The sequence below is a fragment of the Anoplopoma fimbria genome, chromosome 13, assembly GCF_027596085.1.
Source record: "Anoplopoma fimbria isolate UVic2021 breed Golden Eagle Sablefish chromosome 13, Afim_UVic_2022, whole genome shotgun sequence".
Classification (NCBI taxonomy): Eukaryota; Metazoa; Chordata; class Actinopteri; order Perciformes; family Anoplopomatidae; genus Anoplopoma; species Anoplopoma fimbria.
Genome location: NC_072461.1, coordinates 18,284,799 through 18,564,641, shown reverse-complemented (window position 1 = coordinate 18,564,641; position 279,843 = coordinate 18,284,799). Strand labels below are relative to the sequence as shown.

The following is a 279,843-nucleotide window of genomic DNA, read 5'->3' as shown; positions in this document are numbered from 1 at the left end:
AGGGCTCACCATGATGTCGGGGGCGTTGCCGTTCTCGTAGTGGGTGATGCTGCAGGAAGGTAAAGGTGGAGCTGCCTCCTCTGTGGACACACAACAATATAACTAATTCTGCTCGTTACAAACAGAACTGATAAAGCTGAGGGCTTTGCAGGTACCTGTAGTGGGAAATGAAGGGGAGCTCTGTTGCACTGCGTTGAGTTCCAGCAGCAGTCTGTCGAGCTCTGAGAGGTTACTGCCCATGGCAGAGGTCATGGCTGCTGCTGACGAGTCTGCTGACTTCTGTTTGTTTGGAAAACTGAAGAGGAGACAGACAGAGACAACTGTTAATAGCAACTACAGGTTAAATAAAATGACGATCATACACACAACATTTCAAGCGTGTGACAGGATACCTGTAGACGTGGTCCTCTTCAATGTGAGACAATGGAGAGCTGCTACTGTCCCTGGACCATGAGCTCTTCTGGCCTGAACCTAACGACTGCAGAGGACACAGAAGTGAGTCATACAGAGAAAACCTGAGCAGAATTTCTATGAGGCTTTCCAGTTGGCATTCATCTGTACCCAGTTAACTGTGTAAGACTGATTTCCCCTCACATATTTCTTCACAAGCACACAAACATCCATGATACTTGATCAGTCTTTTTTCTACATCTTCAATACCAAATCAAATGTTTGCACACAAATCTGTTTGCTGAATAGCTTAATGGGATACATTAGTTCATGAGTTATGCGTGGTCACACTACAGAGACATACCTGCTGAGAGGAGTGGTGGGAGTCCGGCTGATCTATCAGGGACCCGTTCAGAGCCTCGGCTGAGGGTGGAGGAGGGACTGGAGGTGGGACTGACACATCCTGGTAGGAGTGTCCTCCAGTGGGGATGGAGTAGGGGGTCTCTTCAGGCAAGAACACAGGTCGCTTTGAGATGTGGGACGTAGTAGACTCCAGGTCCGCCAGCAACGCGTCTGAAAGAATTGATGGTTAAAGTTTATAGCATTTTTGTAGCTACTAGAAAAAAAAATAACACATTAGTTCCGAATTAAAGTGGTGCTGTTAAAATAAATAAATACAATCTTTATATTTGTTACTCTCATTTAAACAACAATCAACCTCAGACTTAGTAATGCCTCACTGGAGCAAATACATCAGAGACAAATTCCTGAGCTGTTTTTGCAAAATATTTCGATCCCCAAACATGGTTGCGCTGGAGACCAATGAATTCTCTACTGGGTTGTTGGGTGCTCTGAGGCGACTACCGACTGTGGTGTCAGGCTGTAAACAGACAATGGCAGCGTATCTGAGTCAGTCTCTCATTCCAACTCGTCACCAAAAAAAGCTTTTTCCTCAGCGCAGACCTTTCAACAGAAAGGTTAAGCCCCGTCACCATCACAGCATGGCACAGTACATCACCGAGCCCAACTTCATACCTAAACCCATTAGGCCTTCATAAAATATCCTTCTGAAATCCCCAACATCGTTATTCCGTCGGTCCACACTATAAATACAACCCTGCTGACAATGAGAGCTACCTGTCTATGAGCTTGATCTGTCATTACCGTATGTTATACCTCTGTAAGTTATGCATGTCTTTGATTGGTCTCGGTTTTATGAGAATCAGTGTGAATTTAACAGGACAGACCGATGAGAACAAAGAAGCAGACAAACAGAAAGTGTTTCTGAATCCAGTCCAGGGTTGAGGGGGTACAGTGTTACCCTGCTGAGTGTTCGCAGGAACGCAGGAGCAAAATAGACCCTTACATCACACAATCCATCCATTCTCAGCCTGTCCAGAATAGACGCTATCATCGGCTGCATACTGTTACAATACAGAGGTCTGTGTCAAGGAATTACTGCACCTTTAAACTCAAACACCAGAGAAGCAGGGTCAAAAACTGTCCAACTAACACAAGGTCTGATGGCAAACCAGGCTTCTAAAACACTCTCTTATGTGTACACATAAAAAGTGTTTTTCTAAATTTTTTATCTGTTAATTTATACAAACTTAGATTTGCTGTCCTGATTAGAAGTTATTTGAAAAAGCGATAGGAGTCTGAAAATAAATTAAATATAATTCTTGATGTTTAGAAAAAAAAAAAAAAAAAAAAAAACATAACTTCCCTTGGAGGCATTTTTCTGTTAACTGCATCATCCTACTTCTCCAAATACTTCACAATTATTTCACACAAGGTTACTTTAATCCTAATTTATGTCAGCAGAAAAGTGAATATATTTGTTAAAAGTAAAAGCTGAGTAGAACAGGGAGACCTGGGTCAAGTCTAACTGCACACCACCGAATACTCATAAGGCTGCCTTATTGCCCTGTGAAAAGTGCAGACACTGCCTTCATACCATCTGCAATCAAGTGGCCATGAAAAACATATACACAGAATATCTGGAAAATCAAGTCCCCGCTCCCTCAGGCTTGGAATAGACTATATAAATCTGTCCTTTGTCTGGTCAACATTACAATATCTAACAACAAAGCCATCACAATGCAATCTTATAACGAAACAATAAAGCAGTGCCTATAATCCATGAATACATATAATGAAAAAGCCAGTACCAATACTCACATTATTGTTTCCACCTGCTGTATCTGTAATATCTTCCGGGCAGTATTATATGCGTGTTCGTGTGCATTTGTGTGTTTGTGTGTGTTATTGTGTGAAGCAGACGGCAGTACAGACAAAGATAGTGTGAGCAACAAGGAGGGATAACGTGCTGCCAGTCTTTTGGGGGGAGTGGTTTGAGAGCCAAAGTTGGGTGTCGGTAGCCTTTCAATAATGGGATCCTTTTAGTGCGCCTTTATCTTAATACCAAACACTAAAAATGTCTCTAATAAGAGCATTCTCACCCTCAAATCTGCATTTACAAATTAATATGGTCTCTAGGATCGTAACTTTACATGTCAGGCTTATGTCTTTTATGTTAAATTGCATCCAAAAGCATGTGACTTTAAGTTTGAATGTTCAACTCAGATGAGCTGCAATAAATTTACAAAAAACTGTGATAAACTCTTTGACGTCAAACTGCCACTATAGCCTGCAACCAGCCTTCAGACCAAAAGGAGCTCCAGCCCGGAAGCTGAATGTTTAAGTCATGAAGTTTGACATAAACCACATGGGAGCACAAGCCTATTTAAAGCTGTAAGCTCAGTGTGTAGCCCATGGCTGTGCAAATGTGCTTAAATATCATGACCAGCTCAAAATAATCTGCACCTGGTGCTGAAATGCTGAACAAGTTCTTACTGAAGTTGACTTTGTCACTCATAAAACAAAGCCTCCACATAGAAAAATACCACAGCTGGCTTTGGGCTAAAGGTGAGTCATATAAAATACAGTGTAGGATTTACATTTACATTTCTCCTGTAGCTCAGAAGATCTTACAAGCTGTCAAAAAATACCAAAAGCCTCAAGAAAGACTAATTATGGAAATGTATTCCTAGAAAGTTCGTTCTGGCGTTGACGAATAGGACAGCCGTACTGCCTGGAACCTTCTATAACACTTGTAGACTGAGCCAAGATGAGACTTAGACTATAAAAGTGTCTGTGCACTCATTATATCCCCCTCCCACCTGCTGATACTACACATCTGTGACTCAGGCCCAGGCCTACAAACTCCAGAGTAGATCTCCACAGGGGGAAACATCCCAGTTAGATTCATTGTTTAATCTTCGGTGTCTAGTTCCTCTATTCATCCCTCGTTGGGGAAATAACAGCTGCAGTATGTTCCAATACCTCTATTGTTAGTTGGCGTTTTTTGTTTGTAGAAATAGCCCCAGTGATAAAGTTATCTATGTGATGCTTCAGTCCTTCATTCTCAGCCTCGCTGACTTGAATGCTGATTGGGAGTTGTGGTACATAAAGGGGATTTAAACAGGAAATGTATCAGAGCTGAAACTATTAGTCAATTAATAGATCAGTTGCTGAACAGAAAATGTATCTGCAACTTTTATAATAATTGTTAAGTAATGTTTCAAGCAAAAATGCCAAACATTCTGTAATTCAACCTATTGGATTTGCTGCTTTTCTTTGTTGTGTGTGATATTAAACTGAATGTCTTTATATTTAGAATACTGGTACAAAACACTTGGTTTGAGGTGTAACACTAGACTTTGGTAATTTGTGAAACTTTGTGATTTTTCTCTTTTTTTTTTCAAACATTAAAATGAAATGAAAATGAATAGCAGATTAAACGATAATACAAAGCATTAATAGTTGCAGCACGGATATGGATGGCACTATAATCATAGTGGGAGACGCACCACATATGATTCTGCTATTTCTATATCAGGATAAAGAAAGATTAAAACAGGCCATTAGGAATGACATGTAACACAGTCAGGCCTGTTTAAATTTAGCATCAGAAAAGTATAATTTTATAAATCCATAATTCACAGTTCATATCCATTTGTAGCCTTCAAGTAAGCAGCCTGCCATAAACACACACCACTCCATTAAGTGCATCTCTTTGATATCATTTAATGCAGGTCATAAAAGGATAAAGATTGAAGATGCTACGGAAATTGCCTTGCTTCCCTCATTTCCCCTGTTGAGGGCAGCATTGAGTTTGGGATGAGGATGGACAACAAGCCTTCGTCAGTCTCAGACAAGTTTGGTCCATGAAGAGTTAGTCGCATTAAGAATGCAAACGTGCACTGTAAGCCAAGTAACTGGCTAATCTTTTCCATTTCAGACAGGGGGTATGAGCCACAATGGACAAAGTCCAATTCTGCTCTAACAGCATCCTGACTCAATAGCCCATTGTGCAAGGTCTGGAGGAATAAAGCTGTCACCAAAAAGGAGATGACTGGTACTAACAACACAAGATTGAATTCATCAAACGTCAGTCAACAATATAACAGTGGCTCTCTCTCTCTCAGGGGACCGTCTGTGGTCACACTGTGGTAACTAATCTTCATTACATCCAACAAACAACTCTCTAGTTATGTGGATACTGTACACATTCTTGTGGCAGTGGGTGCATGTAGAGTCCTGCCTGTGCACATAACCCCCCGCCATCAACCCACCCCAAGGCCCCGCCACAGTCCTGCAGTGTTTATCAGATGGGAGCGAAGGTGCATGGGGAATTCCACACATTCCTCTGTCCGCTTCTTAGAAAAAAAGCAATCAGGCGGGGACACGGGGAAGGTGGCTTTGGGAAGGGTTCATACGGTTGCCCTGATCCTAGTGAAGCATCATTTAACATGCGACCTGTCTTATCTGGGAAGAAAAAGATGCTTTGTGATACAATCTCCTCAAGCAGAGCAAACATTCCTCCTGAACCTCAGGATTTTAGGTACAGGGCCGGTGAGGAATGTGCTAGAATACAAAACACCATCTGTCAGTCCAGAAAATGAAAATAATGTGTTGACAATTACAGGACCCACTCCACTAACTACAGCATGCTTTGAATTCCAGGATAAGGGATATGTCAATGTTTTTACTGCCCATTTCCCACAGAGAATGGGTACAGTGGAGCGGGGAGGGGGAGGGGGAGGGGGGTTAGGCAGGGCTGTCTAATCTTTTCTATTAACATGTGGGCAACGGTGATAGCCCACCAGGGTCCACAGCTCACCTGTTTATAGCCAGGGTGCAAAAGAGCAAAACTGGCCACAGCCCCACAGTGAAACTCTACCCCATCAGGCCAACCCGACACGATATTTATATCAAATAACACAGACGGGGGCCAGGGAGGGGGGGGGAGGAGGGGGAGATGCCAGTGAGATAGGCAGGGGAAGGCTGAGTAGAAACCACGAACAGACAAACAGGGAGAACGTGAGTGAAAGAGAGAATATGGATCAGCAGCAAACAGATTAAATGATGAACCGAGAGAGAATTATTCAAATATATGTTATGTCTTACAGCTTACAGATGGCCACCCGTTACACTAGAACACAGATTCATACAGACAAAGGATGAATATGTGTAATAGCATACCATCCCAAAGACAGAAGCATCTTAGGGTGATTACTTCAAAATAAACATACCCAAAAATACCCTGCAAAGCAGCCCCATATCCGAAAGATGACACGCCCCTTGAGAGAACGCTGGACCAAAATAAAAGTACTTCCCCACAGCCCAGTAAATCAGATGACAGGGGAAAGTCTGAAGACAGACACCCAGTCACTGAGGACATATTCATACCCATGCATGTTTGAGGACCGTATGCCAGTAACACTGAGTAAGCTTATTTGCCATTAGAGAGAGTAATTGGGAAGATTGAAGAAGACCCTCAAATAAAGGCCATCTTGTCTCTCTTGTCTCTAAAACACTGACTGAAAACACCAAGCTGTGCTCCAAACTAGTAGCTTTTCTATAGAAGAGCAGAACATTAAACAGCCTTCAGCTAAATCCTGATGGATTTAATCAGTGGATGAATTATTGACCAATCTGATGATTATTTTCTTGGCTACATTTGGTGCTTAACATTTCAAAAAGTAGTAGAAAATGCTCAACACAGTTTCATGAAGCTGAAGTTGGAGTTGAACAGTACAAAAACCCAAAGATATTAAGTTTAATATCATAGAAGACTAAGAAAACAAGCAAATATTCACATTTGATGCTGGCACCAGAGAATATTAGACATTTTTGCTTTATAAAATTACTAAAACAATTAATCAGTTGTGCAAATAGTTGCAGATTATTCTCCTGATTTTTAATCTCAGTAGAGAGTAGAATTCTCGATGTTTTTAAACTAAAGCTGATTAGATAACTTTGTTAGTCAGAAAAGCGGCGTTCATTGGAATAATATTGAAACTGAATTCCCCAGAATTTTTGTATTTGGAAAACAGAAGTGAGATTTTCTTCCCCTGCTCACAAACAAGAAGCTCCTCTGTGTTTGAACATGCCCTCGGGTGTCCCCAGATCCAGTAATGCAAGAAGAACCCAGCAGGGACTCAGATTCCTGCTACATTACCCAGACCTGTCAGGGAAATAATCAGCACTGCTTTCTGAGCCAAGTTACAAGGCCAGGGATCAGGGGAGGCGTGGAAACAGCATGACAAGGAAAAGAGTGAAGGTCGCCGCGAGTGAAGCAACAATGTGGTACGACGGCATTTAATAGGGAAAAACGCTGTTCTGGCCAGATCTCACACTGAGGGCCCACAGCTGGCCACTCTACCAGAGTGTGCTGGCCTCCAGCATTGACTCTGCTCATTGTTTTTCCCCTCTGTTTCCTCAGGATGTGGGGCATGGTCTGTTGCCTAAGCGATGAGGTCAGCCATGCAGCTCTCTCTCTTCCCCAGACCCAGAACAGGATGGGCGTGGAGCTCGGCAACAAGACTGATTTACAGCCAGGAGCTTCCCTCTTTCCGAGCATGCGAGCCCACTGGTAAGGGGCGGTATGCACTAACCTTGCAGCTCTCATGGGGTGATGAAAGCTGGTCTGGTATCACTAACTCTGTGCTGCCGACACACCAGGACACAGAGAGCACTAAAGACCTTCTAAGATCTTTTGGTATGCTGTGCAAATGCTGTAAACATTTAAGACCACACTGCTTGTACAACAGCCAACTTTTACTCCTGCCTGGAGAATAAGGCCTTCCTCTACAAGGTGATCAACTTATACTACGACAGTAAATCTAACAAGACTGCTGTGTGTTTACAAAAGGTATATTTAGCAGGTGCTGCTGTCTGTTTCAGCCCACATAGCCAACTCACACAGATACACATGGTCCTCAGTGTGAAATAGACACACTGAAGACCACATTGTTTTGAAGCCTGTCGGCATCTAAACAATAAATAGTACCGGCGTTTCTTCTCAGGGGATTACAGGGTTTAAACAAGGTTTGTACATTGGTAGGCTAATACACTCCATCTGTTTACTCTAGTAAAGTTAAGTAAATAAAGATTAAGGCAAGTTTGTCGTCAAAGTGTACATGACCCTTAAGTACAGTACACATTACTTTTTCTGCATGTTACATTTACAAAGTTAGTAAGCCTGGCTTTTACTGGTTACATTATCGTCTGTATAGGAGACAAAATATTAAGTTTTAACAACACATGTGTGACGATGTTGTATGATGATGAAAGCTGCTTGTTTTAACATACAGTGCATCAAATAATCATATACCGATTCTAACTAAACTGTGTTGAATTTATCTGGGCAGGATCGACTCGCTAAAGGCCAGACTCACCCTGGGTGTCCCAAATTAGTTTTGTGGTATTTGATTTAACACACAGTTATTTAAGAAGTAAATAAGTATAATAATAAGTTTCAGCTGAAATATTAAAGGAATTACAACATGATTTTGACACAGGGCCCCTCTGCACGACAGGGCCCTAATGGTGCATTATATTGATCAAATTAACACACAGTGAACCTCTGGTTTTAGGGGCCCCCTCAGAGTCTGGGGTTCTTGGCCACTTGGCCATGTCACATTCTAGCCCTGGATCTGATTCATTGGTAATCCATGAACAGTGAGAATTTACAACCAAAAGGAAATTCAATCATGCTAAAAGGGTTATTCCCACTTTAGTCATCCGCCTCCACCATAATGCATGACTATGCTAATCCAATTTCTTTGCTGTTGACCTGCAGACATAGAGCACAGCCTCCACAGTACAGTGAGGTCAGTCTGCCTGAATCTCACACTATCATGAGGAATTCACAGAGAGGTGAGTGGAGCCTTATACCAGACAAACATGAAACCCAGGAGCAGGACAAGCCAAAGGACAGTGTGTCATATGTGGTCTAAGGGCCACATCTGGGTGAGGACTCTTCCTCCCCTGGGCCACATCAGTGACAACAGTGAGGCAAGGCTCACTGGCTGCCCCCTGGGCTTGACTGTAATAGACTGATCAGAGAAAACCTGTGGAAAACTGTGACTCAGAGAAGCACACTTGAAGCACACTATGCTGAGGGAATTCCCTTCCTCGAGTGTTAAGAAACATGGGCAGATCAATATACACAGACTGAAAGAAGACGGATGGAATGGAGTCCGATCAGGTTTCCAAACAGCTCCATGTCAACCCGTCAGTCATCAATGAGCCTCAAGACAAGGACCCACTGGGGCTTGTTAGCTAGGGGGTTTACTGGAAGTACAGTAAAGGATTTACAAACATTCAACGTGGTTTGGTGTTGCATATTTAGGGAGGACGTGGGAGGGGTTAGCCACATGATGTGGACAAAGAAAGTTTAAATCCTAAGAGTGGGATGTTTAACTTCACGGTTGTGTGATGGTAAGGCAGGTTTTTAGCAATCTATAAGTGTAATTACGACGGGGCCCATTTAAAGGGCCGACTGAAACCGACAGCCCTCCCTCTGGTTGCAGCGTGCACAGGGCTGGGAGTAGTGGTAGGAGGTGAGTCATGACCCAGAGAGTATTTGGCCTTGGACCCCGACACAGAGTGATGTTCGACATTCCTCAGCAGCCTCGCCCCCTCCATCAGCCTGCTGTTTGCACTGCTTCAGTGAGGCTGCAGGCTGCCTCTCAACTAACAATCAGCTCTTTCAGTGGCCCTTGGGAGCTAGCGCATATAATGTGCCCTGAAGGTATTTTCATATCGGGCCAAACTCAAAATGCGGCTCATTGTCTCTCCACTTAAACAATTCACAAATCCATTTTACGACCGTTCTACTTCAGGAGACAAGTACAATGGGAGCGTTGATACAGATACCTGACAGAGGCTTCAGCAGTGATTTATTTCTAATTAGCAAGGTAAATATAGCAAACTGACCAGCTGGTAAAAACGACAACAACCAGAATTAGAAGTTCAGAGGTTCAGTGCCAAAGGTCAAGGGTCGATGAACCAAAGAGGTAACTGCTCAATGAGGCACAAAAAATATATACGGAGCTTACGCATATTCAGTATAGGTCACTGACTGTCATCAATAGTGACAAAATGCACTAAAAGGTTAGTTGATTAATCGATTTACAAAAGAATTAAAAAAGGTGACAATTTTGTTAACCAATTGTTTAAAGAAAAATGTCAAAAAGGAAACTAGTTTCAGTCTCTCAAATGTGAGATGCGATTTTTATCCTTTTCCCAGAATACACTGCATCCCTGTGAGTTAAACATCTTTGAGTATGCAAAACAAGCCATTACAAAATGTTACTCTGGGGTTTTACAATTTTAAAAAAGGGCTTTTTTTAAAATTGTAATTCATCATGTTAATGAATAATTCAAACTAGTTAGTTATTCACAGCCCCCAACTCACAGCTCTCAGTAAATGACAATGCCATAAAATAAAAATAAACACACATAATATCAGCAATAGGTAATGTAACATGAACACTTCAACTGCTGTTAGATTAGATACAATGAAATGTATCTATTCTAACACTATTTTTGCCAAACTCTTCTATTCTGCTCTGTGTTGCATGTACACGCATAAACACCGGCCCAGCTCCTCCAATATAATATATAAAACCAGCCCTGTAGCAGAAATGAACAGGAGAACAGCACAGAGTCAGGATCCTAACAACAGTAATGCTACATAATACTGTTTCACCTCCTGGAGAAAGTGTGGACATAGTAAATGAGATGTTGGGCTTCTTTTAGGTGGGATTGACTCCCACCAATCACATGCAGTATTTTACACACAGCACAACTTCCAGTTTTTCCAATTGTCCTAATCACATCTTTGTCTCCTGTTTCAAGGCTTTCCATTTGTAAAAGGACAATCAAGTAAGCTCAGTAATTGAGTATTACTAGCAGTCAGGTCTGCTCCATCAGACAGGAGATACATTATAAGCCAGCCAAGCCGGGCTATAGCTCACATTGTGCTGCACCGAGCAGTCTAAATGTGGAGGCCTGTTGACTCCACCACTTCAAAGCTGGAATGATCAGCCTGGGGGGCAAAAGTTAGAGGAGGTAATGTTGAAGCTCGGTGTCAAAATGTCCCTCTGGTGCATGTATTGAGTTAAAAAAGAAATTAAAAAGAAAGAAAGTAGTTTGTTTAAATGTGCAGGATAATGTGCAGGATGCCCGACCGCTAAGTTACTACAATGCTTAAATAAATCAAAGTTGGTCAGATCACTCAGCCATACTGTGATCTAACATTTGAGCAGAAAACAGACAGTATTTCCAGAGCAAGCTGACCCAGAAACAGTTTTTTTCAACATTAAATCGTCGTAATGTTAACTCCTCCACCCTGCAGCCCGCTCCTCACTGACTGTAGAAAAACAGCAGAACTACTCCACAACTTACCTAAGTCGTCCATAGTGGCTGCCCGGCTTCGGCCTGTCTGAGTTGTGATGTGTTGGTGGCTTTTCAACACCACGAAGTCTGATTTCTTTTCCTCTCCAAACTTCCCCGCTGTCCGCAGCAGCCCTGGAAGTTTGGTCAGCTCTCGTGAACGCGCTGCGATATGTGCATGTGTACTTTAGCGGGGAGCGCGCACGCTCTGGCCGAGGTTCAGTGATGAGCGACATCTAGCGGCCAGAGGCTGGAATTACACATTACATTTAGATTACATTACAGGCATTTAGCAGACGCTTTTATCCAAAGCGACTTACAGGAAGTGTATTCAACATAGGTATTCAAGAGAACTGCTAGTCACCAGAAGTCATAAGTGCATCTCCTTTCTTAAACAAGCATCTAAAAGCATAAACCAGAGCAAAAGTATAGTGCAGAAGCAAATTAATACGAATACAATAAGTGCAACAAACTAATACGAATACAATAAGTGTAACAAACTAATACGAATACAATAAGTGCTAAGAGGAAGGCTCAGGGTAGTACTTCTTGAAGTACACAAAATGCTAATTTGTGTGCGATAACACATAGAATGTTTTCACTGATTTCTTGTCTCCCAAGGGTTTGAAGGATGAATTATTATTATTAAACGTAATGTTATGAAATATTTTTCCGATGCACTATTCGATTTCATTTTATTTGTACTTATTTTTAAACGTATAATACTCGTTCTTTATAATGTGACATATTTTGTCCTTTCTTTTCTTTCCTTTTCTAGGGACAGACTGTAGAAGAAAACCTTTGCAAACTCCTAAAAATCCTGTCCTAGTATTGATCTTGGCATTACAGCCTTTCTATAATTTTTTTCCTGACATTTTCTTGACATGCATACTATGCCTTTTTTTGACATTTTTTAGACATATTATAATATGAATTTTTTCATGACATTTTTCTACATATTAAACTATGAATGACAATTTTTTTGACATGCAATACTATGACTTTTTTCATGACATTTTTCCACGAATCGGAACCATCAACAAATAAAGAATCAATTTACATTATATCGTGGCACTAAAAGCTTTTGCAAACTCCTAAAAATCCTGTCCTATAAAATAAAAATATTGATCTTGGCATTACAGCCTTTCTATAATTTCTATAATTATCTTCTTTATGTGTTTTTTGATTGAAGACATTCCTCTTATATGATATTATGTATTATGTGTATGTTTTCATGTTGTTTGTAGGCTTTTAGTGCCACGATATAATGTAAATTGATTCTTTATTTGTTGATAGTTCCGATTCGTGGATGACTGATTGATGTCATGTGATTGGGGCAATCTGATTGGTCTACCAACCTATTGATGGTCTACGTACCATCAGGTTGTTACTAAAATATATTTATACGCAAGTGAAGAAGACAGTGTGCGGTCGTTTTTTGTTTTATATTGTCTACCTAAGGTATTCTTCTACGCACCTGTCGTCCTACCGGAGTGCAAAAGTTTTGCTCTTTTTACTGATTACTAAGCTGAAATTCTTTTATTTCATGACATTATTAATGACTGCATTCGCCTCATCCAAATCAGGAAAAACAGGAGACATATGAAGATATCGGATAATGTATTTATTAAATTATGGCACCTTGTCATCATATCCTCCTAAGAGATTGGTGCATTGGAACATGAAGAAGAAATAACATAAAATGAAAAAAAAATGAAACATGCCTCCAGTGAAATTCCATTGCTGTGGAAACATTTACAACCTTAAAAAATAAATAAAAACAAAGCTGCTAGTCCTGGTTTCTGCACTTCACACACCTAGTAGGTGTACACTACTTACATGTCTTTTAAACATGTGTGAAATAAACAGTATTTGGAATCCAGATGATGCTGATCGCTAATGTTAATACTTGTAAAAGTGATCTGAATCGCTCAACATGGAACTCGGTACCAAAGCTTTCATAGAAATTGAAAAAGTTCCACCTTCTCCTGTCATGTGTGTAATATACCATTCATCTATTATTGAAAATGTCCTTAAGCTTAACACAACATTCTGAAAACCATTGGAAAGTATGTCTACATAGCATCTCGGTGATCCCTGGTTATCAGCTGTAAGACGCCAGTGAATGGACTTTCTATGATGTGAAGAGGCTTCACTGATATGAGTTTTTAATTTTTAAAATATTCCATGGCAACTTTCAATACATATTTAATTGATGATAAATGAAATCAAATAACAGTTGACTCATTAGAATAGTCTTTTCTTAAGTAAAAGAATACACATGCTATATTTAAAAATATGGTTGTCTTGTGGTAAATAAAACATGGGATCATAATGGTCAAAAGTCTACTGATTTCAGCTTTCTTTCCTCCTTCTCAGTAAGGGGCTGCTTGGAGAGGATTTTGTCATGCAGGCGGTGGTGTTTGCCAATGCCCAGCTTCGGCAGACCTCGGTTCAGCCCCTCCAGCAGCACACATGACTTGCACAGAGCCTGACTGGAGATGTAGCCACATTGTTTGCAGGTCCCCTGCACAGGCATCTTCACCCCTCCCGCACAGACAGGTTCTCCCCTGAGTGAACGACATCCATTATAGAGCTCGGCCTAACGCTCTCCAGGTCCTTTAAAAAGGTCCTTGCATGGCCACGATAGGCATTTGGAGAGTAGATACATTCAGTGGAAAAGTAGTCCAGCTTCTTAAAGTATGCATACAGAACAATCTCTTTCTCGTACGCATATTTGAGGGGCTTGCAGCGCGGCACGACCCCTTCACCTTCACTGGCTGTGGAGATGGCAGTGCATCGGCGCAGACGAGCTATGTCCCCTCGCAAGACGTTCATCAAAACTGTCTCTGCCACGTCATCAGCATTGTGACCTGTGAGAGAAAACACAGATAAAAGACCTTGTATCAAATTCTAACAAATATATTTACCCTCTGAAATGCAGGCTGAGACTCTTCTTTCCCTTTATAAAGTTATTTTATTTTTAAATGCTCTTTGGAATTACCTGTACATATCTTGTCCACTTTCAACATGATGGCTCCTCTGTCTAGAGCCTGCCTTCTGAACACTCCGCAGAAGGTGCAGTTATTTTTCAGTCCCACCTGCTTCACTATAGCATCCATAGTCCAGCCGTACAGCTCCTCATACGACACAATCTTCAATGGCAGCTCGTACTGTTGCTGATTCCTCTTTACTGTCTCCAAGGAGTCGTCTCGGTAACCAGAGATTCCCTCATCCACCGAGAGAAGCATAAGTTCAAGGCCATAGTTGTATCGCTCATTTAGGAGCTTTATTACATGTGCGAGCACCGTGGAGTCCTTTCCACCTGAGGCGGCAATTCCCACTATTTCCCCCGGTTTGAACAGCTTTGCTGCCATGATGGTCTGATGCACCTCCTCCTCAAAGGCCCAGAAGAAGCACTCCTTGCACAGCGAGTGGGCCGTTTTTGGACGTTTCAGCACTGCACGCTTGTCAGTGCAGTTACTGCACAGGATAGGCATCTTAACTGTTGGAGGAAGGTTTTTTTTGGGTTTTTTTTAAGGATTAACAAGATTAAAAATGAGTTAAACAAGTTTTACAAAGAAAGTCTGGCAAATAAACACTAATCTATAAAGCGTCATCTTTTATGTTGAAGATGCTTACAGCTGACCCACACATTTGGCTTTATTGCTTTCATTTTATTCCTTTAATTTAAGTGGTACTACACTGTTATATTAATAAAGGCGCTACTGGTGTACAACATTGCTCTTTAGTTTAATAATTTTATCTGTGCTCATGCATGAACCTAAATGTATATGAAGCTTGATTGTTAGTATAAGTTTAAGTTAAGCTGGGCAAATGACAAAAGTATAGTATACTTCTTAAGGGTTTCAATTTGCATGATAAAGTAACTTTAAATGTGCTCATGTAGATACTTTTATCCCACAATGCACTGCTCAACTGATATGGGGAGCGGGTTACAACCTACTGTAACGTTGGTTTAGAAAGTACAAGCAACAGTAACATCATGCCGAATTAAAGACATAAAGACTCATAAAACGCCTTTAATAAGTGCAATGACCAAAAACATTTCAACATTAGGCGTTTCCTTGTCTAGCTATTCAAGTGAAGCTAAGTAGTCACATTTCTATTAAGTAACATTTTCTTACCAACTTTTTCGATGAACCCAGACCTGAATTTAGAATATGTGGATGAGGAACACTAAGAGAATACTAAAAAACACATATATTTTCTTACTTAAACAACATGAGTTTTACACGACCAGATAAAGTAGCATGTTGTTTTGTCATGTGTTGTAAGCTCCTCTTCACCGGAAAACGGAAAGTGACATTATTTGTTGGCCCCTGCAGCACCACCTACTGGTCGGAGTTGTTAAGTGCACATTAAACTACAATATTAACAACATTGAAATGTTTTTTATGCTACCTCCATAGTGCATTTGAATAATTTCACATAACTGACCTAACTTTATTTCCTCCTATGTTATCCCTTTTGGATGTTGATGAGAAGTAGGGTAAAACTCAAGTAAATCACACAATCAAGTCAAATGTAAGCAATTAGGATTTATTAGTTTGCTTCAAAGAATGTCACTACTGCAACAGCTGCAATGGATATCAAAACGCTGCATGGTGTAAATTAAGAACAAAGGGGTTGATGCTGGAAGGGAGCAAGGCCGAGGTCAGGGTTCATGACAGGAAAAAGTCACAAGCTTAGATGACGGGGTGAAAAGCGCCCCTCTGATGCCACTGCATGTCTCTGATGCGCCGAACCGACTGGATCTGAGGAATCTGGGCTCCGAACTCAGTGTTGTCCTTGTACTCCCCCTTTTCAAACAGGTACTGATAGCCTCTGTAACCTGGATACTGATAGCCCACCCAACTGGTGCACCAGGAGCACAGAGAGGGGAAACAGAGAGGAGACAGTTATAGGTGCAGAGATAGTGACAAGAGACATGTAGCAAGTTATTTGCAGTACAACACAACATCTGTTGTGTGGGGAGGATGGACTCACGTGCCACTCTGAACCCGAACAGAGGAGACCTTCTCCTGGTAGCCGTGTGCGTGAAAGCTGGGGACATCGTCATCTATGATTTCTATCTTCTTCCCTGCAAAGCTGGGGTTTTCGTAAAGGACAATCTTGTGCTCCTGGCTGTCCTGAAAGGGGAGCAAAGTGTTAACCCAGGGGATGATTTGCTTAGCAACTGATGGGACGACTGATGGGGGTATTTATCAATGGATAGGTGGGGTCTTTCTTACCACTTTAATCGGGCGGAATGCAATAATGGTGTCACTACGCCTGCTGTTGGTCCAGGAATCCCAGCGAGGATACTCCCCCTTCTCAAACACATACTGCTCCCCCTTACAGCTGGCTTGCTCGTATCCCACCCATCTGAGCAGGCAGGGAAGAAAGAGAGGGATGGTTGTGATTGGTGTAGGAGGAAGGAAGGAAAGAAAGCTAGTATGACACATTTCATTGTTTTTCTGATCATTTTCTGCCCTTCCCTTCCGTTCTCATACTCAGAGTAAGTCCCTTATTCTTTGATGTTTTCTTTCACTCCCTGGCTGTTTGGCTCTAAATCCTTTTTTTAATGCTCTCTCTGTCTCTAACCCACACTCACGGTCCACACAGCACCAGTATGGAGCCCACTTTCTCCACGTCTGCTTCCTGGAGGTCGTTGCAGGGACCAGTCAGCTCATGGCAGCGTCCCTGGAAGTTTTCCTGCTCATAGATAACCAGCTGTGTGCCAGTGGGAGAAAAGGGGAGAGTGAGAGTGTTGTTGAGCTACTGGTCTCAATTTCAAGAGTGACAATCTGTTTCCAATTTTGATGTTAGGTGGATGTAAGGTATCCAAACAGGGCACGCACAAGTGTAACTCCTGCAGGAGGGAGTTGTAAATTGTAATTTAATTGGTCTCTGCATGTCTGCTGCATCACCTCTCACCTTAAATGCACTGGTGCCTGGCTGCTGCTGCTTGGATGCAGGGTTCTGGTGGTCTGTGGCCATAGTGAATGGATTGGCAAAGATGAAACTGAAAAGAAAAAATATAGTTTTGGTTGTTTTTGATAAATATCCTTTGTCTACATGATTAACAGTGCATGTACCACTCCCTCCAAAACAAGTTTCTGAAGTTCACAGCCTTCTGAACACAGAGTTACAACAATGCAACATAAGAGATACTTTGTAAATAAATAATGCTAAAACAATCAAACAACAAAAGGAAAACAAATACTGATAAAAAATGTAAACTTAAATTGGTAAAAAAAAAAAATACAGTGTGACAGACATGAACCCCTTACCAGTACCTGTCTGTTCCAGTGTGTTTGTGATGGCACGATGAGCTCAATATATACGGGACGCCCAGGGGTGGAAACTCTGCCAACAGTGCCCACAGTGTCTTTGCCGGCCTGCAGATCGGCCTGTCATAGGCCCAGCAGGCTGAAATGAGGGGGTCACCCTGTAGCCTCCCCCCACCCGGGGAGTCACACTCCCACAAAGTTATTTCATTAGTTGTCAGTTTTGTCCAGCCAGTCATTGTTCGATATCCACATGATTCAGCACAAACAGTGCCAAGAGTCCCACACCTACAATGAGAGAGAGAGAGAGTGAGAGAGAAGGACAGTAAAAGATGGGTTTTACTGTGCTTGAAAGAGTCATACTGATTTGAATAACAGTTTAAATACCGCTGAATATTTCCACAAGAGTAGGTCTATTTGATATTCAATTTCTAGAAAAATCTATTTAAGGTTTAGTGTCAAAAATGTGTGGCCTCTGCTGTTTGGAATCTCTAAAGCTTCAGTCAAACCTGTTTACAGCAATGCTACATTTCTCCTGTTGGCAGTAAAAAAGTTTGTTGAAGATACATAAAAAAAAAAAACTAAGCAAAAGATAAGTCACATTTCTTCATTGAATTAGTTTTATTGACCTTGTATGTGCATGTTAACAGTCTTGCAAGGAGGATTTTGCAATTTTGCAGAATTTTAAATTGTGTTATTATTTTACATTTAGACAGTCATGATATATATAACTTGAATACAACTGAATCAAAGAGAGTCTGTGTGTCTCTATAGGACAGATAAAACCATCTGTAGAGGTTTTAGATGAGAGGTTTGTGGTGCTCAGAGTTATAATGTAATAAAGGGCTTTTCTCAAGTTATATATTTAAGTGCTAATTTGCAGATCTGGTGTTTGTTTGAATATTCAAACATACTTCATATGTTTACTCCACTACCTGGAGGTTTTTTGCTCACTTTCATTTTATTTCACTTCAATTGTAGCATCAGTGATATTTCTGAAAAAGTATCTTTAAAAAAGAAAAACCTTTTCTATTAATTCTAGCAAACCATTATATTTGCAACATATCTAATCGGTTTAATTCGTTTATTAATGCTATTGTTTGGTAATTATTTTATTTATTTTTTTATTATCTGATTGTATTTTCCTTATTGCATGTTTTAATCCTGGTTTTACATGTAGATTACTTTGTTTTGAAAAGTGATTAATAAATATAAATAATGTTTATTATAATCATTATTATTGTTATTTATCTTACAGTCATGAGTTGCTTAGCAGGATGAGGTTTTAGTTGTTAATCAAGGGAGCAGGCAATATAATGGAGTTATTGGATAAGCTGCAACACTACAATAGTGGTTTAGGCATTGATCACATAGGATACACTTTTCACCTACTGTTCCTTTAAAAATCTTAATATATATTATTATCTTAATAACATGTTAAATATTGACCTTGAATTATCATTATTATCGTTATTATTGAGTAAAGAGTTTTACCACATCTGCTGGTGGAAATGTTCGGGCAGTGAGTCTAGAATTACATTCCAGCTGATAACAATAATGTCTGCTGTGCTGTTCTGCACCCTAAAATAAGCAAATGAACACCTGTATAGCTCCAGGGGCGCTCAACTGACCCTCCACTGACCTCGATGAAGAAGTACAGAAAGAAGCACGTAGTTCACCTACAAGCATGTGAAAAGACATATTCCAATTTCTATGTGTTCATATAGTTTGGAGTGCAATTGCAAATCATGTCTGTTGGCTACCTCATAAGATATGACAGAGAATTAATAGAGTATGTACCATGCAAGTGCTTAATGGAGACTGTGCAAATCTTGGGCAACAATTTTCTTAAACTACTCAAGTTACGTCTGAATTGTCCACCTCCTGTAGAAATCTGTATTTCATAAAATACATAACAGAAACAGATTCAGTTGACCATCTTCAATTCATAGCTAGACATGATTTAGTGATCAATGCATTAAAATAGTGTTTCGTCATTTAGCAGTAACTCCCCATTTAATGTAATAGGCTACAAGGCACAAAGTTGAACAAGCTTTTAGAGAGGAGATCGTATAACTCTCAGGATTTTGGCAAATTTGGGTCTATGAATATTTGTAATGAATGATGAGACTATTCTGTTGGCATAATTTATGTTTTTTCCACATCATTTAACTTAATTTCAGTTAAACAGAAACAGGATTACTTTGTTTGAGAGAGCACCAAATAGTTTATTGTGTTACCTGAGATTACAGGCAAGATATGTGATTAGTTTTTAATATATCCCCATTGCACAGACTTGAGTTAAGTGTTTGTGACATTGCCAACCGTTTTGTAATGATTCAAAACACAGGCCTGAGGTTGTTCGTGTATTTAGGATTCTTTCAAGAAATTTAAGGGTGAGAAAAAGTCTGCCCTATATTATAGTGCAACTTGTTTTAGTCTATATTTGAATTAGGGATCTGGGTGTTAGATCTCATGTCAAGAAGGCTTTATGTTCCAGTGAAAATCACAGCTTTAAGTGCAGCAATGTGACACTAAGAATAAATCCTTATCTGTTTGTTTATACTGACTCAACCGCCTAACCCAAAGATTCATCATAATCCAGCGTGGTAGACCTTAGTAGTCTACAGATGTGCTCACATCTAGCCAGCTGCATGTTTTTTGCATGTATTTATTACTGATGTCAGAAAATTTAAAGGATAGGAGAGCACTGCAGGAGACAGAAGGGGATATTCGGTACGCATCTATAAGTTCTTGTGCTTTCTCGCCTCGCAGGTTCCCAGGAATCGGGGTTATATTTGGACTGTCATCGTGCCACCTACTGAGGCCCTGCTGACACCCACTACTACTACCACTATCATTATTAGTCACATTACTATTATTATTGCCTGTACTATTACGCTTATTGACTTGCTTGTACCCTGGAGTCTTTGTGCTTTCTCGCTTCGCAGGCTTCTATAAATCGTGGCTGTACCTGGACCGTGGACGTGCATCCTGCTACGGCCCTGCTGACACCGACTGCTACCACCATTATTATTACTAGTCACATTACTATTACTATTACCTGTACCATTAAGCATTTTAGCTTTACTTCCACCCTGAAGCCCTTTTGCTTTCTCGTTCTGCAGGTTTCCATGAATCGTTGTGGTACCTGGACCGTAGTCGTGCCTCCTGCTGTGAGCCGACTGACACCCACTGCTACTTCGATTATTATTATTAGTCACATTACTATCCCTATTTTCATGGCTATAATTCTACTGTAATAATTGCTGCTGTTATTATAAGTAGTCTTATTATATGAATAATTTATGTCATATACATTGAATGTGTTGTATCTCTGTTATGCTGCTCATTCTGTACACATGACATCTATTGCATTCTGTCCATCCTGGGAGAAGGATCCCTCCTCTGTCGTTCTCCCATAGGTTTCTTCCTTTTTTCTCCCTGTTAAAGGGGTTTTTTAGGGGAGTTTTTCCTGTGCCGATGTGAGGGAAGGACAGAGGATGTCGCATGTGCACAGATTGTAAAGCCCTCTGAGGCAAATTTGTAATTTGTGATTCTGGGCTATACAAAATAAACTGAATTGAATTGAATTGAATAAGTAAATAGCAGGTCTGTTACACTCTGTTCTCTGTTTTTTTTTAGGTTTATGAGGGGTATTATTTCTATTTTGGAATATTACATCAATATCTACTAAATAATAGCCTGCATGTGCAATTTAATGTCGTAAAAAACATGAAAATAATCATGTCTGCAGATGGAATCTATTTGAATTTTGTGCAACACAGATCATGGCTCATTAGTATTAGAAAACGAATATGTTTATGAGTTTAATGTAGATGATATCAGTTCCTAATGTTTACGTGGTGACGACACATCATTAGGATCATCAACCATCAAATGCACAATGATGACTATGGAAGGGAATGCAGTGCATGCTGTTTTTATAGCAAGCATACATAAAGTATGACATCACTTCCACTGCCGGTAAGCATATCCACATATTCCCTGAATAAGTCATGTGCTCCTAATTCTGCTGGATGAGGCTTTGAGGCAGTAAAAGTGGCTTGAAAATAATTTCAGTTCAAAATACATCTGCATTTTATCTTGAGGAAAAATATCTGCCAAATGTAGGTTTCATTATTTCCACATAGATGTCAGTTTAAATCTTTATTATCTTATTTAAAACAATTTCCAATGTGACTTACAATCGTAACATCAGCAATAAATCGGGCCAACTCCAGGTCAAACAACTTTATTCGCCACTGAAACATACATGGCACTCCTCATTGGGCACAAGCATCGTTTGCCGTGCTTAGGTTAAGGTAGAGGGCAGGCCCTGTTGGCAGTGTGGGGGGAGGCTTTGGGAAGGGGTTGGTGGGCATGTGAGGATCCTGTTCAGCTGGCTCCAGCTGTGGCAGGGGGGCCAGGAGGTGCTGGGGTAGGGTCAGGGTCGGGGCTGGGTCCGGGGCCAGGAGCCGGAGCCGGAGCCGGGTCGGGGACAGTGAAACAGCCCCTCTTGTGCCACTGCATGTCTCGCACACGCCGGACAGACTGGATCTGAGGTGCAGGGGCCTCCCAGTCGTTCCAGTGCTTGAAATCTCCTCTCTCGAAGATAAACTGGCGCCCCCTGTAGCCTGGGTACATGTAGCCGACCCATCTGGAGGAAAGGAAAACAATTGTCTCACAATAGGCTTTGAGTTCTGCAGGTAAATTAAACTTAATAAACACCAAAATTAAATGGACATATGGATGAAACGGTGATGTAGGGAGGGTCTTACGTTCCGTTAAGAGCCTTGACACTCGCCACACGATCCTGAAAACCGTGGCCCCACAAGCTGGGCACGTCATCATCAACAATCTCCATCTTTCTACCAGTATATCCAGGGTTCTCATACAGGTGTAACTTGTGTTCAGCACTGTCCTATAGAGGGGAATCAGACACATGGACAAGTCTTATAACTCTCTCTAGTAGATGCTGACTACAATGATATACAGGGTGTAGGGAGGTAATGTGTGGGCAACTCATAATTGAAACCCTGCACATTTACAGAGCTTAATGGGTAAATTAGTGTTGTATCAAGACTAGTCACCCACCACTTTGAGTGGTCTTAGAGACAAGAGGGTGTAGCTGTTCTGACTGTTGGTCCAGGTGTCCCAGCGTGGATACTCGCCCTTCTCCAGAATAAACTGCTCCCCTGTGAAGCCATGCCGATCATAACCCACCCAGCTGAGAGGAAAAAAGAAGATGGAAATAAGAGGGAAAATTAAGTTTACCTGACACCAAATCAAACATGACCTAGTTATCGAGGAAACAATTTTCTTACTAAACATTGGGCATTACTTACGGTCCTGACTCAACTATCAGAGATCCAACCTTCTCCAGTCCCTTCTCCATCACATCTTTACAGTCTGCAGAAAACTCCGCCTTGCAGCCCTGGAAATTCTCAAACTCAAACAGGAACACCTGGATCACACAGAGGGACCAGAAAGATGCATATTTACCAGCATGGCAACAATTCAGAGAGGAGTCAGGGTCACCTCAGTCCCAAATAAGTGTGGTTTGGTAAAAGGCCTTCATAAAGTAGCTCATATTGGTAATAAAGAAGACATATTGTGTAATACCTACGCTAAAATACTGTAGAATCACCTACAATAACTTGTGTTCTGATGTCTGTTCACCAGGATACATAATAGGGCCTTTTAAAAATTAATTTATGACCAATAGTAGAACTCTGTGCTTGTATTAGACCACTCCAGGTTTACAATCCTTCCCTGATCAAACCAGGTTCCCCTCTCTACACAGAAGCTTGTTCCAGTACCTTGTATGTGGCTCCAGCTCCACTCTGGCTCTTTCCAGATGCCAGCTGCTCCGGGACACTCTGCTGCTCCGTCATCCTACTGATCCACTGCTCTTCCACTTTTTGGCAGCAGCACACACACACACACACAGACAACACACCATCCATCATGCATGCATGCATGTCCAAGCACACACACAGTCACAGAAACACACACAGGAGGAAAGCTCAATGTCACAGTTGCAGTTTATAAGTCCACCTTGAATAGGAGGATTGTATACATTTTGGCCAAATATAAAGCAGCAATAGTTTGCCACAAATTCTATTATTATATGGACAGAATGATAAAAAATATTATATCAATATCCATTAAAAGTATACACTCAGTCCTTTAAAGCAGTTTTCATTACAACCCAATAATACCAAAATCATCCAAACCTTGGTCTCCACTTGATGCAGCATCATCTAACTCCATTGCATTGGAATTATTACACCGACTGTGTCCAGAGTGAGGTTTTTTTTACCTGGGTATGACTGCTAGGAAGTGGTAGGGTCCCTCGTTTTCAGTACCACTTGGATGTTTGGTGGGGTTGAGCCATTAGAGGGCAGGGACAGGGGGGGTATTTATGGTTTATTTCTGGCCACAACAGCAGAAAAGGGGGAGCTGTTGATACAGCAAGTCTGTCGCTCACATTGTGTCCGTAACGCTGCCTCTCAATAGGCAGCTGTGTTGGCACACGTTGCCCTGCCTGTCCGCCTGGCTGCCAGCGACCACTGTGTGCGGGCACAGGGAGAGAGAGCCAAGAGGATTCAGCAAACAGCTCCGCTCAGCACAAATACACACACAAACATACACACACACTCTGGGACTACATACCGGTCTCAACAACACCAAACCTCCTCACACTTTTTATCGCAAATTTGGGTTTGTATTATCAGAAAGATCAGAAACTTTGAATCACAGGTTTGACTGTGAAGCAAATCTGCAGCTGTTGAATCAAAGAATCTTATCAAACTATGTTTTTTTATTCACAGACCTTGCTTGACTAAATAAGAGATTTCATTTGAATCAACTCAAAGCTTGATTAAGGAGTGTGCATAACACTCACTGATCACAGAAATACCCAGAAAAATTTTGAACATTTTGTTTTTTTAACGTCCAGAGTTAAACATAGCCAGGAACACACAAGACAGAGACCTGCAGCTCAAGTCAAGTAAATTTTTATTAAGAATGTATTCACTTTAGGACACTGGCCAGTACAACACAGTGCAATATACATCTTTACTTTCAAATAAAAAAAAGGGACAAACGAGGACATAAAAAAAGAAACCCTCAAAATTCATGACAAAGTAAGCAATCATGTACATAGAAACCAGGGACAATCACTCCGAAGACTCAACAAACATATTCACTTGCATTGCACGAGCGCTCCGACAATACAGGAGGAAAGACTTGGCCAAAAAGACGGGGCAGAGGTCAGTGCTGTAGTGCATCACGTGACAAAGTGCTTTATAGAAGCGCAGTGTGATTGGGTGGATGAGCAAATATGAGGAGGAAGATTATAGTTACGATGAAAAGCAGGTGCAAATGTTACATTTTTTTGGGAGTATCATAGAAGTTAGTCATTTAAACGATGTAGTGAACAAACCACCGTTGGAGTAGTGTAGGCCAACACCCCGACACTCTGAGCCAGTCAGTTTGAGCAATGTCTGGTTTGTCAGTAAAGATTGTGCATGCACATTAATGGGGACACAGTCGTGGGAAATTGCACATTTATTTCAAAACATGATTTAGGAGTGTGTGAGGGCCACAAGTTGAAGTTATGGCTTATAAAGAATGCGCACAGCTACAATCATTTCAGCTGTTAAAGGAGGTAACACAGGCTGATTAGTGTTGCTTTATATGTATAAAAGATTGAAGAGTGTATTTGTGCTGATAAGGAGTAGGTGATGATTGACAGATGCAAAGTCACTTGGCCCAAAAAAATCCCCCGTCCCTCTTCCACAAAGACAAAAAGATACTTTGACAGAAACATATATACAGTATGCAGCAACTGTGACAAGGTTAGGGTTGTGGAGTGTAACAAAGTCTATTGTGATGCATCTGAATTTTTTTTAAAACTAGCTCTCTGTTTCTGTTAAATCAATGATAATACAAATATAACATCTCATGATTACAGTTACTTACATGATAATACACTCTCGCCCGCAATCAAGTCAGCAGTGATTTGTTCTCTATGTTCCAGAAGGAAAATGATTAGTGTCTGAAATGTTGTCCTATGGCAATGCTTGTGTGACTACCATCAACAACCTCCATGAACTGATTACACACAAATGTCCAACGCAGACACAGTCAGCTTGTACATATTAGTCGAGCAAGGAGACTAAATACAAACATCTTGGAAAGGATCAGGCTGGATTGTCCTCCAGCATGTGATGAAGCACGTCCAGGATAAAGAGGCGGCGTGGTCCCACAAGATAACCATTTCCTGAAATGCGGCCTGACAGGAAATAATCGCTAACAATCGCCTCCCCCCCCTCAACTTCTCCTGGTCCCTATTAAAGTGTTTGTGTGACGTGCCTCCAGGTGCAGAAGTGCTTCGACAGGTTCAAGCATGAAATGGATAAAGCAGAGTAGCCCGATGTTTTTTTCCCCTCCTTGCTTGTTTTCTTTTTCTTTTTTCCACAAGACAGAGACTCTTCATTAAAAAAAAGGCACCATGCACATTTATCAACCCAGTCGGGGAGAGAACAAAAAACAAAAAGAAAAAAAGAAAAGACATCAGCAGCTGAAGATTCACCTCTCCTACTCTCTGGGTCGAACGTTAAGGCTTCTGTTTCGTATAGATTCATCTGTTAAGGCAACCTAGAGGAGAGCGTGAGAGGAAAAATGGTGTCAAAAATTGAGATATTTCATCTCTTTGGATATTAATATGCAAAGGGCAAGATGTAGAGAACATTTAAAAATGATCTCACCTCATTATTTACTTAGCTCTCATTTTCGTACTGACTCAAGCGCTTCTTGGACTTCAGCTCTTTCAACCACTGGGGTGAGTCCTCCACACTGCACGGATAGGACACAGACAGCATAGTTAATTCAGGGGCTAACAGCTAAACAAGTTTTCTGTCTGCAAAGAAAACACATTCTCTGTCATTTTCAGGGCTTACCCATTCTCTTTCCCACCAGGAGGGGGCAGTACACGTGCTGCCCTGGGAAGAAAGGGGGACTTGGGAGAGCGAGAACGCTGGGAAGGAGAGGGAGTGTATCCATCACTTTGATTGTCAGATTCCCCCCTCTTCTTGAGCTGGGCCTGAAAGGGACACATTTAGGAACTTTAAAAAAAAATTCTAAAAAAAAAAACCATATCACTGCAAGTATACAAAACATGAGCAGGGAGGGCAAAACAATAAATACTGGTGTTATATAAAATAAATATGACATACTCGTATTGTGAATAGATCTGACAAATGCACAAGTGAGAATCACCTTTAAAGCTGAAGGGTCCATCCCAGGAAACAGGGCGACCCTCTGTGGCTGAGAGGAAAAAGCAGGGCTGGCGTCTGGTCTTCTGGGCTGCTCCTCAGAGTCTGAATCATTGTCCTTACTCACAACCTTTGCCTCTGTCACAGGGAGAACACATATTATTGTCATATGCGAGCATACAGTCAGTAAAAAAGAGGTAGCCTATGGGATGGGGTGCACTAAAACATAAAAAAAGTGTTTCTGGACAACACAATTAAACTTGTGAGTGCATCATTTTCACATATAACCATTAAGTGTATAGGAGAAAAGGAGCTCATCTGATGGAATAAAATCGTATCAAAATTTAAGCTGGTCTTTGGTGCTAACCTGTGGAGTCTCTGTAAAGCCAGTCCTCAGTGGTTCCTCCCTGTCCCCCGGACGGAGAAGTAGTCTGAGCCTTGGAGGGTCGTGTCCGTGGCGCCCGCCTCTTCACCAGCTGGGGTCTGGAGCGAAGAGCGCTGGTGTCCAACAGAGTGGTCGGAGTCTGGACATCCAGACAGAAGAGAAATAAATCATATATTTTTTAAATATATCTTATATATTTAAAAAAATGCAGTCACAGCACACATTTCACACCATCAAAATAACTGAGCTGTGGTGAACTCAGATAACACTTACATCAGGGAAAGACAGTGGCTGGCTCTCAGATGAGGAGGGAAGGAGGCCGTCCAGGGTGTCGGTATCAAACGGTGAGGCATGATCACCCAGCATGTGTGGGGGTGTGGGCTTCCTTGGTGAAGGGCTGAGATTGCTGTCAGAGCTGGGAGTGGCAGGAGTGAGGCTGAAATAGTTCAAAAGAAAAGAAAAAGTTAAGAAACATCTCTGAAAACAAATGTGTGGTTGCTGTTACCGCAGTTACAATCAAATACAGTCTGAGTCATAACTTTCCATTTGTTGACTTGACTGTAGCAAGATATGACTTAGCTGGCACACCTAAAAACAAACCGCAAGCCTAAACAAAAGGGATTCTGATATGAATGTAATGGACAACTATTTTATTTATTTAATTTTTTCTTTCTTTTAACAAAATTGCATTTAATAACTATCCATTTTATTTATTGGTTTTGGTAAATGCTGTGATATTATTTTCTGACCACAGGAGGTCAGTGACAGATTGTTATGTGATGCGTTGTAACTTCTGACACAGAAGAGCAATGTGTCTGTGTCACAGTGTAGCGCTGGAATTGTTCTAACCTTTTTTTTTGTCAATTCCTCCAAAGATACAAAAACCAACGAAAGGTTTATTGATTTATCCTGATAAAACGATGGCTTTCTGTGGCATAGAGGTCTCACAATTATCAGGCTGTGGCTACACAAGCAAACAATGCTTGTTAGCGGGATAAATTATTTGTTTGGATTTAGTCTTTTCAAGTTAAACATTTTTAGTCATTCAAAAATAAAAAAACAACAAAGGGAGATGGTCAGAATCTTAAATCCCATCTCTGGTGATTTAAGGCCCTGTTACACACTGGGGGGGATTTTTTTGTAGTATAAATTTGCAAATCAATGTATTTTTTTGTTAGCTGTGTTTTTTGTCAGGCATTCTTTCAAACAGAACTTTAATAATACGCAGGGAAAAAGTATTTTTTTACCCAGAACATGGTAGATTGTGAATAATAATAAAAGGCATAATAAAACTTGTTCCGTGTATCTATGAAACAGCAACATAGAGGCTCCATAGTCCAAACCAAGAGGACAAACTTTTATTTATTCCTTTCAACCTTCAAAAAGGCAGTACAGACCAGATCCACTCCTTCCGTTCTGCATAACAGTTTCACACCACAGCGGTAAATCCATAATAATCCATAATACAGAGTATCTGCCTTTTTAAGCCAACGAAAGCTAATGATTGAATTCGGTGTAAACTTTGTGGCACAAGCCTACAGTCAGGTTTCAATTAAGGTCGTAGAAGACGACCCTCTCCCTATGTCGATATAAATGTTTTTTTCTAAGCCTACAAAAACTCTATGATTCTTAGTTTCATGTGATGATACACTGATTAAAACATAGTTATGAATATTTTTTTTCATGGCTGCCAATTAATCCCCCTAAATGTTACACACTGTTCCTTTAAGTCGTTCATAAACAACATTTAGTTATTTACATCTACATAATAGAAGTGTGGAACCTTTTATTCTACGATGTATCAAGATGCGGAAGTGGATGATTTTGTATGGATGCAGTGAAAGAGCATCATCTTGAGTTTGGTTTCATTCGGCTCAGTGGGAGTCTTAACTGTGTCTGCTGTCATGTATTGTCACGCCTCTTTCCTCTTTCTCTCATCTCCGCTCTGTTGCTGCTTCACCGAGGGTGGAGCTTTGAACACTCGGCGGTCTGCTAACTTGTTGCTCTGGCTACCAATATTAGCTGCTCTGTTTAAAAAATATTTGCTTGGAAAAATACATGCAGGCTGCAATTCAACCTTGGTATTATCCTGTCGAGAGATGCAGTGACTTAAACCAGGAGCAGAAGAGCTATGAATAATTTCACATTACACAATTTTAGCCCACAACTTTAGGAATCTGTCGGGGAGCCACAGCCAATTACAGATAAGAGTTAAGGGGAATCCTGGTGGACGGTTGCCTCGCCTGCAGCCTACCTGTGTGTGCTATGTTTTGCATTAGCATCACAGACCAAAGTTGTTGTTGTTGCACGTAGGATGTTGGATTTTTGCATTTATAAATATTACACAAAACACAGTGACTGATCTACATAGGGGAAATAGTAAGGAGAAAAACAAATAGTTTGTAGACCCTATCTGGGATTTCAGATGAAGGATTGCCGGTCAGTCATGTAGTATGAAAACCACGACGATTTCAAAACTCCCGACTAGAAGACAGGAAGTCGTGTACAGTACAACTATTGGACGGCTTTTAAAGTTGAGTATTGTTAACAGTTAAGAGGATAAATTATATTATTATAGAAGTGTATAGAAGTGTACTGATTTCTTTAGATGAAAGGCACAAACAGAAAATGACATCAAGCAATTGAAAATGTTCCAAAACTATACATAGATTTCACTAACATGAAGATGATAATAACTAATATCAAGGTTAATTCCAGTGGTCTTAGACATTTGATTGATTTTGTGTTTTTAAGCCAACAAAAGCTAATCATTTGCTTCAGTGTAAACTTTGTGGCACAAGCCTTCAGTCAAGTTTAAATAAATTCCATCTCAACCCAGTTTTTATAACATACTTTTTTGGATTATTGCGGACATGGGTTACATTGCTGCTTATTTCCCTTTTTAACTTTGACCGGCTGCACTTACTATAGTTGTGTTTTCAGGCCTTTATGCAATGCAATGGACAAATCTGATTGTTTGTGAAGATTGACTTGTGTTGTGTACTTGTAAACACACTGAACACAAAAAAAGACAAAAAAACACATGACATCTGACATCACAACTACAGTTTGTTTACCTGTCATCAGTGCGCAGTCCTGTCTCCCAGGTCCCATACTGACTGTCAGTGTCACGAACCGGTGTGCCCGAGTCCTTCCCCTCCTCTTCACCACTGTCACTTTGCTTCTGCTGCACCTAAAAGCAAGAAAGAGGGGGACAATTATTAATACATGAGGAGGAATCAAACTGGATCTAAATTATAGAACAGACCAGTTTGAGTGACACCAATATTGCAGCAGCTCTCATCTAACTCAAGTTTGTTAATATTTGTGCATAGTACACTTTGATTTTTATTGCTAAGTCAAGCGCAATCAGTAGTTGGTTAATCAATGTCAGCAGTGCTACTGAAGAGGAATCAGTGTTGCTCACAGAGCTGCATCCTGTCGAGCCGGCAGTGGTACAGTAATGAAAAGGTGAAAAGATGAGTTAATGGAGTTAGGACCAGAGTGGGGACAAAAAAAAGGAGATGGGGGGGTGATCCAGTGTGTGTTTGCTGTCTACTGAACCGTGCCTCTTTTAATGAGGCTGGTACAGAGGACATACTGTCTCAAAAGCACACAGGGCTCACAGAGGCACGCCTGCACAAGAACTGATAACCGTGGCCTATATAGGGGGAAAAAACAATAGAAAATCCTTCTGTCCTCAGAAGTTGCCTGAGGGGTGGACAGAGAAATTTGATACACCTGGCTCTGTAATAGCCCAGGTTCCTGGACTATGAGAGCGGTTCACTAGTGATGTTTATTTGAGCAGTGACAGTGGATCAGAGTTCTCATTCTTAGAGCTTCATGAATGCTATCCTTGTTTTCTTTGTGTTTGTGAGAGCAGAGATACAACAAGAGTACTTCAAAAAGAGCGCAAGCGAGACATTGAATAAGAAAGAAGAGTGCAACTGTGATACATTTGGATTGAGGGAACACAAGATAGCTGAAAAAAAGACCAGCAGTGCAGGATGTCATTCATCAGCTAAGCCCTTCCTGACAGGAACAGAACAGTGAGAACGGCATCAACATTGCTCCCTGCATCAGAGAAAAAGCACTTGTTCTCAACTTCATCCTCTTCTCAAGGATTCACTGCACTCACACTTTTCTCATTGACATCACAGGGTCACACCACTTACCCTTAAATACACACACTTGAGAGTCCTTCTTTCACTGACAATGAACAAAACCTCTCGTATAAATCAGACTGTAGGTCGAACATGCAGAAATATAAACAATATACTCCACTTATCTAGTGATCTCGGGGTCAATCAAATGCTTATTTAGCTAGATGAGTAGGTCTTCCTCAAAGAATAAGCTACAGAGAAAGATGTATGATAGTAAGTCTGAACTATATAAATATTAGTGAGTGGTTTGATACAGTATCAGAACAGAATCAACACATCAAACACATCTATTGCATGGGTGCTGATTTAAGAGCAGCCTTGATGATCCTTTCATCAATGATACGTACTTACACAATGGATTTTTGTAAAAGTTTATGTATTATGTGTAAAGGCTAATTTACATGCTTAAAGATCACAGTATGCTTATTGGATTGTCTGAAGGCAGGGTATGCATGAAAAGAACTAGTTCTTACAACTTGTTGTCGGAGAGCAAACATTTTTAGATCTGTTCCAAGCGACCACAGGTGGGAGGAAAAGCTGATCTCTCCCGAAAGGCATTCATAGTGTTGCCTTTGGTTGTACGAACAAAAAGAACAAAAACCTTCTAACCTCCGCACACCTGGTCAGTTTCTCTGTGAAGTCGACTAGCTTGCTGTATTGTTGGTTTTGTAAAGAAATTTTCAGAAGAAGGGTTGTCAGGATGTGAAATTTTCACCACATGATTTTCATGGTCAAAAGAATTCACAATAACAGCATTATCGCTATATCTATAGCGCATTTAAAAAAAACATTGGGGAGTCAGACGGAAATTATTTAAGAGGCACTAGATCATTACTATGATTTATTATCACAAGTATTGATTTGTGAACATATTCATATTTCATTTTTTAAAATATCAGGGTTATCATAAATGACAGTATATCGTAACATGTCTAGTTGGAAGCAGCCCACTTGATCGGAAAGGTGCGGGGGAAGGTTTCAGACATTTACTTTGTTTTTACCATCCAACAAGCACTTCATCGTGGCTCCTAAAAAGTGTCTGAAAACAGCTTTCTGACAGCCGAAATGGAAGAGCTGCTAAACAGACAATCTCTGGTTTTTATTTTTTAGAAATCACGCAATCATGCACATTTAATGCAGAAATTGAACAGGTGTGCATAGGTATGAAAGTAGGCAGGTTCTGAAGTTCCAGCTGGATAACTCGGTATCATGTCATAACTCTGTCGTCACTGTTCACTGCTATCATTGTTGTAAAAATGCCCAAAACTCTTAAAACCAGGTCTCGTTAAACACTAGGGAAAAAAACAATCCTATCCTATGTGTGCTTGTGTGTTGCTCAACTTAAACACACCCATAACACACCCTCACCTGAGCAGCACAGAGGACAAACATTGCCTTTGCTGGAACATGTTGAAGAGAGGCGCCATTATACAGCAGCTAAAATAAATGACGTATAGCTGGCTGCTCAAAACAGTAGTAAAGTCTTTTAGAAGCTCTTTCAAAATCTTATACAATTTATTATTCAGTAACATTGGGGCCTTTAACAGCCTCAGTACTGTACCTATAGCAGACTTATTTTTCTTTCTCTTTTGGTGCAGCCTGAATTAATCTATAGACAGAGCTAAGTTAGACAGGTTATTGGCCAAACAATTACAACAAAGAACTTTTAGGCACTAAGATCAATCAATTGCTCTGCTGAATGGACACACACAGGTGTACGCTCTGCTATCAGCCACAGACAAGAATAAGGTTAGTTCAGCAGAGAGGCCTACTGCACCAACAGGTCCAGGAGCAATGATTTATATTTGTCAGGGGGGGAAGGCTTTTCCTTAATAACATTAGCAATAGCCAGCTTCCCCGAGACAGGAAGGGTGTGTCTGTGGAAACAACATAACAAAGAGCGGATGAATGGAAGGATGAAGGAGAGAAAGGACTGATCACTAAATAGGGCTCACTGACAATCTGAGGATGAAGGGGCTCGATGGAGGCCTTGGAATCTATTACTTGATAACGCACTGACCGCAGAGTGCCACACATAACCCGACGACACACTCACACAGGATGGAGAAACAGCGGTCTATGGTTTTGCTAAAACCTCAACAGTTAAATGGAAAGAGTTGCTTGAAAAGGGACGGGCTTTTGCACCAGAGCAAAGGTCACAGTGGGAAGTTACTGCAGATATATACGGGTTTACATGAACAAAGCATCCAAAACACAAACTTATAACCCAGTTAACAGCACTGTTGAATAATATGTGTGCAATTTGGAATCCCAATCAGTGCTGTACTGTCAGTGTGTGCAGGTGCTAACTTCAAATCAGAGCTTTCGAACCATAGAAATCTCAGTTAAGGGTGTTCAAATACCTCAGTATTGCAGCAAACATGAACATACAGCTGACTGTGACAGTATCGTGGCTCATGCTCGTGTTATGATCTTCTCCAAGATATTGTAAATGGGATTTGTCGCGACCTTTTCAAGCACTGCGAGATCATTAACAGCCATGAAAATACCTTCAATCATAACACTATACTTGCAGTACGCCGCCACCACTCCTCATTCTCTATTCATCTGCTCATAACCATCTGGCCAGGGTGGAGTGGGAAAATATGCTCTGTGTGCACTAATGTACACAGCAGTAATCAATATCAATATCCTACAGATATTCAAAACAACTGCTCCCCAAAGCACTAATCTCATGTCAACAAATGGGCATTCTAGCCGCATGTCAAAGGGTTTACATTAAGACGAACTCTTCTTGGCAAACCCAACAGTGCTGTGTTATTCTTTCATTACATAAGTGGTTCATACAGACACAGGGCTCAATGCTGGACAAAGCGTCTAGTAAGAACAGAGGGAAAGAATGTAAAAACCTGACTTGGCTTAACAATTCTACTCAGAGAGCACTGGATCTGACTTAAAGGATTATTCTCATTTCTTTCAGCCTGGTGATTTCTTCCTGGTTTTTGCCAATATGACAATTGTTTCAGTAGCATTTGTGTATCTGACTGTCCAGATCGATGCATCTCCAATTTATCGGAAGTGCTGTTGTTACACATACAGGTAATAGCTGATCTCTATGATGATACAAAGGAGAAATACACTGCAGTTACATGTCTATACATAGTTATAATAAAAGTAAAAATAGAAATTTTACAGTTAGCTTGACATTTTTGTTGTAATATCGATTTTATATTTTTGAAATGCTTACATAGTTCTCACAGACTGTTTCATCCGGTCATGAGGTCACACTGGTCTCCCCCAAAACAAATAGCTCTGATTGGTTTAGCCTGAAAATCATTTGCATTTATTCATTTTAAGTCCACGATTAATAAATTACGTCCAATATTTGTTGACCTGTCCAAGTGTCTTGATGTATTTAATGTAGTTTTATGTAATTTATATCTCCCCTGGTGGGATAATAACATTTTTCTTAACCTGCTTTTAGTAATAAAACCTATACTCATTTTGAATGGTCATACAAACCTCCAGATTTCCATTATCTGCTACAATGGCAGCCCAAGCTATTCAAAGCAACCCATCACCAAATACATGACTGTGGTGACACATATCAGAGCTACAGGAGAGATTGTTCCCTTTCAGCATCAGTGAATGTGGTATGTTGTAGTTGTCACTAGTATATATATATATATATATATATATATATATATATATATATATATATACACACATACATAAACTATTTCCACTTAGTCTGTGTCTTTGGACATACAGACATTTAAACAATTTAATAATCAGGAAGGAATCTGTAGTCTCAATTCCCACATCCATTGCCTCTTCTTGTTTGTTTACTGGCTATATGGACGGTGACCATTAACATTCAGCCATTACTGACCTCTTACTGTCATTCATCCACTTAACGCCGGCCCAGTGGGGAGCCATGTTGCTACCAGAGACCACAACCAGAGTTGATGGTGTTTCAGACTTAATAGGTTATGCCATCACAAGTGACGGCCACACAGTCGTCATGAAAACACCCCTTATCTTTAAGAGTTGTGACTCATGAGGTGTTGGACGGTAGTTGAGCAAACAGGCGTAACCTAAAGATAGAAACAACTTCACTGTAATGTATCCATATCCCTACATGGATTTCTAAATCTGTCCTTTATATAGAGCCCTGGTTGGATGTCAGGGTGGAGATAAGTGATAGGAAGCCAATGAATCAGATCTGTGTCCTCTTCAAGAGCTGGTTTTTGGCAATAAAAACTATATAGCATAATTTCCATAATCCCGTTTTTCCCTATTTCGTCAGTCCTTGTGTCTAAATAAAAAAAAAAAAAAAAAGGTAAGCGACATGATGACCTGGAGAACCAGTATAACAACAGCTTTGCATAACAAAGAGAGACGGACAAAGAAAAGTTTACATTGTGCCAAGGACAACGTGAGATGGAGAAGTGCTGAAAGCATAGGAGGAGATAGATGAGTTCAGGGAGGCAGATGGATAAATTCTTGACATGTTTGGCTGGAGACCAAATAGTTTACGAAGGAGCAGCTGTTACCACAGTAACATTACAGAACTGCACGGACATTGCTGCAAAATGACTTGAATTCCATGTGTGCTTTATTTAACTTCAATACTGCTGGGCACATAGTTGACCGACTCCAAGGGTCAATTTAAGTATGAATGGAATTGTGCCTGTCAAATATTTTGTTTTTGGTATCAGAGATGAAATGTTGTACTGGTGCTTCCCTGGTGTGTGTGTGTGTCTGTACTTTAAGTGTGTGTGTTGTCTTACAGCGATGGGGGTGTTGGGTGCGGTGCGCCTGCGTAAGGACAGACGTTGCTGGCTGCGTAGTGAGAACCTGCGGATGGACTCCCTGCTGCGGGAGGCCAGGGAGCGCAGGGAGTTGGTTCTCTTGAAGTCCCCCGTCCCGTCCTCTCCCTGGCCTCCTCTCTCCCCCGAGTTGGACAAAAAGCCTAGTGCCCCGTGAAGGGAGCGACGGACATTTCCCACCCATCCTGTCACTTGAGAGTGGGCCACTGTCAGCTTGTCCCCCAGATACTCCATCACAACCCACTACTGGCAAGGCTTGCTGTGTCAGAACGGAGTCTGTGTACTGTGACTCTTGTTATTATCACAACAACAGAGAATCATTAAGAGTCTAGGTATGCTGGAGAGGTGACAGTCCAGGAACAGTGTCGTAGGTATCCACTGGTGCGTTCTGCTGGGTCAATACTGCAGCAGTGAGGAAGGTGACACGGAGAACAACAACACAGCTCAGACAGTCCAATGTGGTGATGTTGATAGCGTCTGCTGCTTACAGCACTGCAGCAACAAATAACACCAGTCAGTCGCTGACTGTAAGAGGACCGTGCGTCTCCTCAGTTTCACTTCTAAAAGGCCTTTCTGCACTGCAGTCCCAACGGAGCCGTAGGGACTCTGTTTCAACTCATCACTGTCGAGGCTCCAGCCTGTCGGCCTGAACTGAATTGTGAAGCTTTCTAACTCCTATTTCGAAGCACACAAAATATGCTAGCTATGATATGCTTGACACACCAACTGAAAAGGTTAGGCAATGTAAGACCAGCACTTACTATTAGTTATGCAGGACACTATTCAAGCTATAACAATTAAATGACATTCTCAACATACTGTTTATGTTTGGCACAACATTCAGTCTATTTCCATCATTTACATAGGTCCACTGTGCTAATAATACTGAGTATGAGACTTAGTTTCTTTAACAATGTCCTGTGACACCTCTGCCAATTCTCCAGATGTGAGATTCTCTGTACTTATCCCAGTCTCAATAAGAACCAAACGGACAGCGCTCCAAGAGCTGTCGATGATGCGTCAACTCCAAAACAAGGCCCAGGTTAAAAGTTTTAAAAAAAATCCATCCATCCAACAAAACTACATTTCCACGGTGCCAGACAGTGAGCTGCCCTCTGGCAAAAGCTGTGAGGAGAAATGGTGCAGGACAGCTGGTGGCAAAAGGAAAGCTGCTGTAGTCATTCGTATTCCATAAGGAAAACCAGAGGGCATTCAACGCAGTGCCAAATCGAGGAAACACCAGAAAGCACTGTGGTGGGGAAAATCAAATCCAGAGGAGTAAGGAACAGAGAGAAAAATGTTTCTCTCCTCGCCTTCTTCTGCAGGTACGGGCAGGTAGGAGAAAATGCGTCAGCAGTGCTGCTCTCTGTTCTCAGCGCTATAGCACTCACCGTCAAGGAGAAACTGGGTGGAGAGAGGGAGCGTGGAACAGAGTTAGAGAGAAAGAGAGAGGGAGAGAGAATGGGAGGTCCCTGATACAGAGCGGGAGGGAGAGAGGAGGGTGATATATGTTCTGCGGTGCTCTAATGCTCCAGCCTGATACAGTTGCAGGGCAAGACAGTGAAGTGTCAGAGCCAGAACAGAGAGGCAGTGGAAACAAATATAGTAAGAGGGATGACTGATGTTTTTAATTTCACAGCATCTTCTTTCAAAACAGAAAGAGGTAGCTATAGAGAAAGTGGGGATGACACAGTGTGATACAATCAGATTGGAATGAGCACAAGTGCATGAAAAGAGAAAACTATTAATAGATTGATTGGGCATGCATTAGAGAAAACAGAGAAACAACAGGTGTGGCTCTACCAGAGAAGTGAGTTTGTATGTTCATCAACCAGTATGTCAGCACAGTGTAGCCAAGAGCAAGAATCACAACAGTCAATGGAGTGTTTTTTAAAATATCGCTCAGAGTCAGACTCACGCAAAACAGCAGAACAGACTAGAAAACACTTTCAACTTCATCAGGTCTCTGCTCCACGGTGCCGGTGAACTGGTAACCTGAATAAAGCCACAGCGGGCGACTCCAGACACACTTCACAGAGTTAACCTCAGAGCAAACTGGGACAGCTCATTCAAGCTGAATCCCTGTCCACACATGCCCCCTACAGGTAATCTGATTAACTTTTCTTTGAAGTGCTGTGTTGTGCTAAAGGCAAGTGAGCTGTGAGGTTCTCAGTTTCCAACAGCACACAAACTGACCTCTCCCACGGACTCCTCAGCCTGGAAATGGCTGCCTCTTCTTGGGTACTTTTAAAAGGACAAGGTGACACAGCCTGATTAAAGTAAAATAATCATATGAAGCATCTGGAGGTCAGAGCCGTATTAGTTACAGCAACATCACTATTTTCCTGTGGCGAGTGGTACCGAAAATATAATCATATTCCGTCTTCTCAATGTGACAGTTGAAATAATGATCAAAATGGTTGCTGGAAAAATGACTCAATAAGTCAATCACCGGAAAATAATTAACTATTTATATATATATATGAAGTAGAACAGTGAAACAGTGAAACAATTGCTGGTTTCAGCTTCTCAAATTTGAAAATATGCTGATTTTCCTTAAAAATATAAGTTTTTTGGGTTGTTGAAAAAAGACAGATTTTTGAAGACAACAATTAGCTTATTGGAAAATTGTGGATGTTAAATTGTTCATTTCCATAATTTTATAGACAAATAATGAAAAAATCCAAAACAATTTCCAAGTATCCATGATGAAAATAATCATCATAATGTCCATCTTTACTTACAATCAATTGTTACTAAACGTCACTTACTGGGAAGTGAGTCATCACTTCCCCTCTTCCGCTGACATCATCAATCTGTTCGAAGCCCCGGCTAGAAGCCCAACCAGCTACCACACAAAGGAGATGAAATACACTGCAGCTTAAGTATAAACAGCATGCTGTATATGATAACTACCTCCACTCAGTATTATGTAACATATGTATGTTACAGAGAAACATATGTAATAAGAGAGTTGCGCTGTCACTTACCCAGAGGCAGTGTGGAGTCAGGCAGCATGACCACAAGTACAACACAGCTCTCAGCCCGGTGCCCATCTCTGTTCTGCCCCACTCACCAGCCTCAGACCCTCCAACTCAAACCAATGATGTCACCACACAACTATTACCTCATCTGTGTGAGTCTGAGGACTCTTCCACCAGTAAATACAAGGTAAGAAAATCCATCATATCTGTTATCTGCCAACACTGATGGATTTCGGCTAGAGATGCACCGATCCAACTTCTTCAGTCCTCACACCGAGACCTGAGTACTGATTTCCTACCAGTGTTTAATTAATAAGCTGTGTGGCTCACTGTGTGGAAGAAACTGAGATAATTATTCTCTGTGTAAGGCAACAGCAGCCTTGACTTAAACATTGCTTTCCTGACTTTGTAAAACAAAATGTAACAAATAAATACACACATATAAATATACTGAATTGCTATTTATTCAACTAATAGCACCCGATACCAGATTGGCCTATTGCCCCCGATACCCGATCCACCAATTTAAGTCAGTATTGCACCGATATTCAATATCAGTACCGGTGAGTCTCTTATTTTGGTAAGAATATTTGTAATTTCTGTAAATCTTGAAGCCAAGCTCTCTACCAGACTGTTATAGCATATTTCCTGGGCTTTTGCTCAGAGGTGTTTATTTGTCTACCATACAGTAGGGCTGGCCCCGAATATATATTCAGTTTAGATTTCAGTTAAAATTTTTGGATTCAGGTATTCAAATAATAATAACAACAACAATAATAACCATAATTGTTGTTGCAGCTCTATTTGAGGTATTTCTTTTCTTTATAATTTAAAACTTTTTTTGTACACTACACGCAATGTCATGGTCAAATTCAGCAGTGACATGGGACAGCTATTTGAATAGCAAATGTCTGTATTGAAAATAAGCAGAGTCACACGCTGTTCCTGCAGCACTATAAGCAATTGCATAAATGTACTCGCACAGGTACAGTACCAGTCAAAAGTTTGGACACACCTTCTCATTAAACTACTTTGAAGAATCTAAAATATAAAACATATTCTGGTTTGTTGAGCATTTGTTTGTTTACCACATAATTCCATATGTGTTCCTTCATAGTTTGGATGTCTTCAATATTAATCTACAATGTAGAAAAAAATAAAAAATAAAAATAAAGAAAGACCATTGAATGAGAAGGTGTGTCCAGACTTTTGACTGGTACTGTATGTGTATAGTGTGTGAAATGAGTTATTGGCATGGCAAAAGTAGACCATGACTACTTACGCTCCATAAAAGGGTCAAATCAAACATTTTAATTGTGAGGAGGTGGTAATGTAAGGGAGCCCTAGATTATATATATTTTTTTCTTATTGTATAATATCATTATAGCAACATGTTACACTCTTTGGAAAAGTGTGTATTCTTCAGCTTATTTCAAACCAAAGAACACAAGCACTGAAAACAGCAGTGGGTGACATTCTAAGTCAAACACAACCACTAGGTGGTGGTAGTCAGCTCTGTTTCATGCAGGGTACAATTATGAGACACAATAAACTGTACTTCTGGTTTCATAGTGTAATCCTTTAACCTGGGCCTGCAATTACAGTCTCCGTGACAAACAGCCATCTGAGCCCAACCCTTTATTTCGATAAACACTGTACATGCTTAAATATAGATGATATACCAGTGTATGTAAAGTGTGTGGTTGCAAATATGCAAAGGTTAGCTTATCGATTTCAAAATATATATGGAAAGACAGATGTGAACTACAAGATTTAAAGTTTAAAATAATATGTGTTACCAATCAACACCAAGGAATACAGTCACACATATATAAAGTGTGTGTTTGGCTGCAGGACACACGATCATTGGAGGCCATTTCACTCCACAGCTGTCCTCGAGACATGCTGGAAGGCTTCTAATAAAGGAGCAGTGAAAGTAGACACTTATTAACCATTTGACTAATCCAATCCTGAATTACAGGCCTGAGAGGATTTTTTGCCACCACTTTCATGGAACGTGACGTGTGATGGGTGAAGTCTTGAAGACTATGCCATTAACATTAGTCATCGACTCTTTACTACCCAAGCAAAACAGATTTCAGCTGTCAAAGCTCAGTCAACTAACTGCATTCCGAGACACGCACACACACACACACACAATCTCAAGGACAAACATAATATTACTCAGAGTTCACAGTACAAACACAAGTGCACACAGATTTCCCTCCCTGTTTCCACAAAGCTTTGTGAGGAACAATCCAAAATGAAAACAGTGATTATATTAAATTGCTCACAGCCAGCCATCAAATTTAAGCACAGACTCAGAGGGCAGTTCCTCATCTCAATGCATTACATCTTTCCTGGAACCCAGTTGAACTGTTGCAGAGGCCGAGCAGCAGCCTGACTCACCCAGCTGTTGCGGTCCTGCTCTCGGTGGGCGCTGCGACTCCTTAACCTGGAAAGGCTTCGCTCCAAAACACTGCTTGAAGGATCTGATCGCCGTGAAACACTGCGAGACCGAATCCTGTTCAACTCCTAACATACACACACACAGGAATCATATTTATTTACCATAACACCTTATACACATATTTATTTAAACCTGTTCACTACCATGCTGGATTCTGCAGTGTACTGTGAGATATATATATATATATATATATATATATATATATATATATATATATATATATATATATATATATATATATATATATATAATATATATATATATATATATATATATATATATATATATATATATATATATATATATATATATATATATATATATATGCCACATAAAAATCTAGATTGACCCCTTTCAGAACGACATTTAAACTTTTTCAAGGGCCAATTTATTGCTTTCAAGTTGGACAGATAATTATTAACTGATGGAATATGTGTTACGCACAACTGCATCAAAATAATCTGGGACAACTTGGAGAAGGCGAGCATGTGTATGCACACTCTTCCATCGCTCAAGCAGGCAAACTTAAACATTACAGTCCCCCAAGGAGCAGAAGTATAACTTAACTAACAGAATCAGCATAGATTAATGGACTTTTGCTTTACAAAGATGTTATGATTACTTCCAACATGTTTGTATAACAAATGCCATGCCATATATATTTTTTTTTTATGTTATGTCTATATTTGGTATCCAGCGGACATGCAAAGGCAGAAGAGAATATTAGTTCAATGAAAGAAGAATTAGACACGGCAATGTTGGAACAACAGCCCCTTTGTCAAACTATATGGGAACATAACCTGCTAAATGAACTTCAAGCTGTTTTTCAGAAGACTTGAAACAAGTGAATGAGTCAATAAACTAATTTGATTTGACTTTTACTACAATGATTAACTAGGCAATAAATCAAGTGAGAAGTAGGATCAGTTTATCATGCACTTCTATACAATCTGACTTATTAGAACAACCAGAGGAGTGGCCCCCCTGCTGACTATTAGAAATAATACAAAACATGCATTGGCTTCACTTTTCAGACCCGTAGGTTGCCCACCTGTATGAAATAGCATTTCATGGATATCTCTGACTCACCTGAGATCCCTGTGATCTCCTCTGGCTGTGGACCTCCCCCCTGCTGTCTTGAGGCTGTGACTCTCTGGGGAGCCATACCTGCTCCTCAGGAGCGCTGCTAGAGTTCCTCTGTGGAGTCAGGAGCCGTTCCTCCTGCCTGAGGAGGAGTTGCTCCGGGCTGAGTTTGTTGGTATGTTTCTTGGTTTCAGGCATAGGTTTGTCCACAGACATCTCGACGGGCCTCAGCTCCCACGGGTCCTGGAGAGACGTCGTCCATACCGGGCTTGTGAAACCTGAAGTCTGTGGAGGCAACCTCCAGCTAACATCTACATCAGGTGTAGACGGCTGTGATCTAGCTCCATATGCAGCGTCTACACCATGAATACCAGAAATAGGAAACAAGTCTTTACTGGGGGAGGGCTGAACTTGGGATGTGAAAGAGTCTATGTCAAGGATGGCAGGTCTGTAAGGCGCTTCTACTCTCGGAGACGGCTCCTTCCATCGTGTTGCAAGGTCACTGCGCTGAGAAGTGGCCTTGGAAGACGGGTCATTTCGGAGCACGGAGTCCAGATCCACCACTTGAGGCCTGAGGGGGGATGACTCCGACCTCACCCTCTCCTGTTCCTCTTTCTTCTGCCTGTCTTTTAGTCGCTGCCGCTCTGCTTCTTGCTGCCTGGCTGTCTGTCTCATTTTCTCTGCCTCCTGCTTTTCCATCCTCTCCCTCAGTCTGCGTTTCTCCAGCTCCAAAAGTTGCTGTCTGTCCCTCTCTCCCTGCTTTTGCTTTTCCATCTCCAAGAGCTGTCTTCTCTCCATCTCTTTGATTCTCTCCAACTCCTCTTTCCTCTGCCTTTCCTTCTCCAGCTCTCGTTGTCTCAGCCTCTGGTTCTCTAATTCCTGTCTCTCGATATCCAGTTGTCTCTGTCTCTCCCTTTCTAAATCTCTCTGTCTCTGTCTCTCCAGCTCTCTCTGCTTTTCTCTCTCAATCTCTTTCTGAAGCTGCTTCTCCATCTCTCTTTGTCTCTCCTTTTCTTTACCGAGCTCTTTCATTCTTAACATTTCCTGTTCTAAGGCCATCTGTCTTATTTTCTCTGCCTCCTCTCTCTCCTTCTTCTCTCTAAGCCTCTGCTTCTCGAGCTCCATGAGCTGCTGTGCCTCCTTTTCCTTCTGCTTCTGTTTTTCAAACTCTAAGAGTTGTAGTATTTCCAGCTCTTTAATTCTCTTCAGCTCTTCCTCTCTCTGCCTCTCTTCCTCCCTTTGTCTAAGCCTCTCCTGTTCCCGCTGTCTTTCCCTTTCCTGCTCTCGCAGTTTCTCTCGTTCAATCTTTCTCTGTCTCTCCAATTTTTGTCGTTTTTCTTTTTCAAGTTGTTGTTGCCTCTCTTTTTCAAGTTCTCTTAGTCTCGCTCTCTCCAGTTCTTGCAGTTTCTGTCTCTGTTCGAGCTCTAACTGTTTCTGCCTTTCCAGTGCGCGCTGTTTTTCCTCAAACTCCTGGATCTCCTTCTCAAAGGCCTTCTGTCTTTGCCTTTCAAATTCTCTTTGCATCTCCCTCTCCTTCATCCGTGCAAATTCTAAATGTGCTTCTTTCTCCATTTCCATCTGTCTCTGTTTTTCCTTGTCAAGCTCTTTCAATTTTGCCATGTGTCTTTCTGTCTCTTTTTGAAGTTCTCTTTTCTTTTCAACTTCGGTCATTTCCTCTGTTGTCTGTCCATCCAAAGTTGATCTTATCTCTCTTTGTAAAATGTGGCTCCTCGTCATCAACTCCTCGACTTGATCGTGAGAGTTTTTTCCAAAAGCTTCATCTAATGATGGATTCCTCTTTATTGGAAGAAGCTTCCCTTGAGAGCTGCCTGGTGCAGACCTCACAGAGAAATCCCGAAAGGGCACAGTCCCGTCCCCTATGCTTGCTCCTGCATCAATAGGAGAAAGTGGCTCCTGTATTTGTCCAGTCAGAGCAAAGTATGTCGCCCTTGGCTTTGGCTGCTCTTCTGACTGCAGCATTTTCAAACGTTTCGGAGCTGCAGCCACTTCTTCCTGTTCGGCTTCATGCCGCCTGTCCCTGTCTTGATCCAAAGCCCCTTGCCCTTCCCTTTGTGATTCCTTTAGCATCCCTTTCTCCACACTCGGCTCAAGACCTGGGGTGGTCCACTTATGCAAAGCTCCCACTCTCAGATAGCGAGGCTGCTGTTCCGGCATCACGGCCAAAGCTGGTTCGCCTTGAGCTGAACGAGTCCTCTCCGCCACCGGCCTGCTCCCTTCTGAGCGCCTGGAGCGTAGCGTCATGGCCTTATCCTCCCACTGAGCTGATGGGATGTTCTCACTCACTGCCCTGCTCTCTTCCACAGCCTGCACAGTGTCAAAGGCATGTGTCACTCTCATAGGACTTGATGGAGATAAAGGCTCCTTGTAGGCGACAGTGACAAGAGTTCCCTCATCCTCACCATTCCCTCTCTTAAACGACGGGCTGCTGAGCGAATCATTGGCCTCGTTTGCAGGCTTGTCCTCCTCCACCATCAGCACGCTGTGCCTCTCCACGACATTTTCAAACAAGGATGCTCTCACTGTCTGTACGTCACTCCTGGGACCACTTTCGTTGGAATTGGCGCCAAACGCCTGTGCGGCCTCAGGCCCTTCAGGCGTGGAGGCCTTTTTGAGCTGCTCTTGGGAGTCTTTTAAATCCACAAATGTCCTCTGGTCACTGGGGGTGATAGCTGACTCTTCGATCTGAGGAAGTTCAGAGAAAGGCTGAGAATTGTTAAGTGATTACAGCAAACTTTCCACGTATTGTTCATTTAGTCATTTAATAATCATGCTTTTTTTTCCTCTTGAACCTTTTACTATTTGAAATGTTATGTTACAACAAATGTGGAAGTATCTGACAGAAATAAAAGCTTTGGAAACAAATGAGACTTGACAACATAACAAGAGCAAATACAGCCCTCAAAGGATTTAAAGTGATTGAATGAACAACTGTCAGAGTAGTAATGGTATCCCCTTGTTCAATGCTGGCCTCATAACAGTGGGTGTGGTGCAGAGGAGGTAATCAAAGCCTCTCTGTGTTGACCTTTACCAGTGATCTCCTGTCTTTGTGTTTCATAAGCGGTAGAAAGCGGGGATGATTCATGTTCCACCTGTATTAGGTTTCACAGCTCTGTCCATCTATGGTAGTGACAGGTCTTTTCCCTGCATTGTCCTATTTCCTCTAGGGAAATTTTGTTTTTAACACTCCACAGCGGATGTAAACACTAGTTTTGTTAAAGTTGTATTTCACCATGGTTTACCAATTCAGACATAAACTTAACTATTAGTAAGTATAAAAGGTCCACAATATAACTCATTCTGTCAACTTCCATCTTGTTCAATCTACTTCTCGGACTTTACATGTATTTTGCTCATGTGCCATTTTTGTTTCGTCTTTTCCTCTCTCTGCTATTTGCCAAGGTTTTTTATTTTTATTTCGGCAAGAGATGAGAAGAAACCCACTAAAATGCAACTCAGTTTAGAGAATATCAGGTGAAAGCTTTCCCCAGCACTAAGCTAAAACACTGTGTCATTCTCATTTGCCTGTTAAACATAGACTGAGCCAAACAGAAAGCAGTTCCTACAAAGCTTAGTCCCTTTCTTACCCTCCTCTGAGGATCTTTGCTGATCTCATCGCGGTCTGTCGCCTCACTGAGGAAAACACTGCCAAGATCTGGCGACCTCTCGGATGAAAACCTGATGAACATACATCACACAAGACAAAAGCCATGCATGACAATGGAACTCGTGGACAAACACATGGGACAAAAGCAAGCTGAGGCATTAAGACATTAGGCTTGTTTGAGATGAGCTGCGCCTTGCGTGGAAAAGTGGACGAGATCAGGCAGCTACTTCACTGCGGTCAAGTCGGACAGTTCGAACAGCCTTCAAAGAATATACAGGAAGTAACAGAAACAGTAACATCCTGTTAGATCCCATCTGTAGGCTACTTGTAATTTGCAGACCACGTTCGGATTTGTTGATATGTGTTTGTAAATGTATATTTATGGGGACATGTGCGTGTATCTGGCATTGTGTTCAATCCTTTGTTCTTTTCATTTCTGCCTTGTAAAACACTTTGATGCTCGTTTTGATAGGTGTTATATAACTAAGCTTTACTATTATCAATCACACCAGATATGTTTTAGGATTAAAACTTCGCTGCACAAAATTAGACTAAAAGCCAACAATCTTGTGTTAAATATTACAATTACACTGAAAAATAGTTGTTTTTTTTACAAAACGTGGCGTTTGTTGTTACAGCTAAGAGCCAATCAGCTCTTTGATCAGAAGACAGCCAGGCGTTTCCCATCATGTCCTGGGTTTTGCAACTGCGGCTCTAAAAACTGCAGCCGCCTCGATCTCGTGAAGTAATCTTTGCCAACGTGTGCATGATGTCAGAGCAAGTCGGGCACAAATCCAACCAGAATGCATTGTGCAGCAAACGCTGGTGATCGATTTTGCGCAGGACTGGCTCATCTCAAACGTGCCTTTTAAGAGCAGCTCTTACCTTTTAGTTAGGTCGAGGGGCAAAGGGCGGGGCCTGAGTATTGGTTTCAGAACAGGGCTCTGAGTCGGTGATGGGTCCTCCGTCAGCTGCTTGATGAGCTGTTTGACACCCACTGGTGGCTCGGTTTCAGGGACCGGCTGCACTGGAGAGTGAAGGTCTGACCCTTGACCCTCCTCCCCTGACCCAGGAGACTTGATGCTAACTGCACGCTTATCCTCTTCAGTCTCTTTCAGGGTCATTTCTTCTGTGTTTTTGTCTCTTTGGTCCTGGACAGCAGGCTGAGCTACATCATCAGTACTTTGTGGTGTGATACTCTTAGGTGTTTTCTCCTGCTCTTTCTTCTGTGCCGGTGCCTTCTCCTCTGGAGTGTTCTCCTTAGTATTTGCCTTGGGAGATTTACGGTGCAGAGACAGACCGAGTGACTCAAACTTGGCCGTGAGATCGGCTGAAAGCGGTCGTCTCACCCGGCGAGGGGCAGGAACTGGTGCCTCGGTCTTTGTTGGACTGTCAAGGAAAATGGCTGACACGGGTCTGGGCCTGGATGCTCTGGGCTTTGGCCGTAGTGGCACTGCTGCCTCAGGGTTTTCTTTTTCCTTTTCTTCTTCTTCCTCCTGCCCTACCTGAGCAAGAAAACCCATAGACATGGACTTGGTCCTGGTAATGGAGGACCCACCTTTGCTGTATGTCATCTGGTCCTTCTCATCTTGTTTTTTATTGGTTCCAGACCACTCTGCTACTGGAAGTTTTTTAAGGCTCTTGGAATAGACCAAGCTTGATGAACCAGGTTTCTGCCTCTCTGCTGTTATAGGAGAAATTGGTTTGCTAGGGTCTCCGAGGTCAAGAGAAGGGGCCGGTTTAAATGGCTGAACTATTGGCTTGGTTGTTTGTCCAGTGTTTAACTTATTAGTTGTTTTAAAGGAGGTAGGGGCAGGTCGGTTTGGGTTGGTTGACACTGGCCTGGGTTTGCTAGGGGCAACTGGTTGCTGTGGTTTTGGACTGTATGGAGGCTCTGGTTTGTATCCAGAAAGGCGAGTGGACTCTGGCCGGGGCCTGGTTTGGGGCTTAGGTGCAAGTATGGGCTTAATAGTGGGGTTTCTCTCCAGAGCAAAAGGTTTGGGAGTGAGCCGTGGCTTGGGGCCTGGGACAGTTTTGTTAGGTTCTGGGGTGATGATATGGGACTGGTTGATGGAGGGGATCTCGATGAGGCTCTTATTGCTGGAGTCGGTCAAAGGACTCAGGTGAAGTCGTCCTCCCACCACTGGCCTCCCTACCTCCGCAGTCTGAACCTCTACCTGAGCAGCCATCCTCTTGTACAGCACCTTTAAAGTAAGAAGAAAAAGATCTAGGTAACAAAAAAAACCTGATCTTGGGTTATTTATATACTGATGTAATACCACAGCACTACATAATGCTAAACCAAACTCATTATTAGACTCATAGCACTCACTATCTAGACATTACTGGGACTTTTTCTTGGAAGTACCTTAGGCTGAAGCAAAGTGAGAAAGATATTTATAAAAGGTTATTGGTCACTCTAGCAGGTTTAAAACACCCATATTCACATTAAAATACCTTTTTAATAAGACATTTTGACAGGTCCAATCAGGAAAAGCAGAGTCGTATGTACTAAAAATCAATGATGGCTAAATTCCATTTAGCTGCTTCAGTTTCAGGGTTCTAGTATTATGCATGCTGGTTCACTGTCACTATGTTGTTGCTTACTGGGATACTTAGCTGAGTCAAAATGTCTGCTGTGCAAAAACACTAGGAAGGTTAAGAATCAAAACTGTACATTTTGGGTAATATAGGATGAAATAACTTACACAAATTTTAATGGATTTCTGTGGACAACAAGACATTCATGCATTGGTAAGCTGAATTACTGGTGTCGTAGTGATTAGGACTGTGTACCTTTAAGGTGGATCCTGAGACAGGGGAGGAGCTAGACAACTGTACAATTGCATTGTTTTCGTTTTAATGTTGTAACACAGGCAAATCAGGCTTAGACAGTGAATGGGAGATTCCACTGCAAACTCACTCCAGATTGCCGTTAAAGATTCAGCTCCTCCCCAAACGAAATTTCACATGCGTATCTTAAACTGACTCTTCTAAATGGAGACATAGTGATAAATATGAGATAACCGGAGATCATGTTACTCCATTCTTTTGAAACACTATGATGGTAATCAGTTGTATCAGTTGTTTCTATAGTAAAAACAATGATAAGAAAACATCACAGCTCCGCACTTCTGGGTTAGCCCTTTAAGAGACTCCCTCGTCACATCTGATAATGCTTTCCACATGTTGCTGTGTTGAAATACTTTGCTATACAGCCCAGCAACAAGACAAATGGCATTCTGGAGCCGACTCCTGTGAGATAATACCAGAATATCTTACCTGACCAGATGTCAACCGTCCGCTGTAGAGCTCTGGCTTTTGTTGTAACCAAACAGCGATGTCATATCACACAGGAGGAAGGAGTTGAAGGAGCCTAAGAGGAACACACTGTGTGTGAATAGAGCGAACTTTCTCTAGTCAAGAGCGCTGTGGTTAAGGCTGTGGAAGATAAATCACAGCAGAGTTGCTACGGGGCTGTCCATTCCAAATACTTCGTCACTGTGGTGTTCTCACGCCCCCATACAGAAACAAAAAGATGATCATGTTTATTCTGACACAGACTTGAGTAAACATGGTCACACCCTTACATTCAAGCTGATGGCATATGTACAGACATCAAAAACAACAAAATACATGACGACTGTCATTAGCCTAATGCTGCTCTATGTTTACCTTTTCCTGTTCTTCCATTTTCATTAAGCCCCCTACATGTTCACCTATATATATATATAAATTCAATCTCTGAATGTTGGAACTATAAATATTTTGAACAGTACGGTTTGCTTCATTAAAGCAAGACGTAAACCCCCAGCTCTGTGTGAGCTATGGGTTTACGTCTCCTCTTTTTCTGCAGATCTCATTTTATGTACATCAACTGATAAGTTATACTGATAAGTTTCAACTACTTATGTGCTGATAACATATTTTTTCATCCATAGATGCACTGTATATAGAATGGAAGGAAAAAGAATGATGAGAGAACACACTGACTCCAGCTCGCCTAGCAGAGATCAGAAAGTTGAAAACTTGAACTTAAGATGTTGACAGGAAACACCTTCGCTAAGATGGAATGCTAAACATTCTCTGTGGTGGTGGGTTGAGCTGCACAGCAGGGATTAGGAAAAGTGTCTGCCTTATATAGCCTTAGACATACAAGTGTTTGCCATAGGACACTCTCAATGAAAGCCATTATCCCTATTACTTGCATGATGCACACTTATGTTGAATACTTAAAACATTTAGCAGGTATCCATAATAAGAGGGTGTAGCAACATCTCATTGATCTGTTTAGCAGGAAACGCATACAGAAAGTGAGTAGGGCTCAGAGAGTGTTCCTAGCAATAGAACTAGTCAGTAACCTGGTTCAGCCAGTTATACAGAGGGCATTTCCTAAACAAAGACAATAGGCAAAGTCATGTTAACCTACCTATTAGCAACTAAAAGAAGAAGTGCAGAACCTCACACAGATAAGTGTGCAGCAAATATTTAAATTACAATTTACAAATATATTTCATAACCACAATTATCTGCTTTGAGTTCTGAGTTAAAATTGCCTTTTATATGTTTAAGTAACAATAAGCACGTGATCCAGGAGCTATAAAGGATATTAGGCTTTATTATCATCAATAAGTAGTGGCAAGCACAAATATGCACGACTGTAAAAGTGCAAAGATAATCAATTAATAAATGTTAATACAGATCATTTGCAGTCATTCAACTTTATTATTTTATACAACAACAATGGCCATTGAAACCTGTCTGTCGCAGTGTAGAATTTGCAACAAGTGCTAGCCCTTCCTCCTGTCCGGTCCGCTCACCCTTACTGTTAAACTACTACGTCTCTCGGACGGAACCCGGTCCCATTGATAAAAAAGACGGAGTTGGACTGCTCAGAACAGGGGTGCATTCACAAACACAATAAACTACGCTAAAACACGGAGTGACAACGACGCACGTAAGGGTTCAAAACTGTCCCATAATCCCAGACTGGCTAGCCTAGGGGAGCTAACCACTCAAGAAGCTGGACTCGCAAAATGGAAACACCGACTGAACCTGTCTGTCGCTGTTTGATCCGAACCGGAGGAAACTTACCGAACGACGCCAAAACTCAGCTGTGCAGCTCCTCTCGTCGAAACAACTTTAATCCTATTACATCTTTCAAAGTTTAGAGAGGGGACATTTACGAGTTGGTTAACACGGGGGCTAGTCGAGTAGCTAACTTAGCTGGTTTGGCTATCCCGTCTCAGGTTGCAGTGTTGTTGACAGGCTGGACCAGACAGCGCTGAACGAGCCGACTGACTGGTTAGCCTCTAAACCAGAGTCAAGTGAGCGAGCGCGACACGCGAGTTCCGGTTGATATTTTCAAAATAAAGCGTTGCACAAACATTAACTGAACTAATATTGGAACTAAATACCAATTTTAGTAATCATACAGGGACATGATAATTATCTAAGTGTCCATACGTTGAAGGAAGAGTCTAATTTAATTATTTGGATTTATATTGAATACTCTGTTTTACAGGCTAAAACTTACTTACTTCCGGGCTGATCGAGCTGAATAGGGATAACTTGACGCATCTTTTTCTTCATGATGTGATTGGTCGAGAACTATCCCATCTCAGCTATATAGAAATAATCATTATATTATCTTTTTTTAAATAAACCTATCAGGAATGACCAAGAGTTTTTAAAAAGTTGGACACAATAAAAAATTGCCTAATTTGTTTGTGAATAAAGAGACCTGTCGTCATATGAACAAGGAAACCCACATCATTCATGTCTTTTAAACAGCCTTGTGCATTTTGTTAATGTCTGACTTTGCTCCTAGCTTCGCATTAGCCAATCATTCAATGTATGAAACATTGACTCTGCGGCTGTGATAAATAAATAAATACTGTATAGACTTCAGGCTCGTCAGGACTGCCCTCATGTGGAGAGAACTAAACACTACAATACAAATATGGCGGCCACTATCCTAATTTGTTGGTGATTCCTTGTGTTTATTTCCAGTGTTTAACCCTAATCAAAAATGCTCCTTTATTGTCCTTTGCATTAGCTAATAGACAAATCACAACACTCAGTTCTTTGATTGTGCATCATTTTTTATTCATTCCCACAGACTAGTTTTGTTCACTGGTCTTTAAACTTGCTCAAACTTAAAAGTGACTTAAAGAACCCTCAAACAAAACAAAATCAATCCAATCCACTTTTCTTCAGGTTTCAAAAGCATTCTTTAAATATCAGCAATTGTCTAACTTCACACATTTTCAACACTGAAATGAAACTGGGGGAGTAATGTTAAAAGTAAGTAAACCATCTTAAACAGAAGATGAGACCGAGGAGAAACTGAATGAGAAGGAAGTGCGGACTTATGGTTTAACCAAGCTGGAATATACCGGAGTTCTGTTGAACCAACAGATCTAATCTCTTTAATACAATACTGTGTTTTTGCTTTCTCGCAATGGTATTAGAACATCATGTAGTCATGTTGTTGTTAAAAAATCCCAGGGCATCAATGTCAGTCAAAAAATCAATCCTCTAGATGGGTGGTGAAGCGTTTATCCAAATAGTTACCTGTGATAAACACTGAAATGTACTTGTTTCCATTCTTTCAAAGCTGAAATTCAACACTGGTGCCTGAGCACTAAGTATCTTGGAAAGATTTAAAAAGGTGCAACGTAACTGCAGCTGGCTGACTGCTACACCCATAAAGATCTAATCAATATTACTCATGGATCCTAGATGCTCAGGGTCAACTTCAGGAAAGTTGGACATCATACAGCAAACCACTGTGCCATAAAAAGTCTAAAGCTCACATAATGTGAGCCAGCAGCTAGTTAAATCCCAGCTTTACTTAGCATCTCAACAAAATGTTATCCATAAGGCTTGTAGTGTGCCGGGAGGATGTAGCAAAGCTTTGACCTAGTTGTACAATGAAATTGTAAGGTATATTAACCTGAAGTTATGCCACCCAAACAAAGGATCAAGCCCATACAACAATGACCAAAAGCAGCATGAACTTTGTATCTACTAAAACCTTTTTCCATAGCTTATGGTTCCAAGAAATATCTGCATGTAAGTAAAAACACAAGCGTCGGGAAGATCAACTCAAGAAACAATATGATTAAATGAACTTCAGTGTTGTTTACTTTGTGTGAACCATGGATGTGCTGAATAGAAGTTTCTGCTTTTTCTTCTTCTTCTTTCCACCTTTCTCATCTGAAAGACAAGACATAATGGATGAGTGCACCTCTTAAAGCAAACAATTTAGCTTCAAAAATCTCAAAAATAAAGTCACTTGATACAGTTAATTCATAGATAGCAGACCTGGGACAACCACAGGTTGTGGAGCAGAGGCTGGACCATTGTCCAGCTGCAGAAGCGCCTTCTCAAAAGCCTGGCTGAAGGAGTTCTGGAAGCTGGGCACAGGGACTCGCTCCGACCCGTCGCTCTCTCCATCGCTGTCTGCTGCTGGGGGAGCTAGCAGATTATCTGTGTGGCACAAGACACAACAGTGACTTCAGGAAGCCTTCAGGGGGAAAAAACAGGCTTAGCAGGAATTACACAATCCTCATCCCCACACACCTATCTGTATGTGATACTTGTAGTACCAACTGAGACGAGTACAGAGCAAACTATGAATATAGAAATGTTTATTTGTTGCTAATAGCAGTCTAACGGACCATTTCACAAGTGAAGCATTTTATCAGGATCATTTTAATGCTAAATTGTAACTGATTTCACTGCCTGTAGACAGTGCTTTTTTAGCTTGATTGTTTTTAACAAAGCGACGGGTAACATTGCGTAAGAGACTCCTCTGCTTTTATTGGTTGTTCTTTTCAGGCATGATATAATCTGGCAAATGCCATAGGATCACTGAAAGGAGGCAGAGGAAAATTATTTTTGACATATTATCTGTCTTATGTACTTCTGCCAGGATAAAGTGACCGTTGAGAAAGTAAGATAAAAGTTACCAACTGCATTGTTAATTGGACAGATTGGTATTCGGTTGACAACGAGGTGGACTGATACTGGAGCCATAGTTTAGTGGTTTCAATGAATTTTATACTGACTGCTGAAGCCAGCCATCAAGAGCCAGTCTGCCGTTTTTAGAAACTAAAATTCTAATTAAACTTACAGCACACATGCAAGTATGGCAAGTTTCTGAATCCGCACTAAATACATTTTTTGCTGTTAGAATTGTAACATTACATTTTCTAGTCACATCAACATCTACAATCTTGCACTACCTTTCTTTGGAGTAATCCTGGGCCCAGCATCAGCTCTGGCTTTCCCATCTCTTAGCATCTAGGACACAGGACCATGTCAAGTATATAAGTTATGTTCTCCAATATAAGCCCTTTAGTTATGTGATGCATTTCCCTTATTAAAAAGGCAGTCTCAATTAATGATTGTGCCAAGTTGCCCTGATTGTGTGTTTGCTATACACACCTGTGCAAAGGACATACAGTGGGAGTCCTCCTCCACACTGCCCACAATGGGTGAAGAGCTTTGCCCATTCCAATTTGGGAATCTCATCCCATCTACAACAAACAACAAAAGGAATGCTCAACTCACAATGTTCAAATGCTTAAACATTAGCCATAAACAGGCAGAGATTACGTGTATAGCACTGAACAATAAATTGCAGAGAAAGCAGCTTCTCCTACCAGAGGAAGGACTGCTGCTGAGGGGTGAAGACGGGGCAATTGTGAAGTCAGGCTGCATTTGGGGGCTGCTGTTGTGAGGAGGAGATCCGAACGCTGGGAAATGGTGAAAGTTCTCCAATCCAATATGCACCTCTGGATCTAGGGAACAGATGAATGCAAATACAATTACAAACCTCTGTCTGATATCTCTCAGAGGCGTGTACATTTTTTAGGACGCATGATTTTCAGCTTGTGACCTGAACTGCTGTACTTACATTTACCCTGCTTCTTGTTCTCCTCAATTTCTATTCGCTTCTCTCTGCGCTTCTCATCCCTTGCTTTCTTCTGCCTCAGGCGCTTTCTCTTGTCCAAGTCATCTAGTAGTTTGCAGGAAAATATATACAATCAACTGTTATAATCAATGAAATCTCCCTCCTACAACTGTAAATTCACATTCTGAGAAGAGGCAAAGTGTTCTCACCTGCAAACGTGTCCAGAGTTTCTTTGGACAGGATCGGCGGCTGTAGGGCTAACTCACAGATGCTGAACTCGCATGTGAGTGGCAGATGTGCCAGATAGCGATGTCGCCGACGGATATCCTGTAACAGAGCCATGTATGAAAAGTCAGTTAAATCTATAACTGCGATTGCGGTTTTCAAAGAGTTAAAGTTATAACTTAATGCAGGTTACAGTTGATTGTAAAGCAACTTTGGGAAGAAAAAAAAAATACTGCCTAAAACTTGAAACACCCATCACGTTATCTGCTGAAAAAGCGAAACCAAAATGATGGGAATAGCATCTGATTTGTGTTTCTTTGTTTTGCTGACCTCATTGATTGACTGTCCCACTATCTCCACCACTGTCGCAGTGATGGAGTCAGGACTGGCCTCCAAGCTGCCGTATTCACGCAACAGACAGCGTACATTCACAGGATGCAGGAACATCTGCTGGCAGTCATCAGCTGGAGGGAGACACATGGGAGAGGGAGGAGAGGGTAATAAGAAACGTCAACACTGAAACGAGAGGCAAGAGAAACCTACATTGCCCCGGTTTAGATTTTTTACAAACAACAGCTGATTAGAGCTGATTTGTCACATGTTTTACTTTAGCTAGATTTAACTATCAGTTTGTTCTTATGTTACCAGTAAGTTTGCAATTCAGTTTCCTTAAAATAACATTTCCCTTATAGCAGCCAAGTCAAAAATAAACGCCAGATGATCTATGGGGGGGTGGTAGGAAACCCTACACGGCTAAGGCAGGGGAGCAGGGAATTAATCACCTTGGTAGAAATAGTAGTATGGTCCGTGCACCGCGCTGGCTGAAGGGCGGCCTGACTCAGTCTGCCTGGCAGGGCCCTCCTCATCAGGTTGGGGCTCTGGGGCTGCCTCCATTATAGCCTCTGGAGGCTCCTCTAGCACACTCTCCAAAATACTTTCAGGGAAGTCTGGCAGCTCTGCGGTGGCTTCCTCTGGCTCAGCCACCTCATCATCAAATGCAGAGGAGTACTGCAGCACGGGCTACACAAGGAAAGACAGACATCTCTTACAAATCATAAGCACAATAACACAATAATAAAAGTAGAATCTAAAGCAATGCAAGTAAGATATTGGATCCTGTCAACAACTGATATAATATTGTCAACAAATGCATTTTGAGACTCACCTTGGTGCTGCTGAAGGTAGTAACCACTTCCTCCACAGGAGAAGGTTCTTCCAGAGTCAGAGAGGAGAGGTCAAGACTGTCTCCTACATTTGCCTTCTGCTGCTTCAGCAGCATTTCCTCTCGCTCCTAAACCATAAACACATACAGTTTGAGAGGTAAATATCAGTCTATAGGTATGTATGGTTTTAGTCATAAAGTACGTTTTTTTTAAGATCACCTGGAGACAGGCACGAGAAAAATGTAGTGTCATAGCAAAAACCTACTTGTTAGCCATTATCAGTGTTTTAAATGCCTGCTCCATTTACATATATTGAATGCACTCATTTTCTACCTTGATGTTTTTGTTAACTATGCACTGTCTATTGGTTAATGTTTGACTACAGACAAAATAACCTAACTGTTTGGTGTCACAGAGAGGCATGTAGCTTTAATTACCTGCAAAAGGCACAGGGCGCTCTCGATGAAACAGCCTTGGGCGTCCCCTTCCTGGCTGAGTTGAGCCTGCAGGACAGCCTTCTCTTCTGCCACAAAGCTCAGAACCTGCGTTGCGGAGGTCAGTAGCAGCTTGGAGTACGGGCTAAGACACGTATCTGGAAAACAAACGTCATACCACATTGAATAGAAAGTAAAGGAATCTTCCAACAACATAACCCAACTTGTTCAAGGACATAACAAGTCTATATGTAGAAGGTGCTATAGAATTATTGTGAGCCACATTAAATCATTTTGAAGACGTTGATGTTTCTGCCCCGGTTTCTCACCTCCAAAGCGAACAGGCTCCTCCACCTTCACCCACTGAGAGCTGGGCATGGCCACCAGAGCACCCTTTTCCCTCCGCATCAGGCGCATGGTGATTACATCTCCAGCCACATACTGCTTGGTCTCCATAGCAACCACACTGCAAAAAGAAACCACTTGTTAGAAGTTACTGTTTAGTAACTAAACCTTTCTAAAATAAATATTTACTCCTCTCCTACTGCTCTCTTTTACTCCACAGTTAGCCTACAGGGCTTTATTTATTTATTATTTACCTCTTCAGGTCAGCGGTGTGAACTGCCTCGTAGCAGATCGGGCACTTGGACCAGCTCTTGTCACCAAGAGACAGGTAGTGCAGCATGCACGGCCAGCAGAAGATGTGTCCACACCGGGTGATGCGGGCTGACAAAGGAGGGTAGAGGCAGATGGGACAAGACGGCACCTCATGACTGTAGATGCGCTGTAGACGTACACAAATGGATTGTCATTACATGCATCCGTATGTAAATTAATTTGGGCTTTATTACTCATACACATGTACTGGTAGCACAGTTTAACAGATAACAGGAACTCACCACTTGCTGCACACAGTCCCAGTTGACCAGAGTGTCTGGATCAGTGAAGTGAGCCTTGTAGTCCTGGTCATCAGTCACCACAAACTGGCAACTGAAACACACAAAGCTAGTTAACTCACACATTTTATCTGTATATTTTATGTTTCATGTTGGGTATGGAGGGGTTGCTTACTTGGCTTGTAGGAATAGCTCCTTGTTGAAGGGCTTGTGCTTGTGGCCCCATTTGTTTCGGCGGCCCCAACCGGAGGGGCCTCCATCTCCGAAGCCACCATTACCTCCACGGGGTTCAAAAGTGAAGTTCAGCAGGTGGTTGAGGTTTATTTTTTTCTGTCCAGCAAACTCAGCCGGGCTAAACTCGGCCCGGCGTGTTTCTGCTACCTGGAGAGGCAGAATTGGATGAGAATCTGTAAAGCATATTTGAACAAACTAATGCTGTGCTTCTTCTCAAAGTTCAAAATCTTCAATGATGAGACTTTTAAAGGATGATCCATTAAGAATACAAACCTCCTCCCGTCGTCCTCCACATGCAACGCCATACTGTCGCCCTCCACCTCTCTGAGGGGGTCTCTTGTCAAAATTCTTGCTTTTCTGTGAATTGGTGTGGCGAGAGCCTTGTAAACTTTCGGTTTTAGGAAAGGAGGGCTCGCGCTTGCGGCTGTAGCGCTTGGAGCCTCCATTATTTTTACTTTCTGAAAAATAGAAAAAACATTAATAAGCAACATGAACACAGAAATATTATCCTTCAATGTAACATATTCATGTTTTGCTTATGCCAATTTTTCAAGATGTTAACCAGAAAGTCCTGGAGGGAACAAATAAGTTATATGGGGTTCTTTGTAACCTGGTTTCCTGTAGATATGTAAACATGTGTGATTAAATCTATAATCAGTAGTGCTATGGGTAACTGTCACTCCAGCTGATGAAATTGATGTCCTTGTGTGCAACACACATAGAGCATATTAAAGAAATTAACCTCCTAAGGCTATTAATTTGTTTAACATTTAAGGATGCCAGGAACAAATTCCACACATCTTTAGGAAACACACAATTTTGCATGAGACTAATTGAATAATAATAATAATAATAATAATAATAATAATAATAAGTGCAAACATTGTTAGAGTGGCTTTACAAAACGTGTGTAAATTAAACAACTTTCTTCTTGCAGAAGTGGTGTGTCTCTGCACTCACTCATCTGAAAAAAGCTATTACAGACACAGTGTTGTGTGCAAGTATTAGATAACGTTACAGTATTGGCTGTGAGATTGGCCAAATGTTTGACAACGACGTCAGCCATGGCAGATAAACAACCCCCTGCTCTGCTGCTAGGCCCCAGCAGGCCCCGAGGCAATGAGCTGCAAGTGAGACTTTTTGTGCGGCGTCCTGAGCTCTTTTCACCTGTTTTGGGTTTAGAGTCGCCCGGTGCTGGGCCTGTGGAGCTGGAGCGGGGCGGGACCTTGCTGTTGGTGCTGCTGTTGGGGTTTTTCTCCATGTTTGTCTCCGTGCACTGAGCGACTCTGGGGCCGAGCTCCGGGTAGAGAGCCGACGAGCTCTCCAGCACCAAGCAGAGAAACACAAGGGGGAGCCGGGCTGAAGTGAGTGCGGGTCAGGCGACGAAGGCCCTGGTTCATTTCTGTCAAACACGGAGACCCCATCACGGCGACATCTTCACAATAAAACAACAAAAGGAAAAAATTAGAGACACGATTTCGGCGTCTCAAGTTATGGAGGTTGTTGGTAGAGAGGACGAAAGCTCGCCACGCGGGGCCAAGACCCCCGAGTTTAAAGCTTTTACTCGTTAAGGAAGACTAAATGCACCTTAACAAAGGCGTTAAATGTTTTCCAAAAGCTGGAAAACAGGAGAATTTTGAGATTTTGACTAAAAAAATAGATCCGATCAAACGGGCTTGCACTAATGGCGACGGGTCGCCAAACGGGAACCTGAGAGACCCGGATGTTTCTTGTGCAGCCTGCAAATCTGTTTAGTAAAGTCCCCGCTAAGCATTGTGGGAAATGTAGTCGGAGAAGCTTTGTTGGCTGTGAATGAACATAACAGGTTTAAGGCTGTGAAGTCACTCTTCTTCATCTTCCTCACTCTCTTCTTCATCTTCAAATTCTTTCTTGTCTCCTTTTGTAAGAGTGCAGTTCAGAATTGCTTTGCGTACTTGTTGTTTTTCTTCTTCAAATGATAAAAAGATGAAGAATCAGTCAATGGCATTTTTTAATTTAATGTCCATCTTGTAATAAAATAATTGAAAGTTTAGAAAGAAAGTCAAATAATGTATTATAACACAGAATGTGGCCATTCTGCTGCACAAGTACTTCATGTTTTTACCAATTACGTTACGTTAGGACTACATTTTCTGATTATATGTGTGTCATTTTAATTTAAACCCAGGACTTTTTACTTGAATGTGATTTTCCTACTTTATATACAGTACCAGTAAAAAGTTTGGACACACTCTCATTCAATGGTTTTTCATTATTTTTATTTTTTTCTACATTGTAGATTAATATTAAAGACATCCAAACAATGAAGGAACACATATGTAATTATGTGGTAAACAAACAAATGCTCAACAAACCAGAATATGTTTTATATTTTAGATTCTTCAAAGTAGTTGAATGAGAAGGTGTTTCCAAACTTTTGACTGGTACTGTACAGTCTATGGTTTTAGTTAATAAACGGGTTGAGAAATCAATATCTTGACACAGTATTGTTAAAGGTTATACTCTGCCAGCTGATAGCGATATAATGTAGCCATGTTTGCATCTTAAACATAATAATTGTTAACCACCAATGGTTTGTATAAATGTTATATTTTAGGACAAGGACAAAAACAGTATATTCAAAAACAGTGTTTTAATTTGTAAACAAAATATGCATGACCATAAAACAGTATAAATACAAAATATTTCATTGAAACATAAACTTTTTTTTCAGAATTAGGCAATAGTCTTATTTTGTGCTATGAGATTGCAGTTGTATTTTTGGTGACACTTAACTCTGGCAACCCAAATTATTTATGTGACAAACATCTTCAAATGTGCTCCTCTGTAGAAGACAGGAATAAAGTCAGTCAGTTTCCTTTACAAACAAATGTGCTGAGCAGCTGCAGTATAAACCATATTTCCACAGAAGTGGGTAAACATTTCTTCAAATGTTTAATTTCAATCCAGTCACAAAAGTTGTCTGCCGCCCTTTACTGTATGCTGTGAAGTCACTCTTCTTCATCTTCCTCACTCTCTTCTTCATCTTCAAATTCTTCCTTGTCTCCTTTTATAAGAGTGCAGTTCAGAATTGCTTTCCGTACCTGTTGTTTTTCTTCTACAAATGATAAAAAGATGAAGAATCAGTCAATGGCATTTTTTTATTTAATGTCCATCTTGTAATAAAATAATTGTATTCAATGCAATACTACATTAAAAGGACCTAAAGTAAAATGCTTCTATACATCATGTAAGATAGATTTTAATTCAACACTGGTAACAATTTGAAGTTAATATCTGGATTTTATTATCAATGATTAAAAAACACATTAACAGATAAATAAATAAATGTAACACTAATTGCAGAGTTCAGTATGAATGATATTAGATTCCAATCAATTCAATTCCATACCTTCATTTTTACATTTAGGTAGCATTCGATGGAGCTGCTGGGTGTTGTATCGAATCAGAAACTTCTGACATGTTCTAATTGTTCCTGGAAAAAAACAAACATCTTTAATTAGCGTTCAATTAATATTCAAGATTGTCCAAGGGTATGTCTGATTCATTATGGGATGTGTGTTGATGTTTTTCTTACCTCCCACATGCAAACAGTTCAGAAAACATGAGATTTTCTGCCCACGAGTTTCAATACAGGTAATGAAGGGCAATGCAGACCAGAGGAGTCTGTAACACCATTTGGGGAAACGCAGGAATACTGTTCCAGTATGAGCATTCAGATACTTCACTGGAAAGAAACAAAAAAAAGAAGCGTGAGAGCTCAGTTAACACTACAATATCCTTACAGTACTGCGTGATTAGTGCTGAATTCAAGACCAATATCAACATCATCATGAGTTAAAGGGCTGGGGGAATACGTAACCTTCTTATGTCAAGGCATCTAAACAGACCCTGCATCTAGTGTGTTTTCAGGAAACCTAGATTGAATTATATTACTTCAGCACTAAAACTCTCCTTATGTATCTAAAAAGTAGTAGAGGACTGCAGGAATCTGTGAACTTCACTCGCCATTGATGCTACTTCACCACATTTTGCAGGTAAATAATACACTTTTTACTCCACTTCATCCATTTGACAGCTTTGGTACGACTTACTTTGCAGATTAAGATTTAAATCTATCAATCTATAAAAAATTGACGAATTATTTTAGATTAAACTACTAACAGTGTGACATGCTCATTCAGCAGTAATTGTAAACAAATTCAGTTTAGAAAGAAAGTCAAATAATATATTATAACACAGAATGTGGCCATTCTGCTGCACAAGTACTTTATGTTTTTACCAATTACGTTACGTTAGGCCTACATTTTCTGATTATATGTGTGTCATTTTAATTTAAACCCAGGACTTTTTACTTGAATGTGATTTTCCTACTTTACATACAGTACCAGTCAAAAGTGTGGACACACCTTCTCATTCAATTTATTTTTATTTAACTTTTTAAGACATCCAAACTATGAAGGAACACATTACATTACATTACAGTCATTTAGCAGACGCTTTTATCCAAAGCGACTTACAGGAAGTGTATTCAACATAGGTATTCAAGAGAACTACTAGTCACCAGAAGTCATAAGTGCATCTCCTTTCTTAAACAAGCATCTTAAAGCATAAACCAGAGCAAAAGTCTAGTGCAGAGGCAAATTACTACGAAAACAATAATTGCAACAGACTAATACGAATACAATAAGTGTTACAAACTACTACACATATGGAATTATGTGGTAAACAAACAAATGCTCAACAAACCAGAATATGTTTTATATTTTAGATTCTTCAAAGTAGTTGAATGAGAAGGTGTGTCCACACTTTTGACTGGTCCTGTACATCTAACCACTGCTTACCAGAGAACCTGTTGCTGCACAGAGCCGCCCCGTAGTCCCCGTGTGTGCGGGCCACTGCTGCCTTCACTGCCACCGCGACAGCCCGGTCATCCAGCAACAGCAAGCGGCTCTGGTCTGTAACGATGACTTCGCACAGTAAATACCTATCAACCGAAGATAGTCTGTCAGCTACAAACGAGGAACACACATAGTATTATAAACATAGTACATAAAGAGCACATTTTACCTGGATTTCACACGCACCATGTCTTCTTCCGTGGGAACTTCCGTCAACAAAAGTCTCTCTACAGCTCTAGCGCCACACGCTGGACATTAACTAGACGCTGGGTGTACTGAATATTAGTCACAGGGCAGCACGATTAGTATGAGCCCAATTATGAACACATCTAGATACTATTTTCCTAACAGAAAACAAAAACACTGTATGATAATGTAATCCACAAAACGGAATGAGTGGCAACTGAGAGCTTGTAAACTGAACAATATGGTTTTGTTTAGTTAAAAGCGATCTTGTTACACTTTAAAAGAGACATAACACACCCGGTTGAAGACGAAACGGGAGGTCCCGGGCTTTAAAACATTCGTACCTCTTCGGTAACTATGACAATAACCCATCGCTCGTAGCCAATCACAAGCGCTCTTTTTCGTCTCCCATACACGTTCTACGCCATCTTGAAATTACACCCGCAGTTTATCAAGTCGCTCCCAATTTTTTTTAAAACAACCCCTCTCTCCATTATTGCATCAGTGTTTGGTATGAACGGTTCGCAAAACAAATCGGCACCGAAAGTCAGCAAAGGTAAGACGGACGCAGACACCGGCTCGGAGACGAAGCACAGGGACCGAAAGACAGGTGGAGGAATGCTGAAGAAGCTGAAGTCGAGGCGCAGTCAGACGGATAAGTGGCCTGTGGTCACAGAGGATGAGCTCCGGGCTCTGGGGAGGGACATCACCCCGGACAATGTCCTGGGCCTCCGGGCAGTCACGGAGGGTAAGTGATGTGTATATGTTATGTATATCATTTTGTCCTAATTGAAGTCGTTAAAGCGAGTAAACGGGCACCATGTACCCTAAATACCATATACCCTAAATACCATGTACCCTAAATTCCATGTACCCTAATCCATGTACCCTAAACCATGTACCCTATATACCATGTACCCTAATCCATGTACCCTATACCATGTACCCTATATACCATGTACCCTATATACCATATACCCTATATACCATGTACCATATACCCTATATACCATGTACCCTATACCCTAAACCATGTACCCTATACCATGTACCCTATACCATGTACCCTAAACCATATACCCTACCCTATACCATATACCCTATACCATATACCCTATACCATATACCATATACCCTAAACCATATACCCTATACCATGTACCCTAAACCATATACCATGTACCCTGCGCTAATTGTTGTTAGTTTTCAGATCAGTTGACCAGTGTGTCCATTAATTGTAATGACTTACAGTCACAATGTTAAGTTGGTCAAACAGGTAACGTTAGCACATGTCTAACTATGTATTTGTTGGCCATATTAACTCTTAGGCGTTAACCAAAGTAGTTGGATATATCCAGGGGCGAACTAATCAGCGGTTATGGTTCTTTCCATCTAACAAATGCAGGTCTAGTCACTGCAAACATTACGTTTTGTGTTTGGTCTCAAGTGCAGCTTTACAGTAATTTAATCCAATACTTTTTGGACCGTCTCCTGGAGTTGTGACCACCTCACCCAACTTGTAACTAACTGCCCTGCTTCAACCATCTTGAGTCATCGGACACCCAGTCTACCACAGTAGAAGCGAATGCTTAATGCCTCCCATTGTTTCTTCGGCCTTTCCCGGACCAGACAACAATGGCATTACTTCCCTTTTCTATCACAACACTTTGTTGAAAAGCTGGGAGCCTGAGCTGCAGCATTACTGCAAGGTGCAGGAGCCAGAAAACAGATACTAAAAACCTTAGTTGCTCATTAAGTGATATCTCTGTTCTCAGTTAGTATGTAAGGAATGGCCTTTGTGCTCCAAAGAACAAGTATTGGTAAATCTAATTAAATACCATAGAAGTAACACTGGTTGCTAATGTTTGCTTGCTTGCTGTCAGATTGCGATATGTTTGTGTTTGTCTTAACATGAACTTGCACCATTTTTTCCACATTCCAGACTATCTGTGCAAACCTGAGGACAATATCTACAACATTGACTTCACACGTTTCAAAATCCGAGATCTGGAGACTGGAACAGTGCTGTTTGAGATTGCCAAACCTCCTAACAGCGGTAAGTGACATATTAACTTCTGCCTTATGCAGATGCAACTATTCAAAAAGCTCACAAAGATATTTCTCTGGGAGATTTCTTTCAATCAACATGACATGTTTTATTATACAGCCTAAGTTCTGTAAAGTTGTTGTTTGTCTGCTTACACTTCCTTGTGATGTAGCTGCTCAATAACAGTTGTTTTATCTGTATCATGACTTAGAAGCTAACCCTGTCTGAGTTGTCCAGTGTGGAAAAGGATTTATACAGACAAGCTGATGCTGTTCAGTTATAGCCCTCAGGTGTTGCACAGTCAACAAAGCACTGTGTCACCAAGCATGAGAACGGCAGTCTTTCCCAGGGGCATGCTGTAGAGGCAATGCTTAAGCAACATGTAGTTTCCATTGCTTCATTTGTACAAGTAAGAAATGCATATAATATATGCAGATTTTAAGAAAAAATGTGGAAACCTTCATTCTACATTGCTCTTCCAAACATCCAAACCATATCAAATGCAATCAGTTTTTTTTGAATATCTTGTGAATTATAACTTTTATAATAAAAAAAGACGGAACATTTAAAATCATGTTGAGAATTAGCATGTAGCAAATAGCTGTATCTTACATATTTTGCATATAATTCATAATTACTTACTATTACACCTTTTCAGCCAAGTTGCTTTCACACTTTTTTTTAACCAATGAAAATGCTACTAATTATTTCGATTTTTGACTGGTCTGTGAATATAGGATGCAAGCCCGCTAAACATGTTTTCTGTATTAGGTCCTGTGGAGGGTGAAGAAGAGAGTGGAGATGTAGACATCAGTGCAGGGCGTTTTGTGCGATATCAGTTTACACCAGCCTTCCTAAAACTGTGCACAGTTGGTGCAACGTAAGTAAATGAACCGTAACTTTCTGACTCGTATTAGCTGAGAGCCTAATAATCAAACTTTTATGTTCACAACTGATTTTTTTTCTTGTTTCTGTCTCTAATCCTCAGTGTGGAGTTCACTGTCGGCGACCAGCCCATTAACAGCTTTCGTATGATTGAGAGGCATTACTTCCAGGGACGCCTTCTGAAGAACTTTGACTTTGACTTTGGATTTTGCATTCCCAACAGCCGCAATACATGTGAACACATTTATGAGTTTCCACAGCTTCCAGATGACCTCAGTGAGTGTTTTTAACTCGGATACTGATGTTATTATTGCTCCATGCATATTTTCACATAATAACCCATATTTAAATCTTTGTTTCATCTGTCCTTCCTTCGCTCTTTTCTTCCTTCCCCTCCAGTTCGCCAAATGGTGGCGCACCCTTACGAGACCAGATCAGACAGTTTCTACTTTGTTGACAACAAACTCATCATGCACAACAAGGCAGACTATGCCTACGATGGTGGTCTCTAATACCTGATGGGATAATGTTTGCAATACTTCCCAGGGGGTTGATTTCCGGCATCACAACCACCCAAAAGCTTTTTTTTGGGACAGAAGTATTCTCTCCTTTGTGGACATTCCACCGAACTTGACAACATTCTTCAGAAACAACGGACCAGATCTGCCTTCATATGAAATCATGGATCCATTCATCAGTACCTCATTGAGCTCAGTTTCTGTGACTCTGAGGAATGTTCAGTCAAATGTTTCTCCGTTTAATCTGACTGAAACCTTTTTGTTCTGTCTTTCGGTTTGTCATGCAAGTATCATGTTTCACTTTTGCCTTAGGTTTCTTTCCGTCTCTGCTGGAAAGGGACATTTTGAGTCAAAGACCTCTCATGGCAAAGCCTTTAGACTGTGTTAGCTAAAACTTAATTTACTTTAGTATATAGATGTTATCAGTTGATGTTTATTGAAACAACTTTCGCAAGTGACAATTGTGTTTCCCATAAGGAAAAGCGAGCATTAACTAGATGTTTTACAGTATTGTTAATCATAGATGATCATGTAGCATTAGTTGACATTGTTTGAGTTTCATTCTTGCTTAAATATCTACTATCAGCTGTCAGTCATTGGGACTGTTTGTGACAGATATTTAAGTTTAGCTTCAGCTTTATAAGGAACATTAGGTTGACCAATCTCATCTTTAGTAGGACTTTTATTAAATTAAGGATAGCATGAGCTCTTTTCGTGATGCCAGCTGGTCACTCTGCTAATATCTGTAACAATTATTTTTTTTACAACATTGTTGACTGGGAGTCTAGTGTTTGTTCTATCAAACTCTGAAACACACTGTGATACATGAAAATGACAAGATAACACAATGATCTGAGTTCCTGGACTTGCTTTATATGCCATGTCTCAAACTATTTGTTCTTCCCCTTTAGCCACTCCAATGTGTTCGCACACAGTTATTTATCCCATTGAGGTGATTCTTCCTCACTTATTTGGCACAACAGCACCGGGAATCCCACTCTTGTTTTCTAGTGGTGTGGTATACCTATTAAACTGTTTGCTGAGTGTATCTTCAGCTGCTCTGCACTCAGGTTCTCAATCTATCAATCTAATACACAGTAGCACAAAACATTACACAACACAGTACAGACTGATGTAGCTCGGTAGTTGATCTATTTTTAATTAGGCAGTTTTATTAGATGCAGAAATTGACATGTTTCCCTTTTCATAGAAGCCCTGTTTTAAGGACTATACTGGTGGTTTTGCATATTGTAGCCCAACAACTACATATTGTGTTATGTTTAAATTATACACATGGTTCCAGTCTTATTAGGTACACCTGTACAATGTAATGATATTGTGCAGCCTTCCAATAAATCCAACCTTAGTTAAGCTTGCAATAGTCATTTTGGTGACACTTTATCACTTTATTTAAGAGGCGTGCTGTTGAATTGTATTACACCCACTGAAAGGTCGGGATGTCTGATTAGCCAGTTACATTTCTCATATTTTCACATCGTACAGACATGAATGGAAATCACCGGGTGGCTGAAAGGCAGGAAATAATTCCTAAATGGTCAGCATTTTTATTATGATGATGCAATGAATTTATGTCATGCAAAACAGCTGGAATAGTCTAAATGTAATTTTCAAATGTTGAACAAATGATCCATTAACTGTACATTGTAACAGTGATTCCATGTGCCTTTTTTTATCCAGGTGTTTGTTGTTAGGGTTTTTGTTTTTTTTAGAAAAAAAACTTTTTGCATCATCCACCTATTTGGCTAAAGGAATGGAAAAAATATTGCAATACTGCCTTGTGTGAAACATACTCATTTGTTCTTGTACAATTTGGCATTTTTCAGTTCAAAAACAGTGAAAACCCATTATATAGCCCATTTATAACTCCAACAAGTGTGCTATCAGATACACACTTGGACAGCTGTAGCCTTCACTCCATGACCCTATGGAACCCATTTTGTTTAACCAATTGGATGTATGTTGGACTAGTGGTTATCAGCACTGGTGTTGTAAGAGATAGAGACTGTGCATTGTTTTGCCATACAGTATCACTCAGTGGTAGTACAATTGGATGATCTTAATGCCTTGATAAGTGGCTACACGTTGTCTGTCTGCACTAAAAGGCTACATGGCTGTCCCAAAAACGTATAGATCCATTCTGTAACCTGTCATGAATACTCTTTTTTTATATTGGCTGATTTTTAACAAATAATACCTTCATGTCATATCAGACTAATTGCAAGTAAAAATGGCAAAATGCAAAACAATGAAATCATTCAAAGTAAACTATCAGGGTTTTTTGGGGCTTTTCTATCTTCCAGCTGAATGGTAAACATAGTTATGTGACATATGATTTGATTATGGGACCCGCCCAAGACAAGAAAAAAACGTCTTTACATATGTATATTTACACTAAATCTGAATTATTTGTGCCTGCTGGCATTCTTAAACCCACACCACTTTGGATAGTTGTTGCAGACTGAATATTTTGGATATCACATGACTATGGTAAAGTTTCCATGACTTCTTTTTTTTTTTTTTTTACTTTCTATTAGAAATTTCCAACTGGGAAATCTATTTCATTGTTTGAACTTTTTATGGATGGACCAATTTTGCACAGCTCCTGTTTTCCGAGATGTTTGCCTTTCTCCGTGAGTATAGTGATGATTTAAATAGAATGACCTTGATCTATCCTCTTCCCAGTCTGATCTGGTCTTGATCAAACCGTTTGTATGACGACAGTGATGAATAAAAGCAGAAATCTGTAAAAAAAAAAAAGCCTGTTTCTTTCCACACAATTCACCTTTGGAACTTGACTGCATTACCCAGAATCCTCAGCTCAAAACACCAGCAGCACATGCGTTATCATGGCGGCGCCCACTGAAAATATGGTTGGTGTTTCTGACGACTCCAGCAGCAGTGATGATGAAGTGTTGAAAAGATGTAAGGAGGCAGTTTGGGAGACACCAACTGCCCAAAAGAAAGGTGAATTATTTTCTGTTATTTTCAGAAGTTAGAGACGAAGTGAGTGTTTCTGCACAGACAGATCAACTCCGATAGAGATACGACATTACCCTGCTGAGAAGTCCAGCATAAAACTACTAGTTGTAATTAAACGTTGGTTAAAGTTAAATGCTTGTCAAAAATATACTGTCATACTCCAGAGCTCATTCGCTTCCTCTAAGCTCACACAGTCAGTGTTCTGGTTATAACTCTGCATCGATAACTGAGCTTTCTAGTCCATTCAAACTCTTTGAGAGTATTTAATCAAATGTATTTACCTGTTGATGACTGTCTTTGTTTGTTTCAGATGGGGGCATCAATGTGCAACAGTCAAAGCGGTAAGCCTTATTGTCTAAATAACTTCTAACTATAAATCATTATGAAGAAGGAAGAAGAGCTATCTGTCAATTAGTTTCTGTTTCTCCACACAGTGTAAAAAGCCTGTATATAATTTTTGTTGCCTCCTTCAATTAGGAAACTATAGTAATCCCAGCTATATCTATATAATAAACGTGCAACATGTGCACATTAACTTCATATTAATGGTACAATGTCTGCATTGCATATACATATTTAATATCAGAAGATTGATTATTGTCTTTCTGTGCAACAGTGTTGTTGTCGCCGACCACGAACACGATGGCAACGAGCTCCAGGTCACCCAAGGGTTTCGAACACACGTTGCTAAGAAGTTGGTACATCTCCTTGACAGGTAAGTAGTTTGACTGTGTAGATAAGTTTGGCATTCTAATGCAATAATCTCATAATACTGTGAGGAAATGATATGCATGTTTTTACTCCTGGCTTATAATGTGTGTTACTGTCAGTTCTATTACAGAAATGCATTCTGAAACTTTATCCTGTGTGGAATCAGCGAAATGTGATGATGATGACGAAGGTGAAGTTTATCTTTATTTTGGTACTTGCTGCTTTTGTGGGGATTCTGCTATATATTTACCTACATGCACAACTAACATGTTTTCTTTTGTTTTTGCCTTTTTTAGGATTTCGTCTGTTTTCTACGTCAGTACCGGGACAGCCAGCTGATGATCCTCCAGCCCCAGTGAGGCGTCGGCCTGTTCCCAGCTCAAGGTTTGTATTGTTTTTAAAGAACCTCATTAGTTTGTATGGTCCTTTTAACATTATACGTCCCTCTGTTTGTCACAGTGACAGTGACAGTGAGATGGAAACAAGGCTGAGGGAGGCAGCGGTGTCTGTCAAAGATCTCTTATCCGCATCGTTGCTGCCCTCTACATTCTCCAGTCCATCAGCAGAGCTTCCTTGCTCAGAAAAAATAAAGAAAAAGAGGGAAGTGGCAGAGGAAGAGGAGAGCCATGTTGTTAAGAAGAAGAAGAAGAAGAAAAAGAGGAAACAGAATCAAGAAGGGGGTGAGCAAGTGGACTCTGCAGGTTCTCCCCATAATGCTCAAAGAAATGGTGAGCATGGGACCTTAGACGAGGAACACACACAGGTCAAAGTAAAACGGAAAAAGAAAAAGAAGCAAAGAGAATTACACACAGAGGAAGTAGCTGTGAACTGAACTAATGACTAATATTTTGCTTTTTTGATATGTTTCTTTGTCATCCAGTCTGTCAAGCTTGAAGTATATTTTCCCCCCAAAATTGAGTATATTTTAGGAAGCTGTTTGTTCCATGCTACCTAGTAAACACATGACAGCAAACTTGTATCTAAACAAAAACCTATTTTGATTCCATCCTTCATGAAAGATACTAATTTAAGAGCGGGAAAAGGCATTTCAAGGCAGTGACATAAAAAAAAATGCAGGTAACATGCAGTTTTACAAGTTTCAAGTTAATGTACAGTTTCTGAATGTTGCCAAACATTTCAATAAAAATACATTTTGGTTTTGATTTTTCAGTTTATTGTTGTATCAAAAGTGAATCTTATCTAATGTCAATCCTTGTTCGTATTACAGTGGTACGGAGTTTCAGAGAGTCTTTGAAACATAAAAGCTGAATCGTCCCTCTGGCCCCTGACTCCATTTTATTTCTGGAAATTTACACCAGAGGTAGCTGTCCATCCAAAACACAAAGTCCAACTGATAGCGAGGAGACACTATGTTGCCAGAGAGCACTTCTACTGTGCAGTAGAGACCATTTGCGTGGGGATGTAGGAGCTGATGTCTGTTGTGGAAGGTGAGAGAAGGTGAGACTGATGACTTTCTGTTGTCTGAGAGGCAGGATACAGCTCTAGGCTCTCGGAGGAAGCTGTTGACAAAAAACATATTTTAAAAAAAGTTGTTAATCTGGTACGGAAAGCGTTTGGCACAATTAGCTCATTTCCAGCACAGACACAATGGCACTACAGGCAGTTAGTGTTAGTGTTAAGGCTGCATAGTTGGTGTTTGGGTGTTTGTCTCCTTTGGGTTATCACTGAAATCACAGACCGCCAACATATAGTTTCTGTTAAGTAAAGACAATGTCAGAAATATTAATTATTTTATGCTAAAGTGTGAAAAGAATACTGGGACGTCCATGACACAGGAAGACATCTACAATAAAATCAAAAACTTCATAAAATAAGTAAACACCCAACTGGATTATGCACACTGTAAACAACAAGAATGTGTTGAACATTTACTTCTGAAATGTAGCTATGATGAGGAAGGAGGCAACTTGTATCACCATCAAAGGAAGTAAAAACTGTGATTACATTAAACAATCTGCTTTGGAAGGCACCATCATTATTTATTTAACTACTTAAAGGAAACTGACTTAGATATTATAATTTGGATTTTTTCAAATTTAATTAACAAATCTTTGGATATGTTTACATTTTCTCTTTTGCCCATCCTCTGCTCCAAACTCCATTCTAGTAGGTGGGTATAAAGCACCTGTAACTGGTTTGTGTTTTTAATGTGAAATGCTGCAGTTGTGTTTCTTAATTTTTTTTATATTGAATCCAATGAATTTATTTAATTTATATGATGCATGTATGAGAAATAACTTTTCTTGTTTAGCATTAGGCAAGATGATGGATACCACTCTGATGCTTTTAAATATCGAGCTGAAGCCAGCAGTTTTTTAGCATTGCATAAAGATTGAAAACCGGGAAACATCTCTGTACCATTCACCTACCAGCACCTCTAAAGCTAGCTAATGAATACATGTTTATCTGTTGAGAAAAAAGAGAGTAAAAATGACAATTTGTTGTTTAACGGGTGGTTATGTGCCGGACTATTTCTTGCCAGAGAGCAGTGACTTCTGGGAGTTTTTTAGTCGCCATGAGGTTGCTGGGCAACTAGCTGAGCTCAACCAGCTGCTTGCTCCAGCTTCAAACTGAATAAGAGTGGTATCAATTTTCCCATCTAACTCTTGTCAAGAAAGCAAAAAAATATATTTCCCCAAAACGTTAAACTACTTCTTTAAAATCTCTGTGAGAGCTCTGTGGAATTATGTGATCAAATTGAAGAAGTCCAGTTTGATAGTGTCATGCTGAAAGGTCAAAAAAATCAATTGTAGGTAGGAGGTCCCTTTGAAATTTGATTCACTAGACATGATGTCATCCCACGGATGTTGTAATGTGTACCTGGCACAGGTGGGTGCTGCTGCAGGTGTAGAGAGTCTTCTTGTAAAGGTGAGCCCGTTTGTTCCTCAGGATCTGCTGTTAGAATCTATCGAAAAAGGAAAATCAGTGACAGTTTTTATTTTATTTTATTTATTTAGTTATTCTGAAATAGATGAACCTACAGGTCAGACTCTGTTACCTGTCTGACAGCAGTGAGGCTGGTCAGCGTCCCCAGGCTGCTGCTGTCGGTGATGACCATGGCTTGAGACAGCAGACTGGACGAATGGTACTGCGGCGAATCTGACTTGTACACTGTAATGAGGAACAGATGAATGAGTCTTCACTTAACATAACACGTTCAACTCATGTCAGTTTGTCGCTGTGGTCTTACTGTGACATGGCAGCTGCGCCATGGTTGCCATAAATGGACTGGCCCCCATGTGACTCTGGAGGTGGTGTGATATTGGCTGCTGGGACGAGGCATGAAGCTGCTGCTGGAACGAGATCGGCTGGAGAGTGGTGAAACTTCCCCCGACGTTGTTGATAACAGGCACATTCTGAGCCTGCGTTGAGGCTAAACCTGTAAAAGACAATATTGTTTTCTGAATATTTCTTTTTTTATTCTTACATAGATGAGAGAACAAACTAGAGATGTTACCAATGAGAAGTGAGGACTCCCCCAGGCTCATGACGCTGGGTAGGGAGGCCATGATAAGGCCCTGTGAGGAAGCAGGGGAGGCAGACAGGCTGTGCAGCGAGGTCAGAGTGCTTACTGGGGGCAGTGGGCCGCCGCTGGACACCTGAGACCAGAGGACAGCAACGGTTACGATGGCAGAGGTGCATACAGGTAGTCTACAATATAAACTAGGACCATGACACATGCACTCACCAGCTTGGGGTTATGTGCCTCGAGGAGTGTGTGGCTGGGCTCCAGCTGGATAGGGCTGACCACCAGACGACCCACTCTGTCCCCTAGGCTTCCTCTGGCTGAGCTCAGGCTGTCACACAGGATTTGCTGACTGTATTTGACACCTGGAAACCAAGAAGTCAGGCCTCGCAACACTGACGGTGTTCATATTTTTACAAAATGCGTACATCAAACACATGCATTGGGTGATGGCTCCAACATGCAGCATGAGGTAACAAGGAACTATGAGCCAACCCTTGCAGAACCAGTGCAGTCATGTCTGCAAGAGTGTGCTGGTTATTGTTTTAACCCCCAAGGAATCAAAAAGACAAGAACGATTTAAGATCCGGCATAAGCAAGTCCGACTTTGTCTCGCTCCCTTTTTTGGGGGGTTTTGATTTCTCTATTGAATTTCAATTCTAAACTCTTTAAGCTTGACTGAACATTGTCAGGGTATTACCATGCTCAGGACTTTGTGGGAGGTTGGGGTGAGAAGAGGAGGCAGTTTGGTTGGTAAAAGGTGTGTCGAGAGCAAGCTTGTGACGGAAGGCCTCCTCTTTGCGACGGTTGGCGAACCAGTTGTACACCCGGACCTCGGTGACCAGGTTGGAGCCCAGGCCGGCAAGCTGGGAGGGTGAAACCCCCCTCTGGTGACACTCCGCCCTGATGGAGGAAGAGCACAATGATACATATATATGCCTTTACATCTTGACGGTGAGAGTGAGGCCCATTGCTAAGTCACTATGTGACTATGTGAGGAGTTCAACCAATCACCTGCTAGTAGTTCACATACTCTAGGTGTTAGCATGCAGGCTAGCAGATGTTCTTTCTAGTATCATGTTAACAGATGTACACTATAAACATTGTCACTCCAGTCAGCCTCCACTAAAAAGGCTCAGATAGCTTTGGAGGTATTTGGCATAAACCAATGTTTGACCTGATGATGATACTGATCCTGCATGAAGCATTACTCTGGCTACTTCCTGCTGGAGGTAGCCATTAAAAGACGGGCACAATGTGGTTATTAAGGGATGGACATGGTCAGCATCAATACTCAGGAAGGCTTTGGTGTTTCAAACAATGCTTTATTGGTACTAAGGGGCTCAAAGTGTGACAAAATATATATTCCCCCACACCTTTACACCACCATGTTGCAGCAGAAAACAAGACTCATCAGACCATGCAATGTTTTTTCCAATCTTCTATTGTCCAGTTTTGATGAGCCCGTGCCAATCGTAGTTTCAGTTTCCTGTTGTTAACTGACAGAAGTGGCACCCGGTGTGTTACTGAACATATGGGACTGTTGTGTACACACAGTGTTCCCTATGGGTTCAATCACCTAGAACCTTGTGACAGCTGGTTTCAGAGGCTTTAATAATCATAACAAAAGGCCAACCGCACCAATCTGGCCCATGATTTGGGTCTTAGTAGTGCCAAAGTGACAGAGCAATGCTGTAAAAATAAGATGGATAAACCAAACCCTGTCTGAGTCCCTGTATCATTTCGATGCCTCACCTGTTACAATCCTCAACTAAACCCTCTCTCTCCTCCTTGCTGGGGTTCTTCTGTCGGTCGTAGGCGTGGAAGAGGATCTGCAGGGATGCTGGTCCCCATTTGAACCTGTTCCTCCGTCCCTTCCTGGTCTCCTCTCCCTGCTCTTCCCCAGATCCAAGGCCATGTTTGGCGTTTGAAAATTCTAAAAAGGAATGGTAATTTTTTTACCCCCTTTTTTAAAACTCTCTTTCAGTCTCACACAGTGAGAGAACTGATGTTTGATGTATGTTTGAAAACAGAAATGAGGGCCTTTGCAGCTCCACAGCTGCTTATATACTCACGCTGGCTGATCTCGCCTCGCTTCTTGACGTACCAGGTGTACAGAGACGCTCTCTTCTGGTTCTTCATGGGCGTGCCTTTGTTGAGGTGCTGGGAGAGATGTGACTGGTTGAGTCCTGTGGACTCCACCACCTCTCTCTGAGGGAGGTTGTGCTGCTGCATGTAGCTTTTCACCATTTTAGCAACATGCCAGGGGTCCTCCCTATTAGACAAAGACATCATCATTGTGTGATGATGACCACCTCTCATTCTTGTGTGTTTTTTTCTTTTAACTGTTAAACCCTTTGATAGAAAAGTGCTTAACCGTTTGTCACAACATGAGACATAAAGCATGGCCACACAGAGGGAAGTAGAGAGAGGCTTATTGACACAGAGAGATAAGGGAAAGCACACAGGGGCAAAGTCCAACCCTTTCAGATCACTGGAGGGGAAAAACGTGAAAAAGGTTTATGAAGCCTAATTTAACGCTTTCTATCAGTTCTATCAGTTCAGGAACATACAAAATACACAACATTTCAAAACTCTATGATTTTACCAGATTCAAATACAGACATAGACAGTAAACTTTAATTAAATATATTTAAAAGAGGCATTATCGAGGCTTTGAATCCTTTTTTTAAAAAATTATACACAGTATCAGTGTGCACAATGTATTCCAAATATCCCCCAAAAATGGTTAACAAAGATATAGAAATATCGCTCCTGCCTTATGTAAACATGGCCTCACAAGACCAGCCCTACTCCATTAATCTTCACCTATGCGTGTAGCTTATTTATTAAGAAAAGGCCAGAGAATAATGGTGGGGGTGGGTAATTAGTAACTAGCAAAGGAGGAACCCTTTTTAAATTCGCCTCAGAAGCCAGATTGCAGAGGGAGAGAGGCAGACAGAGAAGCAAAGAGAAGGAGGGAGGATTTGGTAAAGAGAGGGGAACTTACAGAAAAGAGGAGATGTTATCGGGTTAACTACTAGTTTTGATACAGAGAAGGTGAAAGAGAAGAGTGGGAAATCCAAAAACAGCCTTGATGAAGTGTTCAAGGCATTTTCAAAGTTTACCTGATCAGGTCCTACAGAGGCAAAGACTAATAGCTGTGATGGATTTGGCAGTTAGTGAGAGATTGAGGTGATTTTTGCTGTTGCAATGGAGCTTCCAGAAAAGCACGGGGATCTACTTACTGCAGTAGCTGGTCAACTTCAGCCCTCAGTTTGGCCGCCTCCTCTGGGAGAAGCTTCTCCAACTCTCGGAATATAGGCGGTGGGAAATCCATTTCTCCTTCCTCTGAGCTCTCTCCATCCCCCCTCTCTCCTCTCTCGGCGCCAGCACTCGCCCTGTCTCGCTCCAGCTCCCCCATGGCTTGGACCAGGACGTCCCGGGACAGTCCAGATCCCAGCAGGGCACAGATCAGCTGCTCCTGAAGGGCGGTCAAACGGCTGGGCTTTGCCTTGGCCGCTCCGGCCCTCTCCTCTAACCTCTCTTCCATTGCTCTGATGCCTTACCTCACCTCCGCTTCGCAAACAAACACTGCTCTCTTGTGCACTAGCACACTCAAATGACAGCCAGACAGGCAGCGCTGGGCCTCATTCTATTCGTAGTCCCTCTTCAGCTTAAAAGAACAGATACTTTCATTTTTCCTGTGTTGAATTTCCTCCCAATGCGTCCTGAGCTGCCTGGTTTTGGCTCTCCACCTGCTGTTTTGCTTTCAAAGGTCAATTTTCTTTTTTTTTAACCTTCCTCTTCACCCCCTCCTTCTTACATGCGCCCTGTGAACTTTGTCCCCACTCCCTCAGTCCCCAACAGTGGCCAAAGTGCAATTTAAAAACAATAAATGAACGTGAGGGGATCTTGCAGTTGAATGCAGGGCTGCAGAGTCAACAGATCTCCTCTCAAAGCAGACAAAGAAAGATAAGCCGAGAAAACATAACAGAAAAGTTGTGGGGAGTATTTTTTACGTAGATTTTTCTGATGTCACAGTGAAACAGACATTTGGAAACACAAAGAAGCTCTTCCAACGATTATTCTTTAAATTATGGGAATTCCTCACTTCAATGTTGAAGCATGTTGTCATAAATTTCACAATAAAGGTCAGACCAACGTTAGATTGACTGTTTGTCTGAGTAGAATCATGACTGTATCTGTCCTTCACGCCACTAGAGAGCGCTGTCATGTCATGTTTACATCTGAACGACCCAGTTTTCAGGACCTGTCCCTATACCAGTTACTAAAGTCAGTGAGTGTTTCTACAATGACTTTGTAAGAGAACAGCATTGAGACAGCTTTTTAAAATCTGAATCCTTTTTTTTTTTTATCAAAAGGTGTTTTCATAATTTGATTTAATTTGGGTTATTTGTTTGCACTTGTGCGTATTTTTGTGTATGCAGGTTGGTATATGTATGTAATACATATGTAACACGCAGTGGTCGAAGAAGTACCCAGATCAGATCCTTTGCTTGAGTAAAATCACCAATACCACAGTTTAAAAATAGTCCACAATAAGGGAAAGCGCTGTATTTAATCTTAGTCCAATTGTTTCCAACCTAGAGGTTGGGCCATCTCCAAGGGGGGGTTGTTTGATTAGTGTGATAGGAAGAGCAAATAAAAAAGGTCTGTGACACAAATCTGTACACAATATTTTACCTCTTTGGGCAATGAACCATGTGAGAAGTTCACAGGGGAAAAGTCTTTTTGGTGGAAATACCAACTCAATAACATCTGAAATGTGACAAAAGGCCCCAACTATACAACTAACAGCTTATTAGAAGGGGTCACGAGCTAAAAAGGTCAGGATATTTAACATTTAACATTTAACAACAGCACATCGTTAATCAAATTTCCATCTGCACTTTAACTTGTAACTAGCTGTCAAGTCAATGTAGCAGAGTTAAAATAACATTTATTTAATTTAATTTATAAAGTACAGTAAAATGTAAATACTACAGTTACAAGACCATCAAAATCCGCTTAACTACAGTACTTGAGTAGATGTACTTAATTATATTCCACCACTGTGTATTGTATATTTGTACGTATGACTTGATCACAATGTCTGTATTTTACAGCCCATTTGCTCACCTGTTGATATTTCAACTATGTTTATCTCACTTTCTTATTTTTGTTACCTCTCATTACTTTCATGGTTTGAAGGACAGGAATGTAAATATAATGTCCATTTTGTGCAGTAGATGTTGGTTATTGCTTTTGAAGATTCCCTGACTATTCTTTTAGTAAAAGGCACGTTAGCATGTTTGTTGGCATTTCTTTCAACTTCCTCCACAGGTGGTGTTAAACTCCAAACTTTCTTCTTTAACTCTTTACATAGACTTCCCTGAATCAGCCTTTTTGATTACCAAATTCAAGATCTCTTTTTCTTTGATCCCTCCTCTGGTTTTCTCTCAAAGAGAGTTGGCAGGAATGATAAGTTGGAAGTGGACTGGAAAGGAAAGAGGGCAAACTGAATGGGAGAAAACCTTTGAGAGTTAATGTAGTCCTTTATCTTTTCTCCCTCTTTCAGTGTAAAACGCTCACTTTCTCTGCCTGGATCACCTTATACCATTCTCAGGTTCAGCCTATCAGCACCTTTTTGTGTGGAGCTCTTGTTACCCCACCCCACCCTTGGGAAGATGGCATTATACTGTATTTGGAAGGGTAACAGAGCTCCCTCTATCTCCCTGAGACATGCCACTGACCTGTAATTAAGTCCCATTGTACTATTCAGAGGAAACTCCTCACCAAAACGGACAGAGGGCAATGTGTGTGGATTTCCAACAGCTCAGATACGGCTGTGACTAATGCTCCACCACACAAGCTGGGGTTATCGAAACGGGCCACATGCAGCACACATGAGGGCTTGCATTTTTCCCTCTCCAGAGAGCTCAAAGCTATGTTGATTGATAATGAGATACAATCCACGCTGTCCATCTCTCATTAGTGAGCCATTGCTGGCCGCCGCTGCCTGTGTTCTAGACGCTAGCTCTCTCTCTTTCTCTGCCTCAGACTAGTGCCCCCCCATTCCACCCCAACCCCGTCCCCACCATTCAACCCCATTGATCATGCATGCAGAAATTCAACACACCCCTTAATTCCTGTCCAAATAGCCCCCTGTCCCACTTCCAGAGCTTCATCTGCTCATCTGCAGAGGATAGAGTGTGCATGCAGCACACTGGCTGCAGCACAGCACTCAGTGAGGATAAACTGTGTTAGTGAGGACAATCATGAATCTAAATCTGTGCCCAAACATCCTGGGTTACACACTCTGAGCTTGTGGTGTTGCTCTGAACATGATCGTGTTACAGGTGTGTGTGTATTATGGTGACATAACCAGTTTGTTGCACAGTATGCTCACAAAATATCCAGACTTTTCCAAACTTTGCACCAAACCCTGATCCTCGGGTAGGACAGCAGCCATTTTATCCCCAACTTAAGTCAAAGCTGTGGTTGTCTTTGTGTCGCTCGGGCTATTGATTGGTCTTAACATTGGTTAGCGGGTCACATGTTGAGTCAGTGTTGAGAAGATTAGCTGGAGCTGGTACTAATTAGATACTTAAACCCCGGCAATGAATGAACACACAGCACACAAACCTCCTGTTATACACCACATGGCATAAGCCGGTTTGCAATATGGAAGGTGTATTAAGACAGAGAGACACATTGTTGCCGATGATGATAGCTTCAAACCAGAACTCTGATGCAAAGCAACACTGCATAGACATTCAGTTAAAATGACTTAACAGGAAGCCTGTTCGTAAATTGGAGCAGTTATGTTTGTGAAGTTTTAGATCAGTTAATATCAGTAATGAACGAGGGATGAAAAATCAAACAATATGTAACAATCCACAAGTTGTCATTCAAGCACCTCAGGCAAAACTACCAGGGTCTGTGGGTACATTAAAGGAGAAGTATGACTTTATGTTAACTTAATTTGATTAAAGCCTGCTACTGGAATCAAGGCTTGATAAGTAATTTCTTAACTAACTGTTGGCCAATAATTGTGAAACTGATTCACTTTGGGGCCTGCCTAACTTTATGAACACAGAAAGAAAAAAAACATTTCTACAGTTGCTTACAACATTTCCTGTTGTGGGTAAAGTAGTGTCTGTGATTATTGTCCTAGATTGAATTGATAGCATAAAACATTACTTTGCTGACGATATAAATACAATATGCATGCACATGTTGTGTACTTTAATGAGTCATACATTTTTGCAGGACTTTCATTGTTATCTTTCTTTTTTAAAGACTTCTCAAGACCATTTAGGCCTTTGTTACAAATGCAGATTAGTTCTTGTAACCGTAAATTGTGTCTGTTAACACCTTATCCCATCAGGACGGACATTGCATCAAGTTAATCAAAATCAGCCAGAATTTGACAGGAAGTTATAAGATTCTGCCTTCACAATAAGGCTTTATGTTTGAAACTTAAGTACAGAGGGTTTAGTTAAGAATCTCTGGCCAACAGAATCAGTTTTAAATTAATATGGTTTAGATTTTATGATGTTTTGTTAACTTTCTTTATCTGATCTCATTTTACATCATATAGCTGTTTTGCAAGTGAGATGTTTCCTTTAAATTCAGTAGCTCTTTGTGAATGTGTCTTTGGCTTATGAATTACATTTTATCATAATAAAAAGCTACGTTATAAATACACAGTTCCGTTAAAATATTTTGATATAAAATATATAGCTAAAAATACTTGTGTTTTATCTTTTGAATTAGATTTACTGGCTTTATTTTTTACACTTTCCAAATACACAGGCTTACTCAGATTGGGCCTCACGTAAAGCTGGCAAATAAAATAATATTTTGTGCTTTCCTCATTCTTTAAATCCACGCTAAAGACTGTCGATGTAAGACTTTTTTTATTTTTAAAACATGCATAGAGCAGGACTTAAGGTTCATCCAAGGAAAGACTGGCCTACTAATAGCAACAGATCACTCAGAACCGAAAATCTAAAACAAGCATAAAGTTTAGATCTATTAAATCAGCAAACTGTAGCAGTCTCTATGCATTGGTTGGTTATCATATATTGTTTCATAACAGTAACCTACTTTCAGCTAAACAGTGCTTAACAGTGACGTTTAACTTGTGTGCAAACTTCCAAAGTTCTTTGAAATATTAAAGCAAGAAAGAGTAAAATAGCAAAAACAAAGTGTGCATGAAGGATATTCATGCACTTGCAATTTAGTTGTTACCATATTGTCTGTTACTTTTCCAAAATGAGTTATCAAGTACATTTTTTAGTAGGACTACCACACATTACTTTGTAAGGGTGCAGCGGAAGCGGCGTGGTTGGACGCTGTGGGCTTGACGCCGGGGCCGCGTACCTCAGTGGTGGGATGAGAGGCAGACAGCAGCGGGGATTGACCGACCGGAGGAGGAGGTGGAGTCTGTCCCAGCCTGCATCTGGCCCGCTCCCCTCTCTGTCACCCCGGGCCAAACCCGCCCAGCTCCCTCTCACTCAATCTGTTCTCCCGCACGGCTCGGCTCGGACACACGCAGCTCTCACCACCAACAACAACACACACACACACACACACACACACACACACATCGAGGACCCGGAATGGAGACGGAAGGGAGCCAGACCAGCCTGTCCACCACGGACTCCCCTCACGACCCCTGGTAATGAAAAAAAACAAACCAAGAAACTAACTTTAAAGAAACTCTCTTACCGACATCTGCTGAGAAACAGAGCGGGCATTCTGCGAGGGGACTCCGGTCTGCAGCCAGCCTCACACACCCCCACTCACAGGGAGAGCCTCTCTCTAAAACCAGGAGCTATACACCTTCAAATGATCTATTTACCTCCAGGATTACACTTAAAGAAAACCTCAATACCAAACTTGTCTTACTGTATAATCAATATATTAATCAAAGTGACTTTTCTTTTTATGAATATGCAAATATAAAATGTTTTCTCCTTTTTTTTTTTTCCACAGCAAAATGTTCATAGGTGGACTCAGCTGGCAAACAACACAAGGTAAATCTGTTTCCACCACTTGCTCTCACTAAAATGACACTACGTCTTTTAAACTCCTGGCATGGATCAGATGGAACTAATGGAAACTTATTTTTTAAGAGCTGTGTTTCTTAATATTACTGTTTGCTTACATTGGATTTGTTTATTTGTTTTCCCTTCTTTGAGTTTTTGAGTGTGAACCCTGCTCCAGAATGAATGCACCCATTCAGAACTGAATGAGTGATTCTTCTTCTTAAAAGCTCATTAAAAAAAAGGGGGGGTAATCTGATTATTCAGTTTGTAATACGATGAGAAATTTTAGTTGGAATTATTGTTTACTTGTAGTAAAGTTTTCTGTGTACTGATTTAAAAATCATCATTTTATATTTGACTTATTTAATCTATAATTAATGTATAAACTTTGGTGGGAGGGAAATCTCAGCAGAGAGAAAAAGTTTGAGTCTCCGTAGCCAAACTCCTTGTTTATTAAAAAGTTGTAATTTCTTGTTAACCTCTTGATTCATGAATTAACGTGTGTTCTCCCCACCTTGTTTGGTTTCCCAGAGGGCTTGAAGGAGTACTTCTGCAAGTACGGCGAGGTGAAGGAGTGTATGGTGATGCGAGATCCGGTTACTAAGCGCTCGAGGTGAGGGAACTGTGAGGCCGGCTCCTACGCCGGAGCTGAAAGTTTATCTGACCTCTGTGATTCCTCTCTGCTCATAACGTATCATTACATGTCACCATCAGTTTCTGTGTCATTAATACCTTCTCCCCCTCCCTGATGTCTGCAGAGGGTTTGGATTCGTCACCTTTGTTGATCAGGCCGGCGTGGATAAAGTTTTGGCCCAAACCAGGCACGAGTTGGACTCAAAAACAGTGAGTTCTCTGTATTTACTTCCCACCACCGGCTAATCCCACTGCTCAGTGTTTGATTAGCGGATTTTTCCTGAATAATCCGCTAGAGAGGTGTATCATTGCTACATTTTTTTGTATGTTTACTAAGGTTCCCCTATGCCCTATGTTTTTCTCAAACCAACTCTGTGTCTGATGCCACACCTCAGATGTGAGCACTTTACATGATTGAGTCAGTAGTCGACAGAGGAGGCACATGGGAGAATGTGCTCTCTCTTCACTCTTCAGCCAAACAGGGAAGAAAATGTCACCCAGTGTCAATTTCCATAGAAACAAGGGGAACCGGACAGGGTTGCTCCCACTGCCAACCTTTAATTTGGTCTCTAGGAAGAGAACCAAAACTTTCTTTCTGCTTTTTTTTTTTCTTTCCCAAGGGAGTGGAATTGCCCCCCCCCCAAAAAAAAAAAAAAAGTTTCTCAATGGAACCAGCGAATGCAACCTGAAACCATCAAGGTGTAAAAGCAACAAACAAACTCCTCACAGCTTCCCGTTGATCTCAGGAAAAATAAAACTGTGATTATGGTGATGATGATAACGGCCGGGCCTTTCACCTATGTGAATTGTAACTTAAAATGCATTAATCGCCTGTGTTGCAGTGTGTGTGTGATTGTGTGTGTGTCTTTTTGTCAGTAATGAATGTGGGTCGGTCGGGGAACAATGTGGCCCGTTGGTCGCCATAGGGACCACTGCCCCCGCCTCTCTCCTCTGTGGGAGTGGGGATGGCTGCTGGTTAGTCACTGTATTGAAATGAGGGGAGGCTATTTCTTCTTTCCCCTTTTGTACTCTGAGCGATGCACCTTTTTCGAATCTTTAGAGGATAAGTGGAGGTGCTAAAGACGGAAATAAGGAAAAAATAGGGGAAAAAACCCAGGTTGTTTGCTGTATAAAGTTACAAGGAAATAAGAAATGTTTGTTATGATGAATCCAAAATTAGGAAGGGTGGAATTTCTTTGATCAAACAGAATTCATTATTTTTTTTATTTTTTTTCTTTGGTTTCCCCAGTGCCCTACAGCTATAGTGTCACTTGCAGGCACAACAGCTTTGACAAGTAGCGGCATCATGGTTGGACGCCACTAACTCGCCATGGGGTTTGTTTCCATAGTGACCCCCCCCCCCCCTCTCCACAGTTGAAGAATGGTTCTGTCACAGAAGAAAAGAAAAAGGAAGATAACAATGCACATCATTTACAGTCCTTTCTTGGATACCAGAAATCAAGACGGCATAAACAGTCACAGATAGTAGAGGTCATGATACTGAAGATTTATCCTCAAGTTGCCTCTCCTCTTATTATGTTTATTTATGGAAGAATCAAGTGTTGAAAATTCCCTCCTTTTCATTTTTAATATCTCCTCTTAACTTGTGCATGTGCTAACTGTGCGTTGCCTCGTGGGCATGGCCCCTTGTGGCTGGCAGTTGGGTGTGTCGGTGGCGTTCGGTGGGGGCTGTGGCAGCCTCAGAGAGTGTGTGTTTGGCGTGGAGAGGGCTCAGTGATCAGCCACAGGGGTTGGATGGTGAGTAGAGTAGGCCTTTTTAGACCGCTCACCCTGCCCCCCTCTCTACCTCTCTCTCATGCTAACAGGTTATCCTGTTAGAGAGGGGAGAGAAAAGTTCTCCAGTGGCAACAGAAAGAATGTGCCATGCTGTGACCGACTGAACCGCTCCGGCGCTGGAATTAACAGAGCTTTGCACAGCCCAGAAGCTGAAGAGCAAATACAGTGCTGCAGAGGAATTTATTGGTACTTATTGTGTTGAAGGACAGATGCGGCCCGGTTTTGACCAGTTTTGGGAAGGCCGTTTTTTTTTTTTTTTTACTGTGATTTATGTTACTGCCGCTCTGTTAGTTGCCCCTCTGGGTGCCCTCCCAGCTTCCTGCTATCTGTAAAGTTAGTGACGGCCGATTCAAACTGCACCTTTTGTGGGACAAAGTTTTCCATTCAATGGCAGCTCCAAGGTGCACAGCGGAGAGGTTTACAACAGAGTCACAGAGCTCTTTGCAGAGTTGCATCAGGCATATGTGTGGCCCCCGTTAACCATTTCCATGCTGACCTGAGTGGAAAAAAGACGGGGGGGAAGGCAGGATAACCCCCATCTGTGATTAGTATGGCTCTCCTCACTAATAGGATTGGAGTCAACAAGCTTGAGTTGTTCCTCAGAGATGTTGAGCGCTGCCCAATCGGCATGTTGCGTTCAGTGTGTTCCGAGCTCAGGCGGTGACAGGCGGCGCGCTCGGCAAACTGTTGCGTAGCCGGGATGTAGTTGGTCAAAGGGGATTGGCCTGATTTCATAAAGCTCTCTTGGAATTACCTTCAGCTTTATCCCTGTTAACTTGTTTTGAGTGTGGAGAGGTTATGCCTCTGACATCTTCACGATCTCTGAAGAAGAAAGGTTTTTTTTTTTTTTTTTAAGTTAAAGACCCCCTCTAGCAATGATTTATGACACATATATGTTATGGAATAATAATTTGTATCCACAAAAAAAGAGTTAAATTACCTAAAAAAAAAAACATAAAAATTTTAGCCACTTCTTCTCCCTCATTGAAAAATGGAAAATATACAAATATTCTTTGCTTCAAAGGTTTAGTTGCTGGACACAAGATTACTTGTGCAAAACTAAAGTCCAATCTCAGCGCACTAAAGTTTCAGGTTTCCACACTTCTCATACTGTGCCGCGATTGGCTATCTGGCTATTATGTGATGTCACAAATAATGCTTGTATGTTCACCTTTTAAAGTCTGAATAGAGGTAAGTACAAAGAGACATCCTCCCCTCATCAGACGACTTTGAAAACAGTCTTTCAGTCTCAAACTCTGCACAGTGAAACTCAAACATCCTGCCGAAGTAACAATAAGCAAAACACATTTTTGTTGAGCGAAAGGGGGATTTTATATACATCTCATGACTTTGATATGATCATCTTTTTTTTTCCCTCCACGAAACAAAACAATTTCAGCCACTTCATGTGTTTAACGTCCGCCATTTCCTCCCCCACGGATGTGCTGTGTGCTGCAATTTGTTTGATTTTGTTTGTTTGTGTGTGTCTGTTTGTTTTTGAATGTGCACAGGAGTGTTGGACATCAGGAGGGTTGGTGACCGGAGGTGACTATCAGAGTAGTCTAGCCACCATAGACACTAAACAGTAGACTCTGCATCTGATCCTCCAGTCTTAGCCTATAGTCTTCTCACTCTGCTCTCTAGAACAAAAGAGAAAAAGAATAAAATCTTACGGCGATGTCGACTCTTATTCAAGTAGAAACAACACTGTCACCCTGACTCTGGTAAACGCATGTGGTTTACCATAGAGGCTCTAGCTCTCTACTGTAGTTCAACTCTACCCTCTCATGGTTGCGGACTAATCTTAGCGCTGTACTGTCTCACCATCTGTTAGTGTAACAGCAGTACAGTGTGGAGTAGTCTAGTTGTTCTCTAGCTCTTTTAGACCAGTATAGACTAATATAGAGGTCTCCAATTCCAATTTTTAGCCTGTCTATGATTGCATCCTCATGGCATGGTGTAGTTCTCTCTCCAATCTTAACCTTGGGGACATTCAGTGGGCTCAACCGTATTATGTATACATTTCTATTGTTTGTGTTTTGTAATTGTAGTGTAGAGATTGACATCAAAAAGGCTAAGCTGGTGCTTTTTCCTGGGTGTAAGTGTAAGGAGCTGCAGGGCAGAGGACGATCCGGATCACCTAAAAGCGTGCAGGGAGGCTGAATGATCCCTGTTGTTGTCATCACTTCCGTCCTAAGCCGAGGGAGGCAAAAAAACAAACAAACACAAACAAACAAAATTGGGTGGATCTTGCCGTCAGTGTGATTTGAGTGACAGCTCCCTTTTTTTCCTCTGTCCCCCCCGTCTTCCTCCCCCTCCTCGGTTTCGCTCACTCTCTTTCGGACACGCTTGTCCTCCCTTTCGGGCTCTCCTCGTCCGAGGTGAGGCGTGTTTGTGATTGTAGTGCCCTTGTGAGATTCCAGGCGATCACATGTCACATGATAGTGACGAGAGAGGCGGGAGTTCACAGGACATTCCCAGGCATTCCACCTGAGCACAGCTGCAGACACACAGCTGCACACACACACATACACACACATACGTATACAATCAAGTACATTTTTTACATCGTTCACATACTGGAATACAAACACAAGCAAGCCTACAAAAATATTGGAATAATAGCACATTCACGTTGCGCATAGATGCACAAAAACTGAAGGCTTTGTTTTTATGGTAATATAAATGTGTGTGATCATATTTTAGGTAAAACATCACAAACAGATTTTGTACATTAAGTTATATGAAGATAGGATATTTTAAATAGTTTCCACAAGCCTAAATTGTAAAAAAACAAAAAACATTCACTTACACCCAAGGTAGTTCTGGTTTTCTGGCCCAGGTTTTAGGTATCTGTCTTTTAGATTTTCTTTTCCATAAACACTGTTGCAGTTACTTTGGACAAATCACAGACCTCACTGTGACCAGATTTCATTTTAACTACTTTCTACAAAGTTAGCAGTTCCCATGAAAAATGTTGACAGCATGTTTTGTGGATCATCTAGAGTAACAGCAACATTGTTTCTGGAATAAGATGTTACATTTTTTAAATATAATTTGTAATGGCCAATCTCTCAACCTGGGTAAATAAAAGCAAAACCATCTCCAACTAAATACCGCTAGAGGAAAGCTGATTTTATTATGTGATTTCTGAGAACCAACCCTTCAGTCGAAACTATTAAAATATATTATCGTCTCCTTGATCTTAAATTTATTCACCTTTATGTCATCTACTGCTACATCGATGTTAAAGGACACACCTGCACACACACACATCAACAATTGACAGCTGTCCGTTCAGACAAAGACATAGTCAGAACCTGGTGTTCTGGTCTACAGCAGGTGATAATTATAAAACCTCACCAATGTGTGTTTGTTTAAGAACATACTGTTCATTTGATGTCAACTTCATCCAGGTTTTCCTTCACAATTATAAATGGTGTCATTCTGTTTTGCAGCACAGTGAGGCCCGAGAATGATGATCCTTAAAAAGACAGGTGTCTTTGACGTCAGTGCTTTGATTTAGGAATTGTTAATAATACATGGGATGATAACATGGATGCATTGCACCTTCATCGATGAGTTGTTAAAGAAGTAAATATGATGCTGTGATGTCAGAGAACACCAAAGGAAGGCGACAGGTTGCTGTGTCATCTGTATCATGGCACAACAGTAACCAGTCCTCTCTTTTTCTGTATTCTCTCCCGCAGATCGATCCAAAGGTTGCATTCCCTCGCAGAGCTCAGCCCAAGGTGAGTCAAAGCGTCTCCCTGTGTTTGATTCACGTGCATTGTTTGCGGCAGGCGAGTGTGTGTGTCTCTTAGCCGGGCTAATGCCTTGTAATCTGATGAACACGAGCAGCACTGTCGTCACTGAACTGTTACGTGATCATGTCTTAACAAAAACGTTCACAACTCACTCATTATTGTTAAACCCACCTAAACGTCGGTATTGTGTTTCAAGTACCCTGTGTCCTGATCTTGTTTTTCTCTTTCATTAACAACAACAACATGGTGATAGTATAGAAATGATACCTTAGTGAGCCAAACAGCATGCAGGAATAATGGTGTGTGTGTAGCTACTGTAAGGCTGGGAAATATATCAATATAATATTAATATTGTGGAATTAGACTAGGGTCTTAGATTTTGAATATCGTAATATGGCATTAGATTTGTCTTTTCCTTGTTTTGAAAGCTACAGTAAATGTATGTATTTTTTGATTCACTAGACTGCTCTAGATGTTCTATTATTACCCTGTTACTGATGAGTGTCAATCACAAATGTAATTGTGTAAATATTTTGTAAAAGCACCAATAGCCAACGGTACAATATCGTCACAGTATCGAAATCGAGGTATTTGGTCAAACATATTGTGATATTAGATTTTCTCCATATCCCCAAGCCCTACATGAAGCCTTGTAACATTCACAAAATTAAAAACAATAAATTTGCAGGAATGTCTGAGTCATAGGTTGTTGCACTGGATTTGAACCATTCTTTGAAATATTCACAAGGATAAAATGATAAAATTAACTGCACATAAAAGAGCAACATGAATCACTGAAATTGACGAGTGTCCTTTTTCATGGACAGTATAGTCCCATGATGCAGTGCATGAAAGTTAATCATAGACCAAAAAAAGGGAAAAAATAGTATTTTAATTTAAAATTTGTAATAATGTTGTAATATCACAGTTTGGTTTACATTCTTAAATTAAATCCTGTACAAAACTGGTTCCTGTCTCTTGTATGCCCAATAACCAAAAATGACATTACACTGTACATTGTATATTGTTAGCAAATTCTAATGGATATCAGACACCAAATCTGTGTGTCCTCACTAAATTTTAAGAAAATTTAGCTGTATATGTAACATTTACATGAAGTGTAAACGTATAATATCACGTATATATAGCCACTGAATGAAACCTGTGCCATGAGATGCTGATTGTCTTGCTCTTTGTCTGACTAAATAATAGAAGCTCATTTTGTTATAAAAAGAAATTAAAAGTTATGCAAAAGATCCAAAATAATTAAATGTGTCCATCACAGTAAAAACACAGCTTTTTATTCAAAGATTGTTTGTACTGTAAGACAGGAAACATCAGACAAAAAACAGATGTGCGAGACAGATTTTGACAGTCTGTTTGGCGAAAGTGTTAAACCGTTACCAGAGTTTAGTAATGACCCCCACACACCTGATTAATAAAGCTAAATTATGTTATATTTAACATATATACGGTTGGTCAGAGAAAAGTTTAATGATTATTTTCAAGCCTCCTTAGATAGTGCTGTATAGTGTACACTACACAGATAAATGAATAATAACAATGTTGTAAAAACACTTTTCATTTAATTGCTCAAACAATACATTTTATTACTTTTTTCACACTCAGTGCTCAGAAAATACAAAATGTCCAAAAAATGTTTTTCTGCTATTTCTCATCTGACTGAGCTTTTAACGAGAGGATAATGACTATTGTATTTAAAAATTTTGGAGGGAGACGTAAAGATAGCACTTGTTTTATGTTATACAATTTATTTATTTCAAAGTATTAAAGTAATAGAGTGGCCTACAATTGTATTGCTGACAAAAAGTAATTTTAAGCCATGCCTATTTAAACTGCCATCTTACTAAATATATTATTGTATTAAAATTATACAAGATGATAACAAACAGTCAGAAGAAATCAATGTGTTCATCTATGCCTTTCCTGTTCTTACAGTTAGTGACTCGAACCAAGAAGATCTTTGTGGGAGGCCTGTCAGTGAACACAACCATCGAGGACGTGAAACAGTACTTTGACCAGTTTGGGAAGGTGAGAGATATTTTTAAGTGTTAAAGTTTGTGGGATGTCACCCTGTGGTGGAAATGTTTGACAGAACATCGGCAACATTGATCAGGATGGAAATAAGGATTACTGATTACAGTTTTAATGTCTTGTTGGTTTTAGTGCAGAAACAAATTTAACAGCTTAGGAACACGTAGTTCAACATCCCACCAGCTCAGCTAAGTCTGATTCACCACAAATTCTCTGAGAAAAACTTCACTTGGAGTCGAGCGACCGCCTTGAAGCGAAGGGGTTACTGCGAGGAGGAGGAGGAGGAGGAGGAGGAGGGCGAGAAAGGAAGGAGAGAAAACGCTTGTAGAGGGTAGGGAAGGGAAAAATAACGAGGCAGAGAGGCTCCGAGAGCAGCAGGCGAAGTTAGGGGTACTTGAAGAGGGAGCGGAGGGAAGGAAAGGGGGGAGAAAAGTTTTGTAGTGAGTGTGTGGTGATGGTAAGGAAGGAGGAGGGATTATCAGAATCTGAATTAATCTGATGTAACAGCTGCTCCTACCCACAACCCCCTCCTGGCCCGTTACCGTGGTGACCTGGCTTGCCCATTGTCCCCAAGTAATTCTGTGGGTAAGGGGGTTTTGTTCTGAAGGAGGAGGGACGAGGTGGTGTTTGGGGGTGTTAGCATGAGTGTGTGTGAGTTTGGTGGGGGTCAACTCAGTAGTTTGGTACCAATAAATTGTGTATTCGACTAATCAAAAACCTGCAAACTTATCATTCCGCCTTCATTTATGCATTTGTTTGGGTTTTTAATATTTCTTTATAAAGTTTTGTCAAAGTTCTTGGATATTCGGAGGACTCTGACAGACATGAGGCAGAGAATAGATGATGGGCTGACAAAGGCACAGACAAGAGGGAGGGCCTGATTTGGAGAGGTTTGCGGAGGCGTAAGAGAGGGAACTGGGGCAAAGATGGGGTTTTAGGGGGGTTTACGGGGGCCATTATGCCTCTGTGCAAAGCTATACAAACATTTTGTTAGTTTGTCTAGAAGTTATCTGCATACTGGAAGTTTCTGGGCTGTTTACACTTCTAAATGGGTCTTCTTGGTCTTCTAATGGGGAACTGACCATTAATAGTATGTGTGACATTTGAGGTTTTGCTGTGCTCTTGCAAAATACATTTGACAAAATAAAAAATAAAAAAAATCATAGAAACTTTTTCAGCAAAGTGCAATCTGCACCTCGAGCCATTGAAACTTTCCAAAGTCAAAAATGCGAAGATCCCGTTTTTTAACCGCTGTGATTCCGACTGCGTGTCACTTTATTTTCAGTGCCAAAGGTTTGGCCTCGAGGTTCCCCGTGCTCCCTCCTCAATCATAACGTCTAGATGAATTTTGCCGAGAGAGATATCGAGGGGATGGATGGTGAAATGTAGGATCCAGCCATCCATGGAAGTTCCTGATTAGACTGCCTCACTGGACCTTTTGTGTCCCGTCCTGGTGAGGACAAAGGGGCGCGGAGAGGGATGGGCAGGGGATAACAGGGAAGATGAGAGGAGGAAAAAAAAAAAAAGGATAAGAGGGAATACTGTCCGGCAGACGCCATTAAAATACGCACTGTTTAAAATATCAAGCTATGACGTGCAATTTACTCAGTGTGCGGCGTTAAACTGGACCTGCAGGCGTGTGTTGATGTTTTGATTGCGTCCTCCAGAGCGATTGTGTGTTCATGTTGGGATTGTCTATGTTCCTGCGTGTTTTTACTTATCAACCCTCGCTCTCTGAACAATTTTACGTTTAAATATGTGTCAATCTGAGGAGTTTCTACTGACAGGCCTCATGGATAAAAGTGTCAGCTAAATGGCAAAAATAAAGAGTGTTCTCGCAGCGATAGAGCGCTGAACATGGTGCACGCGTTGATCAAATGTCAGTCTGTAAGGAAGCGGTGACTTGAGAGGCATCAGAGTAACAGGTCCTCTTTCACACTGACACTCATCAGTCACCTTTGACCTTTCTGTAGGCAAACTGCCCTTAGGGGTCCACACGCACACACTCGCAGTGTGACTATGTGACGATGACAAATTATTCAGTGGCCTATATTCAGTACACTTATTATAGACTGAGAGCACAGATTCATTTACCAAATGTCTATTTGGACCTGTGTGTGCAGACTGGGATATAAACGTGTCAGCTTTTTTACAAGAGAGAAAAGGGGGAAACAGCAGAAGAGTAGGTCAACTTTGACATTAGAAACTCACTCTGTGTGTGTGTGTGTGTGTGTGTGTGTGTGTGTGTGTGTGTTTGTAGAATAGACACCTGTGTCTTTGCTCTATAAAGAGAGGCCAGTCCGGAGGGAGAGGTCAAAGGGAGAAGAGGAGGAGGAATTATAGCTGACTGTGCCAACAAACAAAGCCTCCAGGCCTCTTTGTTCTCCCTCTCCTTTTGTCTCTTCTTTCTCCTCCCTTTCCACTTTGACCCAATCTTTTTTTTTTTCTTCCCCTCTCTTACAGGACTCTCTGTGCTCTCTTTCACCATATCTCCACCTGTCGCTATTCCTCTCGCTATCAGCTCTCCCCTCTCATCGAGTATCCACCTGCCCACAGGATTCACCTTCCTGCTTGTGACTGGCTCCATTTTTTTTGTCAGCGTTTCTCTCTTTGCGGCCCTCTTTGTCTCACTGGCACTCTCCCACTATTCATAAAGCATATTTGATGTTGGCTCGACCTCTTTTATATGGACTTTTTGTACAGTTGCCATGGGAATGCCAAACTTTGGCGGCGGATTATGGGCTCTCTGTGAGAAGGATTGTGACCGGGGCAGTTTAGCAGCAAATACGACTTCCAACTTTTCATGCCACCCATTATGTCTGTTAGTCACAAACAGCACCAGGGCGTGTTGTACAGTATTTCTTCATATTTGCCCCCTCTGCCTCCCTTCTGTAACCTGTTGCTCGTCTCCAGTCCTCTCCCTCCCTCTGTCCCTCCTTCCCCCTCCTTTCTGTCCATCTGTTGCTGAGCCTCCCTGCAGAACTTGAGAAGGGCTGAGGTCAGGCAATATGCTGCGTGGCAAGAGAGAGAGAGAGAGAGAGAGAGAGAGCGCCACCTTAAAAAACTGTGTTGTTTGTCTTCCCCCAGGTCGACGATGCCATGCTCATGTTCGACAAGACCACCAACAGACACAGAGGTGAGACAGAGTGACCCGTCTCCCTGTCCGTTCAATCCCTACATCTCTCCTCATCTTCGTTGGTTTGCTACTCTTCCTCCGGTCCTTCCAGGGTATCTATTGATCACCCTCCACCCCCCCCACGGGCCTCCTTCCTGTGGGCTGAGCTGGAGGAGACGAACGGGGCTAGTCTAATTAGCCAGTCCGTTAATCTGGATCAGGATAAAGCCTCCTTAAGCACCTCCTCCCCACCCTGGGACTGATCGATTATGACAGCCTACCAGCTTTGCCCGGGCCTTCTGGCCAGGAAGGGAGGGAAGGGAGGGAAGAAAAAGGATGAGTGCAGAGTAGCAGCATTGAAAGGGGGGAGGAAGGGGGGCAAATGTGTTAAGCGGCTATTACAGCACTGATTACTGGAGACTATTAGCTGTGCTGCTGCACCGGAAAAAAAAAACCTACTGTCTATCTCCCCCGAAACTGTGTGAAATGTTCTTACTCATGAACTTGCCTTGTCCTCTCCAGGGTTCGGCTTTGTGACATTTGAGAACGAGGATGTGGTGGAGAAAGTGTGCGAGATCCACTTCCACGAGATCAACAACAAAATGGTGAGCAGCTCGATTCGTGGAAAAGACTCTAGTATCAGCATGTTATGTAGAAAACTAGAAGTAATGGATTCGTGTTTTGTCTGGAAACAGGTGGAGTGTAAGAAAGCTCAGCCCAAGGAGGTGATGTCCCCCACGGGCTCAGCCAGGGGGCGCTCTCGTGTGATGCCCTATGGAATGGACGCCTTCATGCTGGGCATTGGTATGCTAGGTAAGGTGGTATTGATCAGGACAGGAAGGATGTGGCAGCATACATGAACATCACAATAAGTATTCCTGCAATAAGAGAGCAGCTGTCTGAAAGGTCACATGGCACCTCATGGGGAGAAAGCTGACCACTGAACTCTTGCAACTCTCCACCATGCAGCCCTGATTACTCAGACCTCAGATTATAGAAGTAGAAATTGTATAGAAAAAACAATCCTTCTGCTTCATATAAGCTGTTCACAACCGTGAATATTAAGTTATATGCAGTGTTTTCACAGTGCCTTTATTTTATTTTGGAAACTCCCTTCGCATTTTACAACAGATTTCACCTCAAGCGTACTAGTACTCCTCATGACGAGTAAACTGAATCTCAGGTGTAAAAATAGTGGAATGGCCCTTTAGTAGTTCTGATCTCCTTGTTGACTTGAGCGTTATCCTCTACAGTGGTGCCAACCCATTAACAGGTTTTAACTGTGCTCACACTAGTCAGGACCTGTTTGTGCATCTGAAGCTAAACTTACCGATGCTGCCACCCGCTGTTCAGTCTGAGAACTGCATCTTTCTCTCTCTCAGCTATCTCAGTGCTTTGATTAGACTGCGCAGATTAGGGGATATACCACCACATGAACACAAGAAAATACAAGTTGTGGTATCTTGGGGTGCTCATAATAGATTTTTAAATTCTTATCCATCTGAATGTTGTTACGAATCAATTATCCAGGTGTCAGTGTGTTGTATACAAAGAAAGTCTTTGTGTATTGTGCACTGCTGAGAGTGAAACAGAAGACAGTAAGCTGCTCAGTTCTGTCTCTGACGAAATCCGGTGTAGAATATCACCCACCTGCATGTCACAGACTGTACCATGCTTTATTGTTAGGGGGCAGCACATCCATACACCTGTTATTTATTTATTGCATGTGGCCGTTTGTTTTAAAAGTGTCTGCAGTGATCCAGATGTTAACAGGGACTTTGTTTCTACAGGTTATCCAGGCTTCCAGACAGCCACCTACACCAGTCGGAGCTATGCTGGCATCACTCCTGGATACACCTACCAGTTCCCTGGTAATCACAGCACATTTCTGCTCCCGATACACTCTGTCAACTGAGAAATCGATACACAGCCATAATTAGTTAGTATTTAGCTGGCATGTGCAAGTGTTCAGGTGTTTACCATAATAGGTGCATGGTGATATCTTTAGAGTTTGGCTCAGTGGTCCCCTGTTATACAAGGAAAGCACAGAGACTAGAATGATTAATGTCCCTTTTAGCATTTTCACACTTGATCGTTCACTACATTTAGGGATAGGAGGGAATGAAAGTTGTGCTCGTTGTAGTTAAATAATCTTAAAGACCTGCAGCAAAGTCTTCCTGTTGGTTGCTAAAGAAATTGACACAAATTATGATGTTAAAAAAAATATTCTTGTAAGCTACCAGGGACTACCAATGTTCTGTGTTGGGCAACTGTACATTTAAAAGGAGTCTACGGTCATGCCAGCAGCTTTGTGTGGCTGTACTTAGACACAGCTGTGCTTTGAGCTAAATGCTAATAGTGACAATAGTGACAGTGTAGCAAATATCACAGCATCCAGCTAAAAGTTGCAGCATAGCTAAATATGCCTTGAATGCCTGAGCAGCAGGTGGTCGTGTTTCAATGAAAAGATAGTTTTGGTGTAAACACTCCTCTGGTCTGATAAATAAACTTTAACCAGTCTCATGTGTTGCTGACCAGACGGTAGACACACTGTCACAAATACAAACATGTTTCCAAACACTGTGAGTGTAAATGGCTGCTTGTAAATATCAAGGAGTGGAGTTGTGTGTTTGTGCGCGTGTGTTAGCACGGCATTGTATTTCACTTGAGTGTATGAAGCTAATCTAGGAGTTACTCCCACAATTAGGTGTTTTGCATATTTATGAAATCAAAGCTCACTCTTGGATTGAAGTTGTTGTAACATTTGCTGTATTTCTTGCTATTTAATACTGTTTTTAATACCACTATATTGACTATAAAGCATTGTTCCATCCTTTTACTCCTGTTTGCATCCCTCAAACCTTGTTTGTTACAATATGTGCTCTCCATACCTCCTGTGGTCACCTCGGAGGGGTTTCCCTGCCTGTTTGTCTGAGTGTGTGTATGTTTTCCTTGCTGGTGGTGGTGGTGTGTGTCTCAACAGCACTCTGATGTTTCTGTTTTAGAGTTCCACTTAGAGAGGACTCCCCTTCTGACTTCACCCCACCCCCCTGAGCTCACAGGTCAGTCAGTCCCTCCTCTGGACTTTACAAGCAGCATGTTGTCAGTCTGCTACACTCTTTGGTTTTGCATGTTTGTGTTTGTCGGTCCTCCTCGGTTTCTATCTGAAGGCAGGATTGCTGACAGTAATGAGGAACTTTTCAATTTAAAGGCTCCCTTCAGTGACTTCAACCCCTCTGTCTTTGTTTGATTTGATCAGCAACGATGCTCTCAATGACAGTTTTTACTTCTATGTCTGTGTATTCACAAAGCTTCGTTGAAATTATCAGAAAGTTCCTGTGGTCACTGGAGAGAGACTTTAAATTGTTACTAGTTCATTTCCATGTGTTTGCACACCCAAACTATCTCCTCTTGTCTCTTCAGCCATTCCTCTGACAGCATATGGACCCATGGCAGCAGCAGCGGCAGCAGCAGCAGTAGTTAGAGGTATGAACATTGAAATTACCTTACTTTTTATTCTGATCATTGCAATGCTATCATGTGAAATTAAAGGGACCAGCTTCAGAAACAGTTTTATTTCCAAGAAGGTTTGCGCATATAAGGAATTTGTCTCAGTGCAAAAGTCAATAGACAAGAGAAAATACAAAAAATATAAGAAATTCGTGAACCAAAAAAGTAAATCACTGTCCTTAAAATTAAAACAATGAGCTGAAAGACGCTGAAATGCGCCATAGAGCAGATGGGAACTTCTAAATATAACTATCAAAATATTGATATAGACACTTTAACGAAAGATGGGTTAAATATGCCCTTTTGCATGTAAAGAATATCTGAGAATTGTTGATTTTATTTTGCTTCTAGGCTCTAACCAGTCTCGCGCAGGGGGATTTTTAGGTACCAGCAGCCCGGGGCCGATGGCGGACCTTTATGGGGCAGCCAGTCAGGAGTCAGCTGTCAGCAGTTACCTCAGCGCTGCAAGCCCTGCCCCAAGCACTGGATTCAGCCACGGTTTGGGGGTAAGATATTCTCTCTATTGATTACTTTATCATTTCAGGAATATTCAGTTATGTGTTAGACTGGGGTCTGTCCCCGGTCTCATCATAACCTAAAGCTTAAGGTCATGTGACTGTTGCATCCAGTGAAATTACAAGTAAGTTTATATCCAAATGTGTAAACTTTAAGGAAACAAGAATACATAATCAAAAGTAGGCTTTGTTATTCTGGTATATCATGTCATGTTGTCTCTGCTTCCCCTCAAATATTATATTAAAATGGCTTTTGAACATATTTTGGGAAATACACTTGCTCCTTTTTTGCCGAGAGTTGGATGAGAAGACTGATACCAACCTTGTGTCTTTCCATTTATGTGAATACTGCATCCAGCAGCTGGTTAGCTTAACTTAGCATAAAGGCTGGCAAATGGGGGAAACAGCTCTGTCCAAAGGTTAAAATGTTTTCATCTAACTCTGCAAGAATTTGAATAACTCTATTTCCCAAGTGAAGTTGCTGGCATTGATACTGATGTTGATCAATGCCATCATGACTCAGTTTGCAGTTATTCTTTCTCATAAAATACTGCAGCAGCTCACTTTTCACCTGATTCGCATCTTCATCCTGAAAGAAGGAAATAAGTTGAAGTTAAAGTCTGAAAACAACTGGTGAACTTTAAACCTGTATGTCTGCTCCCACAGGGCCCTTTGATCGCCACGGCCTTCACCAACGGCTATCACTGAGACTGTAAGTCCTCATCTTGTTTAAACCAACATATAAGACTGTTTCATTTGGAATCACCTGTGAGTAACCCTGGCATGTTTTGTGTTAGTGCAGAGCTGTAGACTGAGAGCTGGAAGGAGTTGAAGCTGCTTTGGAGCTGATCTGGCCTGTCTCTGTCCTGTCCCCCCTCTCCGGCTGGGGCAGCTGAACCTTCACCCCTCCACCCTGGTGTCAGCCTGAACCCAGCCCACCCTACTGACACCTCACTTAACTCCCCCCTCCTGAGAAAAAAAAAAGAAGAGAAAGTTCATGAAAGGAGCAAAAAAGTGTATCACTACATGTAATAGCAACACATAAGATGCTGTATTTTTTTGTGTGTTTTTTTTCTCTGTCGTTATGTTTCACCATGCTGTTTTTTTTTTTGTGATGGCTGCGTTGTTACTTTATCTGTTTTGGCTGTTTTATTGGTTTATTTGACCTCTGAACCTGATCTCTCTGAGATAAGAGGAGAACAATTCTCCAGGTGAAGCCTGTTTGAAGGTCAGGAGCTGTAATTTGTACTGAAAAACTGTATATTTGTCACTAGTTCATACTGAATTTTAACAAAACATTTGTGATTAATACTATTTCTTGAAAATGTGTCACGAAGTGTATATCTTGGTAGGTTTTTAACAAAAAAATTGTTATACTAATCACGGTCAGACGACAAAGGTCATTAGTCACAGTTACGTCATAGGCCTACATCAGCTGTACAATTTTGTAAATTATTGTAAATATGACTGGTTTCTTGGGGGGGCTCAGCTAATGTTTGTGTGTGGGAGGTGGGAGGCCAATAAGATATTGCTTCTTTCATCAATTCGTATGTGTCGGAAAGCTTGATTGTTACGTATCATAGTTTCACATGAAGGATGTCAAGAACATTTCAGTATGTTTGTCAGTGACTATTAGACCAGCCGCATACTGTATTCCTCACCAGGCATTTTCTACAGGATGTGTCATTTGATTCTGTTCCTGCATTTAAAAACTGCCTCAGGGTTGAAACACTTTGAGTTCAGCAGGAGAGAGGCCGAGTCTGAAACAACACGTTACTTTTGGGGATATATGAGTGTGAAAAGGCTCCTTTATCAGGAGAGGTAAAAAAAAAAAAAAACATGCTGTTTTCTTACTTTGTCATATTGTTGTTTTAACTGTGATTTTCAATATGCTATGATTGTTTGTGAAGGAAAATGAAGGAGTAGTGCGCAGAGGCAGTCACGCACAGTTAACACTGTTGTGACTGATCCTCTCTGCAGGTTGCGTCGATGTTTGCTTGAGCGTTGCATATGTTTTTTTACACATTGGTTTCCAATGTGCCATGTGCTGTTTTTTTTTTTTTTTTTTTGGGGGGGGGGGGTGTACCTCAGTTTCAAATGTGAAATTTAAATCTGACTTTTTTATTATTACATTAACATCTATGTCAAAGTGAGGATGGTTGAACCTTTTAGAAAGGTGGCTTTTCCATCAAGAAAGGGGAGGGGGGGGGTCTTATTAACTCTTGTTTACCTGTCAACCCCCTTGCACCCCCGATCCATCACTGCATATCCACTGGAGGTCACAGACTGTAGCAATGTGACAGCTATTTTTAGACCAAAACAATTATGTTGAGAGCTACTAGGACATTGCACTGGCCGATCACCATAAATGTGTTTTCCTTCAAATGTTAGCTTGAGAACAAAGCACTCTTCATCTACAAAGTACCGGGTTTTACATTTTGATACACTCGCTCACACTGCTGTGGCCTACCATGGTAGTTCATACCTGCTGTTTTCACTGAAAAATAACAATCTTGTCAACACTGTAACATTTTTCTGATTTTTCTTTTTCCTGTCATGTTTATTCCTTTGAAAAAAAAACTTTTTAAAATTCCTAATAAATTATTTTAAAACATTCCATATATGTGTACTGTACCTTTTTTGCACTCAATGTTTTTTTCTTTTGAACGAGAGATTAACAGAAATGCAAATTTGGCTAAAAGATGAGAAAGTATTTCTCATTTGTAAAGCTCAAGCTATGTTTTTTTCTAACAAAGTTATGACCGTTTAGGATTTTAGGCATCATTTTTCATTAGCATTGTGCTGAATGGTCCTCTGCAGTCCGGATAATCTGAGCTTTATACAAGGTGAGAGGCTTTCACACATTTTCACGTCACATAACCAACAACAAAATAAGGAAACCTCATTTCATAACTGATGATTGTATAATTAACACTGTACAGAAGACACTGTAGAGAAGAGTTTTGCTATTTTGATATATTCTCTTAAATGACCACGCATTTTTGTAATAAACTACTATTACTGGATATAAAAAGCACTAAATGAATACAAATGTATTCAATTACTATATATTTTCTATAAAATTAGACTAGCTTTTGAAAAATTATAATTTGTACTAAATAAATATACATTTTACTAAATTTCAATACAATTGTAAGTTGCTATATATTTTCTAATTTATAAAATTCAGTAAAATGTCTCTCCATCTTAAAATGTTCCCGTCCTTTTCCTGTTTCTACATAACAAGAGCATTCACTCAGTGTGTCTTTCTTCGGTCTGCTCAGACTTTTCAGGCCTCTGATTCCCTCTCACATCTCTCTGCTGGGCTGATTTCTCTCTTTCATCATCACTGCTCCACTGCTTCCCCTCCCTCGCCTCCACCTCCATTCTCTCAGCGTCTCAGCCCTGCGCCTCGCCTCTCTCGCTTTTACTGTCTCGGGGACGGCGGCCGGTCATGACCACCAAGTCCTCATTGGACGGGAGCGCAAACTACCTGAAATGCGGGGAGGCTCAGGAGATTCCCCCTCTGAGGAACTATCTCTGTCTCACCATGATCACCTGCTTCTGTCCTGCATGGCCCATCAATATTGTGGCGCTGGTTTTCTCTGTGATGGTGAGTTATGCAATGCTGAGTGCTTCTCGACATGCTTGGTTTATGGATATTTACAGCATAACATACTTTAATTAATTTTGTTATCAGTTATCTGCAGGCAACACATAAAGAGAATTTAACATGTGTCATGTCACATGGATACGTAGATTAGAGAAAAGTGTATCAGCAGTTGATAAAAACACCAAGGATATAATTTGATGATGGTAACTACATGCCATCTCTGGATATGTAACACTTAACTGCAATGTATGTGAGTTGTCTGTCCATTGATCAAGCAGCAAACGTGATGTATTGCTACTGACAACTTCATCCACTCCTCAAAGTGCCAAACAATGTTCATAACTGTGTAATGCATTGTTCTACACAACAAATTTAGCCCATCTGTGTTTCAAAATATCTAATAAATATTAGTCATGAAGCCACAAAGTTTAAAGATGCATCAGATGGGACTCTCAACTCATTTTACATTTGTCTCAAGTCTTTGAGCTGTCTGGGAGGAGACAGTTGTGTTGAGTCATCGTGCCGACAGCAGCTGTTGCAGCTCTGTAGCTGTGAGTAACAAGATGAGGCGCAGCAAGCCACTGATTCTCATTGCTAAGGATGTTGGCATCAATACAAATATGAATTAGAGATAACGAGAAAGGCATGTGCGAGGAGAGCAATTTGGTTGCAAAGCAGAATCATTTCATCGCTAAATGTTCAGCACAGATTCCCATGAAAGACACATGCCTTGGTCAGGTGTAACATACTACCAAGGTATACATCCCTTTTGACACTGAAGGTGTTACTTCATCGCAGTACATGCCTTTTAATGAATCTTGTATTTCCCTGTCACTCACCCTATAGGCTCAAAAGAGCTATGACGAAGAGGACTATGATGGCTCCAAGCGGCTGGGTCGGAAAGCTCTCCACCTGGGGATTGTTTCTTTTGCCATTGGGCTTGTCATCATCACTGCATACACTGTTGTGCACTTTGCCACGGTATGAAGGCAGCAGATATAAGGTGCAAGAAATGAACAGTAAGTATAGAGAGGTTTCAAGTATCCTTTTCCTCCACAGCGTGTGGTGTGACCTCTTGAGGAGGAAAAGGAGGTGGAAGTGGAGAAGAGATGATGGGGAGTTCAGCTCCACAGGATCCAGAACAGCTCTGCTTGGCTTCTGTCATCAACAACTCTGGAGGTTTTGCAAGAGCTGGCATCGTCTCACTGTCCTGCTAAATACATCTTTGATTTAAGCTATTGTGCAGATGATATTGCAATAACACTTTTTGTAATTGAAAAATGAAAGGAATGATTATGCCATTATGCACAAGACCCTAACCGGCCCCTTTTTTAAAGACTTTTGTAACAAAAGGCCTTTAATGGACTGTTTTGCATTTCCATTATATCTTTACTGATGATAACCGATTACTGATTGTAATCTAACACGATGAAATATTGTTCTGCTTTAACTTTAAATGCTCTGGGCATTAAATACAAAATAAAAAGTTTTACACAAAACTAAATTTGGTCTGGTACATAAAAACCCAAACTGTAAAGGCAATTTGATTGAAAGTGATTTATTACTGACACATATTTCCTGAGATCAAATTAAAACTAGTTTCATATTCATCAATGCATCGATACAACGTAATAACATCCATTACCGGTAGAACCAATAAATAGTATGACAAAGCAACAATATGGTGAAATACTGGCCAACAGTAGTGGACCAAAATGGCCCCAGTTGACAGCCATCTTTGGCACCTGTTGCAATATAAGGAGTGTGAGAGATCGTTTACTCTTATATGTAATATTAACACTGTAACAAGGCTAAAAATAAGAGCATATAATCTTCAGGCTGTGGAGGGATTCAGCACACTAATTACAGAGAAAATGAATTAATTACCAACACATCAAGGTGGGGGGTTTTGTTTGTCCCTTGATTCTGGAAACTCCTGCACTTAAAGTGTCAGATCCCTCTTTTTCTCTGTTGTTGTTGTTGTGATCAGCACCTGAAATCTGTTGGCAGTCTGAATGGGACGCTCCATGTTCATAAATGTATGGTACCAGAACACTTTCACCCAAAGATTGATGATGTGGTTGTACTGTTGGACTGCAGCCATGTGTCTTGGACATCAGCTGATGATCCCCACCTGCTAGTGAGCTGGAGGAGACGAGAGGGAAAGCTGCTGGATGGGTGTGGTAAAGCCCCAAAAAAATGTAGTGAGGATGAACTGAAAATGTCAGGCAGAGGAGCCTAACCTGCCAAATCATCAACATCCACTAGATTCACTTTTTAGCGTTTTGAAGGCAGGGGTAGAGAGAATCTGAGAAGACTGTTAAAGCCTGCTTTGCTGAAATGGCTGCTTGGAGTTGTGGCCTTAAGGTCACAGGGGCAACTCAAGAACTTGTTGATGGACACCAGCTGAAGAAGGGGGTCTTCTTAGTTAAGGGAGGCCTCTGTGACTCCCTCTACCAAACCAAACCCACAAGACAACCAGAGCATGGGAGAAAGGGTCTTGTTCTGTGCAGGGTGGGGCAACCGCTGACCTTCCCTGAGGACAGAGATTTAGAGTTAAGCTGCATCCCATTTTCCTTGGAAATCAAAAGTCTGAGCTGGGAATGAATTTACACCAAAGCTGACTGTGTTCCAGTACAAGTCGGAAAACTTAATGGGGTTTGCCATTGTTAGCCTTGGTTAGCAATACCACTTGATAACAATGCAGTACGCTGATATTTTGCAAATACAAACAAACTAGTAAATGGTCTTTAAATAGAAGCACTGCATGTATCTCACAGAAATATGAGTTACATAATTGCTAATACACATTATGTAACTTCAATGAACAGCTGCAACAAGCTGATACAGAGCAGACTGGATTCTGTCAGACAGTGTGAAACTAAATTATACATTTCTGTTAATCAGGTTGTTTTTCTGTCTAATGAATAATCAGTGACTGAAACAGAGACTACAGGTAATGTAGCTCTCCCCAACCCTGAGAGGACGAAAAAAACTGACCTAGTGTTAGTAATAACACTGTAATACTGCTGACTGTTTTTATTATGAGTCTAGCTTTAGACATGTGAATCACATGAAACAGGATAGCCGTGAGAACGCCTCAGATAAATAAGTGTGAAATGGCTCAAGGACAATCCCCTGCTGAGCAGCAGAAAAAGTAAAAGGCTCTACTTGCTGCTTTACAGGCCTCTCACTGACCTATGCGCCAAATTATGTAAATGTTGACCATAATCATTTAAAATATACATTTTAATACACCTCAAACACATCTTTGTGTGGCCAAGAAGGGCAAGAATGTCATTCTGGCTGTGACGCAGCCAAAAAGTAAAACTACATATTTGAATCATTTTTAGAGGCCTGCAGATGTCATGTTTTCCAATAATGCACAAATGAAAATCTAAAGAATAAAACTTTTTTCTGTGGGACCCTTTGCGGGGCCACTACCCACAGGTTGGGAACCACTCATTTACTCCTACTCCCCTTTTGATATTTTCAAGGACATTCATTATATGAATCTTTTGTATTTAATTTTCTTCTATTTGATTTCTTCATAAATAAACAAGTATTGTTCTAGTCTAAGGAACTTGCAGGAACAGTAAATGCAACGTGGCCCATTTGTTGCAAAAAAAACTTTTCAGTTATTTTATGAAAAATAAATTGTATTAAAACTCGTATATATATCTATATTTTAAATCATGTAACTTACTAGTAAACCATCTGCTAACGTTACCACATAATAGTTGGCAACAATCGGGTTAAACATCTACTCCCAGAGCTCTAGGACAGGAGGCGGAAGAGGTGTGTTTCCTTTAGTACACACACACACACACACACACACACACACACACACACACCGAGGTTTCCACTAAATGACGAAAACGCACAAAGTACAGCTGACCTCAGGGGGGTTAGAAGAAGAACTATTGGTAGTTTAAAGGAAACAGAAGGATCATAAACCAAACGGGTGAGTGTGTCTGTGGTCGGGCTGCAGGACGCTGAACTCTGCTCCGCCTCATGCTTTTGTTTTCAGTCCGAGAGGAAAACTTCTGCCGTTCAGAGACGGAAACAACAACAATAAGAGCGACGTTTTCAAATCCCAAAAAACCCTACAATCAGCTGTCCACCAGAGGAGAGACCTCCGCATCCAACCAAACCTCATCTGGGAACACTTAGGTGGGTATTTTCATTATTATCACAAAGTGAAACCTATTAATAACAATCAGCAGCGAAATATACTGCTGGTTAACTTTTTCTTTCTTCAGAGGATCATTTGACTTGGGGCTCCTGGTGTGGGATCTACCCTGTGTGACCCAGGACACACACAGATGCTGACCTGATGTTGATGTGTGTGTGTGTGTGTGTCTTGCAGTGTTTGACCAGGATGGGGAACAGCAGCAGCGACAGGTCCAGTGGGGGTCAGGGGGAGAGGTCATACAGAGATGGACACCAAGGAGGGAAAGAGGCAAGTCCAAACATCCTGATTGACAGCTCGGAGGACGGAGACCTTTACCAGAGAGAAGACGCAAAGGTATGACACAGAGATGGGGTTGTTGGACCCAAGTGGCAGCTAAGTTGCCCACACAGTGACTTGAGAGAGCTGTGACTTGCAGAACATGACTTGTGAGCATCTCTGGGTTTGAGACACTTTGATGTGTTGATTATAAACATTATAATCATTAGTTGGAGTGTTATTGTACTATACAGTTGTACCATGTTATTGGAAAATAGGCTACAGTTATTATTGCATGTCTAATAATGTTAGCAATCATTTCCTGTGTCCCTGTGTGACATTAGTCTATATCCATTTTTTTAGGGGCAAAATACAGTTAGTTACTTTAGAGGAAAGTATTCATGGTGTGATATTTTTTCATATGTCATTGCAATAGCCTGTTTAAAGTGTGCATTTACCAAACAACTAATCAGTGCGGTACTGTATGCTAATAGTTAAAGGAGTGATGATGCTGATGCAGTACACGCTTTGAATTCCTTAGATATAGCTATGCAGTGTGCTAAGTAGACAATAATTTGCTCATTACAACCAGGAGTGGCTTGAGACTAGACTTGGACATGCAATACAGGACTTGTTAGCATCTCTGGTTTTGAAGCGAGTTAGCTTTGCAATTACTTATGAATCTTATATTTTGGATTATCCAATTGCATTGCATGAATTGCATCGTAAATCCTTTACGTTGATTATTAAATGGTAATAAAGTAAAGAACAACTTTTGGAGAGATGCACCCCAAAAAAAGGATTTTGAAATTTTCTGAAATGTTGCTGGTGCATTCAGGTGCTGGTAAGAAGCTCATCTGAAATATGAAAGCCAGCTGCTAGATGGCGGTGTATTAGAGTATGGTAAATCTGTAGGACAAATGATAGCAAACATGGGTCTTATAAAGAGGATAATGTGATGTTAGTTCCCTGCAATAAAACATATTGCTGCTCACGACCAACTTTAAAGGTCAGTTTCTCGAAAGCATTAAAATGAAATGTTATAAAATAGTCCCATCTTTGTGCAGTGCACAATTTTATTTTAACTAAAGTAAAGGCGGTAAAACCATTTTGAGCAAGTCTCTGCATCATCTTTACACTGGCTTTAGTAAAACAGTTAGCAATAATGAGTTATAGCAAATAGAATAAAAACATTGAAATATTAATAAATTAAATATCACTCATTGTGCTGTGAACACACCAGTTATCATACAAATACAATTTTTATTATTTTATACAATTTTAAGACATAATTTAAAAGAAAGTTAAATGCAATAAATTATTGCAAAAGGACTGCATATATACCGGATTTGGAAAATATCTGTCATAGATGTAGATGTTATCTATCACTTTGAATTGAATTGACAGGAAACATATTTATCTTAAAAGAACTTACCTAAAACTCCAGACAGAAACCAAATATTAAAACGTCCCAGCAGTTTATGTGTTATGTCTGTTCTTATTAGCTCTAACGAGAAGGACGCAGAAGACAAAAATCAAAGAGTTTGCAGAAAAACAAACTTTTTTTAAAGCAATTTTTCCAAAGCATACAGACATTCAAACCAGTCGACTCCGTCTTCAGCTTTCTCTCAGCCGGCCGTTCAGTCAGTCATTAATATAATGCTCTCCAGGCTCCTCAGGAAATACAGGAATTTCTGGCCTGGCAGCAGGACCTGGAGAGTGACAACAAAAGTCCAACGCTGGCCAGACCCACTATGTTCAGGTGGCCGGGGGCCGCCAAGGAAGTCTTTGTGTCCGGCTCCTTTAACAACTGGGCCACCAAGATCCCTCTCAACAAAAGGTAGATTGACTCATGCAGAATGCTTCACCAGATCTGTACATCCTGTGTCTGTGTGTACTGATGGAGATGTAACACGCGATTGTCTTTTAAGCCCCAGTCTGAAAAACTTTGTGGCGATTGTGGACCTGCCGGAGGGAGAGCACCAGTACAAGTTCTGTGTCGACGGTCAGTGGACCTTGGATCCTACTGGGGTGAGTGAAAGCTTTAGCTGTGGAGATCATCCACCTTTTATTATAATATATACTGATTTTATATCACCAATGTACTAGTCATTTTCCATGTTTGTAGAATTGCCTACTCAACACTCACCAGTGTCAAATTTCTGTTTACACTCTCTCCCAGGCCGTGATGACGTCTAAAACTGGCACAGTTAATAATGTCATCCAGGTGAAGGGAACTGACTTTGAAGTCTTTGACGCCCTCAGGATCGACTCTGAGGATTCTGCAGACCTCTCAGGTATTTTCAGATTCCCCAGATATTAATGACGGGGGTTTTAATCAGCTTTAAATATTAGAATGCAAGCCATATTAAAACAAATGACATGTGGGAAGCTTAATCTGGTGCAGTAAAGCCAATGATTATAGTAAAGTTAACTATAATTTTTTTTTGAACAATTACTTTTTCATAGTAGATTGTATTTGTCAATGACATTTGCTAATGCATGAACCTTGAGGAATACTTTATACCTCATTCTTTTGATTTACAATACTTTATACTTCATTCTTCCCCAGACTTGTCCAGTTCTCCTCCCGGCCCCTACCTACAGGATGCATATGTGATCAAGACAGAGGACAAGATCAAGCATCCTCCATACTTACCTCCACACCTGCTGCAAGTGCTGCTCAACAAGGACACGGGTATTTCTGTAAGTACAGGCTTTGAATGCTTGAATACATGCTCATCTCAACGGTGCTCAAAACTTTTGAAACTTGTTATGACAGCATGCAATTTAGTCAAATTCATCCTCTCTCTAAATCCTCATCAGTGTGACCCAACGCTGCTTCCAGAGCCCAACCATGTGATGCTCAATCACCTGTACGCCCTCTCCATCAAGGTAACAGATCCTCCTGTAGCATATATGCTTTTTTATGCATTATGTTTTCAGGTTTAACTGGTCCATACTCGTCAATGTAGTACCTCAGGATTGCCTGTGTGGGAATTTCTTCCTCCCCTTGCATTTAAGGTTGAACTGATTCGAATTTGGTGGTCAAAGGCTACTGTGACCTTACAAAAGATTTTTGGGGGGCCGTAACTCAAGAATACATATGCTATTAATGACAATTTCACACAAATGTCTAATAGGATAAAATGGTGAAGTGATGAAATGTTGGGAAGACATGGATTTAAACTGCAACATGGCGTGTTGTTGAAGGCATACAACCGCAAGGCAGTAATTGTAGTTTATGGTTGTCACTCGCAGTGAAATCAGGCGGAAATTATGGATCAACTTCCTCTGTCTGAGAGACAAAATATCTTCAACAACACCAATTGGGTTTTGATCAAACTGATGGGAAATGAAATGCATAAAATGTTGGTCAACAAATTGAGTTTTAATAACTTGGTTCGGGAACAACGACCACGCCCTGAACATACCTCATTTCCTCTGCACAAAGTATTTAAGCATGACTGATCCATTCACTTCCCCTTTGACTCCATTTCCCTTCCCTAATCCATCCCTCTGGCTCATATCTTGCAATAAATCATTTATTAACCTATACTGTTATTAGCGTGGTCTTTGTTAGTGAAATATCTATTTTTCTGTAGTTTGAAAGGACATAAATCATCTTTATCTTGAATCTAAAACTAATAATGTAATGCCCTTCCCTTATTTTCTGTTAGAGCTAAATATTTTTAGGTGTTTCATTTCTGCTTGAACAGTGTACAATTCAGCTTTAAACCCAATTTTTTATCAAAATACTCTTGTTGTTGTTTTTCAGGATGGAGTGATGGTCCTCAGTGCAACGCACCGATACAAAAAGAAATATGTAACCACACTTCTCTACAAGCCGATATAATCCACAGTGCCTCTTATTTTAAAATTCATATAATACATCTGTTGTTGTACACAGCTGCTGCTCGCATTGTTATTTTAAAACTGCAACTTATTATCTTCCTGATATCAATTCAAAACATTTGAGACATCTGTTTTTACCATCCTGTAATCTCGTTATCTAATAAAAATGTTTTAAAGTTAAACTTGCTGCACAATGTATGTCAATTCATGATCCAATCATAAGTACAACCTAAAGCTTTCTTTCTTATAACCCATGATGCGTAAGTGGAAACCTGCCTGAACTTTACAAAGCCAAAGCCTCTGGTGTTGCTTTTACATATTTAAGTGAGCTGGAATTGTGGCTGGAAAGATATAAGGGTTCGATAAACACTGCTGCAAACTGTACCCAAGCTCTCCATACGTGAGCAAACAGACACAAGGACATGCAGAGGCTGAAATTCAACTGAAAGGACTCACACTGAGAAGTTCACTTGCCTACTTTATTCCAAACTAATGCTATTGAACAAAATCAAACTCCTTTTACATTTAAGAAATGAAAATTAGAAAAGAAAAAGGTTTGAAATCCAACCTTTTTCTTTTGTGTTTGTGTTTGTGATGGGTTGTATAACTCAGTCGACACAGCGGACTTTGGGATTCAGGTTTTTGTTTTCGGCGTTGTATGCAGACTGAGCAAAGCAGTAAGCCGCCACCCGATCACACTCACACGCGGCAGCCTGGCACTTGTTGTTGGTAGCTGCGGAGACAGAGTTAAGTCAGGAAATTGACAGATATCTGCTCAAAAATAACGTAACATGAAGCTCCCTCTCACATTATCAGTAAGTACCAGTGTGCAAGTGCTCAGCAGTCCTAGCGGAGCATTTGTTTGTAGTTGGGTACTCCCAACTAGGAATCAAACCTCATTCCCCGGCTGTATAATATCTATATATAGCTGTTTAAATACAGTTGTATGCACAGTACCTACACACAGGGCCACAGATGCAGCCTTGTTTAATCTTCTATGTTTGCTGTACTTTCTAACCAGCCAACAAAATCCACACATCTGGATTTTAAAAATCAAGTCATTTTTTCTAATTCTCAACAGTGTCCTTGCAGAACTTCACCAAAAATTCACTGAAAATATGTCAAATTTGATGCTTGAATTAGTTGGACAAGCCAGTATAGTGGGGTCACAGTCTTACCTGAGCAGGTCACTTGTTGATTTGAACAGGTGAAATCATAGACAAGAACATAGGGAAGGTCAGCAATAGCCGTGCATCCAGGAGCCTTTCTGCTTGCTTCATAGCATTTATCATGAACTTTACAGCACCTAAGAATACAGGAGCAGGAGACTCCAAGTTACTTTAATTATTAATATGATGAAACTAAATTGTTTCATCATATTGATTGATTCCTTACATGTCCAATTCATCCACAGGTCTTCCCGTTCCTCCAAAGCCGCACCAGCAGCCGTAATCGCTGTACTTCAAAGGGCTAATGTCAGGCTGAGGGCATTTGATCATATTCCCAAACTGCCATAAGGCCCTGGGCACCAGCCCACCACTGGCCGCACAAGCTGGTTAATGAATGCGAGGCAGACAAATAGGAACACATGATGGATAAATCAGAAAAGGCATGTACTTTTTCACAAACAGCACATGTTTACAATCAGTGTTATTTTCATGAGTTATACATATTGACAGCTTGTTCAATCTTACCAGTGAGAAGCAGCAGCAGCAAAGGAGCTGTCAGATTCATGGCTAGAGTCAGAAGAACATGAATTTGAACGGGTTCTTATATGACAGGAGGTGAGAGAAAACTGGAGATAAGAGGGAGACAAGAGGGTGGGAGCTTTAAATGAGGAGGTACTGGTTCCAAAGTTTCTGCCTTTACCTCAGCGTGTATTTAACAGATATGACAATAAAATATATAATCAGTCTGTAAGTCAATTTAATGTTTTCTTCATTGAACTGATTCTATCTTCAGCCTCACCTTAAGTGAACCTTGGACAGCATTTTACAACTTTCACTAGTGCCTTGATACTGAATGTCAATGTACATCAGCTATACAATCATAAATGAAGCCTGGTTGATAAATGGACAATATACAGATAATGATTTTCCAAATCTTGTTCAAGTTTGGGCTTGAGTGAATCTAATAGTTGATCAGCTTTCTTAGTTTGATGCAAAATCTTATAACAAAAACTGTGGGAATGATTAATAATAACAATTGCAGTAGTATTATTGACAACAAAATAATAATAATTAATTGTATAATCCTGCTGGTAGCTTACCATTCAGGTCAATACATTAAGATATCCACAGGAAATACAAAGACAAGGACTCATTCAATTTCCCCTCAGAGGTTAGGCAGTACATTTTTTTTATAATTTCCTTTTGATTTTTTCACATATATTTTTCAAACATTCTAATCAAATATTCCCTGATCTATTTAGTCTTTTCTCTCTGTTTAATCTGTCCTCACTCAGGTTTGCTTTTTACTTCTTTAAACAGAAGCTGCATTTCAAATAAGTTTCAAACACACAGCTGTGTAAATAGCTGGCACTTATCAGAGTTCCCAAGACTTTCCACTACACATGACTCAAGCTGGGTGACCTTAGGAAAGGAAACAGTATTTACAAGAAACATGACACAAACTAAAGTAATAATTAACCAAAAGTCTGAGTAAAAAGCATTGGTGTGTGTCTGTTCGTGTACATGTATTACACATGTGTAAACATACATGTTGCATAATGTATAGAGTAAAAGATATGGTGACTCTTGGCCATTGGCCAAAAAGGAGCCCCTCTCAAGTTCAGGAGTCAATATAAGGCTTTAGCTTTACGTCAACATCTACACCTGCAAGATGCATCTGATTCAATCCATGCTCATCCTGTCGCTCAGCCTCCCAGCCCGTGAGTACTCAGAAGTAGAAAACCTCCCAGTAGAACTTTGATCAGCATCAGGGTTATGTTGATGTCATGGCGGTTTTTGAGTTTTGGTACTCTAGCTTTGTCTGAGATGTCTCCACTGTGTCCCATAGTGCTGTGTAACCGAGCTGTGTGGCAGTTCAGGTCGATGATCATCTGCGCTGCACCTGGCAGCTGGCCGTTAATAGACTACACTGACTATGGCTGCTACTGTGGGCTGGGAGGCTCCGGTACACCTGTAGATGACCTTGACAGGTAATGCTGCTGATGGTGTATGTGCTGATCTGTTTCCTGCTCTGGAAGACCCATAAATTAAAGCTCAATCCAATTCCAAAAGGTCAAATCACAATAAGAAAAATAAATCCAATTTTTCTGACTCTAAGGTGCCGTTGCATGCAACAGTTTTAGTTTTGTGTACAAAGGTTGTCAAATATCGTCCTCTGAGACTCCTACAGTTACTCCAAGACAACAGAGGTAAATTGAAGAATTTTGTTTGTGCTGCTCAAAGCACTGAAACGCCTTGTAAAGTTTTCATGTGGAGGGTTTCTTCAGCAGAAAATAGTTCTGGTACCGCTATGTTTTTATTAACTGACCCTTAGAGCTGAAAACATAAATCAATTAGTCAACCAACAAAAAATAATTTACTTGTTTCAGCTTCTTGAATGTGAATATATCTGTCTCATTTTTACAATATGCTGTCTTCTTCTCTTCATCTGCATATATATCTATGTTCTGTTTGAACAAATGTTAAACTTGACATGTGTGTTACTTCAGATGCTAAAGATGATGTGATGACGTCCCATCCAAGCAAATTTGTACAAATAAAAACGTAATCCTCTGTGATAGTAAAGTGAATATCTTTGGGTTTTGGAGTGTTGTTTGGACAAAACAAGAAGATGTCTCCTTGTGATGGACATTTTTCAGTATTCTTTGACATTTTATGGATCTCCATAAAAGTTAAGAAACTATGAAATAGAACATCAGCAGCAGGTGATCCGCTTCATCATGATGTTTGGAAGGTGGTGTAATGAGCTCTTTATGCTTTCTGTATGTTTCAGATGCTGTCAGGTCCACGACCAGTGCTACAGTGATGCCAAGCAACACCACGATTGCTGGCCCATCTTTGACAATCCCTACACTGAACTATACAGCTACAGGTGTGACAAGGCCAGCAAGACCGTCATCTGCCTGGGTGAGTGTTCAACAACACCTCCAAACACAAGCAAATCTTAAATATGAGTTGTCAGTAGAGGCATAACAATAATTTACAGAATTTTTAAAAGTGGATAATGGATTAAAAAAAACGGTGTGTTGTATGGTCCCATGTGAAAATGAGCCTCCCGACTCACTTCCACTTCGGGACGTAGCGGTTTAGGACGCAATGAAGGTCTTTGAGTAGGCCGCAAAAAATTCAGCCAGCAGCATAAATTAGTTGAAAAAACTGTGATTTATTTTCCATGCTTGAAAAGTGAAATGGCCACGACAAACAAAATACTTTGATAAACAAAACAAACAAACAAAGTTCCATTAATCTGAACAGGTACCAGCCTCACAGCAAGCTGTCTCTCTATGCCTCCACACCCCCTTGAAAGCAGAAAATACCGGGCTTAAATAAAGCCAACCAATTACACAAAATGGTAGATACCAACTGCCATGGGGGTTCACTGACCCAAGTACCACAATACATTTATATTTTATAACGAACTCATAATCAACCAGACACTTCATTGCATATCTTAACAGTTTGCATCTTGATCCTAAAGTTCACTGTTGCACAAATGCAACATAGCATGATAATTAAACATAGAAAAATAACGTCCCCCCCCCCTTTACAACCAGTCAAGTTCCTGCATCCCAATCAGGCAATGATTAAATTCCAGGTGCTCATGTTCGTGAAAAGGAGGGCTACCTTTTCACATCCCTGTTTTTTCTTCTTCTCACCCCTCCCTTGACTGCTGCTCTCTTCTGTCTTTGTTGTTTAGATGTCAACGATCCCTGTGAGCAGTTCATCTGTGAGTGTGACAAGACAGCAGCCATGTGCTTTGCCAAGGCAGATTATAATGAAGAAAATAACCACTTCCCCAACAGTCGCTGCCAGTAAGCCAAAGGACTCAGGGAGAAAACACTTTGTAGAGTGTGTCATAGTAACTGTTTTATTGTCCAACAAAGACCTCACACTTGTACTGTATATGCAACTTTTATCCATTTTGTGACTCCCAAAATTAATAAATTTATATCGAAAACACAATTATTTGATATCAAGCCTGTCACGTTGGTGATGGTTCAGAAGCTCAGAATGGTTCTCTGTCTCTCACAGCCTTGTCTCACAGATGTACTGATACGGCAGATTGCAGTCTGCATCGTTCCACATCTTGCGTTTGCGTCTCTCAGAAGCATGAATCTGCCCGCAGTCCTCTACGTTCCCTCTATAGTCCCAGTTGTCAGGCTGACCATTGTCCCAGAAACTAAAAAAAAAAAAATTGGAAGGAGGATAAATAATTAATAAGCCACTTTAGTTTAACATATCAAAACAATTCCAAATCCATTGGCTCATGTACACTTTGACCAATCAGAGCGAGGCTCCGATTCTCCATTCTTATTGGCTGTGGGACTGTCCGGTCACCTTGGCCACGTTGGTGCGTCCCTGCGTGTTTCGTCCTCCTATCAATGTAACTGAATTCACATGCATAACTGACGTTTTAGCGGAATCCGATCGCCCACCCTCCATTCTTATTGGCGCTCTCTTACGTTGGGGTTGAATTGTATACAGTTCCATCCACCCAGCTCCAGTGTCCCTCGTGTTCTCGCTCCACTAGTCCAATCCAGTAGTTATATCTGATTTCAACTATTTTTGAAATGTAGTCCTAGAAATAATAAAAAAAAATAGCAACAGGTTATTTGAGGCCTTTGTTCATTCTGAGTGAGGACATGCTGTGATTGTGTGCTCCTTATCAGAGTCCTATGTTCAGTAGCAGAAAGGTGACTCCACTTATGGATATATGCAACCAAACTGGTGTAAACTTGAACCTCACCAGCTCCTCAACATTATTCAGGACCACTAGGTGTCCTCCGTGTTTTCGGCACTGCTCCTCTGCTTTGCTCCAGGTCACGGGCGTGGTGGAAAGCAGGTAGCAGCGGGTCTGGAAAGACACCCAACCATCCCTACATGTTCCTGGTTTGGTGAGGATTAAGACAAGTCAAGAGAACCTGATTGGGGGGGAAAAAAAATCTGATTTGATTGATATTGAAGGATTCAGTGTTTACCTCTAACTGGAGCAAGTCTCTGTAGGGGGACCTCCTGCACAGTTGTTGCACCTTTTAGTTTGGAAGCAATAAAATAAAACAAAAGCTCTAACGAGGGCATCGATTAAGCATCATCATATCCACACCTGAAAACCAATTCCTGACCTGAACTGGATAAAGAAGTTGTTCCTCCATTGCTGATTCTCTCAAGGTTGAGTTTGACATCAGTGATTTCCTTGTTTAACTTGGAGACTTTAAGATTACAGAAAAATGTTATATGATAAGACAAAGAATGTGAATAAGTTACATGAAAACTGTATTAAAACTGAGTTTAAAGTCGTACATTTTATCCCAGTGACCATCAGCAGAATCAACAGCAGCAGCACCAGGACTCCATAGAGGACACAAACCATGAAGCTCTTCATACCTGAAAAAAAACAGGTAGAAAACAATACATTTTGTTTTATAGTTTAAGGTGACATTTGACATTATTGGATCAAAATTAAAGGACATACACATGTTTTACCGGTTTTTAAAGTCGTTTTGTGCTCTCCACGGACAGAGCTGTTATCAATCGGCCCAAACTGGTGATACTGAGACTCCATTACTGAAAACAAGCAGATTATTTTGGAAAAGACACTTTTTAGTCTTTTAAATGCAGTTAGTAAAACAATTTAATGTCCAACTATGTTGCTGTTATTTGTAATTTATAAGAGAAAACCTTATATTTGATAATAAAGTATTCAGTCCACAGTCTTGGCAAAAAAGAGGTCAACTAAATCTTCCTTGTTTGTTTTCAAGCCTAATATGTTAACTATTAACGGCTCAATAAATAAAATGGAATTCTGCCGTTATATACTGTCTGATACACAAACAAGTTCAAATACATACAGATAATTTTACTAAATGCTTTGCTGAATTTAAATTATGAAAAATTGTCTTTATTGATATCCCGACTATTCAGTGTATAATTGGTAGTGTTATATGTAAATGCACAACACAGTGATTAATGCACATTTTGACACAGTTATTTGTTGAAAAGAATGACTGCAGAGTAATTTCAAGAACAAACAAACAAACAACAGAGTGAACATTTATTCCTTACCTTCATCAACCAGAAAATCTGTGAATGTCTCTGGTTGGACTCTGATCATGAGATCACACAAAGACCTCCCCTTTAAAGAGAAACACTATAAACACATGATCTTTAATGTGTCTGAAATCATTCAGTTATAATTTATTATTATCTACTGTTACATAATAAAACACAGGAAATAAAAGTTTGTTCCGTTCCATGTGATGTGTGAGATGTTTTCCCTGATGTGAAAGCAATTAAGAGAATTTAGGGGATATGACAATTGTGACATAAACATATACAAATTAATCTTCCTCTCATTGTAAATTTGAGTTTCCACTATGTATGCCTGTGAGTGAAAACCCGCTCCCTCATACCTTGGAGCCTGTTTTACTTGTGACTTTATGCAAAGCAATATTTTTTTGCAATCTTTTATCTATGAGGTGACTGCCTTTTATTCAAAGAGTGATTTTCCCTTCACAAACTGTTTTATTTGGAGTGTTTTAAGGGGCCTTGGAAGTGTACAATATGTTAGAAGAAAGAAAGCAAAAATGTGAAAAATATCCCAAAAATCAACATAATTTAACACACTATCTGCTGTATCAGGACATAAAGACACTTTGACCACCACCAAACGTCATTACCTCAAGTGCAATTTTTAGCATTTAATATTCATGCAACTATTTTCTAAATAAATTACAATTTAAACCTCACTTATATTAGAATTCTGTAAAATGCACATGAACCTTTAAAGCCAAATGTTTACACTGCACTGTTTGCACACATTTTACATTTTAAATACTCACCTGCTGTACATAGTAAAGTTTTCATTCCTTTTGTGTATTTTTACAAGATAAAATAAGATAAAATAAGATAATCCTTTATTAGTCCCGCAGCGGGGAAATTTACAGGATTACAGCAGCAGAGTATAGTGCAAAACAAGAGACATAGTAAAAGATAACAAGATAAAATAAAATGAAATAAAAAACAAGTATTATAAATAAGCAATAAAAAACAGTAAAGAATATCCACAATAACTGAATATTATATGTAAAGACAGAAAAACTATTATAGCTTGTTAGGTTTGTTGTTATTGTGTTTGCTGGCTGGCTGAGCGCTACCAAACGGAATTTCGTTGTATCACTACAATAAAAACCTCTTTATCTTTATCTTTAGAATGACATAAAGCTTGAACTGAGTTTTTCTGCAGCGTGTAGTTCACAGTCTCACCGCTTGGTGTCCTCGTAGCGCTGTCTGAATACCACGTGACACTTCCACTCAAACGACTTCCTTCCGGTCTCCGAGCCTCTCAGAAACCAAAATGGCGGCTCTCGGACGCGTCTCTCAAGTGTTATTGCGGTCTTATTTGACCCAGACCCGGCGTCAGCTTTCGGCTGCTGTCGCTGGCGGACACGGCGAGCAATCAGGTACTTATAGAGAATCACTTTAAGATACCGATTGTGTTTAATGTCATTTATATTTACTGCAACTTGTGATGTTTGGACAGTGACCTTGCTGAGCTGACGTTAGCTGTGTTAGCATTAGCAGCAGCTTCTGATCCTTGAGCCCACAGCAAGCTGCTCCACATATTGACTTTATAACCTGCACACTCATGAACACATCCACGTGATTCATGCAGTCTAAATGTAGTTTAAATTTACTAAATTGTGCTATTTATATGGCTTGGAAGGGGAGCAGTGTCTCTAACAATGTGACCTGCAAACTAAGGAGTAACAACGGTGTCCCATCAGGTCAATTCTCGAAATTATCGCAATTGTTTTATTCTCTCTAAAATATAAAATGCTATAAATATTACTCAGCAAAAGGATCAAATTATTAAAACCCAGCTAGTGAGATGTTAATATATACATTTTAAAGGCAGAAAGGTCGGTAGTTGAATGTCACCTTAGTTAACAGGATCCCAAGGTTGTATTATAAGTGGTATAATGCCCCTGAAATACATGATCAGCAAACTGCACATTTATTTAATCAAAAGTAATAAGTAAGTCATAACTTTTACTATAAATTCCCTTATTTAAATGTTACTTTTGCTGGAACTGATGAAGAACATTTTGCGCACAATCTGGGTCATAGTACGAGGTCTCTGACTAACATTTATGTTGTCAAACATTTAACAATGTCAGAATTGGTGGGTGCAGTTCACTTTCTTATGTCCTAAGAGCTTGTATTTTGTCTAAAGAGACAATGTTTGTGTGATTAGATTTCAGATTGGGTTTTTTTACTCAAACTAATCATTATTGTCCGTCTCTTCCAGCCAAGACATGGAAGATCCTCTCTTTTGTGGTCGCCCTGCCTGGTGTTGCGGTGTGCATGTTGAACATGTACCTTAAAGAGCAGCAGCATACCCATGAACAGCCAGAGTTTATCCCTTACTCCCACCTTCGCATTCGCAGCAAGGTCTGACTTCATGCAACATCAATTATTCACATTCAAAAATGCCACAATTGTCTAGATTTCTATTGGATTATGTGTTACCTTACTTATTTTTTTTCTTTTCTTTACAGCGTTTTCCTTGGGGAGATGGTAACAAATCCCTTTTCCACAATCCACATTTGAATGCTCTTCCTAACGGCTATGAGGGCCACGATGACTAAAAACCTTCCTCCAGACCTCATAACGGCACGGGGACCAGTCCTCCCTCACAATTGTTACCGGACCACACCCTATTTACAGTTTACTCTTCTTTTTTGTTGTGTTTACCTCTGTGCTCCAAACATGGGGCACCCGAACCAACAGTTCCATTACTCTGGACCATTAAGCAAAATGTTAGACTGATCCTGAATTAACATAAATAAAGTAACTATTATTACCTCACTTCATGTTTTTTGTATGTTTTTTCACCTCCATTTATGTATTCAAGCACAGAAAACATGTTTAGAGGTCACAGCAGTAACCACATAGGTGTAAATATTAAATTAAGGATGGTTCAATTTGATTCAACTACTACAGTTTCAGGGTCCTGATTGTGCATGCTTACTCACAGGCACACTGCCATGGCTTACTGAGACAAATAAAACAATTAGGCCATAGTTAATATTATTTGTAACATCTGCAGCTTTCCAATCTCACTTTCTATTTAATGGTGTAATATACAGGATTAAGAGCATTAATATAGCAGAAAGCTAGTTAAAGATCTAGTGGAGTAATGTCTACCTGAGCAGTAAATTAAGTTACTCCTCTGTGTGTGTTGTTATCCAAACTTGTCCTTGCTTTGGTGACATAGCCGGCCGGCTGTGCACACTTTTAGTGCATGTTTTGTTGATGTCAGGGTGCCCTACTGGCTGGCGGTTACAACTGATAACCCTGTTGTCGTGAAACACTGTTAACTATGTCAAAACTTTAGTGTAGCTAGTTAGCCCTGCGAGCTGTGGGCTCAATCATTATGTTGAGAGGGTCACCTTTACTGTCTTAACTATTTATAGCCCCTGCTGACACTTGGCTTCTTCATGAGTAAAGGCGTGTACGTGACGTCTCCCTCTCTCACACCTTTGAATGTTGGAAAAATTACACCTAATTATTTTTTCAAAATGTAAACGGCATACAGTGAAGCAGAAACAGAATTACCACCCTCTGAATTAATGAGCTTTTTCCACATTTCCGTGTTGAATGTTTTTACATAACTGCAAAAACTGATTCCAGCTTGTCTATAAATGTTAAATTCTGAACAAAAAGTCTGAGGCTGAATGTTAAATTGAAAATGAAGAGAATTCTATTGAGGCACATAATCTTCAAACACAGTGGAGGTACATTTGTGAAATGTGCACAGATCTGGATATCATATCCTTCCCCTGTGTTTAGCTGATCATCATACATTACAACAACTAAGAGCACCACAGTTAAAGCCTTAAAGGCCCTTTTCCCAGCAGACAGTTTGACTTGTAATTTCTTTATTCACATAATTACATTAGTGATTGCATTTACACTAAATGTCCCATGTGGAACAAAGGTAAATATCTAGTAGGGTGATGTTGACCTGTTTCACGTGACTCGCTCTTTGTTACAAACTCCACCTCTTTCACGTGAACGCGCCTTAAGCCGAATTAGAAAATCCTGGGTTAACAAAGCTCGCTGATAACTACCTACATGACACCGATTGTCCTTTGCCCGTTTCCGTCGATTAGGTTAGGGTTAGTGATTAATGTGAGTCGTGCCGTGACTAAACCGTACAGTATTTAACGATCGGGTTTATTGCGTTGGACGACCGTGGGTGAGGATTTGATTACTAAATCTAGCATTGAAACATCTCGGATAACTGCGCGCACCCGCTCCATCACAAGGGGAGAGCAGTCGCACGCGGAAACCCGGATCAGTATAAATGAACACAGAGAGAGGTGAGGAGACCCTCTTCATGATCTCATTAAATATACAGAAACAATAATCGTTTTACACTCCCATACATGTTTATTAACAGTTCCTTTATTTTTGTGTTGTTTTTTTTAATAGATTACCAGATGATGAAGAAACAGGAGAGGGCACATTTTTTCAGCTCTAAAGAGCAGGAGCTCATTCTGAAGTTGTATGAGGAAGAAAGAGAGATATTGACAGCAAAATCAAACACTACCAGTGCCTCAAAACTGAGAGAAGAAGCCTGGCAGAGAATTGCTGATAAAATAAATATGTAAGAAGTTGTATTCACGATAGTGTGTCTAATAGAACTTGGTTTAAATGATTAAACACACTTATATTTTGACTTTCCAATAATATCCCCATCACTGACACATAACCATTTATCATTTTTCATGACTTCCCAGGGTATCGGACAGCGGCTACCAAAGGTCGTGGCAGCAAGTGAAAGTCAAACATAAAAATATAGTTCAAACAGGTAACCTGGTTTCGTGCAAATCTACGTTTTTAATGAAAATATTGTTCAGGGGAGTGTTTTTTTCACCTCTCAAGTCTATGCTCACTCAGCAAAAAGAAGACATGTCGAGGTGATGAGGAATGAAGGGGGGTCAGCAACCCCATCGCTGACCTCTGCAGAGGAGGATGTGTTGCAGCACAACAACAACAGGCTGAGAGTGGAGGTCCTCCCAGGAGGGGCTTGTATTGAGCCACTGACTGGATCTGAAGGTTCATTTATTAGTGGTAGGTGAATTTATAGTCTGGATTTATAGTCTTATAGAATTTCCCCTCATCTAACTCCATATTGGGCCCCACCCATACAGTCTCAGGTCATCCTGTCCTCCTCTTGCCTGTAACAAAGACTGAACCAGAGAGCCTAAGCAGTGATGAGACAGACGTCAGTGACACTCATTTTGAAGGGGTAAGTGCTTCTGAACATATTTTTTCTACTGTCTCTAAAAATAACGTTACCATACAACAAAATTGCATTGTGAATTATGTTTTCAGGAAAATGTATTTTGTCGTAGATTATGTTGGCTTTTGACGAATCATAATTTAATAAGTCCGCATAGGGAGGAGGGAGGGTCAGAAAAGCCCAGGACTGCTGTTTGTGTCCTGTGTGATCCATGTATTTTTTTTTACCTAAACATGAGGTTTAATTTGTTTTACTTCATTCACCCTTAACTCTTTTGTTTATATGTTTTTTTATTATGTGTGTCTTGCACTGTGTTGTTGTTTTATTGTTTTATTGTAAATGCGGCAGATCAAATCACCCCTCTGCGACAAATAAAGGTCTTGAACTTGAACTGAATAACTAAAAGTAGTTTTGTAACTTTTTTTTGTTTCAATTTACAATATTAACACGTGTTTCAAAGTGTTTGAAACTGCAACCGTAATCTCGGAGAAGAAAAAGTTTCTCCGGATAGTAATTGAGAGTGCAGTTTAGTTGCATGGGAACGTTATATTTTAAGGAGACAGGGTTGTTTTTAAACCATTTGTCTTTTGAGCACTTAACATATAAATTATTTTTTGTTGTAGGACTTGCACAGCTTCCACAGGAGGGACCACTCATCTTGTGCTACAATTGGTGGAAGAAGTGCTGAGGTGGGTTTTATTTCAGTAGTGGATAATGGTAATGACAAAGAATGTGAACAATATGAGCTCATGTATTGTGTCTTTTATTTTGCAGAGGCAGAAAGAAGATATAAAAGCCCTTTACTGCTGCTACCTCAAGAAGGAGATAGAGAATCGTGACCAACAGATGGCATACAGAGCACTTAAAATGAGGAAGATGGAGAAAGAAATTTTATTACTTGATAAGCAGCTGATGTGACCATGCAAAGAAATGCTTATATTTTAACTCACTATTATAATATGTTAAAACAATGTTTGATTTATTCCTGGTCTGACAATTGTGATACACTGCTTAAGTCACATACTTTATAATGTATAAACTCTTCTGTTGGGGAGGCAGCAATGTCTTTTGCAATTCTGCCATTAATACGTGTCGGACCCTTTCTTATTGTTGCAGTATTGCACTGTGCAACTCTACACAAGCAGACTTTGACAGTATTGGAATCTTCCCTTTAGTCGCTCACATGTGATTTCAATCCTGTTATTGTTTGCCGCAAGGTTGGCTTAATGCCCAGTGAGACTTCAGGGTCATCCTGAAGATGTGGAGCCTCTGTAGAGGCTTTGTGTAAACCCTGTGCCCAAGAAGATTTTTATTATCAAATGAGTAATCGTGCATTTACATTTGTACAAAGTACAACAAACTGTACTCCAGCACATTGGATTTAAGAATGAATGAATGAAACAATGAATGAACTGTTAACATCAAGACACTAAGTATATTTCACATTTGGTTGCAAATGCTGAGTTGGGATTTCAGTAAGTGAAACACATTCTTACTTGGATTGAGATGCAGGTGACTTGGCTATTCAAGAACACGTTTTGGTTGCCTTGTGTGTATGATTTGTACACGTTGAGTAATCACAGATAATGTGAAGTAAAAAAGTCTGAACTAATTCCTGTGGCATATGGTACTTTATTCTTTTCACTAGACATAACAAGTATTGCTCTAAATTATGAGGCTAGCTGTTCATTTTCACCATGGAAGGTCTTTATATATTATTTCTTGCCAAAATAAAATGCCATTGGTTCATATTCATTTTTTAAATGTATTCATATAAATTATCAATTTTAGTTCATTTATTAGTGCAAACACTAAATCTCATATAATTTGTCACCTATTGCTTGGTTTTAGGTCAAAACACTAATAGTGCCCCGATATCAGCCCTTCATCTCTAAGCAATATGAATATTAACATACTTATTTAACATAAAACTTTAACCAAGAGGCTTTTAAATACAAATTTACCATAGGGGAAAATTTCCTACAGACACCTATTTAAAAGTTACTTTTACTTAAGGTTATACATGATACTATGTTGGCACATTTCAGGCCATCACAATTATTAAGAAACAAACAAGAACAGTAAAGGTGTTGCAGTAAAGCAGAATGTCTAATGTGTTTTTTGTGTTAATATGTAACAAAGTATGCAAAATGTAACTGCTTTGATTACTTATACTTTTGGAGATAAATTTTAACTCCATAAAACACTTTGGAGCTCAAGATTTCAATACAGATTTCCTCCCACAATGTTTATATACCAGCTGAAATACCAGTGTGCCTTTGTCTTTGTTCACCTTTTTTAATGCTCTGGTCGTCCCTGGTAACCTTGTGTTTAACATCACAAAGCTATAAATTGTGAATAGTTCCCTCGGACAAAGTTACATAAGATGTCTAAATTACGCAATTCTCCACTTTCTAACGTTACATGCAGTCCCTCCTGTTTATCACCTGTTGCTGTGTGGTGCCAAAAAGTGATCGTCTCCCGAAAACGGATTGACGTGACAGTGTGCATGTAGCCTATATAGCCTTGGTTATAATTTCCACAATGATGGGTTGCACTGTCATGAGCTGACCTGGAATTGAGACATGGAACTTTTTGATCTTTTATACTCTGCTTGTATATCGTTGTGACAAACCGTCATTCTCAAAGTTCTTCAATTTCTCTGCCTGTCCCAGGTGGCAACACCCCCTGGGATAAGGCGGCATATAATACCAAGACTTTTGTAATGTATGTGGAAAAAAGGCATAAAAAGGTCATGGTATAGTATGTCCAACAAAGATTTAGTATACTATGTCTACTAAAGTCATTAAAAAAGTCATGGTATAGTATGTCGAAAACAGTCAAACAAAAGTCATACTATAGAATGTCGTAAAAAGTCATAAACAAGTCATAGTATGGCAAAACAATCATGGCATAGTATAACAAAAAAGGGCCAGTATACTATGTTGAAAAATATAATAAAAAAAGTCATAGTACAGTCTGTTAAAAAAAGCAGTGAATACGTCATAGTAAAATGTGTAGTACAAAAACTAAATATAGAATTTGGATTGGAGTATTGGGTACAAACCTCTTTGTTTCTTATCATCGTGCTTGCAGGGGTTTTCTACGAAGGCTGCAGATTTCAATTGCTTACGTAACTGGTGAATTGATGAGTATAGTTTAAAGTATAAAATAAATTGTATGTCGAAAAAATTTCATATTGTCGTGTTGAAAAAAGTAACAAAAAAGTAACACTATTGTATGTTGAAAAAAGGAATAAAAAAGTCATAGTATAGTATGTCAAAAGATGTCATACAATACTATGTCGGAAAATGTCATACAATAGTATGTCGGAAAATGTCATACAATAGTATGTCGAAAAGACTCAGTGCACTATGTGGAAAAGAATGAATGTAAGTGCATAGTGTAGTACTTTGAATAAATTCATATTATAGTATGTCGAAAAAAGTAATGATATAGTATGGTGAAACAAAAGCATAAAAATAGTATAGTATTTCAAAAATAAGGTCATGGAATAGGCATAGAATGGTTAGTTGAAAAAGAAATAGAAAAAGTACTAATAAAACATATTTTTAAGCCATAGCATAGAATCTGTAACAAATGTGTCAAACAGTTACAGCAGGCCTACAGTATGTCAGATTGGATATCAGATTGGATATCTTCACTTATTATGTATTACTAACTAACATGGCACATTGTGCATAATATGGTCCAGAATTATTCAAGTATTCACAATGCTATGATGAAATTAATACGAGACCAAGCAGGGTTTATTAGCCACTGCAGAGACCATTTCCTCCACACAATAAACTTAAATGTTTGCCTTGCACCATTTGGTTGCACTTGACATAAGCATGGTTTCTGGGGGACATGGCCCCCTTGCCTCTACCCGTAAATGACGCCCTTGCTGCGGCTCAGAGCGCTCTGCACTCCTGCACGGAGGTTTGGGCATATTCAAGATGGCGGACTGCTTAGTGACTTCTGGGTGAGCACATTTCACCTCCCACGTTAAAGATGCTATCTAGGATACACACCTGAGGACTGACTTCAGAACAGAGAGGGCACGTGGACAGATCTCTTCTGGTGACATTGGCTGACAGAGCTGCGCGCGGTCACGCCGTCAACTTCTGAAGGCATCCTCAATGGAGCATTGAGAAGAGGATTCACTGTGAAGGCTCCACAGTGAATCCTCATCCTCAATGGAGCATTGAGAAGAGGATTCACTGTGAATCCTCTCCTCAATGGAGCATTGAGAAGAGGATTCACTGTGAAGGCTTCACAGTGAATCCTCATCCTCAATGGAGCATTGAGAAGAGGATTCACTGTGAAGGCTTCACAGTGAATCCTCATCCTCAATGGAGCATTGAGAAGAGGATTCACTGTGAATCCTCTCCTCAATGGAGCATTGAGAAGAGGATTCACTGTGAATCCTCTCCTCAATGGAGCATCGAGAAGAGGATTCACAGTGAAGGCTCCACAGTGAGATGTACTGTACTGTGTAATGTACTGTAAGCAGTCCCGTGTCATTTACATTCAATGGAAGCACATGTGACATTCCCTGAATATTAAATTTTTCCCTTCATTTGAAATAAAAGCATGTAATTGAATCTACAGTACCAGTCAAAAGTTTGGACACTCCTTCTCATTCAATGGTTTTTCTTTTTTTCTACATTGTAGATTAATATTGAAGACATCCAAACTATGAAGGAACACATATGGGATGATGTGGTAAAACAAACAAATGCTCAACAAACCAGAATATGTTTTATATTTTAGATTCTTCAAAGTAGTTGAATGAGAAGGTGTGTCCAAACTTTTGACTGGTACTGTATGTTTTCCCTTCATTTGAAATAAAAGCATGTAATTTAATCTACATATAAAGCCGAATTTCTAGTAGTGTAATTATGCACAGTATCGAGAAGTTATAGTGTACATGTAAGAATTACAGTGGCTTCTATGATCATCCAGCTACCCTGGACCTTTGGGGTCCCTTTGAGGTACATAGTTTAGTTTAGTTTTAGTTTAGTTTATTTGCACAATTGAAAAATATAAAAAACATAACATTGATAAATAATATTACAGTGCAGGAAGAGGCAGAAAGCCCACTGGGTTTATTTGAAGCCTCCACCTATATAATATTTTAAAAAATCACAATACTATAACGAATACAAAAAGAAAATATTATAATATATAATATACATATACTGTACTCTAGTAGGCTTCATTAAATAAGATAAGACAAGATAAAATAATCCTTTTTTAGTCCCGCAGCGAGGAAATTTCCAGGATTACAGCAGCATAGGTTATAGTGCAAACAAGAGACATAGTAAAAGAAAAACAAGATAATAGAAAATAAAAAACAAGCATTATAAATAAGCAATAAAAAAACAGTAAAGAATCCACAATAACTGAAATATTATATGTACAGGCAGAAAAACTATTATAACTATAATTGCACAGTGTATTGTATATTCATAGGCTTATGTACAAATTGATGGTACTTGTCCGTCACCAGAGTATTTCCATACTATGTATGTCTGACAACTATACTTTGAAGAGCAAGATTTGACATAGAAAGAATAATCATATCATAAAATATGATCCATTGCTCCTGACTGAGATATCCAAAAGCAAAGTTATAGCTTCATTTTTCCTCCTGCGACATTAAAATGTTGTCTGCACAGTAATTCATCAGTTGTTATGCAACATAACCTGTGCATGTAATGTTTTTCAGGTAGTTGAGGTACTTATAGCCTGCTTAAAGCAACGTGTGTGTTTATTCTACTTATATGGCTTGTTGTTTGTTTCTTAATGGCCACTAGTTTGTCCCTGTGAGCGTGCCGTACTTTCACATGACTTCCACTAATGGTACGTGTGACTGACTGACCCGCATTCCTCAAGTGGCATTAACCCTGTCAAACTGACTCAGTTTAGTAGCAATTAAGCGTGAACAGTGGATGAAGAAACTGTCCATCGCTGTGGTTTATCATGGTGATATTTTATATTCTCCATCTTTTTGTTTTCCGTGCAAAACAGCTGATAGCCTGCGGTGCGTCGGAGGAGGAGGATTTGTAACATCTCTCTCGGAATCGCAGCTTGAAATCTTCAAATCTACGTTGTTTTTGTTTTGTTTGTGTGTATCTTCAGTCTTCAGTCATACATGGGTTTAGGATAACGGATGAATGAGCGACATCTAGCTTTTCTCTGCGCTTCTCTTGGTGATGACTGAGCTCATGCTGCCAGACTCAAGAAGGTAAGATGTGCTGAGAGACCAGGTTCACTGCAGCCACCAGCTTTCTGCAGGATGTGCTTGTTAACAGTCACCTCTGCTCACTGGTGTCTGTATTTAGTGAAATCAAACCACTACTCTGATCTTTTGGATGTGCATTCTCTGTCTCCCTCTAAAATGGAAGTAATACTGATTTATTATTATTGAACACCAAACATACTACATGCACATTACTATACATGGGCAGCCCACTAACTAACAGATATTTCTGCTACACCTGGAACATCAAATATGCTGGAGCATCACAGTGTTTGGCATTTGGCTTTTCTTATCAAGTATATAAATGAAGGGATGGAATGAAACAACATCCTGTTGGTTAATTCATTATTTAATTAAGCAGATTTCATTAATTTATCCGGTCAATGTGCAGGGAAATGAAACGCACTGCTCTGAAGCCTATGACAACAACCGCATCTGCTTTTTAGCCGTTACATGAATCATTTAAACATTTCTTTGTGCGTTTCTTTTGCAGGTGTAATTATTTCTTCCTTTATGATGGATCCAAAGTCAAGGGAGAGGGGGATCCTACGAGAGAGGGAATCTGCTACTTCTACCCTGAAGAGGTTTGACTCTCAGAAATGATTGCATGTTACACGTTTTGTTGGAGTTTGTCGAGTATGATAATGATCACCTAATGCTTCTTTATGTGCTTATATTTTTACCCACAGTTTTTTAGTTCTGTAATCTCAAAGTTAGTTACTGTTTGTATTTCCGTCAGACCCCTTTAGATAGGCAGGAGCTGCTCTGTGGTCAGCTTGCTGGCACGGGCCGCTGTGTCTCTGAACTTTCCTCCTCCCCTGTGCGAATGCTGAGGCTGCGTCGCAACAAGTTTGCCATCCACATGAAAGATGACTTCTTTTGGGTGAGTGAGCACACAGGTGGTTCAGCTGCAACTTTTCAAGATGTTTCTGACTTTTGTAATTATTTTGGGTATCTCTTTTTGTTCCTCCCAGGCTCTGGGCTGCTCAGTGGAAGTCCCCACCATCAGCGTCCATGAGCTCCTGGATCAGCTAATAAACCTCTTTTGTTTCTACCATGGCTCTGTCCGACGGAGCTACCAGGTGCACTCTTCAGTTGCCTAGTTGTCTTATACCAAAGTAGCCTTGGTTTTTATCTGGGTTGTCCCACGGAGATTAAGATTATATATATATTTTTTAAACAACATAAAAAGGCAATCTACAAAAAATGATAACTCGCATTCAAAACAGAAAATAGGCAATAATTCAGTTTCAAATCAGTTACTATGATTGTTTTTAATTTATTTGGGGGAATTCATTCAAAATTGTGTATTTTAAAAGTTGCATATTGTAACTTAATCTTTGTTTTGCACTGTAGCTTAACAGTCAGGAAACTCTGGCTGGTCGATGGGCGCAGTACCTCTCACACCTGCAGTCAGGATCCTCAGAGCTTCATCACATCTTCACCTGCTTGAGAACCATTGACTCAACTAATGTACGTACAAAATGATCACAGTCACAGTTCCACAATTGCTTTTCTGATGCTGCTGCTGCTGCTGCTGCACACAGATGGTTCTCAGACAGGATATGACTATGTCACAATGTCCTGCAGTCTTGTGTAAGTGTTCAGTATGTCTTTGCAAACTTTCTGCAGAGTCATTGCATTTAGAGAATAGATTAAGATTGGCACAAACTGCCAACTAAATGTGCTATTTTTTTAAGCATATTTTGTAAAATTCAACTGTTGTACAATTCTTTAGATTTTGCATAATACACTGAGACATGCCAATTCTGTCACATTATACAATAGATGACGCAGCATAATACAAATTCATAATCCAACATCGGCAGCATAATACAAATGCATAATCCAACATTGGCAGTGTCTTGTATTAGTGTCTCTTGGTGTAACAACTGAACTGATAAAGTTATTCTCCTCTAAATTGTATATTTATCACCTTTCACTGTCTGTGCTTTACATGAACTGAAAGGTAACAATTTGAATTCTTGTCCCAAGATTGACCCACTTCTCCTGCTCAAAGCTGCCCTCATTCTCCAGGCCTGTCAGCGCTGCCCTCTAGTGTCAGCAGGCTGTATTCTCTTCAGAGGAAGGTGAGCTGACATTTTGACTCTACCCACCTGTTAGCGGGATAGCTTTTGTAAATAACCGGATTTGGAAATCTCCCTTATCTGCTTTTTCTCCTCAGAATTGTGAGCACACAGATGTCTCCAGAGCTCACAATGAAGGTGATGGTTCATGAGAGTGAAACATACACCAAGGTAAGATGCAATGGCAGGACTACATTCTGAATTAAGCTTCTCTCACTAAGAGCCCCCCAAACAGTTCTGTATTAAACACTTGAAAGAGTAAACTAAACTAAATAATAAAATGGAAAAAAATATCGTACTTTGCTGAGAACTTGACAATTACAGTAATTTGGAATACCAACGTTTTTTTCCAGACATTTATTAAAGACACATTACAGACAAAAAATGGCAAAAATGCTTATTCACTTTATGCCCAGAGTTTAATGAGAATATTGATATCACTTTCATGTGTGTGAGTGGTATTGGTTATCCAACTTTTGAAAAGAATGCCAATTTGGATATATAAAGTGTTGAACTCTTCCTTTACCAATAAAAAGTCTCAAGCGAGTGTTTTAATTTTAATCCAGGCCCAGAGGTCCAATGGAGCGGGTCCTTTCAGCTCATTTGGTGGTGCTGTCAGCTCCACAACTGTGTTCCTGACCATGTCTGAACTTCAGTATCTGCAATCCGCCCCTGTCGACAAAGATTTCAGGTAGCGTCTTCCCTCTCTGAGTTTCTGTAGCATTTCCCAGAGAGTTTTGAGTGCCTAAAACTGTTTTTTATCCTCCAGGTCCCATTCTACTCCACACAAAAACCGCCACCCAAGAATGACCCGCCTGTCAAGAACGTTATCCAACACTCCCTCCACTGACTCAGAGCCATCTGATACAGGTTCCTCCCAGTCTCCCCAGAAGGTGTCCTTCAGTCCTTGCTTGTTGGACAGCTCCGTGTTTAGCCCAGATCCGTCGCAGAGCCCCGCCGATCCCCCACCGCAGCAGTTAGAGCCTTCATTCCCGAACGGAAAACACTCCCCTGAAGCCGAGGAGGAAGTGCTGGAAGAGTCATATTATCACAGTTTTCCCAGCAGCGGAGATGGAGTCAGTCAGATGCATAATGAAGGAGACAGCTCATTGTTGGGAGAACACTCCCACCTAAATGGAGGCGGAGGAGATGGAGACACAGCTTGTGGGACAGTGTTTGACTTCAGAGGGGCTGAGGAATCACATGACGATAACGTTTTGGAGGAGGTCGGCAGAGGTGGCTGTGGGGAGGTTCAGGGCCAAGAGGCAGAGATACCAGCTCCTCCCCAATCTGGTGCTTTTGACAACCCAGAGGAGTGTCCGCTGATTCCCATGACGCTGTACCTGCACCGGGTCAAAGGTTTGGTGCTGGCTCTGCTGGTGGAGCCTCACCTCTTGAGCGACACAGCTGCTATGGAGGAAGTGGTGAGAAACAAAGTGAACCTTAACAATAATTTCTCTCATTTTTGTCAAATTGGGATATTAAAAGTACAACCAAAAGAAGCTTCATGACACAGCTGATGTAACACATACCAAATGTCTACCTCAGGGATCCACCAGCTGTACATGAGTGCACTTCATTTTGCCTTGGTAATGCTAACACATGGCTCTTCCTCTATGGTTTGTTCCCAGTATCACAGCAGCCTGGCGTCACTCAATGGACTGGAGGCCCATCTGAGGACCATCTCTCCAGGGCTCCCCGGCGCTCCAGGACCCTACATCTTTGCCCACTTTGACTGCATTCAGAGCACTCTGACATGTGAGGCTCACATAACACTCTAAACTATCTCCATTCACTCCTAGCTTCTCTTGTGTTTACCTTAACTCACTTTGCATCTTTTTTGCATTTCTAATATTTCCTGAAACCTCTGTCTTTCCCAGCTTCCCACTTTTCACTTTTCTTCTAGAGTGAGTATCATCTGCCCCACTATCTCTACACGGGGACTATGGGGGGATGGGGGTGGGGGGGGTGGTGGTAGTTTATATTTGTCTTTGCATGCGCTAACGGCTAATTAGTAAGACTGTGATCAGCATTCCTTTGTGCAGCAGGCATGCATGTCCAGGTTAATGTGCCACTGTGGCACTGAGTCTCTTGTTATTGTGTGTCACTGCAGCCAACCTGTCTGGTCGACCAGGGGAGCCCCGGAGCGTCCTTTTGTGAGGGCCACATCACTTCTTCACTCACATTTCTGTAACACTGAAACTCTGCAGGAGGCTATTATCAGGTCAGTACGGCAGTGACTTGATGATGGTGGTGATTGGGGAGGGTGTGTGGGGTGGGGGGGGGGGGGGGCAGGGTGGTTCTTGTGCCTTTCATTGCTCCTCAAGGCGAAGTCGGGGGTGGGGGTTGGATCCGTCAATTCATCTGGTCTATCATCACATCCTACCAATCCCTTAATATTCCCTCTCTAGATCCTCCTCTAGATCACACTCCAACAACTCACATTTACTGGAAGAGAAAGTTCTATTGCTTAATGTCTCTTTTATTGGGGGGGGGGGGTCACTTTGGCTCCTCTGTACTACATGTCTTCATCCTACACACTTGAAATGTAAATGTGACATTTTCACCACAGGAGTGCCGGAGCTGCTGTGTATGGAACCCGCAGCGTGGCCCAGGAAACTTACTACCAGCAGCACGGGGGATCACTAAGGAACTCCGGCATCCCTAACCACCAGGACAGTGCTTTCTCGCTCCCCGGCAAGGCACGGCAAAGACTACTGAAACACGGGGTTAACCTGCTCTGACGGGACAGCGTCGTGGCGTCTGCTCTCAGTGTTCAAGACGAGCTGTTTTTTTTCTTAAGATATGAAGAGCTGTCCTGTGAGTAACCTTAAAATCAACGGAGAAGATCAGAGAATATGATATAAAGCTTACTCTGGTCTGTTGATGCTGTAGTTTGACTATTTCCCACAGCAGATTGTGTGATATTAGCATATGCTGTGCTGTAAAAACTTAAGCAACTCATATTAATAGCAGGAACTTTGCATTTTCTAAATTTGTATTATAACTATGAATGTCAGAGAGGACGGTTATAGTTAAAGTTATGTAGTGAAAGTTTTGTTAACGATGAGGTTTCAATCATAGTTTCAGTTATTTTTTGTGCTTGTATTTTTTCTGTTATGCTCAAATACATTCCATTTTGTATCTAGAGACACGGTTTTGCCAAATTAAGATCCTGTTAACACACTGCACACATTTTGCAACCTTTTCACTTTGCAGATATTTTCCTTTCATCTTAACTGGAGCAAAAGTAAAAAATTCCTCTTACATGTATTTATTCATTTAATTGGAAATTTTGACTCAAGCCAGGTTAAATCTTTGTACTATTTAACTGCATTTTTACACACTCGTACTTTTACTTGTTGCACTTACTGTAAAACTGTATTGGTTTATTACACACATTTAAAAAAAATAAATAATCTAAAATAGTTTTTATAAACATTATTTATTTTAAATCAACTATTTGTTGGCATAAAAAAAAGTGTTATTTAACTATTTGGTTATTAGATCTACGGTTTTTTTTTTTCCATCAAAAGTGTCATTTGTAAAAAAAAAAAAAAAAAAAAAAAAAAAAAAAAAAAAAAAATATTAGTATTCTAATGTTTGCTAAGAATAGGTCCACTGTGATATTCTGTAGTGCATTATTAGTGGGAATTAAATGAATACATGATCCTCTCAGCGCTGAGTCTTGTGAGCTGCTTTTGTACATGCTTGTTTAAAACCACAGGGGCTACACGGCCGTATTAGGGCCATCGGCAGCCTGCATGTGACCCTGCAATCCGGACCCATTGTGTTTCACCTCGGGCCTTAATGCCTCGTTTTAAATGGTCACAACTGGTCCGAAGAGAGACCGTGCGCAAGGCTATTTGAAAAGCCAAACACATGCTCATGAAATGTTACTATTCATGTTCTGTCCGAATGTTTCTGCGCTATATGTGTTGTAAATAAGATGGCTCTTGATGTTCCAGATATGGAGTCATTAGAGTCATTAGCTAAGCTCTCTGAATGTGAATGGTTGGGGTCGGCTCTCTTCGGGGCGCCTCATTATGCAGGCGAATTAAAAGAAAGCAGCGGGGGGGGGGGGTAAATGGGTGGTGTAGGGCTCGAACAAAAAGAGGGGCAGGGTCTGCGAGGAGGGTCGGGATTCAAATTCTAAGTGGTAAGATGTCCCCCATTGTCAGTGAGGTATATAGAAGGCAGAGAGGGAGAGAGAGTTGGCACAACAGAGAAGCTGCCTGTTCTCCATCAGTGAAGATCCAGAGGCCGGGATTCAGAGATATAGGCCTATACCACCATGGCCTCCTCGCACGGCATTTGGATTGCTCTATTTCTGATCTCAGTGATGACAAGGGACATTGGAGTATTTGGTCGCGCAGTAGACAAGCTGGGATTTCTGTTACAGTCCCAGAGAAGTGCAGAAGAATCCTCCGGACTAACTTTACGCACGGACGCGTTGAGGCGCTGGAGACGCGGGGTCGCGGAGACGCAGCTGGAGCGGTGCGCAGAGCTGGTGGCTCCTTGGCTGGAAAACACGCACGCGCCCCAGGATAACGCGACGCTGCTGCAGCTCCGTGTTCGGCCCTTTGCCCCTGGAGCCTCCCGGGGCCCGGTTTTCCCAGGAAAATCTCTCTTCAGCTTTGTCCGACGGGTTTACCACTGCTGTCAAGAAGGAGTAAACTGCAAAAGCGTAAAAGGAATTCAAGGCCGACTGAGAGGAGGTGAGACGCAGTAGATCCAACTTTCCACATGCCATGTCGTAGTTCACTTTATTATCATCTAGTCTTCTGTAGAGCACTGCGGTGTTGGCCCTGGTATAGACATGGTGACTTTACAAAGAGACGGCACAGGGGCCCCTGATTGGTTGCAGTGGTCGATTCAACAAAAATGTTGCTCAATGCAACATAAAGCCCTCTGTAACCAGGAGACCTGTAGGCTGATAGACATCAACCATCAAGAGGGCTGTGCACAGTGGTGAAAGAAATACATCATTGTCATTATTTAGATTTAGGTTCTATGTGTTTCTTAACCATAAAACATGCTCATTCGATTTGGAGATTTTACAGCATAAAAATTGATTGGAAGATAAGATAAGATAAAGATAAAGATAAGATAAAGAGGTTTTTATTGTCATTGTAGTGATACAACGAAATTCCGTTTGGTAGCCCTCAGCCAGCCAGCAGCAAGATAAAAATACACAAAATGAATGGAAACTTTACTATGTACATAACATTTGTGCAAACAGTGCAGTGTAAACATTTGTTTTGGCATATATAATGTAATAGAGAAAAGAACAGCTTGCGCATCGAAAGTATTTAAATTTGTCAAATTTCCACTTAAATTTCCATTACCTATCCAGTTCACATGCAGAGAGGATGGGGATAAATGAGTAGGCTGCATCTGTCAGCAGAGAAAAAGATGCAGCATCAAACAGCCATATGCAAACACGTATATTGTGTTGGAAGAGTGCGAGAATGTCATAAACTGTAGAAGTGAAAGCTAATGTGCTTGAAAAGCAGCTCGGGGGACATTAATGACTTGATTAATGCAGCCGTATAGAGGACCGTGTTCTCTGCATACAAATGAGTCTCAATGTGCCCTCTGAGAAGTGTTGAGATATCCTGCTGACAGATTAACAAGGCATTAGGAGTAAAAACCACACCTCTGTGGTGGAGATCCTTCTCTGATCATGGGATGTATTAAACCACAGCCTGGTATGAGTGTCCGTGTTGCTCTGTGACATTTCATGCTCCATCTTAAACTGCACCGTGCCTCTGACAGACTCCTGACTGCCTCTTTTCCTTTCTTCTCATCAGGCACAGATGTGGAGTTTCTCATCACAAGGGAGATTTTGTTGTTGACGGTAACGAGAGCCGAGCTCCACCTCCAACTTTCAAACCCACAACATCTGGATATCTATCCTGTGCTTTCATCTTTGGCGAAGCGAGACATACCTACAAGGTAAAACTTTACACTCACTATGATCATTCATTTTTTACTAAACTTCCTCATTTCAGTCTAAAAGCCTGTAAAGACACCAAACAGTTGAGTGAGAGTGAAGGCCTCTGGGAGTGTCGGGCCTGGTTGTAACCCTGTTGTCTCTCACTTCCTTTAGGTACAGTCTGCGGTCACATGGCAACACGGTGGAGCTGAGAGTAGATCTGCTGTTCCTTTTCCAGAGTCTGCAAGAGGCGGCAGGTGGTGCAGGAAGGGGTCCCAGCTTGGAGAACATGAGGCGGGTGATGTTTTCCTCCAGGAGGCATCCACCAGGAGAAAAGCCTGCTTCTGAGGCTCTGCAGGACACTGATGCTGATGTGTGGGGGGATGGGGTTGCCAGCACGCCGCCTGCTCTGGAGCTGGGCCTGGCCCTGGGCTGCAGTCAGGCTACATCGGGGGTGTCTTGTGGATCTGGTGGTGTTCATCTCTCACACACACCCTTCATGGCTCTGTACTACAGATGATGTTAAACTGGGACTGGACTGGTGTTCTGCTTGGAAACATTTCATCCGGTGAATCTATTTTCCAACCGAAAAGACACATAGCCTCAAAGCTGATAAGGAAATGATGCACTTCAATGTCAAATCTATTAATTTATAAATGTAATTTTTTTTTTTGTAAAATATATATATGCATATGTTAATAGTCAATATGATATACTGTAACTTTATGGAGTTCTTTGGTTATTAAAGCTTGATATAACAATGGATCGTGACATAAATGTTAGGCCATATCGGTTCACGGACATGATTCAGTCTACTTTGTTCAGCTGTGTTCCTCTTTTGGATAATCTGATCCCAATACCGTTTAGATATGTGGTTCTATTTAAAGAGGTTTTCACAGTTGGTGGGAAAAGGTGGAAAAAAAAACACCTGGACAAACAAAAGGGCTCGTACATGTGCTGTGACCCTGCTGAGCTCGTCTGTGAATACTCTGTTCTTTCTGTCAAGAAATATTGTAAGGCTGTGAAAAGAGTTTTTAAGTGGCAGTTTCTAAATGCCCAAGACTTTGGATGCGGTGAAGTCACATGCAAAGTTAACTCGGACTCAACGGGAACTCAGGGGTGTCGTGAGTGGAAAAACAGCAGCACCACATTCTGATAAAAATAGCACATTTATTAAAAAGAGACAGCATTTACCAGCATTTCCCATTTTAGATATTTCACATATATGCCACATCAGTAAGATCAGGGGTCTCGAATACATTTCTCAGTCCACTTTCTGCTGCCTATATCCCCCAAAGGAGCACTCATTTATCCAACACATGTAAATGTGTACAGTAGGACTCATATTCAAGCGCACGCTCAATTTCTCACACACACTGTCAGACCTCGGTGTTTTGTGTGTGTGTGTGTGTGGTCGGCTGCCTGGACGATGGACACGTGGGCAGATGTTTTGCTGTTCAAATTTGTCTCATTTTAAATTCATATCATGTTCAGTTGCTTTGAAAATTTGAAAAAAAAAGGAGAAATATCAACAAGCTGGAGATGGTCGACTCATACAAATTTACATTAATCACAGAGAAATTAACTACTTTTTTTTTTTTGGGATGGAAATTTCAAGACAATTGGGTGAGATTGCATGGGGAATATTTAATGGCGACAACAAATCTGATGACAAGACATGACTTATTCTCTGCTTTACCAGAGGACAGAAGAAAAAAAGAAATAAAGAACCATTAGCGTCAATTAGAAGAATTATGATGGGATGGCGACAATTCTTTGGTTCTCGTGTGAAAAAAACAAAACACTAAGTAGATCTTCATTCCACTCTAGTTCATTCAGTTATGAGATGTTTAGACAGTAACAGGTCCAACACAGGCTAGTGAGGAGCTAAATAGACAAACAAGTGCTGGACATTTCACACAGTTCTCCTACTCTCTGCTAACCGTTCTATTTGTTTTTGACTGGCTTTGCTCCCAGAAAAGACAGCTGTTCCTAACTATCCAAGAGTTGTTTCTGTGGAATGAATATATTGCCCAGTAAAGTGTATTTTAACAGAGGAGAAAAAAAAAAAAAAAAAGAGAGGCTAATTTGATATAAGCAAAAGAGCAACCTCAAGGCAAATGATAGTAAAGCACAATGTATTCAATAATTCAAGGCAACAAAGACGAACACACAAAAAATGACATGATTTTAAAATACATGAGGCAGTGCAAAATGTCACACCAATAAAATATCAAGTTTTAAAAACTCAAAACAAAATAGATCCTGAGGAAAAAATTCAAAACATACAAATCCAAGCGCATTATAAAATATCTCCAGATCAGCCCCGCTCTGATTTAAATTATATATAATAGAATGGAAGATCCCATATTTTCAGACATAATCTCATTTATTTGACTTTGACAGTCAGTTCATTAGGCTGCACCTTAAAAAAAAAAAAAAAAATTGTTATACTCTATACCAGCAATCGTTCCTCCCCCAGAAGAAAGGCCACAAAGTCTTCCTTAAGAGAAAATCAAATACACCCCAACACCTCACCTACAGCACAAAAGTGAGGAGAACAAAATGGTTGTCACACGATAAAAGTGTGATTTAGTACCTTATATATACACACGCAACTGTGTAGACTTGCAGAGGAACAGAACACGGTGACTTTGGTGCTGAATTAACTTAAAATTTAGCATTTTTTCAGAAGGAAAAAACTAAAAAGGTGCTTATGTCTTAAATATGAGTTGAGTTTAGAACTTCAAAATATAATCAAGGAGAAAGAAATCCAAAACACCAACAATTTACCAAATATTTTCTTGCATTAACTTCTTGCTCACCATCAATCAAAATGGGAAGAAGAATCGGGGAGTGAGTATTTATCCACAACACCTTAATTATTAACCATTATTTTCAGCACTGCATATGGCAACAGCACTACTGGTGGGGGTTGTTGGGGGACATTAGCATTAATGAAACAGGCAAAGTTACAAAATCATCCTTGGAGAAGAGCTTAGCACTTAAGGGATGTAACGAGATACATAAATAGGAGGGTTCACAATGCAACGCCACTGAAACTGAGGAACAAAGCTGCTTTTCAGACCGCATGGAAAGCAAAAAGGATTTTCAATGTCCAAAAACTGAGACTAAACAGTCAAAGAGGACTCTGATAATGTGGCCATGTAGTTAATAGAGGCTTGAATATAGATTCAAATTGAAAAAAAAATGTGTCCCCAGTTTGCTCAATCAATTCAAGGACCAAATCAAGTAGCTTAATTGCACTGAAAAGTTCACACTTAATCAACAAAATGGTACAGTCCACATTAAAATGTTTTAAGACAACAGATTTGAAAAGGAGTGACGATTGTGGAAAATCCAATAATAGTTGGTTTATAATGTCAAGTAAACATTTGATTTTCTACTTACACTGATGTTGTGCTTTCTCATCTCTGACTGCAGGTGGATGAACTTGTGGTGTCACTCAGAGCAACTTTTGGGATGTATGAAACAAGTGCATTGACCGGCAGATTCTTTACGGTTTATTATATCAACATGGAGCTGCAGCGGCCCGTTTCTCTCGGTTTCAAATAACATGGAGGACTGAAGATCATGGCCTATCAGAGTCAATACAGCATTCTGTTTGAAATCAAAAACATAAATTTATGACATTTTTTTTTTTTTTAAACAACCTTCTGCCCAGTTAGCAACTGATATAAAAAGCACCAAACACTCTATTCCTCTAAAATCATTTCATTTGGATAAGTGAGGTACTGTATGTCCACATGAAGCCTATTTCAACCACTTGCCACAGAGGCCTCAAAGAATTGTATTTTGCAAACTGTTTGTCAAATTAAAAAGGCCACCTAATTTTCCTTTTCAAACAAAAATACATTCTTTGGTGAAACAAAGCGGCAGGCATGCATACTTAATAAATGAGAAGGCAAGCTCACAGAAAATACAGTGATGTAAAGATCCCGACTCACTTTAGCATTTCACAGCATAAACTTAGACTCTGATGTTTCTTACTGAAAGAACATGTTCTACATTCTCACTTTGTAATGTTCAAACTTTAAAATGGATCATTTGTTGAAAAAAGAAAAAAGGTACTTTGAGTTTGTGATCACTGTTGAGGACACGTTTAATGGCCTTGAATCAGCGTTTGATGGAACAATGCCAATTAAGTCTATCATTGGTAACCACACATCAAGAGATTTGTGAAAAACAACCTATATAAAAAGGCAGGCCGACTTAGACAGCAGACAGCAAATAATCCCGCCAGCTGCAGAGCTGGTTGGATGACAAGTTCTTTCTTCTTTCAACAGCTTATGGCAAGAAGATGATGGCACGTCAACAAAAGGACTAACTAGATCTGAGTGAAAAAACACAAAAATGCGACAAGTTGAGAAAAATGGGAGCCTCTCCAATGGCAACTGTATTTCCACTAACTATTTAACCAATTTCTAAGCAGCACCATTTCCAATTTAAGGGACCATGTCTGACCAGATGTGAGTAGGAGTGTTAAACAGAGTGTGCCTCCTTGCCACACCCGGTACAAAACAATGCTTGTAGTTTATAAAACGGGCCCAGACCAATCACTCCTGAGCATCCCTTAGTCGCTGAAATGTGGTTTCAAACTGTGAAGACTGGCGTCTGTAAATCCTGCACAGTCTCTGAGTGGAAATGATTAACATTGTTCAAAACTGTCAGCAGAGGTGGATGCGAAACACATTCACAGAGAAGCGCACAGCATACACTTCCTACATCTCCTTTTCTTTGCTAAACGGCAGAATTCAACAGCAGCATTTGCTTCGTCGCAAAGTGGCTTTCCGAAAAGTTATTGTCTCTTTATGTCCTCCGTTGTCAAGATTTTCTCCAAGCTCTCTCCTGTGTGTATGCCTTTACCTGTGCTGCTGTTGCCACCTTGTCCCCCCCACCCCCCACCCCCTTATCCCTCTCCATAGTCCCACTCCGTCTCGTCTGCTTGACGTCCCATCGATCGCTGGTTGTAGCTCACAGCCGACAGAGGCAGAACAGTGTGGGGATGAACACCCCAAACGCCACGAGGATGGGAAACATTAGGCTGCTGTTGTCTGCTGCGTATGGGTTTGGTGTTCGGGGGCCTGACTGGACCCTGGTCTTGGAACCTGCAGGGATCTTTTTCTTCCCACCTTCCTCGCCGGCCTCAGTTTCCTCCTCTTCTTCCTCCTCTTCCTCGGGCTTCTCCAAGCCAGGGTGAGGCTGAAGTTTTGGCACATCTGTCGAGTACAAAAAATGCAATGAAATTGGTTCGCAAATGGATGTATCAAAGCACTCGATTATTACACTGCTACGACTAAGTCTACAACTACTGTCAGGGCTCTCAACTATTTTTTTCAATTTTCTTCATTCTCCCGTACCCGCCCTAAAATTCAACCTAAGCCACCCCGAAATGAATGTGTCAAATGTTATCTAACTGGTAGCGTCAACATTAAAAACAATCTTACCTCATTGATTTGGGTTGAATTCTCTTTCTCGTTGTCAAAGAGCATTTATAAGAACGGTGTGCTACACAAAACGTGCACTCATTTTCATTTACGTTCATTGTAACATAGCAGGTTTTTTTCTTCAATTCTTGTCTCAAAATAAAGTTTCATCCTTCCCAATCCTTCTTTTTGGACAATCCTTAAGCTTAAGCTCAAGTCGTGACTACTTTACTAAAATGAGTACATGTGGTTGAGCAACATAATGCAAAATGCTAAAGAGTATGTTTGCAGTCTCAGGACTCACCTTCTAATGTCCCCTTCATAACATAGAGAGCGCAGACCTTTGGGTTGTCATAGTAACCCTGAAACACAGAGTGTCAAATGTAAGAAAGGTAATTTAATACAATACAGGAGTAAAGTTAAATCTTGTGTCTAGCAATGGTTCATATTCTTATTTTTTTCTTAAAAGAAACACAGAATTAATTGTTCTAGCATCCTTATCCAAATAAGGTGGTCAATTTGACTAAATTGATCAGTGGGATGGAAAAATCATCAGGTGCAGGTGGATTTCTGCTGAACAAGTGGACAGTCTTTTTAAAGACAGAAATTGCAAAGAGGGCAAGAGGTCCACCAACAATAAAAAGAAGAAAGAAGTCACTGCATAAAAGGTTTTTTGAAATTTGCCCCCCTCCAAATTAAGCCTACAGACAGATATTCTAAAAACCCACAGGCAAAATCTTGATTTTTTATCAGATCCCAGGTCTTAAAGGGAATACTCATTATTTACACATTATTTAGCATGGCCCAAATTTAAAAACAGATGCAAAAGTCATATCTCTGACTGTGATGTTCTGCTGTATTGGAAGTATTGTAGTTGTGCAAATATAGGCCAAGTCAACAAGTATGTCCGGCTGTCAAAACTGACAATTTGCCTCAATAACAACACTTTACTACACATTTCAATTTATGGCATTCTATAAAAGTATTCCCAATTTTGTCATGGCCGTTTGTGCAAAGTTTGCAGGAGGAGAAATTGTACTTATGCTGATACAAAAGTCATCCACCCTCTCTAAAAATGCTTCTCCTCACTGCTCTCTGATAAATACATGCCAATAAAAACAGAAGTACAGTGTCACATTGTGATGCATTGATTGCATGGAGTACAAAAAGGGAAATGTATTATACATCAGGATGTAGGACGGGGCTAAAAAGTAGAGATTAGATGCATTACCAGAGAGTTAAATGTGACAAGTGAAAGAGTGACATAATAACTACTCTCATTACAATGACAGCAATAGTTAAGAGGCCCTTTTTATTTGTTTAGGGTGATAGATTAATGGCCTTCTAGCATATTTAGAGCCAGGCTACAGACTTTTGGACAACGTAATGTCCTCTCCTAAATCGCAGTTAACAGCAATCGTTTCTCTGAGAAATGTAAAAAAAAAAAAAAAGGCAAGTGACCACTAACTTGAAAAAGGGGTAAAATATGAAAGCAGATTCACAGACAGTATAAGTCTGGTGAGAACTAAAGAGCAAAGTTAATTGCGGCACTACATGACAAGGTAAAAAAAAAAGGTAAAAGGACAACCAGATGTGTGACCGTTGCCAGTCATTTGCATGGCCCACACACACTCCAACTGGCGGTCAAAAGCTCTTTCAGACATGGAGTTCATTATGTAAATGTGCTGTCGATTTCACACGTAGGTCTTGTGTTTGAATAAGAGTCACTTTGCCATACAAGTTATGATGGTAATTTCTCTACATGGCTCGAGTCTGAAATGAAGGCCATCATATTAAAAAGGAACAGTTCAACATTTTGTTATCCATCTTTTCATCTTATTTCCGGCAAGGGGAACTAATGCATCAAATCTTATCACTAAATAAATTCTTACTGTTACCCTAGTAATTATTTTTATGGCAGCACTAACATTACTTGTGTAATGGTTATTCTTCAAACGTCTGTCCATCGCACATAGCTTCCCATTGCCATCTTAAGAAAATAAACTATTTCATATATGGAAATAAATAATTAGGCAACAGACCTGCTAGGACAGCACTTTTAAACACATGGGGTTGAATTAGATTTACAAAAGAATATTGTAATTATTATCAAACTCCACTGTCGTAACGTCATGACACGGATTAACAACTCACCTTTACAAACTCCACAGTGAGCTTGCCGTTGAAAGTGGACACCTCTCCTTGCACGCTCAGCTTGCCACGTCTTATAGAAAAGGGCACTATCTCATCATGAGCGGTACTGTGTCCAACGCGCTCAAAGATATCCAGGTCCTTCACCACCACATGGCCGTTTAGACGCACATCAAACACCTATGAAAACATATTAACAAATCATGCAATGATTAACAGCTAACACACACACACACCCACACACAGTTTAACATTCATGTTGTCCACTATATAGTACACTGATTGGCATTCAAACAGCTCCCAGGGTACTGTCGGAACACAATTGTGCACTGTAATGGATATTTAAACAGAAAAAAATGACATTACTTTCATAATGCATACATTGTCCATTCAAACTGTGACAGATGAAAATAACAACTTTATTAAATACACACTCACACTGGAATGTCTCCAATTTATTTATTCCCATACCTTTTGCTGTGACTGGGCGAAGTAAACTTCTGCATACTTCATAACTAGTATATAGTCTCCTTCCTCACGTATAGGGATATCATATCCAAAAGTGTCCTCATTGTAGCGCTCTGTCTGATACAGAATCTGGTCCTCTGGACTGGAGCGCAGTATTGGCAGACGCACCCCATAATCAGACGCTACATAGGAGAATAGCATTAGTTACAGTCAGTGAAGAGAGAACACATTAAAAGCTGCTTTACTGGGGGGAGAAAAAAAATCATGTTTTAAGCAGAGCAAATCTCCACATTGCACAAGCCCTGACCTTTTCCTACACTTAATGAAATATAGTGGCCTTCTGTCTCAAATGGCAAGTCACCAGAATGTGTTAACCACTTGCAAATACAAGTGTGCCTCGTAACTGGAGCCAAGAAGGACTCACTACAGTCAATGTGATCATATCATCACCTGCTTCCTCTACATACCAAGCGAGGCGGAGCTGCAGCCCTAAATGCTGACTCCTTATTAGTCTTGTGGTTTACTGGCGGAAGCAAAACCCAAACCAAGCAGGGCTTTATGCTAAAAATGAATATTACTCTGAGAAACAGATTTTTTAACCTTGTCTGCAACACTTCACAGGTGAAGCCCACAGACACACACACACACACATCACCAGTGTAACACACACACACTCACTCACACTCACCTTTGCCAAGCTTCCCTTCCAGAGGGTCCTTTTTGAAATGGATACCGTGCACGTCTACATGAGAGTCCCCCCCGCAGTTCACAGCCCAGATGACCCGCTCTGAGAGGCTGAGGCCGCCGCCGTCCGCACAGCACTGCTCTGCCAGCAGCGACAGCAGCGCCGCAACCAGCGCCGTGACCCGCTGCATCTCCACACACAGAGGCACCGATCCTACACACACAGAGAGAGACACACACACACACACACACACACACACACACACACACACACACAGAGAGAGAGAGAGTCAGTATCTTTGCATATAAAGCCTCATTTGTTACACGGAAGTAGCCCTCTTCCACATGTCACATTAACCCACATAGCTAGCACAAGAAGCTAGCACGCCTGTCTTGAGGACATGCAACATGATATTCAAGTTAGCCAGCATGCTAACGCTAACAGGGCTGAGTAGCACGCGCACACAGCACGGGACAATGTGGTTTAAACACCACAACAGCGTCACGGCATGCAGCAGTGTGTTATTTAAGAAAAGGAGCAGCGAGTAGGCTAGCTAGCTAAGCTAACCTACCTGTCCAACCAGATATACCGGCTAACGTCCACACACTTGTCTCCTACCTTCCTGAACCTGTCTTTTTTTGGGGGGGGGCCGGCGCGTGCGACTGTCTCCGCTGCGGAAGTCTCACCGAGTGCCTTGGACGAGAGAGAACGTCGCGCGAGGAGATGTTCCCGGTTGCTGGTGGCAACAGCCTGCTAACGTTCCACTGACTCTCATTCAATGTGTGCATCCGAGCCAACGTTCGCTCCGCCGCGAGCTGCGAGCGGCTGCCAGTTTGCAAAAAAAGGGGGGGGGGGGCGGGGCTTAGCCGCCTAACCGTAGGGCTCCCTGTGGCCAATGAGTGACACGTACGCTGTCGAATCACAATTTCCGGTTGAGATTTCCTTGAACAATTTATCACCATAGTTTAGCCCAATAACCCCACAGGACGCCTATCAGTATCACCCTTCTAAAAATGAAACTGTGAATTAGTAAAAAAATTATAATATATATTATATTTCAGTGTTCCTACATTACTATTTTGATTACTATGTATCTTTTGAAACATAAGAATATTATACGTGCTCTTTAAAAAAAAATAAAAAAATATTCCCCCCCCTCCCCCCTTTATTCCGGTATGGTATGGTCCGACTCTAGTCCAATCATAAGAGTCCAACGCAGCGCGCACACGGTGCACTCGTCAGTTGCCCAGATAGGAGTGAATGAAAATTGCTATGGCAACAGCAATACCGATATGGATGACAGGTGTTTCATTGATTTTTTTTTTTAACCTGTAATCACACCTTGCACTAACATCTATCCTTAAAAGGGGAGCATACACAACCCTGTATAGTTAAATTGTTTGCCACAGCTGGTGCAATGTATTTTTATCAATATTTGCAATACATTTACAGGAAACTCTTTCAAAGTCCAAATGTTTCCATAAAGTAATTTGCATAAGCATATGGGCAAATATATGTTGGTGCTTTTTTTGAACAATGTTTCTGCAGAGGCAGCTTTTAATCAAACAGTTTTATCGTTCCTGCAAAAATCTACATGAAAACTATTTCTTGCTCTGATCATTTTAGTGATATATTGTTTGAACTGTTTGGCTTACCTTTACTATGGTGTTCATGTGTTGCCTAATAGTTTTAGCTGGTAAAAGCAGTGACATAAAATCACTGCAATTGACACTAAGAAAAGAATGCAAATAATGTCTGTCACTGCCACCCAAATAGAGCAAGGTCTCTTTTTATGATAACATACATTTTATGCATACTGCAATGTTTCTTTAGTAATATGTGTGAATAATAAATATGTTTGTAGTATAAATAGTAAAAGCAGAATTAGTCAAAGGCCATGCAGGGACACAGTACAGTTATTTGCAGTTATTTTCATGTGATGTCCTGGTTCTGCAGGTATAGTTTATCCAGCCAGCAGTCTTACCAGAGATGTGTATGAATAAAAGATATCATAAGGAGATTTGAACTCAAGACATGCAGTGACAACACACAATGCTACACTAATATACTGAAAAGGACATTTTCATATAGGCCTTATATAGGAACAGTAAATATTAAGAAGTACAGCATGATATTTAATACCAAAGGATTGTCAACATGTTTTAGAGTAAGGATGTATAAATAAGAAACTGGAAACCTTTTTCTACTATATTGCACCTGTGTTTTCTTTAGCAAAATTACCACAGAAAAAGGGGCTCAAATGTAAACACCTTTTATTTTTCTACAGTTAACTTTTTTTATTTAATTTGTTAGACAAAAATGCAAATCTGCATACTGAAATTTAATACATTTTTCTCTTTGGCATGCATGAAAATTGCTTGGACAACACAGATGTGTGGAAAGTTACCACAACTACAATCATATTGACACTGACAAACAGATACAGATACAACACAATCACATCGACTGTAAGTACAGTTCACATATGTCATTCCTACTGTATGATCTAAGACAGGGCATGGATTTTTTAAAAACAGACATAACATCCTCCCAAAGCTACATTAAACATTCAAAGCTGTGAGCATCAAAAGGAAGAGGATGCTGCAAACCAGAGCTGGGCATCTTTGTAAATGCAATTAACACTGCCCTTGATCTATTGTAGCGAATAACATATATGAAATGTCTTCCAGAGTTTAATATCAGAGATCTGCTTCTTTGTTGCATGTTGTTGTTGGACTGTGATGCTTTTATAGGACTCGACTGGCACAGTGAAAAACCACAGATGGTCACACAGTTACAATACAGGTGTTATATTGCCACATGGGTTCCTGATTGGAGCACCAATGTCACACAAATGACATTCCACTTACACTTTTTTTATATAACACATACTGTGTGAACACATACCGAAATGTTGAACAGTGCACTGATCTTTTACATCTTTTCTACAGGCATTCACTCTCACATCCTGACGTTGTTGTACATTAAAGGCAACATTTCGCAAGACTTATTTTTTTTTACCACGTAGAAGATCAGACAAGACACCAGCCATCTATCCACACAGGAAGTTATTTAGTGAGATTTAAAGTGCAAAAAACATAAGTTGGACAATCATCAGCTAGGCTACAGCAAATTCTGCCTCAGTTGAACTGGAGACTTTTCAGGAAGAACACTTGAACACTGATTGAAAGTGTGAGGTGACCCCTCGCTCCAAAACATTCAAGGAGTTTTAATTCCAGTGTCATTCAGAATCGGATGGCTCAGAGATCTTAGCATGTCCTCTGTTGTTCTTGGTCAAGTATAGAGAAGGACACAGCTTCACATTCAGGACCGATCATGTTTATGATCTTAGCGAGACATCATTCGTACAAACTCTGTGAAAAGAGAGAATGATTATGACAATGTACTCTACGGAAAACCTTTAAATGAGTAGTTAATAAAGAGGATTTACCTTCAAAGTCAACAAGCCCGTCACCGTTCAGGTCAACATCCCTCAGGATATCTTCTGCTTCCTTTAGACCCACCTGGAAAAAATAGGTAAGCAGCTGTTAGTGGAGCACCGCACATAGTAGGAATTCATCATGAATGGTTCAGAGACTCTCTGTTTTCTCTCTCTGATCCAACTCTTACCTGTTGGCCCAACAACTTCCTCATTGCATCTCGGAGCTCAGATGTGCTTATGGCACCATCTCCGTTAGTGTCAAACTGAGAACAAAAAGCAGAGAAACAACATTAGAAATGGAAATGTGAATAGTAAAAATCTCACAACATGACCACAGTTTCAGAAAGCAGTTATCTAAATTCCATCTTACCTCTCTAAATGCTTCTTTTAACTCTTTTATTCCGATCATGTCTGCAGTTTCGGCGAGGAGCTTCGGGCCCATCAACTCTACAAAGTCCTCAAAATCAACATGACCTCCCACTTAAGAAAGAGAGATTTTGGCACAGGATTTTAAACCACAATACACATAGAGGATACAACTATACGCATTACATTTAAATAAACATGTTAAGTCCTTACAGTTCATGTTTATCCGTTGACTAAGTTCAATCAGCTCCATTTCAGTGGGCATGTATCCCATCGTTCTCATACAGTTTCCAAGGTCTTTACAGCTGATGAAACCATCCTTGTCCTTGTCAAACTCTTTGAAAGCATCCCGCAACTCTGTAGAACAACAACAGGTATATATTTAGCAATTAAAATGTTTGTTACTTTGCACATAAGTATACAAATTCTGGCACTATGTGATGAAATATGTCCTTCTTTTCATTTAATTTGGCTTTTATGTTTGTTCTATACCTATAATCATAGCCTAGGTTTTTTATTTTTTACCTCTTAACGTGAGTAAAGAGAGAATAACATTAAAGAAAGAGACACTTACCATCCATTTCCTCTGGACGCAGCTCTCTGTCCTGTTAAGAAATGATAATTAATCACTGGTCAGTGCAAAACAAAAAGCAGCCGTCATGATCACACATCATAACAAACTCGTCTGTGTACGATCTACATCCAAACATACCTCTGACAGCGCTGTGACTCGAGTGATGCCCAAACCTAAATCAGCGATCTTTTCCATAACAAGCCTCAGCCTGCCTCAACTTAAGGATGACTAACGGTAAAAGGTGTTAACAGTACACTGAAACTATCTCACATCTTGATGACAAAACCTCCAAGTATAAATAGGCTGATCCCTATGAAACATGACTGGGAACCATAACCTTCCGAGTTCACAGAAGAATGTGACTGTTTCTATTTTTTTTTTCCAGTGCTTGCTTACAATGAAAGCAACCTTTAAAGGGCAGAGAGAGAGGAAGACATATCCCAGAGCCCTCAGGGGTTAACAGCAGGAGCAGTGAGAAGTCTAAACACAACACTGAGCGTTGACGTCAGGCCTGAAGAACTGTCTGACCGGAACCACTGACATGGAAAACACAGAAGGTACACGATGCCCAAGGATGCTTAACCAGTGATCCAACATGTGCCCTCCATCAGTGCATTAATCTGTCAATCCATCACTGTGACTTCATCAACCATCATCTCTTACACTGACATGTCTGACCAGGCCTCATCAGTTTACTCAAACACCTCCATTAATGTGCTGTTTTTATTGAGACTTGAAAGTACAAAATATTAAGGCTGCTCTTTCTTTTCATGCAATTCATCTGCCATCAATGCACATTTATTGGTCAGTTATATTGTAGACAAGAAGGACTGTGCAGATAGGGTTGTTATTGAGTAACATTGAACAGGAAGTTGTTGTTGTGGTCTATATCGGCTGTCTTGCGGAAAATTACACAAGATCATCAATACCACTGCGGAAAATTACACAAGATCATCAATACCACTCTCATGACTGTGCAGTAAACTTTAACGTAAAGCCAACAGACGGTTAGATTAGATTGGCACTTTGTCCATGAGCACCAAAATTAAACACCATATAATGTGTCTTACATGTCTGATATGAACACCTGAAAGTACTAACTGCACCTAGACAAGAAATTGTCCAGCATGTGACACCCTGTAAAACTAGGCTAGCTGTTAGCCTGTTTCCAGCCTTAGTGCTAAGCTAAGCTAAGCTAAGCTACCCAGTTGCTGAGCTTTCAGGCAAAGTCATTTTCCAAACCTGCGTGTTTTGTTCTGACAGCTGGCAAGAAAGCAGCAGATGTAGAAATAGTAGAATGTTATGATAGAAAGTATGATATATGAAAGGGTCAACAACCGAGGGGTGATAGTTGTTGTGGCAGCTTGTTTGGTAATTAAAGATACTCTATCCAGGTTAGATATAATGCCGATAAATACAGAGAGATGAAAAAGATGTTTGTCCAGACTTACGTACAGCCTGCCGGCACGTGGCCATGCCTTTACTCAGGAAGACACAGGTTTGCAACCGTATGTTGCTCACATGAACGCAGTTTTGTGACATGGAAACAATGGACTCCTGATAAGGCTCAAGATACCCTGCCTGGCCCATCTCCTCACAGGACAGCACCCCTCTGAATGTCCTCTCAGCATCCTGGAGCATCTTTCCAGAGGGGTTTAGAGACAGTTTTTAGAGATCTGTAGCAGCTTTAGAGCAGAAGGGATTAAATAAACAAGTTGAGAGAGGATGTGTGACTGTCAATGTAGACTTTCTATATTCTTGAATTGGGGCAATAGTTTAAAGTCTACGACAGAAATGTACTTCTCTGTAAAAGTATTATGTGTGTGCATGCTTTTGTGTATGTATGAGAGAGAAACAATGATGAAATAAGAAAAATGTCAGAAAGGCATAATGCATCAATAAAACAGCTTGTTGCCAACTTTCCACTCATCATTCATAACAGTTTACTCGCCAGCTTGGAGGGACACGCACCTCACACCTATACACATGTCACAGGAACAATAAACATACTCAGAAGCAGAAAAAAGACGGCACATGCTATGTGTTGAAACTTTTTCTTCTGTGAGACATACAGTAATGTTCTTCTAAAACATTTATTTTCCTGTTGCACACCAACGGACAGCCAAAGTCTGAAGCCGTTAATTTCACATGTTTATAAAAATGCACTCGAGAGCCAAACCCAAACAGTGCGGTTTCAGAGTATTTTCAATTCGTGAAGGAATTTCAACCACCAACAGTGTGGATATTAAGACTTCAAACTGAAGAATAATCATGAAATATGCATGTTTTTTTAAAGATGTTCCACAAACACAATGCACAGATATCATGAAAAACACACAAACATTAAGAAATATTTCTAAATCAACCATCAATTGCAATATGATAACTGACAGACAGAAAGAACAAATGCAACAGCACACAACTGTGGACAGTTTCTGAGAATGCTGTACTGTTTAGTTTAATTTATCGGCTTCACCTTTAAAATCCACCAAACAAATTGAGAAAGACAGTATGTAATAGTGCATCACACTGAAAACCCTCTTACCGTTCTCAGAGGCCAGTCTAAGCAGTTTCCCATACCAGAGGAGAAAAGAGGCACCAAAAAGGACCATGAGGACCTATTCTCCGTTAAGTTTGCAGTTTGGATTTTGAGACGATTGCAAACAAGAGCAAGACCCATGAAGACAGGGGTGCTAACCTCGTGCTGGTTGATAAAGACAGTGGACTGCACTGTACTGTACTATCTGGAGTAGGTGAGAGTAGGAATAGTACGAGCAGCCTATGACACAGTAAGACAGAGAGAGAGAGAGAGAAAGAGAGAGAAAGTGATGTAAGTGAGGGTGCGAAACTGAATGAGAGAGGGAAGTAGACCAAGGAGGGAAGCAAATTATGCCTATTAAAGGTAAAGAAGGTGATCCACTGTCTGTGAGATATGTCATTCTGTCCAAGCAACCAAACTGTTTTAGTTATTCTGTGAACAACGAAGACAATTCATCATGGAGTCACTGGCACCCAAACAAGAGAAATTGGATAATGGGGGTCAGCTTTCCTGCAGAAAAATATTGCAAGCAGGTGACCTTTGCTTCAGGGTCACACATATATTGTGAGGTGTTTGCTCTTTTCAGGCTGTAAAATTCAGCACCAGGCAAGTTTACAAGAACACTCTGTAATGCCCTATTTCCAGTCTCCTCACCTGTGCTTTCACTCTCACTGTTAATTTGTCAGTTTGCAACCTTGACACTGCATTTTAATTTTTTTACATTGCACTTTCTGCTTGTGCCTGCATGTGCTTTTTCTTGCCTTGCACCCCCACACACCATCCTCTGCCCTCTGCAGTCAAAGACAAGGTCATTCTGACCTGCAGCAGCCGCATGACACCAACGAGAGACAGGACATTAGCGAGGATATGGTTCTCTTCATGAAAGATTTCAATCAATTCTCATCCCTGATCACCATCTGTTCACTTTTATTTCCGTTCTGTGGAAACACTTAAAAATACTCTTTACTTTAAATGCATCGTTCAGACAAAATGTCAAAGATAGCCCGTGCACCAACGTGGAACATGTGTTACATTTCTGCCAGTCATTGAACACCACTCCATCTAACAGTCTTGCCAAAGATCTTTTTGAGGTCACACTAATGTTTTCGCAGAGCTGCCGCAGGGTTATTTGTAGAAAGGCTTGAATGCAATGAGGTTTTTCTCCTGAAGCCACAATGGATGCTCCCTGTGTTTCCGTACTGAATCTATTTTACGGCTAAGAGCTTCCAAATTTTAAATTCACCTCTTGATTTATGATCAGATTTACATCCAAACACCCTACAAGGCAAAAACTAAACTCTGACTTTTGAAGAAGGAACCAGGAAATGCACTCTGTAAGCAACAGGAGTATCAGGAGTTTAAGCAGCGAGATGGAGCTTTATGAGGATTTGCAATGTTAAACTAAAGTAGTAAACAGACTTTAGCTCGTTGAGCCAAAATTATTAAAATTCACACCGTTGATAAGAATCCAAGCATATCAAGCTGAGCTCTTCCCTTTTGTGTGAATAGATTTATGGCTTAAAATAGAGCCTCCATCGCTGACAGTAACTTCAAAGTGCTTTGCTTCACACACATTTTCGCTGCAGTGTTCCCGATTGAATTACGCCATAACAATAAGATATATCTTTGACCAAATACACATTAGCACATCAGTTATTTCCACCTTTCCATACTAATATCATCTGCCCCAGCACATCCACTTCAATAAGAAAGGCCTGCCTGATTGAGAGGGTCTGTAGGAGGTGGTGCTGTTTTTACAAATTACATAAGAAATGGATGTGTAGAAGAAGCTTTCCCAGTCCAATCTGCATTACAGAGCACATTAGTGTATATTGATTGTAAACAAGCCGTCAGTATAGCCAGAAGCCACACTTAACCACTTTTTGTGCACTTTTGTAGAACAACAAAGCCAAATTTCCTGCATGACAAGTGGAGATGAATTTAGAGCATTTTATTTTTAGATGGAGTGGGCAGTACTAGAGACATGAATGTGGTCAATAACACTATCCAATTGCACCTTATATTAGAAGAGGCTTTACCAATTATGTTTTGGATAAATTAGGATTTGGGTTTGGGGTGTCACTGTCACAGCTTGTCAGGGCCCAAAAAATGTCCAGGAGCATCCCTGCACTTTACACACTAAACCTCTCAAAATGAGTTTATCTCACTGAACAATTGTGAAGCTGATTTAATTCATAAGCAACTGACTGAGCCATTCATTCCCCTGTATGTCAGGGCCTTACCTGTCCAAACAGTGAATTGAGGATAGTGCGTAAATTGACATCAGATGCAGAAGAAGCAGCGCTGGACCTCCGGGAGCGGCGAGACGACCTGCTGGACAGCGGGACCAGGGAGCAGGAGGACGGGGATGGACTGTCGACCTGACCGCCTCCATTAGCCACACTGACCCCTTTATGGTCCCTCGGCTCACACAGAGGAACCCTGTCGTCGTTGCTGTCCGACAGGGAGGGCACCCTAGGGACCGGACGGCTGTGCGACGTGTGGTAGCGACCGGGATGCTCTGGTTCAGGTGGACGGTCCTCCCGGTGGTGCTTCCTGCGGTGGTGGTGCCGGTGTGCGGTCTTGGATGACCTGCAGCGCTCCTTCACACCTTGGTCCGCCTCGCCGTTTGGCTCCTGCGGGTCAAGAACTTGGCTGTGGGGGGCATGCGACTTGCACTTGCCCCGAGTGGCTGCATCGTTACTACTACTGTCCTGGCTGCCGGCGAGGGAGGGATGGCACAGGGGTCTCCGCGCACTGACATCGCACTCGGCCGACCAGAAGGACTCCTCGGCTTTGCTGTTGCAGTGGAGCGCAGCAGGACGGTGGTGATGCTGGTGCTGATGCTGGTGCTGGTGCTGATGCTGGTGCTGATGCTGTTGACTTCTCCGGCTCTCTGCTGTGCGTTCAGGGAGGTGTGTCGGTCTCCTCGCCGCAGAGGATGATTTCAGCAAGGAGGTCGTGGATTCAGATTTTGGAAAGGAGGCGCTCATGGCTGCGGATGTGTTCTAGTCAGGTCTCGGTGGGTTGATCATGGGCATCGTACACGGTTTTGTATCCATCGTCGACCCATATTAGCATTTGCAGAGCCTGTTAAGTTACAGGCTACAATTCGCGCGCAGACAGCTGAACGGAGGTGCACACACGTCGCTGCAGAGCGCGTCACCTTTTCATTGATGTGAAATGCTGGTCTCTGGAAGCCTGGCAATGACGTGGGTGGATGGACGGTAGTAAAACATACAGTGGATGGCAAACTTTTCCATGACAAAGATATAATGATTAACATCATACCACCCACAAGGATGAAAATGTGCCTCACAATTAACTCATTTGGGATGGCTTGAATATGCAAAATTAAACAAGAAATGTTCTGGGTGTGGACACAACATGCATTGAAATATTATAGCCTAATAGTTGACAACAATAACAACCTTTGTGAGGCCATTTCTTATATTTGTTACCACAGTAGCATCATTTTTTTCTTATTTTTGTGATATGGTTAGTGGTGTTGTGTTGAATAGCATTGTTTCAACAGTGTTGTGTTTGTCTTTCCATTGGATAAGTTATCACTGTATAAATCCAGAGCCAGACTAACCTGCTATGCGGCCTCAGAGCAAAGACAATCCACAAGCCAACCGTCATTACAAACTGAAACAACACATGCACCAGGATTGCTGTGTTATGTTGTGAACATTTGATTAAATACAAATCTTAAATACAAAGATTTAAGCTTAATATCTATGTAAATATGAGTGTTGTTAAATTTAGATGTTGACACAGTGTCCCTAGAGAACACTGCCTCTAGATTGGCTACACATGCAGGAGTCACCTGAGGGACCTTTCCAGATTATCAGAATTGAACACAAATGAATTGCCACACTGGGTTATTTTTTTTTACAAGTTAACGTTAACATTATGTCAGTTGAAGATAATATGTGTCATTTGTTACATGGCTGTGTATGTCATGACATTTCACAGGTGATCATGCTGTTGTGACTGCTGTTTATGTACATAAATGTATACTGCTTGTCTGCATTTGAATGACCCTAATGTCAAATTAAATATTTTTTTACTTTGTCAGGGACCCCATATTTTTCTACACCCAGATGCATGTTTTTTTATTCAAACTCTATTTATGCATATTGTTAAAAGGATTATCCTTGTGCATACGTACTGATGGAACTTTAAATCCACCCCCCTCCCACAATGCTACAGTATCCTGTTCTCTGTCAAGCACACACTGAGCTTTACTCACACTTCTGGTGCAATAAGCATGCTGAGCGGCATTGCAACACTAACTACTATAGTCTACTTTAATAATTCAAGTGCTTTGACACCAAAACAAAACAATTATGTGCCCATAAAACATGTAGCTCATGAATAAAAGCACTAAGGGCTTTCTTAATGAAGCCTGTGTTACTACTGGCATCAACCTCACGTCAACATGGGCCTCCATCCAGCAAAGCTTCAGGCCTACAGATTAAGCAACACCTGTGTGCCTTTAGGGAAACTCAAATGTGAGTAGAAGAGACTTATTTCCAGTATAGGGTGCTGACTCAACTGTGGAGCAAGATGTACGACCAAATATTAATCCATATATTCTTTATGAACTCATGAAAGCAAAATGTATTGAAGACTCTATTTTTTTTTATTACATATGAAAATATTATTGACTTAGCATTCTGATGCGTCTAGCTGGCAGTGCAGGTTTGATGAGAAAAAACTGCTGAGGTTAAAGAACAACATCATTGCTGACTATCTACGCCTCTCTGTGGTACGTTTATGTAACTCCATCTGACTGAAAAGAGGCAACTGAATCTATTCTGCCCCCTTGCTGTGTATGAGTGTTTTACCAATACCAGTGACATCTCTGCAGAAGACTTTATTCTTCTCTACCACTGAGCTACTCAGCTCCTGCAGCACGTTTTAATCAGTATTTAAGGTTTTTTTTGTATTATTTGTTGTATTAATGAAATGGATGATTCAGCAGAAAAGACTGAAGAACATGCATACAGTGTGAAGACTCCCTATTGTTTAACATCTGTGACATCAGTGGGAAAAGTGACACCTCTGACAACAGCTGGTTAAATAAGATACTCGACCATTTATTAAATGTACAGAAATACTGTTCAAAAACCACACAAGAATGCGTTAAAGGACAAATCCTTAATCCTAATGTAAACAAAATGGTAGCCCGGTCATATATTGTATATATGTGAAGCAATGCTTTGGGAACAACAGTTTTCATACTTTTAAGTGGATTAACGGCACTCTTGATTTTAAACCTAATTATGGACAGCTCAATGTGAGTGTCGGTGTTGGCCGATGTTGTAAACAGCTTGTAAATCATTTTGTAAACATTATATTTAAATAGATGGGTATCTTTGATTGTGATGGACCTGTAAAGCTGCTGAGGTTAAATTCTCACAACCATTTGTGCACATCTATTCATGTAGTGCTGTTGAAGAATTAAGGATTGTGGCTTTAATAATGGATACCATATGGTGCTGCAAAATTACAAAGTGATTCAAAATAAATATGTCACGTAACAACAAAGATAGTACTCCATTTTCAAGCATTTTACAGAATCTACAATCAAAAAATGATTTCATGGAACGGAGAATGAAATGTGATCGCTTTAGCTGTAAATCAAGACAACACAATAGTTATAGCATTGAAGACAATCAGCGTAGATCACGTCAGACCTTTCAGTTTTTTTTTGTTCTTTTGTTTTTACCTCAACCCTATTTACAGAAATACAAACCTGATATCAAATACAACCAAATTACAAGGGTTTAGTAAATTTACCAAAAACGCTTCACCTCCAGTGTTACAGCACAGGCCCACTCTCACACAAATTGACCTAAAATGTGCTTATCTAACCATGTCTTTGAAAGCAGGATTGATTTTTTCAGAGGGGAGCACAATTAACCACCACATCGGCAGGATTCATGACAGAGACATTAGCTGCGTCTGTAAACATTCATGTCATGATAAACATTGGACCTCCGTTATCACATATCTATCAAAACACATACAGATAAGATCGGTGACATGAGAAATGCCTTCATTTTCATTAATACTCTCTTTAGTTATTATCAAACCGACATAGCACTGAAATAATTTAGTTTACATATCTTTGAATTTTATGTATTCATCATTAATCAGTATTAGTAGAGCCACTATGCAACTCCAAATTTTTGTTATCTAGTTCAATGTGTACAACAGCCTTTTGAACAGAAGATCCTGCACGGACGCAAATGTCTCTTAGCTTTAGCTTTACCTTGGCTGTGATTGGATGTAAATAAGCACTATAATCACTGGAAATAAGTCACCATTCGGCAAGCAAGTGAGGCAAAAGTGTGTTCAAAAGTGTGTTCCACATTTGAAAGTGGGTGTTTTTGAAATGAAAATTGTGCAAATCCACTGACAATTATGTTTTGGTTCAAGTCAACATGTGCGTCTTAAATTTTACTGAATATGTTGAGTAATATAAAAAGTTGAATGATCTTTTTTTTTTAGCCCTTGGGGGAAATGTATGAAGGTGGTACAGTAAGTTTAAAATAACTTGCATTCAATGTGTAAAGTAATACCACCAATACTTTCTTTACACTAAACGTTGTATAAACTAAACACTAAAGTGTTGGGAAGTATTCAGGTACAATAAACGCTTACTCAACTCCAGTTCATGTATAGCGAATAGAACAGGTTGCCTATGGACCTATAAATGCCGTGAAGCATAACAGCAAGAGGGTGACACATTAATTTTGGCTCGCAAAGATCTATTCATCAAATCTATTAAGTACTTTGCCCTCTACTGTTGAACTGTTTCAAGCAGCAACCAAAATAAAACTGAGGTGAAAAAATAATCTGATACGGAAATTATTTTGCTCCAGAATTGGCCCAGAGTTGGAAAATGTATAAGGAAAAAAAATATTTAATGGGAACTGCTTGTTTGGCAATTTTTTTAACTGTTCAATCACATCATTCTGCATATGCAAATAAATTAGGCATTCATATATTTAAAGTTAAATAATGACAATTAAGCTCAAATGTCCCTGCCATGATGTTAATACACATTAATAAAATGGCTGCATTTTAAGATTTGAACAATTGTGCTACTAGTAAATTTTGATAAAAGAGGCCCAATGTTTGGTCATCTGCTAAGAAGTGTTATGAAAGATACTGTATGAGACGGAGAATATGTACACAGTGAATGTGAGCGCTGGTCTGGAGGCAGAAAAAGAGTTGCTCCCCAATCCTACAGACACTTCCCTAAACAGCATATGTCTCTTGGTCAGACATGGTTTCTCACTCACACCTATTTCCCTTCCTTGTCCTCTAAGCGGCCTGGAGTAAAAATGTAGTCCAAGGCTTGTCTCTCAGCAGCGGCCACGTTGGGGTGCCAGAGGTCCACCATGAAGACCACCCTAGGGCCGTCGTCTGCGCCACCTGCACACGCACACACACACAGCAACACAAAAACCATTTTGTCATGATCTTGCAGTAAAACCCCATCAGATGTGTATTAAAAAGGCCCTCAATTGACTTGATATATGGATTATACCATTTTTAGGTTAATCCCCCTAAAGAATAAGTAAAAAGGGAGAAAGTGCAATAAAAGATTCAGTTTTAATCCCTTCTTACCCTCGTGGAAGGCCCTGTGGAGGAAGGAGTCATCAAAAAGCAGACAGCTGCCCTCAGACCAGCACTGTGGCTCTCCACCAACTACAAGCTCACAGGAAGGGGGCACTCTAAGACCTGCCAGAGAAAAACAAAAAGTCCACCCATGTGTCATTATGGGACAGCAAAGCATTGGTTGTTGCTAAACTATCTCCCAGGTGACATATCCCAGACAAAAATGCCCTCGGCTCAGAGAGTCCAGTATTATTACAATCTGCTGTTTTAAAGCGTCTACGAAAGACTTCGGCTACATGAATACCACTATTTATAGCCATCTCAGAGGGTGCAGTTGGAAATAGAATCAAAGCTCAGGTGCAGTCAAAATAATAAAAATAATCACACAAGCCACTAAATTTCAGCCATGTGCCATCATTTTTTCAGTTTTAACACAACAGCAGCTGATTCACTAGGTTGCTCCTCGTCTCTACTTAAATATGCTATTTTTAAAAAATACATAATTTGTTGTTGTGTTAAGTTAAGTGCACAATAAAGCTCAGACACCACATGGTACAATCAGTTTCCGCTCACTACACAGTTCACTCTCTTACCCAGGTGGCAGCGCAGCCTGACATTTGTTGGGCCGTAATGCTCAGTGATCAGAGCTCCAGGCGTCAGCACAGAGAAGCAGGCGTTTCCAAACACGTTGTTGGCGATGAAGGTGCGCAGCTGGCCCAGCACCCTCCAGGCCCGCGGACACCTCCTGACATTAAGAACCAGAGGGGTGCCTTGGTTGACCAGGTAGTAGGTCCACCACTGACCCCGAGGAGTGTTGTTGGCCTTCCATCCTGGTGGCAGGGAGGAGCCGCTGCGGGCTGGAGGTTGATGGTAGATGCTCTCAAACTCGGCAAGAAGGGCGGGGAAGCTCTGCTCCAGCAGCTCCACGTCGTGTCTCTGGACTTCTCTGGAGAAGAAAGGAGCTGACGGCAGGTCTGGGAGGAAGAAGACCTCTGGTCGCTGGATGGTGGGTCGGCTGTTGAGGTATCGGCCTTGATCACGGACTCCTTTATGCACCCTGCCCATACCTGACCAGGTGTAGCGCTTGGCGTAGTCCTGCAGGCTGTGATAGAGCCTCTGGTTCAGGCTCTCGCCGGCGCTGGTGCATCGGAAGCACTCGGACGACTGGCAGAAGGCGAAGCCGTTCTGTTCTTCTAGCATTGATCCATTTTTCCCTTTCCCCCTGCCGCGGCAGTCTGAACTCATGAAGCCCCCCACCACCCCTCCTATTCGGCTGGGCCCAGCCAGATACCTCCCACGCAGAGGGCTGGAGCCATGCTCGCGGCCCACTCTGTAACAATACCACATGAACAGCAGCAGCACACACATGGCTATTGCAAAAGCACAGATCTCACACTCTCTTATAGATTGCATCCCTCCAGCCACAATCTCCCTCACATTCTCTAGTGACCACTCCATCTCGGCTCGTTTCTGGATTGCTGAATCTGATGGGGGTTGGTCGGGAAATGCTGATGAAAGATTAGTCAACAAGTCTGTTCTTGATCGTGATGGCCTTAAACCAAAAACAGGGCGTCAGGGAGTCTAGTGTCAAGCAGCTCTTATTGCCCCCCGTATGGTAAACAGTCTGCTGATTTGATCTGACACACTGGCTCTTCAGTCCTAACATTTCACCAGTCTGCAACGGGGGAAAGTTTCTCCTTCCATGATGCCTGGCTGGCTGTGCGGTATTTGTGATGCTCCCTCTCTCTTGTTCTTTCAGACAAATGCAGACAGACACCGCGCCTTAGGGTTATCTGTTCCCTGAAAAACAAAGACAGAAGAAGAGAGAGAGAGGGGTGAGGAGAGAGGAGGATACAGAAACTGACGTTAGGGGGGATGCTGCGATAGACATGAAGGATCAAAACTATTTACTGTCAGTGTGTTAGCATGCAGAGTTAGGGAAACTGACGCAGGTATCATAACACATATCTACCTCCTCAGAGTTTGAGCAAATTCCCATCCTGTATGCACCACAAAACACACCTGCTGAAACTCACCCACACACTGTGGACTTCAAAATGACTGCACACACACACACACACACACACACACACACACACACACACACACACACACACACACACACACACACACACACACTTTGAACACAATTTGGAATTCACACGCTCCTATACTGCACTGTATAAAACAATGACTCATGGGCACATTGCTGCATTTAAGACAAATCTCTCCTTTTATATATATATATATATATATTTGCGCACCACGCTTTAAGGAGCGCGCAGTAAAACAGTGAATTATGTAAACTCAAACTGTGTTGATAACCACCCACATGTATAATTGGCATTCATAGGTTGCTCAGCATGAGCTGCATTAATGGGGAGGGAGGGGGCGAGCTGTAGTCTTTGTAATCGTATGCTGTTTAAGTAAAAAAAAAAAAAAACAGAAAAAAAAGAAAAAGAAACCCACTGGATTACATGATTATGATTATATAATGATAATGGATCGGCAGCCAAAACGCGTTCAGGAGTGCAATGCGTCAACTGTGATCAGAACTCTCACCAAAAATGGTCGGGCAATCCTGCTCCAATAGATCCTCCCCTACATCCTGTCTGACAGCAGCAAGACGCCCCCACATCCCCCTTCTCTCCCTCCCTGCCTCCCCCCCCCGCTGCTTTAAGGACCATCAAACCCAACCACGAAGCCAACTAAAAAACACACACACACACACAAAAAAAAAAAACACACACACACACACACACACACACACACACACACACACCCTGCTTTATCCCCTCCACTGTTTCCATGTAATCTCCCACCCACTGGAGCTGCAGCCACCACTGTGCCCAGATGCCATTACAAGCTGATGATCATATTTTTTTTAAACGTTCAATAAGCCACGGAAAAAAAAAACAAGCAGACGATGTTTGGTGCGTTGTTTTCGTGCACAGGTTTTTTTTTGCATCCATACCTACTCAACATGCATGCCTGTGGCCGGTGGAGAGGAGAGGCGCACAGGTGTTTCTCCGGGCGAAGCTGCGCACCACTGCAGTTGCACAAGGCAGACGGATATCACTCCCCCAACATTATAGGAAATATCTCCAAAATGCACAAAAGAAGTCCCAACTGGAACCGACACCCATCGCATAGCAGAGGAAAATAAGAAAGCTGTCCCCCCCCGACGGGCTGACTCCCCGTCTGTCTGTCTGTGATGGACAGCAGCGCCGTTTGGGCTTCAGACAATATTGTTGTAAATACCAAGGCTCCACCAGGGAAGCCACCGAGAATAAAAAGCAATTAGGAGTACTCAACAAAATGTCCGGTCAGCCCTTTCAAAATAAATGTCTCAGTGAGGAGCATTCTGTGTTATTGGAGCCAAAGTAGCAATGTGGTATAAGATAAAAGATAAGATAAGATAAGATAATCCTTTATTAGTCCCGCAGCGGGGAAATGTACAGGATTACAGCAGCATAGAGGAGAGTGCAAACAAGAGACATAGTAACAAAACATAGATCAAAAATAAGTAATTATAAATAAGCAAATGAGCAATAAAAAAAAATAAAAAACAGTAAAAAAAACAGAATCCACAGTAACTTAAATATGGATGGACTGGTAGCAGGACCAACCAGTAATAAACCATAGTGTGTTGTCAAACTCACACTATTAACTAACAGCTGTCTGCAGAAAGGGGTCATATTTGAAGTGGAATAAATAAAAGAAAACAGTTAGCAGCAACACATTAAAATACAATTTGTGTTCCAGGCTATCACAATACCCTCCATAAAATCGAACTTTTGCATGCACTGAAATGATTCTACTGAGAATATTTATAACAATATATTTTTCAGATACCAGCGTTGGAATGCTTGATTATTCATTGATTAATCAATTCATTGATCCACAGAATATGAATCATTCTATTTTGATGAGTAATTGTTCAGTGGTATTCCAAGATAAATGCTTAAAAATCCAGCCTGCCAGACTTAAAAACGTAAAGATTTGATGCTTTACTTTGTATAAGACAAATAACTGACCGTTGGTTGGATAAAAGCAATTTCAATACATCCTGGCCTATAGGTCATTTTTTATTCTCTAGTGGACAAAACGATTAAATCGATTAGTTAAGAGAATTACTGTCATAATAATAGACATAATGGAAATAATCATTAGCGGCAGCACTGCTCCTAGTGATTCTGTTATTTCCAACTTTAACGTTGGCAAATGTTTTACTTTGAAGGCAGAATTGCATTTATCCCGGTATTGCTCTGCTAATCTCTGGATGACTTGACTAAATTGAGAGCCTTCCTCTTCCGTATGCCTCATGGTTGCCCATCTACTACTATTAGCAGACAGCATTTCCCAAGATGCATTGCAACCGGCCTGGGTTGCACTCACAGCAGCAATAGAGCAGTATTTTGATGGTGATAGTTAATGACACATAACATGACAGCATGGTCAACAACTTTTTCCTAGAAAGATCCAACTGCACACGACAATCCTGGGAGAGCCTACACTTCTCACATTGGCACTCAAACCAGGGGCTGAAACTCTGCAGTGGGGACCTTATGAGCTGGAGCATGAAAACTACTATCTCAATAGCTAGTTTAAAGTTATCTCTAACTTTAAAAACATAGTATCTTTTCAAATCTGGAACATAGGAACAATGTAAAAACACATCAGCCAGGTTACCACAACACATTTTTTCTTTACAACCTTTTAGTTTTCATTTGAACAATTGTGCCTTATAAGCTCTTAATTAGTAGAGTGTGTTTGCACCTTAAGCCTGCTATTCTGTTACCCGAGTTATGTCTCTTGCCCTGCTGAGTGAGTCCCACAGGGTATGTCCAGAGTTTGAGGTCAAACAAGGGGTGTAGCACAATACTTTGGACCCTATGTTTAGTTTTTCTCTATAGGCCCCAACCCGTATCCATAGCTACTCATTCTACTATCTTTGTGGGCCCTCTTCACACGAGGGCCCTGTTTACTCAGTCCCCCTTTCCCCCCGGTAGCGATGTTATTATCGCAAAGACATCATTCTTTTTAAACAACTCTTAAAGAGGAACGTGAAAAGTCCATTCGAAATAAGAAAATAATTAAAATTTCCGTTTTTTAATGGTGCATGTGCAGTTATGTCCAAGGTTAACTTCCAGGAGCTGCAGCTCCAGGTTCTCATCAGCGGGACTCTCTCGTTCAGTTCGCACCCACTAACTGAATAACGATTTGTTCATTAGCGCACACCCACTGAGACAGCGAAAAGGGTGAGCTCCAGAGAAGCTTACAAGTCATTATTTGCAAGTCCAAGTCAAGTCTCAAGTCTTTGAGCTAAAGTCCTAGTCAAGTCTTAAGTCTTAAAGGGCAAGTCCAAGTCAAGTCTCAAGTCTTTGAGCTAGAGTCTAAGTGAAGTCTCAAGTCTTAAAGAGGCAAGTCCAAGTCAAGTCTCAAGTCTTAAAGGGCAGGTCCAAGTCTCAAGTCTTTGAGCTAGAGTCCAAGTGAAGTCTCAAGTCTTTTAAAGGGGGAAGTCCAAGTCAAGTCTCAAGTCTTTAAATGGGCAAGTCCAAGTCAAGTCATAATTATAATTCTACTATAATAATTGCTGCTGTTATTATAAGTAGTCTTAATTGTTTTTTCCTTCGTTACTCTGCTTACTACTCTTATTATATGAATAATTTATGTCATATACATTGAATGTGTTGTATCTCTGTTATGCTGTTCCTTCTGTACACATGACATCTATTGCATTCTGTCCATCCTGGGAGAAGGATCCCTCCTCTGTCTCTCTCCCATAGGTTTCTTCCTTTTTTCTCCCTGTTGAAGGGGCTTTTTAGGGGAGTTTTTTCCTGTGCCGATGTGAGGATGTCGCATGTGTACAGATTGTAAAGCCCTCTGAGGCAAATTTGTAATTTGTGATTCTGGGCTATACAAAATAAACTGAATTTAATTGAATTGAAAGTCTCAAGTCTTTGAACAAGAGTCCAAGTCAAGCCTCAAGAGGAAAGCCAAAGTCAAGTCCTAAGTCTTAAAGGGGCTAGTCAAGTCAAGTCTCAAGTCTTTGAGCTATAATCCAAGTCAAGGCTCAAAGGAAAGTCCAAGTCAAGTTTCAAGTCTTAAAGGGGGACGTCAAAGAAAAGTCTCAAGTCTTAAAGGGGGACGTCAAAGAAAAGTCTCAAGTCTTTCAAAGAAAAGTCTCAAGTCTTAAAGGGGGACGTCAAAGTGAAGTCTCAAGTCTTAAAGGGGCAAGTCCGATTCAAGTTTAAAGTCTTTTAAAGTTGTAAATAATGTTCTATCATCTGCTGCATGCCATCCAGTCTGCTTAGAACATGGCACAGCCATATCTGAGGAATTTAAAGCATGTGGCAAATTTTGCAACTACATTTGGGGCATTCAATTTAAGATTTTTATAAAAAGTCAAATGCAAAGTCAAATGCATCGATCCGTTGCACTTTGACAGTAAAATGAAGATGCTAGAACTATGAAAAACTTCTCTATTAACGCCGGGCCTTTCCGAGCCAACCTAAAGAGGGTTCCATGAGGTGATCCTCCCACACTGAGCTGCAGTCCAGATTGAAGTGTAGAAATGTCTTTGGTTCATTATGAAATGAATTGGAAACACTGAAAGCTGGAAAATGACAACAATTGAGACACCGTGGCTCTGGCTATATGGTATATAATGTTACCTAAATTAAAAAAAAAGTTATTCATGAGTCCTCCCCTATCCTGGCTTTTTATCATCCCCCAAATCATACGCTCCTAGTCTGTAAACTACAGGTAGCCTACAAATGTAACCAACAGGATGTAAACATTTCCTGTGTTTTCAGTGAAGGCTGCAGAAAAAAGTAAGTTTTTTTTTTCAACGCCCCCTGCTGCTGCTGCTGCTGCTGCTGCCTGCTCTCCTCCACTTTTGAGTCGAGGCGCAGTCATCTCGGACGCATCTAGTAAAGTAGTTTCAGAGAGAGAGATAGCATTAAAGTAGTAGTGTTTCAGAGAGAGAGATAACATTAAAGTAGTAGTGTTTCAGAGAGAGAGATAACATTAAAGTAGTGTTTCAGAGAGAGAGATAACATTAAAGTAGCAGTGTTTCAGAGAGAGAGATAACATTAAAGTAGCAGTGTTTCAGAGAGAGATAACCTGTAGAGTTCATGATTCAACTTTAAGAATCTTCGTGGAGGATTTTGGATAATAACCATGGCAAGGTTTAAGACGAGAGGGTACGTTTGTTGCGCGCTGATGCTCCTCTGCGCGCTCGCTATTATTATTATATGTATGTCGGTGCTTTTGAGGAAAAAGTGTCCAGATGGCACTTTCTCAAGTGTTGCAGTGGCTGCAGACTCTGGGACGTGTTCGAGGATTGGACGGTGAGTAACAATGTGTAACTCTGTTATGGTTACATAAAGATATTCATTTGTTCTGGTCAGTAAGGTGCTTGCAAAACAAACACTGCATTCCCTTATTCGGCAGACCATGCGCAGCATAACGTAACGTATATATTGCCATGAATAGCGATGAGTGACTTATCTTTCAGGGATATGCTGAAAAAAGGGGGCTCAGCGGTAGATGGCGCAATTGCTGCGCTGCTGTGCACCTCCGTCATAAACCCACAGAGCATGGGCCTCGGAGGGGGGTCCATATTCACCGTGATGGATAGCTCAGGTAACAGCCACATTCAAAAAATTACCCCCTGTATTACAACAACTAACGAGTTTCCAGTGGCAGAGACAAGAGTCAATTGATAATATCTCCTCTTTTCACAGGCAAAGTGAAAATCATCAACTCCAGAGAGACTGTGCCGAGGAATGTAAGGTTGGACCTGCTGAAAACATGTCCCAAGAGTTTCCAGCTCATTGCAGGTACTGCTCTTGCATAACACAGTATCAAATAGTATCCTGATACTATCAGTGGGAGCATTTCTTGTTTTTCTCGCTCAGACTTTTCTGGGCTTCTGCATCATGCCTGAGGAAGAAGGAACACGCCTTAATATTATGCTCTTTATGAAGAATTCATTATGATTCACATCTTGAGAACCCAATTTACCATATAAGGACACAAAGATGAATGATTTATGACAGGTCTAGGAATGAAGATACTGTCAGTCCTTTCTTGGACATGCACATGTCTGATTGTATACATAATGGGGGGCCCAGCTAACATGACATAAAGGAAATGGCCACAGGCTGAACTCTTAGCCAAGACCACACACAGTGGAAGAGGAGTTCTGTAGCTATTAATCATGTTGCAACATATACTTGTGAACCTATTTTTAAGTATATGGGAAAGAACTCTGATACAAGGACATTATGAAACCGGGAAAAACCCTTGTTTAGAGTATAATATTTTATCGTTTATTTTTGCAGGGACAGCACACAATTAAAAGTAATTGAACCCAAGGAGTTAGAAGCTAATATGCATCTGTTTTTTAATCAGAGTAAAATAAGATGTTATCAAAATTGAGGAAATTATATTTTTTTCAGTAATTACAGTGATGATGATACTTTTGGGATTTGACAGAGTGAGGACACAGACTTGAGTGAAGTAACACATGCCTGTGACCAGGTTTCAAAAAGGGATTTCGGAAAAATCATGTGTACGAAAAGCTTTGCAGCCATAGAGACCTCAAATACATTTGTTAGTAATTTAAAATATGTTAATCATTATATTTCTATCTGCTATAGCAGTGTGCAAGAACCAGATTTACACTTAATAACCTGTGAAAGCCCCATCAACCAAATTTTGAAGAGTCTCCGGAAAAATCTTTAAAAAAAGAATTTGTCCTTAAAAATGTCTTTTAACTGCGTACTATGTCCAGCAGTATTAATTATTCAAACTACAAAACAATCAAGATAAACATGGTCTGAGAGCTGAAATGTCAACATTTTTTATTTAGTTTCAACATTTTCTACATTGTTTACAAGTAAATATACCATGTTTTACATGATTTCTGCATCAAATGTGAGACAAGTATAAATTAATATTCAAAATCAGCTAGAATATTGTAACCCGATTTTTATATTCGGCACCCCATAGCCTTTTTGCCACGATTGCCAATGCAGGGTTAACAGGGATTGAACCCAAATGCTGGCAGATGAGGAAGCAGCAGGATGAAATCAGTGATTTATCTTTAAAAGCTTAAAGAGATCAAGAGTCCATAAGTCAGTGGGTCCAGCTGACAGGTAACAGGCAGGTAAACAAGAAAATAACAGAGAGAGTTGAACTGGTATATGTGGAGAAAGGCTGACGAGTGAATGAGATGCAGGTAAGCATGCAGAGCTGATGAGGGAGTCTACAGGATGGCAGGTCTGGGGAGTGAGAGGAGGGTACATGGCCTGGGGGAAGTGATCAGGAGCTGGAGACAGGAACAGAGAGCCAGGTCGGACAAAGCAACAAAGAAACTATTAAGTACTGGCACTAGTTGATTGCCTTGGCTTGCATCCATGAAGTCTTGAAGGCCTAAATCGCTTAGTCTGAGTCTGTGTAAGACTCGAGCAAACCACTGGAGCACTCACTAGGTTAACTCCAGGTATTTGACTCAGCGGTGGAAGAAGTACTCAGATCCTTAAGTCAAGTAAATGTAGCTAGTTAGTTTAGTTCAGTGTTTATCAAACTATATATGCCAGGCCACATCCAAAGGGTCACAAGATGCAAAAATTCTGAGGGCTTGTGAGATGATTGACAATTGAAAATAGAAATAAACTTTCTGCCATACAAAATTATATTAACTTTTTGGAATTTTCTCTAATCGTGTTTTTTTGTGTGAAATATTGGATAAGTTTACCTTCAGGCTTTAAATGTCAGAATGTTAGAGACCAAATCTCTCTTTAGTCCAAAGGATTATATCTTAAAAAACGACTGCAACTGTTCTTTGCTTTGTAATCTGAAAGAGTTGGACTACTCACTATCTATCCATTCATCCAGGTAGCAAATGGATCGGTGTCCCAGGGGAAATTCGAGGTTATGAAAAGGCACACGAGCTTTATGGGAAGTTGCCGTGGGCCACCCTCTTCCAGCCGACCATCAAACTGGCCAGAGAAGGGTTTCCCATTCCTGTGATCCAAGGTCGATACATCTCATACACTGAGTCGAACACGACCAAGCCACTACGGTACAAAAAACATCCCTAAAATGACTCAAAAATATAATAAGCAGAAAATGAAAATATAACCTTTCTACATTTAACTTCTATTTTCACTCTTTGTATTTTTCCCCTAGAGAGTTGTATACAGATAAGAATGGGAACTTAATGAAGACTGGTGATATTGTGAAGTTTGAGAAACTGGCCGACACCATGGAGATGATTGCAAACCTAGGGGCAGAGGCTTTTTACTCTGGAAAAATAGCAGAGGATTTAATCCGTGACATACAGGAGGCAGGTATTGTCAGACGAGTTTCATCCTTCTTTTTTTTCAACCGTTTCTATCTCTGCCTGGCGCAATGATCTAATTACAAATTAACAAATAAATTGGGTCCGTAAAGCACTTCAGCGATCACTCACAGCTGCTTGGATCCATTAAAAGTCTTAAATATGAGATGTATTTTGTTCAGTTCCCTTTGTTTCAATGTGTTTGCACAGGAGGAATTCTCACAGTGCAGGACTTGGCATCCTATAAAGTTACAGTGACGGATGCATGGGTTATTCCTCTTGGAGAGTACCAGATGTACATACCCCCACCCCCTGCAGGGGGCGTCCTCCTCAGCTTCATCCTTAACGTCATGAAAGGTCCCTGCTGTACACAGGCTGCAGAGCTGCCACGCATCCACACTTTCAAATCACATAATAAAGCTTTTTCATGTGTTGAACAGAGAAATTACAAATTAACACTTTCATTATTTGTTGCATGTGAGCTGTTTACATAAATGAGGAGAATATGAGGGTTTCATGCTATGGAAGCATCTAGATACTGCAACTCTTTGGAAGTGGAATACACTTGGGGAAACTAAACAATTGCTTTTATTTACAGGATACAACTTGGATTCAACATCTTTGATAGGTGAACAAAAGACACTGGTTTATCATCGCCTTCTTGAAGCTTTTAAGTTTTCCAATGGATTAAAGAAATACATCCGCGATCCAGGGTTCAGCTCAGAAAAAGTAAGTTATTTTTAAGTAATTAAGTCTAGTCACGGGTTATAACCAGCAGGATAGTGTTAGGATCATTTACTTAAGTAAAAGTAACAATGCCCCAGTGTAACAGTAAACCACTACTGTTAATAAGTTAACATCTAGGTTAGGATACAATTCTCTTTCAAATTTAGTTGTGATTTAAATTTTATCTTGTTTCCTCTGCAAAACAACTATAAAATACAATCTTAACTTACCTGTAAAAATTGTGTGTTCTTTGTTATCTTTGTGTTTTTGAATGCTCTGTACTTTTCACAGATGGCCAAGAAATTCACAGAGGATAGCTTTGCCGAGCACATAAGGAGCTTGATCAACAGCAGCAAGGCTCATGATCCCCACTATTACAACATCACCCCACATTTGGACAACATGGGCACCACACATATATCTGTGCTGGGTGAGGATGGATTGGCTGTGTCTGTCACCAGCACCATCAACAACATGTCAGTACTTGAAGGGGGTTCTGTTCACAGTTTAGCTCAAAAGTGGAAGATTACGATTTATAGATTAAGGAATGAGGGTTTCTGCAAAGGGAATTTAACAAACTATTTTATTTTCTATTTTCACAAGACTCGAGGCATCACAGTCCCTAAGCACAGTGTTGGGGAAAACACAGATTTTAGAAGTGCATCTGTTTTACAAGTGTCATAATGTCAGATGTTCATTTGATGTATTTTCTTCACAGATTTGGCTCCAAGGTCTTCTCTCCAAGCACTGGCGTCATCCTCAACAACCAGCTGTCTGACTTCTGTGGGAGAGAAGATAGCATCTCACCAGGTAAACAGATCAGCATGAAACCTTTTCTGTTTCCTTTAACCACTGGTAAAAAGTATTCCGGTACAGTTTTGTTCTCATCAGCAACAAGGAACTTGCTGATAAGAACATGATTCCACACAATACATATGTGGGCTACACACCCTTATTCCTGGGGCTTTGGTTTTCCACAGGTACAAAGTTGAACACCTTGCTCAGAGGTACTTAAATAGTACACTCTGCAGGAGTGTAGAGAGTACCTGATTTACGGTATCTGAGACATCAGAACTGATGGTTTGTGTTTTTTTGTTTGGATATCACGCAAAGGTCTTTATACAACATAAAGGCATTATGACATATTTAAGCTATTTTTTTTAGCAATGCTAATGGCACTGGTAAGAAGTCAGTTCTTCACTTTGTCTCAGAATCCAAATTACTTTGGTGATCTCACGACTTTTCCTCCAGTGCCGCCATGAAGTTCACTTTGTTTTGTTTGAAATGATTCTATCTATTAAATGGATTGCGATGACATTTTGCACAGTCATTTATTTTCATCTGAGGATGACTTAAAAGAGGCTAACTTTGGAGATTCTTTGATAACCTATTTGTCGAGTGCTGTCATCATGTCAGAGTTCTTGTCCAATATATACAAAATGAATGACATTGCTATCAGCCTCAGCTGTGTGTTTAGTGCTAATAAGCAAATGTTAGCATGCTAAATTGCTTAACTAGGATAATGAATGGTAAACATTAAACCTGCTAAACATCAGCATGTGAGTATGTATCATTGTGAGTATGTTAGCAAACTGAGGTTAGCATTTATCAGGTCCTTTATTTAAGAGAAGAGTTATTTTTGTCTGTTGTCAGCTGCTGAACAAAGGCAAATGGTTGAATAAATGTGATTCACATCATTCAAAGACACTGATTGCTTTTATTATAACTTCCTTCTTGTTCTTCTCACATTGAAGAGGCTGAGTTAAATATGTCTGCTCTGTCAATTAAGGCTTTTGTTGTGTTGTCAGGGCAGCAGCCTCCATCCAGTATGGCCCCCGCTGTGCTGAAGTCTAAGTCAAAGACGCTGGTGATTGGATCGACTGGGGGGGGCATGATCACGGCAGGGATGGCCTCGGTGAGTGTCTGGGGCAATAACACTAAGTGCCATTAAGATAGTGTCTTCACCATAATACCCATAATCCATTCTGTACTCATCACTTTTCCATTTGACAGATTGCAATGTATTGTTCTGTTTTCTCTTCCAGGCGCTCATTAACCACCTTTGGTTTGGAAAGAGCCTCAAGGACGCGATCGCTGCTCCTATTGTTTATGTCAGGCCTGAAAATGTAGTAGGGTTTGAGCAAAACTTTGATGAGGTAATGCATTAAACACATTTATTTGCGAAAATAAACACTTGATATTTGCTCCACCTGAGTCTCCTTATCTCCTTGTCTTTCAGAATGTAATCAAGGATCTGGTGGCTATGGGGCACACACATAAAGCTATGGCACGTTTCTACAACGTGGTCAATGCTGTGGAGAAGGAGGACGGCTGCATCTGTGCCGTGTCTGATGCCAGAAAACTGGGTGAGCCAGCCGGTTACTGAGACCAAGAGCAAGTGACATTGGTTACGCAGGAGGGCCTTAAGGTCACAGAGACCTTCTGAAGCCACAAAACGACAAGAAAAAGCAGCCGATGATGTTGAATCACTGAATCACTGGCCTCTTCAGCCGAACACTCACAGTAACACTAGCAGTTGAACACTTGGCCTCTGAACAGAACTGAATGTAACAGTGATACAATGGATTAAATGGGCAAAAAAGAACAGCTTTGAATGTAACCTTACGTCTTTGCTTGTAAACATCTTTCGTATCAATAAATCCTGTCTATCTATACCAACAACATATCATGGTGTTAAGTGCTTTCTTTGGATGCATCAAAGTTACCTTCAACTGGCTGCTCGGTTTCTTGAACCTGAGGTCACTGCCATCGAAACCCATCCTTCTGGGCTGTAACGTATTCTGAACAATCTGCGTGACTTCTCTGTGCTGTTTTTCATAAATTATTTTTCATTTTTGTGTCGAAGCATGCAGCACAAAAGCAAGAGCACGATAATCAGATCGAATAGTGAGTCATACAAACAGGAGAGCAGTTTAATGAGAATAAGTTTGTGAAGAAAAAAGATGCACTTCAGGTATCTGCTTAAAGGCCTGCATGGGAAATGTTTTAATTCAAACAATAAGGTCAAGATTATTCTTATAATTTTATTTTTTAAATTGTACTCAAAATAAAAATAAATAAATCAACACTGAAGGGAAAAGGTCAGATAATAAGATCCTGGTGTTTTTTGGGGCCGTGATCTGTTGCCCTATCACATGGTATTTGGACCTCAGGGGGTGTGACAGTCACACTGTGCCCTGACCTTATAGGAACCACCTGGTGCAAATGCCACATTACCATGTCTGGCTGCAGAAACAAAAGGTTGCCTGGAGAGGATCATGGATCGGGCCTCATGCGATGACCACCCTGCCTTTCCATGGCAAACGTCGGCAGCTCAGGAATTTCCCTGACAGCACACGGCGGCACAGATGATCCGCTGGCTCTGAAACAAGTACAGCACTTCCAGCAACCAATCCCAAACAGCACGGCCCAAGCTGATTTCTTTTATTGCCCTATTTGCAGACTAATCTGCAAAAATAAATCCTGTGTTTGTTTCTGTCAGCAGCAGAATGTTCTGCTCGTGACCCAGACGTTGCAACAGTTCATCACACTTATTCTGGAAATCTTTGAAACAAAACAAATCCAGACATCACTTTTCAGGTGGGATTGGTCCTTTTATTGGCAGTCAGTGATTGGCATGAGACAAGTACACACCGGCTACAAGGTAGAGTTTGACGTTGACACATGAAACATAAACTACAAACCAGTTGGACAGTGCCCTCCATCCTTCAAATGGAACATTCGACATTAAAAGTTTACTTTACATTTACTGAACTATTTCCTGTTTTTAAGTGTAATCCCTTCAGCCAGGTCTCTTTTTTGTTTACTGCTCAAGCTTACAGGAGGAAATCATTGCGTTCGGTTTCATAATTAGAGTCATTATTATAGTTACGGAGTCGGACACAAGACGAAACACCAAAACAACAACACAAATAATTACAGCAGTAATCAGACATTTTACTGTTACAAACACATATAACCCACACACTTAAACATTTATTATATATCTGGGTGATGCAGGTATGTTGTTTGACAATGATCCTTTCAACAATCATGACCCATATGGTCAGCATTTCACTTTAAACAGGTATGCGTTCAGCTTCACCTTTGTAAATATCTCTCGTTATAAATGTACACAAAGTATATGCTATGGAGAAACGGAAATATATATAAAAAAACAGTCCCCTTAAAGTGCTTTGAGTCAGTCTAACTTAATCATTATGTGCTACTGTAGACAGACTATAACCAATAGATAACAGTCATGGCTGTGTCTCATAACGAACACAGGGCCACGGAAGTAAGCTATCAATAAATGGAAATGACAACATGTTTGTAGAGACAAACGGCAGTAGGACGGGCAGCACTGCTCGCTGGCCAATATTGACACTTGGCTGTGGTGTCATAAATGCACTGAAACACTGTGGTGATGACTACAACAGCTCAATAATTACAAAGAGGTGAATATCAAAAAACAATCAGTGACAGCTACCCATTGTTGAGTCCTACCTGTTGTCTTCTAAGATTGCTTTGTTCACCAAAAGTGCACAAAAATAGCCCGTGGAAACACAAGAGAACCATGTTTTGTGTCCTCATTTAATTCTACACAAGGGCTGCGTGGGTATTCACAAGTGGACATTTGGAAAGGGGGGGAAAACGCAAAAAGTCTTGACATAGCAGTTTTGCCGGCGTCACGTGACGGGTCGTCGGCTGTATAGTCTGTTGAACTTGTGTCATAGCTTTTGTTGAGAGATTAACAGAGAACACACAATGTGGAGCTAGGCCCTGCCTGCCAGAGATAGTCTCAGTCCTGGTAGAGAACCCAGAGGGACCCTCTGTTTCCAAACTAACTCGAGTTCAACTTTAGCCACCGCCGGGATGCTACTACTCCATCCAACCAACTGATCTAAAACTCCTTGGGATTGGCTCCTCAGCTGCCACTATCAGAGAGAGAGAGAGAGAGAGAGTGATAGAGGGGGGAGAGAGAGAGGAGAGAGAGAGAGAGAGAGAGAGAGAGAGAGAGAACACCGATTCATTAACTCTTCCAGCCCCCCTCCAATGAAACCGCACCTTGTTCCCAAGAGCACCATCCACCAACACAGTAAGTCGGCCGTCATCACTTCACTTTGGTCTTGTGTGGGTTAACTCAGAGATGGTTAGGAATAGCCTGGTAGCTGTGTTGGGACGAGACAATGTGGGCACTGGTCTCCCCTTGTGCCTCAAAGGGTGACTGGGCTCGTGGTGTGAGGGCGAGAGGGCGAAGGAGGTAACGGAGTGCTGTGGGACGACGTCTCAACCACAGCTGATAGAGCCTCAGAGCGAGAGTACCCCATCACCTCTCACAGTAGTGAAGGGTGAAGTCTTTGGAGAGCTGCTTTTCCCCTAAACTCCACGGCTCCAGCTCAAACTTGTTCCCCACGTCATCCTCGTCTTCCTCCGCCTCTTCCTCCTCCTCTTCTTCCTCCTCGTAGAGGCTGGGCTCCTCGATGGAGGTCTCCAGGTGGTAGGAGTAGGGTTGACCCTCTGTGTACTCGTAGATAGTTGGTAAACTGCTCTTCAGGCTACAGCGCCGGCGCAGCGCTACCAGCAGCGGCTGAGGCATGGTAAAAATATCCACGTTGTTGCCCAGGTCGATCCAGGCCAGGCTGGAGAACATCTTGGGGTCTTTGAGCATCTCTGTGAGGTCTTTGATTATGGCCAGGGTGAGGCGGTTACCGTTGAGAGCCAGGGTGCTGAGCTTGGGCGACGATGCGAGCAGAGGCAGGAGAATCTTCAGGTTCTCGTCCTGGAGTTCGGTGAAGCTGATGTCCACGGCCACCACGCTGTCTCTGTTGCTTTGGAGGTAGAAGGCGACTTGCCGGACATCGCGGGTGGACAGGGCGACGCCTGATAGGTCGATGGAGTCACTGGACAGCTTTTTCTGAAGGGTTGTCTTGAGACTGTTGAGGACAGTGAAGAGAAAGAGAGTGAGATTACTTAGGTGACTCTTTGACAATACACAAACCAGTTAAGGTTTTCGATGTGGGGTGAAAGCATGTGACTTGGGAACAAGGCCATGGTTTTATGTTGTGTTTCCTGTGCTGTATAAAGGAGGGGGTGACTGGGCCGGCATGGAGCGGAAGGCTGACACAGAGACTACAGCATGGGGATTTACTAGTGTAAACAGAGGAGCCAAAACATCCGAACGAGCCAGCAGCTTGAGCTTAAAGCTTTGACGGCCAGGAGCACAGAGCTCCTTACAGCACAGGGCCAGAACAGTTTGGTACTTAACAGATAAACTATCATGTGTTTTAGAGAAAGATAAAATTTGAATAGAAGCTACTTGGCCACTTTATATATCAGGCCGGAAAGGAGGGAGATTATTCTTTTGGAAATGCGCTGTTGAGATGATGTTATTATCTCCACCAAAGAATTCATGGTTTCTATAATGCTCCTTTTTTAGTTAGCAAGATGTTTTGGAAACTTGTTGACAGAGTTTGGTTACATTTGGTGAAAAGTTAGGGAAAAGGAACAAGTTAGTGTTTGTGTAGATCTGAAGTAGTGCAGGTACAGGAGTTATTTTCCTAACATTGCCAGCGTAAATAAAGCAATTTTAACATTTCTGTTATATTCTGATATGGGCGGCTGTGGCGTAGTGGAGAGTAAGGTAGTTCTCCAATCAGAGGGTCGGTGGTTCGATACCCGGCTTCGGCAGTCGATGTGTCCTTGGGCAAGACACTTAACCCCAAGTTGCTCCTGAAGGCTTGCCATCGATGTGGACTGGATGTGAATGAATGTTAGTTAGAGTCTGATGGTGGCACCTTGCATGGTAGCCTGTCATCAGTGTGTGAATGGGTGAATGATATGTAATAAACTATTGATTGTAAGTCGCTTTGGATAAAAGCGTCTGCTAAATGACTGTAATGTAATCTAATGTAACTACTGCACTTACTTGATTGTGGGTAACACTTTATGATCAGGTTACAAGACCTAAGTAATGCTTCACTAATGCATAAAGTACCATGAATTCTTGTTTCTCCTCATTAATAAATAATTACGTCACTATGACTTTATGTGTTTGTTAAGAGTTATAATCCTAACTTGATCATCTAATAGTTACTTCATACATTCATGTATAGCCTATGCCACCAATTGAGCTGGAATGATGTTACATAACACATACAAACTTTTCATCACCTTTTCAGAAAGCAAAGGGCGTGCGAGTTTTAGAAAATTGTTTTATCATAATTGTTTATGATAATTGTGGCTTGTTAATTAAGTGTAGTGTAGCAAAGGAGACAATGGTGCACTGAAGACAAAAACAATTAGCAAGTGCTGACAAATCAGAGGAGAATAAAGTGAGAAAGAAATTAAAGATGAATTGTGGTATCAGGAATAGGATTGTGGCATGTCAACATAACATAATATTGTTTCTATTGATTAGTTGGGTTGTGCAGCAACATGTATATGTTTTCATCTGTCTACCAGTTTGATGAAAACAGTTTCAAATACAGTGTTTTTGAGAGAAGGCATTGTTCTGCTTACATAGAGGATGATGCCCTTTTCTATGTAACTGGATTCCAGCTAATTTGGCAGCATATAACTGAATATGTGAAGTAACTGAATTAACATCAACCCCATTAACTAATGATCCAATAGTGTTCACATAAACACATTGTGACTTCATCAATTTTTTATTTCATCATCATGACTCATGCTTCAGTTAAGCACACATTTTGTTTTTAAAATATAAAAGCTGATTATTTACCAGTGTGTATTTCAATGCTGATTATACAATAAGAACCACTTTCCATTATTAAAATAAAAATTTTAGAAGATTGTGCACTAGGCAGCTTTCTTGTTTTATATGGATGATTTTTGCGCAGTATATTGAGGTGATTTGTAAAGTAAATGACAGTCATGGAAGAAAAAACTGTATTCAGTGTGTGAGTAGGGATTGATATGTGCAGGAGATCTGTGTGTTTTGGTACATGAAGTCATAGCACAAGGTTTTGTAAACCTTAAAGCCCTTTGAGGATATGGTGTAACACGAGCAGGATTTGAGGATGAATGTGAGCACAAGTAATACTCTTTTCTGCAGCGTAAACTATTGCTCTACATTGCAGCTGAAAATATTTGTGCATTATTTACAACACTCCTTCCCCATGGCCTTTTGTTTCCAAAAGGGCAAGGGATGTGTTGTCTTTAACTTGAGCTGTTACTGAAGTGGCCTGTAACACTGATTCGGTGTCAGAGTGAATTATAACATCCTCCAGCGCCCAGTGATTTACTCTGACATCCACTGCAGTACCTGTCACTTGTCATGCTTTAGTGTTTTTTGGTCCCGTTGAAAATGGATGTGCCCTGAGCAGCATGGACTGCTTCAATTTGGAAGCAGGTGTTGGATGAAGAGCACAAACGTCATGATTTGGAACATTTCAAAGTGTAAACCCCACTCATGCAGACAAAAAAAGGGAGCTAAAGGGAATTTAATCAGCCGTTGAGCACAAAATCTACGAGATAAGACATTTATCAAGACTGATCTATCTTTATCAAAGTCTTGTGAAGCACAGCCCTCCCCCTCTCTATTGTCTGGCCTTTTATATGACAGAGCCCTCAACTTCTCCAGAGGCACAGAAGTCCTAATGGCTGCAGCCTGGCAGTGGCTCCCTTCCAGGTGTGAATGGGTTTTCATCACACAACTACTTCCTTTGTCATACAGGCTCATCATTTTGAGCTCAGGAAAAATGGATGTCTAAGTCGTCCTCTCCGGAAGACTCTTTCATCTTTCCTCCAGATTAATCTGACACCAGAAAACAAGGGTGTCACTGAATTTTGCCGTCTTTACATCAGCAAGAACTCTGGCAACGGGGTTCTGTTTTAATGTTAGAAATTGGTCATAGGTAAGCGATAAGAAGAGATAAAAAAAAAGAATACATGTGTATGAAGAAAAATCACATTTAATATATGTTGGTAAGTAGATGTCCTAAGCAGCACGCAGAGAGAAATAGTTCCTCCGTGGACCACAATAACTGCTGAATTGAAGCCAGTAAAATCACAAATGACATCAACATTTTAGTAATAGTGGATGCTAGTAAATCTACATACAATATCATGAATTCTTAAAAAATATCCATCGATAATCCATTAAATTATCAATTAATGTGATGTGTAAAATTAAGCTGTCTAGGTATTCCCGCTTAAACACTGAGGAAGCACAGTGCGTCTCTTGTCTCGACGTGTGGCTCATCAGTCTCTGTGTGTCATTGATTTAATATAATGAGGCAGCATTTAAATTCAGTCGGCGTAAATGTTATTTATTTACATGAATATGTATAACTGGAGTGTTATTTGAAGCTAATTGAGATGTGGGGAAATGTTATTTTGAAAAATAAGAAAAGAATGTTAAATATTAAATGCATTTGTTGACAAGTTGGTGGGTGGAATTTAAACTTTAAATGAGTCATTTCCAGGAGTTTATTTGCCCCTTGCTTTCCCCCGCAGGCTTCTATTGCATTGCTCGTGTCTTTTTGTTTTCTGCAGAGTCATTTACGGTTTGCTCTATTATTAATATTAGCCCTCTGATGGCTGAAGCTAAACTGTGTAGCAGAGACACGAGATGAGCAGTCTAATCACATCTGCTCACTGACATTTCATTTAGATTTTGAATTCATTTGATGATGCATTATATACCTAAGACTATAGAGGAGTGTGCTACAGTTACACACAGACACACTCACACTACTGCATTGTCCTTCATGGTGCAGGGACTCCAACCTCACAATTCACAGTATCAATAATCATAAATATCGCCCCCATATCTTTTTGTTTGATGTTTTGGTCCAAGGCACATCCTGAGGAGCTGGACTGACCACTTTGTCCTTTCTGTATTTTATTCTGTATTTTCCTGAAGGTGAATCACTCAGTAAAATTACTAAAGGGCCCTGGAGGAAGCTTAAACATGCCTTTTATGCTACAATGCTCAACGTTTATTAGTGAAAATGAGAATAGGTGATGTGGAAACTAAAAAGGGCAGGAGCTAGTAAAGGGTAGTTTTAGTTATTTTGTTTCTGAGCGTTTAGATGGCAATGGAACAAAGTAATTACATGGTCAGAAAAGGCTGATGAGAAAGGAAGATAGTGGTATGGAAGCTGAAGAGAAAAAAGGTCACAAAAGTGGTTCTGATTTTTAAACGCTCACATTAAATTACCCTTAAGGTGGGAGCGCCTCGGCAATATTTCTGGGTCGCTGTTTCCAACATTTATAGCAAAACCCAAATAAACTAGTTAGATAGATTAACAGGATGATTAGTGAGGTTCAGACATTAATTCAGTGAGGCATTTCAGTCAGAAATATGTGTGCAGTCTTGAGAACGGCCAATGTTCTGTGCTAATGCTGGATAATGAAGGGATGAACAATCCGGTGGCTTTAAATTGGACTGAGCTGTTTCTGTTTCCTCTGAGAACAGAGAAATCTCTCAGAGGTTGGATTGTTGCATTTTTGCACAGATGAGGGCAGTTTGCCTGCACAAAGATGGAAGTTAAAGGGGGAATAAAATACACCCTAAAACAATACTTTCTTATAAATGTGGACATTCGAATACTTATTGAATGCAAGAATAATTCAATATTTGGGGAAATCGCTTTATCTATTTTGTTTAGAGAGAATTAGATGAAGAGATGGATACCACTCTCATGTCTGTGCGCTAAGTATGAATTTACAGTCAGGAGGCGGTTAGCTTAGCACAACGACTGGATACGGGAGGAAACAGCAGCCTGGCTCTGTTGGAAAGTAGAAAACCTATGGAAACCAGATATTTGTGTTATTTAGTGAGCTTTACAGGTGCTGGTAGGCAGATTTTGTTACCTTCGGACAGAGCCAGCTAGCCTAATTTCCAGTCTTTATGCTAAGCTTAGCTAACCGTCTTGTGGATGTAGCTTCATATTTACAGAACAGATATGAGACTCATTGATCTTCTCTTACTTTAGACAAGAAAAATAAATAAGTCTATTTCCCAAAAAGTCAAACTGTTTCTTAAACACCAACATTATCTGAACATTTCCAACACTACGGGACCACACTGCAATACCATACACTACGACCTGAGCTGAAATGCACTCTTTCATATCAATAAATGGAAAACTTACTGTGCAGCCAGGGAATATTTTTGTCAGAATTTAAATTATTACATGGCTGCTTTTATTAAAGTGCTGAAGCAGAAAAAAAGTCTCTCCAGTCTCACAGTACGCGGCAGCCTGGCCCTGTCTCGTCTCTTTCTAGCTGTGACAGGTATTTCTAGTCAACGACAGGCGAAGCTGTCAGAGCTCACAGCATATTCTGTGGACTATTAATATTCTGTTTTAGGGTGGATTTTTGTTTTAATGATTCATGTTGCCCCTGCTGTCTCAGCCAGTGTCAGACTCTCTCTCTCTCTCTCTCTCTCTCTCCATCTGAAGGTTCACGAAGCCAACAACATCACTAAGTAAAAAAAAAAAAAGCACCCTCAGTTAGGAATGAAGCAATCGTATGTATCTACACATTTTCAGAGACGCTATAAATGTCAGTTAAATCTTGTGTCTTTCCTCTTCTGGGCTGAATTAAACATCCATGAGCGCCACAAAGCCCCTGTTTGTGCGGTTTATAAATTGTGTCCCGACAGATCCCTGCAAATATGTCTTCCCTGTCCTCTGATACTGTGTGTTAATACCTCAGACTGACACATAATGAACCTGTATCATCCCACTGTGTTCCTATTGTCTTCTCCATAGTGAGATTATTTTCATCTTCGGAAAATGAATGCATTATATGCGGCGTCTAGTAGGCTGTAGAAAAAGCAATTACATGAGAAAGAATTATGATAGCCAGTTTATGAATAGGATTACGAACCAACACCTGGGTGGGCACACAAAAAACTATTTGTACACAGGATAATTCTCTGTGCATAATTTGCACATCAAAAGGAATTTAGTCTTTCATGAAGAGGAGCATAATTACATTATAATACAACCCTCCCAGCTTTTCTTAAGCAAACAGATGGGCAGATTTGTTGCTATGCCACTTTTGAAGAGAGAGAGAGAGAGAGAGAGAGAGAGAGAGAGAGAGAGAGGCCAGTGGCAACGTATGTCCACTGCACGGACCTCAGCACTTGAAAAAGAAAGATGACTGACAGCTGTGGTAACCATGGCGTTCCCACCAGGTCAGCCTGTGGCCAGCTCCGTCCTAGTTCAATGACAGCTAGAAAGATGGAAATCTCTACAGCTCGACATGGAGCCGAGCCCTGCTCTCTGTTGTGCGTAGCTGCAGATTTATTACAGACTGGGTGTCTGGACAGAAGGGCTTACCAGGCCTGGGATTTCCGTCTGGACATGCTCTGCCTCAGCCACTTTGAGTGCGGGGTCAGGTGGTAGATCAGCTGTCTGCAAATCTTATCAGAAGACTTTATGGTGTCTGCATCCTGTAGAACAGTGCAGAAAGATAATAAAAATGGTATTCGGAACAAAGAGAGACCAACAGTAGTGACACAGCAGCTTTCAAAATGAGATTTTGTGCTTGTGCGTTCAAGAGGAAACATCCTTGCTATGCATTATTTCACACTTTCTGGCCTTTGAGTTTCCCCCATTTTCTAAAACGTAACCACCTGTAACCATAAAAGCTTTCACATGAACAGAAAGGTTTGTTATTATTTGGGGCGCTTTGAGCTACTCCTGAATAAAACACAATTTACCTGCCTTGTTGGAGCAAGAAAATCTAATCACATGCGGTGTGCATCGGTGGGGCAAAACACAGGAAGTGCACAGGATTTTAAAAAGTCACTGGTAAACACGGGTTATTTCAGTTCATTAGCCATAATGTGGCTGCTGGTGGCCACTGGCTACATCAAAATAATTATGCATTCACTGTTGGTTCTTAAGACATACTGAGCAATTCATTTCTTTCTGTGCACAAAACACAGCTTTTTTATTTAATGTGCTAGATCATTTGATTCCTTATCACTTGTAATTTTGCAGATAAAGGGGAGATATCATGCAAAACTGACCTTTTCAGTGCAAATGTAAATATATTTGGGTAACTGAAATAAGTCAACCCAGTTCCCTCGCCTTCGGACCATATTTTCCCAAACATATGTCAAACACAAACTTTTTTTGAGCCCATTTGTGTTGTGCCATTAATTACACACATGATGTTTGTCAATTTAAAAGATAATTTTAATAGTCAAAAAAATCACTTGTGGTGGTACCTTTTAGTGTTGTGTGAATTGCTCAGTGAACTACATCTACATGTGTTGTTATCTAGCGAATCTTTGTGACTACAACCCGGTACGAAACACACGGGAATCGTAGGTTCAGCGAGGGACATCAGTAACTCCAATTTGTGGTGTGCAGTCTCTCTTATTGCATATTTTCAGAGTTTTGTACAAAATTAGACTTTCCTTAAGTGCGAAATTATCTTTTAAATTGACAAACATTCTATGTGTAATTCATGGCACAATGCAAATGAGTTCCAAAAAAAACTTACATAATCTTTCCAAAATGACATCCTATTTTGGTCCATCGGAAGGGGCTGGACTTATAACACCCCTCCATCTGAGTATCTCCTCCCATCCATTAAGAACAACCTTTGCAAAGGTGCCCCAAAATGATCTACCTAGCCAGCTGGAGCAGCCTGGGAAGTTTTCGAATGTGGGACTTAAAGACAGAAACCCAAAATACAAGAATCTGAATATGAAAATGACTGTGACAGGAAGGAGATCTCAAGACGTTCTTCCACAAAGTGATTTGAACCAAACGGCAGAAGGAAAATAAGAGAACCATAAACATCTAGGATTCATATTAAATATATGTTCATATATCTAGCTGTTCATAAGTAGGCTGCAGACACACTACACACTAGACATGTGTCTGCAGGGTTTCTTTTAACCATCCGTCTCTAGAAATGCAAATGGATAACATCCTCAGATTTCATTTTCATTGATCTTGCTTAACAAAAGGAAACCATTGGGGGAAGTATTTTTAGGCGAAAGCTTTGTTTTGCTGAATACCAATTTCAAGCTGGATCTGTGTGGATACTCAGCGTGTGTAACGCAAAGGCAGAACAAAGTAAACTTACCTTCTTAGGACACTGCATCTCTCGAGCCAGGCTGAGCAGCAGCTCGTGTGAGATCGGGTCCACCAGGTTGAGGAAGGCGGCGTTTTTGTATAAGATGTCGTTGAGCGAGGTGCCTTCCAAACCAAGATCCTACCAAAGCAGACAACATGAGCAAGGTGAAAATCATAAGAAACATCCTGCGATAATTATAGTCAGGTATCTAAAAGTGTGACTTTGGACCTGGGGAAAAAAATGCATTAGTGATGGAAACGGGGCCTTGCTGTTCCAAGGGCAATGTGACTTGAGATGGAAAGATAAAAGAAGTGTTTTGTTTTAAATATTCATTAAAGGAGACAGGAGCTTTTTCATCTACAGTAGGAGATCTAGGGGGAGTCGCAAGGAACGCTGCGTTTTGGCATATATAATAACACCATGGCATCAAGCCACACATATCCTAACATGCCACAGCACCAACAGTTTGCAATGTGGTTTTTGAAGTAATCTTTCCATACTTTCAGGAATATGCATGCTCCACTATGAGATGAGACTGTTCTACTATCCCTGATCTCACCATACCCTCTTTGAAAATCTCAAAAACGCATTTAATCCCCTGGCTGTATCTCTCTAAACACAATTCTTGGTTTAATAATTTCTTTTGCCTCCTAGAAATATGGCTGTGGGAGTAAATGTGATTCAAAAGTTTATGCAGCACATGAATAAATCTGCAAAGAGGTCAGAACTGACAGCTGTCATTGCAGCTTACTCATAACTATGACAAATCCAAAAGGCTCTGCTGTGAAAAAAACAAATCAAACCAACTGAAAATAAAGGATATTTCTGATGACCTTTTGAGTGTGGCGAGACGAGGAACAGTCAGTGGTGCAGCTGTGTGAACTGAAGTGTAATCTGCCATCATCAACACGTCCTTCCCCAAGGTCCTAACGAGGCAAACTATGACAAGCACTTGTACAGCCCATGCAACTTTAATGAGAGAAGCAAGCGTGGAGTGTGCACACGCCTGCATCCAGACGCACACGCGGTCTTTTCTCACCAAGACAATCGGCATTGATTGTAGTAGACATCTTGAGTGGGAGGCTGGCAGCTCCACATTACTGGCTCCCCTTTTAACAAGGGCAACAGTAAACAGACTGGACCCAAGCGGGGGAGAAGCTGTTTCTGCCCTTCTGAGAAACAAGGTATAAAAATATCTCTCTTCTGAGTTTAGACACGATCAATTGTCATGTACGAGCGTTGTGTGAAACCATGAATCCTTCCCCATATCTGCAGCGGAGCTCACATCTTTTGTCAGATCTGGAGCAGAGCTCACTGTTACACACGCCATCTAAATCTGCCACGAATTCCCTTTGAGTTCGGAGAACAGAATCTCTCAGATATCTGTCTGCCATGCTGGGTGTAAAGATAAAGCAAGGCTTATTTAATGAAAGTGGATCTCATTTGGAAGGAGCGAGCCCATGTCCCCTGTGACGTGGCTGTCATGGACCCGAGGCCAGCCACTTTATCTCCTCGGCTTGATTAAGGACGTTCTACTCTCTCCTGTGTCGAGGCTTCGTGGTGATTAACACAGGATTGGCCGACAGCTAAAAGACAGAGGGGCGCCTGAGGTCAGGAAAACAAATGATATCACCAGGGCTCGCTGTCACATCTTCAATACACCTACATATTTTTCTACAAGCGTTTATTGCTACATATCCCACAGCCGGTGAAGAGACAGCTTTGAAAACAAACCTCTAATTAAGATCCAAGCTTTTTTACTCTGTATAGTGGAGCTAGACTTTGTGTAACATATTCCAGGTCACGACAACGGCATTACCTACTTATAAGTACAGTCACGGTCAAGAGAAGACTGCATTAAATATACTGCTACAAGAGATCTTTAAAACAACTGTGGTTATGCCTCTGGGTTTTAGAGATTTTTCCTCAGGCAAAAAGCAAAAAAACATTAGCAAAAAGAATATCACCTAACATCACAAGGTTTTCACATGACTATAGCACGTGCACAACAAAGACACTATCAAAGTAATGACAGCAGTCTATATTTTTATCTCTGTGACCTTTTTATAGGCCTAGTTAATAAAAGCTTTATGAGAAGAATCCTATTTTGTACGGTGGAACACAGGACTCCAGGGCTTACATTGTTGCTGCTGGACCACAGGCCATTACCGAGAGGAAAAAGAGATAGAGGGAGACAGAGAGAGAGAGACAGACACATTTGTAGTGGAGAGGGATGGAGGGGGCAGGTCTCTCTAATGGGAACGTTAGAATAGCCTTAAGGAGAGCTGAGACTCCGGCTGTAGTGGAGGGAAACAAGGGCCGATTTAGAGAGGGTGGTGAAGGATGTGTTTTGGCTCTATTTGAGTTTGTTGATCCCATCCACAGGCAATGAAATGTCGGGATAATGCAATGGCCGTTTGTTGGTTGGCCATTTGATAATTTACAGTGCAGGTCATTGCGTCAAATCAAATGACAACATTGAGCACGGTTACTCTCAGTGAGAGTGAACAATGTGGTGAGTCACAAACTGTCAGCCACTGAAACAGCGTGTCACAGGTGCGACGCTCTGCCAGCGGCCTACTTTCTATAAAAACAAAACAAATGCTTCTGGAAGTGGCAGAGTCACCTCAAGGGGGCAAAGAGGGGTGAGGAGGGCTGGGGTCAAAGGTCAGAGGTCAGAGGCTAAGAACCTGCAGGAAGGAATTAAAACACCTGTGGAACTGCACGATTTAGGGACATGCAGCACACACCAAAGTGCAATCACATCTCCTGCTTGTTCTCATCTGTTGCTTTGGGGTGTTTTGGAGGATGTACGGCTGCGTGAGCATCAGTGCTGGCTTGAACAAGTAGGCTACAGTATGTAAACAGGTCTGACCTCCAAGAGGTCATCTATCTTACCTTCCTCAGTAATTTGAGCACGTCGGTTGCCTGCTCTATCCTGCGGTCACGGAGCAGCTTCTGGATCTCTTTGATCCACGCCACTCTCCTGATGTACGGGCTGTGGTTGGTCCTCCGCAGCATCCCGGGCAGCTTGTCTGATTTCAGCATCAGCGCAAACAAAAAGTCCCCTCCGCCTCGGCTGCTCCTGTCGCTCTCTCCGGAGCCGTCTGCAAGCTTGCGTCGCTTTTTGGAGAAATTCTCATTGTCCAGGCTGCTCTGCCTGCTCAGTCTGGAGCCCATGGTGTTGTTGTTGTTGTTGTTTTTTTTTTTTACTAAAGATGCGGGCGGCGTTTTGTGTTGCAGCTCAGACAATAAATATTACAAAAGAGGACAAACCCATGATCAGCCCCGGTTTTGTAAGATGCTCCTCGGTGGTGGAGGGTGGAAACAGCGCCGTGTTGTCTGGCGCTGCGTAGCTGCGTTGATCCGGCGCAAAACCTCCGACAGTCTTAATTTATCACCACTCTCTCATGCACCCGGCACACATTGCTATTTTGATTTCTTCCCCCCGCCCCCCGACCTCGGGCTACGTGCTCTTGGCTCGGATGCTGAGGATGCTCCGGCTGCTTCATCCTCCGGCTGCCTCCTTTTTTTACGCTGCTGTTTAGGTTGGAGCAACGTGGAGCGTCCGACCAATCACAGCATCCCGTGCCCGTTACGCATCTCTCTCCTCCAAGGCTTGAAACTCCACTCTGCTACAAGCAGCTACAAGGGAGTGTAAAAAAATAATAAAATAAGTCAATGTTGTTACATCATGCGAGACATGCACAAACAAGTCACTACAGTTTCAGCTTGTAAAGACTCTTGTTTCTTATTCATCCAGTTTCCCAATAATTTGTCATTGGCACAGTACCAATATGATTTTTTCTCTTTTCCAATCCTGTTGTCACTTAGCCAATGCACCAGCTGTCAAACCCTGTTTGCACTTGCCACAACTCCACTAAGTCACTGTCATTCTTTCACCAACGTCCCGATGTCCCAGAGTGTGTTTCTGTCGTATGAATTACTATCTTGGTCCCAGGAAGGGTCATTGATGGGAGAACGAAATAAGCATCCTGCTACACAAGAGCCAGCTCTCTGTCAAGAGACATCACAACAACTTCTCCTGCACTTTAGAAAATGAAATGTTACTGTAGCCTACACATAAACATAGCTTTTATTCTTCCTGGAATTCAGTCGTATTTAATGGAGATTTGTAATGTTTCTATTTGTATTACCCATCATTGTGACTTGAAGGACTTTGATACTAATTTTACCTTATTATCAGATATGACATGTTTACACTCTCTTATTAAGTTTTCCCCTTGCAGCACCACTGTATCTTCCCTGTAATTATGATAGTCTGGCGCCGTTCATTTAATGAATTCTCACCATGCTATTAATTGGTTTTGTCAAAATTTTGACTCTCGAGGCAATGCTGATGAAATAACCTATTCTCAAAACACATGCTAGACATAAATGTATTTCCTGCTCTTATGTTGTTAGATTGTGAAGGGACATTTTGGTTAAAGTTGGTAATGAAAATATATATTTATCCAAAAGGATCATCAGTGCACTCAATGCTATTAAAGGAAAGTGAGAATCCAATGTCTGAGTGCTACAACAACTGGACAGAGCCGTGTTCCCTATCTGGGATCCCTATCTGAGGGGTTGTGAGATGATAACAAAGGTATACTCAGTCTGTACAAACAGCTGTATAATATCCTCTGTGGCTCTGGAGGGAGAAAAACAGCCCAGATGATGTCATAAGGATGATGTCATCTCGGCTTGTGATTGGGACCTAAACATTTTAAGAGAAAACTTGTGATTCAAACTGGAGGTTTGAGAGACGTGGGCTAAAGAAGCTCATGAAAGACGTCACTGGGTTGAGTGGTGGGAATTGTATGATCCTAGTTTTTAGGAGCTTGACCCAAACTACGGACTCAAATCAGAATACCCCGGCCTCTGCTGCTTAAATTTTGCCCATTCTTTAAAAAACATTTCTCTTTGTGTTTCTACTGAAGCCCAGAACAGACAAACCAAGCACTGCTCTAGATTGGGACATTAACGTTTTACATCAGCCGCCGTAGTTCTACTCCTTACGGGCTTGGCACACAGGAGAAGTTTAATTTGGTTGCAATCTGCAACCTCAGCGCAAGACAACTTTGATGATTAGTTTTTAACTTTGTACCTATTAAGATAAGTCAATAAGCATTAATCTGTAAATGTGCTAAGGTTAGCCAGCTGGCAAGATTAATTTGCATTCTTTTGGCAAGACGTTCTAAATCCAATTAAAAGAAAGGTTATAAAGTACCAACATATGGCAGTAAGATATGAAAATGACACCAATGGAAACAACATTCTCAAGATAGCACACAAATCATGAAGAGCAACTGTGAGCAACAAAACATTGCAATAGGGCTGTCTTAATTTAAGGGTTGCTGACCATGAACCACAACGTATAGGTGCAGCACACACAACCGACTCTGTCTATGACTTCGTATCATTAAAGGACTGCAGCCACCCATAAAAACACATGACATCACTTCCTTTTCAGTTGTGTCCATTGCTCTGCTTCAAGTGTTTCTGCAGGCTGCGTTTCACCTGTCACACAAGAACAACAGCAGTGTGTGATTTGATTTGCTGCCAAGTATATAGGCACAGACAAGCCTTTCCTTCTTATTGTGTGAAAACACCTGGAGGGCGACCTGGTGGGTAGAACGAAAAAAGTCAAAATGAAATCAATATGCGTCTAGGATAAAAAATGTGAACAAGCTTGAGCTGATATTTCATAAAAACAACTGCCGTGCTTTGACACTGACAGTGACGTGCACACAAGGGCTGAGGAAAGGCTTTTGTGATCTGCAACAAACTGCTATGTAATTGTCATCTTCCGCTATAAATCAACTCTGTCCATTAAATAAATTCCCCTCCTTGGAGCGTCTGGGAACCTGGAAGATCCAGAACCGGATAAAAGTGATTAGATTTAGACAATCACAGCAGCGGCCGCCCACAGGCTCCTTTGACGGTGCTTTATCAGAGTGGCCCAGCAACAGGAGTGCATGCAGGGTGAACGCAGGATTAGGTGAGGTACCACAGACAGGTATTTGCTGTTACCAATGATGCCGGCTTGGACCTGCGCTTCTGGGCTCAGGCTCAGACTTCTCAGACGCTCAGAGGACGCCTGCAGAATAAGCCAAATAGACTGCGACACGGCTACTGAGCATGGCAACGCTGCCGGCTGAGCCAATCACAGAGCCCTGAGTCTGGGATGAATGCTGCTGGCATCTGCAAACAGATCACTCTCACCTTCATTTTGGCATAGCCTTCCAGATATATATCAGCGTGAAATGGAAGGTTATAGAGGACTAGACAGTACAACTCAAAAAGAGTTTCACTACAAAGTGAGAAAAGGAAGGCATCTATCATCCAAAAAATTACGTCTAATTAAAAAAAATTAATGGAATGTGCAAGAATTTCAAACCTTATCGCTTCCTGGCTAATAGTTCCAAGAGATCAAACGTTACAGAGGAAAGCTTACATGACCTTTGCCCCCATCTTCCTCTATGTACCTTTCTTTTTATGGCTATGGTCAAATTAAAAAAATCACATTCTTTGTCTTTTCCTAATTACTTTTCCTTGACCTCTATGGAAAAAAATCGATGGGTCAAGGAAAGGTGAAGGAGAATTCAAAAGCACTTAGGAAAAACGCAGTGCTCAGAGAATCCGACTGCTCTTACACTCAACACATAAAAAATGACCTTGTGAGAAACTCTAGGCTGTTAAGACATAATCACACCTCCTAAGAAGTCCGTTTTCAATTTATCCAGGATGTACAATTAAACAGCAATGGCGGATGTTGTTGACGGCTGAATGGTGAGTCGCTTAAAATGTTGCTGCTGAAAGGATGGTCCAGTGTACAGTAGGCTGAAGGAGATGAGAAAAGAAACATTGAAGCACCTCCCCTTAGCATTCAGAGAGTTTGACCAGCTCTTATCATGGCTGCCACTTTGATATTTCTGGGTCATTTAACTCAGGAACCTTTCTAAGCGAAAAAAGAATATTGCCCATGTCTGATGTTCAAAAGCTTCCCTCTGGTAAATGTAACCAGAGAAAACTAAGTAAACAAACAAAAACAGAACAAGTAATAGAGAGCGAAACACAGAGGCTGCAATTCGCTGCGCCATCTTGATAGTCTATTTTTCTGCCTGTAATTTCAAAAACATGTACGAATAAAGCACATGCTTATTATCCAGTGTAACACCTAAGCTAAGATGACACGTCATGTTCACATCATCACCACTGAGTGAAGCTGGTCATAGTAAACACCTTGACACACACACACCAACTCCCTCCTTCTCTCTTCTTTTTGTCCAATATTCTCTATCCATCTGTGTAATACACCAAAGGTGAGTGAACCTCCTGCTCTCCCTCCTTGACTGAGAAAATAATATGATGCACCTTCTTCACATTGTTATTCGTGTTAAGGTTTGGCTCTGAAAACACTAGGTGATGTTTGGTGGAGAGGACACTTGTATCTGAGCTGAAGGATTCTGTCTGACTGTGAGGTGTGTTGATTTTTTTCCTGGGCAGGAAAATGGTTGGGAAGTCCCTGATTGCTGGTCTGGTGGTCCTACTGGTGGCTGCAGTGAGCCTGTTCCTGGGGGTGTTCATGGGCTTGGGGAAGAAAAACACACCTCTCCCCATGGACCACTTCTACTCAAAGGCTGCTGTGGCTGCTGATGCCGGAAAGTGTTCAGAAGTGGGGAGGTAAGAAGACTTGCACGCTTAGACTTTTGTTTTTAAAATGTCAAAATGCTCTGTTTCTGCATGTGCATATTTGAGTGATGGCTTCTACTAAGTGTATTCTTGTCTTTAAAGGGACATTTTGAAGAAAAACGGTTCAGCCGTGGACGCTTCTATCGCTGCCTTGCTATGTGTCGGCCTTTTGAACGCTCACAGCATGGGCATCGGAGGAGGGCTCTTCTTTGTCATCTATAACGCTTCCACAGGTGAGTGTGCATCATCAGTTACAGCTTCACAGAAGATGATAACGGAACAAAAAACTAAATCTGCAATCTGTCCTCATTTTCTGCTCGACAGGGAAGGTGGAAACCATCGATGCGAGGGAGACAGCGCCCATGAACGCCACTGAGAACATGTTTGGCAACAACACCAAGCTTTCTCGTACAGGTAGCCTTCTAGCCTTGAGCTGCTGGATTATTTCCCAGGCACAGAGGAGAAAAAGATTCACTGTGTTCTGTAAAGCTGTTGCAGATGCTGTAACTCGAGTCTAATGTTGTGTCAGAGCTAGAGATGGATTTAGAGAGGATAAATATTCTAGTCTCACATCTTGCAATCCAGCTCCTCTTGAATGTTAACAACTTTGCCATATCTTCTCCTTTCGTCTGCTGCTGGTTACATTACAATGAAAAAAACTAAATCTGTAAGTGCAGAACATTGGATCTTTAGGTGTTCTTATTATGCTGATCCTACAGTCAGACAGGGACCAGAAAGAGCTTCTGAATTCTAAAATAGTGGCTATGCTGTTTCTACAACAGGTGGATTGTCCATAGCCATTCCTGGGGAGATCCGGGGTTACGAGATGGCCCACAAGAGGCATGGCAGGCTGCCATGGAAGGACCTGTTTGAGCCCAGCATTGCTTTGGCTCGAGATGGCTTTCCTATCGGAAAAGCTTTGGCTCATGCCATCTCCAGGAGCAAAGACTCTATTCGAGGAGATGCCAACATGTGGTGAGGGTGAAGTTTAAACTGAATGATGGCTTCATGAACTCTGCTGCTCTTTCCAATGACTGAACAAAGTACAATAATTCATGCTGACAATGTAAAAGGAATAGTTTGACATTTTGGAAAATGCTCTTATCTTCTTTAATAATACATCCATTGTAGCTGTAGCCGGCAGAAGGCTACAGCTACAATGGATGTATTACAAGAATTGGATAATGGACACCGAGATGGTGGCCATTAATTTTAGCGAAAATTGCTTTCGGATTTAGCTGCAGTACTGTGATTGGTTACTGGAGCAAATTAGCAGCTAGGTTGATTCGCAATGCCATATACACCTCTCCTAATACATCCATGGTAGTTTTGCATTCAATGGACTGCTGACATGTACTAGTAGTGGCTTTAATTTACCACAGGCTCAAACACTTCAACAATTTAACTGGTTTTCTACTCTTTCTTTTTGTAATCTTCCAGTGAGGTGTTTTGTGATTCTCAAAAAAACATACTGAAGGAAAACGATATTGTTCGATTTCCAAGGCTGGCCGACACATACCAAAGAATAGCAGAAGAGGGGCCTGATGTGTTTTATAACGGGTCCATGGCACAAACCATTGTTGAGGACATCCAGGCGGCAGGTCCTAAGTTGTGTTATTGTTCATTGTTGTATTAAGAAATAGTAAATACACTAATTTCCAAACTGCACACTACAGAACATACGCTATTTTTTAATTCTTCTAAGACCTAAATCACAAATTTGAGCATTACTCCTCATTTTAAATCCACACTTCACACTGCTCGTTGCAGGAGGCATCATCACCCTGGATGACTTGTTGGAGTACCAACCTGTGCTGAATGAGAACCCTCTGAAGCTGAACGTTGGGGAATACACCATGCATGTCCCAGACGCCCCCTCCAGTGGCCCTGTGCTGGCACTCATACTCAACATAGTGGATGGTGAGCAGCCGGGCCAAGTGCTCGTTGGCGGCCATGCGGAAGAAAGGATGTCAGGTTTCCCCAGGTCGTCCCTGGAATGTTTCTCCGCCTGTTTTGGAAGCAGAAATCAGAGCTGCGACTCAGTTCTGCCTGCCAAATTTAATTCACCATCGACACCCCATCTGTTCAGGCAGAGAATCTTTAGTCATGCTTTAAATAAAAAGTGGCATCATTAATTCCAAATGAGGGATAAGATTTAATGTGTTCATAAATTAATCTGGAGGAACATGGTAACCATATTCATATTGCTGAAAGGATTTGTGCTGTTATTTGAGTTGAGAATTCAGAGTTTAACGACCTGCCACCGTCTGAAATGGGTTTTTAGCACAGTGATGGAGAAGACTAATTACCTGATTAGACAAAGAAAATGTGATTCTCCACGTACTGCAGACATGTTTTTTTTTCTATGAATATTTTGCAGGGTACAACTTCACAGGCACCAGTGTTTCTACAGCAGAGAAAAAGACTCTGACGTACCATCGAATCGTAGAGGCTTTCCGTTTCGCTTATGCAAAGAGGAGCAGACTCGGGGACCCACGGTATCTCAATATTACCGATGTGAGACTTCATGTTATTATTTTGACATGTCAGACCTTTATTTTGGAGCCTTTTTAGCTTCACTGTATCCTCAGTATGACTACAGGTGCTCCTGCTAGCCACTGGGCAATTTTATAGGGGACATATGGGTGTGAAACGCCTTGTGCATTTATTCAGTCCTGATTTGAGAAGATTAAAGTAGTGTTTTCTGTATTGTTACAAAGGCCAGGAAGAGTGGTCAGCATTCATAATTTCCACGTGATGAGCTTCTCCTCTGGGACTGACTTGTTTTGCTCCCCTCAGCTCATTCTAAACATGACCTCAGATTACTTTGCTGACGGCATAAGGAGTAAAATTACAGATGACACCACCCACCCAGACAGCTACTACGAGCCCGACTACTTTGTCCCAGACAACCATGGGACGGCTCACCTGTCGGTCATAGCTGAGGACGGAAGCGCTGTGGCAGCCACCAGCACCATTAATTTATAGTAAGAAGTCAAACTTTCAGAGAAACATTTGCTGAACCTGCCTGTCTGCCAGCAGATTATTGCTGATTATGGATCACTCATTCAAAAGCTGTTTTCCCCCCTAGCTTTGGTTCCAAAGTGATGTCTCGTTCAACTGGAATCATTTTTAACGATGAAATGGACGACTTCAGCTCTCCGCACATGATCAACGGGTTTGGAATCCCTCCTTCACCAAACAATTTCATTCAACCAGGTGTGGCTGGACTGAGTTATCACACTTGTATTACTACAACCCCCAGTTTATATTATGACTTTTGGACACATCTGTGTTGATAGATAACAATGTTTCTCCAATTAAACTCCCTCGTTTCCATAATCACAAAGAGTATGACCCTTACTTTAGTGAGGATGATGCAGAGGTGACGCTTCCAGCAGCCTTTCACTTGTTCCTGCATTTGTCTATGTCAGGAGCTCTGATAGCTTTAGCTCACTAACAGCATCCTCCCACTGTGACTCACTGCTGCTCATTGTTTACAGTCATATTTTAAATGTGTCAAATCAACGTGGTAGTTTTTTGCTGTGCAAATTCTGCACGTGGACCATTAATACACAAGGGGAAAAAAAAGTATAAACATTTATCCATTAAGCAGTCATAGCCACATTCTGTTTATCTGTTGCAGGCAAGAGGCCTCTGTCTTCCATGTGTCCTACTATCATCTTTGACAAAGACAACAAAGTGAAAATGGTTGTAGGAGCGTCTGGGGGCACGAAAATCACAACAGCCACCGCCTTAGTAAGTCTGATTCATTCACACGCATCATCTCCATCCGACAGCCAAAACTGTCAGGTATTTGAAGCTAAATGTCATTTTTTTGGGGTGGGCCAAAACAGGTCATCCTGAACTCCTTGTTCTTCAACTATGACCTAAAGAAAGCTGTGACAGAGCCGCGAGTTCACAATCAGCTCAACCCAAATATGACAGTAGTGGAGCAGGGCTTTGAAAAGGTGGGTCACACATAGAGACGTATGATACTAGACAACATCTGGATCATATGGTAAGGCTTAACAGCTGTTGAAGAGTCATTATGCAGGCTACTCATTTGACTACAAGACTGCAATTTTTACAAAGCATGTAAAAACTGCTTGTTTATTGATTGATTTCCTACAGTACAGGCAACCATTCATTTTTAATTCATGTCAGTATGAAAATCATCTTGCAAAGGCTTGAAACTTGAGATAATAATACTTTCACTTAATGGGTATTTATTTGTCTTTAATCTCTGAGATTGTATTCAAGAATCTAGATGTACTAACAAAGAATAATCCCAGCTGCATTATTACCAGGGATGGCTGATACCACTTCTCCATGTCTCACACGATACAGATACTACAACCTTGAAAATCCGCCGATACCGGTACTAATCATATACTCCTCTTTTAAAGAACCCCTCGCTTTAACAACTAAGCTGTTAATAATTTGTATGGATGTACTTTGCGTCTAAAAAATATCATTCTCAAACTGTAAAACAAATATTCTCCTCTCCTAAAGGAGGAAATACACAGCCCACAACATTACTCAGTTAGTCAATACTGCTCCTTCTTTTTGATAATCTTTTTTCATACACTGAACTTTGAGCAGCATTTTTTGATTAGTCAGCAACATTCAAAATTAAATTAAAATCAACATTATTTGCATAAGTTTAAACGGGGGACATGTCTGTATTAAGTTTAATGACAACCCTTTGAATAGCTTTTTAGATATTTGACTAAAAATGCAGATCCCCATCTTTTGTTGGCACTAAATTAAATTTAAGAGGGTCAGCAAAGTAATCAGGATTAATCCTCTAGGTGATTAGGTACAATGTTTGTACAGTTTTAGTCAGGCCACTGGTATGACTACCAATAATTGGCAAGAATAACAAAAGATTAAGTGTTTTCATTGAAAGATCACCATCTCAACCAAGTTTCAGATTCATACAAGTTGATTTTTTATAGTGTGCTGCTGCAAGAAAGGTAGGAAATAATTCCACAGACTTGTTGAAAACAATCAGAAATGCACAATTAAAAGGGCTGGAATGTATTTATCAATATCATGGACAAGTAAAACCTTAACCTCCTGCTAAATATTTTATATACGTTTGTATTTGTGTGACGTAATACCATGGCAGAGTGTTCTGGAGGGTCTGGTCCAGAAGAACCATGTAACACAGCTGCTGCCGACTCCGGACTCCGTGGTCCAAGCGGTGGTGCGGCAGGGAGAGCATCTCTGTGCGGAGTCCGACCCCAGGAAAGGAGGCTATCCAGCAGGATACTGACCGTGACTTCGGGACACTTCTGTGCTCCTCTCAGTCTGGACAGTCTCCTCAAAGACACTCGGATAAAGCCACAATACAAAAAGGTGCCTGCACTGAAGACTCAGAAGAAGCAGTGTTTAAGCTAAGGAGATACAGCCACCACTTACTTTTACACAAACATGGAAAATGACCAAAACCTCTTTTACTCAAACTCAATTATTCAGCATTACTTTTCTTTTTTTGGGGCATCATTTTTGAGTTTGGAAGTAAAATAAGAGGTTGTACCAAGTTTGACTCCTGGATCTTAACTATTGGCTACTGGTGATGTTTTGTGGAAACCTAAAACAAAGTTTTCTTTATACAATAGACCTATTTATGTATAAAATGACATTCAACATATTAAAAACCAACCAAGTAAGGACCAATAATTAGGCAAATAATAAGAAATGGTCTTAAGTTTCAGCACTATGCATTTTTAGGTAAGAGTCTGTGTGGTTGTAGGTTGTCCATGTAGTACTTTAATCTATTCTATTGTCAAAATGGTGAAAAACCATCAATTAAAAACTAGACCTATTAACCAATTCAAAATAAGGACACCTCAGGTTGTTTGCCTGTTTTACCCATTTTTTTTTTCCTGGTGTAAGTTAATTCTGAAACGAACATTATTTAGAGCAAACTGACCGTGTTGTTTTCTACCGTGACTCTATAGTGAAACTATTACTCTTGAATTGTAAATGTTTAATATCGAGTAGAGGTTAAGTGAATGTATAGTGTATTCTGAAAAATACATTTGCAGATATATTTTTCTAAACATGCATTGTTCTTATGCCATGTTTGTTGCCATGCTTGTTATTAAACATTTTGAACAAAGATGTTATATTTTACCACACGAACCATGTAGGTATTTCTGTGCTGTTTCTGTATATGGAATATTAGGCATGAAATCATTATTTACTATCTTTTCTTTTAGTTTGTGGCGGGTCAGATTTTGTTATTTAGTGTTAATACTGAACCTCATGTATTGTAATAACATATTAATACATTTAATCCAGGGCACACTGAGTAAAAACAGAAAAAAGCAGCCGGCACAGTGAATGTTTGGCATTTTTGACTGATAATAACTAAGATCGTTGTTGATTAATTTTGCATTTGCAGAGTGCCGAACCCCATCAAGGACTTTCCCCGCCTCGAATGAAAGTGTTTGCTCTGAAATTTAAAGGGTTCTTCCTTGACCCATGCGTCACCCTTCCACCAAGTTTCATGAAAGTCGTTTTATCGTAATTCTGCTGACGCGTACCGAAAACATAACACATTTGTTGAGGTAATGAGCTAAGTTTTGTTTTGGACTGAGGTTCGATTAGTGTGAGAGGAGGTAAACTAAACGTGGGCAGGACCCCTGAAGAGACTGACCCCGTTTTACTTTCACTGTCCAGTAAGTTTAAATCAGTATTCAGTAAATGTAAAACCAAGCACCAGTTACCTTTGGTAAAAACCTCCATCTCAAAAATGCTTAAAAACACTTTTTTAGCTGCTTTTTCATCCGTACAGGTTTGAAAGAGCTTTAATCTTCTCACAGTTGCTATAATGTTCTAAAACTTAATAAACTTACTCTTCAGGTAAAAGCGTAAACTATGTTGACACACACTTAGAATCAACACTCCTTAATCGACCCTGTGAACTCGCACAGACAATATTCGCTGTAATGAAGACAAACGTGTCATACAGGTATTAAATGGCCCAGTGCCTGAAGAGAACATCAAAACAAGCAAACTGTGAGAATACCTTACTTGTGAGAGCTGGAAGTATTACACAACTCTGCGTGATATTTACATTAAAAACAGGCCTTGCTTTTATAATGCCCAAATGTTATTCGTTTATGCTGTAACTGACGCAAAGCCAAACATGAATCTTTTACTCAGTCAACAGAAACTTCCAGGGAACTAACACAGATGGTAAACAAGACAGAGAGAGATCATTTTTCTGTTATCACATGTCCCGAGGGATCCAATCAGACAGTCTACCTTAGATATGCTTGTGCAGGAAGATTTGGACACATCAAACTGAATAAAGCAAACAAGTTGTTTATTTTCTTGAAAGATGTGCAGCGAGTAATGGAATACATGCCTGTCAAGACACCCAAGTGTAATGTTATCAGCCAAAAATTGTTCTCACGAACAGTGTCAGACGCAAGTGGGATACAGATACAGTATCCGTTATTATGTCATCACGGGGTCATGTTATCAGCCAAAAATTGTTCTCACGAACAGTGTCAGACGCAAGTGGGATACAGATACAGTATCCGTTATTATGTCATCACGGGGTCTATTACATTATAAATGTGAGCATGATTTCCTCCTCCAGATTCAGCTGTATTCTTCTGGCGCAATATGAATCACCCAGGCCACTGAAACACATTCATCTTGTAGCTTACTGTGATATCACCCTCATTCATCAAGAAGCCGAGGGTAAAACAGCACGGCTGTGACAGCTCCTGATAAACTTTTGACATTTCCATCGCACCGTCGGAAGGAATGTTATGTCTCTCAGACAAAACATGGACTGTTGCTGTGGTTGAAGTATTGAAAAACATGTTACGTTCATCATCAGGCTACCATTTGAATCTGTACCCGATTAAGAGTGAAGGGACAAATAATCTTTTCTTGGTCTACCTGTTACACAGCCTTGTTTACGACTACTGACATTCTCGCCTGGCTAGCGTTCCAAATTTCTTAAATATTTACAAATTAAATGCTTTAGTGCCGACAGACCAGGACAGATCTTCATCACCATCTAGTGGTACGCCGCCGTGACTCAACTCAGCAGTTAAAAGAGGTGTCCTTTTCAGAAGCCAAGATGGCTCTAGTTTGTTGTTTGACAGGAGTAGTTACAGTCTCATGGAGACCGGTGGTGCCGGTGATTGCAGCTCCTGGTCCAGCAGTCGGAAGAGCATGGCACTTTTGTTGCACTGCGAGGTTTGTCCCAGAGAGCGGTGGAGCTGAGCCTGCAGGTAGTGGACGTCCCGGAGACGCTCCTTACAGTTCAGCTTGGAGAAATAGCCTGCTGCCTCATTAAGCGTGTCAACAGCCATAATGGCCAAATGCGAATCTGTAGGGAGACAATAAACAGCGGTGTGTAAATAGCCAGGGGTCAGTGTTGGGCATCGGTGTGGGGGGGTTGTAGAGGCTGTTACCTGCTTGCCCTTGTCCGTTTGGCTTGAACCCAGCAACTGCCATCTGACAGCGGGCCGTTAGCAGCAAGGCTCGGCCCTTGTCCATGACGGATCCGTGGGCCAGAACAGGCTCAATGGCTTCATGCAGAACACTCAGAGCGTGCTCAGGAACCCCCAACATCAGCTGCAGAAGGGAAAGGAAGCAAAGACAGTGAAAACAACAGTAAAGTGTTATTTATTTTTTTATCCTACAAATAAACCAGCCATACTGCAAAAAAAAACATATATGAGAGCTGTAGCAGTGTTTGAATGAGGACTGTTCCTGTCGTAGTTGACCTGAGTGAAGGCCAGGTGGAGGATGGTCTCCGAGGCCAGGGACTGCAGGTGGTGCTGTCTAGCCAGAGCCAAGGCCTGCAGGAGGAGAGGAAGAGCTGTGGAGAAGCCAGACGACTCCCAGTGGAGCTCAGCGGTGGAAAGCATAACTCTGTATGAGACGTAAACAGGCAGTGATGTAGACGAGAAAATAAAATGTAGCTCAGAATGATCCCCCGATGACGTACATTAAATATTTATGGGAGCCCTGAAATAGCTGAGTCAATTCAATTCCACAAATAAAAGAAGGTAGACATTTAGAAGTTCAGGAGAGTTGACTCTCACTCTAAATTCTACGGAAAAGTAATCATGGTATCAAAGATAATGAAGTGTATTTCTACCTGATGACCACCTCCGTACATTTAGTCTTCTCACAGTGCACCTGCAGCCGCTGTAAGATGTTGTACGCCTCAGTGCTCCGGTTGAGAGCCTTCAGAACATGAGCTTTCCTATCAGCAAACATGGTGTTACGGCTCCGACACAAATCAAACGTGTGTGAGAGAACCACTTGCTGAGATCAGAAGAGCATTGACGTTACCTGTAGAGACCTTCTGTTTTGTTCAAGGCAGAGATGGCTGTCACCAGTTGCTCTGCCAAATGGTATTTCCCTTCGTTCATGTGTCTTTCAAACTGGATTTTCAGATCACACAGCATCCAGAGCTGATACGTAGAAACAGGTTAACAGAAAACAATTATTTGTTGAATATTTCCTATCATGAAGAATGCGGATATCAAGCATCGCAGAATAAAGCAAACAAGTCTCCACCTCTGCGCTACAAAGCAAAAACACAGCCAAATTTGTATACATATATAAAAATTGAATATAAGACATTTGGACACCTGTTTTACCATGCAAAAATAATATGCAATAGAAATATATAATTTTAAAGCAGCGGTTGGTAAATAACCAGCAAACAGTACAAGTTCTCTAACCTGCTCTTACACTCACATTTTTGACATCACACACACAAATGTCACATGTGTGTTCATCACGTTAAAAAAATCAAAGCGATAGGAGTTGAGGTTTTTTTGTCTGGGAAGAAGGGGGATGAGATGTGCGCCTCAATGACCTGTCTGACCGACGAGTGACTAAGCAGTTACCATCACCGCGGCAACCTTTGATTGCTGCTAGACAGACAGCTGATTGAGATGAGCTAATTAGTGCAGTTTGACACATGCAAGCACAAAAGGACTTCTCCCTACTGATCTATACAGTCAGCAAAAAGCTCTATTCAATCCTTACAATGTTCCATACCTTCTTATAAAGCCTGGAATAGAACTACAAGTCCTCAAATGGTTCATAACGGTGCCACATAGCAGGGTTAACACAGGTGCAATCGATACAATGAATAATGGTGCCATTCTATTGAGTGTGTCTCAGCCATCCCAGTGAGCCAGCATGCACAAAACCAGGGCTCTGGCCCACCTAAATGGAACAGGGCCATATTTAATGTTATTATTTACACCTGTGTTTACCAGGAAATGACATGTCAAAATGGCTTCTGTGAAAAGCGCCTATTACAACCTTTAACTTTTAAAAGCCAGCGATTCTAAAGTTTAGTTTGTTGTTCTACATAATTTAAAGAGGTATTAGCTAAACACAATCATGATGGTCCGGTTTACTTATAGAGGCATCAGTATTAAAGTGACATTGTTTCATACGTTTTATGTTCCTCACAGTAACTTTAAATTTGCTACATTTGTGAATGAATTCATTATATAGATTTTCATATTAATTGCAATAACAAACGGACAGTCGGACACCTAGCAAAACAGAAAAACATTTAATCCCTAGGAACCATGGAGTGTAAACAATCTAGTTGAGATGGACCCCAAAATTGAAAAAAATAAATTGGTAAATACTGCAATTTATCCCTGCATATGCCCCAAAAGGCATAAAATGGAGGCATTACAAATGTATTGTTTGTTACAGTTTTGCTAGCCAGCCTGAATGTTTTTCCAACTTTACTCTTTTTGCAGTTACTGCTCTCTGCCTTTGCAAGACATCACTAAATAATACAGTATGGTTGATGGAACGAACCTTTGCATGCTGTGAGTGAGGAGGAAATTGTTCTTTCAGATGCTGGAGAATCTCTGTGACTGCAAAGTAGAGGCCCTGAAACAACAGCAAAAGACAAACGGGTTGAGCTCTGCCCAGCAGCCGGAGAGAAGACCCGATCAATGTTTATTACCTCTCCGCAATAATGGCTTAACCGTTTAATGGTTATGCAGCAGCGGGGCAGAAAGCAGACACGACGAGATCAATTCGAATGTGTTACCTGCTCAGCGTGCAGCTCGGCCAGGTGGCACAGAGCCACAGCGAACGCCTCTGTGTTGTTCTGCTGGACCCCGAAGTTGACTGGCTCCAGGCTGCTCATGTTGAGAAGCAGCTGGGCTTGCTGCAGAGCCATGGTGCTGCAAAAGACAAAGGCAACTAATGTAAAGGACCAAGTGAAATAATACTGGTCATGCAGATTTTAGTCATTTTTGTGTTACACCTAAAAGTCGTTTTTTCATGACAAGTTTGTATTGCCCATTAGACTGTTTCACAGAGATGATTTCATGAGAGTGAGGACAAGGCTGTGTGCTAGCAGGCAGACCACTGTCAGTAACAGTGAACACAACTGACAGCTATTTGTTAGGGTGGCAAGACGAAGTGCCTGACCTCTTGCCGTACATCCTCCATATGGATGTCGTCTGAGCCAGGCTGATCTCGATCAGCTCCGACAGACTGTGCTTCCAGTGCAGGATGTCCGTGTCCTTCAGCGCATCCATCAGTTTGTGGGCTGTCTTACCTTGTGTTGCCCCCTGCTGGACCAAAGACTGAATGCCCAGAGACGCCAGGTACTACAGCAGGGAGGAAATCAATCAGTGTGGTGGATAACACATGGCAAAGATAAAATATGCAAAGATCTGGTTTAGCTATGTACAATTATGAATTATATGTTGTTTTTATGCATATGTGGTAAGCTGTGTTTTAATTTGAAACCTTCCTTTCCATTTTTTTAATTTGTTCTGTATGTTATTTTATCAAGGAATACTGTCTTAAATGATAACAGTTCCCAACACAATTATTGAATAAATAAATTGACAGAATTTCTAACAAGAGGTGCAACCAACATCTTTATCTAATGCCCACTGTAGCCCAGCTGTACATATTGTATGGTTACATAAAGGACACCACTGTTACAGTAGTTAATGTTTACATTCGCTCAGTTTTCACATCAGAGTTTTAATGTACAACACTCCTAATACAAAGAGCCAAATCGACTTATTGAGTTGTTAAATTATGAACTTTAAAGTGAAAATGTGGTCCTGAAAGCCAAAGTGCAAAACATTGAATCACATGATTAGTCTTCAGAAAGCAGCTGCCTCCTTCTAGCACAATGCTTATTACTTAAAGTGCAGTTCACTGAATGAGTGTTTATTACAGTTTTAGAAGTCAGACTCATTGTCTACATTTGCAAAGAAATAGCATGTTCAATAAAACAGATAAAGGTTTTAAAAATCTTTCTTACTCTAAATTATACTACTGACCTCTACTTCGAATTGCATATTTTTCTCATAATCATTTTTATGATCTTAAGGAAATGGCCACGGCAGACTTGTTTTGATGAAAATGTGTAACTGTTTGGCAGAGTTATTTAGTAATTTTTTTTTTTTTTTTTTTTTTATTTAAATGTGACAAGGTTTAAAATTCAAGGATGAACATATATAATGTTGTGATGCTCTTGAAGAACCTATTCCACAAATATATTACCCAATTTAAAACAGATATTTTCATTTTAGTTTGCTTTGTGATGTTTCAAGGCCAAAATTAAGATTACAGCATTTTGTATTAGGAGTTTGGCAAATGGAAAATGTTGTGAAAAGGGAGCAATTAAAAAAAATACTGATAATAATAAAACAGCTATAGCCACTTTAAAATATGCATTCTGATTTTAGAGCTCAAGTTGCACTCACTGGCAGGCAGAAATGGGCGGCCATTTTCACTGAATCCTCAGTTAACACAGTGCTGTCGGATCCCTTCATCTGCTCCAGCGTGTAGAGCCAACTCTGATATAAGACACAAAGAGACGGGCAGATAAATCTAAAGCACACTCATATTTAATACAGACACTATGCACCATCATTCACCATACAACTGCGACATGATGAGAACTAATAACAGTAGTAAAAAAAAAAGGTATTTTACCAGACAGTGCTGCAAGCACACATGATCATTGGACTCCTGGGCAATGCGGATAGCCTCCTGTAGAGCCAGATCAGCCTGCTGACTGAGGGGAAAGAAAAGTGAGAACAGCTATAATGTAAGCTGTGATTTATACAGATATACGTTAGTAGGAACTTGTCCTACTTGCTCAGATCTTGTACTCACTAGTGGCCGAAGCGACAGTGCAGGCTTGCCAGGTTGAGAGCAGCGTAGCGGAGACTTCGGCCGTAGCCCTCATCCCCGTTGCTCTTTCCCTCATTTCCAGACAAGATGAGACGGTCAAAATAATGTAAGAGACTGTGGGCTGAGAGGAAGATGTCCTGGACTCTCATGTTGTTCAGGTAGTTTAGATAATGCTGAGGAGAGAGCAAAAATCACAAATCTGATGAAAAAGAGATCCTCCCTTGCGGCAGACTAGTTAATATAGTATGGAAAGTTATGTGCATGGGGCTCACCGCCTCAGCAAAATCTGGGTTAAATTTCAGCATGTTGTTGAGCTCTTCCTGCAGTGCAGCAGGCTTTAGAGCTTTGTTCTCATCGTTCTTGAGAAGATATGCCTGCAAAAAAAAAAAAAAAATAAAAAATGTAAAAAGCCCTTAAGGGCCACAAAAGCACTACGTTTGACACAGGATGTGTTTGATAGTTAGTGTTAAATCTGCTGGTTTGAACAATATGTCATTAATGCAGTTCAATACAGTTCCTTGATTTAAAAACTCACCTGTCTTGCAAGAAAGTACTCTGCTTGTTTTTGTGACAGGGGACCTCTGCTTGGAGTATTGTCATTTCTAGAACAGAGCCAAAACAACACACGAGATCTGCTTTTAACAATTGTCCTCGTTGCATTAGCATCAAAACAGAAGCCTTTCTAATTACTAAGCTGTAGGGGGGTCAGGATTTAGATGTTTTGGTGTACACAGAGTAATAAACAATCTAATAAAAGTAGTACGTGCAGAAAATGACTGATGATGATGAATGATTTTTTTAAAGCTTTCAAGGTGAGGTTTAAACACTCAGGTTTGTACCTTGAAAGTAAAATATTTTTGCAACAAACCAAATTATTTTATCCAGTAACAGCATCACTAACCGAAGCTCTGACTCATGCAGTGGGCTGTCCAAATCATCTCTGTCTATTCTGTCCCCCACAGTATCCTCGGTGCTGGTGAGGTCCATGTCGGAGTCGTCAGCAACCAGCGCTGGCAAACCCACCTGCCCGTCGGTAGGCTTGGCGTAGTGGCTGTGGTAGTAGTGCTGCAGGGACTTGTACAACTTGTAGACCTGACTGAAAGACAGCTTGTTGTAGGCCAGAAGCATGTGTCTCATAAAAAGGCCTAAAAAAAAAACAAAAAAACAGGTGAGACATGGCTTAATGCAAGTCTTCTTCACGAGAATAACACGGACATTACAGGACTTCAAATCACGTGGACTACTCACCCACAACACTGGTTTTATAAGCCTCAGTATCAAAAGAAGTGAATGGAGTGGGAAGAGTGGAAAAGAAGTACTCCATGTCTTTGAGCTCTCCGTCTGCCATTTCATGCAGCCTTTGAAATAAAAAAAACATAGCCTCAGCAACTACACATGCCAATATTTTAACATTATTGCAATACTGTACTGTCTGGGACCTTGGTTATTATGTGATGTGTCAGGAGACGTCATCGCAATAAGGCTACATTACAATGATGTGGTACAATCTCGTGAAAGACCGTAAAATCCCCATTATTTAAGTAGCAGAAGTGGTTACCTTGACCTGAAATTGTGAAAATTTCTATCAGAGCTACAATGTTGCATGTATTGAGTTATTATACAAAGTCACAGCTCCCAGTAGACCACATGACACTATTCAATTCAATTCAATTCAGTTTATTTTGTATAGCCTAGAATCACAAATTACAAATTTGCTTCAGAGGGCTTTACAATCTGTACACATGCAACATCCTCTGTCCTGGGACCCTCACATCGGCACAGGAAAAACTAAAAAACCCAAAACCCTAAAAAAACACCTTTAACAGGGAGAAAAAAGGAAGAAACCTATGGGAGAGCGACAGAGGAGGGATCCTTCTCCCAGGATGGACAGAATGCAATAGATGTCATGTGTACAGAATGAACAGCATAACAGAGATACAACACATTCATGTGTCGTATCACTAAAAACCTCTGCAATACAAATACACTGTTCAATACAATAGTTATAATAGTTTCTGTCTGTATATATAATATTTCAGTTACTGTGGATTCTTTACTGTTCTGTTATTGCTCATTTATAACACTTATTTTGATCTTTGTCTCTTGTTTGCACTATCCTCTATGCTGCTGTAATCCTGTAAATATCCCCACTGCTGGACTAATAAAGGATTATCTTATTTTATCTTACCTGAGTTTGACAGCATATGCAGTCTGAGGGCAACATTCCTCCACAGTCTTCAGGAACTGGCCAAGAGTCAGGTCTGGACCCCTGACAAGAGAGACAGCTATGAGACAAGAGAGACAGCTATGAAACACACACACACACACACACACACACACACACACACACACACACACACGCACACACACACGCACACACCTGCTACAACTCCAGTTTAAAGATCAGCAACATTTATATAAAACTCACCTGCTGCAGGGGCAGGATGAGCTTGTTGAGTCGTCTCCTCTCTGGCAGTGTGATCTTGGACGTGGTCATGTCGTACAGCAGCGCCAGGACGGAGATCTTGTACGGGGTGACCCAGTCTTTGATGCCGAACACGTTTGCATGGACCACTCCGTTCGTCATCATGGGGTTGAAATACAAGCTCTCATGCACACTCGCCATCTTGACAGGTCGTGTTAAACTTCAGCGAAGAATGAATCAACTCGTGTGGTTCGCTGAGACAACATTTAGCGGGAAGAAAAGTCAAAAACAGCCGTCTTGTTGTGTAATTGGGTTTAATTGTTAAGCATGTTGACAGAAGTTGCCTCTTTGCTTTCAAACCGCCCTCCTTCTGTCGCCTTAATATGACGTCATAAAGGAGCGCTACTTTTTTTTTCTTCCCCCTAAAACTTTATTTCCAGGTTTCGAGCTACAGTCTTTATATAACAAAGAGATGTAAAATAACGATAGCAATAAATGTTCTGCTTTCATAGGTCGATGCTTTTGAGGACGTGACCCATCGTCAGTCACAGGAAGTTACACATTTATTTTGAAAGTCTTTACCGGAAGTGGTTGCACACTGTTGTCTTTGGTTTGACCATCGCAGCTGTCCTTACTGTGCAGGAGTGGAGTTCTGTCTATGACACAATCCTGTTGTGTTAATTACTCACCAGTCACTCACAATGCGTAACTTTGAAAATAGACATTTTGAAAGTGCTCACTGGCATTCACTCACAACATATCTATCTATCTATCTATCTATCTATCTATCTATCTATCTATCTATCTATCTATCTATCTATCTGTCTGTCTGTCTGTCTGTCTGTCTGCATATGTATGTATGTATGTATGTATGTATGTATGTATGTATGTATGTATGTATGTATGTATGTATGTATGTATTAATTATGTATATATGTATGTATGCATCCCCGGACGCTTCAATGCAGCCCACTGCTCCTCCGGGATGGGTTAAATGCAGAGAAATAATTTCCCCATTGTGGGACTAATAAAGCCTTAATTATTATTATTATGTATGTATGTATGTATGTATGTATGTATGTATGTATGTATGTATGTATGTATGTATGTATGTATGTATGTATGTATGTATGTATGTATGTTTTGAATACTTTGACACTTTAGTTGCTGGTTGCCAGAAGCATAGACAGCACAATATACAAAAGACATATATAAGAAGAGTTTATAGATGTTAACTCTGCCCTTCGGTGGTCATAATTTGTAACTATAACTTCATATTTTAAAATAGTTTTTACCGACAGTAATAATTTGTGTCTAGCTCATTGCTAGGAGAGCTATATTGTCATGTGGGTTCATCCCTCATGCAGCATCAAGGTGAGAAAATTCATCCATGAGGTAAACCCCTTGAGGTAGACACAATAACATAAGTTATGCTTCCGTTGAATGTAGCTATTTTATAATTGCCAATGATGAAGTTACAAGTTATGACCACCAGAGGGCAGTGTCTCATTTGGTGGATGACTGACCTCCTGGGGACATTAGAGCAGGATCTCGGCCAGAGAGAGCTCAGTGTATCTTCCATAGACTGTACATACTTTGGGACACTAATAGGCTACTATAAAAATCAGAAGGGAATAAAAAAAAAAATACTTTTTTTATACTCTGTCTGCATGCATGTGCTGCTGCCTCCACTATGGTTACCACCTACTAATGCTACAACAACTAACTTCATAACTGCTATTGCCTCTGCTAGTACATTTCTTGTTTATTCTGATCATAGCTCCCATGATCTCCTGTAACTCTGGAGACTCTGAGGTAAATCAAAAAAGTGTCTCTGTTGATAAAACATCCAAAACATGTCTCAGGCATATCTGTTGAGGTAAAAATGTGAATAACTGCTAATCACCCGCCAATATCTGGACATGCCACCAAACTGTGGGTGGAGAGGAAACACTTTGTGGCTGATTTACTATGAGGGGGTGAAAACATTGAATAATAATAGCACAAAGTGAAAAGCTTTGTTTGCCAATGTCAGGATCATATCTGCCATATTGTTTTAGAGTTAGGAAAAATCAGCAAATGCATAATTATATATGTATTCATATATGCTCAGAAGTTAGCAGGTCAGATCACCATTCAGCATATTTATCTGTTTACCAATCACCAAACTTTTGCCTAATTTGCATGGAGAAATACGGTGTAGCTATACAATTATCTCACATTACCCAAACAGTTCTGATCTTTAACCAATGTCTGTCCTCATATGTCAAGGAAAAAAATCTTCCAGGATGCAAACTTAGAGGGAAACTTTAAAACTCTATTAGAACTATATATGATGTGGTTATCATACACAGGTGGTAACATACAAATTGAAGTTGTGCACTCTTTTTCACATTTACCACTAGTTTGTCGTTGTTCACTTTCTAAGGAAACGTAGCTTCCTGACTTGATGTCATATACATGAATAATTTGTATCCATCAGCAGCCATATAAACATGATCTCACTAATTGTAGAGAGGTTTAACAGGAAATAAATCAGTATTCATATGTCTTACTTGAAATTGTCTTTATCAATAATGTGTTTGTTATTGGTTTACGGGTGGGGAGAGGAAGCATCATTATTGGACAGGCCGGAAATGTGAACAGGTTGTGTGGGGAAAAGTAGATGACTCTTATGACAAAACAATAAGCAACTTAATCCAGAAGATGGCAGTATTGAACTAGCAGGTCATACGGTCTGGTTTAAAATTGATCTCATCAGGAACAGGTTTGAGATGGATAAGAGACAGTACAAACAACGTGGCCCCCTCCACCCCCACTATCATCCACCCGCCTCTCTTTATATGTCAGTCTGTCCCTCTGGGTGAGGTGAAGTAAGATGGTGCACAATAACACCAGTCGGAGCTGGTATTTTTGAAAAGCTTAAATACATTGACTGTAAATGCCTCTGTCAATACATGAGTCACTGTAAGCTAACATTACCAACTGTATGGCTGCACAGTTTGTCGGATTTGATATTCAAAGGATCAGCACAAATAAAGTCGTGTGTGTGTCGTGTCTTGTGTGTTATGCGGCTGAGAATCTTGTAAAGTTTCTTGGTTCGTGACCAGTCGAAAAAGAAAGGTTTGACTATGACGTAAATCCATCCATCTATCTAAAATGATGACATTACAGAGTTTCACTGAACTCCGCCCAGTATAACTTCCAATATGAAAGGGTAACTCCGTCATTTTTCAACCTGGACCCAATTTTACATTGCAGCCCGTTTTACGGCTTCTGTCCACCGCATTCTCGTTCATCACTGGACCAAGGGATTGCCTCCACATGGCTCTCAACATGGCGACAGCTGAGTTTGCAGCTAGCAGCAAATGGTGCTAAAAGCATGAACAGTGCAAACAATGGCAACAGTGCTGACAGATATGAAAGGGTTAACCTTAACTAATCCCAGAGAAGCCCGGATAACAACTCACACAGGAGAGCATTTTTGTTCTCTTTCCAGGATGCCGATATTTTAAATTTAATACCTTAAAGTTATGTTATCCGAAATGTGTTCACAACATTGCCCACAATGATTTGCTCTCATAGGAAAACATATTTATTCAAACAGATTTAAGTTACCGACAGTACAATGGTTTGAAACATTTATTAAAGTTCCCTCTACCACACCTGCCCTCTTTTTCTCAGTCCACGAGCTTGTAGATAACTTCTTCAATATTAAAATGACAAAATGTCGCTCTCTCTAGTAAGAATAGATCCTAATGGAGAAATGTCATGCTGGTAGGAATAGAAAGAAAAGCTTTCAAAAAGTTGAACTCAGGTTACGCAATACAAATCTCCAGATTCATTATGAAATCTATAACGAGACACTTTGTATTTATAATTTGCAACTGAACCACTGCAAGGTGGTCCTTCTTCACTGACATCATCGCCAAAAGCAATAATATTGCATATGCCTTGTTTGCTACTGTCAACAGGCTAACAAACCCTTCTGTGTCATTACCCTCTGAATTTCTATCTACCAAGGCCTTTAATGAATTTGCCTCGTTCACTGAAAATCAGACAAGCAGTCATTGCTTCCATATCAGGTATAGGGTATGAATTGTATCCATCTAAAACAGATCATATACTGTGACACAATTTTATCTGATCAACCATAGAAACCTGGAGGACATTATACAACATCTTAAGTCCTCTTCCCGCTTCCTTGATATTCTACCAACAGGTTATTTAAAAAAAATGTTTCAAAATCACATGGCCTCAGATCTTTTACAAATTGTAAACACGTCTCTTCCCTCGAGTGTCTCTCCACAGCCTCTGAAAACTGCAACAAGCACCTCTTAGAATAATTGAGACAGGTCACTAATGAACAATTACAGGTCCATGCCAGACCTCAGTTTTTTGTTTTTCAACAGCCTAAAAATGTATTGGCACTAAAAAACTGGGTTAATGTCATCCAATTATGGTTTTCAGCAACAGCACTGAGACTGCTGGTGTTAAGGTCTTCAATGACATCCACCTTAACACAGACAATGTATTTCAGTCTTACAGTCGACCAAAACATATTACTAGACTGACTGGAAAACTGGGTGGGACTTTATGGCTCGGTACTAAACTTTTATTAGTCATACCTTAAAGGACAGTGACTCCTTCTAGTCTAATAACACATCTGAGCGGACAAGTATGACACGGTGTTCCCCAAGTCTCCATTTTGGAGCCTCCTCTGTTTAACATCCAAATGCTTCTACTGTCTCAGTTCATGAATATTTTAACTAAATAAGTTACCACAATCATACAGATGACCCATACATTTGCATAACCATGATCACCCTGGAACTATGATCCAATACAAGCACTGAGTAAGTGCATTGAACTAACAATTGGATGTGCCAGAAGTTTCTTCAGTTAAAAAAAGATAAAACAGAGGTAATTGTTTTTGGAGCAGAGGAGGAACGAGTCAGCGCTCAACTTCAATCAGCAATGTTAAAAACCACAGACCATCCAGAAATCTTGCCGTAGTCATGGAGACTGACCTGAATTTCAACAGCCACATTAAGGCAATTACAACCTGCTATCACCTTAAAAAAAGAATCAAGGATAATAGGACTTGTGTCTCAGCAGGATTTATTTTAAACTTTTCCATTCATTTACCTTAATGGTGTCTTTACATTAAAAATAATTTGATTAGACAGCAGCAGCTGATTCATAACGCTGCTGCTCGAGTCCTCACTAAGACGTGTGTTGAGGTGCAGGGAGCAGCACATGCAAGACATATGCAGATTAAAATGGGCAGATATAGAGAAAATCCTTTAATTAAGTAAAAAGCTTACAAGCCAAGAGTCCAAAATGCAAGTGGGAATAGCAGACAGGTTACAGGTGAGCTAATCTCCATTCAGCAACGAAGATGAAATGACAGAAGGGAGCACAGAGACTAAACACACAAGGAAAAGGAGGGACAGGTGAAACTCATAAGGGCGGGGGCAGACAATCACACAGATCAATAAACAAACTAAGGCAGGAAGAAAATCAAAACAAGACCATAGGACGAGACACAAGAGGAGAGGACTATTAAAATAAATAGAAAACAAACTATAACAAAAAACCTTTGACCATGGCAAAGAAATGGATTGCATCACTCAGGGTATGAAGTCTTTATACTGGGGTTCTGTCAGTTAAAGAATAAATTGTAAAATACAAGCCAGAATGGTTTAGGGCAAATATACATTTCTTATATTCTGTTACATTATGAACTATTCAGACCTCTCAGGCTGTCTGGAACAGTTCTCAATTCTTTTAAATCAAGGCTGAGGAATATTGTGTTTGCCGCAGCCTTTTCAATCATTTCTTTCACTGCACTGTAAACTTTATTCTTGTATTTTATACCCGTCTTGATCTAACTGAGCTTATTTTAATTTTCTATTCTCTTGGATTGTTCATAATCAAATTAAAATGTTGTTTGATAATGTGTTTCTTTTGCGGTTTGTCCTTTGTCTTATATTATTATATATACTTAGCTACGTATACGTAGCTGGAATGTGCTAATGAGAATGTTTGTTAAACCTCTTAACCGAACATCATTCACATCTGCAGCGCAGTAATATATACATACATAAAACAATATAATATATACATACATACAACTTTTAAAGTACAAAGTCAGTTTCAGATATATATTGTGAGGGCACAGGTACTTTTATATTTGATCTAATGGCTGGAAATGTACTTACTCTACAACATACTTTTCTCTATTCATGGATGTCATGTCTGTTTATAAATCTCTTCCTCCATTTTCCTGCAGATACTATTAGGAAAGACAGTAAGACCGCTGCGGCCCCAACCAATCTTGCTCTACCTTGGATCATGGCCTTATTAATTAACATTTTGAACTGCACGGTTTTCAAAAGGTCATTTTTGCTACCCTTCGCAATCCAAGGATTTCCCATAACATGCAGTAGTTTCCCATCAAGACAGTGATGTCTTTACAACCTTTCATTCATTGAAATGGCAGAACATATACTACCAGGTATTTATTCTATTCAAGTACAAGTAGCCTCAGTCTGACTGGGCTTTCATGCTGTGACATCTTTTAATCATCATGATAACAACGGGATGATTGCATTTTTCTCCTGCCTCTCTGCTGTTTTTGTTTCACTCTTAAGCGTTTGGAATAGAATACCGGAGATAAACTTATTGTGCCTCATGTGAGAAATGACAGACCTCTGTGTACACTGACCCTGACTCAGCTTCCTGCTGCTTACTCAGTGTCTCTAAATGGATTAAGTTGTCAGTTGGACAGCCCATCTGAGATTTTTAATATCCAGCCTGAGGTATATCAAGCAAGCGTCTGCCAAATGGTATCAGAGGGATTTACTTGGATTTTATTGCAACTTTTCCTCTATCCCCTCCTTTTCTCATCTGAGATATGGTCATGCCCTCTATGATTCCTTGAAGGTATTTCATTTGTACATTAATAACACATTGAGGAGCGCGAATCAAAATATATTCCACAAACTACAGAGCGAATATAACATTTCATTACTGCAATTTATGGCGTATGAGAGGTAGATACATTGTATAACATTCTGGCTGGTTTACATTGTCATTGAGCTGTTTTCACCCAACCAAAAGGAAAGAAAACCAGATACGAATAAAAAATAACCACAGGAGACTCTTGAGGATTTTAATGGATTTGGGAAGAGAAACAAAACTGACCAGAAGCGTATTGACCTTAAGGAAGAGGACAGAAAGCTCATTGGGGCGTAAATGACACCCACCTCTCCGTGTATGCAATAACCGCCAATTTCAGCCTCTTTGCAGGGATTCAATCTCTTTGAATGGACCTTGACTTCCACTATCCATAGTGCTGAAGTACTGTCCGTAGTGCTGAGATTGAAACAGTTTAGAATAAAATGAAGGCTGTGGCGGTGCATTTGGACCTATTTCATCACATCTGGTATCCACAGAGAGAAAGAGTCAGTGTGTGTTTGTGGATTTCCTTCTCTGGGAACTGTGTTTGGTTTGTTGAGCCTTTTTGTTTGTGCTTGTTTGTGTATTGTTGCGTGTGCGTATGTGTGTGAGTGGGTGTTTTTATACCACAAAAATATCTTGAAACTGTTGCTGTTGGTCGTGACAGAGCCATAAACCAAAAAGCCTGAATATAACAAAGTTTTAAATTTCCATTATAGATATAGGGAAGGGAAATGGTTTGCTCGGTTTATTAGACGCATCACATTATGCCTTAAACTCCAAACCAAAATAAGATTTCTCCCTTGTGAAATAACCAAAACTACTTGGTCAAACACAGTATACTTAGTACTTTGACATAGTTCTTTTTCAGGGACTTCAATAACTGGAAAACAAAATGAATTTAAATATATTTTTTGGAGAATGTGTTCTCCATATTTGTTGACTTGTATGCTCCCCGGTAATTTACAACATCTCAGAGGGTACATTTCTTTTACATGTTTGCATGTTAAAAAAAGCTTTCAAGTTTAAGCTCGCAGGTAGTTTGATATAGATCATTTAAGCGATGAGGCAGTTTCTAGGGAACTTTCTACAAAATTACAATTTCATATAAATTCCTTTTATAGGGCAACTACGAGGCTCATAAAGTGAAGTGTTTCCGCATAGATTTAAAAGTACATCTTCAGTCTAATTTAGGTAGACAGGTGCGTAAGAAAAGAAAAATATGTTAATGGCAGCGTTGCTCGAGAAAATGAACACAGTGAGTTAAGGATCAGAGATGTTTATTTTCATACACTGTATCAATTCACCAATGAGACAATTATGACCGTATACTTAGAATACAATACAGTTAGATGGACCGACACTAACTACATGTCTTCAGTAGATGGTGGAGAGGCATCACACACAACGAGCTATCTGTCGAAGTGACTGGAACTGAGAAAAAGATATACTGCAGTCAAATCATGGGAAGCTTTTCAGCTCCACAGAACACATTTTGCAAATAGCTGTTTAGTCTAGTTTGTTTTAATCCACTGTGAATTTTTCTTGCATGCAATATCTCAAGGACACCTTTATCTACTCTCGCCCACAGATCTGCACTCTCCTTGTCTTCCAACGCTCAAGGTAATTTATTTAATACATTGCAAAATCATTTATCATTTTTAAGGACTGACAGGAACAAGGGAGCCGCAGCAAAAGCTACATGATTCTTCTCGGTAATAAAAGAACTTTGAGTCTGATTAGTATCTCCTGCCTTGCAGTTTTAAAAGCATTGGGGGAAAACAAACACCAGAGATCCTTGCTATGCAGCCATGGCAACTCAGGCATTGACGGTAGTCTCTCTCAGGAATGTGGATTGCTGTTTTCAAAGTGACTGAGGCTTTGACAAGCTTCTCACAGTTGGAAGCTTAGTTCAGTCATTATTTTTGAACTGACAGCATCAGATTCATGTAAAACTTTTATACAGTTTTATATTTTAACATCAAGGTTCTTCTACAAACAAACATGAAAAAAAAAACCCAATATATAAATTTCAGGCTTGTTTTACTAAAATCTAGTCTGTATTCTGAAATATCCCTTCAGTGGAAATATGTAAGTTGTAAGCCCCCTATAGATCCATTTTTCTAGATCTCAACGGTCATGCTGCTCCCATTGTCCTTATGTCAGGATGACATACCGTCTCACCTGTCCAATTTCAAGTTGACCCATCGGATATCATTATGGGTGGCCGACAACCGTGAAACTGTCAAAGAATAATTGATGTCATGGAATGGGTGTTGCTGAAGCCATACATCATCTGATCTCTACCAACTTAGCTTTTTTTTATGATAGAACATTACAGGATATAGTAAAGCGACCCAAGTCTCTCCACAGAAATGCCTGCTGTAATTGTAATTATGCCATTAAACATGCATTCAATTCAACAGCAATTTTGTATGGCATGTTCTATGAACAAAGAAGCCAATCATGTTTGAGCATTTCACACCAATTTTCTACTAAGTACAGTGCCTCTTCAGGTAAATTCACAACAATCACAACTTATAAGTAACTGTTAATGGTTCTAAATGTCATACACTGTTGCAGTCCTCTGATACTGGATCTTATTCTGCTGTGCCAGCATCCCTGGGACTGCCATTAAATGGAGCTGAGCCATTGGAAATTATCTCCTCTTTCTGCTGATGAACTAATTGTGCTCGTATGCTGTAATAACACCATTAAAATGCAGTACACTTGGGATCATTACTTCACATTTGATATAGTGTACATGTTGCAGGACAAAGAAAGAAAACTTCAGTTACAACAGTGTTAACGCTTGTGATGAAATCCACTTTTGAAACCAGGAGAACTATCTCTCTCGGTCCAATAAGTGACAATAAACGGAGGGTTGTTTTTCTTCTCCAACGTCTGCTCCCCAGGTGCACTAAATAATCAGATTAAATAGAGGGAGAAAACTCAAGTGCATTTGAGAACTACAGATAAGCATTAATCTGAGGTTTGTGCAGAAAAAAAGGCACATCCAGCTGCTAGAAGTGAATGATACAGTGCTGTCATCGCAGGCTTTGATGAAAGATCTTTCATTTTCTTGGCCACTAATGGGAATTCTCACGGTGTCAGTGAAGTCCTCATTTCAATTCCTGTTTTTCATTTATCATATAATTTCTTCAGGGCAAGGATAATGACATGTTTGCCACAATATTCATAATTTCTTACTGATTTGAAATTTAAATTGCATTAATCTATTTTAGCTTATTTGGGGAGATGAAACTGACTATTTAAGGAAACAAAGGCCAACATTGCACACCTAATTACCCCCCCGGCAGACGTGCACAAAGACACGCACAAGGCCATGGATGAATATAATGTGGCCTCAGTCTGGTTTTGAGCAACACTTTTAGGTGAAGGAAAAAATCTCAACAAAGCAAACAAAGCATACTTTATTTTCATTCCAAAGCTGTCCAGATACCCTGCCATTAAGGGACACTCACTGACAAGGCCTTTGAACAAAGCTCAGACGGAGCACAGCGGTAGTGGTTGTAATAAAGTCCCAGGATTTTCATAGCGTAGTTTTAGCGGCTGTAGCAGTGGGGAAGGGCCCTTGCCAAGCCTAATGAATTGAGATGTGAGAAGACTTTCGTATTGACTTTATATAATTAGTCAAGATGCAATAACACTGCAACCTTGGAGTAGTGCACCTGGATAACAAGTGATCAAACAGCCCCATCCATCCACAGTTGCCTGTTGAAACAGGCCGCTACCTTGAAGCTCAAGCTCATCAACTCTTTCAGACATTGTTATTTACTCCCTCTTTGATACTTTGCAAGTGTGTGTGCAATGAGTGTGTGCGCACATCAACACCACGCTATCAACATGGGCTTTTTTTGTCTGATGAAAGTTACCACTACAGCCCTGTAAGAAGTATTCAAGGACCTCTTTATTGACATCCGCCGTAATTGATTTAAAACAGGGTTGAATTTAACTCTACTGATTTTATGAAAGTGGATATTGTGAAAAAAAATGTCCATACTGTTGAACTGTAAAATGTAATTAATTTAACATTCTTACTGTTAAATTAATCTTTTTCTACTGTTTATCTATTACTTGGCTTTAGCCATTTATCCATTGCTTTTAGCTAACCTTTGAAAATGTTTATCCATTAGCCTACTTAACTAACTAATTTATCCATATCTTATTTCAAATATTTATCTTCAACTTTAGCTGTTAATCCATTACTTTTAGCTAACCTTTTCAACTGTTTATCAATTATTTCTTGCTTACTGTTTCAATCATGCGTCCATTGCAATTTATCAATAACTGTTAGATAATTTGAACAGTTGTATTTATTACTTTAATCTATCCATTTTTATCTATTTATTCAGTACTTTTAGCTTTCATCAACTTTATCACTGGTTGCTTCCGAAGTAGCTATCAAGCTTAATCACAATGTACTGTGTTCAGGTGTTACAGCTGACTCAAGTGAATATGTGAATTTAAAAAGTCTTTCTGTTTAGCTACTCCATAATCTTTCCTCGTACCCCGTGGCAATGTAGAGGAAATTCCTAGGGCACAAATGTTCCTGGTTAGTATTCACTGAGTTAAACAATGTGAAGGGCTACATTCTAGATGTCTTCTACTATCTCCTGTATGTAAAAGTAATGTTGCAGCAAAGGTCTCGTAGATGAAACCATTGGAGTAATTTGTGCTCACAATACAGATGTACACCATAGAGGTTTAAACAGTATTTTTCTCACTTTCGCTGTATTTGCTTTCAATTCAATTCAGTTTATTTTGTATAGCCCAAAATCACAAATTACAAATTTGCCTCTGTCCCGGAACCCTCACATCGGCACAGGAAAAACTCCCCTAAAAAAACCTTTATCAGGGAGGTATAAAAAGTAAGAATACAACTACCAATGCATAACAAATGTTCGAGGGCCAAAACATGAAGACCCATTTGAATCAAATACAATTTGTGTGCTATTTATTTAGAGGCCCATATCAGTGAAATTATGCTGCTTTTCTGTTAAGGGAATCCAGGTGCAATCACTGAAGGGGGTGGAAGTGAATCTGTTTCTTAATTTATTTATGTAAACTTGGAATCCTTCCAGTAGCAGCACATGATTTCATTTGTCTGAACAGAGTGCCTGACATAATAGGATTCCAATCTGTCTGTTTCTTAAGGTTTGAGTAGGTCTATTAGCCCATGTTTTCTATTCTACAGCTTCATCTGGCATTAAAGTATACATTATATAATGTGAATTAACCTTTTAGCATGAAAAACAGCTGCCTGCTGCCTGTGTTGGAAATGAAATAGACTAGTCGCAAGTTCGCAGGACAGAAAAACATGAACAATGAGCTCAAAAACGCTAAAATGCTAGAGCTGACAGGAACTGCAGGGTCGGTTGTTAATTCTCTGTGGGACTTCCATTTCATGCAACCCCTATCACATTACTCATAGACTTTGATCCAATAAAAAAAGAAAAACAACCTGAAAATACCTATCACTTTCTTAAAAATGCTTTGCGCTATAGTAATGAATAACAGCAAATAAAAACCCGTTGAATTATGGACTTTTAATGTGTCCAGAAACATTGAGTTTAAATGCAGACATCATAACTTCACTCTCAAGTTTCCCTCTTGGGAGACGTTCTTCTGGACTCCCTCGTTACCAAACTATCAGTGCGACAAAGGCAATTTGACTTTTAAAAGGGATGAGAAGATTGTCTATGATTTTTTTTCTTTACCCATTGAAAATTCATGATAATGAATTATAAGAAAAGCTCCACTGTGAACCCTGCATTTCTATTCCCCATATAACTAAATAACACCGTCTGGCTCTCAACCACCAACCATTCACTATTTCTAGTGAAGCCAACATGTAAATGAGCTTCAGAGGCTCATGTCTCCGAGGCATATTCAGATGAAAGTATCCTTGGAGACATTTGGCAGCTTCGGAAATGTCCTCAACGTAGGATTAAGGGCACCTTTTTTTTTCCACTCAAGGGCTCCACAAGCTGCAGTATGAATATAAGACTAATCCATAATCTATTATTCAATATATGATGTTCGAATGCATTTTACTGTTTTAGATACTCTATATCTTTATATAACCAACCAAAGATTTGGTAACAAAATCAGTGAACCCTCACTCTTTACTCATAATGTTTTATTATTACAAATGTATCCTTACATCCTGTATGTAACAGTTGTAGTATGACTGATAGGTATTATTTTGCTTTTCATTCAAAAGGCCTTAGTTACCTGTCTATGTCAGTAAAATGGGATCGGGTGCTTATTCATCTTGATTTGTTTTAGAAGCATTTCTAAAATGTTAGGCAATTTTAAATGTTATGCTTCAGCAATTTTTTTGTCTGCAGTACACTCTGCATGGTAGATGCTGCATAATCCTTGAGCACATACCCAAGTCAAAGAATATCAAGACGGATCTTGCGTATACCTTTATGTTAAAATTAAGCACTGTTGTCATCTTACAAGCAGCACACTGCACAGGGCTGTGCATGAATGAGTGCAGTGCAGTGAGTACCAAAGGAGACAGGAATCTGCATCTTATTCCCTAGGCTAACTACTCTGATGCACAGGCTCAGATACTCAAACAGGGTGAGACCCACGGAGCAATGAGGGTGAAAATATCTTGCAGGCGGATCATATAACATGATGAATGTGCTGCGAACGGAAATTATGTGCAAAACGAAGAAAATAGCATTTAAGACTTTGTCTCTAAATAGACTGCAGGGCTCGTTTTCTATTTTCTGTTTCGTTTCGGTCTGATGGTACAACACACCATGAAAAGTTTGCACTGTTTCATCCCAGCAGACAATAATCCTTGATGACATGGCAAATTCATCCATCGCTGATTAGCACCAGTGACGCAAAGAGGCAGCAATTTGTTCTTTGACTTTAGGCCCCGACCACCTACACACAAGCTTAGCATGGCTCTTCTCTCTCTCGTCTGGTGTTTCCAAGAGCCCACTGAGAGCTCCCCAAGCACTACTTCATCTAGTAGGATGTCAAACATAATGTTGACAGTTAATGTGGTCATTTGGTGCATGGCTGGCAGTGATGACTTTTCAATTAATACAGCCCAAATGGCAAAAATGCTCAATTAGCTTTAATGTATTCAACTCTCTGATGAATGCTGTGTAAGTGGATGAGGGAGAAGTAATTTATCTGCAGCATTCTACCTATAATGACTTAACCTAAAGTTGCAATGTTCAGCAGTGCTGGAGGACCAACTTTTTATTTTTTCATTTCTTGTCAGCCTAAGCCATGGACAAGATACAGACTGCTGTCTGAAAGACCTCTGGGCGGTAGAATGGACAACAGAAAGATAAACAGAAAGACATATTGGCAAGCCGGGTAAATGAAAGTGATACTCCAGCTGCAGCACAAAAACGTCTTCTACCCGCACAGACAAGAGGAACAGATGTAGATGGACTAGTAAATATCAAACACTGACAGCCATGTGAGACTGTGGGCCTCCAGAGTGTTGACTACAATTGGATGGCACATGCTGCTTTTGCTGTATTGAGTTCTCAGTTGCTGTTCTTTTTCTTCACGCTCTCATCATCATGTCTATTTTCATGTGTGGTGTAAACAAAAAGATTTTAGCATGTGAATGTCACTGACCACAGTTGTTGTGCTTTTTCATACAGATTGACATGTTTTCTCTCTCTGAATATGAAATCCCCGGTTCATGCCGAAACATAGCAACCAGTAAGTGTGGTGTCTATAAAACTAAAGCTGGGTAATACTCAAACTGCCTCTGAGACCAGTCTTCAAGTCTGCCAATCTGAGTCGGATTAGACAGTGCTAACAGGATTGCTGTGGAAACATGATATTAATTTTAGTCCTCAAAAACAGGACAGTGACACTACATATACTGCTGCTTCTGGGCAATGCACTGCAGATGTCGAGTTAACTTTCCTCCTCTCTAAAGTCTCGTCCAAATAGAGTTCTTCTCAGAATGAGAATAATTCAATAAATCCGAGAGACTCTCCTTGAGCATTAGTTCCAGATGTTTGGCCTCAGATGTTTGAATTCACGCTGACAGTCTGGGTCTGTTAGTGTCTGTACACGTGCATTTGGGTGCCGGTCCGTGAGATTTATCTGCAGGTGCAGCTGAGCGAAAGCCAACAGCAGATGTGAGATTATGGTTGGCTCTCATTTTGAGGTGAGCAGATGTGGTGCTATTAAAGCCGTGCCGGATACAAAGCTGCTCTTTTGTAACCTTCTTATTATCCATCTAATCACGTCTAGGATTCCAAGTCAGGCAGCTGGTATGACAGCTTTGTTAAGACAGATTTTAAAAAGTTACTACTCACAAGTATGATGGCATTTAAGGAACTTCTAATGAAGGACGTCTTAAAGACAAATATGTTCTTAAAGGGAAACACTCATGATGCCAAGAAAGTTATGTTTTCAGTGTACTTTTTTGGTTTGTTTGTCAGCAGGATTAAAGAAAAAACTACTGGTGGAAAGTTGTTCGGGCCAGTGAAGAACTAAATGTCGGAGCTGATCCGGATCGCAGGGCGGACAAACACATTATTTTACACTTATGAAAACTTGCTCTGCTCTCTCTAAGTGCCCTTCTAGTTATTACTGAAGCTTTTACACAAAGCATTCTTCCGTGTTTCTGCAAAAAGCTGCACACGTTTTAAAATCTGTCACGTCACTGATGGACATTCCACAAATGTGGAAAACCTTGCATTATTTTACTTTCAGGTTATGTGACTTTGTCTGTGACCTGTGTTAACAAAAATCATACAGTTTGGAGATGATTTGGGTAAAAGTGCCAACCTACAAAAATGAGTACATAACAAGTTTTAAGAAGTTTTAATGTTTTTATCAGATTGTTGATGGCAGACTTCTAAATATGAGTGGACATTAGGCTAAGTGCAACTTGGTTGTACTGTGAATTTGCTAACTACCTTTTATCACATGCTCACAAATTAATACATTTTGAAATGTGTAGTGATATGTAGGTTAACCTGTATTAATATATATTTTTACATATATATACCTGGAATAGCAGTTTATTTTTATTTTTTTACTTGAGGGCAGTACAATAAGCTGGAAACATAACATAATTAGGACATTATCACATCATACACTTGATATGGCATTGTGTTTACATGTTAGAAATAGAGCATTCATAATTTTGAGTCATGTTTTGGTCCACTTGACGAAGGCAAATCCAATATTCACTGTTTTGGTCTCCACCACCTGCTGAGGTGAAAATGTGTCTCTTTAGATGCTAAATACTCCATTATGTTTCAACAGCTAATCGCCAACTTTGTGCTGGGCAGGTAATGTAGATCTACAGTTGGTTTTTAGAGCGTTTTTGCTGAGAATAGTTTTTTGCTGAGAACAATTAGCTTAAGATGCTATAATGTTTCATGGAACTTAGGGGAACTGCATCGTTAGGTGATAATTCTCTGTCGGCTTGTGTCTATTAGAGACCCGTTTCACATAGTCTTTTTCATCCATTGTCAGTCTAAAAATATTAATTTAAAGAAAAATGTTAATCTATTTCTTCCTATCAACATTTGATTGCCCAAATTTCCTTTGCGCTCAATCTTTTAGGAAGCAGAAACAGTTCAGTGAATATCAACTAGCACCTATAAATATTATTAGAGAGATTCTTTCAACATCAATATTTAATGAAATGACTCAAAGTGGAGCTGCGAATCATTATTCGTCTTCCTAGAGACTGACTCTTCACTTTCTGCTGTTCTAAATGTTTCCTACCAGTAGCTGTAGAAAAGGCTGATTGGTGCTTCATTTCACACAGATTTCCTCTTTGCCACTCAGGCACTGAGCAGCTAACAGAGGTCTGGGCTCAATGTTCTGGTCATTAGTTCAAGACCATTGACTTGATAATCTCACCTGGGAAGGACAGGTAATGGTTCCTGTCGGCGCAATTATGGCTACTCACACAAACAGCTATCCGTACTTGTCATGTACATACCTGCTGAATTTCTCTGACCTCGGGAGTTAAGTGGTGGAGGCTGACATCTGGCAGAGACCTGGGGGCACAGTCACTAAACACTGTCAGGTTTCTTCCAGTATTTTCTAAACTTTAAGAAAATCTTCCACACAGCTTGAGCCATGCACATTTTAAACAGTTTTCTGGGTTGAGTATTTACTTCCTGTTTTTACTGTTTAACTAAACTGGGTTTGCAGGCTAGCTGGTGTTTTTTTTAACAGTGTTAGCATTTTTTAATGATATTGTATGATATTGTGTGATATTTTAAGGATCACTTAAAATAAAATGAGCTCCTCCTCAGTAATCATTTCCTTTTATTCTGTGGTGCTGTGACCAAACATAGCCAGCAGTGGATATGGTAGCTTGAAGTGCTTAATAACGTAATAATATTAGTGTCTGAAGATTTGATTGAAGGGACTCTGGGTAGCAAACTATTTACATGACTGTCAGATGTCCATTTACTATGGTATGACAAATGGCTCTGTTTCATCCCGAGATATCCAAACCAGTTCATTACTGCAGTCAAATGTTGGTTTTTTTATCTTATAATTGTGGTCTCTTTTATTGTGGGCATTTTTATGTCAGGCTTGATATAGAACTTTACACTTATAGGTCTATTTGAAAATGTCATTTGATTTATCTCAGAAGAACCTCTCTGAATCTGAAAGTCCTTTGTTGCTGGTGTTTAAAGGTTTGCAGTGTCCTGTAAAACAAAGAGACACACCGTAAACTCTAAACACAAAATGTATGTTTTTCTCCCAAGATTACATGAAGGAGACACAAACTTGCATGATGCCTTCAGCTGCCTTGTAGTCCTTCAGGAAGGACTACAATTTCCACTGAATCTGTGTCAACATAATATAAATTGATCAAATTTGAATGTAATTTTATTGCTATTTATCAAAACAACTATGTTTTCACAGAAAGTGTTGAGTCAATGTTTACACAAGAACACACGAGTCGATCCCCAGCAAGTTGCCACCTTTCTGCTCGCCACTATTCTTTTTTTTTTGGTTTTCCCCCCAAAAAATACAATTACAATGACATCCAGAATAGTATGGTGACATTTCACAGGTAAGTGTTGGTCTTTTTCCCAACCCACCAAAAGGTCACGTCCAATGATAAAAATATCAACACAGTGTAAGGCATTATTATTGGCTCAAATACATCAAAACAAAGGGTACAAATACTGGAGAGAGAAGGATGTTGTCTTGCACTTGAGGCTGGAAATAGAAAATCTCCCATTTCTACTTAAGACAGTTTTAATGCTGGTGATTTTAAATTAAATACTCAAGCACTGTAATACCTAGCCGACCAGTTAAGTAGGGAAGAATAATGTAATATTGTTTAGAAAATGCTTTTATTTTATACTTTCTACAGGAGAGTAATCCAATGATAAGTAAAACACATGTTGAGTTTTGGGAAACATTATATTTTTCATGTAAAAATGACAGTGACATGTAAAACGAACCTCTCCATCACCTTAGACAAGGTGCTGTATGCTTTTCCAACATGAATGAACCTTTAGAGTTCCAAAATTGACTCCTGCTCAGTTCAGCGCCCTACATTTCTCGCCTTTCAAATGAAATGTTTCAGAGTTGATTGATTTCCAACGTGATCTATCTTTGCACCTGTTCTCAACCACCTCCATCAGCTTGGCAGAAATGCAACTAGAGAGCTATTGATTTTCGTAGCCCTGAAATCACTTAGAAGAGGATATACGCTTTGCTCTCACTGTACCAAAACTAATTTTATCTCTCCAAAATGGTTTCCTATATTCTCAATTTCGCAAACCCATTTAATTCAGGGGAACATTACTGTGGGGGGAAATTGAACATGGACTGGCTGCGCCGACTTGAATGAAACTTTTAGATATAGAGCCAACATTTACAGTGTGCGGAGGTACTGTGCAGCCCATCGGGATCAGTGACACTTTAAATGCATGGCTGGTATTATAGCTTTCAATGATTTTTTATAAAAGAACCCAAAATAAAGGACTACTTGGAAAGATTGTTTTTTCATAAATATGATTTAAAGTGGGAAAACTCCACTGATGTTGATAATAGGAGGCTAAAATATGTACAATATGATGTACTAGTGATACAGATTCCGTTATAATCAGGAAGATGACATCACAGGTTGTGGACACAGCAGTTTTCATAAACCAAATACTATATCAACATAGATATTTCTGTCCAAAAACAGCCCAATAACCAACCTCTCTTGCAGTTTATTAGACGTTGTTGCACTGAAATGGGGAAAAAAACCCTGCTCCCACATGACAGAGTGTCATCCACCGCTCTACTCTTTGTGTCAAAGTCACCTTTCGTGTCACCGCTTCATGGAAAGCTGCCCAATGATGAGCTGCCAGGTATTAAGCATTTTTAATCTCACTTAATCTCCCACGAGGTTCGTCCAACCTTCCGCTTTCAAGGAGTTAAAACTTTGTGATTTGTGATGCTCGTTTACGATTCTCATCTTTCCATCCCTGTCCCTAAAGTGACATAAAGTATGCATTTTCCTTTGCTATATATAGATTTATTGCAACATACTGCAGAAGTAAATGGCTTACATGGACCCATCACATTCTTGATTATTGAATCTTGCATCTCATGCAACACTTTGGGTATGGCTGAAAGAAGTATCAAAATGGATTAGCTGTAAATTAGTTTGAGAATAATCCCATTTTCAAGAAAAATAATCCAGTCTTTTTTTCATCTCTGGATGTTGTGTGTGATACCCCATGACCAAGTATGTCACAGTGAGACTGGAACACAGAGCCAGCAGCCAAATTCTGCACATAAACAGCTGATTTAATTTTACGGAGCTGCATTTAGTCTACACTACGCTAATCCCGTTATCCCCTGTGCTAAACACTGCCGTGTATTCAAGGCCATGTACAACACACATAAAATAAAAAGGGGGCACGAGCACAACCCCCACAACCCCCACAACCCAGAGGAGTCCTTAAACAACTGAAGATGGTGGTCTGTGAAGCTTGTAAATCAAATCATTTGTTAATTTTCATTCCAAATGATATTACTTCAAGAGAGTATAATTAAGTAAATGGCCTCTAAAAGAAATGAAAATGTTCAACAAAAACAACAGTTTTTTTGCCCAGCAATGTTGATTCACCTTTTCTTCCTCTAGTCTCCATCTCTTTTCCTTTTTCTGTCTCTCCTTTTGTATTTACTCCTATATTTACGCCTATAACATCCACCTTGTGAGAGGCTGCACAAGCATGCATCGCACCGGTGGAGATTTATATATACTGCCCATAGGTCAACTCAGTCTCAGATGCAATTGAGAAAGTGGATAGGCTGCTGGCAGGGAAGCACAGCTTGACGTCGTTCTTTCGATGAGTGGAAAATGTCACAGAAAAGGTGACATATCCCACACAGGTTATGACGGTGGAGATGGCTTTTGCATAGTAACTCAATATAGCCTCGGGGTATTCCAAATTTTCTGAGCTGCAATTTTTTTTATGTGATGCTTTTAAGGCGAATAAATCAACCACAGGAAGCACGAATAGATTTTCATTCAGATCTCTGCCGAATTAACTGAAGCATCTCCAACGTCATAGTCAGTAAACAAAAATAACCCAAATAGATTTTTAGGTTTCCTTGTTTTGTTTGTGCCGTATAATGTGGTGGGAAATAGGTGCAATGTTGCTCTGCTCTGAAGTACGAAGAGCTATTTGAATTCCTGCTGTGCATAATTATGATGGATCTGCATAGGTCTTGGTGGCAGTTGAGGCGGTGAATCTGTGTGTGTGTGTGTGTGTGTGTGTGTGTGTGTGTGTGTGTGTGCGTGTGTGCGTGTGTGTGTGTCTATGTGTGAGGTGTAGTGGATGTCCACTGAGCCTGGTAGCTGATGAGCTGCTAAGGGGAGACAGACAAACGCAGCGATTGTGTGGGTGATCTCTGGAGCTGACAGGTGTGAGAGGTTCTGTGGATCTTGTGTAGGAACATTTTTTAATAGATAATGTAATGTGCCAGCACTCAAAGAGGACTGACAGTTTAGATTTTCCTCCTCTGACAGAGAAGAATGCATTTTTCCTCACTCATGCCTCTTACCAATGTGGGAATGCACAGCTGAGAAATGTTGTCTTGTCTTTCATTGCACGGTTTCATAAACTAGTTTCATACCAGCCTCGTATCAGGCTGCACACATTGCCACGTGGTCAACGTTGTTAAAATAATTCAAAAACGTTTGGCCATTTAGGTGTTAGGTTTTAAAATGATAGCGTACCAACATCACATAAAAAACGTAAATAGACAACAATTGGCCTGGGTGAAAGTTTGTTTGACCCAAAGTTTGTTTTTACCACCAACCCTTCAGGCTGCCCTTGTGGACTTTCTCTGTTATTATACTAGTTATGCCACTTAATTGTTGATAATGGTGGTTTTGTATACTATGTAACTTTCTCTGACAGAATGAAAAGTATAGTATTAGTGTAAGTATAGTATTTAATGCAGAACTGTACAATACCAAGCATTTTTCTGGGATTCAGGGCTCCAGGAAGAGGAAGCCAACAAAAACACAATGATTCTTAGTTTCAGATGATAATACAATTAATACAATTATTGAAGATATTATTATTTTATAATAATAGATATATTATATTCAATTTCGGCCAATAAATCCCCCTGAATCCTACACCTTGGACTTTAAAATGAAACATTTTATAACTTTTTTTTGTATTTAGTTTAGTGCAAAAGTTCACTACAGACTGGCAGAGAAAACCAACCAGTATGAGGGCGGCACATTGTTTTAACAGCCACCTGAGCAAACATCAAAGCATTTCAAAGTTATTGGGTATGGACACACAGTGGTAATCCTTAAGATTTAGCAACATCTTTGATGTTGATTCCTGTGGTGTTTATGCAGTGCACATCCACAGATCTCTCAAGTTTGGTTTTCTGTAGATGGTGCCTTTTAATTCGTCTGTTCAGCCGAGGCGACTGCTGCTGCTCATGCTAACTACCGAAGGGGGCACTCAAATTCACTCGCCAAAATGTTTTACTAATAACATACGCATAATAAATTATTATTTGTTACATTAAGCCTTTATCAATTAATTATTAACTACATGTGCAGTTAAGCATACCCAAAATTGTCACTGATTACATTTTAATCTTTCAATAGCGGGAGAAAACAAGTGCATGGCCAGATCACAGTTTACAGATGAATGCTTCATCTCACTTAATCCCTCGTTAGTACTTGTTGGTCCCAGGTGTGATGATGCCAAAAACCAAAAACCCAGTCACAAGCTGTGTCCCAAATCCACAACACATACAGGCTCTCATGTGGTGTATTCTCACTGAAAAAGTGACAAAATGAAGTTTACTCAAACCGGTCAGGCTGCATACTAAAGGTGCTGTTGATGGAGACTATTCTCCCAAAATGCAATGCAAAAAGACAATGGAGGAGCTTCTCGTAAACTGGGCAAAATTAAAAAAGATATTGTGGATGATGGCAAAACAGCCTAATGGACAACCCATAAATCCCAAAACAAATAATAAGTCCTTGGAAAAAATAAAGAAACTGTTTGATTTGTTGTGGCTTTTTGAAGTTGTGGGTTGATGACAAATTTGCACACATATTGTATAATTTCCTGTTGGTAACAATATGTTGACATATTTGTATATTTTGTATGGCAAACACAACATTCTAAGACAATTATCATGTAGTGAATACAATTATTACTGAGTATGAATTCGTGACACATTGACAGTGTCCCTATTTCTGCATTTCACAAACAGCAGCTTTGTGCCTTTCTGTTTCACTATGGAACAAGACCAACATATGGCTCAAACACATTCTTTTCCGCCCACATTTATATTATGCCCTTTTCGGAAATCACTGCTTGTTTTTCATTATTTTTAAAAGATCAGTCAGAGACATGGCTTAGTTAAATATCAATTAATTTGCCTTGTGTTAATTAAATCAATATCCAACAATTAAAAAGCCATATGGAAAAACTCATGTTTTGCCATTCTATCTGTTATTCAGTGCTGGAGGAAGTATCCGCACCCTTTATTTAGATCACAGTCGCAAGTTTTATAAAATACTCCATTACAAGTAAAAACCCTGCATTGAGAAAATGTAATTTATAAGTAAAAGTGCGTAATTATTATTAACAAAATGTATGGTGGCCTTAAGAGCTCAAAACACTACAAATTCATAAAACACATGCAAATAGACACAACACAAGCAAATTAAGAAACATCACCACCAACTTGACGATGCACAAAGAACATAAATTTCACAACACGCACAGAATTTAAAAAAAACACTGCAGTAAGATTACACACACACATAGCTTGGACAAGCTGGTGCTGCGTCTGAAATGGCATACTATGCATTACATACTCAATATTTGTTGATGTGTGAATAAACTCGTAACCATGGTATCCAGTGCCATCCTCATTTGATCGAACAGTGATTAATAAGAATCAAAGTCTTTTGGAACTAATTTAAAGAATACATTATGCTTGGCAAAGATGGGTCTGATACTAATATTAAAGTGTAATTGCTGTTACAAAGCTGTCCGCCATCGTCTGATATGAATGTTTTCACCACCGCGTTGCATTGTGGGAGATGTATGCCAGCGTTGTGTGCAGTGTTTGCATACTGTAATATGTTAGGTGATGTAATATGCAATTCTCAGCTTCTTGCAACGTGCATGTTGTCAAGTCTGTGAAGATGTTTCTCCTTTTTCTTGTGTTAAGACTCTTTGCTTGTGTCGTATTAAATTGTGGTGTGTTGAGCTCTCAGGGCCACTGCAAAGATATGCCTAAGAAGTAAAAGTACCCATTAACTTAAAAGTTTTTCCTTTGTGTTCACTATATTATGGTAGAAACTCTTAAAGTCCTATACGTACAGGTGTGTGCAAGAATTTAAGTGCCCCTGTTCCTGTATCAGACGGGGTGTATGTGCGAGGGATCTTACTTGGCTGCCTTTGATGTAATTTATCATTTCGCTGCACCGATACACCAGTCAACAGTCTTCAGTTCCCCTGTAATATGAAGGATATTTGTGGTTTCTGTGAGGCAAACAATTTAATAAATCAGATCATTGCAGTAAGTTGCCCCTCGGCTTTACACACAAACAACATGCTGCAGCGTCTGAAAACTTCAAAAGACCGATGAAAAAAACAACTATTAAACAGTCTGTAAGGAAGTCTAATTTCTAACCTAACCGGCATCACAACATTTGAATTCTTGTGATGGTGCCGAAGAAATATGAGCCAATAGCTGTAATTGCTGGACTTAACAGCAATTAAAAAATAATTGCCAGCTGCAATTGCTGGTTTACTATCCTTTTTTATATTCATATGAATCTTAATGAATAGTGCGACTCTCTTCAACTTAATAGAGAAACAGGAGATAAGCTTAGTTTAGTAAGTAAATTAACTAAAAACATGACAATGGCAGCCTCATATGCTCATTTGAAAAATACATTTGTTGGATACTGGCTACACATACATATACAGTGTTTAACATATGCATTGTAGGCTGATGACACATTTATAAAAGAACAATAGTTGTGTGTAACATTTGTTTGTACGAGTAGTGATGTAATATGCAATACATTTTGGTTGCTGAATACATTTCTAATTGCTTTATTTCCAAAAGCTTTTATTCTGAACTCTGTTATGCAGCCAGCTAGATAATAGTAACACCTGACCCTAGCATGAATCTCTGAGTGAGTTATGAAATGTGTCATCGAGCTGTTATGAAAACACAAAGAACTTAAAAATGGATCTGGTATCAAAGGGACAAGAGCATGACAGACCAGCTTAAATTGATACTGATTACAGTGACAGGAGCGGTGTGCACCCAGCTCAGATCTCTCTAATGGATTTCCCTCCTGCCAGGTGTTTTTGTGTTTAACCTGAAAAAAATACTCACGAATGAAACCCTGCTAATTGCAAAGAGCTCTCCTCATGTCACTGTTCAACACGAGCTCTACTAGCCACTGATCCTCCTGTTACTTAACCAGGTTCAGAATTCTAATTCATTTCTGATTAAATATCCAAGCACTCTGATTAAACATGATCCGAGGCGTTCCTTCCAGTAGCCCTTTCTTGAAGCTCTTGATTAGATTTTGCCATGATAGATTCCCAGTCATGTGGAAAAATAGGGGAAAAATGCTGGATTTCCGCAAGTCATGAGTTGCCTTCTGCCAGGGAGATGTAAATCAGTGTAGCAAGCTAAAATTGATGGAGCGTCCTCTGGTTTTATTCCTGGCCTCTGAGATCACCCCCAATGCCCCCGTCGGTGCTTACAGACGCTAAAAGATGGATTACAGGCAAAAATAGGAGGTGTGAAACAAAGGAACTCAACATCAAAGCTATCAATCACATCGGTCCGATCCTGCTTTTTGTGGCTCTTAGTTTGTTACTTACACTGTAATTATGGACACAGCTGAATACAGGGCCTGTATCTGTTTTGATCCCCATTGACAGTGCTTGTGTTGAGTTAATTGAGCTCATATCCCAGGATGCACGATGAGAGGCTGTAACATTAGCCGTTTCCTGCATGCAGCTCATTGGGATGCAAGGGCAGTGCTGGCAGAGTAAACTGCGCCTTGGCAGAGATGCTGAGCAGTGGTGGTGCTGCTGCCGCTGCAGGGACATGACAGCTACAGTCTTCCCAACCATAAATCCCCCCACACTCCGCAGGGCACACAGCCACACCTGTGTATTAAGTTGAAAGATAGCTAAATTCAATCTGCCCCGTCGTGCCATGTCAGTGGGCAAACTTGGTCGGGTGTAAGACATTTGTGCTGTTTCATCAACAGCCTATTATTTATTATGGGTGGCTTTTTTTCCGGATGCTTCAGGAGAGGAAGGGGGGGGGGGGGGGGGGGTGCACTTCGTCTTCACAGAGCAAGTGTGAACCCAATTATGCCACCTCCTTCACTTGTCCCACTTGAAATCAAAGCAGTTTGCTCAAAAGCCCAATCCCAAGCTTTTCTAACTATGTCTGTCACTGATATAAGCATGTAATACCCTGAATAGGCCGTGATGAATGTTAAGCTTTTCTCTTTTTTTCTTTCTTCAAAATAAAATAATCAATCACCGACTAATCTACGGATTGCACCTAATAGTTCATGGCGCCTGTTGATGTCAACCACTTGCAGCCGCGGATCAGGACAGGAGGCACACAGCTTCCTTCAGCAGCTTGCTCCTCTCATTCTGTTCCCCAGCTCAGTGGGATATGACTTTGATTGTCTACTTGCAATTTACCCAGCAACTGCAAGCTCTCTGTCTTCGCCACATCTCATACAGACCTTTTCTTAGATCTCAATGGATTGCCTAGCAACCTTTTTTCCTCAGAACAAATACCAACCTGTGCATTACGCAGCTTGTGGTGACCAATATAATTATCATGCAATGGAGGACTGACCAGAGACTGAACACCTTTAGAAAAAATGCAGTTATAGATATCCCTAAAGACATATGTCACACTGATTTAACGTTTGATAGAAAGACAAATGGTTGTTATATGAATCATTCCATGAATGTCTGAGTACGTCATGCCTAGGTTCTTTACACTCTGCATGAATTATCCGAGCGACTTCCGGTTATTCCTTTCACTGAAGCAGTGAGTAGGCAGCATGCTACAGGTGTCCTCCTTCTTCTTGTAGCTGTTTAGGAATATAAAAATGATGTGGGAACACAATCTGTCACAACTGAAATGTAGTGTCTATGAGTCAGCGTTAAGGCCCCTGGTAAAGAATATATTTAGGAGAAATCCTTGAAGCAAGCCGACCCAATTGTCATCTAAAATGCAGCTGAATGTGCATCTTCATTAAATACATGGGATGGGGCTTGATGAAGAATTGTCACATTATACAGCAAACACTGCAAATATAAATATAAAAATAATCCTGAAGTGAGCATGTGTCTGGTAAAGTGAGTGGCGTTCAGCTTTTAATAGAAACCGCGCAACACAATACCAGCTTAACTACAGCTCTATTTATCATAATTGATTTGTATTTTCAACACTGACTGTGGCATTGAGGGAGATGGATTCTGAAACTATTCAAATAGCAGCAATTGACTATAAATTATCCTGGCTTTCAGGTCCCAGCTACGAGAGCAGAGTGGCTGAAACAGCTTCCCTACATTTTTGGAGACTGTGCACCACAGCTAGTACCAGATGTGCTTTCACTCAAGCATCATCCTGCATTAACCCTGTTTTTAGTACGTCAACATGTCTTTTCCCAATTGTGTTTTGTTGAAGCTCCATTGTGTACAGGAAATCAGTGGAATCAAGGAAAAGCCTCTGTTGCTTATTGGATTTAGATATTAAACCTTCATCCAATAATGCTGACATCCTCATGTGAACTGCTTATTATTATTATTATTATTTCAAGTGATGAAGATGTATTTTTTATTAGGATTTTTTTTTTGCATATCCGGACGACAATGGGTGAGGGACTGAACAACACAGGCAGAGGAGGTTAGAAAGGGGGGAGGGTGGTCTAATTTTTATTTTACTTGGAGGTAGGGCAGTTGGGAGAGCAGGGGGAATCTAAAATTCTATTCATCCAAAAGTCATACTTTATTTCAACCTTCCTCTAATAGTTACATCAATTATTCAATCAAAAAGACAGCTTTCACGTGTTTACCACAAAGGACGGCAATTCTGTCTCTGTATGAAGGTCTTATTAATGTCTACATTGTTATTTACAAAGAGAAACTAAGATTCAGCCCACCTCCCCACCTCAATCATGTTTGTCCCTTTAATGACATTGCTGAGTAGATTACTGGTTAAACAGAAAAAGGCATCTTTTCCCATCCCATTGCAGAATGATGGCCTATACTCAAAGATAGTTTTAATATATTAACTAAAAGATTCTATAAATGAATATGAATGTGGGAGAACTTTTCAATTTCCTGATTTAAAACGACACAAAGAGAGTTATGAGTCACCGGAAGTGTTAAGAAGCGGCCACACCTTTGACTCTGTTAGTCGATTGCCTTGTGATTCAAGAGACAGTTTTAAAAATAAAACTAGCAGCACCAGTGTCACGGTGAGCTTGTGAGATGGTAAAGGTAATCTCAAAGTGTGGGCATAGCAGCAGCATAACTCTCTGGGGAAATCAAGTGCTTTCGCAGCTGCCCTGCCCGCCAGCAGTTGCAACACAACTCTGAAATGACACGGACGAAGACAGACAGAAACTTAAGCTTGACCTTAAAATCGAAATACTTCAAATACACCATAAACTGGTGGGGGAGACAAAGCCGCATTTTTCCAGATAAATACACTGCTGCCTGAAGTGCAGCCGAACATGAAAGCGTCTATAACTTTCACCCTACAAGTTTGATGTGAACCGTACATCTGTTAGGAGTTTTATTAAGTAAACATTGCAACTTGTTTTGTGTTATGCCAACTGCTTTGCAGTCATGAGAGGAATATAGGTTAGACTGTGCCAAGAGCAAAAACATCTGGTGCGGTTTTATTGGATTTTATCATCATTTAAGTAAACAGTTCAGAGTTACTGTATATGATTCACACAGTTGTTTGGAGAGAAGAGAAAGTACATAAAATGAAGGAGCTATCCTGACTTTTTAAACTTCTTCTACCCTTTAGTTTATTGTGCTTTTTTTTTTTTTTACGAGTGTAAATGTAGAGGGCTCTCTTGATGACGTCCTGAATCCCACAGAAATAAGATCACTGGAGGAAATCAATGAAACAGAATGAGGGATGAGAGGATTTTAAGCCCACATAATATAAAGTGTTACATTGTCTGGCTTACTTTGACAGCCTCGAAGAGGGAGAGAAGAGCTTGTGTCTGCTTTCCAGAAAAGTGCCAACAGATTGTCAGGAAGACCAATATGTTGTCCAAATAGATAAAATGTCAAGTAAATAACAATCAAAACCATAAAACATCTCTTGGCATTACCTTGACACTTTTCATTTCCGTAAATTAAGCCTGTGATAGAATCGGATATGAATAACAGTCAGTCAGCCACCATGAGGTGCACTGAGCTTGTTGTTCCTTCACTGTACAGGCTTGGACATGGTCTTTAAAAAAATATTTCAGTGACCCTCTGACTTGAGTATTCATGAACAAACCTGTGAACTGTTATGTATTTTTTTCTAGGCTATTTCAGTCTATTTTTGATTGCAGGTTGAATCGTTTCAAGCCTTCAGATGACAGCATTTATCTCTCTACTAGAACGTTTTCTTTCCACATACCAAAGCCATGTTGCGACCTGCAAAATCATCGAGTAACCCTCCAGGTTTAGGAAAACTCCAGGACAAAAGTATCTTGTACTTCTATTGTGTTTCTATGAGTCACACAGCTGATTTAATACGTGATGTGGGTGATCATGAGCCATCAGCCTGTAAATGCATGTGAACACATGTCTGAGCACTATTCTGTTGCATCTGTCCCTCCTCCATGTCCCGATTCTCTCTGCCAATGCTCCTCTGAACACTTGAAGTGAGTGCAGTGTATACGGTCTATCAGCGTCGTTAAACTGTTCCGCGTGTGCGGCTACAGAGCAGTAAATCCTCCAGCAGCGTGAATCTGTCATGTGTCAGAACGTGTTGTCATAAGTAGATATATCTTCTGAACTGACGATTTTTTTTTTCCTTTTACAGAGGACCACCAGGCGGAGCATTTACAAAATGTCTGTTATTGAGGAATCATTGACAATCTGACATACAAGTGTGCAGTTTTACACAATCAATGCGTCATTCATTTGTGATAATGATGTTGGATGACTTGTGAAGGATTTTATACACTCAGCATTGAAGTATTCCGAATACAGCTTATGCATGACTGGAGATTGACAGAGATTGGATAATGATCTTGAAATATGACAGAATATTGTACATCTCTGGACAAAAGAAATAGAATAAATCAAATATGTAATAAATATAGAATTTTCTGAGGACAATTTCATTTATGTCATGTTCAAAAGCATTTAGTTTGATCAATATTGTAAAAAGCCACTCAGCAAAATAGAATTGACCGCTTGCTAAGCCCCTAGTTACTGTTGCTATGCCTGTCAAGCTCTCTCCCTTCTCGCACAGCGTTATGAAACCAAGGTTGATTTACCACTCAAAATGAATAGTCATTTTTTAATCAATGGGTCCTAGATTTCAGACAGTGGCAGGTTAAAAAAAATAAATCTTCTCATTACTGTGATTTTCACGGCTGAACTGACAACTGTTGCTGGCAGATTGTATCACCTGTAGCTAGCTAACTAATTATGCTGCAAATAAAAAATGTTTTTCTTTTCTTAACGAGAAATAACTTAAATATAAATTTGATAACTACATGCTAAAAAAGGCAAAAAAAAAATCATCATTCTCACTATAGCTGATAAGAGAACATGTAAATAACAGTATTGTTCTTGTATTGCAGTGTGGAGCAAGTTAGTATCGTCTTCGGTATACTGGTATAGGTAGCTATTAAGTATGATGGCAGTTTGATTACTTTCTGCTAAGCTCACACATGGACAAACTTCTATTTATGCTTTATTGTTTGTATGTTTGAACATTATACAAGAGAAAGGGTTTTTTAAAAGCACAGACAGGTGTGTTTGCTGAAAATAATGATATCTCTGGGTTTTGCTGGATTGTCAACGTCCCAAAATCCAAAAGCAGAACAAGAGCAGGACCAGAACTGCTGACATTGCCCCATACTCTGATATATTAGCCAGGATATGGGGACATGTGAAAGGGGCTTTTGTTTAATGTAACCTGTAACACAACAAAATATAGTCAAACTAATGAATTGCTAACTGTTGCTCTTGTGTTTATGGTTTTGGATAGGCTAGATAAAATAAAAAAAAAAAAAAAAAAAAAATCACTCCATGTACAACATTTCAACATGTGGAGATATCCGAAGCTTGACAGGCCTGCTGCAGCTTTTCATGGTTGCTTAACTATGACTGGACAATTGCTGTTCAGGGACCTTGTTTAACTAACGGTCAATTCCCAGATGACACACATTCCAATTATATTACATTTAGCTTTCCCCAGTTTCATGGCACACTACTTATGTGTGAAGAACACAAAGCTGCTGTCTTTTAATACCCAGGACCTTAATTGGGTATTGTTTTGTACACAAGTTTTCCTTTCCTGGAAGCAACAAAGAAAGTCCATGAGGGACTGAGAGAGAGATAGAGAATGGAGTATATACTTCAGATAACGGTCACACACAGTCACAGGAGGAGAGAAAAGCATGTGAAAGTCACCATCAGGGTCTTAATCACTAAGGCATAAACCAGACACACATGTTTATTAATAAGTCTTGCCTTAAGCGCTGCATGTGCTCTTCAGTCTTAACCACCTACGCAGCTGTTTAAATACAGCAGACAGTTGGTCAGGTTAATACCTCTGATCTTGATGAATGACACTGTTACTGGTCATTTACCACAGTTTATTTACCATATATTATAATGTAACATCTTGTAAAAAGCACACGGATGTAGATATATGAGTGCACAATCAGATAATTGGTTGAGGGACACATTTAAAAAAAAGAATTATAAAAAAAATAACTACAAGAGAGAAAATGGGTGTTGAAAAGTAAATATCCGAACATCCCAGTGTGCCGAGATCTGGTGTTTATTTTTCATCTGTTTATTTCTCAGCTCGATTAAATTAATTAAAACGTGATCAACATCCCAAATCATTACGGAAATCAAAAGTCACCATGTAAATTATGCTCACTGCCGGCAAGATGTGTAGGCTGTACATTTTATATGACAATTACTGTCCGTTATTTTCTGACTTGTTTCTGGGTAATTTGATTTGGGGAGCTCATTTCTTGAGATGAAAAACGCCACAGGGACGTGAGTGGGGGAGAGACCTCTGATTGACAGTGTGATCAGAAGAAACTGCAGAAAACCTGTAAGCTTGGCTGATCTTTCATTTGTTCTGCTACTCAATTGCTTGTCATGCTGTTTCCCTGCTCTGTTAGTAGCACTTTGCATTTGATTACTTTACCTGACGCAGCAGAGAGGTGCCCAGATGAGGAGCAGTGGAGGAAATATGTTTAATAAGATTAACAAATCATTTAATTATTAGCCTTAATACTCCTCAAGAGGCAGAGCAGAACGTGGAAAGTCATGCTGCTGCTCAGCCTCCTTTGCTAATTGAGGGTCAGGTAGGTCAGAAGCTCACTAATCAATACTGCTGCACCCCTCTATTTCCAGAGAAATATTTCCATTTTCATTACTCTGGGTCTAGGATGCTCAGCAATAGATTAATTGTCTCCTATGCTTCTTTACCGGTCCCAGTTCCTTCCCACACAGCTTAATGTTTCATCTGAGTGGTCCACTAAATCTGTGCAGCAGACATACAGTAGTTTGGACACGGAGCCTCACAGTGTGCACAGCTCAGTGGTGTTGGGAGTGGGTCTAGGAGCAAGGCAGCACAGGCTCGGAGGGGAGGTGAGCCATTATGCCCGGGCGGTTCTTGGCTGGCCGCGGACCTCCCAGCGCCTGAGTTGGGGGCTCCATGCCCACGTTGAGGTGCAGCGACAGGTGGGCATGGCAGTAATCCAGAACCGACTGCTCATACCTGTACAATGTCAGAGCACTCAGCTGCCTCGGTATCTAGACGGAAACAGAAAGCAGAAAAAGGGAAAGGAGAGAAAAAGAGAGTGATGCGCACGCTTTCTAAATCAGCCACAAAAAGAGCCTTCGTTTCAACATTTTGTTCTGCTCTCAGAATATTTGGAATTGGCTTAATTTACTTCATGCGGTTGTGGCACAGCATCGTCATTAATGCAGCCTTGGCAGCTGATACAGTGTGCGTGCCCCAAGACCTGAAAATCTGTGGTGCTCAAACACCCAGTTTCAGCTAGAGTGATTTATATGCAAGATGAAAGCCTTAAGCAAGAGTGCACACATATTTTTTGCCCTCTTTTAAATGGAGTCAAGGCTCCATTTTGAAGAGAGTGCTTATTACATTACAAGCACTTTGCTGATTCAAATACCCCTCTTAGTTTTATGTGTTACTGTGGTCTGAATTATGTCAATTAAATGGAATAAAGCTGCATCACAGCCTATGCAATATTGATATTAAAACCCTAATGTCTATTAATACTTTCACACAAAATATGAATGCACTCGTTCATTTTTAAAATGCACAAAGCAACACAATACAGTGTATAGAATTATGTCAGGTCATGCAGAACAAATGCAGCACTTGATTGCACTATGGGGACATACAGTTTGGAATCACCTGTTATATTCTTAATATTGTTGCTCCCAAGTACCCTTTGATTTTGAATTTACTGTAGATTATTATTGAATCATAACAGTGCTCGCAATTGTGCTCTGTCATTTCTATGTTTAGTCGATATTAGCTGATCCAAGTCCAATAATGCTAACCCTAGACTAACCTTCTATTTTCATTGTGACGTTTTAAGCATAGCTTTACTGAGCAACACACCTGTTCATTCCAGCTTTCAGCCTTGATGGTAAACTTCCATTTTCTTTTACCAATGACTGGTGATTTCTTCTATTCTTATTCAGCCGTTGCTCAGAGGTATCTTTGTCTCTTTCTGCCCTTTCAGTCTGATCGAACCATGTACAGCGTTGTTGTCCATTTACAAAATATAAAAAATAACCATCCATTTGCAAAGAGGACTTTCTACATTCTAAAAGCATGAAAGACATTTATAAAAATATAGAGTAGTCTCCTCAGCCATCTGACCCAATCAAGCTTTTGCTTGCAGCAGTAAACTCTGCATTTTCTTAAAAGGTGCTAAATTCCAAATTCAGAGCATATCAATGATTGAAGGATTGCCGCCACAAGGCTCTCAATATGGAGATGGCTGAGCCGGTGGCTAGTAGCAAATGGTGCTTGCAGCTAACAGTGCAAACAGAACAAACAATGCAAACAACAGCACCATTGCTGACAGAGATAACAGTGTTAACCTGTGGGGAATTGTCGCGACAATGCCGTAGGGCGCCATGGTGTTATCAGCAGTAAACAGAAAATGCGTGCTGTGCAGAATGGCGTCCATGAGTTGGCCAGTGGGGCATGCTCACGGAGACTCATGCACGCCTGACCGGCCAGTCCATGTAAACAAAGCACAGACGCACTCAGACTTCCACACACACAGAGAGCTAGAGAGAGACTTCATTCTCTGCTCAGGTAGACATTACTCAAATATATCATCGCAAGTAGCTGTTTGCTGATATATTAATGTTTTGAATTTGAAATGATCTTTAACAGTCTTAGTCTAAGCAGCAAAGTATTCCCATTTTCAAACACTGCATATTCAACTTCACTATGTGCAGCTTAATAATCAAACATACTGTTACAACTAATGTTAATTATTGTTTGTTAAACCTTTTGTTCCAAGTTCTACTATGAAACCAACAAGTTGTATTAGCCAAAGTGCCTGCCTGAAAAACCTATTGTAAAATATGTTGGATTGAATTATTTTATTGAATCATGAAGCTGATTTGATGCAGAAATGGTTTTTAGATTTAAGTTTACTCTGTATCTGGTTAGGTCAAGTTTCACAGCGCTGTGACGATTCAGACGCTTGAATTTAAGATCATAGCTTTCCAAAGGTTATGTTTTCCTTTCCTGAAATAATCTGGCTCTGTTTGCTCTCTGCTTTAATAAGAAGATTAACTGAAAACACCATTTTGTCTAATTCAACAGCGGAACTTTGCACACTACTTCAGAGGCCTTAATAAAAAATGCATGAACAACAATACTCGGAATACAAAATGAGCTAAGTAGGTATGGTCTGAATCTGTGAGTTCTCCGTACAAATTGTCAAGGGGAAATAATTGTTTTCTCCAATTATTGAAATAGAGTCAAACATGTTAGTGCCGACAATATAAATTTGGTCGGTTGGCAGGTTGAACCAATAGCCCTCTCTCTGTGTGTACAGCAGGAGTTGGCAGAGCACTTACAACCTTTGTCTCTTCAACATCTCTTGCCTCCTCCGTTTAACTTTTACATTATAAGTCAGTTTATCTCGGCTGAAAACAAACGGTGCCATAAAATAAACTGAGCTGCAGTTACTGAGACAGTGAAATACTTTATTGGCTTCCATCCACAGATCTCAATACATAACTTCAATACATAAATAAATACATATTTTAAAATAGGTGCTATTATTATATAGGTCTTCTCACTATAAACGGTACGGACTGGCCAAAATAGAAAGCTTACGACCTCTTAAACAGTTTCAAAAAATCACATAGCCTTTTTTTTTTTGACCAAAATAGAATACTGGGGTTTTTGAAGGTTTTGTGTTGTTCATAATAGTCAAATGAGAACAGCTAAAAACTGCAATGCAAAGGTTTAAGTGTGACTGCCTTTGTTGTGTCAGGTTATTTCTGCTGCTCAAACATATATCCTACTTAGCATCACTGTGCAGATTGATTTAAACCTTCTCACAGAAGCTGGCACAAGTAGCTCCTTATTTTTTAAAAACATTACCTTCAGTCCACGGCAGATGCATCAATGTCAGTGTCTTTGTCTCTGTATGCAATTCGCCGTTTAGAATTGGACCTTTTAAAAGTCAAACAAGTGAAAAATACTTTACAATCTACCATAACATTGACAAATGACAAGGCAGACGGTTCAAAATTTCAAACTAATTTCTCCTTTCGCCCAGGAGGTATAGTGTGATGCAGCACGTGTGGTAATATCTCGGCCTGGACTTTCTGCTGTCAAAGTTGTGACATCTCTTAGGAAGAAGTGGAGTCAGTGAAAAGCCATTTCCAAAATAACATGCATGCAAATTTTTTGGTTTGTCGAACCAATCAAAACTTCACATTCAGAGATACACACATACACAAAAATAAACCATACTATCCCCCCGGCAAGTTTGTTAAAATACCACACTGTTTCCTGACCCTGTTCTGTTTTTTTTTTCCTCCTCCTCAAACGCTTTAGTCAGTTGCTGCCTTTTTCCAGCACTTTGCTTGAACTGTCACCTACTGTAGCTTACATAAAGTGCACTCTTATTCTGAAGTTCACTAAGTTGCAGTCAGGTTTTTTATTAACATGGAGACTCCTAACATAAAATAAAAATAAAATGTTATTTCATGGGGTCTTTAAGTTTCAATAAGGCCAACTTCAGTATTTTTGCATTGATAGCCGAGGGTGGTATATCTGCAACTTTTCTCTCTTAAATGTTGTAGTAGAACTGTGACAGAAACATTTGAGCCCATATGACTTGCTCCAGATCAGCCCTCTAAAGCCAAACTTCACAAAAACGTTACAATTCATTGTATGAATTCATTACACTGGCTGTGCTCCTGACACTAAAGAGAGACAGAAACATCACTGAATTTGTAACTCTTCAACGCTTGTCATTGCAAATGGGTTTCAATAGAAAAGTGACTGAAGCAGTGGGATGTGAAATAGCAAGAAGTGGAAACTGGGATTTCACACTTACAGTAGGAGTCGTTCAAATGACAGGATCACTAAAGTGATAATAATTCATCTGGAGGGGAACGCTGAATATGTGGTCCAAATCTCATGGCAGTGTTAGTAAAGAGATTTCATTCAAAATCACAAATTCGAACCTCATGTGGAGCTTGAGAAAAAGTCAGGGGATCACCAAAGTAAGTAGACTTCACCCATGAATGTCTGTACCTAATTTCCTTGCAATCCATAGATTGACCAACAAACATTGCCACCAACAGAGCCAGGCTACGTGGCTACAACACCGAAAAAAGTATCTAAAATTATGAGTGCTGAAGCAGCACAGATACGGCTGACTAATGTCCCTGTTTGTATATTTGGGGTACATCAATTTGATCTACTTATTACAACAAATAGTCTGGTAACCAAAAGGTCATATATTAGATTTCAACAACATCATTGTTGTCTTTCAATTAGCCAACCAATTATTAGGACCTCACCACAAGCAGCTTATCTATCTCAGTGTCATTCTCTCTGGATAAGAGCATCCACCAGTTACTCAAATACAAAATATAAAATGTCAAAACAAAGTCAATTAACTTAATGCCAGCTCTCTTCATTAGTATGATCAAGTCTCGATGCAGTTGAGAGTCATTAAATTGGAATTAATGTTGTTTAAAATGTTGGCTCACGGTTGAACAAAACATCGCATTTTATACATTGTACAATTCCCACTGGGCAGATGAAGCCTTTTGCCATCTCTCCATCAGTGAGATAACGTTTAAATATATGCATTTCTGAGGCAGTAAAAACAGGCTCAGTTTCATGTCTTAGCACAGAAGAAAGAATAAAAGCCTTTTTGGCTAACTGAGCTGAGCGAGCATTCAGGTTTAATCAGGGATATTGAGGAAACGTTGGCTGTTATGGTTGGAGCTCTTAGAGAGGTGACTCATTGGCTAGCATAGCTTGGACCTCAGCCAAAAGAGCTGCTTAGGGCTGAACGCTGCAAACAGTTGTATTTTGCCCGAGGCATGATCACCATCTCTCCTCGACTATAATGGCTCAGGAAGTCCTTCCCAATCCAGTTGTGTGACACACAAGCGGATAAATATAAAATGAATTCAAAATCTCTTGATTACAATAGCTATCCAAGAATAGCCTTGTTTCCTCTTGACAAGTGTGAGTCCTTATTCAGTGAGTCACTGGCTACTGGCCAAGGTAATAAAGTGGGCATCTGGTAACAGCCCGATCTTGTCCTCACTTTATGTTAACTGTTTAAACTATAGCTCAATCGGTTTACCCTGAAATGAATTTAAAGAGAAAATAATAGAATGAGAGTCCTGTTCAATGGCTGCTACCTGTAGCAACTACACCTCTATTTCAGGTGCTGTATTGTAACTTTATAATGTGAAATACTTTTTTATCTGAGGTTTATACATCCCATTTCATTTTCATGATACAATTCTTTTTTTGCATCTTCCTCTCAACTAGAATGACTCATTGTTTATCACTGGAAGCCTCTAGAGTTTGCAGTGTTGAGAAATTATCTTCTCAATTGGTCTGGGAATTGGTTTAGGCTTCAAGTGGTAACACCTATTAGTATAAACAATAGTGCTCTTTTCCCTTTTTCTTATTTTTCTTATTTCTTAATTTATTTAGTTTAGTTATTTGGCTGTTGATAACACAAAATTATAAATAAATGAGAAAGAATGTGATTGTCAGACAAAATATAAATGATAAAATATAAATGAGAATAACATAAAACATCGGGGGGATTTGGGAAGAATGGAAAAATAAATTCCAGTAGTCTCGTTGCAGAGACAAAAATCACAGGGGACGTTATAGTGTGGTTTTCATACCATTTTAGCCTCAGCAAAACATGACCACTGAAATCCTCACCCCAGGCAATATAACAAATGATTGTTCTAGTGGCCATTTCTGCCCAACACTGCAGTGTGTGGTTCAAACCTTTCTGTGTAGCACACACCAAGTCATTTAGTAATGATGACATCCTTATGTAGGCTGTTAATAAAAAAGCATATTGCGCACAATGAGAAAAATGTTTAAAGGAATGGTTGACATTTTGAAAAATATGCTTATTTGCTTTTTTTTGCAGAGAGCAAGATGAGAAGATACCTCTTGACTGTGCAGTAACTATTAAGCTTATTACAAAGCTATGCTGTCCAGCTGCTGCCGGCTAGCTAGCTTCATATTTAGTTTCATATTTAGCTTAGCACAGAAATGTAAACACTTTGGGTTTTGTATAGATATACAAACAAGATATAAATTGTTAATTGGTGAGCTGTTGTAGGTGGATTTTGTTACCTTTGGATAAAGTCAGGCTAGCTGTTTAAACCAGTTTCCAGTCTTAATGCTAAGCTAAGCTAGCTGGCTGCTCGCTGCCAGGGGTCAAACGGCTCCTTTAAAATAAAAATAGAGATCTGCCCTTATGTCAGAAACTCTCTGCAATTTGTCTCTGACAAATTCAGTGTTTTATAACAAGAGGTACAATTCCTAAATAAAGCCCTCAGCTGGCACACTCTAAAGCACTTTACTGCACATGTTTACTCTGGAGACACATCACACAACAATTAATTCAAATTCCAGAGCTATTAGCTTTGGATTGCTAATGAAAACATTCACATAGGTGGTCCCCCTTTGCACTGCTCTGAATGTAGGTCAAGCTGCAGCTAAATGATTCCCAATTAGGTGATAGGCAGCTGCACCATGCCAGCATGGCTCGGACTGGCATGGGAGGCATGAGCTCTCATTGGCATATTAACAACATCCTCTGCCAGAGCCGTGCTGCTGCTCTCTGTCAGCTGCATAATTCACTCAGTGGTCAACACTGAGGCGAGAGAGCACAGACAAGCCTCTATTATCATCGCTGTCTATTAGGCTAAACACACATGGATGCTGAATGGCATGCTAATGGCCACAAGGCCTTCTTCACTGATTGTTGCTTAGCATGGATGAATAAAAAATGATTTCAGGGTGAGCAACACAGACCTTGAGCTGATTACAAATAAACTAATTTAAGTGGGGCATAGTGTACTGTAGGGAAATATAAAATAGGATATTGTGTACTCGCATCTTTTACTTAGATAAAAGTAGCAATATTGCAGTGTAAAAATACAAGTCAAAGTCCTGCATTCAAAATATTACGCAAGTAAAAGTATTAAAGTATCAAGATCTATTTACAGCACAAAAAATGAAAGTACTAATTTTGCAGAATGGCCCATTTCATAATCATATATTTACCATTACTGGATTAAAACGACAAATTAATTTATATATTTATGTATTGCTGGGTAGCTTAACCTGTGAAAATCCATAATAATTTATAAATGTAAGATTTTTTTGTATAATCAATATTAATCTGCAAGGTAACTAGTAACTAAAACTGTCAAATAAATGTAGGAAATGTAGGAAGTATAAAATAGGGAAATGGAAATAATTAAGTAATGTACTGTTAAAATGTACTTATCTATATTATACCATTGATGTTATTGTATGTGTCCATTATTATGAATATTACACATATGCATAAAAAAGCCAGGATGAATTTATACTTGCAAAATAAAACAGTATTTAAAATATCTTGAAACAGATATTACAGAAAGAGCAGACCATTAGCATCCTCTCTGTAATTTTTCAGCAACCAGGAGAGAAATAACTGACACCCATCTGACAGAAACTAAAAGTTGTACATTGTAATACTGCTTGTGTTAGAATTCCAGAAAGATCATCTTATGCTGACTTTAATATTCACCATGTAATTACATTTCTATTTGAAAAGCGCTTAGCATTTGTCAAAATAACCATAATCCTTCAGATGTGGGGATTTATCTTCTCCTAATGCTGCTCATTCCATTTTCTGCTCATCAATGTTGGCAACACACGCTGAGATTTACTGTTATTTACTGGATGGACATTTATGAGTCACTACTGAATTTTTTCCTGATGTCAGTAGGTATAAGCAACCTGAATATGGAAACCAATAAATGTAGATGCATAGATGAATCCCTACAGTAAGAGGCGATGTGTGCTGCGGTGTTTGCTTCAAAATCCCTCACTGTTTCTCTCTCTCTTTACACTCCCACACACATTTCTGAGTGCACACACGCACACACGCACACACACAAGCATACAGTATGCCCTGATGCTGCTCGTCAAAACAGCCATTAGTTGCCTCAACCCTGAAAAAATAAAAATTGTTGCATCTAATGTCATAGATGTTTACTTGGAGCTGTGATGGTATCATGGTGTAGTTCTTTCATGTCAAGCTTCAAAGTTAATTCATGGAACACACATTACTTGCCTTAGTTGGAGCTTAGAGCTGCTTTCATTATGTTTTATGCATTGTACTGAAGACTAAATATTGCTGTCCTTGATGCAATTCCAATAATATTCATGACAAGAAAAATAAACCTACAACATAGGCTTTTCATTCAGCCAGAGACCTTAAGTAATCCAATATCATGTATGCCAGATGCTCTACTGACATGCCCACAGTGTACAACATGAAACAGCAAGGGATTTTCTTTATAATGCTACATGTGGTATTATTTAATTTGGTCTCTGGTTACATGGGTAGACCAACTCTGCTTTACTTGGAAAAAATAAAATAATTTGTCTTTGTGGCCTGGGATTTTCCAAGAAATGCCTCTGAGCAGTTTACTCCTACAATGTAAACATATAACGTATTCATAAGGCTGCTATAATCAACATTTGTATATTTACAAAGGATCACATGACTACTTGTATGAGGTCAAATTGTTTTGGCTTTTTTATTGCAAACAAGAAGTGTATCTTTTTGGACAATATCTATATTGGACTTACATTCATGGCCAGAAACAGGACTCCAAATGAATGATGAATTTGATCCATATCAGCTTGATGCATAATAATCTTTAATCATATCAACTAAAAATATAATAATGTCAGTTATTATAGGTTTATAAATAGTCCTTCAGTTATTGTCTTAACCCCCTTATTGATTTTCAGGATCACAGATAGATGGTCCAGCATGCACTGGGAGGAAAGCGGGAACAAGCGATCAGTCCCATATAACAGAAATACATCAAAGTTACTCAAAAACTATTTAGGAATTATTATTATTTTCCTCACCAAAAGAGGAGAGGTTAGTCAAGAGAGACAAACACTAAAAGAAAGACTGAAAGAAATTCAGTTCACCAAGGGCAAGCTATTTCATTCTCTAATGGATCTCTAGAGTTTATCAGCCTCGCTTTGCCCAGATGAGATACCGAGCTAATGTTGCAAACCACTGATATTTTAGTACTGTAAGTTCCAAAAGGAAACAAAAGGCTAGACTGACAGACTGGTGTTTAATGGATATGGAAATAGTACCATCACCTTGGTTCAAATTGAATGCTCATTGATTGTGCAGATGAGAATAGTTGGGCAATGTTTAGTTTGATGGGAAGATGTAACGGATGTGTAGTTAGAGTCTCTTATTTTAAAACTTCTTAAATCTTTGTGGATTTATAAAGGTTCTCTAGGACATCAGAGAAATGGTAATCCGCCCACAGTTTATTCAGAGAGAGTTAGTTATTGTATTTGACAGTTAACAAGTCTGCAGAGTTTAGCATACCTACATGTTATGTGAAAGCGTTAAGGGAAAGTTTGGAGTAGTAATTAATTTGGGGATAATGGTTAAATTTAAAGAGGATAGGGTTTGGGGTTTAGCAAAATGGGGTCGGGATAAACTTAAACTCAGCTTTGGGGGAAACACATCAGTCTGACTCCAAAGAGGCTCCTGCTATAATCCTCCCGTTGGCTTTTTCACAGTTGCATTCTGTTTCCTTCCACTCTTCTTTCCCGTCTCTGTTGCAGTTGTCAGTGAGACACAACAACATGAATAGTTAAGCTAACAAGCGATCTGCTAATTAAGGAAAACCCTGACAAATGCCTGAATTGTGCACAAGGCAGGTAATTAGTCACGAGAAAGCTGTTCCTCGGTTACATCTCCCCCTCCAGTGCTATATTTAGAGAATGAGTCCGCGCAAAAAGTTCTGCATTTGAAGATTCAGAAAGTCAAATTACTCATGATATTTTTTTACATATCCCAGAAGACATATTGTGATTGAGGAATCATTTTCTCGCCTGGCCAACTTTGTCAGTTATGGGAGCCAGAAAATCCAAATTTGGGAAAATAAGGATAGGGTTGAGGAGGGAAATGACAAAACAGCAATGAGATAGGCTTAGATTCCTGTCAATCAACAAACACCGTCCCAAACATTTATAACCTTCAGCCAGTGTACACATTAGAGGATAAATAACAGATTTTTTAGCCACTTGGGGGGCACAGCAAACAAGCTGTAAACACTAATTGACATGCTATTTTTCACCAGCTCCTGAGGGAAATAACTGCCTTCTTAGCAGCTAAATGCTCCATTATCTTCAATTTTCTAACTTTGTCTGTCTGCTGTTTGGTGCTGGGCGGGTAGCAAACTGTGGGATTATCAGAGCTTTTTTCTGCCTGCTGCGCCTAGAAACATCAATGAGTGCAGTAACAGTGAACAGACACAGTAAAGTTGTGGGCAGAAAACCACAACAATGATCTGAAAGACATCACAAACCTGCATAGACCGGCAGAGTCGGTGAGAATTCTCTGTGGGTTCATCACTACAAACTACATCTGCAAGATCATCTTAATATGCAGAGTGCCAAACTAGTGCAGAGAGAAAGTTAGTCATGCAGTAGCTCTCTTATGGCTTCCGCAAAGTGACGCCATTAGACAACTTCTTTATGTCTGTGATATTAACTTGAGTCAGCGCAATAAACATAAAGGGAACATATCACACACAATTAAGAGATTTCTTTATATGTCATTAAACGCAGAGTTGAAGCTGGCTTTCTTAATCTAGATACTATTTAGATAGTAGGCTGATTGATCCAGCCATGCAGCCTTATAACCTGTTTGGCTACTCTTGTATAGCTGAATAGTGTTGCTGAGCAATTTTCATTACTGTTATCACTGCACTTGTCTTCATTCATACTGGATGCTTCTAACAACTCAGAAGCACAGCAAAAGATGCAAACGCAGGAAAAAGAATCTATAGGCTACATTTCAGCATTTCAGAGGAGTTGGCAGATTGAGTTTGTACATGGTGCTAAACCATTTCAAATAAATGTCAGTGGAGAACCCAAGATGCTGTTGTGCCACTGCTCCATCATCTACCATAGTACAGGATTTTCACTCCTGTCCAGTTTCCATGGTGATAACTCTAAAGAATGGGCTGTATGTCTAACTGTTAATGCTGTGGAAGATTGGGTGTGTGTGTATTCGTGTATGCCACACGATATTTGATGTGCTCATTCATTTTGTGAATATCCACTTTAGTTTCTGCTCTGATATTACATTTTTAAAGATACTGCCCACAAAACTCATAGAAACCGGCACAAACACACACACACACACACACACACACACACAAACACACACACACACACACACACACACACACACACACACACACACACACACACACACACACACACACACACACACACACACACACACACACATAATTGTCCTGCTCTTGATTTTGTCTCTCTCCTCATGATTGGTCAAAGAACCAACATACCTGTAAATATTCAATATTCAAGACAATGAAATGCAGATTTGGTCATCCCTGTTGTGTTTGTCTGCTTCCTTTTAAAGAGGCCTCGGGGAGGGCCATCTGTTTAAGTGCTACAGTCTCCAACAGCCTCTGAACTTAAACAGACTTATCCAATATTGATGTGGCTGAAAATGTGAGGCGACAAGAGATGAACTGCAGCCAGCTGTTGGCCTCCCTTGATATTCCACAGAGGAACGATCAGCACTGAGAGGATCAGGTTGTTATTAAGGAGCCAAGGCCCAGCAAAGTTTTATCTGCAGTGATGAGATGTGAATATTGCAGAAGGATAATATACGAGTGAAATGACGTGAGGCCAGTGCTGTGATACAAAAGCTTCTTCTTTGAACCATACATTATCTTGTCATTGTTCCTCCTGTCAAACAAAGGGGCTAATATTAATGCAACTGTGTTTCCCCACTTTAAGTCATCACAAACATTTATCTCAAATATTTTATGCCTTTATTGTAATTTGGTGTCACTGGTGGTGCTCATGCCACTTCCCCCACAGGCCTAGTGTACATGACAGTTTAATAATAATTAAGCCTTTATTAGTCCCACAATGGGGAAATTATTTCTCTGCATTTAACCCATCCCGGAGGAGCAGTGGGCTGCAATGAAGCGCCCGGGGAAGTTAAACCACTCTGCACAGTTGCAGCCCTATATCAGTGGTTAACTGTGCTTTACCATTGTATTGGGAGCAGGAGAACTTCACCTGCTCATCATTTGAGTTGATCCAGCAGACTATGCTGTCGCTTCCTACAAACCTTTCCACTTGCAAAATATTGTCAAACCCATGAAAGCAAAGTAGCTCAGCCCAGTTGGCGGAAAAAACGTTGGTATTGCATTTTTCTGCAAACCACGGGATAGAATGAATGTCGACGTTTTTGAATTCGCTGAGAGCGAGTGACTTAAAGGCCCAGTGTGTAAGATTAAGTGGTATCTAGTGGTGTGTTGCAGATTGAACCAACTAAGTACCCCTCAGCTCACAGCTCCATTTCCAAATGTGTTGGAGAACTACAGTTGCCTTCAGGTAGAGAGTTATCTTTAGGTTTTTTTACTACAAGGAGCTACTCTTATCATTACTCTTCTACATGACTTAATAATTGCAGTTAAAAACATATATAGAGTTTTAAAGACAAATAAATTCTGAAAAGGATTAGAATGTATATTTAAAATATATCCAAAATTGTTTATAAACCAGCAACAGTTATGTTTACAACAACAAAATCACCATATAAATGTATTAATATCTCACTAAAAACAAAATTAAAATGTTAATAAAATAAACAAGACTTCTAGTGAAGTTTATAAAGAATCAAGAACACAGACATCCGTCAGTATCAATCATTCCTCCTCCTCTCTCCTCCTGTCCTCTCTTCTCTTGGCTGCTTTGTCTCAGCCAGCAGAGAAGTTTACCAAAAAAAGAGCTTTTTGAAAATCTAGCGTGCTGTGATTGAATTAGGTTTCACTTTCGTTTACATGTTCACAAATGTATTGATAAAGTATTGACTTTTTCCTTGCAAATATTTTATTGCAAGTAGAGAAGCAAACGTAGTTGCATTCAACTCAAGTATCCTTCACTTCACCTGGTTTTGTGTAGTTGGAGGAGCTCAGCCCGACAGAGAGAGGGCAGAGCAGATGCGCACTGCAGCATGATAATAAATTAAATCAAAACATTAAAAAGTACTTATAAAAACACCAGTAATGGTGGGCTTACTAATACTCCAGTAATTTTACCTGGTTTCAGAACGCGTCCCTACCCTCAGATAGCGCAAAAGGCTCTCGCTATAGCCAGTGTCTGTTCTGAGCTGCTGTAGAAACATGGCAGATAACGTGTCAACATAGTTTTGAATATATTGTTCCATTGATGCCAATTAATCCTGCTAAATGTTACACACTGTTATTTTCTGACCTTAACAAAATAGTTTTGTTGCCTTATCATAGACAATTGTTTCACAACATTTATCATGTGGCATTGTGCGTTTCTGCAAGCGTGATACAGGAGACAATGTATTTCTGAAACGTATTTTTGGTTCAAAAACATTGACATTCAACGTGTCCCTTGGTATGCAGAAATGCAAGAACAATACACAAACATTTTTTTCTGGCAACTGTGTTGTGTAGCTATTCACCAAGGTTAGTGACTATCTGGTAAAAACTGTTGAAGGACATGCTTGGCACATTTGTGTGAGATCAATCTTAAATATTACAGTGAAGAAAGCTGCTTGTTGGATAAGGAGGTCCACTAACCATATTGGCATTCAGCCTAAGCATTCACTGATGTGGTGTTTTTGCATTAGATTACCTGTCAATCAAACAGACATGTTTTACCTTGTATTTTGGTTAACAGTGATAATATTTCATCACTGTTTTCCTTTAGTTTACCATACAGCTTTTTCTAACAAACCCACTGTTTATTATAGACAAACTGCAGACAATTAAAAAGCATGATTCCCTGTTTGGCAGAATATATCTTATGGGAAAGCCCTTACAGACTGTGGGTGTTTAAAACAGGAATGTAACTGCCTTCGTGAAGTGTCTGTACTTTGAAACCCTGTTGTGCTGCAGTAATGTGGAGTCATAAAAAACATTTATCTATATGAAAGTGGTCCAGATTTTTACTTAAAAGAATAATTGTGCTGTTGAGCAATTTTGAGTCATAATGTGGTTTGAGAAGTTTTACAAAATCAGCTTCTCTGCCAGGATGTTGCCAACAGGTAGACAGGTACAGTTCTATTCAGAGGACTGATGGTGGGAAAAGAACATTGTGTTTACAGCTGAGAATCCTCTCCCAGCCTTGTCTGCTTCTCTCCTCTCCTCCTATCTGTCTCCCTGCATTTCCTCCTCTGTCTAACCAACAACTCTGCAGACACATCAGTTTGATGGTCAACTATATTAAGATGAATGAATCTCATCTGTGTGACGCCTCCCTTCATTTTACTGCAGAACATTTCCCGTGTGCGCGGTGTACTTTTGGTCGCTCAGCTGTCACCTTGAGTTGCCTGATAGGATTTTCCTGAAGGTCACCTTGAGGATGTAAGTTCACAGTCCCAGTGCAAACGTTTTGTTACCCTTACAAAACTGCTGCAGCATGACTCAGTTACGCTGTCTGTCTGCTGAACAGGGTGAAATGTACCCAGCAGAATGCACAGTAATAAATCACATAAGAAAAACAAGTGGCGCGAATGAAGGGAACAGAGGAGTGGAGGTCAGCAACCTCAATGTTTTCAAAACAACATGCATTTAAATTCAGTGAAATGATGAAGGATAGGGAGGCGTAAAGGATGTCAGTGGGGTCTGCTGTATCCTACAGTGATATAGGAAGACTTTCTGTTTTTCCGTAAAAAGCACAACCCTGCATCTGTTCTTTAAGCCCTGCAGGATTGGAGACAAATGCAATTGCCCACAAGGGTTCTACGGGTTCAGTTTGAATATTTAGCGGTGCTCAAAATGGAGAACAAACAACAAGCAGAGTAACTGTTGACTATTAATTTACTATGCTAAACAATAACACTAACTCAGAAACTTCTAACAGTGCTTTGGTCTAAAATCCTTATTTATTGCCATGCTGGTGGCCTGACAGTATATTTCCCCCAAAAATCTATTCAAGGAGAGATACGCCCATTTTTGAAATTCATACATGTTATTCCTATGGTCTAAAACAATGCAAAAATATATTAGTAAACATGAACAAATCCCAAAGCTAGAGTGCCAAGACTAAAATGTGTGGTGTCATCAAGTAAAATATTGGGAAAGATGTCATGGATGACGTTCAGGGGATATTCTGAGTGTATGGGTATGTTTTCTGTTTCATAACTGACAACACCAGAACAGAATTAAGCTCATCTGGGTATAAAAAGAAAACTAACTTTCTGTGGATCCACACAATTAGTCTACCATGCATTGTCTTAGGTACAGCTCCAGACTTTATACATAATTACATGTTTGAGACTATTTCTCTGGTTAGAGAGAGTAGCTTATGTTCACGAATATTGATTGAAACTCTCCTGAACAGGAAATAACCTATTGGATGGTGGTGGGCCCCTTTAAAGACACAGTGAAATAAAAAATCCATTAGCCAACTCTAATCCTGTGTCCCTGTGTGTCATGCATCTCTTGTTGCTAAATAAATTTGTAGCAAAATGTTTGATAACTCATCTTGAACTCAGGGGCATAAAATACATTCATCCAATCGGATGCGATTTGGAGCAACTCCCTAGCCCCGCCCACCATAACCACACACTTGACACGTTAGCTCGTGGCTCATAGCTTGCGGAGGGATATCTTACTAGCAGGTGTGGGTTTGGATTTTAGTTGACAAAAACTTTTTTATATTTCCAAAGACCCTGCCTGAGGCTTGTATATTTCTCCCTCCTTCCCTCCCTGCTGATGTAACAAAGTGGGTGAGGGAGATGGGTAGAGGCTCTGTATCTCACTGCAGCTCCATATGTATTCAGTCTGTTTCACTCAGTAATATGTCACATTACACATTTACATAGATTCTGTCTAGTTCTGACTTCTGTTTCATGGTGGCTTTAAGTCCGACTATGTGGAGCTAAGGCTGATAAGAGTCTGAGTTATATGTTAAAAGCCCTTTGGTTTAGGTACGAACATGGTGTATTCAGGCAGAGACTTTTAGCTTTTAAATGTGAAGGAAACTGGCACAACAGAGCACTTTCATTAGCCAGTGTCTAAATTCTGTGTGCATACTCCGCTAATTACAGGATTACAATGCCTGTTCCAGTCCGTCGCAGCAAAGATCATGGAGTACTGAAAACAATTTAACGAGGTAGGCCTTCATGTAAATGGCCACAACTGAACAATACACCCAGCTGTTTATTGTATCTATAAATACACATCAAGAAGGTGTTCTTTTAAATAGCAATTAAGACATCACTGTACTATCTTTCTAGCAACTGAGGATCCAAGAGGGCTAATTATTCTGGATCGAGGTCAAGGAGTAGAGAATGTATCCTGCTGGATATCTGTTTTTTTCTTTTGCAAACTTGGGGCTCTCTGTATGTCGCTCTCTTTACCCACTGTCAGACACAGCTGACATTAGTATTCGGATACAGCCTCCTTCAAGCAGTGTTCGGTGTCAGCCACTTAATTTGTCATTTATTGCTCCATGACAACTGAAGTAATTGAACCTCTTGCCCATGGTCGAGATCTGCCAGCCTTGTGGCCGTTTTTTCTCATTGTGATAGAGATGGAGCTACAGGACCTTGGTGCAAATGGGGTACATATCTCATTTTATGGGGCAATGAGATGGTTAGTATGTACCCATGCCACAAGGGGCTCATAGATGTTTATTACATGCCTCAGAACCCCAGTAAAAGACTTAAAAATATGATAAAAAGACCAAATTGGAGAGTATAAATAGCTGTGAAAAATGAAGGAGCAGTGACAGAGGGGATGAAAACAGACCCTGAATTAAGGGTTTTAGGAAATTATATACCAGGTAATTAGGACGCTGATTAATTGCGTACCTGCAGACTGGGGATCATTTGTGTTTATCTAAAAAATCATGCACCTGGAAATGAAAGTCACTGCGTATTATATAAATATACACTGACTTAACTATTAAGTCTTTGCTTTGCTGATTTACTATTTTTGTTTCTGCAAAAAGTGACCACCCCGGTAGTGGATTATCACCTGATCAACTGACCGAAAAAAATGTAATTAAAAAATGGCTGGATTGAGAGGAAATGTAAATAATATTAACACAGCAAACAGAAAAAGCAGCATTGATTATGTTGACCCCCTCTGAACTTTCCTGCAGTGCCATCACTGAAGCAAACTGTGCATCCCCTTAATGATTCTGTTATCTTCCCTACACAGTGTTGACTGTGAAAGAAACATATTGACTATACAGTACAGTTGTCCTGCCATCTACCCGCGTCAGTGTTGACTCCATTAATGGTGTCATGCGTCTTGAGCAATCGAATTATATCTGGACAGGGGTTTACATTGTAGAAAGCAGACATTAAAACACTCAAGATGTATTAAGACCAGATTGCAATCCAATTACCTCAGGACATGGTCTGAGACACAGCCAGATGTTATACAGTACAAGTGTTGGCACAAGTCTTGAAGCGACACATGATAATCAAAACACCCTCCATTGTATAATGTCACATTATATTCCTGTCCAGCATCCAAAGCTGAATAAGCATCATAAATAAGTTGTCCAATACGTTAGTGTACAGTATGGTGTAAAATTTGCGGTATTGCCAGAATTTAGTGACGAGCCTCAAATTAATCCACTGACCCTAAGGTCTGTTGTTTGATGCTAGTCACCTTGTACAGTCTGTTTATTTGTTTTATTCAGTTTTTTCACTGAAATCAGCTAACTGTGATTGTAAATGACATAGATGAGAGCGTTGACAGTGAAACATTAAAGTTGAGGACCATGAAACCAAAGCAATGAGCTAAAAGTTGCTTAAACCCTCCATAGAGCTTCGGAGAACTGCAAGGTCAGATTATTATCTGTAGGTTCGTCCCTACAAAGACCCATTTTATGTTTTTTTGATCCAGTGTTAATCTAATCATGTTTATAAGTGAAGCTTTAAACACTAAAGAAACAAGAACAAAATGTGTGATGTCGAACACCCTCTTCATCAGAATGGTATAAAATGGAGAACAGACAAAGCTGAATGTGAAGTTGCTTTTCACATAGAGGTGTGAAAAGAATGTAACCCTGTAATGGTCTAGTTCAGAGCCAGTGCTGGAGTTACTTAATATAGCAATCAAACAATGTCAAGCTAAGGAGACATATTTATCTCCATAGGAATCCCGATACAATAAGAACAAATCAGTAGCCTGGCCTATCGCAGATTTTTCTCTCATTTAGGTTTAGATTAGAAGGGCCCCTAGCTATCTAGTGAAATCAAACTGCCATTCTAGTTATCAGAGACCTGTGTAAAAAAAAACACATCACAACTTCTCCAGTTGGGAAAATACACATTTTATAACAAACAGCTAATGTATTGCTTATCATGTAAGCAATACAATAGCTGTTTGTTATAAAATGTTTGTTATAAAACATGGCATTCCATTTCCATTTTATCATGTTACGGTTTTCTTGTTTCAGTCAGTGTTATTTTAAATGCTGAAATGCACTCATAATTTCCTGCTGTCTTTGTCTGGGACTGTCAATCATACTATCAGCTGTTCTCATCAGTTGGTCACATCTATTCGACACACCTACATTGTTAGCCTATCATCTTGCTGATGTCTATATTAAATATGAATATCTCTCTGCTTTTAGTACATTCATGATGCTGTTACATTCGCCCCTTTGCGTCCCCATCACAGCCCACTCTTAGCGCCCACAGATTCATCATTTCATCAGCCTCAACAACCAGCCAGTCTCAGCAGAATCATCAGCCACCACCAACACCAGTGTCTGGACTCCATGGGGGGATTTATCTTTTTGCGGCTCAGGGCAGACGCCCCCTTGATTACAAATCTCTCTGTAGAGCTCAAGTGGCGTACAGTACACTATTGTACTGCAACAAATGCTGTTGCTTCCCAGTCAAATCATTTTAAAAAACGAAACACATAAGCCAGTCAGCATGAAACTGAAAATACTAGCATGTATATTGTTCAAATCATCATTTGTATAGATAAGTAAAAAAACAAATAACATTAAGCAATGACTTATATCATTTATAATCAATTTCCAAACACTCTTATTATTCTACCCTTCTGCTATTTCTGGCTGTTCTAATACAGCGTTCGTAGCTTTACCTACGGAAACAAATGCTCTGTAATTCGTAAATATCCCACAAAATCAATTTGTATGTAATCCATATAATCACGAACCAGGAAGTGTAACCAGGAAATTTGGACAGGTCAAACAAAAATGGGTCTTTCACTCAGAAGATTGTCACTTTTGAAGAAAAACTCACAATAAATAGTAACTTCTTATTAAGATCATAGGAACCGTTGTATGTTTCTCAATTAAGTAAGCCCTGTCGGACATCTATGACTGATAAATTATATCTGACATTTCTGTACTTTGTACTAAACAATTCTACAGACCTAAATGCTTAATCTTGACTTATGAGTCATCACATGCTTTACTCATTGTGGATGTCTCTGCATCCTTGATATCAATCACTTGAGAAAGACTCATCAGCCCCGTGGTCTTGGCACTCACAGAGCTACAGTGTAATCAGCAAAGGTGAAAAGTACAAAAGATGTGAACTGACTCGTCTTTTCTCAAGTCACAATTTATAAGATCCAAGTCCAAAGCTAGTTACATGTCCTCATAAAGCCACTTAGTCAAGTCACAACAGAATTACATTGACAGAACCATGCAGAGATGCTGATTATTTCTGCATTTGTCAAACCAAGCTAATTATCTGGGTTTGGGTCGATGATGAATCAATTTGATGTCAACAGTGTATTTTCTCAACACCAGGACACAAGTTGAGACACTTTTTAATAGAACAATTAAAGAAGTGTAGATGTTAATTTGATTCGTCACATTTCTGGATGTCGATTGGTTGGTTCAGACTGAAATATCTCAACAACTATTGTATGGATTGCCATGACATTATGTACAGACATTCATGGTCCCCAGAGGATGAAGTCTAATCACTTTGAGCTAATAATATTTAGCTCAAAGCACCACTGTACACGTACAGCTTCAGAGAGTTGCTAGCATGACTATAGTCTTGTTTTCTAGTACTTGCATTTGCAGTCAGTCTATTTTACAATACAGTGGTGCAGGTGTGGCATATTTTTGTAGGCCAACCAGGAAGTTAACATTGCAATTGTTCCTTCGATAATAAGCCAGTGGGATTTTTCAATCATATAGAAAATGAGCACTCGGGCAAACATAGGTTCTACATCTAAGCATCTAACCAAAACATTGTCTTCGAGATGAAGGAACCGAAGTGCAAAACGCTAATTCAACTCTGAGTCTAAATTTCAATTCAAAATAACCTATATCATTTAAAAGATGAGCTTAGTGGTTGCCTCTTTTCGTTGTTTCCTTTCAGCAGGAGAAAATTAACATAGGGGGTTCAGGCTGTATCCTTGGATCAGGCGCCCTTCTAAACAGACCAATCACTACAAGGCACTATGTCGACAAGGACATGAGCTCTTACTTGCTTATAACAAGCAAACCCCACCAACAGTGATCGATGGCCATTTTTTTTTTTTTTTTTTTTTTTTTTTTTTTTTTTAAGAATACAACCCTCTGCATGAGTGTTACTTCACTTTCATGGCCGAGCTGTGTGACGAAAGTGTGAGGACAACAGGAGGTGATGAACACAGTTAGTAGAGGGCTGCCTTCATCGTAGCTCTGTTGGATGGGGCTGACATTCGGCTTCCATTTCACTGCATGCTCCATACTTGAATGATGCTCACAAAGTAATATATTCTATCAGTATACACACCCATTTTACATGGAATTCATAATCCATCCATCAAGGCTGTATTCAGATTCATTCTTTTCAAATGAAAAAAATTAAATCTGCAACCATTTGGAAAGAAGATGTTGCCTGGGATTTGCTTCTCATCATGCAAATGCAACTGGCTTGGGAAGTACTACCTTTCCACAATGACAGTAAACATCTGTTTTCATTGTTCAGCATCTTAAGTCTCAGCCATGTCAAAAAGCTGGAGCCAATCCCAGTGTGCATTGGGCGGAAGACAGGAAAACACACTGGACACTTCACACACACACACACACACACACACACACACACACACACACACACACACACACACACACACACACACACACACACACACACACACACACACACACACACACACACACACACACACGTGTGCCTAAGTGATATTATACACTACATACTGTACACTACACACACCCACACAATAACTGAAACCAAGCCAGGTGCATTGATGACTCAAAAACGCTCCATCTGTAGGTGTGAATGAGAGCATGACAGTGTGTGTGAGTGTGTGTGTGTGTTCTGTGTACGTTTTACCCGTTTTGTGGGGACATGTATCTGATTACACAGTCACATTGTAGGGATTCACCTTTCTTATGGGGACAAAATGCAAGTCCCCATAACGTAAATCAATAGGATTTAGGGTGAGGACTTGGTTTAAGGTTAGGGTAAGGTTAGGTTTAAGTTAAGGGTAACCTGGTAAGCTGGTAGCGGTAAGTCAATGTAATGTCCCCATAAGTCATGAAAACACCAGTGTGTGTGTTTATGTGAGGACTGATTTGTTCTAAAAAGCTCTTGTAAATTTACTGATGTTAAACAGTTGCACGTTTGAACGGTCAGAGAGAAAAGAGACAACAAAGTACTAGCAATGTGGATGTTGCTTCCTTGTTTGCTTTTCTGCATTATTCTTATCTTGAATGATTAGACACAGAGTCATACACAGGTGTCGAGGCAGTAGTATCCCCCCCTAAAAAACTGTTAACACTCAAGTTGTATAAATAACATGTTTTTTACCATATTTTGACGTGATAAATAAACTACTGAGTGGTTATTACAGGGAATATTAAATGAGTGAGTGGATTAGCACACTGGATTGAAGCTACCTAAAACTATGGACTACAAATTGATAACATGATGCTGACGTCATTACATGTGCAATTCATTACAGGACTTGAGTCATAATCAAGGTAAAATACATTATCAGTGCCTGAAAGAATCACAAATAAAAACAGTAATAGCAATCCCATAAAATATCTCCAGATATCTTCAAAATATTCAAAATAACTGTTGCAAAAATATATTTTTGAAAAAGACAAGTACAACATAATGATAAATAATCAATGAGTGAACAAGAGAATATTTTTGGATCCAGATATCTGCTTCCTAGTGGTCAAAAATTGATTTATGTAGCTTTAATGTCAGTTTCAGTGTTCAAATATTTCTCAGCAAAATGAAAAAAAATTTGTCCTACTTGAAAATCCCTTTTTGTTGCTGTGCCACTTTATCTATATAGATACAACTGACTCAGATAGCATCAATACCAAAACAGAGTGTTGCTTAACAATATAAACGGTATGAATGTCACAAATTCTTTATGCATTATTGTTTCTCAACTGCTATTGCTAAGAATATAAAGGTATGCGTATGTTTTGGTAACATAGAAAGACACTTTCTTAAATAAATAGCGCAGCTGCAAAGTAAAGCTCCAGATTCACAGCTGGATCTTTGTTCAAGCCAACAGCTACAAGAGCCTAAAACGTCATTATTACTGGCACCAGTCGCCATTTCAGATACCTTTGCAGAAGAGTTGGGTTCATTTGTTCATTTGTTGTTGCATAACAGGGCCAGAAGTTCAATGATCTCAGCAAAACCTGGTGTCCTGCGGATGCACCAGCACGTTGACGGGGGTCAGCTGAGGTTTTTCAGGAACCTGATAACCTGCATCATTGATTCTTGTTAATAGAGCCCATGGTTGTTGGCTTCCACAAAGGCTATGATTTATGGAGGTCATTTTGAGATGTCAGGAAGTTCAACTTTAGGATTTTCTTTTCTCCGATTTTGCAGTCATACCACGATAGTCAGAGTCCTTCTTATCCATATAGTTACTCCAAAATTCTGAATGTAATTAAGTCCCGTACATTATGCAAAATCTGAATTATTAGCACAAAATTAATTCCACCGTTAAGTGGCCCTAGCTGCACTTATGTGTAATCCTACTGGAGCTTTCATAATCGACTGTGAGAAGCCTCTCTGTGACTGTAACCAGTAGTAATATAAAAAAAAACAGTTAACTAAGAGAAAAATTCATGAGACTGAAAAATCTCTCCATTCAGCATCTTTCAAGTACATTAACGGGATCATGATGGGGTGTCAGCCAACACACACGCACGCTTCAGGGGTTTCTTTAGAGCCCTTGTCACGGGTTTCCAGTATCTGTTGCGGTAATTGTCACTGAATTGGAAAAAAGCCATCGCCAGCCACCTGACTCGTAAATTGCTCACAAACAGATGATGACTTATTCATATTTTCCACAATGAAACTTGTTCTCCTCCCTTTACTGTTGGACGTAACCGCCACCATGTTCACTTCACACAACTCTTTTGTAATGAATGTCATGCATGTATGTGTGTGTGTGTGTGTGTGTGTGTGTGTGTGTGTGTGTGTGTGTGTGTGTGTGTGTGTGTGTGTGTGTGTGTGTGTGTGTGTGTGTGTAAGCTGTAAGAGAGATGTCAAGCCAGGCATGATCCCAGCAGTTGTTTGAATGTGCTACTTTTTGAGTTGTGGGTTGATGCGATGCAGATTGAACTAAATGCTGCTGCTCCTTACGATTCATATCAGCAGCCTTGTTTTCTGCTCACTTGGGACATTTAAATGCATGAAGCCCCTTTCTCCACTCAAGCATGAAACCAAAATGTTAAGTTAGATCAAAAAAAGAAAGTATCATACAATGTATGCTGCTGTATCGCTGTAGCAGTTAGCATAAAACATTACCAATACAATTGCATTGTGGGCAATAAAATGCTCTGCAGGGGGAAATAGCTTCCATCATTGATTCTATAATATCTTTAGCAAGAGGACGTTACATTCTGAATCAAGCTGATTTAATACGGAGGATTACATTTGCATTTAAAAAATGCTAGAATGGGTTTGATTTGCTTGACAGTATCTCACAAAATCAGGGAATCATTTGCATTTGAGGACCGTTTGTCTGCAATAACTACTACACCAAAGAAACAGAAGAACAGGACCTCTCAGTTCTGCCACTGCAGCGAGCTCACACCTCTGTGATCTATGGAAATTGTGATTAACAAGAGTCACCAAAAACAGGGAGAGGTTTCAGTTAACGACAAAACATGCATGGGCTTCAAGATCAATACAAAGTCCTGATCTCCAATTGATGAAATGCCTCTCCTCCTGGCTCCAGGGATAATCTCATCCACTGATTTATCTACGGTAGCAACGCTCTGCAGAACATGCTGTATCCCTGAATGTTGGTCTCTTGTGTTTTGAATCCATTTGTTACATCAGAATTAGATCCCATACATGCAGTATATGTGGGAGTCTGTCCACCTCAGAGAAACAGAGCTCTGCATCATGAGTGACTTATGACTTTCTTTCTTTGAAACCATGACAACGATCACTCCCTAACCTTAACCAAGTAGTTATCATTTTAAAATGAGGGTTACCTTACTTCAGCATTGCTGTTATTTTAACCCAAGCCACAATATTTCCCTCACTAGAGGAAATTTACAAAGTTGGATGTGAGCAATGCCTACAAGCAACTGTTCCTGGACGAGGACTCAAAAAAATATGTTGCCATAATCACATTTAAGGGTTTGTTCAGGTTCCTCCTACTGGTGTTGGGAGTGGCTTCCAGAGAACAATGAATGGTGAGTCCACCAGGACAAGGAGGAGAGTAAAATAGTTGAATGCCTGTTTCTACAGACACCATTATAACATTATAACGGTTGCTGTGATTTGCATAAGCTTCCACCATAATCGACGGAGTGCGAGCTATACGCAGCATGCCTTTCAACCTTGTAACAGTTAATATGGGTCCCCTCTCAATACACTAACAAATAAATATGTCTTGTTGATCTCAAGAGCTCAGACTCAACACTTTGCTTGTTTGAGGTCTCAGCAGTACAATAAACCAAGTTTGTAGTCAACCGGATGAACAGAAAATCCTGAAAATCAAAGGACATACATACCTTGTAAAAAAGCATTCGATTTTAGATGACAAAGAGTTAGAGACAGGACAAGAAAAGAGCAATATTTCTGTGAGGTCGCTACATTGTGCACTTTTTAATGGACTTGATGAAGTGCCAAAGTTCAACATATCATTATTTTAACTGCTCATGACTCTGATAGATCAAACAGGTTTTTGTGTGGCATAAACTTTCTAGGTTTATTTGACGAAACGTGACATTTTCAAAATGTATGCAAGTGATAACATCTTTCTTTGAAGTGCGGCTCATTTCACAAAAACTAATATGGTTCTATCCATTTCATCATTTTGATTTGAAGGAAATAATTGAGATTGACATGCATACGTGATGATTTCGCCTCATAACCAAGTTCCCTTTACATATATCCATAGTCTCATCATAATCTGTCCCATCTACCAACATTTAAAACCAAAAAAAATGTTTTATCTCAATATGTCACACCCATGTAAATTTGATTGCAGGGTATAATGGCCGGAAAGAAATTGGCTAATTCTGGTGTTCTCTTGTCAGTTTATTTCATGAGTTCCTTGTTATGTTTTCCTGCAAAATGTCCTACAGATTTCTTCTCACTGACCAAAACAAAACCAAGTGTATTCTACTGTCAAGCGAAGCATCACATTGTGTTTTTCTACCTACTGCAGGTTACCTGGTTTGTTGACATGTTTATTTTTTTCACTCACTGAGGAAACATGGCTAGAGGAGGATGTTGGTGAAAAAAGACACGGCACTAAAACATGGAGTATGGTACCTTGGGAATGGAGAATTGAGGGGGAAGAAATCAACTGAGGTTTGTTTAAATTCTGCTCAGTCAGAGCACACATAATCCTGACAGGATGATCTGCCCCACATACTGCATTGTGTAGATAGTGATGTTTTTGTTTTCTTTGAATGACCACATTTACTGTAATTTTGCCCAGCATGGAGTGAGATTTTAGGTTAATATTTAGCTGATCACTGCTAACTCAAATACAAAAAGCATTTTAGATTTTGCTTGCTGAAACACCCCATAGATCAGAGCGTATTACATGCCTTTCACATTGGGCATGTAACAATGTTCTGCCAGAACAAAGGGCTGACCCATTTGTTTGATTCGAAAAGGATACATTGGCACATTGAGTGAAAACGGAGAGATGAATCCCTCGTCTTCCCCCACCTGTGCACAATACATGTCACAACAAATTACACGCCAGCAAATATTCAATTAGGTACAGATGGTACACAGAGGAGGAATGCTTGAGACTACAGTGATTCTCCACTTTTTATCAAATGTTAACAGTAGGCCAAACGCTCTGCTCATCCAGCAAAATATGTCAACATCTACACAATGGATTGGTTAAAAGTGTTGGATTCATCATCTGGGAACATGACATTCCTTTTCCAAGATGATGAATCCTAATAACTACCCCTGATCCTCTGAATTTTCCACTAGCAGCACCATGAGAGTTTTATGAGTGAAATATTTTGTTAACTATTTGATGTATTGCCATGACATTTGGTTCAGACATGTTATGCTCCCCAGATGATGAATCCTAATGACTTGTGTGATCACTTAACTTTTCATTTGTCAGGTCAGAAGTTACATTTTTCCAATACTTTGGTTCAATACCAAATTCTTCCTAAATTACATTTCCATTGGCCTCAGCTGTACTTTGTGTTAAGCTTTATTCAGCTTATGTTAAACTGCTAATAGACTGAGCTAAAACTGTGAACATGGTATTCATTATACCTGCTAAACATCATAATGTTAGCATTTTCATGATTCAAGTTTCCATTCAAATGTCTCCTGAATTTTGACTGAGATTCCAGAAAATTGGCCAAAGTAGGAGCAAATGAATGCAGTTATTGTTTTTGTGAAATTTGAAGTTGGTTTCACTAATTCTGTAATTAGGTATCAAAAACCACTGCAGAAGGAGAGACCTCACTTTACAGATGTGATTTTTTACTTTATCCAATGAGGGGAAATATGACTGATGTTTAAGGCACATGCTTCATTTATGTGGTGATTTATTGGCCAAGTTTGTTTCAAATGTACTTTGTTGCATTTTGCTCTTATTGACATACAAACAACAACCTCAGTCAAATTTAAATTACACTTATTGTGAGAATGTTAGTATGCTGACATTATCATTTAGCTCAAAGCAGCACTATTACAGCCTCACAGCGCTGCGAGCATGGACGCTTGGCCTTATTAAAGGCCAAGCGTCTTTAACAGTTTCTTTAACAGTTTCTTTCACTAGTAAATATCTTTCATTGTGTCAGCAGCGCCTATAGACCACACAAGTATACAGTAAGAACACCTCCAAATAGTAGCTAACAGAAATGTGCCATTCTTAGGGGGGAAATCTCCCTCCAACACATGCAGCTGCCTGACAGGCAATTCACAATGAGGAGGATGAGAAGTTGGCAGAGTTGCTGCATCGTTCTCAGTTTTTGCTTCCTGACTTACAATTTTGTCCCATCAGACAGACTGAGACATTGTAGCTACACGATGAGGGGGCTTTAGTTTCTTGGGAAATCACAATAGTGTTCTTGAGGTAGACTTCCAACAATACATCAAAATCCTTTCTAGCAGAAAAAGATTTAAGAATATGTTCTTTCTTTATGCGGAGGTCGGTGGCTTTACAAACAGCAGTCCACCAACTTACTGGGACATGTTGAAATGTGCCAAGTCAACACTATGTTCTCTTTTAAGTATCACTCAAATTCTTCTGCAGTGAATGAAAGTGACACAGTAGGCAGAACTACAGCACCTCATGCAAATTAACTTAATAACCCTAATTAAATGAATCAGGATAAATTTAAGGGCTAAATAGGCAGATACTGCTTCAAGCTGAGTTAAAAAATGAACGTTGCTGCTATGACCATAAAACAGCATAAAATGTTATGTCAAACAATTTCATGTTGTATTTTTCTCTCTCTCTAAAGCGTCCGACTTTTCATAAAATGCCAGATATGCTGTCAAATCCTATTAAAGCAGAAAGATCACAGATTGAGTGAGCAATTGCATAAACTGAGGGAATCCAGGGCTTGTGATAACTGACTGATAGATATGATAGGATTTGTTTAATGTGCTGTTGCTGTCTTGGCCAGGACACTCTTGTAAAGGAGATTTTTAATCTCAATGAGGCTTTTCCTGGTTAAATAAATTTAAAATAAAATAAAATAATATGCCATAATAGGACACTCAATATGGAATTCAGATTTTTGGGAAGTAATACGAAATTTACATCTTTCTGCAAATACCTTTTTCAAGGGAAACATCGGTCCGGACTCCCAGAGAATTGAAACAGTTCTTTTGTTCTCTAACTCAGACTGAAGACTTAATGGACAATACACTGTTAAGCATTATCAATCTGTGGTGCTCAGTGCATGCCAGAAGTGATTTAGCATTGAGGGGACATCAATTATTTTTGGGTACCCAACTTCCCTCAACTCGCCACACCTGTTTCGACTTCAGTTAACGATTTCCTGCATTTCCCTAAATGCCTTTCGACAACGGCCAGGGAAGTGAGGGTGATCTTGTTGCCGAATGTGTCTGTTGACAGAGTATATACAGTGATAGCATATAGTGAGAGTCAAAAGGGTCACGCCCCTCACTCAAACCACAGCATATCACACGTCTGCATTGCATTGTGGTCTGTTGAGGCAGCTGTCAGCAGAGAAATTGGTTTCCGGGCCTCTTCTATAATACATTTCTCTTTTATGATGTAGGGTTGAATGCCGGTGTGAAATTGTACGTCTGACACCAGAACTAGATGTTCATCCCTGAAGTTGAAATGTTGCAGTGGATGAGACATCACATCTTCAAAAAACAAACTGAGTCCAGAAACCCAAGGTACATCTTCAAATAGCATTGTTTTAAAATTGCTTGATAAAGTATTTCCTTTAAGGCATTTATAATAATTGCTCAGATAAGACTGTAAATTGACAATTTAAGACTATGGATTGTCCGCCCAAGAAAAATGATAATTGTCCTATTAAGTAAAACAGCATCAGTTGTTTCAACAAATGCCCCAAAAGGACTTATGTTAACATTCGGCTGTAGGAATCATGACATTTAACAGAATATTATTTCTGTTGAGAGCAAAGTGAAAATAGTGTCATGATGTTAAAGAGCCACAAACTCAGGCAGAAAGTTAAAGAGGTGAGCTGGGTCTGTTAAAATTCAGATTTTAATTGATCACTGTTCATTTCATTATTTTTTTTTACTGATATTCAAATGCTGGTTTCTTTTTTGTTTTGACCATCATCTTTCCCTAACTTCAACTAAGTGGTTATTATGGTAACCATGACAACAACTGGCCCCCTAACTCCTATTCATAATTTCAACTAAAACCACGATGTTTCTCTTGTGCCTAATCCAAACCAAACCTTGACAAGAGATATGTAAGATAAAAAATGGTTTAATTTTAGCATTTTTACAGTAAATTGGCACTGACAAATAATGTATATAATAACTATTATATATGTATGTGTTGTTCTAGAGAGCATTTACAAACGACACATTTTACTGTTTGATTTTTTTTTTTAGCCCTGCTAGCGAAAGGACTTGATGGATGCCAATGTCAAACTGTTGGTAAGGCCTGTTCAGTCTGAAATATCTCAATAGCTATTTGATGGATTGCCATGAAATTGTGTGCATTTATGGTCCCCTGAAGATTAACCCTTTTAACAAATATTAGCATTCTAACTTGTTAAACTAAGATTTTGTAAATCAGCATGTTAGCATTTTCATTGTGAGCATGATAGCATTTAGCTTGAAGCACATCTGTGCGTGAGTACAGCCTAACCATGCTTCTAGCAGTGCTGTAGGGTTTATTGCTGTAGCTAAACCCTTGTTTTCAGTTACACATCCAGTTGATAATCAGCGATTTTCACTGAGTGGAATGTGAGATTTTCGGTATTAAGAGAAGGTTTCCATCAAATCATACTTCTAATTAACACAAAACCCGTTTCAGCTGATTCAACGTTGCCGCAACAAAAGGGCCTTGAACACAAAAGAGAAGTTTAATATCCCATTAAATATTCATCATGGTTTATGTGTGGCTGGAGGAGCCGAGGACCACTAGAGATTGTGTGATTGGAAAGGGTGAATTAGTTTGATTTATCCCTGTGGTCTTTTTCATTTTAGCTAAATTAGTTTGGGTAAAAATGGGTCCTCTAATTCCATTTCAGAATTTCCAGAGTTCTTTGTTACAATATAATGTACAGTACGGTGCATGTTCGGACTCACCTGATTTGTTTATAACAGACAAGTTAATTTGATTTTGGGATTAAGTGAAGGACCAGGTTATTGTGCATTATCAAGTGCATATCGGAGTTAATGATGTTGTCAATCAATGCTGACCTCAATTTAAATAGGAGGTTTGGAGGTCAACAAAGCGATGACTTTCATTTATCTTTCCTCAGCTGCAAAATGTTTTCTCAGTAATCTACCAACAACTATCACTCTTCTTGCTTTAGGCCTGCAAGAGTCTGTAATGATCAGTCAGAGACACAAATAGCAGTATATATTCTGTAAATAAGTACATCTAACCCAGAGTGAAATTCAATATCGTCTGAGTTGAAGCGTGTAGGAAGAACATCATATTTTCCGCCTGTGCCAGATTAAGCTATTAGCAAGCTGGGGCATGTTCTATTAGTACATTGTAATGAGAATAATAAAATCTTGAAAACATCAACTGGATGAAAGAATAGATGCTAAGATTAATTATTATGAGACAATAGAATTGCCATATTCATTTAAACAAACCATGTTAGATGACACACACAGATCTCGTTTTGCCTCTCATGTTGTTGAATGTATTCCACCTCCTCATCAGAGCAGAAATCACGTCTGCCAAAAGTCAGAAGCATTAATATAGCAGTGTGTTTATTTGGGGGAGATTTCACCCCACGCACAGAACAACCTGAGAGGTGCTTAAAACCAAAGATAGGTCTGAGGTCTGATTACGTGCAGATGTGCTAATGAATCCCACTGCAGCGTTTTAACTCGGCATGAACATCACAGCCTTGGCTGGAACGAAAATGGGCAACACTTCCACATCCCAACTGGTCACATGCTGGTGCTTTTTCAGGCCCCTTGGCGTGACTTTCTAAAGCACTGGGCGGCCCAACATACTGTCGCAGTAAACAAGTGGTCAACGTTGTGATTTCAAACACAAACACCTGCTTAGGTTTAGGCCACAAAACCACTTAGTTAGGTTTAGAAAAACATCACGGTTGGGCTTAAAATTAGTACATAATCAAAATGTTAACAAGGTAATATAAGTACTGAAAACACGTCACAAACTTCACAAATGTAGCTTCAGAACAACTATTTGGGAAACAAACACCTGTCTCCTAGTTGAGAGTACTGTGTTGCAAGACTTTTATATAGTATGTCTGTTACTGTTGCTGAAATATAACAACCCCTTAATTCTTATTTTATTATATTTAAACATGTTTAATGACAAACTAAAATCCTTAGTAAATTTACTTAATGTATGAGGTGGTTTTAATATGAATTGGGCTGAGAAAGCAAACTGGAAAAACTAAAATAATAAGTATACAGTGAAGTATACGATTTTGTAAGTTTGCACACTGACAAAGACATGAACAGTCTATAATTGTAATGGTAGGTTTATTTTAACAGTGAGAGAGAATATAAAATAAAAAAACGAAAATCACATTATGTAAAAGTTATAAATTGATTTGCATTTGATTGTGTGAAATAAGTATTTGATGTGCACACAATCATTTTTCCAAATCTATTATTATATTGCATAACAGCCTGGTCCCAGGCAGGTGTGACTACAATCAAGCCTGTGTCCTCACTAAACTAATTAGATTAAAAGCCAAGGGATCATAATCACTGTAATATCCTAAAAATATATAATTAATTAATTAAATTAGTTTTAATAGTGCACTGTCCCTGCCAAAAACAAATGATAAAATGAATTACATTTTTCTCTAAGCATCTAATAATGATGTGGATGTGTTTATGAACTCTGAACTCTGATTGAAAGAGAGCTGTGTCTGATCACCCACACCTGGATCTCATTCAACAATCAGTGGAGCTCCCAGAAACAGCATTCCTCCCTTCTATTGAGTTTTTATTTTATAGTTTGTGTGGGTTCTTTTGTATATTTTGACCTGATGTCTTAATTGCTTCTGTTTCTGTCATATTGTTTTTTTCTGTTCATTTTATTCATACAAAAACAAATGTAACTCATTGTTACACTGAAAGTGCTTCAGCAGCCTTTTCTTGCTGTGATGGTCCCATGTCTTTGGCAAAGGTTTGGGAAACTTCTTTGTTATTGCTTGTGCTAAATTTCCATAATTATATACATGACCTACCCAATGTCACAAAACACATTGAGCAACTGTGATCATGCAGAAAAATCTATAAGTGAGTTTAGTATGGTTTTTTTTTCATATTACTAACGATGACAAGCCATACATTACACAAAAAAAAGTTTTGTAAGGCTTGTTACAGCCAATTTACTTAAAAGGCGGTATCTCCCTGCATTTTGCTGCAGTTGGCTTTAAGTGGAGCTGACCAAAGTCCATTTTTCACAAAATCATCAGGTATGATAAAAGATAAGTGGTCTAGTTCTGTTGACCCATGGATCATTGCCATCGAGTCTTGCAGTTTCAGTAATTTTCGATTCCCCCAAACAAGACGAAGACCAAGAAAAATGAGGATTAATGGCAAAAGATATTGCTTTTTGTGGAAGTACTAAAAACACAGATATTTTTTTTTATGTTTGTTACCTTTCATCGCAGCATGACGTGTTGTTTAATCATCAATTACACCAATACATGCTTCTCACAGCATACCAACTGATGTGTCAGAGAAAGGACGCATCCTTTTTTTTAAGAGGCTGTTCCACTCCTTTGGCTAACCTTTATTTTGCAAGTGAACAACAAATATTGAAAGCTGTCAAACTTCCTTCAAATGATGGAAGCCTGCCTTCTGTGCATTTACGCACAGATAAAGTACAAGCTGCCATCTTGGCAAGCCGAGGCTTATATTTTGATCGCTCATCATCTTTGTTTCTTTTTCGTGACATTTCAAAGACGGGGCTCATATTCTTGAGCCTAAAAATTAAACAAATGTTTGTTGAATAAAATGTACCCACAGCTGCAGGATTTGTAATAGGCAAACACTGATTAGATCCATAGGAGCCATTAGTTTTGAATATAAGCAGGAGCAGGATGCAGGATGCCACATTTCTGAGTGCAAATGCAGAAAAATGAAAACAACTTAATGCATGATTAAGGCTTGTGCTGGCTTAAATTGTTACTTTAAATACTAGTTTGCTCATCAGAGTGTTAACACTACAATTATTCTGACCCTTTCGCTTGTAAGAACTAGTGAAGTTGAAAATTGTAGTTATTTTTAGTCTAGCAGTTCAGACAGTATTTCTATCAGTCAGTTAGATGTACCAGCAGTGGCGCACCTTCCTTTCTCCTCACTTCATCTGCTCTCTCACAGCACACTTTAATTATCTATGAGCAAGGACCTCCTCAACTTATTAATTTTTGCATATTCCGCCAAGTACAAGAATCTTCTTTGGCTGAGACGGTGGGCTTTTCACTGTAATATTTTCTGAACTAACTTTGCAGGAGATGATCCGTGGGTGGACGTCAACCACTGCAGCTGCTCTGTGAGCACAGAAGTGGATGGCATTCAAGGGAGAGAGGGCCGTTTTTTAATAATGTGCCACAGGAAGACCGTGGAAGCACACAGTTCAAAGTGTTCATCGAAATTCGTTCTCGCCCGAGTTCAGTTCGCAGTGTCGAAGCCAACTTGCTGAGCTGTGCTGGAGGAAATCTATAGAAACAAATTTATTCCAAGTCTGATGGTCTGGGCATGTGCAGAAGATAACAGGCTTCAATTACAAAGCTCTTTCTCCTAATTGAAAATGCAGCTAATAGCCTAAGTGCTTGCTATCTGGGATAGCTAAAACAATGTGCAGGGGACTCACTATGTTGGGGCACTTGATTTTGACTGTTGGTTTTGAACCCTGGAGCAGCCTTTTTAAAGATTATTCTCTATCACTTTCATCTTTCTTGACACTTTCCACTGTGTGCCATCAATAAAACCAAAAAGCATTCTCATATATCAGGAGAGATTATGCTGCATTGCCTATATTGTGATGCTATAGCCCTAGACACTATCACTGCGCATCACAGGCTTCTTGCAATGCGACTTATCCTGAATTCTGATGGACGTTACATGGCTTTTAAACATTATAGTACATTAGATCTAAAAATGCAGCTGTTTGAAAGTATAAATACATCATTCTAACATAAAAAATCTGGTAGTGGTTTGGAAAGTCCTCTGCTGTACAATGTTTTCTTACATTACATTGCAGTGTTTGGCAAAATATTTAACACACACACACACACATACAGAAAAAAAATCCCATTACATTTTCAACAACTAAGGCTGCTCCCTTGAGCTGTAGAGGGCAAGGAATAACAAAGCTGAGGGAAGTCTCGGCTCCTTACCTCTGATGGGCTATTAGTTATTCCAGCTAGCAGAAGCCCCATTAGGTCTGCCATTTAATGCTCCCATGCCACATTCTCACATGAAAGCCACAAGATTGATGAGCCGACCACCTCACCTCAAGCTTCTTGTGTGTTTGACAAAATGCTCTGCCACAGATAATCTGACAAAGAACTGATTTAGCTACCTGTGTACCTCGCACTATGGGACATTACTAAAAACAATGAAACATATCTGTGCTGGCCTCTCCAGTAACTTAAGTAAAGGACACAAAATAAATGCAAGTGGTGCTACAGCGCAATCCACTGACTTTATACATGTTATGAAATGATTTAAAGGGTCCAAGTGGAATATAGAAGATGAGCTGTGTGGGGGTGTGAGATAAAACTTTGTCTCTGAGCTGCGCTCACAGAAGCAACAGAGAAGAAAGATGTCTCCTGTACTTCACAGCAGGTTAGTCCGACAAAAGGTGCGGCAAAGATTCAAGTGGAATGACATCTCTCACAACACAACATAAACTGTAAATCACATTAACCATACTGCCAAATAAATAAATAAAAAATTCTGGACAAAGAAAGACAGATGCACAGCATTAGGGGAAAAAAGACTACGCAGGCAAAAAAGTGCCTAATTAAGCATGAGCAAATTGATTAGTCCTTCTGTCAAGGCTCAATCCCTCAGTGTCGTATCACTGGTTCAGAGTCAGTCATGTGAAGGAGTCTGGCTTTAGGACGAGAATTTTAATTTAGAATTTTGGGACAAAAGTTTCACTTGTGTCGACGAATAAAGTTTCTTTATCTTTCTAAGATTAAACAAAATCTGCATAATGAAGTTTGTTACTGCAGAAGTACACTAAAGCCGGACAGAAATCGAGCCCAAATGCATAATTTATCTTTTATTCGGCTGCGGGCCTTCATAGTGTTATCCAGCCTGCGGTGACTGTCTGAACTTTGTAAATTAAACTCTAGAGGCAGATGTGATCAGCTGGTATGATAGTAAATATTTACATATTTAACACAGCACAAAACAAATATCAAAACTCACAGGACTCGTGTATTTACTACAGCTGTTGTAGCAAATGCACAGGATAGGAAAAGGACCACCTGCACAGTGACTTGATCTTATAATTTTGTATCATTCCATTTTGGACAGCAAGCCATTTGTGAATAAATAATAGGCTGGCTGATAATACGTAGATTCATCAATGGGCTCTTTTATGTCAGGAATGAAAGATGAACCTACTTTGTGCATAATGCATCTTCCTGTATGTAAGTTCTCCAGGGAGAGGAGCTGCCACTGCAGTTTTAGCTAATGGGAATCATATTTTAGCAACACAACTGTATGATTCAGAACAACAGCTGGGTAATCATATGGAACCGAACAAACCCAGCATATTGTAAAACAAGTCACCTTGCACTGACCCTTGCTTCCTTTATCCCAAAAACAGACAAGGGCAGAGGAGAAAAAAAAGTAGATTTCTCTGCAGATTGTTAGAAAATTTACCTCTCATGCCTCGCAGTGGAAATGGATTTTTGTAGGGCAACGGTCATACCTCGCATTCCCTGGAGCCTGAGATGGTGTATGTGTAAGGTCCTGTCCCATTAACCAGCACATCCATAGTCTCTGAGTGTGAAGGCTTGTAGTCCACATAGTACTCTTGCAGTGGTGAATTAAGGGAGCGCTCGGTCTCCCGTGCCTTTTTCTGGCGCTTTTTAACCGCCGAGCGCTGCTGAAGCTGTTTGATGCTGCTGGGATAGCGCTTCCATGAGACATAGATTACCAATAGAATTATAGCCACAGATAAGAGGAGGGCCATGCTACCAGCGATGATCTTGTGGAAGGACACATACTCAGTGTCTGGCAAAGGGATGGTGGGGGAGGCCTCGGAAGGAGTAGGGGAGGCTGTCCTGTTCCAGATCAGCTTCTTATCCCCCACAGACTGTGTGGGGAGAGGCAGCAGATTAGGTTCAAATGCAGAAGTGAGGGACGATGTCGTTGATGGGATGGGGGCCGGTGTCACTGTACAGATGTTATAAGTCTCCACCACATCGGTCACTTTCTCTCCTTGTGCCTCCTTGGGGCCGGCACAGATCATTGCGGACTCCTTGTTACCCTTAAAGGCCTTGAGCCAGGCCGCCAGGGGACATATGTTGGGGTTACAGTACCATAGATTACCAGCCAGACTGACGGTGGTGAGGGAGATCCAAGTCTCCACTGTCTGCTGAGACACATTGCTGAGCTTATTGGAGTCCAGGTTGAGAGTCTGCAGATTAGGGAGGCATTGAAATGTACTTGGGTCCAACTGTTGGAGCTCATTTCCAGAGAGGTCCAGCTTTTGCAAGGAGGTCCACATCCACGGCAGGCCCTGGGTTAGCAGTTTGATACGGTTCCATTGCAAATAGAGCGCCCGCAGGTTAGTCAGGCGAGGGAAGTGAGCAAAGTTTATCTTTGAGAACTGGTTGTGCTCCAGATGAAGCTCGATGAGTTTAAGAAGTCCCGCAAAGGCGTTACGTGTGAGGCTTCGTAGCCTGTTGTAGCCAATATCAAGAAACTCCAGGTTGCGACAGTCGAGGAAAACTCTCATCGGGACCGTTTTTAAAGAGTTTGACCTCAAATGTAAACTGAGTAGTTTCCGTAGACCCACAAACTGATTAGTCTTTAGAACCTGCAGTTTATTGTAGGAAAGGTCTAAATTACGTAAATTTGGAACGTCGTGAAAGGTGTTGTTTTTTAGTTGTGTGATCTTATTCGAGCTGAGAATCAGTTCTTTGAGCCTTCGTATCCCATGAAAAGCCTGGCCGTCCACATCACTGATGTAATTGTGGTCAAGGTAGAGCCAAACCAGTTGACTCAGGCCAGAAAACTGGTGGGCTCTGAGGTTCATCAGGCTGTTGTAACGCAGGGAGAGGCCCTGTGTGCCTACAGACACATTGCTTGGCACGTCACGGAAGGCATTGGATTCGCAGTATATTATTTTCCCATCACATCTACAGCTCTGGGGGCAGGGACGCTCACGGATGCCACTTGGAGCAGCAAGCAGCCAGGCGGGCACCACCACTGTGAACACAAGCCATCTGAAAAGCACGAGAAGTCCTGCAGACACACACAGAAAAGTGACAGACTTAAGAGCAAAAAAACACGCACAAATCAGGACTAATAAACACAGACTAGAAAAGAATAAAACCGATTGAAAAAATACATGAAACCGAATCTGGGAACCAAACAGTAAAACCCATACTGTGTTCTAAAGCATTTGTTAGCAGAGGGGGGTATTTTTCAGCCTACTTCATTCGCATCTCTGTGTTCATGTCAAATCTAGGCACACACTTACATTCATAACCACAGTCAAAGTCATTTTCTTGAGACATTGGAAAGGAGATTGATAACCACATGCATCAGGCATTATCCGTCAAATAGTTGCTGATAGAAATCCCCCCCTCCATTAGATCCCCAAGCCTGCAGTCATCACTCACAAACCGCAGGGGGGCAAAGACACCAGCAACATTTGCTTTGACTGAATTGTATGTATAAAAACAACTGAAGACTTTGCGCAGATATGAAGAACATAAGTAACCTACCCATATTTGCGCGGTGTCGGCTCCTCCTCATGGTTAGGGCTCTCTGTTGCATGCGTCCCAGGTCCACATGTTAGAAGCACTCGGCGTTTTGTCCAAGTTGTCGGACAGGCACCCAGGATGCCTGAATGTTCGGGAAATGTATACGCACTTTGCGCGACAGCCAGATCCGCTTTGCGCACGACCGCACACCTGTCGGAGATGCGAGTAGCTCCAAGAAGAGATGCTCATCAACCTCTGTCTATAGTTTCCCCAGCTTACCGCACAACATCAGCAGGATAATGCATATTTGGCCAGCCTGCCTCCTCACAGAGCCCTTGGATGGACGCACTCAAGC

General features: G+C 40.3%; 28 protein-coding genes across 39 annotated transcripts in view; 12 read left to right on the top strand and 16 right to left on the bottom strand.

Annotated features, from left to right (window-relative positions):
* The window catches only part of LOC129100833 (paxillin-like), an 18,496-nt gene extending 7,202 nt beyond the window's left edge, over positions 1-11,294 (bottom strand). The window contains exons 1-5 of the mRNA XM_054610348.1: positions 11,152-11,294; positions 755-963; positions 393-478; positions 156-295; positions 1-80 (exon numbers count right to left, since the gene is read on the bottom strand). The exon at positions 1-80 is cut by the window's left edge and continues 104 nt beyond it. Of these exons, the coding sequence (XP_054466323.1) occupies positions 1-80; positions 156-295; positions 393-478; positions 755-963; positions 11,152-11,164 (528 nt within the window). The 5' untranslated portion in view covers positions 11,165-11,294. The remainder of the gene's footprint in view (positions 81-155; positions 296-392; positions 479-754; positions 964-11,151) is intronic.
* Positions 11,295-12,754: 1,460 nt separating this feature from the next.
* On the bottom strand, positions 12,755-15,375 carry LOC129101551 (cytoplasmic tRNA 2-thiolation protein 1-like). The gene is given in 4 exon segments (XM_054611406.1): positions 12,755-13,695; positions 13,698-14,012; positions 14,144-14,644; positions 15,288-15,375. Coding segments are annotated over 3 exon segments (1,029 nt in total). The 5' UTR covers positions 14,640-14,644; positions 15,288-15,375; the 3' UTR covers positions 12,755-13,477.
* Positions 15,376-15,848: 473 nt separating this feature from the next.
* On the bottom strand, positions 15,849-17,142 carry crybb2 (crystallin, beta B2). Its single transcript, XM_054610299.1, has 5 exons — positions 17,080-17,142; positions 16,757-16,875; positions 16,395-16,527; positions 16,150-16,292; positions 15,849-16,017 (listed from the first exon to the last, which is right to left on the bottom strand). The coding sequence occupies exons 1-5, from the start codon at positions 17,140-17,142 to the stop codon at positions 15,849-15,851; spliced, it is 627 nt and encodes a 208-aa protein (XP_054466274.1).
* A 4,688-nt stretch (positions 17,143-21,830) lies between these two features.
* LOC129100806 (beta-crystallin B3-like) lies at positions 21,831-23,708 on the bottom strand. The gene is made up of 6 exons (XM_054610298.1): positions 23,672-23,708; positions 23,255-23,352; positions 22,781-22,899; positions 22,530-22,662; positions 22,214-22,356; positions 21,831-22,092 (listed from the first exon to the last, which is right to left on the bottom strand). The coding sequence occupies exons 1-6, from the start codon at positions 23,706-23,708 to the stop codon at positions 21,831-21,833; spliced, it is 792 nt and encodes a 263-aa protein (XP_054466273.1).
* Positions 23,709-24,443: 735 nt separating this feature from the next.
* On the bottom strand, positions 24,444-51,531 carry si:ch73-138n13.1 (trichohyalin). The gene is made up of 13 exons (XM_054610297.1): positions 51,314-51,531; positions 49,502-49,595; positions 47,105-48,423; positions 46,200-46,290; positions 42,601-45,297; positions 41,451-41,576; positions 30,179-30,294; positions 27,375-27,537; positions 27,084-27,240; positions 26,721-26,854; positions 26,402-26,544; positions 26,210-26,297; positions 24,444-26,099 (listed from the first exon to the last, which is right to left on the bottom strand). Exons 3-12 carry the CDS (start codon positions 48,406-48,408, stop codon positions 26,222-26,224), a joined length of 5,007 nt encoding a protein of 1,668 aa, XP_054466272.1. The 5' UTR covers positions 48,409-48,423; positions 49,502-49,595; positions 51,314-51,531; the 3' UTR covers positions 24,444-26,099; positions 26,210-26,221.
* A 779-nt stretch (positions 51,532-52,310) lies between these two features.
* Positions 52,311-59,834, bottom strand: rnf10 (ring finger protein 10). Of its 2 annotated transcripts, XM_054611023.1 has the most exons (18): positions 59,682-59,834; positions 59,262-59,529; positions 58,368-58,552; positions 58,036-58,241; positions 57,864-57,954; positions 57,564-57,748; positions 57,294-57,430; positions 56,968-57,122; positions 56,533-56,658; positions 56,150-56,387; positions 55,698-55,831; positions 55,352-55,469; positions 55,146-55,247; positions 54,892-55,029; positions 54,674-54,765; positions 54,472-54,529; positions 53,549-53,713; positions 52,311-53,440 (listed from the first exon to the last, which is right to left on the bottom strand). In XM_054611023.1, exons 2-18 carry the CDS (start codon positions 59,353-59,355, stop codon positions 53,367-53,369), a joined length of 2,298 nt encoding a protein of 765 aa, XP_054466998.1. In that variant the 5' UTR covers positions 59,356-59,529; positions 59,682-59,834; the 3' UTR covers positions 52,311-53,366. The 2 variants fall into 2 exon arrangements, with proteins under 2 accessions (XP_054466998.1, XP_054466997.1); XM_054611022.1 differs by having other exon boundaries at positions 59,262-59,834.
* A 610-nt stretch (positions 59,835-60,444) lies between these two features.
* pop5 (POP5 homolog, ribonuclease P/MRP subunit) lies at positions 60,445-63,253 on the bottom strand. Its single transcript, XM_054611024.1, has 5 exons — positions 63,165-63,253; positions 62,939-63,081; positions 61,672-61,821; positions 61,486-61,569; positions 60,445-61,191 (listed from the first exon to the last, which is right to left on the bottom strand). Exons 1-5 carry the CDS (start codon positions 63,182-63,184, stop codon positions 61,085-61,087), a joined length of 504 nt encoding a protein of 167 aa, XP_054466999.1. The 5' UTR covers positions 63,185-63,253; the 3' UTR covers positions 60,445-61,084.
* A 314-nt stretch (positions 63,254-63,567) lies between these two features.
* unc119.1 (unc-119 homolog 1) lies at positions 63,568-69,380 on the top strand. Its single transcript, XM_054610802.1, has 5 exons — positions 63,568-63,929; positions 65,124-65,237; positions 66,000-66,108; positions 66,217-66,389; positions 66,513-69,380. Exons 1-5 carry the CDS (start codon positions 63,695-63,697, stop codon positions 66,623-66,625), a joined length of 744 nt encoding a protein of 247 aa, XP_054466777.1. The 5' UTR covers positions 63,568-63,694; the 3' UTR covers positions 66,626-69,380.
* A 94-nt stretch (positions 69,381-69,474) lies between these two features.
* c13h12orf43 (chromosome 13 C12orf43 homolog) lies at positions 69,475-71,512 on the top strand. Its single transcript, XM_054610827.1, has 6 exons — positions 69,475-69,616; positions 69,942-69,972; positions 70,248-70,346; positions 70,462-70,532; positions 70,639-70,726; positions 70,802-71,512. Exons 1-6 carry the CDS (start codon positions 69,499-69,501, stop codon positions 71,172-71,174), a joined length of 780 nt encoding a protein of 259 aa, XP_054466802.1. The 5' UTR covers positions 69,475-69,498; the 3' UTR covers positions 71,175-71,512.
* A 5-nt stretch (positions 71,513-71,517) lies between these two features.
* Positions 71,518-79,105, bottom strand: hnf1a (HNF1 homeobox a). Of its 2 annotated transcripts, none has more exons than XM_054610825.1 (10): positions 77,078-79,105; positions 75,905-76,104; positions 75,585-75,765; positions 74,530-74,732; positions 74,052-74,224; positions 73,821-73,962; positions 73,554-73,742; positions 73,362-73,474; positions 73,184-73,268; positions 71,518-71,862 (listed from the first exon to the last, which is right to left on the bottom strand). In XM_054610825.1, the coding sequence occupies exons 1-10, from the start codon at positions 77,380-77,382 to the stop codon at positions 71,732-71,734; spliced, it is 1,722 nt and encodes a 573-aa protein (XP_054466800.1). In that variant the 5' UTR covers positions 77,383-79,105; the 3' UTR covers positions 71,518-71,731. The 2 variants fall into 2 exon arrangements, with proteins under 2 accessions (XP_054466800.1, XP_054466801.1); XM_054610826.1 differs by having other exon boundaries at positions 71,519-71,862; positions 74,052-74,194; positions 77,078-79,103.
* A 3,276-nt stretch (positions 79,106-82,381) lies between these two features.
* msi1b (musashi RNA binding protein 1b) lies at positions 82,382-100,339 on the top strand. 2 transcript variants are annotated; one of them, XM_054610591.1, is made up of 15 exons: positions 82,382-82,518; positions 82,836-82,876; positions 83,420-83,501; positions 83,647-83,731; positions 89,029-89,070; positions 91,045-91,137; positions 94,228-94,276; positions 94,778-94,860; positions 94,951-95,068; positions 96,046-96,126; positions 97,261-97,317; positions 97,679-97,741; positions 98,117-98,271; positions 98,947-98,992; positions 99,083-100,339. In XM_054610591.1, exons 1-14 carry the CDS (start codon positions 82,460-82,462, stop codon positions 98,986-98,988), a joined length of 1,050 nt encoding a protein of 349 aa, XP_054466566.1. In that variant the 5' UTR covers positions 82,382-82,459; the 3' UTR covers positions 98,989-98,992; positions 99,083-100,339. The 2 variants fall into 2 exon arrangements, with proteins under 2 accessions (XP_054466566.1, XP_054466565.1); XM_054610590.1 differs by having other exon boundaries at positions 99,078-100,339.
* Positions 100,340-101,734: 1,395 nt separating this feature from the next.
* LOC129100680 (transmembrane protein 233) lies at positions 101,735-103,006 on the top strand. Its single transcript, XM_054610120.1, has 3 exons — positions 101,735-101,893; positions 102,740-102,874; positions 102,974-103,006. Exons 1-3 carry the CDS (start codon positions 101,735-101,737, stop codon positions 103,004-103,006), a joined length of 327 nt encoding a protein of 108 aa, XP_054466095.1.
* A 2,714-nt stretch (positions 103,007-105,720) lies between these two features.
* Positions 105,721-110,255, top strand: prkab1b (protein kinase, AMP-activated, beta 1 non-catalytic subunit, b). Of its 2 annotated transcripts, none has more exons than XM_054610776.1 (8): positions 105,721-105,857; positions 106,263-106,421; positions 108,014-108,183; positions 108,275-108,374; positions 108,526-108,640; positions 108,916-109,049; positions 109,170-109,238; positions 110,122-110,255. In XM_054610776.1, the coding sequence occupies exons 2-8, from the start codon at positions 106,275-106,277 to the stop codon at positions 110,197-110,199; spliced, it is 813 nt and encodes a 270-aa protein (XP_054466751.1). In that variant the 5' UTR covers positions 105,721-105,857; positions 106,263-106,274; the 3' UTR covers positions 110,200-110,255. The 2 variants fall into 2 exon arrangements, with proteins under 2 accessions (XP_054466751.1, XP_054466750.1); XM_054610775.1 differs by having other exon boundaries at positions 105,721-106,066.
* A 410-nt stretch (positions 110,256-110,665) lies between these two features.
* On the bottom strand, positions 110,666-111,966 carry LOC129101573 (phospholipase A2-like). The gene is made up of 4 exons (XM_054611440.1): positions 111,893-111,966; positions 111,594-111,750; positions 111,377-111,504; positions 110,666-110,931 (listed from the first exon to the last, which is right to left on the bottom strand). Exons 1-4 carry the CDS (start codon positions 111,930-111,932, stop codon positions 110,807-110,809), a joined length of 450 nt encoding a protein of 149 aa, XP_054467415.1. The 5' UTR covers positions 111,933-111,966; the 3' UTR covers positions 110,666-110,806.
* Positions 111,967-113,039: 1,073 nt separating this feature from the next.
* On the top strand, positions 113,040-115,347 carry pla2g1b (phospholipase A2, group IB (pancreas)). The gene is made up of 4 exons (XM_054611145.1): positions 113,040-113,088; positions 113,217-113,358; positions 114,162-114,295; positions 115,086-115,347. Exons 1-4 carry the CDS (start codon positions 113,040-113,042, stop codon positions 115,202-115,204), a joined length of 444 nt encoding a protein of 147 aa, XP_054467120.1. The 3' UTR covers positions 115,205-115,347.
* Positions 115,348-115,351: 4 nt separating this feature from the next.
* asgrl1 (asialoglycoprotein receptor-like 1) lies at positions 115,352-117,516 on the bottom strand. Of its 2 annotated transcripts, XM_054611143.1 has the most exons (8): positions 117,452-117,516; positions 116,873-116,953; positions 116,690-116,773; positions 116,512-116,598; positions 116,368-116,418; positions 116,136-116,275; positions 115,852-115,967; positions 115,352-115,568 (listed from the first exon to the last, which is right to left on the bottom strand). In XM_054611143.1, exons 1-8 carry the CDS (start codon positions 117,498-117,500, stop codon positions 115,415-115,417), a joined length of 762 nt encoding a protein of 253 aa, XP_054467118.1. In that variant the 5' UTR covers positions 117,501-117,516; the 3' UTR covers positions 115,352-115,414. The 2 variants fall into 2 exon arrangements, with proteins under 2 accessions (XP_054467118.1, XP_054467119.1); XM_054611144.1 differs by lacking the exon at positions 117,452-117,516 and having other exon boundaries at positions 116,862-116,944.
* A 1,202-nt stretch (positions 117,517-118,718) lies between these two features.
* LOC129101543 (cytochrome c oxidase subunit 6A, mitochondrial) lies at positions 118,719-120,256 on the top strand. Its single transcript, XM_054611396.1, has 3 exons — positions 118,719-118,848; positions 119,697-119,839; positions 119,947-120,256. Exons 1-3 carry the CDS (start codon positions 118,743-118,745, stop codon positions 120,034-120,036), a joined length of 339 nt encoding a protein of 112 aa, XP_054467371.1. The 5' UTR covers positions 118,719-118,742; the 3' UTR covers positions 120,037-120,256.
* A 1,242-nt stretch (positions 120,257-121,498) lies between these two features.
* LOC129101699 (uncharacterized) lies at positions 121,499-124,240 on the top strand. The gene is made up of 7 exons (XM_054611602.1): positions 121,499-121,773; positions 121,886-122,060; positions 122,194-122,264; positions 122,354-122,527; positions 122,608-122,705; positions 123,323-123,388; positions 123,474-124,240. Exons 1-7 carry the CDS (start codon positions 121,758-121,760, stop codon positions 123,615-123,617), a joined length of 744 nt encoding a protein of 247 aa, XP_054467577.1. The 5' UTR covers positions 121,499-121,757; the 3' UTR covers positions 123,618-124,240.
* A 2,422-nt stretch (positions 124,241-126,662) lies between these two features.
* Positions 126,663-134,448, top strand: hps4 (HPS4 biogenesis of lysosomal organelles complex 3 subunit 2). Its single transcript, XM_054611047.1, is given in 14 exon segments — positions 126,663-126,684; positions 128,736-128,952; positions 129,461-129,551; positions 129,707-129,850; positions 129,942-130,049; positions 130,324-130,440; positions 130,963-131,057; positions 131,153-131,225; positions 131,621-131,745; positions 131,824-132,478; positions 132,686-132,812; positions 133,168-133,185; positions 133,188-133,278; positions 133,627-134,448. Coding segments are annotated over 13 exon segments (1,848 nt in total). The 5' UTR covers positions 126,663-126,684; positions 128,736-128,920; the 3' UTR covers positions 133,799-134,448.
* Positions 134,449-135,348: 900 nt separating this feature from the next.
* Positions 135,349-137,613, top strand: si:ch211-170d8.2 (uncharacterized protein LOC571755 homolog). Its single transcript, XM_054610119.1, has 3 exons — positions 135,349-135,772; positions 136,868-137,012; positions 137,167-137,613. Exons 1-3 carry the CDS (start codon positions 135,349-135,351, stop codon positions 137,510-137,512), a joined length of 915 nt encoding a protein of 304 aa, XP_054466094.1. The 3' UTR covers positions 137,513-137,613.
* Positions 137,614-138,155: 542 nt separating this feature from the next.
* On the bottom strand, positions 138,156-146,574 carry mlec (malectin). 3 transcript variants are annotated; one of them, XM_054611628.1, is made up of 6 exons: positions 146,362-146,574; positions 145,747-145,956; positions 145,062-145,240; positions 144,594-144,770; positions 142,744-142,801; positions 138,156-142,232 (listed from the first exon to the last, which is right to left on the bottom strand). In XM_054611628.1, the coding sequence occupies exons 2-6, from the start codon at positions 145,931-145,933 to the stop codon at positions 141,988-141,990; spliced, it is 846 nt and encodes a 281-aa protein (XP_054467603.1). In that variant the 5' UTR covers positions 145,934-145,956; positions 146,362-146,574; the 3' UTR covers positions 138,156-141,987. The 3 variants fall into 3 exon arrangements, with proteins under 3 accessions (XP_054467603.1, XP_054467604.1, XP_054467605.1); XM_054611629.1 differs by having other exon boundaries at positions 146,430-146,574; XM_054611630.1 differs by lacking the exon at positions 146,362-146,574 and adding an exon at positions 146,315-146,352.
* Positions 146,575-149,091: 2,517 nt separating this feature from the next.
* On the bottom strand, positions 149,092-155,657 carry cabp1a (calcium binding protein 1a). 3 transcript variants are annotated; one of them, XM_054611386.1, is made up of 8 exons: positions 152,671-152,805; positions 151,581-151,766; positions 150,126-150,156; positions 149,765-149,908; positions 149,556-149,665; positions 149,374-149,448; positions 149,195-149,267; positions 149,092-149,117 (listed from the first exon to the last, which is right to left on the bottom strand). In XM_054611386.1, exons 1-8 carry the CDS (start codon positions 152,803-152,805, stop codon positions 149,092-149,094), a joined length of 780 nt encoding a protein of 259 aa, XP_054467361.1. The 3 variants fall into 3 exon arrangements, with proteins under 3 accessions (XP_054467361.1, XP_054467362.1, XP_054467360.1); XM_054611387.1 differs by lacking the exon at positions 151,581-151,766 and adding an exon at positions 151,299-151,310 and having other exon boundaries at positions 152,671-152,703; XM_054611385.1 differs by lacking the exons at positions 151,581-151,766; positions 152,671-152,805 and adding an exon at positions 154,908-155,657.
* Positions 155,658-157,766: 2,109 nt separating this feature from the next.
* asphd2 (aspartate beta-hydroxylase domain containing 2) lies at positions 157,767-163,512 on the bottom strand. 3 transcript variants are annotated; one of them, XM_054611027.1, is made up of 4 exons: positions 163,277-163,512; positions 160,896-162,102; positions 160,312-160,425; positions 157,767-160,116 (listed from the first exon to the last, which is right to left on the bottom strand). In XM_054611027.1, exons 2-4 carry the CDS (start codon positions 161,758-161,760, stop codon positions 159,986-159,988), a joined length of 1,110 nt encoding a protein of 369 aa, XP_054467002.1. In that variant the 5' UTR covers positions 161,761-162,102; positions 163,277-163,512; the 3' UTR covers positions 157,767-159,985. The 3 variants fall into 3 exon arrangements, with proteins under 3 accessions (XP_054467002.1, XP_054467003.1, XP_054467004.1); XM_054611028.1 differs by having other exon boundaries at positions 163,281-163,512; XM_054611029.1 differs by lacking the exon at positions 163,277-163,512 and adding an exon at positions 162,275-162,310.
* Positions 163,513-167,220: 3,708 nt separating this feature from the next.
* On the top strand, positions 167,221-174,057 carry ggt5a (gamma-glutamyltransferase 5a). The gene is made up of 12 exons (XM_054611244.1): positions 167,221-167,657; positions 167,825-167,952; positions 168,054-168,149; positions 170,212-170,398; positions 170,506-170,666; positions 170,867-171,013; positions 171,255-171,385; positions 171,674-171,858; positions 172,101-172,192; positions 173,191-173,297; positions 173,428-173,538; positions 173,622-174,057. Exons 1-12 carry the CDS (start codon positions 167,488-167,490, stop codon positions 173,766-173,768), a joined length of 1,662 nt encoding a protein of 553 aa, XP_054467219.1. The 5' UTR covers positions 167,221-167,487; the 3' UTR covers positions 173,769-174,057.
* Positions 174,058-176,711: 2,654 nt separating this feature from the next.
* On the bottom strand, positions 176,712-188,635 carry lrrc75ba (leucine rich repeat containing 75Ba). The gene is made up of 4 exons (XM_054611652.1): positions 188,354-188,635; positions 185,465-185,593; positions 183,700-183,812; positions 176,712-177,318 (listed from the first exon to the last, which is right to left on the bottom strand). Exons 1-4 carry the CDS (start codon positions 188,633-188,635, stop codon positions 176,712-176,714), a joined length of 1,131 nt encoding a protein of 376 aa, XP_054467627.1.
* A 7,329-nt stretch (positions 188,636-195,964) lies between these two features.
* ggt1a (gamma-glutamyltransferase 1a) lies at positions 195,965-198,434 on the top strand. The gene is made up of 5 exons (XM_054611528.1): positions 195,965-196,140; positions 196,245-196,372; positions 196,800-196,975; positions 197,011-197,124; positions 198,288-198,434. The coding sequence occupies exons 1-5, from the start codon at positions 195,965-195,967 to the stop codon at positions 198,432-198,434; spliced, it is 741 nt and encodes a 246-aa protein (XP_054467503.1).
* Positions 198,435-200,474: 2,040 nt separating this feature from the next.
* Positions 200,475-209,169, bottom strand: anapc5 (anaphase promoting complex subunit 5). The gene is made up of 17 exons (XM_054610941.1): positions 208,780-209,169; positions 208,539-208,619; positions 207,599-207,708; positions 207,252-207,495; positions 206,886-206,952; positions 206,623-206,724; positions 206,333-206,523; positions 206,150-206,231; positions 205,918-206,010; positions 204,620-204,801; positions 204,234-204,369; positions 203,996-204,070; positions 202,493-202,614; positions 202,296-202,403; positions 201,919-202,066; positions 201,604-201,766; positions 200,475-201,518 (listed from the first exon to the last, which is right to left on the bottom strand). The coding sequence occupies exons 1-17, from the start codon at positions 208,974-208,976 to the stop codon at positions 201,298-201,300; spliced, it is 2,322 nt and encodes a 773-aa protein (XP_054466916.1). The 5' UTR covers positions 208,977-209,169; the 3' UTR covers positions 200,475-201,297.
* Positions 209,170-241,192: 32,023 nt separating this feature from the next.
* LOC129100678 (leucine-rich repeat transmembrane neuronal protein 4) lies at positions 241,193-279,513 on the bottom strand. The gene is made up of 3 exons (XM_054610117.1): positions 279,510-279,513; positions 277,435-279,024; positions 241,193-241,336 (listed from the first exon to the last, which is right to left on the bottom strand). Exons 1-2 carry the CDS (start codon positions 279,511-279,513, stop codon positions 277,478-277,480), a joined length of 1,551 nt encoding a protein of 516 aa, XP_054466092.1. The 3' UTR covers positions 241,193-241,336; positions 277,435-277,477.
* Between the last annotated feature and the right edge of the window lie 330 nt (positions 279,514-279,843).

What these genes read in the sequence shown, in the direction of transcription:
- si:ch73-138n13.1 (XM_054610297.1), bottom strand. Translation starts at nt 48,408, where the DNA reads ATGGCTGCTCAGGTAGAGGTTCAGACTGCGGAGGTAGGGAGGCCAGTG. An exon ending in GGAGATCACAGGGATCTCAG is followed by an intron (nt 41,577 to 42,600) that starts GTGAGTCAGAGA and finishes TGTGTATGTTAG; the next exon opens with GAGTTGAACAGGATTCGGTC. An exon ending in TGGACCCTTCAGCTTTAAAG is followed by an intron (nt 26,545 to 26,720) that starts GTGATTCTCACT and finishes TGTCCCTTTCAG; the next exon opens with GCCCAGCTCAAGAAGAGGGG.
- rnf10 (XM_054611022.1), bottom strand. Translation starts at nt 59,355, where the DNA reads ATGGAGAAAAACCCCAACAGCAGCACCAACAGCAAGGTCCCGCCCCGC. An exon ending in ATACTACTATTTCTACCAAG is followed by an intron (nt 55,832 to 56,149) that starts GTGATTAATTCC and finishes GTCTCCCTCCAG; the next exon opens with CTGATGACTGCCAGCAGATG. An exon ending in AACTCTGGACACGTTTGCAG is followed by an intron (nt 55,248 to 55,351) that starts GTGAGAACACTT and finishes GCAAACTACTAG; the next exon opens with ATGACTTGGACAAGAGAAAG.
- LOC129101699 (XM_054611602.1), top strand. An exon ending in TAAAAATATAGTTCAAACAG is followed by an intron (nt 122,265 to 122,353) that starts GTAACCTGGTTT and finishes ATGCTCACTCAG; the next exon opens with CAAAAAGAAGACATGTCGAG. An exon ending in TTGGTGGAAGAAGTGCTGAG is followed by an intron (nt 123,389 to 123,473) that starts GTGGGTTTTATT and finishes TTTATTTTGCAG; the next exon opens with AGGCAGAAAGAAGATATAAA.
- ggt1a (XM_054611528.1), top strand. Translation starts at nt 195,965, where the DNA reads ATGACCTCAGATTACTTTGCTGACGGCATAAGGAGTAAAATTACAGAT. An exon ending in ACCAGCACCATTAATTTATA is followed by an intron (nt 196,141 to 196,244) that starts GTAAGAAGTCAA and finishes TTTCCCCCCTAG; the next exon opens with CTTTGGTTCCAAAGTGATGT. An exon ending in TGGAGCAGGGCTTTGAAAAG is followed by an intron (nt 197,125 to 198,287) that starts GTGGGTCACACA and finishes ATACCATGGCAG; the next exon opens with AGTGTTCTGGAGGGTCTGGT.
- mlec (XM_054611628.1), bottom strand. Translation starts at nt 145,933, where the DNA reads ATGCAGCGGGTCACGGCGCTGGTTGCGGCGCTGCTGTCGCTGCTGGCA. An exon ending in TCGCCCAGTCACAGCAAAAG is followed by an intron (nt 144,771 to 145,061) that starts GTATGGGAATAA and finishes ATGTTTTCATAG; the next exon opens with GTGTTTGATGTGCGTCTAAA. An exon ending in TATGAAGGGGACATTAGAAG is followed by an intron (nt 142,233 to 142,743) that starts GTGAGTCCTGAG and finishes TGTACTCGACAG; the next exon opens with ATGTGCCAAAACTTCAGCCT.
- asphd2 (XM_054611027.1), bottom strand. Translation starts at nt 161,760, where the DNA reads ATGGAGTGGTCACTAGAGAATGTGAGGGAGATTGTGGCTGGAGGGATG. An exon ending in CAGGCTGCGCTGCCACCTGG is followed by an intron (nt 160,426 to 160,895) that starts GTAAGAGAGTGA and finishes TTTCTCTGGCAG; the next exon opens with GTCTTAGAGTGCCCCCTTCC. An exon ending in CCACAGGGCCTTCCACGAGG is followed by an intron (nt 160,117 to 160,311) that starts GTAAGAAGGGAT and finishes GTGCGTGTGCAG; the next exon opens with GTGGCGCAGACGACGGCCCT.
- LOC129100806 (XM_054610298.1), bottom strand. Translation starts at nt 23,708, where the DNA reads ATGGAGTTAGATGATGCTGCATCAAGTGGAGACCAAG. An exon ending in CTGATAGTTGAGTCAGGACC is followed by an intron (nt 22,663 to 22,780) that starts GTAAGTAATGCC and finishes TTTTCCTCTCAG; the next exon opens with CTGGGTGGGTTATGATCGGC. An exon ending in CTCTAAGACCACTCAAAGTG is followed by an intron (nt 22,357 to 22,529) that starts GTGGGTGACTAG and finishes TCCCCTCTATAG; the next exon opens with GACAGTGCTGAACACAAGTT.
- LOC129101573 (XM_054611440.1), bottom strand. Translation starts at nt 111,932, where the DNA reads ATGAATCTGACAGCTCCTTTGCTGCTGCTGCTTCTCACTG. An exon ending in GCTGCTGCTGCTTCTCACTG is followed by an intron (nt 111,751 to 111,892) that starts GTAAGATTGAAC and finishes TTCATTAACCAG; the next exon opens with CTTGTGCGGCCAGTGGTGGG. An exon ending in TCAACAAGTGACCTGCTCAG is followed by an intron (nt 110,932 to 111,376) that starts GTAAGACTGTGA and finishes CTGTCTCCGCAG; the next exon opens with CTACCAACAACAAGTGCCAG.
- msi1b (XM_054610591.1), top strand. Translation starts at nt 82,460, where the DNA reads ATGGAGACGGAAGGGAGCCAGACCAGCCTGTCCACCACGGACTCCCCT. An exon ending in CAGCTGGCAAACAACACAAG is followed by an intron (nt 82,877 to 83,419) that starts GTAAATCTGTTT and finishes TTGGTTTCCCAG; the next exon opens with AGGGCTTGAAGGAGTACTTC. An exon ending in ACTTTGACCAGTTTGGGAAG is followed by an intron (nt 91,138 to 94,227) that starts GTGAGAGATATT and finishes GTCTTCCCCCAG; the next exon opens with GTCGACGATGCCATGCTCAT.
- ggt5a (XM_054611244.1), top strand. Translation starts at nt 167,488, where the DNA reads ATGGCAAGGTTTAAGACGAGAGGGTACGTTTGTTGCGCGCTGATGCTC. An exon ending in GAGTTTCCAGCTCATTGCAG is followed by an intron (nt 168,150 to 170,211) that starts GTACTGCTCTTG and finishes CCATTCATCCAG; the next exon opens with GTAGCAAATGGATCGGTGTC. An exon ending in CCGTGACATACAGGAGGCAG is followed by an intron (nt 170,667 to 170,866) that starts GTATTGTCAGAC and finishes GTGTTTGCACAG; the next exon opens with GAGGAATTCTCACAGTGCAG.
- prkab1b (XM_054610776.1), top strand. Translation starts at nt 106,275, where the DNA reads ATGGGGAACAGCAGCAGCGACAGGTCCAGTGGGGGTCAGGGGGAGAGG. An exon ending in ACAAGGACACGGGTATTTCT is followed by an intron (nt 109,050 to 109,169) that starts GTAAGTACAGGC and finishes AATCCTCATCAG; the next exon opens with TGTGACCCAACGCTGCTTCC. An exon ending in TGTACGCCCTCTCCATCAAG is followed by an intron (nt 109,239 to 110,121) that starts GTAACAGATCCT and finishes GTTGTTTTTCAG; the next exon opens with GATGGAGTGATGGTCCTCAG.
- crybb2 (XM_054610299.1), bottom strand. Translation starts at nt 17,142, where the DNA reads ATGGCCACAGACCACCAGAACCCTGCATCCAAGCAGCAGCAGCCAGGC. An exon ending in ATACTGGTGCTGTGTGGACC is followed by an intron (nt 16,528 to 16,756) that starts GTGAGTGTGGGT and finishes CTGCCTGCTCAG; the next exon opens with ATGGGTGGGATACGAGCAAG. An exon ending in CATTCCGCCCGATTAAAGTG is followed by an intron (nt 16,293 to 16,394) that starts GTAAGAAAGACC and finishes CTCCCCTTTCAG; the next exon opens with GACAGCCAGGAGCACAAGAT.
- unc119.1 (XM_054610802.1), top strand. Translation starts at nt 63,695, where the DNA reads ATGAACGGTTCGCAAAACAAATCGGCACCGAAAGTCAGCAAAGGTAAG. An exon ending in TGCCAAACCTCCTAACAGCG is followed by an intron (nt 65,238 to 65,999) that starts GTAAGTGACATA and finishes TTTCTGTATTAG; the next exon opens with GTCCTGTGGAGGGTGAAGAA. An exon ending in ACAGCTTCCAGATGACCTCA is followed by an intron (nt 66,390 to 66,512) that starts GTGAGTGTTTTT and finishes CTTCCCCTCCAG; the next exon opens with TTCGCCAAATGGTGGCGCAC.
- hnf1a (XM_054610825.1), bottom strand. Translation starts at nt 77,382, where the DNA reads ATGGAAGAGAGGTTAGAGGAGAGGGCCGGAGCGGCCAAGGCAAAGCCC. An exon ending in TTAGTTGAGGATTGTAACAG is followed by an intron (nt 74,733 to 75,584) that starts GTGAGGCATCGA and finishes TTCCTCCATCAG; the next exon opens with GGCGGAGTGTCACCAGAGGG. An exon ending in GGCGCAGCTGCCATGTCACA is followed by an intron (nt 73,475 to 73,553) that starts GTAAGACCACAG and finishes TCCTCATTACAG; the next exon opens with TGTACAAGTCAGATTCGCCG.
- anapc5 (XM_054610941.1), bottom strand. Translation starts at nt 208,976, where the DNA reads ATGGCGAGTGTGCATGAGAGCTTGTATTTCAACCCCATGATGACGAAC. An exon ending in CTCATCCTGCCCCTGCAGCA is followed by an intron (nt 208,620 to 208,779) that starts GGTGAGTTTTAT and finishes CTCTCTTGTCAG; the next exon opens with GGGTCCAGACCTGACTCTTG. An exon ending in GCATATGCTGTCAAACTCAG is followed by an intron (nt 207,709 to 208,538) that starts GTAAGATAAAAT and finishes TTTATTTCAAAG; the next exon opens with GCTGCATGAAATGGCAGACG.
- pop5 (XM_054611024.1), bottom strand. Translation starts at nt 63,184, where the DNA reads ATGGTGCGTGTGAAATCCAG. An exon ending in GTGCAGCAACAGGTTCTCTG is followed by an intron (nt 61,822 to 62,938) that starts GTAAGCAGTGGT and finishes GTTTCTTTCCAG; the next exon opens with TGAAGTATCTGAATGCTCAT. An exon ending in ACCTAAATGTAAAAATGAAG is followed by an intron (nt 61,192 to 61,485) that starts GTATGGAATTGA and finishes TATCATTTGTAG; the next exon opens with AAGAAAAACAACAGGTACGG.
- lrrc75ba (XM_054611652.1), bottom strand. Translation starts at nt 188,635, where the DNA reads ATGGGCTCCAGACTGAGCAGGCAGAGCAGCCTGGACAATGAGAATTTC. An exon ending in TGCTCAAATTACTGAGGAAG is followed by an intron (nt 185,594 to 188,353) that starts GTAAGATAGATG and finishes CTGCTTTGGTAG; the next exon opens with GATCTTGGTTTGGAAGGCAC. An exon ending in AGATGCAGTGTCCTAAGAAG is followed by an intron (nt 183,813 to 185,464) that starts GTAAGTTTACTT and finishes ACTGTTCTACAG; the next exon opens with GATGCAGACACCATAAAGTC.
- c13h12orf43 (XM_054610827.1), top strand. Translation starts at nt 69,499, where the DNA reads ATGGCGGCGCCCACTGAAAATATGGTTGGTGTTTCTGACGACTCCAGC. An exon ending in TTGGTACATCTCCTTGACAG is followed by an intron (nt 70,347 to 70,461) that starts GTAAGTAGTTTG and finishes TGTTACTGTCAG; the next exon opens with TTCTATTACAGAAATGCATT. An exon ending in CGGCCTGTTCCCAGCTCAAG is followed by an intron (nt 70,727 to 70,801) that starts GTTTGTATTGTT and finishes TGTTTGTCACAG; the next exon opens with TGACAGTGACAGTGAGATGG.
- LOC129101543 (XM_054611396.1), top strand. Translation starts at nt 118,743, where the DNA reads ATGGCGGCTCTCGGACGCGTCTCTCAAGTGTTATTGCGGTCTTATTTG. An exon ending in CGGACACGGCGAGCAATCAG is followed by an intron (nt 118,849 to 119,696) that starts GTACTTATAGAG and finishes CGTCTCTTCCAG; the next exon opens with CCAAGACATGGAAGATCCTC. An exon ending in ACCTTCGCATTCGCAGCAAG is followed by an intron (nt 119,840 to 119,946) that starts GTCTGACTTCAT and finishes TTTTCTTTACAG; the next exon opens with CGTTTTCCTTGGGGAGATGG.
- asgrl1 (XM_054611143.1), bottom strand. Translation starts at nt 117,500, where the DNA reads ATGATCAGAGTCCAACCAGAGACATTCACAGATTTTCTGGTTGATGAA. An exon ending in CAAAACGACTTTAAAAACCG is followed by an intron (nt 116,774 to 116,872) that starts GTAAAACATGTG and finishes GTTTTTTTTCAG; the next exon opens with GTATGAAGAGCTTCATGGTT. An exon ending in GTATACAATTCAACCCCAAC is followed by an intron (nt 115,569 to 115,851) that starts GTAAGAGAGCGC and finishes TTTTTTTTTTAG; the next exon opens with TTTCTGGGACAATGGTCAGC.
- cabp1a (XM_054611385.1), bottom strand. Translation starts at nt 155,657, where the DNA reads ATGAGCGCCTCCTTTCCAAAATCTGAATCCACGACCTCCTTGCTGAAA. An exon ending in TCAATTCACTGTTTGGACAG is followed by an intron (nt 150,157 to 154,907) that starts GTAAGGCCCTGA and finishes ATTTCTTAACAG; the next exon opens with GACAGAGAGCTGCGTCCAGA. An exon ending in CGGGCTTGTTGACTTTGAAG is followed by an intron (nt 149,118 to 149,194) that starts GTAAATCCTCTT and finishes CTCTTTTCACAG; the next exon opens with AGTTTGTACGAATGATGTCT.
- LOC129100680 (XM_054610120.1), top strand. Translation starts at nt 101,735, where the DNA reads ATGACCACCAAGTCCTCATTGGACGGGAGCGCAAACTACCTGAAATGC. An exon ending in CGCTGGTTTTCTCTGTGATG is followed by an intron (nt 101,894 to 102,739) that starts GTGAGTTATGCA and finishes CTCACCCTATAG; the next exon opens with GCTCAAAAGAGCTATGACGA. An exon ending in CTGTTGTGCACTTTGCCACG is followed by an intron (nt 102,875 to 102,973) that starts GTATGAAGGCAG and finishes TGACCTCTTGAG; the next exon opens with GAGGAAAAGGAGGTGGAAGT.
- pla2g1b (XM_054611145.1), top strand. Translation starts at nt 113,040, where the DNA reads ATGCATCTGATTCAATCCATGCTCATCCTGTCGCTCAGCCTCCCAGCC. An exon ending in GTCGCTCAGCCTCCCAGCCC is followed by an intron (nt 113,089 to 113,216) that starts GTGAGTACTCAG and finishes TGTGTCCCATAG; the next exon opens with TGCTGTGTAACCGAGCTGTG. An exon ending in CAAGACCGTCATCTGCCTGG is followed by an intron (nt 114,296 to 115,085) that starts GTGAGTGTTCAA and finishes TTTGTTGTTTAG; the next exon opens with ATGTCAACGATCCCTGTGAG.
- si:ch211-170d8.2 (XM_054610119.1), top strand. Translation starts at nt 135,349, where the DNA reads ATGGCCTCCTCGCACGGCATTTGGATTGCTCTATTTCTGATCTCAGTG. An exon ending in TCAAGGCCGACTGAGAGGAG is followed by an intron (nt 135,773 to 136,867) that starts GTGAGACGCAGT and finishes TCTTCTCATCAG; the next exon opens with GCACAGATGTGGAGTTTCTC. An exon ending in AAGCGAGACATACCTACAAG is followed by an intron (nt 137,013 to 137,166) that starts GTAAAACTTTAC and finishes CACTTCCTTTAG; the next exon opens with GTACAGTCTGCGGTCACATG.